The sequence below is a fragment of the Petromyzon marinus genome, chromosome 37, assembly GCF_048934315.1.
Source record: "Petromyzon marinus isolate PM22_M1 ecotype Great Lakes invasive population chromosome 37, UKy_Petmar_22M1.pri1.0, whole genome shotgun sequence".
In the NCBI taxonomy this organism is placed as follows: Eukaryota; Metazoa; Chordata; class Hyperoartia; order Petromyzontiformes; family Petromyzontidae; genus Petromyzon; species Petromyzon marinus.
Genome location: NC_133703.1, coordinates 13,536,553 through 13,824,910, shown reverse-complemented (window position 1 = coordinate 13,824,910; position 288,358 = coordinate 13,536,553). Strand labels below are relative to the sequence as shown.

The following is a 288,358-nucleotide window of genomic DNA, read 5'->3' as shown; positions in this document are numbered from 1 at the left end:
TCCTTATTCACCAAGGTTCCTGTACCTGACACCATTGCAATCATTGAAGACTTGGTTCATCAAGGACTAAACACTGAGGTACCCCCCCTGGTGAGACACTGTTTAACCAATACATACTTCACTTGGAATGGAACTTTCTACAAACAAACTGAGGGCACCCCAATGGGCTCCCCCCTTTCTCCAGTTATAGCTAACATTTTCATGGAGAAATTTGAGACTGACGCCATCCAGACTGCCACTCTGCGCCCAACCTTATGGAAGAGGTACGTGGATGACACTTTTGTCATCTGGCCACATGGCCGGCCTGCTCTAGACCAATTCTTCGACCACATCAATTCCATACACCCAGCCATCAGATTTACCATGGAAGTCGAAATAGATGGCAAGATACCTTTTTTGGATGTCCTAATTAAAAAGAGACCTGATGGTTCAATGAGCCACTCTGTCTACAGGAAAGCTACCCATACGGATGCTTATCTGAAACCGGATTCCCACCACCATCCATCACAGAAGAATTCTCTCATCAAGACTCTGTATCATAGAGCCCAATGCATATCCGACCAGGAACACATAAGCAGTGAACTCAAGCACGTATACCAAGCTCTTAGGGCTAATGGTTACTCCGACTATACAATCCGCAAAGCTATCACTCAAACCATGAAGAAAAACCCTCTTGAGGAGCATTTCAAAACCATCACTTTACCCTACATTGCTGGGATCACAAAAAAGATCTCCAAAATCTTGAATAAACACAAGATCCAGGTCCGTTTCAACACATTACATAAAATCCGTGATCTGGTTCCGTCTGTAAAAGATGTGATTCCGGACATACAATACCCTGGTGTCTACAAACTAAGTTGCCTCTGTGGTAGTAGTTACATTGGAGAAACCAAACGCCATGTCTCGGACCGCATTCGTGAACATAAAGCAGACCTTAAACACGGTAGGACCAACACCTCGGCCGTAGCAGATCATTGTTCTAATTCAGTAGGCTCACATGCCATTGACTTTTCCAAGACGGAGGTTCTTTGTAAGCCATCTGGCTTCCATGAGAGATTCGTTCATGAGGCTATCCACATATACAAGCACAGAGACAATTTCAACCGAGAAGATGGATTCTATCTTAGCAATCATTGGAAAGATTTGATAAATCATTTCAGTTCTTGATTGATTGTTCACGCTTACAGTGGCTTTCAGACAGCATACATTATAAAAAATTTCGTCTCCCCCCTCCTCTTTTAAAAAAAAAAATAGATGGACTAGTCCTGGGCAAACTGCCAATCGCTGCGCGTGACGCCAACGTTTTTTTTATAAATAAATAAATGTGCCGTTTTAAAAATAAATTTATGCAAACCGACACACCTGATGATGACCGTTTGAGTTATGGTCGAAACGTCGTGAGAATTTTTTATTGTTTTATATATATTTTGTTATTTTGTTGTTTCTCTTCAACGTGACTTTACCGAAAAAACTAAGAATATAAAAAAAATTACTTTCGGCCGAAACCGAAGCCGAAACCGAAAGTTTAACTACACTTTCGACCGAGACCGAAACAGAAAAGTATATAACCGAAGTTACCGAACACAAGATTTATGAAATATGTCATGATGCAATGCTACTTTAATTAAAAATAAATCTAGAACTAATCATTCAGAGCCTGCAGTAAGAGTCGCTAAATATCAGGTGTTACTTAGTAATTATATACAAACAAATGTTGTAGTTAAGAAACAAGTTTTTCCGCATTCAGCTAGACAGGCTGCCGTCTGTTGACCAGTCGTATATACATTAGCAGACCATGGTTGCAGCTGTCACCTCGCTCCCAAGCTGCTGAAGCTGACGTGTGTGTGTGTTGCAGCCTATCGCATAGGATTTGCCTAGCCCCGACTGACCGGCCGATAGGCAAAGTGATAGACGTAGCACTAGCGTTATATTCTAAAAATAGATCTTCGGTTGACGAATGACGACCGAAAGTCAATATCAGTTTCGGCCGAAACCAAAACCAGACTGAAAACAAAAAATTGACTTTCGGCCAAAACTGAAAGTATGCCGAAAGAGGCCATTTGCCAACTTTCGGCGCCGAAACCAAATTTCGGTTTGCCTCTACTTCAGATTGAGCCATCTCTAGGACGTTGTATTATAGAGGTTGGCCACCTTTGCCACAGACCAATACTGGACATAGTTTCTCAGTCAGCCAAGGTCTCTGAAAACTGTGCAGTCATAGAGTTCAAAAGAATGCCACCATATCTCAGTACAAAGCAATTCCTGTCACCCAAACCCAGATGCCAATTCCTGGACTATCCAAGTTAAATCCAAAAAGATGGTGACCCTAATTGAGATAATTTGCCTGTGCAGTAACTATCGTCCATGAAGCTGTGTGATGTCAAGACCGTGAAACCACTTAGAGACGACTCCCCTCCACTACACCCCCCAGCACACCGAGCATTCCACACCTGGGTACAACCCAAAATGTTAGCCCCAATATCAAACCTCGGTTTTCTTTCTCGGCAGCTTAACGGGTGACCTCAGCCAAGGGTTTCCTATGGGGGGAGAGAATTGGCTCGTCTGATGTGCAAAGGGGGAAGTGCCCAGTCGCTGTGACAGATACAAAGTGAGCCCGACATGTTGAGACAGGCAGCCACGTAAGCCATGACAAGATTTGCCACGGGGCAGCTCCAGGACAAGGGATGGGAGTGGATAGGGAGGGATAAGTGGGGGAGCAGTGAGGTGAATGCAACCCAATGGAGATGAGAGAATCATCCCATTACTCCCCCCACAGTGGCGGAGCCGTGCGTTGGCAGAACCAAGCCAAAACATGGGCAGCCATTGCGAGGAAGTCTGCACGCTCGTGAATGGACCCCGGCCGTTGCGCTACGCAATGGGTGGCAACAATGACAGTAAAGTATTGGCAGTTAAAAAACAGGTGCTGTCAATGCCTGGTAGCGAGTAGGCTGTGAGCTTGAAGAGGAGGGTCCTCCAACTATGGGCCGAAACTGTTGCACAGCATAGGACCGCGCTGCATGGGCCATCATTTTCCATAGTAGAGAATACGCTGGCACACATAGGTAATTTCCCCTTTCGAAATTCCCAGGCCCACCTCAATTTTAAACAGGCGGCCAAGGGGCCTCTAGCTGGTATGACCATTTGAGTGGCTGCTCCACTCAGCGAATGAGTCGGTTGCACCTTATTCAAACACCAGGTGTGATGTTATGCTGCCACTGATTGCGTTATTTTAATGAGGGGTCGCTTCTCAGCGTCTCTATAGTATATTATCCATGTGCGGAGAATCAGAATATTTTTCCTGGAGGAATCTGTTGAGCCATGAAGCTCTTTATCGCAGATGTCTAGTAGGGTGGGTCAAAACGTTACAACTATACAAAGACATGATAGGAGTGCAAAGTATAGGAAAGGTAAACAAATCACTTTAAAAATATGTTGTGTTGTGAATGACGACGCGGAGGCAGGTCTTCAAGTATGGGCGTGCACTGATTTATTAACAATGAAGGTGGTAAGTAAACACCAGGGGTAGGTGTCCTACACTTGGTCCTTCACGTGGACCCTTGGCTCTATCTACTGCTAGCCTGGGCTATCTCTTCAGGCTCTCACTCGAGTCGGGACGGGGATTCAGCCAACACCATCCGACTGAGGAGAGCAGCACCTCCCGTAACTACAGCCGGCTTCTACAGACTTCTTGAGCTCTACCCCTGGCTGTCTCCTCGGCTCTCTTCAACCACTCACCATCCCGGGCTTCCGCAACGACACCGCTTTCGTCACGGGGCACCCCTTAAATACCCCGAGGTGACATGACGTCATTGCACTTCACAGCGAGTATGACGTCACGTCTCCATACTACTCTACAAATATATATGAATAAAATAACTTTTATCATACCAAGTAAAACCCACTGAGGTATAAACTTATTTTTCAGAAGCAACTTGGCCACAAATGACAGCTCAACAAAGTGGCTCATCATGTGGATATTTATAGCAGCAAAGTAATCTAAATAATCCATAGATGAGCACTGCCTGTGCTCATGACAATATTGGGGCAGTGCTCATCTCCCATCTACATCCCTCAGTGGTGGAAATTCTCTCTTCAAAATCAAACCCGATGGTCCATGTTTTCACCTTTCACAATTATTCCTGTTTCTCTTATCCAAATTTCAGAAATATTCTGTCACTGCTCTGAATAATTTGGCTAAAGCGTGTCTCCATATCCGATTCCCCTTCTGTTTGTCGTGGTGACATAGCTCTTCCATTCCTGTAAATGGGGTTAAAATTCATGATTATTTTGGATTAGATCATGGAAATATATCAAACTTACCAAATGTAATAATAGGGGTGTTCCCCTTTTTTCTGGCAACAAAACTGAAACCTTTTTATAAGGATTCATGTCTGCATTAACCACAATACCTGCAGTCAAAATGCAAAAAAAACATACTATGATAATATATGCATTGTCCTTGAGACTGATTGATCCACACCAAGGAACCAATCACACCAAGGGACCAATCAGTTTCAAGGACAATGCATATATTATCATGTTTTTTGTTTGCATTTTGACTGCAGGTAGTGGTTAATGCAGACATGAATCCTTATAAAAAGGTTTCAGTTTTGTTGCCAGAAAAAAGGGGAAAACCCTATTATATTTTGGTACTGCCAAAGGTCTAATGATGTGGATTACCAAATTTAATTAGACTCTCAATCAAAAATAATTAATAGATCATTAACATGACTAACAATTAATCAGCGATATGATATTAGACCAGACATGGGCAAAGTACGCCCCCCGGGCCATTTACGGCCCATTGGGCTTTTTAATCCGGCCCGCTGAACTTGTCCAAATATTATTAAATACAATTTTACCTTTCTCCTGTAATGCCCCCATTTCCCCATTAGATGGCGCACTTTGACCGGGAGTGTGGTGTATCGGGCTCGAAAGGGCACATGATCTCGCAATGCATTGTAGGCCGTCAGCGCCATTTTCAGGGTTTGTTTACATTGCTGAGTTAGATACGGTGCTCCCTTCACTTTTTCGTTTTGCCCTGTGAGCCCTTCTGTAAAATGAGCGGATCAAGGAAACGAAAAGTGGACAAAGAGTGTCGAGTGTTTAACACGGAGTGGACAACAAAATACTTTTTCACTGAAGTCCAATCGAAGGCTGTATGCCTGATATGCCGAGAAACTGTCGCAGTTTTCAAGGAGTACAACATCAGCCGTCACTTTGCTACGAAGTATGCTAACTACGCTAGCAAGCAGTCAACGCAAGAACGGGCGGCTACAGCTCAGAGGTTGGTGGCTAATTTACAGACTCAGCAACATTTTTTTCACCAACAAACTGCGATTCAAGAGTCAACTACCAAGGCAGTTTTATGGTGGCATTCGAAATAGCAAAGGCTAGCAAGCCTTTCTCCGAAGGCGAGTTTGTAAAAGAATGCATGGTACAGACAGCAGACATCTTGTGTCCGGAGGTCAAAAGCAAATTTGAAAAAGTCAGTTTATCACGCAGGACTGTGACTCGCCGTGTGGAACTGATTGATGAAAATATAGCCAGCCAATTAAATAAAAAGTCTGATTCCTTTGAGTTATATTCACTAGCACTGGATGAAAGTACGGACGTAAAAGACACTGCTCAGCTCCTCATTTTTATCCGAGGCATTGACAGTTTTGCGATAACAGGAGTTTTTGACCATGGAGTCCCTGAAAGGAACAACGCGGGGAGAGGACTTGTATAACCAGGTGTCTGCTGTCATTGAAAGAATGAAGCTACCTTGGAGTAAACTTGTCAATGTCACAGCGGATGGATCGCCAAATTTAACTGGAAAAAATGTTGGGCTGCTGAAAAGAATCCAGAATAAAGTGAAAGAGGAAAACCCTGACCAGGATCTTATTTTCCTTCACTGCATCATCCATCAGGAATCCCTGTGTAAGTCTGTATTGCAGCTTAATCATGTCGTGAATCCAGCCATAAAACTTGTTAACTTTATACGAGCAAGGGGACTTCAGCACCGTCAGTTTATTACGTTCCTGGAGGAAACTGATGCGGATCATCAGGACTTACTGTACCACTCTCGTGTCCGATGGTTAAGTTTGGGGAACGTGTTACAACGAGTGTGGGAGCTGAAAGAGGACATCATCGCATTTTTGGAGTTGATGGGGAAATCTGACGAATTCCCTGAGCTAAGTGACAAGAACTGGCTTAGTGACTTTGCGTTTGCTGTGGACATATTTTCACACATAAATGAGCTGAATGTGAAACTGCAGGGGAAAGATCAGTTTGTTCACGACATGTACAAACATGGGAAAGCCTTCAAATCCAAGCTCACTTTGTTCTCCAGACAAATTGCGACCAAATCTTTCGCTCATTTCCCCACACTTGCCATGCAGGAAGGGGCACCGCGAAACACAAAAAAATACAGCAAATCACTTGACCTGCACGGAGAATTCTGCTGTAGGTTCTCTGATTTTGAAAACATTGAACAGTCACTTCAGCTGGTGTCCTGTCCCCTGTCACAAGACTCTGAAACAGCACCACATGAGCTGCAGTTGGAACTGATAGATCTTCAGTCTGACTTCGTCCTAAAGGAGACGTTCAACTCTGTTAAACTGAATGACTTTTATGCTTCACTTTACAAATCCACGTTTCCAAACCTCTGGAGGACTGCACAGAAGATGCTGACTTTGTTTGGCTCGACTTATGTGTGTGAGCAGACATTCAGCGTCATGAACGCCAACAAAGTCCGTCAGATCAAAGTTAATGGATCAGCACCTCAGATCTATCCTGAGAATTGCCACAACCAAAACAACTCCAGACTTGGATGCACTGGCAAAAATGGGAGATCAACAACACTGTTCCCACTGAAACTGAAAGTGATGATGTGTTGCTGCAGCGAGGTTGGAGCCAAATCTCCGACACACAGCCTGCGTGGCTGCTCTAACCTGTTAATGTAGATAATAAAGAAGTTCAAGTGATGTTTGGGTGCAGGCCTCAAATGTTTTCATGATGTTTGATCAGTCACGTTACGACATGTTTTTGTATTGTTCATGTTCGTGCAATTTGTTAAATTGCCTTGCAAATAAATGCTTTGCTGCCTGTTAAAGGCCAAATCCTTTCATGTAATGATTTTTACATGTCATTTATATTAGTTCACACAAACACTCCATCCATCTGTTCCTGGCCCGGCCCCTCTGTCAAATTTTAGAAGCCATTGTGGCCCGCGAGTCAAAAAATTTGCCCACCCCTGTATTAGACCTATCTAAAGGTCTTACCTTTGCTGTTTCCCCATGCAAAATTGCTATTGCGATAATTGCTTCAGTGGAATCTCCAGGATAAACAAAGAGTCTTGATTCTGAAAATCAAGCTGAGATGACTGGGCACGAGGTTGCCAAAATAATTGAAAACAGTAAATTGCCAAAAACATTACTTTCGGTGAGGCAAAAGTCTAAACAAAGGCAAATCAACATTTATAATGTCCCGTGGAGATTATGGGAACAAAATCAGAGTTTTACCAGATGAGACCTAACCAGTCCTTTGGAACTGAAGAGAACTGCAATGATTGCCAACCCATTAATTCCCAAGGAGGAGGAATACATGATCAAACAAAGGGCACCAAAACCACCGGGGGTTTACGGTTTTCCAAAGGTTCATTAAACTAATTTTTATTTTACCAGCGAAGGCTCCACTGAGTTATAAAGCTCTCTTTGAGAATCAACCTTGCCACAAATGATAGCTCAACGAAGTGGCTTATCACGTGAAAATGTATAGCAGCCAAATACTCTATTCTAAATGCAGAGGAAAACACTGACAGGGTGACACCTACTGGCCTGGGAAGGGATTCACGGGGACGGCCACAGAGGTAACAACCAATCAGGGAAGGAGGTGTATCTGGGGCAAAGATAACAGGTGGGGCTAGCCTAGATACTCCGGGAACCTGCTCGAAGGTTCCACGAGAGGGTGGGGCCGGAGGCGGGGCCTAACCATGCCTGGGGGACATAAGGGGAGCGGACCTGGAGCTCGGGGCTCGTGTGTGGGGTCCTGGCGTGTCGCTGTTCACCGACATCTCTTTCTATTGTCCAGCCACGTGGAAGATCTCCTGCGTGGGTTCCATCGCCATTGTCACGCCGCCAGCCAGTGGCGGAGACGAGGGCAAGGGGACCACGCCGACTGATCGGCTGTGCGTGTAGCCAGTAGAGGTGTTATTGCCTAGAGTATATTCAGTGGGAAGAAGAACCAGTGTTGGCCTGTGTTGTGCCCAGTGTGAGTAATAAAGAAGCACCCTCTATACGACGTGTCGTGGAAGTCGCTCATTACACATGGAATTTTTTGAAGCAAAAGTGCGAGCTTCAAGTACACTAAAACCCTCTCGTTCGTTTAGATATGTGAACGACACATTGATTGTCTGGCCCCCACGGTAAAATTACACTGAATTAATGTCTAAATCATCTCAACTCGCAACACCCGTATATCCAGTTAACCGTGCAAGTGGGGGTGAAGGAAACCCAATTCCTGCATATTCTGCTTGGAGGTGTCCCAAACTGTAAAATAACACAGCGTGTACAGAAATAAATTGCACACTCACACGATCACCCTGCACAGAAAAGCTCTCTCATCAAGATGGTCATTCATCGGGCAAAACAGGTGTCAAGTTATGAAAGTCTGAGTAGTAAGATTAAACACATCAAAGCGCTCCAATTAAACGGTTACAATAACTCACAAATTAAAATGGCATTGAGTGCGAAAACCAAAACATGTCGTACAAACAATGAAATTTATAATACAATTAAACTACTGGAAATTGGGGGAGTTAACTGATAAACCAGCTAATTAAAAAATCAAGAGTGGGCTATGCCCATTCCAGCCTTGTGTAGGTCTACAATCTTGTCCCTGACATCCTTGGAGAGCTCTTTGGTCTTGGCCATGGTGGAGAGTTTAGAATCTGATTGATTGATTGCTTCTGTGGATAGGTATCTTTTATACAGGTAACAAGCTGAGATTTGGAGCACTCCCTTTAAGAGTGTGCTCCTAATATCAGCTCGTTTCCTGTATAAAAGACACTTGGGAGCCAGAAATCTTTCTGATTGAGAGGGGGTCAAATACTTATTTCCCTCATTAAAATGCAAATCAATTTATAACATTTTTGACATGCGTTTTTCTGGAATTTTTTGTTGTTATTCTGTCTCTCACTGTTCAAATAAACCTACCATTAAAATTATAGACTGATCATTTCTTTGTCAGTGAGCAAACGTACAAAATCAGCAGGGGATCAAATACTTTTTTCCCTCACTGTAGCTTGGTGAGATGGGATGAAAGACAAGCACAAGACTAAACTAACCATACTCTTTGGTTCTTTCGGTGAAGTCATATAAGTAGAAAAAATAATAGGTGACAACGTTTCGATTGCAACGCAAGCATTCGTCATCAGACGGAAGAAAGAGGAAAGCTGCTGATGCAGCCTGCTTTTAAAGGTTAGAGATGGGCATAGCCCCAGAGTCATAAACGAAATGGGGGGGGGGGGGGGCTCGTGATGTTAAAGTGAGAAATTTACATGTACATGTACTGTGTAAACGTCAATGTAAGCTCGCAGCGTGCCGTCACATCGAGGACTGCATGTAAATGTAATATCGGAAAAAGCTCGGAAAGAACCACAGCCACATCGGAGCAAGCAAACGACGGTGGCTGTGTTAGTGAATGTAACTCAGAGTCGCAAATAACTGCTAACATAGGCAGATAGGAAGAGAACATCACCGCCAGTTATGACCTAAACTGGTTAATAACTTCATTCCAATGATTGCTCAGTTTTTACCCATCTCTGTTGAAATTGTGTCTGTGTTTATATATCTGGATGGCTTCATGAACGAATCTTTGATGGTAGCCTGAAGATTTGCAGAGTACTTTAGTCTCGGAAAAACAATGTCGTGTGAGCCCACCACGTTCAAGCAGTGATCAGCCACGGCAGAGGTAAAGGTTCTGCAGCGTTTCAAATCTGTCTTGTGTTCGCGAACACGGTCCGAGACGTCGTTTCATTTCCCCAATGTAACTGCTACCGCAGGCACAACTTAGTTTGTAGACAACAGGGTATTGTATATCAGGAATCACATATTTCACAGCTGGGATCAGGTCACGGAAAGTGTACTGCGTTGTATCGAACCTGAATCTTGTGTTTGTTGAAGATTTTTTTAATATTTTTGGTAACCCCTGCTATGTATGGCAAGGTGATGGTTTTGATTGGGTCCTCAGATGGTTCTCTACCCATGGTTGGGGATAAAGCTTTGCGGATTGTACAGTCCGAATTTCCATTCATCTTGAGGGCTTGGCGCATGTGCTCCAGTTCACTAGATAGGTGGTGCTGGTCGGAGATGCAACGGGCCCTATGGTGTAGTGGGAGGGACATAGGGTGGATGTCTGGATAGCATCTGTCTCAAATTTCTCCGGCGCGCTGAGCCGATCTTATGTTTACATGCAGTCCTCGATGTGACGGCGGTGCTGCGAGCTTACATTGACATGCTAATCACATTTACACAGTACATTAACATGCAAATTTCTCCGATCTTAAATTTACATGCAGTGCTCGATGTGACGGCACGCTGCGAGCTTACATTGACATGCTAATCACATTTACACAGTACAATATATGCAAATTTCACACTTTAACATCACTAGCCCCCACCCCCCCCCCTACTTTGTTTATGACTCTGGGCTACACCCATCTCTATCCTTTAAAATAAGCCTGCATCAGCAGCTTCCCTCTTTCTTCCGCCTGATGACGATTGCTTGCATTGCGATCGAAACGTCGTGATCTCTTATTTTTTCTACCTATGTGACTTTACCGAAAGAACCAAAGAGTATGGATTCCTGTAGTCACGAAAGCTTCAAATCAAGATTGAACCACCTCTACGGGGAGGGTTTTCACACAACTGTTAGATCTTTTAACATACTACAAGAAAAGGCTCACCTTATCGAGTCACTCACTTTTCTGAAGAGATGCCTCGACATCAAGGTAATACCGATCGCCTTTACACTAACATCTGCTCCTGTCACGTCTCCTAACGCGAAACGGATCTTGTTTAGGGCTAGCCTAGCTTTAATCTCAGACAGAATAAGACTGAATTTTCGATTTAAAGCTTTCGTGACTGCAATGATTCATCTTCTTTGGTTCTTTCGGTAAAGTCACATAGAATGAGAATAAAATAATAAATTGATAAAATAAAATAACACAATAATATTCTCACGACGTTTCGGCCACAACACAAGCGGCCTTCATCAGGTGAAGGGGGCGAGACTGTCTGGTAGGACAGCGCTGGAGTGAGAGAGCCACGTTCAGATCACGGCTTTTAAGCTGTGTGAGAGGAACAAAGAGCCTTGACAAAGGAATTAGCATAAAATTTAGCATTGAAATGGCTGAATGATTAGCTTGTGACTGGTCACAGAAATAGCTATGTTAAAAGTTAAAGCATACACATCCGCAGAGGCACCCATTGTTAAAAGGAATTAGCATAGAATTTAGCATTGAAATAGCTAAGTTAAGGCATACACATCCGCAGAGGCACCCCTTGACAATGGGATTAGCATAGAATTTAGCATTGAAATGGCTGAGTGATTCGCTTGTAACTGCTACAGAAATAGCTACGTTGAAGTCAGAGCATACACATTCACCGAGGCACTTAGTACAAATCAAACAGGAGAATTTAGCATTGAAATAACTAGGCGAATTTAGCATTGAAATAACTGGGTGATTTGCTAGTGACTGGTCACAGAAATGACTACACATCTGAGCTATTCACAGTACTATATAGTGAACCAATAAAAACTAAAATATAAATTACCTTCATGTTATCAATAAACTCTATATTCTCCAATCAGCTAAGCTACCAACCATAAGTCGTTATATATCACAATGCTATATGGCGAAAAAATGGGTGGATTCTTACCCTCAAATTTCCGTACCACAGATAGCTACGGGCCCCGTTCAGACGGACGAGTTCGTCCATGGTCGGAACAGAGGAGGGGGAGAGAGAGAGCTGCGAGGCCCTAGTATACTCCATGTTGTAAACCATACCATTAACCGTGGTGTGAGAGGTATTAAGAGGCAATGCTGGCGAAAGAGCTGCGGTCTGAAGGTCATCGTAAAATTACAATTAATTAAGACCAGAAATGATTTAACACATCTTTCCAGTGGTTACTAAGCCTGAATCCATCTTCTCGGTTGAAATTGTCTCTGTGCTTGTATATGTGAATGGCCTCATGAACGAATCTCTCATGGTAGCCGGTTGGTTTGCAAAGAACCTCCGTCTTGGAAAAGTCAATGTCATGTGAGCCCACTGAATTGTAACAGTGATCTGCCACGGCAGAGGAGTTCGTCTTACCGTGTTTCAAGTCTGCTTTATGTTCGCGGATGCGGTCCGAGATATGTCTTTTGGTTTCTCCAATGTAGCTACTACCACAGAGGCACTTTAGTTTGTAAACGCCCGGGTACTGTATGTCTGGAAGAGCATCTTTTACAGATGGAACTAAATCACGGATTTTGTGTACTGTGTTGAATCGGACCTGGATCTTGTGTTTATTCAGGATTTTGGAGATCTTTTTAGTGACCCCTGCAATGTAGGGTAAGGTGATGGTTTTGAGTGGCTCCACAAGAGGATCCTTCTTCATGACTGGAGTGATGGCTTTGCGGATTGTGTAGTCGGAGTAGCCATTAGCCCTGAGAGCCTGGTGTACGTGCTTGAGTTCACTGGTAATGTGTTCCTGGTCGGAAATGCATTGGGCTCTATGGTATAGAGTCTTGATGAGGCAGTTCTTCTGGGATGGATGGTGGTGGGAATCCGGTTTCAAGTAAGCATCTGTATGGGTAGCTTTCCTGTAGACAGAGTGGCTCATTGAACCATCATGTCTCCTTTTAATTAAGACATCCAGAAAGGGTAGTTTGCCATCTTTTTCGACCTCCATGGTAAATCTGATGGCTGGGTGTATGGAATTGATGTGGTCGCGGAATTGGTCTAGAGCAGGCTGGCCATGTGGCCAGATGACAAAGGTGTCATCAACGTACCTCTTCCATAAGGTCGGGCGTAGAGTGGCAGTCTGGATGGCGTCAGTTTCAATTTTTTCTATGAATACGTTGGCTACAACCGGAGATAGGGGGGAGCCCATTGGGGTGCCCTCAGTTTATTTGTAGAAAGTTCCATTCCAGGTGAAGTATGTGTTGGTTAAGCAATGTCTCACCAGGGGGGGTACATCAGTATGCAGTCCTTGATGAACCAGGTCTTCAATGATAGCGATGGTGTCAGGTACCGGGACTTTGGTGAACAAGGACACCACATCAAAACTGACAAGCAGGTCGTTTGGGGACAGGGAAATGTCTTTGATTGTCGATACCAGGTGAGTAGAATTTAGTACCGCAGAGGTGGTTTTTCCAGTGAAAGGTCGCAGTATATCAGCCAGAAAACGTGCCAGTTTGTAGGTGGGGGAGCTGATAGTAGAGACGATGGGACGAAGGGGTGTATCTTCTTTGTGTATCTTTGGAAGGCCATATAATCTTGGTGGTCTGGCAGCAGAGGGTTTCAACGAGAACTGTTTGATCTCATCAATTAATGCTGTTGAATCAGAGATAATTTTGTTCGTTTTGGTGACCAGGCTGTTGGTGGGATCTCTTTTTATTTTTGTATAGCTGCCATCGTTGAGTAGTTCTTGAATTTTGTTGTTATATTCTGTTTTGTCCATGATGACAGTGGCATTGCCTTTGTCGGCTGAGAGAACGACAATATCATCCCTCTTTTTTAATTGAGATAATTCAAAACGTTCGCCTTTGCTGATGTTGCTAGGTGGCAACTTAGCGTTTTTGAGGGTTGCAGCGATTTCAGATCTTGCTACGTCTGCAGAGATGTGACTCAAGCCCTTGAGTGCAACGTCGACATGGGCAATGATATCATTAACCGGTAAGTGTCTCGGTGTGACAGCAAAGTTTAGACCTTTAGCTAAAACGGATTTCAGACCATCAGAAATGGAACTGTTACTGCGATTAATTACGACTTTGTTGACGTCTATCTTTTCGGTGTGTGGATCCGATTTTTTGCTGGAGAGGTGATTGAATTTGGAAATCAAATTGTCCCTACATTTGTTCGACATAGTGGCAGCCGAAGAGGTAGTCATATTGTCTACATGTTCCCAATCCGATGTAGACATTGTTGCTGTCAATTTTAAGTGTGATTTGTAGAGTGTCTTGTCTAACTGATCGAGTTCGGTGCGTGTAAGTCTAATTTTTTCCGAGATAAGAGCGAAGCTAGTTCTAGCTGGAATTCGTTTTGCATTGAGAGAAGTTGCAACAGCAGAGGTTAGTGTAAATGCGGTTGGTATTACCTTAGAGTCGCGGCATCTCTTCAGAAAGGTGAGAGACTCGATTAGTTGAGCCTTCTTATCCCGAAGTCTGTTGAATGATCTTAAGGATGTGTGGAATCCCTCCCCGTAGAGGCGGTTAAATTTCGATTTAAAGCTTTCGTGACTGCAATGATTCATCTTCTTTGGTTCTTTCGGTAAAGTCACGTAGAATGAGAATAAAATAATAAATTGATAAAATAAAATAACACAATAATATTCTCACGACGTTTCGGCCACAACACAAGCGGCCTTCATCAGGTGAAGGGGGCGAGACTGTCTGGTAGGACAGCGCTGGAGTGAGAGAGCCACGTTCAGATCACGGCTTTTAAGCTGTGTGAGAGGAACAAAGAGCCTTGACAAAGGAATTAGCATAAAATTTAGCATTGAAATGGCTGAATGATTAGCTTGTGACTGGTCACAGAAATAGCTATGTTAAAAGTTAAAGCATACACATCCGCAGAGGCACCCATTGTTAAAAGGAATTAGCATAGAATTTAGCATTGAAATAGCTAAGTTAAGGCATACACATCCGCAGAGGCACCCCTTGACAATGGGATTAGCATAGAATTTAGCATTGAAATGGCTGAGTGATTCGCTTGTAACTGCTACAGAAATAGCTACGTTGAAGTCAGAGCATACACATTCACCGAGGCACTTAGTACAAATCAAACAGGAGAATTTAGCATTGAAATAACTAGGCGAATTTAGCATTGAAATAACTGGGTGATTTGCTAGTGACTGGTCACAGAAATGACTACACATCTGAGCTATTCACAGTACTATATAGTGAACCAATAAAAACTAAAATATAAATTACCTTCATGTTATCAATAAACTCTATATTCTCCAATCAGCTAAGCTACCAACCATAAGTCGTTATATATCACAATGCTATATGGCGAAAAAATGGGTGGATTCTTACCCTTAAATTTCCGTACCACGGATAGCTACGGGCCCCGTTCAGACGGACGAGTTCGTCCATGGTCGGAACAGAGGAGGGGGAGAGAGACAGCTGCGAGGCCCTAGTATACTCCATGTTGTAAACCATACCATTAACCGTGGTGTGAGAGGTATTAAGAGGCAATGCTGGCGAAAGAGCTGCGGTCTGAAGGTCATCGTAAAATTACAATTAATTAAGACCAGAAATGATTTAACACATCTTTCCAGTGGTTACTAAGCCTGAATCCATCTTCTCGGTTGAAATTGTCTCTGTGCTTGTATATGTGAATGGCCTCATGAACGAATCTCTCATGGTAGCCGGTTGGTTTGCAAAGAACCTCCGTCTTGGAGAAGTCAATGTCATGTGAGCCCACTGAATTGTAACAGTGATCTGCCACGGCAGAGGAGTTCGTCTTACCGTGTTTCAAGTCTGCTTTATGTTCGCGGATGCGGTCCGAGATATGTCTTTTGGTTTCTCCAATGTAGCTACTACCACAGAGGCACTTTAGTTTGTAAACGCCCGGGTACTGTATGTCTGGAAGAGCATCTTTTACAGATGGAACTAAATCACGGATTTTGTGTACTGTGTTGAATCGGACCTGGATCTTGTGTTTATTCAGGATTTTGGAGATCTTTTTAGTGACCCCTGCAATGTAGGGTAAGGTGATGGTTTTGAGTGGCTCCACAAGAGGATCCTTCTTCATGACTGGAGTGATGGCTTTGCGGATTGTGTAGTCGGAGTAGCCATTAGCCCTGAGAGCCTGGTGTACGTGCTTGAGTTCACTGGTAATGTGTTCCTGGTCGGAAATGCATTGGGCTCTATGGTATAGAGTCTTGATGAGGCAGTTCTTCTGGGATGGATGGTGGTGGGAATCCGGTTTCAAGTAAGCATCTGTATGGGTAGCTTTCCTGTAGACAGAGTGGCTCATTGAACCATCATGTCTCCTTTTAATTAAGACATCCAGAAAGGGTAGTTTGCCATCTTTTTCGACCTCCATGGTAAATCTGATGGCTGGGTGTATGGAATTGATGTGGTCGCGGAATTGGTCTAGAGCAGGCTGGCCATGTAGCCAGATGACAAAGGTGTCATCAACGTACCTCTTCCATAAGGTCGGGCGTAGAGTGGCAGTCTGGATGGCGTCAGTTTCAATTTTTTCCATGAATACGTTGGCTACAACCGGAGATAGGGGGGAGCCCATTGGGGTGCCCTCAGTTTGTTTGTAGAAAGTTCCATTCCAGGTGAAGTATGTGTTGGTTAAGCAATGTCTCACCAGGGGGGGGTACATCAGTATGCAGTCCTTGATGAACCAGGTCTTCAATGATAGCGATGGTGTCAGGTACCGGGACTTTGGTGAACAAGGACACCACATCAAAACTGACAAGCAGGTCGTTTGGGGACAGGGAAATGTCTTTGATTGTCGATACCAGGTGAGTAGAATTTAGTACCGCAGAGGTGGTTTTTCCAGTGAAAGGTCGCAGTATATCAGCCAGAAAACGTGCCAGTTTGTAGGTGGGGGAGCTGATAGTAGAGACGATGGGACGAAGGGGTGTATCTTCTTTGTGTATCTTTGGAAGGCCATATAATCTTGGTGGTCTGGCAGCAGAGGGTTTCAACGAGAACTGTTTGATCTCATCAATTAATGCTGTTGAATCAGAGATAATTTTGTTCGTTTTGGTGACCAGGCTGTTGGTGGGATCTCTTTTTATTTTTGTATAGCTGCCATCGTTGAGTAGTTCTTGAATTTTGTTGTTATATTCTGTTTTGTCCATGATGACAGTGGCATTGCCTTTGTCGGCTGAGAGAACGACAATATCATCCCTCTTTTTTAATTGAGATAATTCAAAACGTTCGTCTTTGCTGATGTTGCTAGGTGGCAACTTAGCGTTTTTGAGGGTTGCAGCGATTTCAGATCTTGCTACGTCTGCAGAGATGTGACTCAAGCCCTTGAGTGCAACGTCGACATGGGCAATGATATCATTAACCGGTAAGTGTCTCGGTGTGACAGCAAAGTTTAGACCTTTAGCTAAAACGGATTTCAGACCATCAGAAATGGAACTGTTACTGCGATTAATTACGACTTTGTTGACGTCTATCTTTTCGGTGTGTGGATCCGATTTTTTGCTGGAGAGGTGATTGAATTTGGAAATCAAATTGTCCCTACATTTGTTCGACATAGTGGCAGCCGAAGAGGTAGTCATATTGTCTACATGTTCCAAATCCGATGTAGACATTGTTGCTGTCAATTTTAAGTGTGATTTGTAGAGTGTCTTGTCTAACTGATCGAGTTCGGTGCGTGTAAGTCTAATTTTTTCCGAGATAAGAGCGAAGCTAGTTCTAGCTAGAATTCGTTTTGCATTGAGAGAAGTTGCAACAGCAGAGGTTAGTGTAAATGCGGTTGGTATTACCTTAGAGTCGCGGCATCTCTTCAGAAAGGTGAGAGACTCGATTAGTTGAGCCTTCTTATCCCGAAGTCTGTTGAATGATCTTAAGGATGTGTGGAATCCCTCCCCGTAGAGGCGGTTAAATTTCGATTTAAAGCTTTCGTGACTGCAATGATTCATCTTCTTTGGTTCTTTCGGTAAAGTCACGTAGAATGAGAATAAAATAATAAATTGATAAAATAAAATAACACAATAATATTCTCACGACGTTTCGGCCACAACACAAGCGGCCTTCATCAGGTGAAGGGGGCGAGACTGTCTGGTAGGACAGCGCTGGAGTGAGAGAGCCACGTTCAGATCACGGCTTTTAAGCTGTGTGAGAGGAACAAAGAGCCTTGACAAAGGAATTAGCATAAAATTTAGCATTGAAATGGCTGAATGATTAGCTTGTGACTGGTCACAGAAATAGCTATGTTAAAAGTTAAGGCATACACATCCGCAGAGGCACCCCTTGACAATGGGATTAGCATAGAATTTAGCATTGAAATGGCTGAGTGATTCGCTTGTAACTGCTACAGAAATAGCTACGTTGAAGTCAGAGCATACACATTCACCGAGGCACTTAGTACAAATCAAACAGGAGAATTTAGCATTGAAATAACTAGGCGAATTTAGCATTGAAATAACTGGGTGATTTGCTAGTGACTGGTCACAGAAATGACTACACATCTGAGCTATTCACAGTACTATATAGTGAACCAATAAAAACTAAAATATAAATTACCTTCATGTTATCAATAAACTCTATATTCTCCAATCAGCTAAGCTACCAACCATAAGTCGTTATATATCACAATGCTATATGGCGAAAAAATGGGTGGATTCTTACCCTCAAATTTCCGTACCACGGATAGCTACGGGCCCCGTTCAGACGGACGAGTTCGTCCATGGTCGGAACAGAGGAGGGGGAGAGAGAGAGCTGCGAGGCCCTAGTATACTCCATGTTGTAAACCATACCATTAACCGTGGTGTGAGAGGTATTAAGAGGCAATGCTGGCGAAAGAGCTGCGGTCTGAAGGTCATCGTAAAATTACAATTAATTAAGACCAGAAATGATTTAACACATCTTTCCAGTGGTTACTAAGCCTGAATCCATCTTCTCGGTTGAAATTGTCTCTGTGCTTGTATATGTGAATGGCCTCATGAACGAATCTCTCATGGTAGCCGGTTGGTTTGCAAAGAACCTCCGTCTTGGAGAAGTCAATGTCATGTGAGCCCACTGAATTGTAACAGTGATCTGCCACGGCAGAGGAGTTCGTCTTACCGTGTTTCAAGTCTTTATGTTCGCGGATGCGGTCCGAGATATGTCTTTTGGTTTCTCCAATGTAGCTACTACCACAGAGGCACTTTAGTTTGTAAACGCCCGGGTACTGTATGTCTGGAAGAGCATCTTTTACAGATGGAACTAAATCACGGATTTTGTGTACTGTGTTGAATCGGACCTGGATCTTGTGTTTATTCAGGATTTTGGAGATCTTTTTAGTGACCCCTGCAATGTAGGGTAAGGTGATGGTTTTGAGTGGCTCCACAAGAGGATCCTTCTTCATGACTGGAGTGATGGCTTTGCGGATTGTGTAGTCGGAGTAGCCATTAGCCCTGAGAGCCTGGTGTACGTGCTTGAGTTCACTGGTAATGTGTTCCTGGTCGGAAATGCATTGGGCTCTATGGTATAGAGTCTTGATGAGGCAGTTCTTCTGGGATGGATGGTGGTGGGAATCCGGTTTCAAGTAAGCATCTGTATGGGTAGCTTTCCTGTAGACAGAGTGGCTCATTGAACCATCATGTCTCCTTTTAATTAAGACATCCAGAAAGGGTAGTTTGCCATCTTTTTCGACCTCCATGGTAAATCTGATGGCTGGGTGTATGGAATTGATGTGGTCGCGGAATTGGTCTAGAGCAGGCTGGCCATGTGGCCAGATGACAAAGGTGTCATCAACGTACCTCTTCCATAAGGTCGGGCGTAGAGTGGCAGTCTGGATGGCGTCAGTTTCAATTTTTTCCATGAATACGTTGGCTACAACCGGAGATAGGGGGGAGCCCATTGGGGTGCCCTCAGTTTATTTGTAGAAAGTTCCATTCCAGGTGAAGTATGTGTTGGTTAAGCAATGTCTCACCAGGGGGGGTACATCAGTATGCAGTCCTTGATGAACCAGGTCTTCAATGATAGCGATGGTGTCAGGTACCGGGACTTTGGTGAACAAGGACACCACATCAAAACTGACAAGCAGGTCGTTTGGGGACAGGGAAATGTCTTTGATTGTCGATACCAGGTGAGTAGAATTTAGTACCGCAGAGGTGGTTTTTCCAGTGAAAGGTCGCAGTATATCAGCCAGAAAACGTGCCAGTTTGTAGGTGGGGGAGCTGATAGTAGAGACGATGGGACGAAGGGGTGTATCTTCTTTGTGTATCTTTGGAAGACCATATAATCTTGGTGGTCTGGCAGCAGAGGGTTTCAACGAGAACTGTTTGATCTCATCAATTAATGCTGTTGAATCAGAGATAATTTTGTTCGTTTTGGTGACCAGGCTGTTGGTGGGATCTCTTTTTATTTTTGTATAGCTGCCATCGTTGAGTAGTTGTTGAATTTTGTTGTTATATTCTGTTTTGTCCATGATGACAGTGGCATTGCCTTTGTCGGCTGAGAGAACGACAATATCATCCCTCTTTTTTAATTGAGATAATTCAAAACGTTCGTCTTTGCTGATGTTGCTAGGTGGCAACTTAGCGTTTTTGAGGGTTGCAGCGATTTCAGATCTTGCTACGTCTGCAGAGATGTGACTCAAGCCCTTGAGTGCAACGTCGACATGGGCAATGATATCATTAACCGGTAAGTGTCTCGGTGTGACAGCAAAGTTTAGACCTTTAGCTAAAACGGATTTCAGACCATCAGAAATGGAACTGTTACTGCGATTAATTACGACTTTGTTGACGTCTATCTTTTCGGTGTGTGGATCCGATTTTTTGCTGGAGAGGTGATTGAATTTGGAAATCAAATTGTCCCTACATTTGTTCGACATAGTGGCAGCCGAAGAGGTAGTCATATTGTCTACATGTTCCCAATCCGATGTAGACATTGTTGCTGTCAATTTTAAGTGTGATTTGTAGAGTGTCTTGTCTAACTGATCGAGTTCGGTGCGTGTAAGTCTAATTTTTTCCGAGATAAGAGCGAAGCTAGTTCTAGCTGGAATTCGTTTTGCATTGAGAGAAGTTGCAACAGCAGAGGTTAGTGTAAATGCGGTTGGTATTACCTTAGAGTCGCGGCATCTCTTCAGAAAGGTGAGAGACTCGATTAGTTGAGCCTTCTTATCCCGAAGTCTGTTGAATGATCTTAAGGATGTGTGGAATCCCTCCCCGTAGAGGCGGTTAAATTTCGATTTAAAGCTTTCGTGACTGCAATGATTCATCTTCTTTGGTTCTTTCGGTAAAGTCACATAGAATGAGAATAAAATAATAAATTTATAAAATAAAATAACACAATAATATTCTCACGACGTTTCGGCCACAACACAAGCGGCCTTCATCAGGTGAAGGGGGCGAGACTGTCTGGTAGGACAGCGCTGGAGTGAGAGAGCCACGTTCAGATCACGGCTTTTAAGCTGTGTGAGAGGAACAAAGAGCCTTGACAAAGGAATTAGCATAAAATTTAGCATTGAAATGGCTGAATGATTAGCTTGTGACTGGTCACAGAAATAGCTATGTTAAAAGTTAAGGCATACACATCCGCAGAGGCACCCCTTGACAATGGGATTAGCATAGAATTTAGCATTGAAATGGCTGAGTGATTCGCTTGTAACTGCTACAGAAATAGCTACGTTGAAGTCAGAGCATACACATTCACCGAGGCACTTAGTACAAATCAAACAGGAGAATTTAGCATTGAAATAACTAGGCGAATTTAGCATTGAAATAACTGGGTGATTTGCTAGTGACTGGTCACAGAAATGACTACACATCTGAGCTATTCACAGTACTATATAGTGAACCAATAAAAACTAAAATATAAATTACCTTCATGTTATCAATAAACTCTATATTCTCCAATCAGCTAAGCTACCAACCATAAGTCGTTATATATCACAATGCTATATGGCGAAAAAATGGGTGGATTCTTACCCTCAAATTTCCGTACCACGGATAGCTACGGGCCCCGTTCAGACGGACGAGTTCGTCCATGGTCGGAACAGAGGAGGGGGAGAGAGACAGCTGCGAGGCCCTAGTATACTCCATGTTGTAAACCATACCATTAACCGTGGTGTGAGAGGTATTAAGAGGCAATGCTGGCGAAAGAGCTGCGGTCTGAAGGTCATCGTAAAATTACAATTAATTAAGACCAGAAATGATTTAACACATCTTTCCAGTGGTTACTAAGCCTGAATCCATCTTCTCGGTTGAAATTGTCTCTGTGCTTGTATATGTGAATGGCCTCATGAACGAATCTCTCATGGTAGCCGGTTGGTTTGCAAAGAACCTCCGTCTTGGAGAAGTCAATGTCATGTGAGCCCACTGAATTGTAACAGTGATCTGCCACGGCAGAGGAGTTCGTCTTACCGTGTTTCAAGTCTTTATGTTCGCGGATGCGGTCCGAGATATGTCTTTTGGTTTCTCCAATGTAGCTACTACCACAGAGGCACTTTAGTTTGTAAACGCCCGGGTACTGTATGTCTGGAAGAGCATCTTTTACAGATGGAACTAAATCACGGATTTTGTGTACTGTGTTGAATCGGACCTGGATCTTGTGTTTATTCAGGATTTTGGAGATCTTTTTAGTGACCCCTGCAATGTAGGGTAAGGTGATGGTTTTGAGTGGCTCCACAAGAGGATCCTTCTTCATGACTGGAGTGATGGCTTTGCGGATTGTGTAGTCGGAGTAGCCATTAGCCCTGAGAGCCTGGTGTACGTGCTTGAGTTCACTGGTAATGTGTTCCTGGTCGGAAATGCATTGGGCTCTATGGTATAGAGTCTTGATGAGGCAGTTCTTCTGGGATGGATGGTGGTGGGAATCCGGTTTCAAGTAAGCATCTGTATGGGTAGCTTTCCTGTAGACAGAGTGGCTCATTGAACCATCATGTCTCCTTTTAATTAAGACATCCAGAAAGGGTAGTTTGCCATCTTTTTCGACCTCCATGGTAAATCTGATGGCTGGGTGTATGGAATTGATGTGGTCGCGGAATTGGTCTAGAGCAGGCTGGCCATGTGGCCAGATGACAAAGGTGTCATCAACGTACCTCTTCCATAAGGTCGGGCGTAGAGTGGCAGTCTGGATGGCGTCAGTTTCAATTTTTTCCATGAATACGTTGGCTACAACCGGAGATAGGGGGGAGCCCATTGGGGTGCCCTCAGTTTGTTTGTAGAAAGTTCCATTCCAGGTGAAGTATGTGTTGGTTAAGCAATGTCTCACCAGGGGGGGGTACATCAGTATGCAGTCCTTGATGAACCAGGTCTTCAATGATAGCGATGGTGTCAGGTACCGGGACTTTGGTGAACAAGGACACCACATCAAAACTGACAAGCAGGTCGTTTGGGGACAGGGAAATGTCTTTGATTGTCGATACCAGGTGAGTAGAATTTAGTACCGCAGAGGTGGTTTTTCCAGTGAAAGGTCGCAGTATATCAGCCAGAAAACGTGCCAGTTTGTAGGTGGGGGAGCTGATAGTAGAGACGATGGGACGAAGGGGTGTATCTTCTTTGTGTATCTTTGGAAGGCCATATAATCTTGGTGGTCTGGCAGCAGAGGGTTTCAACGAGAACTGTTTGATCTCATCAATTAATGCTGTTGAATCAGAGATAATTTTGTTCGTTTTGGTGACCAGGCTGTTGGTGGGATCTCTTTTTATTTTTGTATAGCTGCCATCGTTGAGTAGTTGTTGAATTTTGTTGTTATATTCTGTTTTGTCCATGATGACAGTGGCATTGCCTTTGTCGGCTGAGAGAACGACAATATCATCCCTCTTTTTTAATTGAGATAATTCAAAACGTTCGTCTTTGCTGATGTTGCTAGGTGGCAACTTAGCGTTTTTGAGGGTTGCAGCGATTTCAGATCTTGCTACGTCTGCAGAGATGTGACTCAAGCCCTTGAGTGCAACGTCGACATGGGCAATGATATCATTAACCGGTAAGTGTCTCGGTGTGACAGCAAAGTTTAGACCTTTAGCTAAAACGGATTTCAGACCATCAGAAATGGAACTGTTACTGCGATTAATTACGACTTTGTTGACGTCTATCTTTTCGGTGTGTGGATCCGATTTTTTGCTGGAGAGGTGATTGAATTTGGAAATCAAATTGTCCCTACATTTGTTCGACATTGTGGCAGCCGAAGAGGTAGTCATATTGTCTACATGTTCCCAATCCGATGTAGACATTGTTGCTGTCAATTTTAAGTGTGATTTGTAGAGTGTCTTGTCTAACTGATCGAGTTCGGTGCGTGTAAGTCTAATTTTTTCCGAGATAAGAGCGAAGCTAGTTCTAACTAGAATTCGTTTTGCATTGAGAGAAGTTGCAACAGCAGAGGTTAGTGTAAATGCGGTTGGTATTACCTTAGAGTCGCGGCATCTCTTCAGAAAGGTGAGAGACTCGATTAGTTGAGCCTTTTAACATAGCTATTTCTGTGACCAGTCACAAGCTAATCATTCAGCCATTTCAATGCTAAATTTTATGCTAATTCCTTTGTCAAGGCTCTTTGTTCCTCTCACACAGCTTAAAAGCCGTGATCTGAACGTGGCTCTCTCACTCCAGCGCTGTCCTACCAGACAGTCTCGCCCCCTTCACCTGATGAAGGCCGCTTGTGTTGTGGCCGAAACGTCGTGAGAATATTATTGTGTTATTTTATTTTATAAATTTATTATTTTATTCTCATTCTACGTGACTTTACCGAAAGAACCAAAGAAGATGAATCATTGCAGTCACGAAAGCTTTAAATCGAAATTTAACCGCCTCTACGGGGAGGGATTCCACACATCCTTAAGATCATTCAACAGACTTCGGGATAAGAAGGCTCAACTAATCGAGTCTCTCACCTTTCTGAAGAGATGCCGCGACTCTAAGGTAATACCAACCGCATTTACACTAACCTCTGCTGTTGCAACTTCTCTCAATGCAAAACGAATTCTAGCTAGAACTAGCTTCGCTCTTATCTCGGAAAAAATTAGACTTACACGCACCGAACTCGATCAGTTAGACAAGACACTCTACAAATCACACTTAAAATTGACAGCAACAATGTCTACATCGGATTGGGAACATGTAGACAATATGACTACCTCTTTGGCTGCCCCAAGTCGAACAAATGTAGGGACAATTTGATTTCCAAATTCAATCACCTCTCCAGCAAAAAATCGGATCCACACACCGAAAAGATAGACGTCAACAAAGTCGTAATTAATCGCAGTAACAGTTCCATTTCTGATGGTCTGAAATCCGTTTTAGCTAAAGGTCTAAACTTTGCTGTCACACCGAGACACTTACCGGTTAATGATATCATTGCCCATGTCGACGTTGCACTCAAGGGCTTGAGTCACATCTCTGCAGACGTAGCAAGATCTGAAATCGCTGCAACCCTCAAAAACGCTAAGTTGCCACCTAGCAACATCAGCAAAGACGAACGTTTTGAATTATCTCAATTAAAAAAGAGGGATGATATTGTCGTTCTCTCAGCCGACAAAGGCAATGCCACTGTCATCATGGACAAAACAGAATATAACAACAAAATTCAAGAACTACTCAACGATGGCAGCTATACAAAAATAAAAAGAGATCCCACCAACAGCCTGGTCACCAAAACGAACAAAATTATCTCTGATTCAACAGCATTAATTGATGAGATCAAACAGTTCTCGTTGAAACCATCTGCTGCCAGACCACCAAGATTATATGGCCTTCCAAAGATACACAAAGAAGATACACCCCTTCGTCCCATCGTCTCTACTATCAGCTCCCCCACCTACAAACTGGCACGTTTTCTGGCTGATATACTGCGACCTTTCACTAGAAAAACCACCTCTGCGGTACTAAATTCTACTCACCTGGTATCGACAATCAAAGACATTTCCCTGTCCCCAAACGACCTGCTTGTCAGTTTTGATGTGGTGTCCTTGTTCACCAAAGTCCCGGTACCTGACACCATCGCTATCATTGAAGACCTGGTTCATCAAGGACTGCATACTGATGTACCCCCCCCTGGTGAGACATTGCTTAACCAACACATACTTCACCTGGAATGGAACTTTCTACAAACAAACTGAGGGCACCCCAATGGGCTCCCCCCTATCTCCGGTTGTAGCCAACGTATTCATGGAAAAAATTGAAACTGACGCCATCCAGACTGCCCTCTACGCCCGACCTTATGGAAGAGGTACGTTGATGACACCTTTGTCATCTGGCCACATGGCCAGCCTGCTCTAGACCAATTCTGCGACCACATCAATTCCATACACCCAGCCATCAGATTTACCATGGAGGTCGAAAAAGATGGCAAACTACCCTTTCTGGATGTCTTAATTAAAAGGAGACATGATGGTTCAATGAGCCACTCTGTCTACAGGAAAGCTACCCATACAGATGCTTACTTGAAACCGGATTCCCACCACCATCCATCCCAGAAGAACTGCCTCATCAAGACTCTATACCATAGAGCCCAATGCATTTCCGACCAGGAACACATTACCAGTGAACTCAAGCACGTACACCAGGCTCTCAGGGCTAATGGCTACTCCGACTACACAATCCGCAAAGCCATCACTCCAGTCATGAAGAAGGATCCTCTTGTGGAGCCACTCAAAACCATCACCTTACCCTACATTGCAGGGGTCACTAAAAAGATCTCCAAAATCCTGAATAAACACAAGATCCAGGTCCGATTCAACACAGTACACAAAATCCGTGATTTAGTTCCATCTGTAAAAGATGCTCTTCCAGACATACAGTACCCGGGCGTTTACAAACTAAAGTGCCTCTGTGGTAGTAGCTACATTGGAGAAACCAAAAGACATATCTCGGACCGCATCCGCGAACATAAAGCAGACTTGAAACACGGTAAGACGAACTCCTCTGCCGTGGCAGATCACTGTTACAATTCAGTGGGCTCACATGACATTGACTTCTCCAAGACGGAGGTTCTTTGCAAACCAACCGGCTACCATGAGAGATTCGTTCATGAGGCCATTCACATATACAAGCACAGAGACAATTTCAACCGAGAAGATGGATTCAGGCTTAGTAACCACTGGAAAGATGTGTTAAATCATTTCTGGTCTTAATTAATTGTAATTTTACGATGACCTTCAGACCGCAGCTCTTTTGCCAGCATTGCCTCTTAATACCTCTCACACCACGGTTAATGGTATGGTTTACAACATGGAGTATACTAGGGCCTCGCAGCTGTCTCTCTCCCCCTCCTCTGTTCCGACCATGGACGAACTCGTCCGTCTGAACGGGGCCCGTAGCTATCCGTGGTACGGAAATTTGAGGGTAAGAATCCACCCATTTTTTCGCCATATAGCATTGTGATATATAACGACTTATGGTTGGTAGCTTAGCTGATTGGAGAATATAGAGTTTATTGATAACATGAAGGTAATTTATATTTTAGTTTTTATTGGTTCACTATATAGTACTGTGAATAGCTCAGATGTGTAGTCATTTCTGTGACCAGTCACTAGCAAATCACCCAGTTATTTCAATGCTAAATTCGCCTAGTTATTTCAATGCTAAATTCTCCTGTTTGATTTGTACTAAGTGCCTCGGTGAATGTGTATGCTCTGACTTCAACGTAGCTATTTCTGTAGCAGTTACAAGCGAATCACTCAGCCATTTCAATGCTAAATTCTATGCTAATCCCATTGTCAAGGGGTACCTCTGCGGATGTGTATGCCTTAACTTAGCTATTTCAATGCTAAATTCTATGCTAATTCCTTTTAACAATGGGTGCCTCTGCGGATGTGTATGCTTTAACTTTTAACATAGCTATTTCTGTGACCAGTCACAAGCTAATCATTCAGCCATTTCAATGCTAAATTTTATGCTAATTCCTTTGTCAAGGCTCTTTGTTCCTCTCACACAGCTTAAAAGCCGTGATCTGAACGTGGCTCTCTCACTCCAGCGCTGTCCTACCAGACAGTCTCGCCCCCTTCACCTGATGAAGGCCGCTTGTGTTGTGGCCGAAACGTCGTGAGAATATTATTGTGTTATTTTATTTTATAAATTTATTATTTTATTCTCATTCTACGTGACTTTACCGAAAGAACCAAAGAAGAATAAGACTGCTCCGATTTGAACTTGATAATTTAGACAAGATTATCTTACAACCACACTTAGCATTAACAGAAGAAATGTCCACATCTGATTGGGACCATGTAGATAACATGACAGTTTCTTCAGCTACTTCAATGTCAAACAAATGTAAAGTTAACCAAGTTGCTAATTCAACCTGTCAAAAAAGAAGCCAGAGCCACACCTTGATATCATTGCCCAGGTAGATGTAGCCCTCAAAGGTTTAGGACACATCCCGGCAGACGTTGCAAGATCTGAAATCCCTGCTATCCTCAAAAACGCTAAGAAACCCATTAGTAACATCAGCAAGGACGAGCGTTTTGAACTTGCTCAATTGAAAAAGAGAGATGACATTGTCATCCTCTCAGCCTACAAGAGCAATGCCACTCTCATCATGGATAAAACCACTTACAATAACAAAATTCAGGACCTTCTTAATGATAGCAGCTATACCAAAATCAATAGAGATCCTATCAACTGCCTGGCCACGAAAACCAACAATATAATCACTAATTCGACTTCTCTAATCGAGCCGACCAAGCAGCTCTCTCTAAAACCTTCGGCTGCTAGACCACCCAGATTTTATGGCCTTCCAAAAATCCATAAAGGTACCCCGCTCCATCCTATCGTCTCCACTATTAACTCACCCAGCTACAAATTGGCCCGATTTCTGAGACCCTGCTTCCTTTCACGGGCAAGACCACCTCAGTTGTACTTAACTCAGCTCACATGGTTTCTCTAATCAAGGACATCTCAATGTCTCCAGATAATTTGCTTGTAAGTTTCGATGTAGTCTCCCTGTTCACCAAGGTACCTGTACTTGAAACCATTGCAATAATTGAAGACTTGGTCCAACAGGGACTGAATCCTGATGTACCAACTTTGGTGAGGCACTGCCTTATCAACACTTAATCCACCTGGAATGGTACATTCTACAATCAAAATTAGGGTACCCCAATGGGTTCCCTCTTATCGCCAGTGGTAGCGAATGATTTCATGGAGAAATTTGAGACAGATGCTATCCAGACATCCACCCTATGTCCCTCCCACTACACCATAGGGCCCGTTGCATCTCCGACCAGCACCACCTATCTAGTGAACTGGAGCACGTACGCCAAGCCCTCAAGATGAATGGATATTCGGACCACACAATCCGCAAAGCTGCATCCCCAACCATGGGTAGAGAACCATCTGAGGACCAAGTCAAAACCATCACCTTGCCATACATAGCAGGGGTTACCAAAAAGATTTCCAAAATCTTGAACAAGCACAAGATTCAGGCTCGATTCAACACAGTACACAATCCATGACCTGATCCCATCTGTGAAAGATGTGATTCCTGACATGCAATACCCTGGTGTCTACAATCTAAGTTGTGTCTGCGGTAGCAGTTACATTGGGGAAACGAAACGACGTCTCGGACCGTGTTCGCAAACACAAGGCAGATTTGACACACGGCAGAACCAATACCTCTGCCATGGCTGATTACTGCTTGAACGCGGTGGGCTCACACGATATTGTTTTTTCCGAGACCAAGGTACTCTGCAAATCTTCAGCCTACCATCAAAGATTCGTTCATGAAGCCATCCAGATATATAAACACAGACACAATTTCAACCAGGAAGATGGGTACAAACTGAGCAATCATTGGAAGGACGTTATTAACCAGTTTAGGTCATAACTGGCGGTGATGTTCCCTTGCTACCTGCCTATGTTAGCAGTTATTTGCGACTCTCTTGAGTTCCATTCACTAACACAACCACCGTCGTTTGCCTGCTCCGATGTGGCTGTGGTTCTTTCCGAGCTTTTTCCGAGCTTACATTTACATGCAGTCCTCGATGTGACGGCGCACTACGAGCTTACATTAACATGCTAATCACATTTGCACAGTACATTTACATGCAAATTTCTCACTTTAACATCACTAGCCCCCCTCACTTCGTTTATGACTCTGGGGCTATGCCCATCTCTAACCTTTAAGAGCAGCCTGCATCAGCAGCTTCCCTCTTTCTTCGCCTGATGATTGCTTGTGTTGCGATCTAAACGTTGTGATATATTATTTTTTCTACCTATGTGACTTTACCAAAAGAACCAAAGAGTATGGATCCCTGCAGTCACAAAAGCTTAAAATAAAGACTAAACTAACCCTCAAAAGTTGCAGAACATGCCTGTCATTCGATGGATTTTGATAACGTTGATTTGTGTAGAACAAATCATTACTGGCGAAGACTTAACCGGATAATCTATTAAAATTAGCAATATAATTTTAACCATTGTGATAGCTATAGGCTTAGTGCTGCTTGGAAGAGTATGATTACGTCATAACAGAATAGTTAATTTACCTTTAGTGAAATGAACATAGCAGCAATAACACCATTAACCATTTCGTAAATTGCACACACCCTTTACATATGTAATAATAGTCTCCGACGGCGGTGAATCTTTACTTATTCTTTCTTTATTAAAGTTTCTGGTTACAACCGACTTCTCCCTCTCTCGCGCTCACGGATGGCGTGTTGTTCTCCGCAAGCTGCGCTGCCCCCCGCCACATGGCGCTCACCCACTCTCCACCTCGCCGCTGGCTGGCGGTGTGCTGAGAGCGGGCGGTGGCTGGGTGGACGAGGCGCCACATGGTCGATGGAGATGGCGGGGCAGCAGCAACATGTAGCTCTTTCTTGAATTTTCAATCACCGTCCCCGAACGTAATGCTGCCCCCGCTTATAGTTTGTGGGGGCTAAGCCCCGCCTCTGGCCACGCCCCTCCTGGAACCTTCGAGAAGGTTCCAGCAGCTTCCCGGCTAGCTCGTCCCATTAACCTTTCCCCTAGATATAAACCGTACAACAGACAAGACATAAAGGTAAGCATCAACCAAACAGGAGATGGCGCTCTATCATTACACGTCTATGTATAAAAAAGGGAAATTTGTGATTGTGTCTGTTTAAAATATTTAGCATACTTCCCGACATGCAACAAACAAATTTACCATGTGGGTACTTTCCAGACTGTACACCATGCAAAAACAAATTAGACTTTTGTATTTTGGGGGGGGGGGGGCGCAATAATGCATATATTTTGCACGGCAAGTGAGCTGTGACGTCACATCTGTCATGTGACCCGTGCGCGGAAGCGAAACGGAGTGTGCCTGCTGATCGCGGGTAAAGTGAAATACAAATGTGTTGCAGGTCTAAGGCGTTCTTCACGCAGCATTGCTTTATTACTTCAGTCGTTTACTGCCGTACGCACCCTGAAAGTTGTGTTTGCAGCAAGTGCGTGTGTGTGTGGGGGGGGAGCGGTAGTGATTAGCGCGCTGCGCTACGAACCCAGCGACCCGAGTTCGATTCCCGCTCACGCCACCACTGGTGACGATTATTTTAACCGCTCCTGGGCCTCGCCTAGGTCGACTCGGCCTCAAACGAGTAACTGGTGTGGTGTGTCAACATCGCCACTGGGGGGATAAAGGCGGCCGGGCGTGGTGAATCCAAGTCCCGGGCGAAGCCGGGTAGTAAAGCAATATACATACACCGGGCCACATACCACGCACACAACTTCAAGATACTTTGCTGTAATTACAACACGCACACTCCACACACCCAGCACATAGCTCCCACACCACAAAGCCACACGAGAACACACACTCCAGTTCCTGCACAGAAACACCGTTAGTTGCACGTCTATTTATGTAAGTGTATTAACGGTGACTAACATAATCTTTACTTATCCTGGAGATATCCGATGGGCCATGAAGCTCTTTTTCGCAGATGTCCGATACGGAATGTAGAATTTCACATTAACATCACACATTACTATTAAGACCAAAAACTGGAAGACGTCCTAATTATGGCAATCGCCTGAAGCTGATTGTAATCACCAGCGAAACGTCGTACTCAAATTGTAAATGGTGTGGGTTTACTCTCCCAACACAGCGGTGTGCGAAAGTAGTAACTCACTGGCACGTTTTATTTCCGTGACAAGTCTAATTAATTTGCTGTCGGGTGGGGGTGTGTTTACGACACATTCACGCGATCTCGCCCAACAAACTTGAAATGCTTTATTTGTGATAAAGAGCCTCTGATTAATATTGCGAGATAAAGAGGCGGAAAGCCACTGAACGTTGTGATGAAAAGCAACGTCGACTGCCTTGAGGCTGCTACGCGGTTTCGTGAGAGAAGCAACCCCCAGTGAGACCCGACACACGGGCGCCGAGAGACCCGAGGCGGCAACATGCGGACTCGTGAACTCCCCCCCCAAAGCGCGCGGGGCTCGCGGAGCTGCGGGATGAGACGCGCCCGAGAGGACGTCCAACGCAGAGGCGAAGGGATGGTGCCGCGTGGATCGTCAGGTCGCGGGCCCGAGGGCGAGGCGGCGGCAGCGGCCTCCATCCAGCAGCGGATCAACCCTGGCACTCACTGCTGGCGGCGACGTCACTTCCTGTACCGTCGGGCTCCGCGCCCTCCTTTACGTTGTCATTTGCGGCAATTCACGACACCAGCGCAATCTTACGACACTCTTGTAGGATCAATAAAAAAACACTCGACACGGTCGTCAATAACACCGACGTCAAATATAAATGTATGGAATAGGCGATATTTCGGGCAGTAACCCTTCACTCCCTTGCAGTAACTAAACTTTACGAGACTTCGCGACATCACGTCCGGTCAAACTTTACGCCATGTTGACAGTAACTTTGCGACACTTCACGACAACTCCGCCGTCCATCGAACGACACTTAGCGGCACTTCACGACAGCTCTTCACTGCTTCACGGCATCGCTGCTGCCGTAAGCCTCAACGCTCCCCCATTGTAATTCCCCGAGGTGACGGAAGCTCGATTGGCTCGCCGTCTGCACCACGTGCGCGGCTGTAACCAATCACCGCGCTCGCCTCGAACCAATCACCGCGCTCGCTCCGAGTGAACCCGGCAGCAGAAGCTTCAGCAGAAGCGCGAGGTCACGTGGCGCGCGCTCTGGGTCACGAGGCGGAGGTCACGTGGGGTGAGAGGTCAAGCGGCGCGCGCTCGGGGTAAGGATAGGTCACGACGACGTTTCAGGCGATGGCCCAAGTTCTTCGTGAAGAACCCCTGGGCCCATTGCCCGAAACGTCGCCTCTCGCGTCCCCACGCGGCTCTCCGGCACGGGGTCCGTGGCGCCCCGCGTTGAGTCGCATTCTTGAGAGCCAAGAGGCTCGGACCCGAGGGCTTTTCGGCACGGTGCAGGCTCGGAGCTGGCTCAAGGGAGCAGACTCAGCCATGGCGCTCAACTCGAGGAGGCTCTGAGCACGATCCCCGCCACGCTCACGATTTCCATGAGCCTGAGCCGAGCCGTGGAAGCTCGCCACGGCTGTGGAAGCGACCCAGCGGCTCTTTCCGGAGCTGAGCCGCGTTAGAGGCCAGGGCCAAGTCGTGATTAAGAAGGCGACGTGGGCAGTGATCGTCTCGCGTTGGGAAGGTTTTTTTGGTTACATTTCAGTTGGTGGTTGACGACTCGGTCTTAACATCTTCGACTCTCTCGGTCCAATATAATTCCACTTTGTGAGAGTCAACAGTAGTTCTAGATAATGGCTCGGACTATAAATGTGGCGTTTCCGTCGCTGTTCAGGACCAGAGATGAGCGCCGCGCGATTGTTAATCTGACGAGGGAAACGGACGTATTCAACATTCACCCCTGTAAATGCAATTCTGTTGGGCAGTGGGTCGCTTAAATTGCACTTTAAGGGAAAGCCGCCCTATAAAGTCACCGTCTCCCCTCACAACAAGGTGTCATTTTGTCTTTAGCAGCAGTGAAAATTGCAAGCCTCACCTTCGAGTGATAACTATTGACGTGATTTATCGACCCGAAGGAATGATGGGCCGAGTCGAGCACCGAGCGATTGTGAAACGTGCAGTCTGACCATCATAGCGCCACCATTTTGCCAACTTTGAACGAATGTAAACCTAACCCTGTCAGAGTCGTGTGCCGCTAACAATAGCCCACATATTCTTGGTTCTTTCGGTAAAGTCACGCAGAAGGGAAACAAAATATATTTGTACGTGACTTTACCGAAAGAACCAAGAATATGAATCCCTGCAGTCACGAAAGCTTTAAATCAAAATAGCCCACATGGTAACCCTCTACTAGCTCTAATGCTGAAATTAAGTTATTTGGTTATAATTATTAATTTTTATTATTAACCTCGTGATTGATGCATTGATTCGCGTTTGTAACTCTACTTTTTTTGTTGTTGTAATGTTCAGGATGTATCATGGCTCGGTCTCTGATATGACGCCTCGTGAAACAATTGCTGCTATCATTCGGCCACCCTGGTTCTAGTTTCCTCGCCGAGGACGCGGGCTGCACTAAGCAGGTTCAGTGCAGCTTGCAAAACGAGACTTGAGAAGGCGCGTTTCTCGCGTTCACGGGTTTATCAAACCTCCAACTTGCCTGCCCTCTTCACAGTTCACAATCTCTGGAACGTCAACACAGCAAGGGTGGGGAAAACCCGATTTTTTTTTTGCCCGACAAATCGGGTTATTGGTTTTAATGGAATTAAACCCGATTTTGCCGATTAAAACCTGGTTTTATTATCGGCGTCTCGTGCACACTTCAATCCTGCTGCTCGTCGTCGTCGTCCGCCGCTCTCGCCGCTGGACTCGGTGTTGTTGTTGCCGGCGTCCGGTAGTCGTAGAACGCGTTGAGGTTCGACTTAATGAAGACGAGCTTCTCGACTGTGCCGGGCGCCAGGCTGTTCCTCAACTTGGAATGGATAAATCCCATCGTCGAGAAGTTTCGCTCAGACGCAGCGGTCGACGTGGCCATGCTGAACAGTTTGATGGCGATCTTCTGGAGCGCGGGATAGTCGCCTCCGACGAGTGGCGAACTCACGACGAAGGCCTCGGCGAGGGCTGCACGCACCGCGTGGCTCAGGCGCATGGCGGCTGAGCCCGGGCCCGGCCCGAACGCCGCTAATGGGTGCGTGCGACTGAAATCCCGACTTAACTTTAATAAAACCGGAATTGGGCAGTATCCAGGTGCTGCGGTTTTATATAAAAACTGATTAAAACCCGAATGAATAAAACCGGGCCGTGCCAGCCTTGCAACACAGCACTCATCTGCAGATGGGTAAACGTTAAAAGGTGGAGACCCTGACCGTGTGAGTTTTAATTACCCGTATGTGCATGTTCTGGCGCAGTTATTCAACAATGGTTCCGCAGGAGTCCAGAGGACTGGGCTGTCAATATGTCCACTCAGTTCAAAGGAAACCGAAACAATTGGGTGATGTGAGACATCAAAACTTATCCATGGCAATGTGGCGGCATGTATCCGTGTAAACAGCTACAGGATAGAGTCCCCAGAACAGTTTCCTAATCTTCTTTGGTTCTTAAGGTAAAGTCACGTAGAATGAGAATAAAATAATAAATTGATAAAATAAAATAACACAATAATATTCTCACGTTTCGTGTTATTTATTGTTATTTTATTTTATCAATTTATTATTTTATTCTCATTCTACGTGACTTTACCGAAAGAACCAAAGAAGATGAATCCTTGCAGTCACGAAAGCTTTAAATCGAAAGTTTCCTAATCCTTTTCGCGCGTGCTGGGCTCAGATTAACATGGATTCGCTCTCAGTGTGCACTGCATAGTGACAGCCGGCGACACGGGATTCCCACCTTATAAATGTCACTGTCATGAATACGTTCAAATTGTGTCGGCTAGCCTGTGATACACAGCCTCGGTATGCAGCTAGCGGTAGCGCTGCAGCATCAATGTGTGAGAAGCAAATACAAAAACATCAATTGTATTGTCACTGACAGGAATAAGAGGATGGCTTGAAAGACAGCTGGCTATTACGATCAATCCGTCCTAAAAATGCCGAATCTCAGATCCGAGTACTAACAGGGCTCAACCCGGTTAGCACTTGGATGGGAGAGTGGGAATACCACAGCTTTGTTGGCTTGGGTTGCGAGGCAGTCGGAAGACAGCAGTAGAGCAAATAATTATTGACTTTGCAGAGCTTTACGTATTGTCTGCTTCTATACGTGGGTTTTCTCTAGGTAACAAGGCCGTAATTCTAATATATATTGGGGGGGACACAATGTCCCCCACAATATCTTGCTATAAAATAGATTTCTGTTTATATGATTGTGGTTATGGTTGTACTTTATTAATCCCTAATCTCTGCCATTACATACAATGAAACAAGAAAAGGTAAAAAAGTAAAAACAGGGCAATATAATACAATACACTACTATACATTATTGTAAAAAATAAATAAAAAGTCCATCCTATGTGTTAGTGAATTTTTTTATATTTTAGGCAGGAAATTCGTTTTAAAATTTAGATTTTTTTTCTGGGGGTAGACCCCCAGACCACCTGGAAAATTTGGTCCCCCCCAATGTTGACTCAATGGCTACGGCCTTGCTAAATAATCTAGGTTCTTCCCACATTCCAAACGCTCAATAACTGAACTGGCTAAACATGCCAATGTGGAACTATCCTGAACGTTAGGTTTGTGTATTCGTAGGATACGAGCAGTGAATTCATCATGACTGATGATGATCGTTCTTATACTACAGCAGCAGAGTGATGCATGCGCCGTGTGCATGCACATGCACATGTGCAGCCGCACATTTTTGCAGCAGATGGCGCACAGGCAGGTGCTGAGGCGGCTAGTGGTGGTGCAGGAGGCCGTGAGCAGGGCGGCGCGCGGCTCCCATGCACCGCTCTCCTCCTCATCGCTGTTGCTGACGACGCCGTTGGCGCGGCCGCTCGACACGACATGGATGCGCAGCGCGCGCGGCTTCACGTCCACGGCGACGCGCGCCATCTCCTTTCATGTGCAGGACGTGGACGACTTCACGGAGCGCGTGGTGAACAGCGACACGCCCGTCGTGGTCGATTTCCACGCGCAGTGAGTCGCTCGGTTTGAACGTCGCGTGAATGTGGCACCTCTGAGACAGAGCTAATGGTAGTAGTCAGATACGGAGTTCCTGTAGTAGGATCGCAAATCCCTGGGGGAAGGAAGAAGGTTGAGGTGGTAGAAGAGTTTGTTTACTCAGGCGGTGATGTCCACAGCGCAGGGGGCTGTGAGAAGGAGCTCACGTCACTTTGGCAGGACAGGATTTGTTGAGCTATGGAGCACCATTCTACTACGGTATGGATTGGAGAAGTTGCTGGCGTTTGAGCACAGGTGTCTTAGTCGGACACTGGGAATTCCGTGGCAAGACGGAAGTCCAAAAGTGAACGTGGTAGATGGGTGTTGTAAATGTCATTAGGCAGGATTGGTGAGCGCCGATTGCTGAGACCAAGACGAAGACCTAAGAGCAGATGGAGGGAGATTGTGAGGTCAGATCTTGGAGGTCACTGCGTGTCGACTGCAGCAGCTGTGTGAACTGGTGGAGGGTAGAGAGTGTTGGCGACATTCAATTCGCATGACATCAGTGGCTCCGGCCATGATGATCTTGAGCACCTCTGGTGGCTTCGGTCGCATACGGTGGATGAGTAAAGAATAATACATTCTTACAAGATTCAATGAAATTTTAATGCTGTTAGACATCTAGTTTTTACTATTTCATTCGTATCATGAGCTTAGGCATTGATTTTAATACAAATCAATTAAATAAACATCTAAATGTAACTAAGGAGTGTTGCAAGCTCCTTTAAGCGGGAAGTCATCATGAGCCTATATATCTAGAAAGGCTTAAAAGCTGTCAAAATATCACTGGGACGATTTCCAAATTATAAACCTAAATTCAGCAGAATCCTTCATACAATTCCTTAACCACTCCTAAAGCTGCTTCATGTTCCCCGTTCAAGTCGCTCGTCACTTCTAAAATATTTTGTAACTTGAAAATCCAAAAAGTCACCGAGTCTAGCGACAAAATTGCCGAGTGGGGAACACCGCCTCAGGGCGGTCCCGTCGTCCGTCCTGGCTGGCGCCCAATGTCTCCTGTACACCGACAGATGGTGCGGGCCCTGTAAGATTCTGGGCCCTCGCCTCGAGAAGCTGGTGGCAAAGCAGTCGGGCAAGGTGCTCATGGCCAAGGTGGACATCGACGACCATACGGACCTGGCCGTTGAGTATGGGGTGAGTGGACGATGCCACCGTGGCGTTTGCAGATGGCAGCGGTGGGTTGATATCCCTCAAGGAATGCACTTCTTAGCAGTATGCAGGTGTATTGGTTCCCATTGTTCTTAAATATCAAACCCACGAGTGACTGGCATGCTTTGGGATGACTGGCATTAAGACACCCAGGCTTGTGTAATTTACTGAAGCCTTGCAAAAAATGTGGCAAAAGGCAAGGTTTGTGCCATGTTATTATCTCACGTTCCAGCCCTGCTGGAGGACAACCACTGATGATTTCCTACAAAGTGGAACTCGATGACTGCAAGTTTAACGTTTAAAATAGGCAGCATCAAGCAACCCAGTAGTTTCTTGTAACTGAGACATTATTTGGCACCCCATCTATTCATAGATGGCTCTTGCCTATCGTTTTCAGCACATTGCTACCCTCCTGATGTTGTAGTCGTCGTAACTGGTTCAGAGTAAACAAATGGCAGTGGAAGTAATTTGTCCACATTAACTGTGCTGGCAGGGGCAGCCTCTTAGTGGACCAATAGATGGGCAGATAGCAATTCAAGGCCCATTACCGCTACCTGCTCAGGGCAACAACGCCCATATCCAATGTAATAAAATACAGAGACAAGCGGGCAGGATGTATATTGAACTTTCACACCATACATAACCAACTGTGCTAATCGGAGGTGCGAAATCAAAAGTGCTAATCGGTGGGCAGTTGGGCAACGAGCGGATTGACCTGTGCCCGCATGCACTGCTGCTGCTCGACTGGTGCCTTGTGTTCCCAGGTGTCGGCGGTGCCCACGGTGCTCGCCATGCGGAACGGCAGCGTCGTCGACAAGTTTGTGGGCGTGCGCGACGAAGACCAGCTGGAGGTTTTCCTTAAGAAGCTTGTGAGCCCCGTGGCCTCGGCACAGAGGGAGGCGGGTGACACAAAGAGCACTGAATAGAAACACGGGGGGCAAGGGGGTGCCTTTGTTGAAGCTGAGCCGGGGTGGTGGAGGCAGCCGGACTCGTGGGTTCGGCGACGCTTCTTTAACCTCATGGAAGAGAATGTAAGGCAAATGTATTCACCAAATGCGGACAACTTTGTGGTAAATGTTGCAAACGATCACAAGCTAGTTTCTACAACGAATAAATTAAACTGAGTCGAGATCATTGAAACTGCACAGGTAATCATCTGATTACTATCATTTGTCTCTATATCCGCGTTGGCTATGTAAGTGTAGGCGTTCTGTATTTAAGGATCTGCATTGTTACGTGTAGGTTGTGTGGTGTGGTAATGTGCACGAGTGCAAATTGTTGCCATTAAACCTGCATCACTTTGCTCAATTTCCCACAAATTTCTGAATGGTTGGAAGTGCTCACCAATGTGTGCATCAACCCATACCTCCACGTGAAACCTGTAATGTTTTAAGAACTCTGCAAATTTGCAAAAGTGCGTTAACTTGAGTGTCCGAGGTGTCTGAAAATGCCCTCACTCCCACTTAATGAGGGTGAACAAAGCTGCTTCTAATAGCCTGTGGGTGTGACACAGAGCACAGGAAAAAACATTGTTTAAGAGACTGACATTTGAGCTCTTACTTCGATGATAGCACTGTCTTAATAACAATAGTAACTACATAATTTGAATCCTGCTACCACGTGCATAACTGCTGCCATGTACATGACTAGCTATCAATGGGAAGTGCTGGTTGTGGTGGGGTCTGTGGTGTGTTGCCTTTCGGAATATACATTTAGCAGGGACTATTGGACAACACAGTTAATCTGAGAAATCGTCTCCAATCCACTACAAAAACAAGTTCGAATTTGACCAAGTCTAAATGGGTTGCGTGGCGTTGAAAGCTCTAGCCTTACAACACCTAGTCACGGCCGTAACCTTAATGTTTGTCACCTAAAGCGTCGCGTGAACATTGAGCACGCAGCTGCACTGTCCGGGATGCACGTCGATCCCGAGTCTCCACGTTCCGCGTTGTAACGGCACTGCTGATGAGCCCCATGTTGTCGACTCCAGAGTTCCATCTAGTGCTCTGTCTCAGCAGCATGCTATGCGGGCACACTGCAGAGATGCCGGGACGTGGGTAGCAGACCTCGGCAGGAGCTGATTTACTTACCCAAGGACACGGTGTAAGCTGGTGAAGCAACGCTTCCCCAGCATGAGTGGCAGTGCCGGCAACGTCGAGCTGCTGTCTACCGTCTGCCACCAAACTGAATCTATCATGACACCTGCTTAGCAGCACAGCCTCCACTGTTTACTTACAGCTGTTGCTCATACGAAAACAATCTCTTGTTTTTTTCAAATATCGTGAAGAAGTCGTTGCTTAAAGTAGCAACTTACAAAGAGTGCTTTCAGTCACGTATTTTAGGGAAGTTGGAAACCCCTATTGGGTTGCGCGCAGTTGTATAGGGCACTAGTTTGGCTACGTAACCCAAGCTTTCCCTTGCAAGCCTTGCTACAAATCATCACAATTCCTCGTTTTTACTTGCAAAGTTCAATATATGAACTTAGGCCACACGGTACTTGTAATTGCGTTCATGAGGGGTTCTCGAGCCAAGACTGAGTTTGCGTTTGTGTGTTTTGGGAGTCTGCGTGTGAGCCTGCATCGCTCTGAATCCTTTTGTTTTATTATTTACAGTATTTCTTCATGTATGGTTATTGCATAAAACAACTTTGCAGAGTATTTACCTATTCAATTATTGTGATACATTGAACATGTTCCTGATTTGAAATTGCAGATTGTTCTTTTGCTGTAGTTTGTACTGCTGAACATTGTCAATAAATCACATCTGTATGAAATGTGCTTTTTAATGTCTTTCACAAACTGCAATGGAACTGTAAAGCACGCATCACTCCTACTCACAAGCCCCAGGTTTCTCCGTGCTTATTGCGCTGGTGCACATCTCCACCGGTGGTAGCTCTGAGCCAGTGGTAATTGTTCCACATTGCCATGGAGTTGCCCACCCTCTTGGGACAACTACTGACTTGCCACAGAGTAGTAATTATTTTCCTGAGTACAAAGGAATGAGTCGTGTTGACTGCCGACTGGGATTAAACTCAAACCGAACAGCGATGTGAGCAGTGTCATCCCATGGTTAAAAGTTACAATTCGGTTCTTGGCACATAATTGCTTCTAACTCATCATACACATCTACAGCTATTTCTCAATCTACTGCTGGATGAAGGCTTCACGCAGTGCGGGTCAATGTGTTTTTTACCATAATTCATGCCGGTTGATGCAGGTTGCTGAAGGATGCGGTGAGCATAGAAACAGTACATTCCAATAATGTATTTTTCTGCACTGCCCAACACGTAGCTCCGCAGGACCGTAACACCTTGGATGCATGGTGGTTATCCATGTAAGCTTGATTGAGGCACAAGCAGTACTTGGCTTATGAGGTCGGGCGCATCCCGGATAATTTGGCCACAGGCCCAACCACCCACCGGCGTCATCGCTCCTCAGCTCGCTCGCGGGCCCTCAAGTTGGTGGCGATGGGAACTGTGCCGGGGCAGCCCACGAGTTGTCGGGCACCGCGAGCTGCAAGAGGTGAATGCGCAGCCCTGCAATTGCCACTGCTGATGGTAGGGCAGTGTAAAGGGAATTTTAATCGTAGCGACATTAATGGACAATGCGATTTTTCTAATTTGGACCAAGACACCGGAGCACAAGGGCCTCATCATGTTTGAATAATATCACGACGATCGTTAACGGCCACTGAAAAGGGGACGGCGCAGAGGGCCCGCTCGGTTCGCGTGAGGCTGCAAGTCGCAGTGATGCAGCTTCCAACCCAGCAATTTTATTTCACGGTTAAATCATGGGCCTAATCAGAAATTAACATCGTCTATTTTTTCCCGATCACAATTGTATGTGTTAAATACCAACGAGTTGACCTGTGGACGCATGTGTGACACTAACGCCATGCTGCTGCACACGACGTGTTTGATGCAAATTTTATTTATTTAAATGGAGAAGTCCACGACTTCCTCCTTATGCACCTGCCCGATACTCTATTCAAAAACATTTAAACTTTTTATTTTACCAGGTAAAGGCCCACTGAGCTATATTGCTCTCTTTCATAAGCGACCTAACAAATGATAGCTCAACGCAGTGTTTCTAAATGTGGAGGGAAAAACCGGAGCGCCCGGAGACAAATCCACGCCACTCCAAACATCGAGCTGGCATCACAGGGTCGTGATCACTCAGAAGGCAGCAGCCCTCCTGTTTAGACCCCACCCCTTCCTGCCAGATCTGCGCCTTTCCTTTTTAGACCACGCCCCATTTAGGCTCCACCTCCTGCGTGGGCCCACCCCTTCCGCCAGGACACGGGGTGGGGCTGGTTTGGGTGGTGGTGAGTGGTGGGGTCAGTGGTGAGTGGTGGGGTCAGTGGTGAGTGGTGGGGTCAGTGGTGAGTGGTGGGGTCAGTGGCGCTGCGGGTGGAGCAGCTTCACGACAGTTCCCTATTGGAGCAGCAGCGGAATCCTAGATGTTTAAAATGACTGTACAGGACTTCTTAAACAAACCCTGACCTGACGCCAAGACGCCACCATGCACTGCTCACTCCGCCTCATGGCCCGGGCGCCTGCAGTGACAGTCAACACTGCTGCTCTGACACAGGCAGCTCGTCAAGCACTTGTGGGGGCTAATGCCCCACTCCCCACTACGTGGGGGCTGATCTCCCCCTCACTCTCCACGAGCGGGGGGGGAGGGGCACGTCTAATTGGTAGGGGCTGATCTCCCCCTCACTCTCCACGAGCGGGGGGGGGGGGGCGCCACGTCTAATTGGTGGGGGCTGGTGCCCCCCTCCACACGCGGGGGAGGGGTGCGATGTTTGCCTCCCCCATCCCCTCCGCGTTTTTGTCTTTCGGGGCCCCCCGCGTCCCCGAGCGGGTGACCGACCCCCCCCCCCCCCCCCCGTACCAGGGTCACCTCGGACCGACATAGCTAGCGGCTGGCCGAGCCCGCCGAGGGGTTGCGTACGCGCGTGCCTTCCCCCACTCGCGTGTCCTAACTGCGTGGAATACGTAAGGGTTTGGCTCGCTGCTGTGTGGGGATAGTTAATAATCTCCCCTAAGCCGTTGTGTCAACAAGCCAACGGCGCTCGGAATCAATTAATTAATCTCTGCGCTACGCTCGCGGCGCGGTCAAGCGTTGGTATTTTAATATGCGCGCGCTCGGAATCAATTACTCTCTGCACGCTATGCTCGCCGCGCGGTCAAGCGTTTCTATTTAATTATTTATTTGTGTGTGCGCGCACGTCGTGCTTACACTGATCAAAGTCACCCACACACCGTCGTACGCCAATCGCTGTACCACCGCTCTTCACACGCACACATGCACCATGCGTCACGTCAGTCTGTGCTAAGATTTATTTCCCGGAGCGAATAGGGACCCCCGTGTATGGCTCCCTCCAGCCAGCACCCTTCCTCCTCTCACCTACCCATCGCAGAGTGCGTCTATCACCTAAGCTCGAGCTGACTGAATTGGCCTCCCTTTTCCATATCCACTCACCTCTGCAGCTGTCCGATGGGGCTGGGGGAGATGCTTGCCTTGGGGACTTTTTCTGATCGATCGCTTTCAGCTCCACCCTGCAGGCGTCGCACGGACGCTGAGGACGGCTGGCATCTCTCACCGCTCCAGAAGGACTCTGATCCCAATTTTCCCTCCTGCCCCCATTATGTTCTCAAGCCCGTTAATCCCCGGGTCATATGACATCAACCTGCGTATCCAATCGAATCCTCTTTTCCGGCCGTTTTGAGCACTCTGGTCGTTGGGGGGGGGGGGGGGGGGTCGCGTCATTCCCCCCCCCCCTTCCCATTCTCTGTGCCTACGTTCCTCGCTGGTGATTCATCGATAATCCCCTCGCCCCCTCCCACTTAAGTCAACTCGTATCGGCCTGGGGTCTTTTCCCTCCCACCCCACCGTTTACCCTACCGCTGGGTACTGGCTGAAGTTCCCATCCCCCCGTGTTGTGTATGCTTCATCGCGGCCGGCCTGTAAAGCTCTATGCCCCCTTTTTGGGGAGGGGCGCCATGTAATCCGGTCTGGGGGGCTCGGCCAATGTCCTGGTCCGGGGAAACCGTGGAACGTCCCTGTTAGTGGAGTCCTCGGGTGAAAACCCATGGTACCAGGTGATCCCTCCTCGAGACCCTATGGGGGTGCATGTGAGTGTTTAGTGGGGTGTGCATGCGTTCGTTGGGGGGGGGGGGGGTGCGAGGAGGGGGTAGCGCCGGCCGAGCTGCTCTGCTGCGGTGGCACCACACACTCTCCGGACCCTTAACATGACCCTTAACTCTAACTTTAACAAAAACCCTCACACCAACACCCGCCATTCACCACTAAGTGGCGGTGACATCACCACGAGCGCCTGTGCCAGGCCAGGTGCACTTTAAGGCCACGTGAAGTGCTGAAGACTCGTCGACAGGTCACGGACCAGACCCAGCAGGTGCCATGGGTTGACTGAGAAGACTGGCAGACGCCCCCTACTGTACCAGCTTGCTGCATTTTAGCCGCCCGGCGAACACTAACCCGGGCCCAAAAACCAGCCCCGTGCCTCACCAGAACCTAAGTCCTCCCTCCTGTTGAAACCCGGGTTCAACCTCCGCCCTCATCAGGAGGTCACTCCTGGCGAGTCTGGAGTTGCCTCCCCTTGGCCGTACGCGCTGCACAGACGTCTCGGGCTCAAGCCCTCTCCACGCCCTGCCCATGGACGCCCCCCCATCTCTCCTTGTGAAGCTCCGCGCGTGTTTCCCTCTCCGTGTGGTGGTCCTCTTCCCCCGTCTGATACGAATAGACACAAACACAACTCCCAGTGCCCTCCCCTCCACAGACACCAAGTACGATCCCCTCTCCTCCCGTTTGCGAGCTGCGCGGCGCATTTCGGCGCTGTCTCCCATGCTCCGTCTCGGCCCCTAGCGGCATGAGACGCGAGCCCCCGGAGTTCAGACGGAAGGGTTCAATCCCAGAGGCAGTGCAAGGTGTTTTGCCTCGAGGACGCTGCACTTTGCTTCCCCCCTCACCTCCGATTAGCACGATTGTCTACGTATGGTGCGAAAGAGGTTCAACGTACATGCATTCACTTGTCTTGCCTGACTGCAATTAAACTCCGAATCCAGCCAATTCACACGAGGTTGTTTGCACCCTCACCCGGGTGGTACAGTATGTGGGCTCCAGCAGCAGCTGTGTGCTGTATGTACTGTATGTTGATCTTCTTTCGCACCGTACGTAGCCAACCGCACTAATCGGAGGTGTGTGGGTGGACTTGCTTGGCTGCCACTCCGTTCCGATAGCTTCCTTATCCTGTACTCGAGTCCATTAGTAAATTTTCAACCACAACTGCCGACTGCTTCTTCCACAAGAGGCACACTGCGACCGTACCAAAATGTCATCACCACCCGTTTATTCTTCTTTTCTTAAGAACCATAAACACTCGTGAATTGGCCAGTAACACTTTCATAGACCATATACATAGAACCACAAAACTCGGGAAATTGTTAGTAGCGCCGGGACGCTGGCTGGTTCCCCAGTCGCGTGAGTGAGCGCCGGAGTTGATATGAATGTCGTTCACTGCATTTCTGGTCATTTGACCTTTCGTCACCATTACTGCACCGGCAATTTATTGACGGGTCAATTGTTGTTGGGGACTCAATTACCAATGTGTATTTCTTAAGGAACTGGTCGTATTGCGTACAATTTAATAATGGTGACTTCAGACAAGATGACCACAGTGCAGTTCTTCAGGAACTAGTTTCCTGTGTAAGGCCGAGAGCTGGTTGTACACGCAGTGTACTCGGTATGCGAGTTGTTGCTGTAACATTGACCTGCTCCTCTGGACATATATAAAGAGCTTTCTAGCTCATCAGATCCCCCCCCTCCCCCCCCCCCCCCACTATAAATATTCTGATTCTCAGATTCTGTTGCTGCGTCTCCGGGCTGCGCTTGTCTTTGTTTTGATGGGTTCTCAGCATTCACCGATTTGAATCACAGCTGCTGTTAGAAGTTACATTCAACACTTCTATAGTGTAAATATCATGCTGCTTCCCATGAACACGAACAAGTAAATGGTGTTTTGCATGTGCCTACACTCCTGTTGCCAATAATATCTGGCAACACAGCAGCATGTTTAACAAGCAAGCCTACCGATGAGACCCAGAAAGTCAAAACTTATTTTTTTGATGGCCTAAACGTATTTGTCAATACAAAGCATGCAGTTCTGCTTTAATTTGAGGAACGTATGGTACCATGACTGAAGCACGTGGAATATCTCACCTGAATCAGGGCCATCAACACAGGTTAACAATCCTGTGCCTAGCAGGGATTGGCTGGACCGGCCTTGGAAACGATGACGAATCGGGACACAACCGTTGGGCCCTCATGTACGCGAGACGGTCATGAGGACCATCACCTTTGCTAGTCTAACAGCTGGCTCTGTAAGAGCGATACAATCATACACCCGAAGAAATAAGATCAGAGATTTACCCATACAGTATATATACTACAGCGCCCATGCCATCCTCAAACACTGAAGAATAATGCTGTCAATCCACTGCTGGATGAAGGCCTCCTTACACCGTGTCGGTCATGGGGTTTGCTTGACCATACTTCACCACGCTGGTCAGTGCAGGTTCTGTTGCCGGGAATATAATTCAGGTTGCCGGGGTTTTAAAAGGCCACAAGCTGACCGCTGAGGCACCCCTCCGTCTACCCGATAACTGTACGGAACATTAAGCCACCAAATCAAACACAATAAGAGCAGGGCAACGTGAGTGGAACATTAATATAACATTATATACACACACGTGAACCAAGTTGAAAATGACCCAGTGTAATGCATTTAATATAGCTGCCCCAAAGTTTTAGAACCATCTAGTTTCATCTCTTGACATGTCCATTCTGAAATCTGTCATTTAAACTATCAAAACAACTGAAGTTTGTCAATCTAATTTTACAATAATTGCTATTACCACGTGTTCTTTTTATATCTGTAATTGTGGAATTATTTGATGTCTGCCAGCCGAGCCGCCTAAGACTTCAGCTTCTTAGCTCAATGGGATTCACTTGTTGGGACATCTGGTTCCGATTGTAACGAATACACTTGGCTCTCATGCCCACGCCTTCGCAAATCGCCTGGGCAGGTTGTATCACTGCAGATTGTTTCGGCAGAACCCGATGTTGTCATTTAGCTCCTGAACTGATTTCCATGCGCAATGATAGAACGGCAGTTAAAACGGCCGCGATTGAAGGAGTCACGTGTACAGCATGGCTGTGTCGCGGCCACACGCACGGGTTGACCGGGCCTCTGCGAAGTGGGAGAGGGAGTCGTGACCTGATCGGCCTGGCCTCAAGAATGAATGGTCTGAAATGCATTAGGTCCCAGAAACGTTTAAGCCTGGGCATCAAATTGAGTCTACCAGTGCCTTCTTTGCAGAGTGTTCCACGGCCTGAAGGAAATTGCTGATTGTTATTAATACCATTAGGCCAGGGCCCAGCAGTAGACGAACATAAATTCCATCAATAAAAACTCAGGTGTGCAGCTGAAGCCACTGGATCTGGCAAGACCAGCAGTCACTTGCACAACATGTATACTGCACGAAGGTGTATGTGAATACACACAATCAACATTCCAAACAGTCCACGATGGTCGATAGCAATGTAACTCCTCCGACAGGAACGCGACACCACGACCTTCCCCGTACGAGGTCACCTCGTGAACGCTTCCCTCTGGTGCCCGCCCTCACCATGCAACCTGCACATACGCGGGAAAGCCACAGAGATGGCGGAACCGCGATTTCATGAACGTCTGTCCTTGGTTCAGTTGAGTTGCTGCAGTGAGTTTTGTGTTTGTGGATTTTATCTCTGCAATTGGTATTTATATTAAAATATATTAACCATACTATCAACGTGATAGGAATACGATTATCGCTTTACATGGTCCTGTGAGGGAAATAAATGTCTACCACAATGTGGGAATTCAACGACGTTTACTACAAAAAAATTACTGCTTCCCCCTATGGAAATGTGGAATTCCCACCACTAGCTTTAAGTCACTCCTAAGTCACTCTTGTCAAAAGGGACATTCCTGGTCTTCTGAGTTGTCACCTGGTTAACCAAATCACCTTAGGGCCCATAATGAAGCAGTTCTGACAACGCATCTGAGAATGGAGACAACTACTACAGGAAACTACTTAAAAATTTCAGTGAAGTGGCCTTTTTAATCTTCGTGTCCGTTAACTCACGGCGTCACATGTACGTATGTATCACTAAAGTGGCGAGTTGGTTCAGCATACAGCTGCACTCATCCCCCAGCTTCAGCGCTGCGTCTCGACGTCTTCGAGGCCATGCTCAGAGCGCCTCCTCCATCTCCTCGCACTACTTTGTGTTTTGAGTTAACAGCTGACATATCAAACATATCAAACGGCACATGATAACAATCATATTTCCATGTCAGCAGTTTGAGGGCGATGGTAGTGCAAACAAATATTACAACAAACCAGTATATATTTATGATACAATAAATGTATATTGCAATGCAGGTTCACCAATAGATGTCTGTCGCGAGCGATCGCAACCGACCAATCAATCCGGAACTTCACCCGCTCTCCAGGTCAGGTAACAATCACCATCAAACACACACATTTGCATTTTGTATTAAGATGATTTTAGGTGATTTGGTGTAAGGCCCCTTCCTTGTTCTCAAGTTATAAGAGTGATGATGGATAAATATTGTTCAATAACACATCCAGATTGTGATGCTGCCTTTTAAACGGTTCTATTCAAGCAACCACACATGTATGCATTCTAAAACAAAAACACAGTTGCCAAACACCACTGTATTTAAGACACGAGTTTTTAAAATGTACATTTAACATTCACGTCAAGGCTTGCTTTCCATAAAAGTTACGATTAATAAATAAAGTCAGGTAAAATTCCAATGAACCACACACATTCTCTATCTCTACCCATTGCTTTTTGTTACATATTGTTTTTTACAATAAATCCAAAGAGCGATACAAAATACACTCGCCATGCATTAATTAGATCACCCCCCCCTCCCCCCACTGTGGTCTGGCAGGTTGGGGACGGCACGGTTTTTGGTGGGTTGACATTTTGGGTTTCCTTTTACATAGGGGTAGAGCAACACGTTAAGGCTAATGTGGATACGGCCTGGCTCACATATCGACAGCGCCATAGCCTGAGCTGGACACGGGAACTGGAGCTGTATGAAGAGGGGGTACAGCAACCCACGATGCGTGCACTTTTCTTTTGACAATTTATCAATATGCACGCTCTTGATTTTTGTAAAACATTAAAAAAAGGCCTGCCAAATGTGATCTCTGGTTCAGTCAGAACGCCAATCCTGACCATCGAATGACCACGGTCTCTGTGCAAATGTGGATTATTGTATCAGTTTGACTCGGCTCGACAACAACAATGCTCTGGTAGCTTGTGGTTTGGGGCAAATGTTTCCTCTTTCAGGTAACGCACGCATACATACACACAGGTGTTTCTCAATGGATAATTGGGAGCAATGACTTCAGACAATACCTTCCCCGGATGACAGCATTGCAATCATCACACTTTCCCAGGAGACCTCGTCACATGCCCGAGAAATCTCTCCCTGTAGTGGCAGCTCTGAACTAGTGTCAGAAACGACACTACCGTGGAATATACCAACATAGTACCTATTTAATTGACCTGGGATCCATAACCAGGATTTCAACTTTCAGATTGCAAGGCAAGTGCTCTCATTGCAGTGCCTCACAGCCTGTATTATATGCTGCCTGGTAGTTCAATAATTATCCAAACCACCTGCACGCATCTGAGTAGGTTGATGTGCACCAGAGCCAGCCAGCTCTTCTCAATTGCTAAATTTACGAATTAGTCTCTTCAGCTTCACGCAGGTTCGAGCGTGGCTTAAGTATAACGCGCAATGCTGATGAGGCTTGAGGCTGCGGCCCAATGGTTGCCCGTAAGGTTTGTGGATTGCCTTGAATTGTCACCACAGCCCAAAACAGGAAGCCTACGCCGCGTAGGAGCGCTACGCCGCGTAGGTGCGCTACGCCGCGTAGGAACACTACGCCGCGTAGGAGCACTACGCCGCGTAGGAGCACTACGCCGCGTAGGAGCACTACGCCGCGCAGGTGCACTACGCCGCGTAGGAACACGACGCCGCGTAGGTACACTACGCCGCGTAGGAGCACTACGCCGCGTAGGTGCACTACGCCGCGTAGGAACACGACGCCGCGTAGGTACACTACGCCGCGTAGGAGCACTACGCCGCGTAGGTACACTACGCGCTTGCACTGGCTGGTTAGGAATCCGAGCTCTGCACACCTTGCATCGACAGCGACACTAATTTGCATGACCGGAACATTCCGCTACTCCCATCATTGGGACTCTCCAAGATGCGAAATCGAATTACATATAAATGCACAACACTGAAAGATTCCCTGTGAAAGGCAGAATAATTCCACGTGTTTTAAGGGGTTTTTGTGCACTATATCCTAATTTAATTTATACAGCAGTCAATATGGTTTCACTTCAGTCAGTCTTTGAACAACGCTTATACATTCTACCAATAGAACATTTCAATGCTACATTGTAGACTATGCAGTCTCATGCAGTTTATCAATTCAACGTTACAATGTAATAAACATATTATACAATGTACCAAATGAAAATTACGTAGTTCGGTGAGGCATAAGTTCCGAGTGGCTTTAAGCCATATAAAATGAAATAAAAGGTTTGTAGAACTTAAAAAGAGAATGCAAAATAGACTTGAATCTTCAAAAATATATGCAGTCACCGAGGCTTATTCATGTCATTATCAAGATCTTGAATATGTTTTTAAAAAGTGACACATCAGTAAAAATGCAATAGGTACAAGGAACATTTCCCCAAAAATCCTGCAATTATGCATTCACAACGACAACAGTTACAAAATCGTAATGTCAAACGTTTGCAACTGCAAAGCTGGTACCGAGAATGAAAACAACACTTATACCGATGCACGTGAACGATTGCGTCACGAAGATGGCTTTCACCCCCCCCCCTCACCTTGAAACACACAATAGAGTAAAGAGGCCACCTCCCTCCGGGCGTGTGACAAACAGATTCTGTCCCAGTCAAACACCGACATTCTACCAATGTGCGTGTGTGCTTATTACACCTGAGGTGCTGGACAGAAGAGCTTCTATAACAGGGTTTTTTTGGGTGAGACCACGTAAGTATATAAATGTGTCATTAAACCCGCCACCACCCGACACAGCCAATTAGTACGGTTTGTCACAAAGAGAACATGCCAATTCGTTACTAGTGCAGCACACCGATGTGTTGGGAGAGCAAATCCACAACATTTACAATCTGAGTACTTCGTTTTGCCAGTAATTACAACTAGCCTCATCACGTGACAAACCTTACTAATTGGCTGTGGCGGGTTAAATGACACGTATATTTATGTAATCTAACCCAAATAAAAACCTGTATTACGGATGATATTGGTCGCGAAAGCCTACGTGTTAGATGTTCTATTTACAACCGCTTAAAAAAATATTCGATTAAAAAAAGACCAGGCTTACTAAAAACGTGAGCGTGGACTCAAATAAGGAAATGGCTTGGCAATCCAATGCGTGACCCACAACGCATATTTGTTTAAGCACGTGAGAGGCCACAGAGAGTGCCTCACTTACAAGGGAAATGTGGGAAACTGTTCACCTGCAGGGACAGTTACTATGCTTTCATAATTTCAGTTGCAGCTCAGCGGCGTTTGGAACGGGGCATCTGCAGGAGGTCCATTCTCCTCTAGCAAACGGCAGTGTCCCCTTTATGTCCCCACCTGCCCCTTCTTTCAGGGGCAGCTCCCTGGGGTGGCTGGGGAGGGATTTAAAGTGAGAGATCATGACAGCTGACGTCCAATCCCCCAATTTTCTCCGTCAACATTTGTCCTCCAAAGGTTACTCTTACGTTCCCATCAACACTGGACTGACTTCAGGTATTTCCTTGGCTCTCCGACCTCTGGAGGCCACTCCACTGCTCACTTCGGTGACTTGCCCTCCTCCACCCTGCACACGATGTCCCGCCCATCATAACATTCTCCCCTTCCTGCTTACATCCGCAATACTTTCTTGCCAAGATGCATTTTAGGTTTGGCCACGTAGTAGTTTCATGCCAAAGTTCTTGTCATCAACCCTCCACCACCTGACAAGAATTCAATTTTTACAAAGTTAGAATTGTTGTGCCAATGTATTGATTAAATTGTGACCAATAAAGTTCCTCCACCAGTGGCTTGAGACTCATCATGACTGAAATTAACATGAACGTATAATCGAACGTATAGTTTCAGTGTTGATGTTAATTTCAGACGTGAAATCTCAAGCCACCAATAAGGTGATTTATTCATCAGAATTTGATCATATTTTGGCATGTATACATAATATCTTTGTAAATGTGACAATCCTGTTGGGTGGTGGATGGTAAACGACAAGCATTTTGACATAAAACTACCATGTGGCCGAACCCAAAAGCAAATATGAATCATTGCATTTTAAGTTAACTTTATTGCCATGTTGTGCTTTGAACTTTCAAGTTACTTATCCAATTTCTAGCGTTCTTCAAACTCATCTGCAATAAGCCAAAACAACGCACAGAGAGCTCGGCCACCCAGTCACCGCCAGTGAGCTGCTGTCGATCTTTGCAATGAAGATTTTAAATGGCCATTCGTATCTTTGTCCTGTGTCCATCCACGGTGCGTCCCGCTGTTGTGAGATTGTTCCTCGTCTAACCGAGATGGCCAGAACCGCACAAGGTAAACGGCAAGTGTCGGGCCGCAAAAATGGCAGTCAAAGGAAGACGATGCACCCAGTAGCAAGGGCTCCACCCTGCTGGATTAGCCTGATTCGCAATCACAGGAGTCCTCCTACCATAGGTCCCATTAAGCGCTTAGGGAACTTTTTTTGCGTGATTTTTTTTATTGTCAGAGAACTTGTTTAATCTGCTAGCCTATGAGGCTCTTGCGGTTTCCACGGAAACGTGGCCACGCTGAAAGAAATACAAATAAATATAAAATATAAAAACACGTTTTTCAAAAACAACTATTCATTGCAATCAATTCACACACAGGAATGTTATTGTACATGGGAACATTTACACAAAAAATCCTGCTCAAAGAATGTAAACTTCAACATGAGTAATACAGTTATAACACAGTATATTAAAAAAAAATACTTTTATAACAACAGTTTAGAGTAAATTGTACATATTTCCCTTTACTTGCATTCAGTATACAGCGTACTGGCACAGTACTAGCTAATTTGTGTTTAAATAGGAACTTAGTTTAAGGACCGAGGCAGAAAATATTAAAATCCTACTGAGTGCATTTTCTGAAGCAAGCTCAAACTCATTTGGAGCCGACTGCAAACTTTCGGATTCAAATCCACAGGCACATTCCTGACTTTAGTGGTTGGACATTCGGGCAATGGTGCTTAAAAACCTTCGCCCATCAGATAATTTTGCATCTCATCGTCCCCAGGACTGCTAAGCGCATGTAGCAATTCATGATGGGGGGGGGGGGGTCACAATTTATATTGGGATTTTTTTTGCCATCTCATTTATACAGCGTTGTTCAATCATCATTAACCTAAAATGTAACAAAATTGTATTTAATTAGCCTACGTTTGCGTGGATAGTAATTCATTTGTATGTACGTCATTCGATAACAATTGATGTAATCGATGCGTTGCTACAAACCTAATGCCCACCATGTCCACGAGCCAAAGGGCTCCACAACAGGCCACGTGCTCAATCAATGAGTTTACCTGGCCACCACTCAGGCCCGCGCGGCGGGTCCACTTTTGGCACAGAATTCCTCAGAGGTTGTGAGTTGTTCTGGATTGAACTCATGAGTTCAGGCTATATTTTGAAAATTGGCAGGAAGGCACTCTTTGCGTGGAGAAGGTGGACACAGGCAGAGTGGCAGGCTGAGAGGCTGACAGGCCCAATGAGCGTCACAGAAAACACTCAGCACAACACTAGGGGTACCGTGTTCGAGGCAGCATGCTGCCACTGTAAGAGATTGGTACAGTGAATCCCATACTATTCCTCTGACTTTCATAGGCAATCAGATTTCTGCTACTTAAAATGTACCAGTTGATTACTTGGTATGATTTACTTATTTCATTTCAAGTAAAGAAACTCTTATAAAAATAACATGTCATTTGGAAAATGACCAATCCAGTAGCTTGGGTTTATGTGAGGACAGCAGCAGCACCCAATGAATAAAGCAGCCAATTAATGTAATCAGAGAGCTCATAATATCACATCACAGCGCTGTTCATCATGGGCTTAAAAATAAACGTGCTAATTTGAACAGGGAATCATAAAAGAAATCAACTGACATTTCTATCGAGATACCAGATTATGTTTTAAGTTGAAATCCTTTTCAAACAGAGTGAGCAGGAATCGGAGACCATTTTCTTGAGCGAGGTCACCCTCTCAGCACCACACACACATGCGGACAAGAGGCAACCATCGCAACCGGATACACGGTCAGATCGGGCCCCAGACAAATCTCCCCTCGGCCCCTGGCAGCAGCAGCAGCATGCACAATCGACATTCAGGAGGTGGGTTCTTGATTAGAATGGTTGGAGGTTAGGAAGTGGGGTTGGGGTGGAGGCTGGGGCCATGACCGGGATCGTGTGGAAGGCACCGCTCTATGATCGATGACAGGGTTGGTAGGATCCACCAAAGGTTATGGGCAGAGTGGAAAGTTCAGTGTTGCAGTTAAGGCTGGCCGGGCAGACATGAGTGAGCAGGCATGGCCGATTGTCTTTTGCAATCCTCAGTGCTTGCGCTTAAAGTGTGCCTCGGCTGTAGACATGGAAAAGAAGGGAAAACAGAAACAATGGAAACAAAAGAACAGATATGAAATAGGGAACCACCGAGCCCGCATGCAGGTCATGTCACCGCGGCCCCGTCGCCAGGATTTCCGCACACGTGTTAGTGCCGTGCGCCCAGACACTCAGTGACAATCGGCACCAGACCCCAGCACCGCGGCCCAAGCACCAGGCCCATGAGTTCCATGCAAAGGAAAGAACATGCCAAGCAAGGCCGACGGCATGCAGGTCGTCGTGGGGAATGGGTTCGCAGGATGAGGCGAGGGGTAACGGGGGACAAAGAGGGGTGCGGGTTGAGAGGGTCATGGGTCCGGGAAGTCGGCCACGAGCCAGGGAGGAGGGTGCAAGAGAGTGGGTGGCCCGACTGTTGCCATGAGCGAGGCATCTGTGGTGAAGGGAATTTTGCATGGACACGACTTACCATGACAGGTGACTCCAGGAAGAATTTCACTGCTCCCCTACTCCATTTCAATTCCCTCCTTGGCAATCACCTCAATATCGATAATACCGAATTACTAATTATACCTTATCCATAATACAAAATTTGGTCCTATTTTTAAAGCATAACCTTCGCTCTAGACTTAGTCTAGTAGTCATTTTAAAACTAGCTGCGTGCATTCGTCAGAACCCTCATGATGATAAGTGAGTGATGCGTACTTTACTAGCTCTCAAAACATTTCCTTTTATAGTTTTCTTTAATTGCTTTAATATTATTATATTTATTTTCCACAATTCATTCCACATATGCTATTAGTACCACATCACCATGGGAAAAGTTATATGTTCCAAAATCTCAACCAGAGGATGGCCGACTTCTGAAAAATCCTTTAAGTGGCCTATTTATCTATTACACAGTAGGGTGGGCACTTTCCAACACTGCTATGAGAGTGTCACATGACAAACTGATACATATAATTCTCAGAGCTGGAATTTAGCCAAATTAAGTGCAAAACCAACCCTCAATGTGTTTTTTGTTATTGCAGTCATTGTCGAATGAGCTGAGCTAACTAACCACCCGCTACACGGGCTGCCTGGATTCATAGCCAGGATCTCAGCATTGCCCGCTCAACGCTTTGACCTCCGAGCCATCCGGAACGTCGGTCGGGTTCATTTAATCCCAGTGCAAGTGAACGGGAGCCCCTTTGGTTTATGGCCCTTAAATGAAATTGAATGGCGTTTACCGTCTGGTCTGTGGGTTGTTTGGCTTTATAATTGAGATGTAGTCTCGTGGCTCAGACGGCTCAAGTACGGCTGTGTCAGAGCTTTATTGAGAGCGAATAAGGGTTGCTTTAATTTTCGGATCTCAATGAAAGGTAATGGAAGTCATGGAACTACATTCATTGTTTTTTTATTACACATATAATGGGGGTGAACTTTGGATTTAAACATGTCGAATTATTTTGGAGAATTTCAGAACTATTTAATAATTTCAGATCCTTTCCAATATATTCTGCAACTCATTTAAAAGGTCTTTGTCCAAACTTAGTGAGGTCACCTGATACCGCATGATGCCGCTTTTGGCAGAAAAAGCGTGAGAGTGAGGGTCACTCTTCACATGGTGTCACGGTTTTTGTATCAGTCCAAAACAAACCTCAAATCGTCCCAAATTTCGTATTTAGGCCTGATCTTTTGGATTTCACGGATTAATATGAAAATTGGGAACACATCCTGAATACATAACCAGGTCCAATTATTTTTTTATTTAAAGCTTTCGTGGCTGCAGGGATTCATATTCTTGGTTCTTTCGGTAAAGTCACGTAGAAGGGAAACAATAAAATAATAAAAATATAAAACAATAAAATTTTCACGACGTTGACTGCAACACAATCAATCATCATCAGGTGTGAAAACCACAGTAAGAAAATTTGAAAAAAGTGGCGTTTTTTTAAATGTTAGCACCACGGAGAGCGATTTGGCAGTTATTCAGATGGACGAGTCCATCTATGTTCAGAAAAGAGGAGGGGGGAGACGAAAATAATGGATGCGGTCTGAAAGCCACCGTAAGCGTGAACAATCAATTAAGACCCGAAATGGTTTATCAAATCCTTCCAATTATTGCTAAGCCAGAATCCATCTTCGATTAAAATTGTCTGTGTTTGTATATGTGGATAGCCTCATGAACGAATCTCTCATGGTAGCCAGATGGCTTGCAAATAACCTCTGTCTTGGAGAAGTCAATGTCATGCGAGCCTACTGAATTATAACAGTGATCTGCCACGGCCGAAGTGTTGGTTCTACCGTGTTTTAGGTCTGCTTTGTGTTCACGAATGCGGTCCGAGACATGTCGTTTGGTTTCTCCAATGTAACTACTACCAAAGAGGCAACTTAGTTTGTAGACGCCAGGGTACTGTATGTCCGGAATCACATCTTTTACAGACGGAACCAGATCACGGATTTGATGTAATGTGTTGAATCGGACCTGGATCTTGTGTTTATTCAAGATTTTGGAGATCTTTTTTGTGATCCCCGCAATGTAGGGTAAAGTGATGGTTTGAAAGGCTCTTCAAGAGGGTCCTTCTTCAAGGGTGGAGTGATAGCTTTGCGGATTGTGTAGTCGGAGTAACCATTAGCCTTTAGGAGCTTGGTGTACGTGCTTGAGTTCACTGGCTATGTGTTCCTGGTCGGATATGCATTGGGCTCTATGGTGCAGTCTTGATGAGGGAATTCTTCTGGGATGGATGGTGGTGGGAATCCGGTTTCAGGTAAGCATCCGTATGGGTAGCTTTCCTGTAGACAGAGCGGCTCATTGAACCATAAGGTCTCTTTTTTTATTAGGACATCCAAAAAAGGTAGCTTGCCATCTTTTTCGACTTCCATGGTAAATCTGATGGCTGGGTGTATGGAATTGATGCGGTCGAAAAATTGGTCTAGAGCAGGCCGGCCATGTGGCCAGATGACACTTTTGTCATCTGGCCACATGGCCGGCCTGCTCTCGACCCATGGCCGGCCTGCTCTAGACCAACACTTTAGTCATCTGGCCACATGGCCGGCCTGCTCTAGACCAATTTTTCGACCACATCAATTCCATACACCCAGCCATCAGATTTACCATGGAAGTCGAAAAGGATGGCAAGCTACCTTTTTGGATGTCCTAATAAAAGAGACCTGATGGTTCAATGAGCCACTGTCTACAGGAAAGCTACCCATACGGATGGTTACCTGAAACTGGATTCCCACCACCATCCATCCCAGAAGAATTCCCTCATCAAGACTCTGCACCATAGAGCCCAATGCATATCCGACCAGGAACACATAGTCAGTGAACTCAAGTATGTACACCAAGCTCTAAAGGCTAATGGTTACTCCGACTACACAATCCGCAAAGCTATCACTCCAACCATGAAGAAGAACCCTCTTGAGGAGCCTTTCAAAACCATCACTTTACCCTACATTGCGGGGATCACAAAAAAGATCTCCAAAATCTTGAATAAACACAAGATCCAGGTCCGATTCAACACATTACATCAAATCCGTGATCTGGTTCCGTCTGTAAAAGATGTGATTCCGGACATACAGTACCCTGGCGTCTACAAACTAAGTTGTCTCTGTGGTAGTAGTTACATTGGAGAAACCAAACGACATGTCTCTGACCGCATTCGTGAACACAAAGCAGACCTAAAACACGGTAGAACCAACACCTCGACCGTGGCAGATCACTGTAATAATTCAGTAGGCTCACATGACATCGATTTCTCCAAAACAAAGGTTCTTTGCAAGCCATCTGGCTACCATGAGAGATTCATTCATGAGGCTATCAACATATACAAACACAGACAATTTAAACCGAGAAGATGGATTCTGGCTTAGCAACCATTGGAAGGATTTGATCAACCATTTCGGGTCTTAATTGATTGTTCACGCTTACGGTGGCTTTCAGACCACATCCATTATTTTCGTCTCCCCCCTCCTCTTTTCTGAACATAGATGGACTCGTCCATCTGAATAACTGCCAAATCGCTCTCCGTGGTGCTAACGTTAAAAAAATGCCACTTTTTTCAAATTTTCTTGCTGTGGTTTTCACACCTGATGATGATTGCTTGTGTTGCATTCAAAAGTCGTGAGAACTTTATTGTTTTATATTTTTATTATTTTATTGTTTCCCTTCTACGTGACTTTACCGAAAGAACCAAGAATACAGGTACAATTATTTACAGAGAGTAGCAATGGGAAGTACGACAAAAGGCTGACTGGACGACTGAACCGACCCGACCCGCCCCACCGTTATGCCACTTGCCACGACGACACCACTCACCCGAGTACTCCTGCGGCGACATGGGGCGCATGATGACGCGGTGGAAGTGCGTGATCCACTGCGCCTGCTCGTCCTCGGTGCGGCAGCCCAGCACGTACTTGCGCTCGGGCGTGACGATGGTGATGCCGTACGCCCAGTGATGGCCCTGGAGGCCCGGCGGGAAGCCCTCCAGCACCGCGTAGCCGTGGTCGCCATTGCCCAGGAACACCTCGCCCTTGGCAAACGCGTCCTTAGCCCGGCCACAACCGCATGCGCCACCGCAACCGCCGTCCGGCATGGGTGGGGAGGAAAAGAGTCTCCGTTAGTTATTGTATAAACTAGAGGCACTCTGGTGGCTTAAAGCATTCATATCGACCTTGCCAGTGCCGACACAAGACAAGCGGTTCTACCCACGTCTGGGAGCTGACAACGGCCATGTCAGAGCGATTGCCAAAATCCTGGGTTCAAACGACGAAACTCTCCAACTCTAAAAAAAAAAGTTCCACCACGTTCACGAGCATTGGGCGGTGTTCAGTGCCGTTTGTGACCCTGAGGCAATGGTGGAAATTCTACATTGCTTTAGTGGCAGTCAGGCATTGTTGACTTCCCACAGAGGGGTACTTATTTTACAAGAGATTGGGAACGTCAAGGGGCTGAATTGGTTGAATTGACTCCCAACCAGGATTTTAACATGCAACTTTTCCACTGCGTGTTGAGCAGCCTACGGATGTACGTTGAACTTATTTCGCGCCATACGTAGCCAACCGTGATAATCGGAGGTGCCGGAAAAGGACAAACTAAACACAAAAAGCAGTTCTATAGAGTTTTCTATTTAGATTTAAGTGCGCATAGCTTCAGTGGCTTTCTAATATTGGACGAAAGAGCCTTCCAGATGGCCGCAGAAGCGCATCTGAAAGCGCGCAATGCAGTGACCGTCTTTATTGGATGGTTAGCCCAACAAGTGGTAAAGGACCGATGGGAGTCAGTGAAATGCAGTGGATGTGGTCCAGGCAGTCCTATGGGTTCGGGGGGTTGGAGTGGCCCCATTTTGCAGATTGGAAGGGGGGGGGGGAGGCAAACAAGAGACTTGAATCCCCACTAAAATCTCTGAACAGAGGTAGAAGCGAATGGACTTGTGCGAGTACACCATGTATACAGGGACTGTAAAATAAAATAATAATAAACAAATATAATGTACCGTACTGCAGATAACTACAGTAAAGGCACTGTAACTAAGTTGGATGTTCAAAAATGTAAATAATTTGTAATCTGAGGCATGGATCCAAACCCACGAAACTTGCTTCATTAAACCAAGCTGCCTTGTGTGTCGCATTCCCTTGGCTACAGCTCCTCTCTAGCAGCCCGTGCTGCTTTTTCCTTGACGTAGCCTGCATCAGCACCCGCCCCCCTCCCAGTCGCCTCCCGCCCCCATCTCGAGTCGGTGAGTCCCCCCCCATGTCTATGTGCAGCATCGCGGTGGTGTGCATGGGGCGGTGCTGGCGCCCACCAGGGGATCCTTGAAGTACATGAGGCGTCGGTCGGCGGCGTCCAGTGTAAACCAGCGTCGCCGGAAACTCTCCTTTTGCTGCCCACGCGGAAGGAGCACACGCAGCCCAGCGAACCAGCCGGTGCAAGTATGGCACATACACAAAGATCCCCCCCCGGCCGTTTAGCCTATGCAAGTTGTCAGGGCCCACGCAAGTGCTGTCAGCCAGCGCCTATTATGGCCGGCATGGCACAAAAGGCGGTGGTTGTGACAAGCACCACACCCGGCCACCTTTGTGTCTCTCCCCAGTGGTTATCTTATAACACATTGCACCAGGTACTCATTTAAGGCCGATGCGACCTAGCGGAGGCCCAGTACTGGTTCAAATAGGTGCCACGGATATTAGCGATGGTTGGAAATTTAACTTCGGTCGCTGTGTTATTAGCGCAGTGTGCTAACCACGACGCCAATGCTCCCTACTGTATACACAACTTTCATTTTGAAACTGTCAAGTCAGGCAATTAAACATCTCCAAGAGGCACACAATCACACACACACTGAGACAAGTATGGACACGGTCACGACTCGTGTTTGCACTGGAAACTACTGCGAGCCACATCTCTCTCTACACTCAATACATTTCAATATGTAGACCACCATGCAGAATGCAGTGTATGGGATTGTGCATTGAACTGCACACACGAGTGAGGAGTTTAGCATAATGCTAATCCGCACAGTAATCTGTAGACAGGTAGATGTGTCGATTGTGTTTGACAGGTGTGCAGTCTTCCTTTGTGTGTCAACTGTAACAAGTACCAGAAGCCTGTGCACCACGCTCTGTTGTTGGAATAGCACTACGTCACCATGTGCGTGCTGTGCTTTAGTTTCCCATGTGAAGCCGCAGGCTGGAAGGGTGTGTGCCATGGCATGCGTACCTTGGGCCCCGTCTTCTCCATGTATCCCTCCTTCACGTAGTTCCTGGTGAGCCGTGGCGTTATCTAGCAGAAGAGACAGCAACATCCTCAGCAGTTAAACACAAAGCCACAGTGAGGCAACCTCTCCGCTCAAGCGTTCGTCACGCGCTACTCTGGATGTCTTCAGGAGTGGATTCAATGCGCAACCCAACCGAGAAAAAAACACTTGGATGTAAAAAAATCTACGCGTTAAACCACCCACCCTCCACAGGGGAAAGGTATGTTAGCTATTAGCAGGAATATCAGGCAATTTTTTTCTTATTGTTAAGCTTGTTTACCCAGGAATACCTCAGCAAGACAACCAGACTAATTTTCAGGAGAGACCTACCAAGTTGCCTCATTTTGGTTTGTCAAGTTTTAGAAGCTATAGTATGCAATGTATGGCAACGTCATGAAGTGCACCATGCCATGAATATTAATGAGCAAGTGGGTGGCGGCGTCTCGCAGATGAAACAGGAGCGGGCGAGCGCTCGTCAAAGCGTCGATGAGCCGGAACCCTGCCCAACCGCCACCCGGCTTCTCACTCACACGAGAGAACGGCACTTTAAGCACCACAGGCTATGAAACAAATGACAAAAGTTACACGTTTGTGACTGTCGCCATTACAAGAAGTGTTTATGTGAAACCAGGATGGCCACTGTAGCCTTTCTGTATGTGGAGCTCGTCAAGGTGCAGAGAAAGTACCGTATATAAACGTGAGCCCGAATACAGTGGCGAGCCGTAATGTTCCTCTGCCCCAAATTGGCACTAACAGTTGACTGCTCACCAAATCCCACGGACTCATGGAAGGATCCATTGCCTCCATTTAAACTGGTAACAACCAGCAGAGACTTTTCCATGGGAGGTAAACAATCACTACAGCAAACAGCAACAAAAGTTCCTGAGGCCAAAATAACTCATATTGCAGAAATCTAAATGCAGGTCGGGGCTATGTAACTATAACTGATAAAAGTACGTGTAATTCGTAGACTAGTGTTTCCTTGCCGAGTATTGGGTCTAAACAGCACATTCCACATTGACTGTGAAAGTGCGATGTTCAATGTAAACAGATGCAACAATGTAAACAGATGCAACATTCATTAAAAATGAATGTGGAACATCCATATTTAGCGATGACCTTCAGGACTCGGCTTATGAAGTTACATCTCAAGTCATATGGGTTTGCTTTTTGAGTTTTTGGCCTGACAGCCGAATTATAATAATGAATAATATTTTTACTTGTAACGTACACAGTATTCACTACTTACTCTCGGAGAAAGAGTACGATTCAGAGGCACGTGAAGGAACCATAGACAGCAAGCAGGAAAGGCAGCAGCCACACAGTGACCTGGCACTACCAACAATTTCCCCCTAATATCTTAACCCTGTTTCGTTCCCAGACATCTGCAAGTTGCAGGGTGAGTGTCTCGTTCACCACTTCATCTCTGAAAGCGTAAGCGGCTCAGCGTTCATTTTATGAAGAAAGGCGTAGTAGCGCCGTTGTTTTTGAATATATTGTACTCACCGGAGAGAAACGTAGCGACACGACTGCACTCTATGATAGCTGACGCCAAACTTGTCACACGCCCTCCCCCGCATGGCCTTGTGGGAGCCTCGGTACCGATAAAGTTTGCTCATTTTCGTTTTTTTTCTGGTTCCATTCCGATGACATGCATGTACGTCATCTGAATAGATGACGTACACGGGGAAACTTTTCAGCCAATTAGTGAGTGTGTGTGCATGCAAGAGGAAACCGGAGTACCCGGAGAAAACCCAGGCATGTGAGGGCGCAACACCTCTATCCCATAGAGATGGAACAAACGGATATTAGTTTACACTTATACTACCTCCTCCTGGCGAGCCAGGGTCTGTCCACTTCGACAGCTCATGGAAAGGGAGTTTTCATAACGTTTGTGTGACCCCCCCCCCAACCCTCGATGCTGCCTCCAGTGCTGGATTACAGGCCACGTGCATGGTGGCCACCACCACCTGCCTGTAATCTCCAACATGGTGGCACTGTGGCTAGAGCTCTTGCCACACAACTGGAATTCCACGAGAAAATCCTGGTCAGGAATTAATTCAAGCCATCACCTCCGCTTAGGAGTCTTATAAGATAAATAAAACTGCACAGGAAGTCACCAGCGGGAATCTTGTGGCGTGAGCGAGGCCAATCACACGACTGTAGGTTCCACCACTGGCTCAGACGCCAATGAAAAAGACGCGCGCCGCCTCGCTGCTCGTCTGAGCAGAGATTCTTGAATTCTGCCAAGAGACACTTGACCTCTCACCTCCTTGTCGACCGTGCCTGGGTAGGCCACCTTCAGGTAGTGGTACCGTACGGCGCGAATCGCATTGAACCAGTCCACGATCACCTGTGCACCCACAACGCGCCGCACGCCACGATTTCCAGTGAGTTTGGATTTGGCCATGAAATGATTTTGCCAAATTTGTGTCGCTTAGACCCTCCATCACCCAACAGCCAAACATTAAAAATGTCTTAACGACGCCCCTTTGGCGAGATCGTTACGCGAGATCAACCCAAAAAACAATTACAAATCATATTGGCTGAGAAAATCCAAGTGTGAAGTTAATAATTCACCATTTCACACACCAACAAACAACTATATCACATATACCACAGCAAAAACCACATCCAACACCCACATCACATACCAACTGACACACATCAAGCAAATAACCATATCACACACACCACAAAACCACACCAAAACAACAGCCGCCATTCGTCACAAAGTGGCAGTGACGTCACCACGATGCCAGTGTCAGGCCAAGTGCACTTTGAGGCCACGTGAAGTGTCAAAGGCTCACTGACTGGAGTTCATGGGACAGACCCATGTGCCATTGGTTGACCGACTCAGATGACTGGCAGATGCACTAGATGTGCCCCCTACTGTGTTAACTTACTGCATTTTAGCTGCCCGGTGATCCCCTCATTCTTTTGAGTATCGCTTCTACACCCTCTGAATTTGCTGGAGGGCATCTGTCTCAAACTGTTCAGTGGCATCATTCATGAGCCTCTTCCACAGAGGCTGATGTTGAGACCTCTGGTACCAGACTTCAGCAAGTGCACTCAGCTCCACATCCTCCTGTACCACATCAGTCCATCTCGTTTCTAGTCCGTACAGTACCCGTTTAGCTCCCTCTATCCAGCCAAACAAGCTGCTTGGGGGCATGCGTTGGCTGGGCATTTCGGGCGACATGACCCAGTCAACACAGCCTTGGGTACCGGAGGAGCTGACTGATTGGTTTGTGACTAGATCTTTCAAGAAACTGTGAGCTGCTCACACAATCCAGTCTGGTTAAGCCCAGGAAAGATCGTAGGCAGGCCAACTGGTGCAAACGTTCCATTAGAGGGGTCCACGTTTTGCAAGCATTGCCAAGGGAGGGCATAACTATGGGAGAAGAACCAGAGTTGCATGTGGAGTAATAGGCCACGTAGCTTCCACACAGTGTTAAGCAGCTGAAGATAAAATGCCCCTCTGCTGATTCAGAGTGATAGCTCCGCTGCCAAACCGGAGCAAGTCATAAGCACACTGCCCAGGTACGGAAACTTCTCCACCCTCACCATAACTGTCCCATCACGAATGAGAAGTTAAGGGGGTGCAGTATTTGATGACATAAATATACCCAGACAGGTGCTTAGTTTTTGTGGAGCTGATGGTAGGGCCCTATCTCTGAGTGGCATGCTCCAAGTTCAGCAGCAGCAATAATTACCAGACCAGCAGCATGCATAACACAGTTCACCAAAAGGCAGCCCTTCCTTGAGCGCACCCGGGCATCGATCAGCCTCCCATTGTATCTGTACCAGACGGAAATTCCTCTGGTACAGCCATAGAAAGCTCTAGAGCTATGTGGTCAATAAAATTTTACCAGGACCTGCCCACCATCATGAAGGCCCTTAATGATTGGCCTAATGATGGTATTATAGGCCTTGACCAGGTGAATAAAGCAAATATGTAGGTCCCGTTGAAATTGCCTACACTTCTGCTGTAGCAGATGGACAGAGAATATGGTGTCGGTTCAAGACCACCCCGGTCTGAAATCACATTGGGGCTCTGCAGCTCTTTCCTCCGCGTGCTTTGTAATCTAGGCAGTTGTTATTATGCCATATGAACAAGTCTGTACACAAATGTCACCATCCATCAACTATTCGCTTAGGAGATTATTTCTGCTCGGCACTTTTTCTGGTATCAGACTATCTCTAGAACAAGAATTGGAATAGGTGACAAAGCCTTTGCCGTTGCAGCACCAACGTTTTAAAAAACCTTGTTTCCTCCCATAAGATCGTACAACTTCCTTTAAAAACATCCTGAAGCAGAATGTTAGTGCCAGATGCAGCGACATTTGCAAATGTGATTTGTAACTTTGAACCTTACCCATATATTGAAAGTAAAATTTTAATGTGCTATGTAAATGAGGGATTGTGTGTTGTCTTGGTGTGGTCTGGGACTATTGTTGTTTTTCTGCGTTGTGTAAGCTTGCATTTGGTGTTGACAAATCGGCAGGAATTTTAGGTACTTGTGCAATTTGTACTTCCATGCCTTATTTATAGTTATTTATTTTTACCGACTTGCTTACCTTTTCTCTATCTTACACTCATATCGGCTTTTGTATTTCTTGTTGATGTAACTTGCTGACCCACCCTACTAGATATATGTAAAAAAGAGCTTCATAGCTCATGGGATTCCTCCAAGATAAATAAAGATTCTGATTCTGGATTTCTCTTCATACTTTCTCAACAGATTGCACATCAGCTGGCCACTCACAGGTAGCGGCTATTTCCTTGAATACTTGAGGCACAGCAGCCCTAGTAAGTTCATCCCCCACCTTGCCCCATAATGTTAACTGGGCTAAGGGATTTTCCCTCCAACAAGATGTCATAGAAATGCTCAGCAAACCTGCACACCTGTTCCTCGGGGTCAAGAATGGTAATAAGTGTGGCACTGCAAGTTACGTTTTTGATAAAATTAAAGAGTTATTTGTGATCGCGAGCTACTGAGGAATTTTCCATTTCCTGAGCAACCTGCGACCTTCACTCATTCTTGCAGCGCCGCGTAGCTCTCTGAACCTCCCGAGTAAAAGCTGTGGTAAGCCTCCTCATTGCTTAACGTGGGATGTTGTAGATCGTGGGAGGCAGCCGGTCGCTTTCTTTCAGCTAACCGGAACACCACATCTGTTCGCCATGGTCTCAGATAATCGTCACTGGTGTTGGCCGTGAGCGGGAATCGAACTTGGGTCACCGGATTTGTAGCGCAATGCGCTAACCATTGCACCACTGCTGCACAGGCACCTCACACTATATCACGCACCCCAAGATCAAACAACATCATACAACCACATCATACCACGTCACAAACCAACATAACACGCACCGCACAACGCACAGGTCAGAAAATCCCCAGCGTGAGCCGGTAGCGCCAGCAACATGAAGAGGCAGCAGAGCGAGCAGCAGCCATTGGGTACAGGGAAGTGGGCATTGAGTAGTGAGAGTTGTGTATTTAGCATTGAGCAGTGGGCAGGGGGAACTGGGCAATGGTTTGTGAGCAATGAGCGTGGGGTAGCAGGCCCACCTTGCCCTCTTCGTGGTAGACAAAGAGACTGCGGGTGCTGCCATCCTTCAGGTAGGTGACCTGCAGGCCGTTGGGGTTGCCGATCTTGTCCGGCTGGAACGTTGCATTGATCTCGGCAATTTTCAACTCGTCCTTGGGCTCCTTCGCCTGCCGCAGGCATGGGGTGACGCATCGGCACTCGGTCACCAAACCTACTTTGCTGCACTGCCTCTTGGAGGTGGTACAATAATAATAACTTTTAACGCGCACAATTTTGCTAATGGACGAAAAAGTTGAAGAGCAAATTGCAGGTGCGGAGCCTAGCTCAGAGTTGAAAGCTTGCTGGAACAAGTACGTTCCGGTGACGTATGTGTACATAATTATATCGGATAACTTTAGCGGTATTAAGGCTCCCACAAGGCCATGCGGGAGGGAATGCGGAAGAGTTTGGTGCCAGCTATCATAGAGTGCGATCATGTTGCTACAGTTCTCTGCAGCGAGTACAGTCCAATGTCTTTAAAAACAATGGTGCTGCTACGCTTCTAAATAATATTAATGCGAACCACTTGCACATTCTGAGATTCAGCGGTGAACGGGCCCCACCCTGCAACTTGCAGACGTCTCAGAACGGGAAAGCATTAAGTGCGTTTTTAAAGAAGTTGGTGATTGTACATTATGTGTATGGGGATGGAGTTCCACATGGTGGAAGCAATTACGGAGAAGTGACGGTCGGCAGTCACAGTCCATAAATTTGGGGATGAGCAGATTGAGAGATATGCCGTGAGGTACATTGCGATTTTTTTCCAAGGGAAAAGACGGTAATGACGCCAAGTCCCTTGGAAGAAAACGGACAGCATCCCGCCAGGTGTTCTGTGGTTCTATAGTTTGAGTGCTCAACTGAAAATTGGAAGCTTTTGAGTTCAAATACAGCGGACCACTCTGAGACACGTCGCCAGTGGCCGCCCTGTACAGACTGCAGGAATGTCCACAGCAGACACTCATATAGCACTCAGCCCTTAAAACCTATGCCATGTCAGATGCATGTATGAACAAGGGAATGGCAGTGGAGGAGCTCCTAACAACAACAGGACCCTGTTACTTATGAGGCTGGGAATGAGACCACCGGGCGCGCTTGGGAGTTGAGCATCAACGCACGGGTATGGACGCCGCCTCATGCAGCCTGATTCGATGAATGATCTGTATCGGCCAATATTTGACAAAAAACGTGCCGACGAGTTCCCGCCGATCCCCAAAGATGCACTCACGTCGCTCTTGGTGAAGTACTTGAGCACCCCCTCGCGCTCCGACAGGATGAACTTGCGACGCAGGAACTGGCTGCTGTCCCGTCCGCGCTTCCACAGGTACCCCTCCCGGTAACCTGAGTGCAGGGTTGATGAGTCGAGGGGGCACAGGGGTCACAAGGTGATCACACACGGGGCGATCAAAACATCGCGAGGAAAATAACAAAACGAACACCCCGACACCGTCCATCACACCCCCATGGTGGATAGGTCATTACTTTGTGGTGATATTTCTTATTTTTATAACAATCGTTTACCCAGGAAAGCTTCACTGAGTGACAGCACTCTTGTAATGGGCTTGCCATGTTACAGCACTACAGAAGTTGTCTTGATTGTTATCAAGACCTTTTTCAGGAGGGTCCTGCCAAGTTATTGCAGTAGAGGGCGCTGTTGCAGTGTGTAATCCCAACTGAGTAAACAGTGCTTGTCCTCTTCGACACCAGTCACCGCCATATGTATGTGACATCTCCACACAACAAAGATGAGAGCGGGAAACAGCGTTCTGCTCCGAGTTTGTGATTTATCCGAGACAGCGTTCGGAAGGTCCCTTGCGCGAGCGGCAATCGCCAGCACCTGTGGAGTAGGGCTCCTGCTTCTCGACGTCGATGAATTCGCGGCGCTCGTATCTGGCACGGATCCACTGCTCCTTGAGGACCCTGCGGTAAGGACACAGGCACGCGAGCATGAGGAGACTCGAGCCAAACCCCAGCGGAGCACACGCAGGTTCAAGAGAGCAAACCAATGATCAAGAATTCTAAGTGGGCTTGGCAAGATAAGCCTCAGAGAGATGATGGCTGGCGGTTGAGACTAACTACGGAGTTACCGCCAAAGGAGGTAACACGTCCAAGATGACGTCCAGAGGAAATGAAGCGATGAGCAGGTGCTAGGTAGACTGCTGCATCGCAAGACCATGAAATGACGGTTGGGGGAAGCCTTCATCTAGTAGTGGATAGATCATGGCTGATAACTGTGATAACAGTTAACTAACTACTTTCAGCCAAAACCACCATAAAACTGTGAATACAATGCCCACAATAAAAAACATCTGCAATGGCGAAGCCACGTTTTTCAATAACTTCAGTTTTGGCCCAAGCTTGACGCTATAAAACTTACGTGAAATAATAATGTATTTCTGAAGCATATGCAGTGCACTATTGCATCTTCAAAATCTTCAATTGAGGATTGTGGCCTTGAATCAGGACCCTTTATTGAAGCAGGGAGGAGGAGCTAAAAAAATGTGGCCATCCCAACTTTGAGTTGTTGGTCAAATCAAGAACATGGCCACACATTCACTACTTGAGCTGGAGGTCTGGACAAGGCTGATGGAAGTTGAGTACTGCTGTTTGTGAGCACACGTTGGCGTGTTGATTAATCTGTTGCTTTCCAGCTTGCACGCATTCTCAGCATTACAATTAAACATTTTTTTGGTTCATTCAGAATTCTCTACATTCTCACTTCCTGAATTTCATCCTGATGACATCTGACGTAGTTTCGATCAAAACGTCGTATAACTAGTCGCTAAATTGGGTTGTGAGAATTTTTTCTTAACGTAATGACGAGGGGAGCCGAAACAATAATAATTATACATCTGTTAATCGCTTGTACACGACGTGCCAATTGTATTTATTTGTCTCTGTCTGGTGGTGCAGAATCTTAACGACACAAATTTGGACAAATCACTGTGGCTTAACCTAAAAATCAATGAAATAAACTTTTTTTATTTTACCAGGTAAGGCCCACCGAGATATATAGCTCTTTTTCAGAGGCGACCTGGCCACAAATGATAGCTAAACGAAGTGGCTTATCACGTGCAAAAAATCGAGCAGCAAAATACTCTAAATGCATGTTTCTAAATGTGGAGGGAAAAAAAGCGGAGGATCAGGATAAAAATCCGCACGACCACGGGGAGAAATGCAAACTCCAATTATATGGCCATTAGGGTTGGGCTCGAACCCCTGACCTCCTGTATAGCAGGCGAGGCAGTTAATACATCTCGCCACCGCGGTGTCCGCCGATGACTCATTCACAGGAAGTGTTGTATTTGAGCCTGTGCGGGGCATGGAGTGGCACTCACTGGCAGTCGTCGGCCGTGGGGTGGTAGTAAAAGGGAGGGATCCGCTGCTCGTACAACTCCTTTGCCGCGACATTCCCCTTGCTTGCCATGAACTGCAAAGCAGAAATGGAGAGGGTCATCGCCGTCGCTCCCACGCCCGGTCCCCACTGCAATCCACCACTCCGGAGCTCCCTCCGGCACTCGCACCTCTGCGGCGCGACGCACTGGCACACGCCTCTAGCCCGGCACTCTGGAGGCCGAGTGGTTGGTTCACACATATCTCATCATGAGCAGCATGAGGCTCCCCCCTGGTGGGCGAATTAGCTTGCCAGTCGACAATAGTGCAGCAAGTAGGACGCTGAGCAATCTGTACACATTATTTATTATGATCTGTGCGTTTTTCAGGCGTTCTGAATTCCTCAAATATACCAAAAAATACTCATGAAGGAATCGGCCAAACGCATCAATGCAGGACCCTCTTGTAAGCTGAGACTCAAGAGGCTTTCCTTGGTAAAGTATTACAATTGTAGCGAGTCCAACCGAGTTGCAGACGTTGTTCTTTAGAGGCAACACATTTATTGTAGCATCAACACGTAACACAAAGGGGTAACTGCCCCTTCACCAGATACAGCCTAGGGTGGTGGCTACCCAGCTAACTACACTATACAGAGGAGTTACAGCTACGAAGGGTCTGGCCCTCACTCAGGTCCCGACCACGTGTTGATGCCTGTAGAGCTTCCAGATTGTAGGACGTAGAACTTCAGCTTGTAGAATGCAGCGACCTCGGTTCCTCTCAGGGACCCACCTTATATCCCTCCACGGGTCGGGGCTGCTCTGCCTTCGGCCCCACCCGCCTTCTGGAGCCTTCTAGCTCCCTCTCGATCCCTCTCGAGAGCTCTCCCCGGACACGTGATCACCCCCTAGTCCCCCCACCTGGGGGCCTCTCTATGAATACTCCAGATCACGTGTCTGCGGGGTCAACCAGAGTGCCATGGCCCGGGGCAACCCTGCCCCTGGGCTGACACTCTACTACTCCCCCCTGTGGGAGCCCACACTACATGCTAAGCGTGGTGCCCGCGCTATCCCAGCGCACGCCAAGCCCCGCTAGGGCTGGTACTACACCCGCGTACGGGTGTACGCGATGACAGTGCATCGCACGCCGTGGCACTCTCAGGCCGGCACCATACAGTGACATCCTCGATGTCACTACACAATTATTGTTAGATCGAATTCACAAAGTCTGGGTACACAGTATAATTTGGATCCCGATGGTAGAAATGCAAATCTTGGCATGGCTCCAGACAAGTCGAGATCCAGATTTATTTTTATTCAGACTGCAAGCGAGGCTTCAGACTTTAATCCATAGCAGTAGTTTAATCTGTGAAGATGGATCAGCACATCTGTACGTTAATCACAAAGATTTAGATTCAGATTCCAAAATGAATCCAAATCCAGATCATAAATACTAAACTGTTTTTAGTTCACATTGAGACCACAATAGAGATAGATTTTTGCTTAGTCCTTTCAATCGCTGCCAATCATCAACGTTTCTAGGCATACATTGGCCGCTAGTCGACAATTCTGAGACATAATCATGTGGTTTGGTGACAGACTGTCTCAAGTCCACCATCTTGCCACACCCACCAAGGACAACCGCTTTGCCCATCACCACCCCCACTCGTGTGGGAGGGTAGTGAACCGAAAGTAATCAGTCTCTGATTAAAAATTACTACGCCACTGCATCCAGCCACAGAAAACCTCTCACACGCACACACGGGTGGGCAGCCAGGAACTTAAAACAATTATCAATTTATCCCCCGTGCAGGGCAACATGAGCACGCATTGCTGTGATGATGATCCAGGATTACAAGCAATATCTTACCAAGCAACAAGAAAATATCCACCTGGCTCTTATGGACAGTGGCCAGCCCTCCCATACACCCATAATCTGCCAAGGAGGCTTCTGGCTCAACATGGGCCTCTGGTCACAGTTTGGTGTGAAATTCCTCCAATACTGAGAAAGTGTTTATTTAGTTCTATGAGCCAGTGTCGGCACAAACATTGACGTGCAAAACTCATACAAGCATGCGCCCATGTGCAGTATGCACAGACAGATGGGTGAATGCCATGGCAGAGGACTCAACTCGCAGTTTTAAGATTGCAAGTTCACATCCTCATCTGGGATTGACTCAGTCCATCATCCCACTAGCGTTGATAAAACGACTACCTCTGCGTAGAAAACCAAGAGTACTTGTCCTATGTAACCTGTGCAATTTTCATCACTGGCTACAGGCCACCACTAACTTGAAAAACACTAACATGTCGTCATCATCATCCCTCTCGGGCAGATAAAATGAGCAGCTCCAAGTGAGGCTGCATTCATTGGTACAGGAAAACTAACAATGGTTATTTAACCGACTATTTTAGGAACAAAGAATAGTGTGGCAGATAATCTTACTGGTGACGACTGGTAGCAATCGCTGCCTTAAAATAATCCGAATGCATCATGTCCCGAAGTCGGTAATGGAAATTCCACATACAGTCGACGGGGGACAGTCAGCCCTTGCGGACTCTCCACAAACGTGTATCTAATGATGTTGTAACATCACTCCATGTTTTGCCCGATTCAATCGCCCATATTTGGTGGCTGATTCTGGAGATGCTTACATCAGCGGCACTTGATTTAATTTGCTGACATTCGCCCACGAAACTATGCACATTTTCCCCTTGGCCCATCAAATGTTTGATGACTTGGAAGACTACCAAGCGAACTACAGAGGCAGCAGCAGCACTGAGGCGTCATGGTGGCGCCTCTATATATAAGGCAGCAATGGCGCAGGGTTTGATTCCTGGTCATGCACAACATCAGGAGCACGTTTTATATAAACCTGTCCATGGCCTAATCAATGTTGACTCAGCCTTAAATGTGTACTTTGGAGTGTAAATATCAGTACTCGAGGATAAGGGAGGATTGGGGCTGGCCACATCACCCCCTCATGGACCATAATAGGTGGTCGCTAACATCACTCGACTGCAGTCTACAAATACCAACATTGATATGTTTGCATATATATTACATGTAAAAAATGATACACATTTGAGTGTGCGTGTGTTAACCCAAAACAATGAAGTGTGTTTTCTGACCTGCAACCTACCAGACTGTCACTTGATGTACAATAAAAGTGAACCTAGCCTAGCATGCCATCATTGCCACTGATCAGCGAATGGCAGACAATGTTGCTGTTGCCCGGTTTGTGTACATGTGTAAGCACACTTATTATTTGTGGCCATTCGCAGGCGTGCTTGTATAAGATACGAAGTTCCGTGTAGGCGTATGGTTAGTGTTAAAGTGCAAGAACGTGAAAATGTTGACGCTTTTCCACCTTCACTTCAAACTGGAACCAGTAAATCCAGCTTTTCTACTCTGACTGCCCACGCGACGATGGCTGTGGGTGCCAGCGATTGCGATTCACCCAACAGCCAGGCTTGTAATCGCCATGCCGATGATGAACACAGCTGGACTGTTCCGACGATACTAGCCACCTCCGCCCGGGCTGTCTCATGCGGAAACACCAATCGATTCGGAGCGATGCACGAGACAAGCACACAGGAGCGCATGCCCGCAAGTGTGCGTATATGTCAGTAGCAGCGGCTACCTGGCCCCTCACCCAAACCTGCCATTGAGATTACATCACCCAATGCTCTGTGTGTATGTTGAACTTCTTTCGCACAATATGTAGCCAACCATGTTAATCGGAGGTGCGAGGAAGGACACTGGCTCCAAAATCAATTTTGGATCAGTTCACCATCTCCAAGATCCTCCATGGACTTTGTCCCTTCCTTCCTCTCCCCCGTCATCTCACTACTCCAATCACATCTTCTTGGCTTTATTCACATCTTGCACCCCCAGTCTGGACCTCCCTCCCCCAGCCATCCCTGCTGTCGACTCCCTGCCCCTGTTCAAGTTCAGGCTCAAAACCTTCCTCTTCTCCTTCTCTGCCTTCGACCGACAGCCTCTTTCTCTCCATGAAATGAACTCGCCCACTGTTTCTCTACAGCATCTTGATTTCCGGTACCACGGAGATGCTACATAAACCCAGTGTACTGTGACAGTTGTGAAGGCGAGTGGGATCGGTATTATAGGTACAATATCATGACCAAGGTTTGAAGGTCACATGGTGTGGTCACCTGACCTCCACTTGCTCATCCTCCCAAAAGTCGAGGCGGAGGGACTTGACGCGGCTGACCTCCGTCATGTTGCGGTGAATCCCAGAGCAGTGCAGGCAGATGAACACCCCGAGTGTGTATGACGCCCAATCAGGATCTGCAATGCACATTCACACGCACATACAACTTTGACAAGACTGTTCGGGCAGGTGCTGTTATTGAAGGCAGACACGGCATACGAGGGGGTGGGTGGCAATCACCACACCCGGCTGCCTTTGTCTCTCAAGTACTGATAAAGACACACCACATCAGGAAGAAATTTAAGGCTGAGTCGACCTTGGGGAGGACCATGACTGGTGGAGATATTCATTGCCTTTTTTGGATGCGAGTGGGAACGGAACTCTGGTCAGAGTCCGTGAAGCAGTGTGCTAACCACTGCACTACTGCTCCACAACATAACAGTATCTTCTTTGGTTATTTCGGTAAAGTCACGTAGAATGAGAATAAAATAATAAATTGATAAAATAAAATAACACAATAATATTCTCACGACGTTTCGGCCACAACACAAGCGGCCTTCATCAGGTGAAGGGACGAGACTGTCTGGTAGGACAGCGCTGGAGTGAAAAAGCCACGTTCAGATCACGACCTTTAAGCTGTGTGAGAGGAAACAAAGCGCCCTCAACTTTAGCAACACACACAGCTTAAAGGTCCTGATCTGAACGTGGCTTTTTCACTCCAGCGCTGTCCTACCAGACAGTCTCGTCCCTTCACCTGATGAAGGCCGCTTGTGTTGTGGCCGAAACGTCGTGAGAATATTATTGTGTTATTTTATCAATTTATTATTTTATTCTCATTCTACGTGACTTTACCGAAAGAACCAAAGAAGATGAATCATTGCAGTCACGAAGGCTTTAAATCGAAACATAACAGTAGACAAGACATACAAAGTAATGCACTGCTAAACAGTCACACACAAACACTCCCACACAACCACACAAACCCATACATAGAAACAGAGACACACAAAGATCCACTGTTTAAGCCAGAAAGAGCGGGTGGGGTGAGCTATATAGTAAACACCACCAATGCCTGAACGACACATTTTGTTTTGCAGCAGAGTTTGTATAAGCGGGTAAACTCAGAACCGGTTTCAATTTTCAGGGTCTCATCGGCAGACTCGGACCAGTTAAATAAGTGGTGCTGGATAGTCAGATTTTATAGCACAGAGTTCTGTATAAAGTGGAGCAAATTTGAAGATGGAGTTCCCATAGGGGAGGTCCACAGCAGTCATTTCCGGGAACAACAAAGTCAAAATAAAGTGACAAGATTGGCAGCCTTGGAGACGGGGCTGGAAATTCCTCATTACTATGAAATGTGGCATGTGGGTAGCTTCCAGACTGCACACAATGCAAAAATTCTAAAAATAGACTTTTGTCTTTTTTTTTGGGGGGGGGGGGGGGGGCAATAATGCATATATTTTGCACGGCAAATGAGCTGTGATGTCACATCTGTCATGTGACCCGTATGCGGAAGAGTAACGGAGTGTGCCTGCTGATGTCACCCTCCCAACCCTCCGTGGGTAAAGTGAAATACAAACGTGTTGCAGGTCTAAGGCATTCTTCGCGCAGCATTGCTTTATTATTTCAGTCGTTTATTGCTGTACGCACCCTGAAAGTTGTGCGTGTCTGCAGAAAGCGTGTGTATGTGTACCTATGGACGCGCGCGTGTGTGTGTGTGTGTGGGGGGAGGGGTAGTGTAGTGGTTAGTGCACTGCGCTACAAGCCCGGCGACCCGAGTTTGATTCCCACCTCATGGCCACCACCGGTGACGATTATTTTAACCGCTCCTGGGCCTCCCCTAGGTCGAATCAGCCTCAAACGAGTAACTCGTGTGGTGTGTGAACATCACTACTTGGGAGACAAAGGCGGCCGGGCGTGGTGAATCCAAGTTCCGGGTGAAGCCGGGTAGTAAAGCTAATCACATATATACAGGCATACCTCGCCTAGCGCACCAGCGAACCATGCGGATTCGTCAAAGTGCTCTTTGTCACAAAAATGAATAAAATCAAAGCAAATAGAAAGCGCTTATGAGTGAGAACACCGAGCAGCAGCCCTGGCCAGAGAAACGTCCCCACCCCCATCATTCGCTCAGCCAATGAGAGTTAAGTACACTGAGCCAACCAGACACCACCCACAGCGATTCGATTATCACGATTCATTGTTACGATTACTTAAAAAATATAGTTTATTGTCTTTCAATGGTAAGCCAGGTGAGAACTCACCAGACCAGGATACAGTTTCAGGCCCCACCTAAAAGAATCTCACGAGAGAAATTCAGACTGAGGACATCACTAAGACAACGGAGGTTCTGGAGCTCTTCTCTGAGAATGTCCTGGACTGCGGGCACAGCATCTCCCACAACCTCGTCTCCTACTGCTCCCATGTTGGAGGAGTACCGTAAAATGCACTCGTGAATAGAATACATAATACTTACTGATGTCATAATAAGTTATTATTTATATTTCTCAAATAATGTTTACCATCTGTATTATTAGTACGAAATTAATCAAGCAGTGGGGAACGTATCCTTATATATAAAACGGAATGACCCCTTTTAGCACCAATTTGATTTGCACTCACTTCTCTAGGAACGCATCTCGAGCACTACGTGAAGTCTACCTGTACTAACAACATCCCGTAGGGCAATGGGACGTGCAAAGAAAGCTCTTTGAGAGCGGGTCTCCACTCCCAACACCTGACCTAACCCAACCTTTATACAGAACACCTCACCAACTTGAGCAGAGCACAAGGTCCAGGGTAGAAGTACACAAGCGCAAACAGAAATACACAGCAGAAAATAGCATAAGGACAGCCTGGAATGGAGTAAACGGAGGAGGCATCCAACTCCTCTCCCCATCCTCTCCACCAGCACGAAGAAACCCCTCGTGCTGCACTCCCCGTGAGGAGACGTGAAAATGGACAAAAACCCGAAACAAAAAGCGGCGTATTCGGCGCCAATCCCTTATCCCCCAGATTTTTTAGGAGCAAGGTCTCCTGAGGAGAAACTTGACGTGGGGATGGATGGGTAGGCATTCCACAGTGGACGGTGGCATTAACTGGAAACAAGTTTTTACCAAGGTACAAATTTTTTTATTCCATAACAATGTCGCTGTCCACTGGTCTTGTTATTCTATACAAGTTAGCAACACGTGCAAAAGCTGGTGCGCTGTCGGAGGGGCAGGGTTTCCCTACAAGACTGCCGCCAAAACCGCCCAGCGAAATGCGACGTCCTGAGAGAAGACTGCATCCAAGCATCCAATTGATAATGCCAAGAAAGTGTGTGGGGCGACTTCCACTTGGCCATCTTGCAGATTGCCTCCAACGGTTGGCAATGCTGTGCCACACTCCGTCAGCCGCACGGACAGCCTAACCGTCAAGGCTGGTTTGACTCTTAGAGCTTTGCCGATGAAGATGAACAGCTGCTGTGTATCTCACTAGTTGGCCGTTCTCAGTAGCTAAGACTTCAGGACTCTGGCCACATCTAGGGATGTGGAGCACCCTCTACTTCCTGGAAGCGTAGGGTGCCAAGCACAGGGTTGGCAAGATGCAACTCCTGTTGATGGTGAAAAGCAGACGCCACTTTCGACAAGAATAGAGGCGATTTCGTCAAAACTATCTCATACGGCTGAAAAACAATAGATGGGAGGGTGAGTTAATAAGGCGTGTAAGGCCCCAACACTCCATGCTGATGTAATAGCTACTAAGAAAAAAGTTTCCAGGGTTAGGGGTTTGGACGTTGTAACCATCGGCTCAAACGACAGCCTCGTGAGGGCATCAACACCAGGCAGAGGTTCCAAGGGGCACCAGCAACCGGGCACTACAGCCAGGCTAACGAAATCGCCCTCAGGAGCCGAGAGAGCACAGGGGCTGCCCCTGTGCTCTCTAGGCTCTGCAGTTCAGCTGCTCATAAGAAGCCGAGATCGCGGCAAGGTCGAACTTCATGAATGCTATCAAGCGCCTACACTAACAAACCGCTTCTGGAGGTGGCTCACTATAACCGAAAGACCACAGGTTAGAGGGTCTTGATGCGCCGAGACACACCAATGCAAGAAGGCATTCCAGTGCGAGGCATATACCCTGACCATGGACGGCCTCCTGGATTTTAACAGCAGCATCTGACACTTGGTCAGAGAACCTCTTATCCACTCAACATCCAGGCAGTCCGTTGTAAATGCTCCCTCATAATCCTTGGGCCAGACCAGCTTCGGTACCACCCAAGGTGACAAAACTTCAATGGTGTAATTTTATTTGTTACACCAACAGAAGTAAAATAATACATGATAACCTTTCCAAATGAGCAGCCGTTTAATTTTTCTCGCAGGAAACCTGTTTTGCACTTATCGCAATCACGCCAATTTGCCCGGACGTTACAAATAAAACATTCCAACACCGCTGCTGTTTATTAAGAAATAAATAATTTACCAAATGGATGTTTGCCCCTAAGGCATGTATTTCATACATATTCTTGCATGTATTTACGCTTGTTCTTCAATTTCAGTGACTTAGTCAAGTCTGGAATAGATTGGCGCTATCTCTTTTCCTTCTGTTTCTAGCAGCTTGTTTGCTCATGATCATTTACTGGCAGGTGAGGCAAGTACTGGTGGTTATGTATTATTTCTGTTCAGTAAAGATATCTGAAGTGCTAACTTTACCCTCAATGTATTGTTAATGTACCTGTTAATATTATTAGTTCAGGCCAGGTACTACAGGCAAAAATAATGATTTTTGTTTAGTTTGTCAATTGATATTTTTTTATATTTTGCTTCTATAAATTTAACAAAGTCATAGTAACAAAGTTATTGGTATTGGTAATAATTGTGTGCATGTTATTGAAAGATGATTAAAATCATAAAAACAAACTATTTATATTTTATAAATAGTTAGTTTTTATGATTTTATACAAACTTCGCCAAGTTAACAAAGCCTTACATTTGAGTTTTTTAGCGTCTTTCATCTCAATTTGTCTCTGCATTTTAAGAAATAACCTAGTTGAATTTCATATAATTGAAAAGCTTATACTGGTAGGAACCTCCTAGTTACACCAGCCCACAGGGGATTATTGTGTCCGTCCGTCCGTCGTGCATCCAAAAATGGGAGGGGTGGGGCTGGGTGGGGAGGGAGGGGCTGGGTGAGGAGGGGAGGGTGGGGGGTGGGAGGGGTGGGGCTGGGTGGGGCTGGGTGGGGAGGGGCTGGTCACCCCGTGGTGCCCTTATAAAACTCAACGTTTAACCTACTCACGCCGGCTTGTGCCCGCCCTCACAGTTGGGCATATTTGCAGAATACACCACGCCGCTGTTGACCCTGGCCATTGACCGAGCAACCCAATGTTCCTACCAGCTCCCTCCGCAGGAATGTGTTTCTCTGGAGCAGATATCTAGCTTCGTCATATATGGCTATTTACTTTGCTGCCATGGCAATAAGAGGCGGTTCGACCTCCAGCCGCTCCCTAGCGCGCTGCCAGCCAGCGATGCGTTAGCGAGTGGGGTGAGCGCCACGTGGCGCAGGGCAGCGCAGCCCCGAGAGCGGGTCGACATCCGCAGAGAGAGAGAGAAGTGGCTGTACCGAAGATTAATAAATACCTTAAAATTACGTACCGTGTCGGAGCCACTTATTACACTAGCATTACAATGCCAGAACTGGCATTGTGATTTTCTCAAAATTACATTTTGCATTCCGAGTTTGACAACTCATGTTTCATAATAGGTATAGCCACATAATTCTACATACTGCTTCCTACTTGGAATAGCTAGAAATGTTCAGAGGGATTTCTTTAATATCTTTTGTCATTTTCATTTTATGTGGTATTATATCTAAATTGGTGAAAATCTTGTTTTTTAACATGTGTCAAGTGTATTTTAACATGATTAACCGAAAGAACAATTACCAACCAATTAGTTATTGATCACATTCAAACAAACCAAACAGTTCTGACTTCATCTAGTAAGTCAATACTGTGTTTTACATCATATGCAAATTTGTAAATATTTAATGAGATACACAATATGCATAAATGAATGGGGGGGAAAGTCACAACACAAAAAAAATCTTATATTTTTGTGTATATGCATCTGGTAATTTTTCATTCTGATAAAAGGACAGGAATTTATTTTGCATAGTCACCTGTAGTACCTCCCCTTAATTTAGTTAAGATGAATTTTACCCTTTATCAATGATAGTTTTGCTTTTGGGTTGTAACTCTCTGCTGCCGTAAATGTGTAACCAAAGTACTGACAGATTAATTTAGGTTTTGCAAAGTAATGATGATTTCTGATTGTACTGTATGGTGCAGATGTCTCAGCTGCCTATCACACACTCAGATGTGTACACGGAATTCATGGAAGGAGGCTTCTCAGTTCAACTGGACTCCACCAATCCCTTTGGCCGAATCCCTGTTGACCAAGCTATACACAAATATTGAAAAGACACCCAGACAGCTGGAGGGACAAAGGGATTCAGCTTGAAGCCAGGAGCCGTGACCAAATATTTCCTAACAGCTGAATACAGAAGCATGTACCTCAGACAGCTGAGAGACCTGATAGGTCAAGGCAGGTCCAAACTGTCCCATCCAGATCTACAGGGTCCAAGGATCAAGAGAGATGAAGCAGATGTACAGTCTCTCATTGACATTATGGAGAATAACTGGATCAATCCTATGTCCCCTGATGAGACAGATCTGGTTAGCCTCTCCACTGGCACCATGGCTCCACCTGATGTGACCAGGGATCTCTTGAGAGCTCCTGAGATAGGAGAAGAGGCCTACCAGGTATTCAAGCAAACAAGGTTAGCCGAGGACCCACCATCTGTGAAATTCCACAACAGGATGACCAAGCAAAGTCTGAAGACATTCTCCAATATCAGCACAAAAACAGCACATGGAAAGAAAGCACATGATGTGGTTCTGAAGGCAGATAGAAACCTGTTTAGCCACATGATTCTGGTGGCTGAAAGCAGGAAGGTGAATATGAAGGATGTCCTTGCCCACCCACTGGGCCCACTGCCATGGGCACTGGCAAATGCTGATGGGTCCCTACGAAAAAAACAAACAAGGCTGCACTTGCCAGAAAGCTTGAAAAGAATGTCTCCTGCAGAAGACATCCCAACCCCATCTACTTCCATCATTGATGGGATGAGCCTGGTCCAAAAAATGAATGGCAACAACAAAACCTTTGCATACGTGGCAGAGTCAGCTTTGACCCAGGTCCTCCACCAGGGGGCACAGAGTGAGAGGATTGATGTTGTTTTTGATGTATACCGACAGACTTCGATCAAAGATGCTGAACAACTGAACCGGGGTGCAGACACCACGTCCAGCAGTGAAGAAAATTCCTGTGCAGTCCCTCCAACAAGACCAGTCTCATCCAGTTTCTGGTGGAAGAGTGTAAACTCCCACGATACAGAGAGATGCTGCATGGCAAGGTGTTGTACATGACCTGTGAGGAAATCTGCTACAAGTTGGCAGAAGATGAGTGTGAGGAAGTAGCAGAGCTGCACTCCACGAATGAAGAAGTAGACATCCTTCTGCTCCTGCATGCATTGCATGCAAAAAATTGTGGGCTCAAAGGCAGTTATCACAGCTGAGGACATTGATGTAATGGTGCTTTGTCTTGGCTTCCAGAAGGACATCACCTGTCCCATCTACGAGAAGTGTGGGACACAACTACACACGGTTTGTCGATATCAGCAAACTGGCAAGGTCACTTGGAGACAGCATCTGTGACAGCCTAATGGCTTACACGCCTTCACAGGCTGCGACACTGTCAGTGCATTTGCCGGTCGAGGGAAGCTGAATGCCCTGAAGATAGTGAGAAAGGACACTTCCTGCCAAGAGACTTTTAGTCGACTGGGGCAGTCATAGAATGCGAGTGATGAGCCGTTCCAGAAAATTTAGCAGTTCACCTGTCGCATGTACGCTGCTAACAGCAGCACTGGTGAGGTGAACGAACTGCGCTACCAGCTCTTCTGCACCAAAAGGGGAGACGTCGAGTCCAGGCAGCTGCCACCATGTAGAGACTGTTTCTTCATGCATGTTCAACGAGCCAACTATCAGGCAGCAATCAGGAAGTGCTGTCTGCAGGCAAACCCTGTGGTGCCAAGCCCTACTGAGTATGGATGTACAGACGATGATGGCAAGCTGGCCATTTACTGGATGTGCTCCCCACCCACACCAGATGTGGTCTTGGAACTGCTAGCATGCAAGTGTGTGCGTTCATGCAAAATGCAAAGCTGCACGTGCCTGTCAAATGGACTGACATGCACAGACATCTGCAGGTTACAGACCTGCAGTAACCAAAAACTGCAGCATGATCCAGAACCTGACTTTGAACTCGGGGAGTCAGATGATGAGATAGACGAGAAGTTTGATGAGTGACACAGGGTGGTGATTCCGATGGTATTACTGTGGTACTAGTAGTATACATTAATGCACAGTGTGGTGATTCTGGAGTCGGTTACCATTGTTAACACCATCTAAGTACACACAGAGCTTTATAACAATAATGTAACCTTCTTCACATCTACCCATCACTAACGATATATGGGATTACATGTATTATTGACTAAGTATATGCGAATGTAAATGTTTATAATATTTATGACATTGTCATCCTCTCAGCCGACAAGGGCAATGCCACTGTCATCGTGGATAAAAACCACTTACAACAACAAAATTCAGGACCTTCTTAAGGATAGCAGCTATACCAAAATGAACAGAGATCCCACCAACCGCCTAGCCACAAAAACAACAATATCACTAAATCGACTTCTCTAATCGATCAGACCAAGCAGAGCTTCCCCAAAGCCTTCGGCTGCTAGACCACCCAGATTTTATGGCCTTCCAAAAATCCACAAAGTAGGTACCCCGCTCCGTCTTATCGTCTCCACCATTAACTCACCCACCTACAAACTGGCCCGATTTCTGTCTGAGACCCTGCTTCCTTTCACGGGCAAGTCCACCGCAACTGTATGTAACTCAGCTCACTTGGTTTCTCTAATCAAGGACATCTCACTGTCTCCGGATGATTTGCTTGTCAGTTTCGATGTAGTCTCTCTGTTCACAAATGTACCCGTACTTGACACCATTGCAATCAATGAAGACTTGGTCCAAAAAGGATTGAATCCAGATGTACCAACTTTGGTAAGGCAGTCTTACCAACACATACTTCACCTGGAATGGTACATTCTACAAACAAAATGAGGGTATCCCAATGGGTTCTCCCTTATCGCCAGTGGTAGTGGTAGTGAATGTTTTCATGGAGAAATTTGAGACAGATGCCATCCAGACATCCACCCTACGTCCTTCCTTGTAGAAGAAATACGTAGATGACATGTTCGTCATCTGGCCACATGGCCTGGCAGCACGGAACTAATTTATCAACCACATAAATTCCATACACCCGTCTATCAAATTCACCACGGAAGTGGAAAAGGATGGCAAGCTACCATTCCTAGATGTTTTGATCGAGAAGAGACCTGATGGCTCGTTGGGACATTCGGTCTACAGGAAAGCCACCCACACGGATGCCTATATAAAGCCCGACTCCCACCACCATTCAGTCCAGAAAAATTCCCTCATCAAAACACTACACCATAGGGCCCGTTGCATCTTCGACAAGCACCACCTAGCTAGTGAGTTGGAGCACGTATACCAAGCCCTCAGGATGAATGGATACTCGGACCGTACAATTCGCAAAGCTGCCTCCCCAGCAATGGGGAGACAAACTTCTGAGGATCCAACCAAAACCATCACTTTGCCATACATAGCAGGGGTTACCAAAAAGATTTCCAAACTCTTAAACAAACACAGGATTCAGGTTCGTTTCAACACAATACACACAAACCGTGATTTAATCCCATCTGTAAAGGATGCGATTCCTGACATGCAATACCCTGGTGTCTACAAACGAAGTTGTGGTTGTGGCGGCAGTTACATTGGGGAAACGACATGTCTCGGAACACGTTCGTGAACACAAGGTGGATCTGAAACACGGTAGGACCAATACCTCTGCCGTTGCTTATCATTGTTTTAACGCTGTGGGCTCACACGAAATAGATTTTTCCATGACGGAGGTACTTTGCAAACCCACCGGCTTCCTTCAGAGATTTGTTCATGAAGCCATCCAGATATATAAACACAGACACAACTTCAACCGAGAAGATGGGTACAAACTGAGCAATCATTCGAAGGACATTATTAACCAGGTAAAGTTTTATGTGACTGTGATGTTTCCATCCTATCTATGTCAGCTGTTATTTCCGACTCTGTGTCTCTCTCTATGACTCTCTCTTAGATCTCTCATGCTCACATGTGCTTTGCATTGCACTCTCATGTCTTTGGATTGTACTCTCATGCTCTCATGTTCTTTGGATTGCACTCTCATACTCTCACATGCCCTTTGGATTGCACCCGTTGGGTTGCACTCCCTCGTCGAGGAGGCCACTCTCCTCCTTTTCTACAGTTACATGCTAATTTCTCACATTAACATCATGCTACTCTCACATTAACATAGTCATTTCGTGCCCTCTAATTTCTCATATTAACATCATGCTAATCTCTCACATTAACATAGCCACTTCCGTGCCCTCGTCGAGGAGGCCACTTTCCTATCTTACAGTTACGTGCTAATTTCTCACATTAACATCACTAGCCCCGGCCACTTCTTTATGACCCTTAGGCTACACCCATTTCAAACCTTTTAAAAAGTCTGCCTCAGAAGCAGACCATGCTTTCCCACCTGATGACGGACGCTTGTGTTGCGCCCGAAACGTCGTGATTTATTTTATTTTATACCTACGTGACTTTACCAAAAGAACCAAACAGTATAGTTCCTCACCTCACTATGGTATTCCTTATTATCCTGTGTTTTCATTGTGTATTTAAACAAATAAAGACCAGTTTGTGACCTAACTGCCTTTGGTCTAGGTAGTTTCAGTAATAATGCTGATTTCATCGTTCCGGACGCCTGTCATAGGGTATGGGTATAAAAGTCATGGAAACTACAACTAAGCTGCCACTCCGCAAAGGTTATCATATCAGAATGTCCCACACACATGGAGGATTGCAAAAATCATTACTAGACTTTGCCACCTCAGACGGTACCAATAAGTGGGCCCATGGACCATCACACTTTTTTTTTAATTGCCAGCTAATGGTAGCACTAGCCTATGTTACATGTACTTACGTGGTGCAGAGATGAAAGTAAGGGGTACTGGGTAGAGGTTGGAGTAAGTCAAGTGGCAGGGGTGAAGACCTGCCCCCAAAGACTTTTCTGCACATATTCCGTGGCCCTGCAGGAATTGCTAATATGTATTTAATAAGAAGACAGGTGGATGGTGAAATTGTAATGGAAAAGGAATGATGGCCCGAGTCAACCCATGCCCAGGTTTTTTACTTTTTGTTGTGAGGCAAGCGCTCCGCCCTCGCACGGTGATGTCTCTGACATTTTAAACCATGGGGCTGGTCAGCCCCTCATTAAGGGATGGCTCTCTGAAGGAATATATAATCAGCACAGCTTTTGCAAACATCACCGACTCACACCGTCACGGACTCACCTGCGTCATGACCTTTCACCACAAAACATGACCGCCGCTGCCACGAATCATCAATGAGTTACACCAAATCAATGGACTCGGCGATTTTGCAAAAAAATACAATCTGTGGCACCGTGGAGTAAAGGTATCCATTGATTTAGAAACGTTCGTACAATATTTTGCGTTATCATGGACACGTTTAGATTAATGTAATCAAATTTCTGCGTAAACGAAATTTCACGTGGCATGTGCCATGAGATGAAACAAGAAGCACCCGGGAGGCTATGCCATACATCTGCAACAGCGTCATGGTGTCCCTGCAGTGCAACAGTAATGCCCCCACATCACCTCAGTTATTCCAACATGTAGACCAGACCGTTTTATGAGTTCCCTGAAAAGGTAAATAATTTTTGCTTTCAATTATCATGCAATTGTTTTAACATTTGTGTTCTTCGTTATTATTTTTGTATTGTGAAAAGTTAAATAAGTGTATATTTTAAAGGTTACGAGGATAGTTGGAATGACTGGCAGAAACACATTGCTAATTTTTGTATTAAATTCATGGGAAAAGCCATTTCTGATTTAGTTAATTTCGTTTTATGTGTGTTTTTTAAAGAATTCATCCCTTTCGTAAATCGAGGGATAGCTGTAGTTGACTCACTCGGAAGGTTGTCAATAAAAATCCTGTTTGGGGGGGGGGGGGTCCACATCATCCCCTCAGGGTTCACAAAATGGGTCCCACTATGCGCTCAGGACCAACCACAGAAATGAGCATTGCTCCGCTCTGGTTCAAGTGGGAACAAAGACCCCCTGACTGCGATACGAATCTAGACCACGTGGAATGGTGGTTTATAATCCATACCATTAAAGATTTGTTCATGGCAATTAATTGACCAGCAGTGACTGTACCAAGCTGAAAAACGTCAGCGGTAAGCAGACAGCAACATCCTTTACACGGCTCTGCCATGGCGGTGGTGTCTGAGTCAGTGTTTATTAAACGAGGCGGGTAGCCTGGGCGTAGATTTGATTTTCACGTCTAGTCTTTCCCATGACTCGGCACACACAAGCCTGGGTTTTGTGTTTGCGTGGTAGTTCCAACACAAGCGGGGCATACAGAAAACATGTAGACACGGACATTTCTCAATGTCTGCATCTGTATAATTTGAAAAGCCCTTCTTATTCTGTCAGAAAAATACTCGTTGCACAAGGTCCTGTTGCAGACGTCTGCCAAATTATTTTTCAAGCGCTTATTTTAAGTTTAAAGGAATACCCTTAGTTACGAGAAGTGAACATTCAAATACTATTGCGCAAAACAATCCACCCGAAGCCTACTTGCGGTGCTGCCTCCTTAGAGGACCACCTTACTGTCCTGCATCCCACACACACCACCATACTCTGTGTGTGTGTGTTCCACGAACCTCATTTCCAAACCATGCCTTCTTCGCTCACATGGCTTGGATGGCCGTAACGCTTCAGGGGCCACACACAGAGTCTCTAGTTCTTGTGTTGGAGTAACTATGAATTCGCACCAATGTTCAGTGAATAAACGAGTACATAATTAGGATTAAACCATTTTTCTGACTAACAAGAGCGGACGATCTCTGCTCATAAAAGAATTAGGTCACAAAACAGCAGTGGTATGGCCATTTAATTTCGGCCGAAACTGCTTTTCCCGCAAATTAATTAGGCCCCAGGTGGCTCGAAAGCAACGTTGATTTTGCACGCTGCCTGAATAAGGTGGAAACTGCCTTTCTGCAAAAACAAATTAAGCCCCATATGGCCAGAATTGAGCGAATTGACAATTTTTCGGCCAAGTGTCAGTGGAAACTGCCATAATGACAAATGAAGTAGGCACATGTTAATGCAATGCCAGGTTATTCTGTTTTCACCATGGAAGGCGCATGCAGCTGGGGTTCAGTATCGCACAGTTCCACCTTTGTGTCATATGCATGAGCAAGAGCCTTTTCACGTTTAGATTTAATTGCCAGTTTCGCGCAGCGGGCATCATTAATTCCTGAAAATAAAACCCTGGTCTCCAAAGGATTAAAGATTGCAAATTGGAGACACGAAGGAAAAATATTTATGTTTGCGCTAAAGAGTTGCCAAGAGTTGGCACACGCACGCAAAGCTCATGGGAAATTTGCGAGCACAGCACGTACGTGTATCGGCGGTGACATTAGCTGACCTGGGAAACTGGAATATGAGTGCACAGAGAATATTGTTGCATTTTATTCTCATAAACCCCGAGGCAATGGGAATGGAAATTAGTGACATTATTCAATGGTTCAATTGTGGAACAGCTGAAAGTGACACAGAAATACTGAGTTTTCCGTCCGTCCCTAGGTGGCAAAAAAAGCCCTTCGTCACTGCCTAACACTTGCAAAATGCATGTTTTGTTTGGCTCTGCAGGCATGAAGGAAAACGCAATCTGTGGGACCTGAGCGGCACCGACATTCCCATAACATTTTATAGACTGCACTAGGGGTGTTATTTAGCTGATTTCACCCTCGTGCAAAACAGCTGTCTTAATAACACAAAACACATGCAGAGTATGAAAACCCACAAAGTGCAAATGAGAAAAACACCGGCTACATTACAAAATTTAAATCCTCCAGCTGAAAAACTAAAGGATGATGAAGAGCACATTAAATGATAATTATGGCCATAATTGCCATGATTTAGAAAAGAGCTTGCACCACCAGGTGTCCTGTGTGCAAATCCTGGCAGACACCCACAGCTGAGCCATGGGGTAGCGTGTGTGGTTGATCCCAACCCACCCAGTCTGCACAGAAAATAATAATTAACCATTGTATACATTTTGCTTCTTACATACAATGGCTCTTCCCAGCTGTGAGCGCATCATTGGTAGATACACTGAGACTCACTTGCAGAAGGCCCATAGGAGGCCCCATCAGCTCACATCCCCCGCACAAAACACAATAGGAGCCGCCTCCATCCTAAGCTGACAAAGTCCATGGCGCCATGGATCCTTCTGAATTGTCCCCAACTTTCTGAGTCACATCAATTCTGGACGATACCAGAATAAAACCTCCTCTTCCTCTCTCACGCTCCTCACCAGCCTCCCCATCACCCACCTCTGCTCCACCGCTACTGGAGACGCCGACCCACACAGTGGAGACGACGTTGCCGGGTGCCGGTGCTTAGGGGCAGGGCCTGGGCCCTCAAACGTCTAAAATTAATCGGATATCGGAGCAGTCCCACCCAGCGCCTCCGAGCCTGGGCAAGCTCAGCTGACGTCACCACTGAGCCACAACAGGGCAAGCACGGTCGGCAGATTCAGGCACAACTGGTTTGTGGAAAAAACCTAAGTCTCCTATACACGGGTAAATATATGCACACATGACATACAGGTGTACACTGATAGACGTACATTCGACTTATGAGGATTAGTTATTCCATTCGTCATGAATGTACACCTATTTTTCGGCATACGTATCGTTTGTTTTGTTCTTATGGTTTGTCTTTTTAATATACTAAATTATAATTTATGGGTGACAAAAAAATCGAAATACCTATAAATAAATGCATGTTTTGTCGTATGTCCGTGCGTGCGTTTTATACTGTTCCAGGCCCTTTGCATGGCCACTGAGTTCATAGCCTCGCCCCTGGTTTACAATCCAAGCCCCAGGGTTAAAACTACTGTATGTTCCACCATGCTTTAAAGTGTATGTACTGTAGCTACTGTACCCCTCACCCCCCCCCCCCCAGTTACCCCCCCCCCCCCAGTTACCCCCCCCCAACACCTCACACCACCATGCATGCAAATATCTCGGGTGTGTTGAAAAGTGTTATATTTTGTAGGTTTTGGGTCAGTACATATTCTCTTACGAAAGGATCTATAGGTTATACGAGATCTGTGTGCGAGACTACGTTGATACAGACCGATTTTTCACTTTCAGGTTTTCAAGGACACTAAAGAAACATACCGAGGTACGCTCGTACACATATATAACTAGCTTTACTACCCGACATAGTAAAGCTTGTGGGGATGCCTTACGTCAGCAGACACACAGCGTGACGCTGCCGCATGCGGGTGACATCACCGCTAACTTGCCTTGCAAAATATATCCATTATTGCGCCCCCCCCCCCCCCCAAATATAAAATAATTTTTTATACTTTTTGCATTGTTTGCCAAATTTCAAGTTTGTTGCTTGTCAGGAAGTATGCCTAACATTTCGACCAGACACACATTCACAAAATTCTCTTTTACATATAGGGATGTAACAGAATCGGAGGTGAACTACAAAAGTACAAAGTCTGGGACTCTTTTAAAGCCCAACTTTGTGCGAGGGGAATGCCAGATTGGAAGAGAGGAAGTGGGAGTTGAGATTTGTTCCTTTCCGTCTCTTTAGGTCGGTGTCTCCGTGTACTCTGGATTTTCTCTGCACATTTAGAATCAACGCGAGTTTAAAGTAATTCGGATGCAATAAATATCCACACGATAAAACACATCGTTGAGCGATCATTTCTGACGAGCTCAGTGGGCCCTTACCTGGTAAAATAAAAAAAATAGTTTCGTTTATAGCTTAGTCTGCCTCCATAACTCTGGTCTCTTCATCGGTGACTCTGTGTATCCGTCTCGTCTGTACTCCCCGTCTGTGTCTGTATCGCTCTCTATGTCCGTGCCTTCCGCCCGGTTCTCTCTTCACGAGTCTGCCTCTCTCTCTCAGTGTACCCCCTGCCTCCAGGGGCCCCTCTTTCCAGGTCTCCACTCCATATTGTAGCCAATGGGCTGTAATGGCAATTATCAGTATAAACACAAAGGTTTCTCATTTAGCCTCATAGCGTTGACAGGTGCTATTAGCGAGCGCCTATTAAGGCAGGCACGGAAAGTGAGAGGGCAGGTGGTGTGGCCAGTACCACGCCCACTGGCCATTCATTGTCTCCCCAGTGTGGACACCAAGCCAGACGCTCATGTATGGCCGAGTCAACCTATGAAGGCGCAGGTCAGGTTCAAACCACACGTCACCGATGTGCATGGCTGGGAACGAAACTCAGGCTGCCAGAAAAGCAGCAGGGACACTGCACTACTGCCTCTGGCTGCGTGCATCTACACAATCCCAGCAGCAGTGGGATTTACAAACCCTGGCGGTTATCTAATCTGGCTGATGTGTTTTTTTTTTACCGAGAAGTATTTGTTCTGCTGTAATCATTCATTTATAATGTTTACCGAGCCTCCAGGTCAGCAGCCTCCTTGCTGCATCGTCTTCTACAAAGCCTTGCTGCTCTGTTAGTGGGTTTCATAGCAGACGTCATCGTTACTTTCATCACTGCGCATTTCAATAAACCTGTCCTCGACTTGGCCGGATAAACTAAACCTATAAAAAAACAGCTGCTTGTGCTTATTTACGAGGAAAAGTTCAACTGCATTAGACAACCGGATGTTGGCGTCCAAGGGGAAGAGCCAAAGCCAGATTGCGGGATAGAGCAAGTGCAGAACCCTGGAGGTTGGACATCAACGTTGTAAAAACTGTGGAGCCTCACGTAAGCGAGGCTGGCGAGGAGTGGTGGCATCAGTGAGATTGCTAACCATTACCTCTTGACCATGAGATAACGTTTAGAACACTTTCACACCGTGGAACTGGATTGTTCATCTTTCATTGGCAAATGTTTGCATTGTGTCCAGCCGACTGGCTTTGTGGTAAGAGCCCGTCCCCCTGCAATTTGAAAGTTGCAAGTTCAGGCCGTCCCGACTTACAAACATTGCACTTATGAACGAGCTTCCATTCGATATTCACTTTGAACCATCCGACTTGCAAACGTGAATTCACATTTGCTAACAGAACCACGTAACTGTTTACAGTGCTACATGCAAATGTACAATCTTTCTTATTATTTACGAGTTTATCGATGCTTCCCTTTTTTGTTCAACCATAAACACATATTATAACACTGACTGCATGTGAATTTAAATAGTGTGTTGTGTTCCGACTTACGAACGGGTCTCAGGAAAGGAACCCGTTCGTGAGGGACTTCCTGTACTGTACAAATCTCAAATCAGGGGTCAGCTTGGTCCATCATCCCTCCAGCTTCATCAAAATTAATTCCATTTTTGTGCAAAATCAAGAGTGGTGTTATGGAGAGCAGTTTTTACCATAGGAAAGAGGAATTTCCACCAGTGGCTATGGGCTGCCAAACGAACATGAGCATCATTCCACGCGCTGCCAAACCTTTGTTCCGTTGTCTATGTTAGACCCACGCCTTTGTTGGCTTTGCAAGCGCACTAAATATGCTGCATCTAAAAATGATGCAGCCGCCCACCTAAACCTATAAATAAACAAAAGCCCCAAAATACTTTGTGCTCGCTCTCCTGGAGGAGTGACGTGCACACGTTTCCCATGTGAGCACAGCAGCGTTGGCTCGGCCAAGCTCGCGATTAGGTTTTGTTCCTCTATTTTTTGGAAAAAAAGAGAACTACGGTGTAAGAACAGCTCATTCTGGATTGCAGATGCAATGAGAATCATGGGAGGCGAATGACTATTTTAAAAACGGTTAAATTAACCAAACGGGTACGGTGTACACAAATTGAATCGAATGGGGAGGTGCTGCGTGTGGTAGCACGCGGCTTATAACCTGGAGATTGCCAGTTCAAATCCCAGCCCTCCTGAGCTGATAAAATAGGTACCACGTTGACAAAACAAAGCCATGGTAGTGCCACTTTCCAGTCAGTTCAGTGTGCTATCTGGCAATTCTGCACACATGCAGAAGGCGAGATACATCCATGTCCGTTATTCAAAAAAAGTACGCAGTAGTTACATAGGGAAGACTATCAACTCGCAGAATGCAGTTGTGGAGAACCTGGTGGTGATAGAGGAATGACATCCACAGGAGAGATCGCACCATAGAGGACAACTCTGAGGAGCTGGAGGGATAAGATAAGCATATGCATCTCGTCATAGTGGGACGGCAATAATGACAACTCGAAGACATTAATCCAGCAGTGTATAGATCATGGCTGATCATGATGAATCTTCACATTTGGCATATGGGTTATCAAAGTGTCCACTTGAGCTAGCGGTATAAATTCCATATCCCTACTGTAGGTGCCAGTTCCTCCTTAGACAATCACTTTCTCACAGTGGTACTAAATAGGGAGGATGATAGGCAAAGTCCACCCTGACCAGGATTTGAACGCATGTTCTGCAGATTGTCGCTGGCTGTTATACAGCACTGCCCGGCCAGAAGTACTCCTTACGTTAGATCAAGACTTTCTTTGGCAAAGAGAGGCGGTAGAAACTCGAGCAAGCTTCCCTTAATTAGCTTTCATTTCCTCCTCTCTCACTGGGTTCCAACTTTAACGCTAAAACCATTCACGGGCCAAAAAAATAAGCCTGAATTTTTTTTTAAATAGTCAATCAGTGAACCGAATATTTTGGCTCCAAGACCCAAGATTTTGTTTGCCATTATTAACCCACACATAGTCACAGTTTCCTGTATGAAGAATTACATCTGTGGCTTCCGGCCCGAGAACATGTTTCCGAAAGTCGGTGGAGGAGATGGTTGGTATTTGCAGGTGGGCAATGCTGGGTCACTCAAGTCTGACAGTGGAGTGGGGTGGGGGGTGCTATGAGCAACGCGACTTGGTAAACCGACATTTTCAGTACGCAGTTGCATTTAAAAACGTAAACCCGATTACAGTGTGCACAGCCTCGTGCCGTCGTGTGCGGGGATTGCGCTGGAAGATCTCGTCTCGAGCCCGAGTCGGTATTTATTTTAACCAACACACTAGTTCGCGCTTGTTTAGCCAACTGAAAGTATAGTTCGCCATCCAAAGCAAATCAACAGTTTTACAGTGAGGGAAAAAAGTATTTGATCCCCTGCTGATTTTGTACGTTTTCCCACTGACAAAGAAATGATCAGTCTATAATTTTATGGTAGCTTTATTTGAACAGTGAGAGACAGAATAACAACAAAAATATCCAGAAAAACGCATGTCAAAAATGTTATGAATTGATTTGCATTGTAATGAGGGAAATAAGTATTTGACCCCTCTGCAAAACATGACTTAGTACTTGGTGGCAAAACTCTTGTTGGCAATCACAGAGGTCAGACGTTTCTTGCAGTTGGCCACCAGGTTTGCACACATCTCAGGAGGGATTTTGTCCCACTCCTCTTTGCAGATCTTTTTTATTTGCATTTTAATGAGGCAAATAAGTATTTGACCCCCTCTCAAATCAGAAAGATTTCTGGCTCCCAGGTGTCTTATATAGGTAACGAGCCGAGATTAGGAGCACACTCTTAAAGGGAGTGCTCCTAATCTCAGCTTGTTACCTGTATAAAAGACACCTGCCCACAAAAGCAATCAATCAATCAATCAGATTCCAAACTCTCCACCATGGCCAAGACCAAAGAGCTCTCCAAGGATGTCAGGGACAAGATTGTAGACGTACACAAGGCTGGAATGGGCTATAAGACCATTGCCAAGCAGCTTGGTGAGAAGGTGACAACAGTTGGTGCGATTATTCGCAAATGGAAGAAACACAAAAGAACTGTCAATCTCCTTCGGCCTGGGGCTCCATGCAAGATCTCACCTCGTGGAGTTGCAATGATCATGAGAACGGTGAGGAATCAGCCCAGAACTACACGGGAGGATCTTGTCAATGATCTCAAAGCAGCTGGGACCATAGTCACCAAGAAAACAATTGGTAACACACTACGCCGTGAAGGACTGAAATCCTGCAGCGCCCGCAAGGTCCCCCTGCTCAAGAAAGCACATATACATGCCGGTCTGATATTTGCCAATGAACATCCGAATGATTCAGAGGACAACTGGGTGAATGTGTTGTGGTCAGATGAGACCAAAATGGAGCTCTTTGGCATCAACTCAAGTCGCCGTGTTTGGAGGAGGAGGTATGCTGCCTATGACCCCAAGAACACCATCCCCACCGTCAAACCATGGAGGTGGAAACATTATGCTTTGGGGGTGTTTTTCTGCTAAGGGGACAGGACAACTTCACCGCACCAAAGGGACGATGGACGGGGCCATGTGCCGTCAAATCCTGGGTGAGAACCTCCTTCCCTCAGCCAGGGCATTGAAAATGGGTCGTGGATGGGTATTCCAGCATGACAATGACCCAAAACACACGGCCAAGGCAACAAAGGAGTGGCTCAAGAAGAAGCACATTAAGGTCCTGGAGTGGCCTAGCCAGTCTCCAGACCTTAATCCCATAGAAAATCTGTGGAGGGAGCTGAAGGTTCGAGTTGCCAAACGTCAGCCTCGAAACCTTAATGACTTGGAGAAGATCTGCAAAGAGGAGTGGGACTAAATCCCTCCTGAGATGTGTGCAAACCTGGTGGCCAACTGCAAGAAACGTCTGACCTCTGTGATTGCCAACAAGGGTTTTGCCACCAAGTACTAAGTCATGTTTTGCAGAGGGGTCAAATACTTATTTCCCTCATTACAATGCAAATCAATTCATAACATTTTTGACATGTGTTTTTCTGGATATTTTTGTTGTTATTATTCTGTCTCTCACTGTTCAAATAAAGCTACCATTAAAATTATAGACTGATCATTTCTTTGTCAGTGGGCAAATGTACAAAATCAGCAGGGGATCAAATACTTTTTTCCCTCACTGTATGTCGTCTAACTTGGGTCGCCTGCTGTATATTTGGAGTTTGCATGTTCTCCCCTCGGTCGCGTAGATTTTTCCTCCGGGTCCTCCGGTTTTTCCCTCTACATTTAGAATCATGCGTGTAGAGTGTTTGGCTGCAATACATTTTCAAAATGATAAGCCACTTCATTGAGCTATCATTTGTGGCCAGGTTGTTTCTGAAAAAGAGCTATATGGCTCAGTGGGCCTTACCTGGTAAAATAAAGATAATTTAATTCTCTTTTTTTGAGTTTAGTGTGGAACAGAGCTACTAACCGGAATAATTTCAATTGCCCCCTTATCCACACTGTATAGCACATTCACACCCTGTGCTGTTACGCATGTTAGCTGCATAGAAATAACCTGTGTGTAGAAGTAGTATTGTTACTCTTATTTGTTTTCTGCCTGCAAGAATATTTACCTCAAGCGATCTCATCCTTTACAAAGTGTCAGAGTGGGTGTGGAGCAGCCTTCATGCAAGGCAAAATAACACATTGCAAATATCAGAGCAACATGTCAAACGCAAGTGAACTTTGGGATGCCGCTCACCAATCTTATCTGTTGAGTCAGCAGTGACAATTCCATATTCCCATGGTGGGAATCCTGTCACTCCATAGGGAAAATCAGTATTAACGTACATTACGATTGGTTTAAGTTGTGTAATGAGAGAGCGGAACCTGGGGGGTTACAGGGGACATCTGCATGGCCACCGCTGGGTCACCGGTATCCAATCTGGAGTAGGGATTCGATCTAGGCCAAAGGTAACGGGCGGAGCTACGGGGAATATACAGGAACCATCCAGAAGATTCCACGAGGGGGGCGTGGCGGTAGGCGGAGCTTAGCTCCGCCGGGGGGCATATAAGCGGAGGCAGGAGAGGACTCGGGGTCGGTGTGGGAAGCCTCGGATCCGGACTGCATCGCTGCTCTACCTCTCTTCGCCAACGACCACGTGGCGAACCTCCAGCAAAGCAGCATCTCCTCCGGGCACGCCGCCAGGCAGCGGCGTGAACGGAGAGAGTGAGGCGTGCCGCACCAGCGGAAGGAGACGGATCGTCAAGGCAGCGGGGGAAGCGGGAGAACTACCCAGAGAGAGAGCGCAGAGCTGTGCAGACATTCTGTTAAATAAAAGACACCAGCCAGAGTCGTCGTGGAAGTCGTTTATTACATCATTAGACCTCCTTTGCCAGTACCAAAATAGATGCTTAACCCGAGCCCTGATTACTTTGATAGTGCATTGTCTTTGAGCTGTATGCCTTGTGGTGTCCTCTGGTCGATCACCAATTGAGACAAGGCTCAAAAGAAAGCTGTCTCTGGTGTGGACCAATCAGTTTCAAGGACAATGCATATATTATCAGCCACGTCACCTTGACGTCGATTCGCCCACGACAAGATTCTTAAGTTCACGACACACACAATTGAATCGTGCACACGCAAATCAATCATTTACGATTCATGCACATGACATGCTCATGTTACATTCAGAATTAAATGGAAAAGACACGATTAACTTGGTGAAAAAGGCGGAGACAAACTAAGAATTGATTCTTAAATGAAACTGCAACCGCAAACCGTAACAATATTGGTGGATGGGCGAGTGGTGGGAGGATGGTTGTAAAGACGTGACCATCGCCATTGCAAGGTTTCGGAGCCCCCCCCCCCCCCCCATTCACGCATAAACACGTCACTTGAATGTGGAATAACGGGGCCCAGAAGCCCGTCACGAACAAACCATGAAACGAACAGAGAGACATCGCTCACACCACCCAGCAACACTCCTCCAAGAAATAAATCCTTCCAAACCGAGAACAAATGACGTCTCTGTGGTGTTCTGTTCTCCCTCACACTATTCAAACCACAGCACAACATTCTGGGAAAGAAGAACCAGAAAATGCGGTTTGCCTGCCAAACGTGCTGGATGTTGGCCGGGCACGTGAGGCGAGCTTGGCTAGAAGGGACGACTCCTGCGAGGCCACAAGCACAGGTGTGCACGCACGAGTTCCATGTTGGCTCGGGGCCGCGAGCACGCGCAGAGACATGGGTGGCGGTGCCGGCCACAGCTCGGGTCCACAGCCATGGCAAGTGACTACCGCGTGCGAGTCCCAACACCCACAGCCTGGACCTTCGTGACCTTCACACCATGACCTCATTGGCACTGGGGTAATTTCGATATATAATCAATCTTTAATTAATGACTAATCAACATTTTATAAGCATCTTAACTTTGTGTTGTTTTTATTAATCCAATCCAATTACAATACTTTATTATATTTCAGTACATTACTCAAATTAGTAAAGATTAATTTATTCTGGGTGAAGCATTGGCACAAGTTTTGTCCATGCACTATGAGCCCAATAACCTGAGTTTTATTTCTGGCCATGACTAACATCATTGGGAAATGATGTTATTGCTTTGAACACTATAATCATTAGCATCACTGGCCAATATAAGTTACAAAATAAATAAGCAGACAATTCATGTTTTTTTTTCTGTTAACCACCCCCTGGAATGCCAATTTCAGCAGCATTGGTTCAATACAATGCTATAACCAATGCTGACGAAATGATCAATGAAGGAGATTGATTATATAGTTATATTCTCCACAACGCTTTTGATCATTTTGTATCATGTATTATACAATTGTGTCGAACTAGGAGCCATTTCTGAAAGAGGGTCCCTTTCCTTATGCCACCTGGCAATTGACCAGCACTAACGCGACTGTTCATTCGACACTACAGGTATCCCTCGATTTACGAACGTTTTGTTTACAAAATTTCGCGTTTACGCAATTCCAAAATTATGGACATTTTTCGATTAACGAAGTCGAATATTCCACGTAATCAAAATATCACACAGCACGCGCCACGAAATCAAACCAAGAGCCACTTGGGAGGCTACGTCATCCATCCACTACTGGACATCTGTGAAAAAGAGCTTCCTGCTTCATCAGATTCCTCCTGCAGACTAAATAAAGATTCAGATTTGTGATAGCGTCACGGTGTCCCTGCAGTGAAACAGCAATGCCTCCACATCACCTCTGCAGTCATTCCAATTTGCAAACCTTTTGGTGAGGTCCCTGAAAAGGGGAGTCATTTTTGTTTAAAATAAATTATTATGCAATCGTTTTAATGTTCTTTTTATTTGTATTGTGAAAAGTGATCTAGGTGCAATTTTTTAGGTTACAATGAGTTGGAATGACTGTCCAAAACACATCCCTAATTTTTTGTATTAAATTCATGGGAAATCTCATTTCTGATTTACGAAATGTCGTTTTGAGCGTGTTTTTTGAAGAACGCATCCCTTTCGTAAATCGAGGGATACCTGTTTGTTGAAACTGGCCCAGAGTTTTGCTTGTGTTAAACCCAAAGCTGCTTAAATAATGCACTCCTCCAAAGGGCAAGCGGCTGATGGGATGTGTAACAAATACTTTTATTTATGCGCAGCAACAGATACACGGCGAAGACGTATTGTCTGCTCATTTATTTTGTGATGATTTTAATCTGATTTGGCCTCGGAAATGGAAGCAACTATGCTTTGGCTGTTGGCTTTGCATTGTGATCTGTATGCATTGGCAACTGCTGTCCTGACACATGAATTAAACATGCCGACCAGCAGGCAGACTGTCAATTTCCTATTTCATTACCTGAAACGGTATTAAGTAATGGTTTTGCGTTTCATTGGTCTGTAAAAATGAATCCAGATATAGGATTAAATCAAAACAGAATCACAAACCCAAATGAGTCATCGAAAAAACTAGTCATTTTATATTCCCTTTAAATCTCAATAAAATCATAAAAAAATACTGCAATTCTTCAAATGTTTCTCAACCATTCATGAATCATTGTTAGTTTTTCTTCCAAAAAATGCCAGCGCCCAAACCGTTTTTACAGAACTGGCGATGGAAATTATAGCACGAGCAAATGTTATTTACAAGCCGCCACCACCACCCGCGTTGGTCGCAGAGCTGCGGCATCTATTAATATCACGTCTTGCTTCCTCTACCTGCATAAATGTGATACAGTGCTTAAACGGACATAACTCTTACTGCACCCATGTAGTAAATGTAACTAAATTTTGATTTAAAGCTTTCGTGACTGCAGTAATTCATATTCTTAGCTATTTCGGTAAAGTCACGTTGAAGCGAAACAATAAAATAATAAAACAATATATAAAACAATAAAAAATTCTCACGACGTTTCGATCATAACACAAACGGTCGTCATCAGGTGTGTCGGTTTGCATACATTTATTTTTAAACGGTGTATTTATTTATTTATAAAACCGTCAGCCCCACGCGCAGCGATTTGGCAGTTTATTTAGAAGGACTAGTCCATCTATGTTCTGAAAAGAGGAAGAATTCTCTCATCAAGACTCTGTATCATAGAGCCCAATGCATATCCGACCAGGAACACATAGGCAGTGAACTCAAGCACGTACACCAAGCTCTTAAGGCTAATGGTTACTCCGACTATACAATCCGCAAAGCTATCACTCAAACCATGAAGAAGGACCCTCTTGAGGAGCCTTTCAAAACCATCACTTTACCCTACATTGTGGGGATCACAAAAAAATCTCCAAAATCTTGAATATACACAAACTAAGTTGCCTCTGGTAGTAGTTACATTGGAGATACCAAACGCCATGTCTCGGACCGCATTCGTGAACACAAAGCAGACCTAAAACACGGTAGGACCAACACCTCGGCCGTGGAAGATCATTGTTATAATTCAGTAGGCTCACATGACATTGACTTTTCCAAGACAGAGGTTCTTTGTAAGCCATCTGGCTACCATGAGAGATTCGTTCATGAGGCTATCCACATATACAAGCAGAGACAATTTCAACCGAGAAGATGGATTCTGGCTTAGCAATCATTGGAAAGATTTGATAAACCATTTCAGGTCTTAATTGATTGTTCACGCTTACAGTGGCTTTCAGACAGCATGCATTAATTTTTCGTCTCCCCCCCTCCTCTTTTCAGAACATAGATGGACTAGTCCTTCTAAATAAACTGCCAAATCGCTGCGCGTGGCGCTGACGGTTTTTATAAATAAATAAATACGCCATTTAAAAATAAATACATTTATGCAAACCGACACACCTGATGACGACCGTTTGTGTTATGGTCGAAACGTCGTGAGAATGTTTTATTGTTATATATATTTTATTATTTTATTGTTTCCCTTCAACGTGACTTTACCGAAAGAGCTAAGAATATAAATGTAACTACTTTACGGAACACTTTACAATGCTGGAAGGTAACCAGTCTTATCACGATTATTTTAATAATCACTTTTGTTATACTGTACTCGTTCACCCAGAAACGCCTCTCAGAGGCTCAATATACTTTTTCAGGAGTCCTGCCGACTTTTCGCAGTATTGCTGTGTGTAAAACCAACAGAGTAATTTTCAGTGAAGTTTCCAGCACGAGGATGTTTGGCTCATGCCAGTTTCATTGCATGGCTTTGTTTGGCTTATCACTGGGGTGGCGCCGATCTCTGTGGAATGCCCCGAATCACTTGGACATTTCACGATCCTATGGCAGCAGGGGCCAACCTCTGCATCGGGGGACCACTTGTGAATCTTCACGAAATGGTGCAGCATTCATTTTACTGGGGGAGAGGGATGTTGTGGTGAGGCAATTCTTAACCAGGACGTCAACTCACGACGTTCAGGGTGAATCAAGCAGTCTCACCGCAAGCACCACCCGGCCAGACTCATAACCACTCTAGCCACGTATAAACAGAGGAATGAAGATAAACAGAGGAATGAAGATTCCTTTTGGAATTTATATTGCATATACAAGAGTCGCTTTAAATATTTTATCGCAGATCAATTCACTCGGGTCTTTGTTGTTGCACTTGGAAAATTTGGTCAAATAATTTCAAAAGAAGTCTGGATTGTTTTAGATTTAAAAAAATCTTCGCATAGGACAAGATAAAGACACCTATCCATGCCCCTTTATCCACTCCTATTATGCCTTCCCTCAAAGCGGTCCACGGAAACTCCTATTATCCCGATGGAATAAAACCTTGGTCATTTGGACTTGAACTAAATATTTCTTACTTCTAAATGGAAGCCCGGTGATTAAGGCTATTTGTCCTTGGCTTTAATGAACACGAATTATTCAGCAGCCTCGTGCCAGTGTTCCCACCGTGTTTACAGCACGCTTATGAACTCGACTATTGCATCTGTAGTTCAATATTTTAATATCCGTTTACCGAAAAAGTTTCACCCACTACTCGTATATATATGAAAAAGTATGTATATTATATTATTATTTAATGTACGTGTTACTCACATGTTTTCTGTTAGCTTAAGACGTCTAGGGGAAAGAGTCCAAATGGAAAGTATGGATTTTGTTAAGTCTGGCTCTGAGTCACACAGACCCGACTCTCGAGATACAGAAACCTTCCGTCCATTACTCACGCATAACGCGCATGTGTACACGTTTACAGTACTTGTTGGCTTACCGATTCAACACATACATATAGGTCACACAACCGTGACTACGCTGTACTGCCCAATACGAAGTGAATGTAGATTACGTGAGCACAAGACAATAGGCGCCACTAATAATATAATGTATCCCACAAACACCACACATATTACCATATAAATCTCCATGAGCAGTTTAACAATCTGAGTCAATGCCATGTGAAAATAGAATCTACTGCCCTACATGGCACCGGGTACAATCATCCCAACGGGGTCGATATGAGAACCACTTTCTGGCGACAACAACAGTGGTTGTCCTATGGATTACACTCACCCCCACTATAGGAACGTGGAATTTCCACCACTGGCTCAGGGCTGTAAAGCGGAGATGAGCACGGCTTCAGTTGCTTACTTGAGCAGGGCATAATTTTTAATGTTGACACAGACTTACATGCGGCGCTATCGCACCACATTGCTCTAATTTATATACAGTACAGTACCGATCAATGTACTGCCAAGACCGAGGCCCAGAGAGTGATAACACTGCGTCTTGCGCGCTGAACTGCCGGTGACATGGCCCAGCAATCGCGTGTTCTCTGCTTGCCGCAGAGGTTCGTGGTTCTAGACCGACAGGCCGCCCTGGTTACTTTCGCGGTGTGTATTAACCGTAAACCACTACGCCGTTATGCTTCACAGTGGGCGTTAAAGATCCTGAGACGTAAATCGAAAAATTGCAAGCCATTGAGCACCTAAGCCATAATCCAAATCTTTTCAAATGTCAAATTTTAATCATGACAATTGGGAATACCCATAGCAACATCGTGTCCTGCTATTAAATTACAGTAGCCCCTGTTCCTTCACGATAGCCTCACGCTATCAGAATGGCGCAAATACCAGCAAATCCACTAAACTCGTATCGCTAATATCAAGACTGCCGCACAGCTCCAGTCAGACTGAGGGCAGAGGAGCTGAGGAAATCATGGGGAGCCGGAGCCAAGAGAAAGGATGAGGCTGTCCTCCCGGTCTATTGGCAGAGCACGGGAGAAGGGGCGTCATCCCCCACAGCGTGAGGGGAAGGCAGGCAGGTGTGAGAACATTCGTCTTTACCGGGCGGCAACGCCACCGCGTGTGACGGATTGCGCCTCTGAGTAGTAATGAGCTGCAACGGTGGCCCGACGGGGCTCCCGAGGGTACTGCTTCTTCTGCGGGAGGCCTTTGGTAATGCAGAGGCCACGCTTCATCGCTTTTTCCAGATAAAAAAACAAAGATCCCCCGATAGGCCTTTAACGCCAGACTCTTTGGGGTCAGTGTTGTTAGCGAGCACCTATTAAGGTCGGCACAGCACACGAGGGGGTGGGTGGCTAGCACCATAGTGCTGTTTACACACCGCGCTAAGGTACTCATTTAAGGCCGATTTGGCCGACGGGAATCCCAAGATCTGTTTTAAATACCAGATTAAAACACACACACACGCAGTCTCGCATCTCCAGCACAAAGACGTGTAGATGGAAACACTGCATCGTGTTGAAACCACTGTTCCAATGATGATTACATCGTTTGAGCATCAGTGGCGAGTGGCTATCAGTATAATAGGTCTGACCAGGGTGGGGAACGAGCAAAACCCCTCATGACCGACACGGGGTAGCAAGGCCTTCATCCAGCAGTGGATTGACAAGTCTATAAATCTCTAGCCTTTTGCCCGTCCAAAGGGCGGGTGTATTTCAGTAAATCTGAAACTTGCAAGCGATAAGCAGACCGCGACGTGATATTTATTGCATCAATTCACGTGCAATTTGTAAGGCCGCGGTAACACAGACATTTAATTTAAAGGTTCATCATGATGTCCTTTTTACTTCGATGTCTCAACAGTGTGATGGAGAACGCGTGACGTGAGGGTTCTGCCTTTGTAGTGAAAATTATAAAACTTAAAATCTAGATTGAGGGTTATCAGTTGACGCCGAGGGGGGCGGCGCCTCGCCCCCCCCCCTTCCATGTGCAGTGATGTCACCCGCTAATTATCGCACACATTCTTGACCCATTATATTAGTAAATTATAGTAGTACATTCTCATTATATTTGTACCGGGCGAGAGACCACTGAGGATCGGGCTCGCTATCGAAATATAGTCCACAGAATAAGGGCCTCTGCCCGAAACGTTGAGAACTTGTTTCAATGGGGCGGTGCTCATCTCCTCCGGCGGCCCTTAAGGTTGGCCATTCTTCGTTCCTGTGGCGGGGACTAGTTTCCCTACAAGGCCCTCTGTAAGACAACCACTGTGGAACTGGCCGAGCTGTGCATCACTCTCCGACACCACGTTAAGGGGTTAAATGAACGGCTGGTATCATCAGCCATGATCAATCCACTGCTAGACGAGGGCCTTCCCAAGCCGCCGCTGCCAAGCTCACCGAGCACCTGCGCATGACCTGACCTAATCGCTCCATCCACTCGGTTGGTCGTCCTCACTCCTTGGACTGCTGCCACTTCAGCACTTCTGACCATCGTCCATGCTCCCTTCAGCAGCTGTGGCGTGTCCGCTCAAGCCCACTTCTCTGAATAATGTGGACGATGTAAATGACCCGTTGCTGTGCTCTAATAAATGTGTTCCTCTCTCGGTCTCGTTTAATCGCAGGGCTGCTGCTGGGGGGCTGCTGCTGCTGGGGGGCTGCTGCTGGGGGGCTGCTGCTGGGGGGCTGCTGCTGGGGGGCTGCTGCTGGGGGGCTGCTGCTGGGGGGCTGCTGCTGGGGGGCTGCTGCTGGGGGGCAGCTGCTGGGGGGCTGCTGCCGAGCTTGGGCAGCGCCCCCCCCCCCCCCCCCCCCCCCCCCCCCGCGGGTCCTCACCTGGCAAACCGCAGTCGGCGCAGCACTCGTTTCCCGGCCTTCGGAGCAGCTCGTGCAGGGCCTTTTTATTTCTCTCGCGGTCGGCCATCGGAGCCTCCCCACCACCTCCACCCAGCACCAACAACAGAGGTTGCAGCAGGTCCGGCACCAGCACCAGCACTGGGCAGGGCCGAGCTGGGTTCTGGCTCGAACCGACCCGAGGCAGCTCCGGGACTGATTTCAGTCGCTGCTGCCCGGACTCCGGCGGAGCCGAGCTGCGTTCCCCTCAGCGGTGGTGCCGCTGACAGAAGGAGCCACGGGCCGGCGAGGCCGGCGAGGTGAGAAACCCCGGACCCACCCCGCTCTGGGCCGCCGCAGGGAGCGCAGAGCGAGGAGCGCGGGGCCCACGGAGCCCGCCAGCCGCGTACAGTGCAGGCGGCACGCGCTCAACGACGCTCAAATAGACGAGTGGGCGGGGCTCGAGCGCACCTTTGTAAATATTCATTAGTAGAGCGCAGCTTATTGGGCACCCGCTCATGAATATTAACTGTGAGGGTGGGGAGGGGGCTGTGAGGGCACGTGCGCTTTGTGGTTGGCTGAAGGCGGTGATGGCGACCACGTGCTCTTTAATGTTAATGAAATGGGCGGCGGCTTTACAAAATCCCTCATGAATATTAAGTGACAGACGGGGCGTGAGCGCACGAGATCATGAATATTGCCCACGGCTTTCGCGATCAATATCCATGATAATATCAGGTGTGGTTTTCAAACCTGATGATGATGATTGCTTGTGTTGCAGTCGAAACGTCGTGAGAATTGTATTGTTTTATATTTTTATTATTTTATTGTTTACCTTCTACGTGACTTTACCGAAAGAACCAAGAATAATAATGAGGGTGTTTGTTTGGGGTGAGGTGTGCTAAGGAAGCTTAACTGCTGGTAGGACACTGAATGTCGAGACCGGACCAGAGTTTGGTTATAATGAATTAAAGCTGCTGGCATTTTACAGTTCCAGAAGACCACGAGGCTTATGGATTGTCTGGGAAATAATGTTTTGTTTTAAAGTGGAGAGATATATATGCTGGAGACGCATTGACTGCTTTTATATTTATTTATTTTCCCTACGAAATGATTATGTTGTGTCCGTAAGCCCGTAAGAGATAGAAATTTAATCTTGATTTGAAGCTTTCGTGACTGCAGGAATCCACACTCTTTGGTTCTTTCGGTAAAGTCACGTAGGTATAAAATAAAATAAATCACGACGTTTCGGGCGCAACACAAGCGTCCGTCATCAGGTGGCTTTACCTAAAGAACCAAAGAGGATAGAAATTGGTTTTGCGTCTTCATGTTAGAATCATAATCTTTATTTATGCTGGAGGAATCCGATGAGCTATGAAGCTCTTCTTCACAGATGTCCAGTAGGGACGGTTCAGCGAGTTAAAAGTCGCACTAATTATGACAAATCACAGTGTGTGGCCTTCAAAGGAAAACTATATAACAGGTGACGTTTCGGGCAACGATCCTTCTTTATAGCACATAGAACGACCAGGAATTGTATAATAGTTGGATAATACACTTTATACCATGGGGTCTGGTAAGAATACATTATTTTAATATTTCCTGAGTATAGCATTGAAATTGGCATATGTAGTTACTGCACCTGTTGCTAAATATTGTCCAATACACAACCCGTTCAGTAATCAAACAGATATTACCGTACTTCATCAAATAATTTGTACTGAAAGTAAAGAAAAAAATGCTGCACACGGAATTACGGGTAACCCTTCTGCAGTGTGGTAATAAAACAACACTGTGTAACACTTTTTTTGTTCATGGGTAGTAAGTGTTATTTCCTAATTGCTTATGCCTCAAAAGTACTGAAAATTGCTATTCCCCACAAACTTTGCTTTTGTGACCAGGACAGTGATATTTTGAAATTTACCTATTTTCCAGAACATTCCATATAGATTCAGTGCTGAGTAAACTTGGAGTAACTTCTAGAATATTCTAGAACTTTCCAGTGATATAAAGAGTAGTATAAATATAGGAGCCTTAAGCCCATCATTTCAGTTTAGTTCCAGCTGCCTAAGTGGATACATATCTGCATTTTTCTGAGATGGCATCAAGAGGCTGCAAGCATCCGGCAGACGCATTTTGCGATGTCTGTGGCCAATTTATCAAGACATGAGCGAAAAAGTACTCTGTGGAAGCATCTGCTAAGATGTGTGAGGCCTACAAGGCATATTTCGGCATGCCTGTTGGGGATCAAGACAAACCCTGGGCACCTCATTTCACCTGCGAGCAATGAAAAACAAACTCTGGAAGGTAAGATGGACAATTGTTGCTCGGAATTTTATGTTATAAAATTTGTTAACATTTTTAAAATTGTAAGTTTAATTTTTATTCAATTTTCAGTGTTATTGAAAAATATATCATACATGAAAAATGTTGCGAGAATCTCTTACACATTAGTCATGGGTGAAATAAATGTATTTTTGTAGGATGGTACAGAGGGGAAAAGAGTGCCATGAAGTTCGCTATCCTAAGAATTTGGCGGGGACCCACTGACCACTCAAGCAACTGCGACTTCTGCATGGTGGACCCTTCCAAACGTCGGACTGGCAAGAATGCACCTACTATCACGTATTGTGACCTTCCTTCATCCATCGCCCCGGTGCCACAATGCCATGAGCTCCCCATACCCACTCCTCCAGAGACAGAGCAGCTTTCTTTCGAAGGGAGCAGCAAGTCAGAGAGCGAGGAAGACGTTGTAGATCCAGATGACAATTTCAGAGGTGGAGCTGAGGAGAGAAACCCATTCTACCCCAACCAAAAATACCTCAACGACCTGATCAGACATCTTGGTCTCACCAAGTCCAATGCCGAGCTTTTGACGTCTAGGCTCAAGCAGTGGAACTTGTTGTATAAAAGTGTGCAAGTCGCAGATCAGAGGAAGCATCATCAACCTTTTTGCAGCTTCTTTACCCGTCAAGATGGGCTCTGCTTCTGCCAGAATGTGACCAGTTTGTTTGAGGCAATCAGAATCGCCTGTAACCAGAATGAGTGGCGCCTCTTCATTGACAGCTCATCCAGGAGCCTCAAAGCCATGCTGCTCCATGATGGTAACAAGTACCCGTCTCTTTCTCTGGCTCACTCGGTGCACTTCAAAGAGGATTACAACAGCATCAAGACCTTGGTGGACGCCTTGAAGTATGATGCGTACTGCTGGGAGGTCATCGGAGACTTCAAAATGGTGGCATTCCTGATGGGTCTCCAAGGCGGTTTTACCAAGTTTCCCTGCTATCTTTGCCTTTGGGACAGCAGGGACACCAAGGCGCACTACCACAGGCAGGACTGGGCACAGCAGACCGAGTTCTCTGTGGTGAGGAACAACGTCAAGTGGGAGCCACTGGTGGACCACCGGAAGGTTGCTGATGCCACCACTGCACATCAAATTGGGCCTCATGAAACAATTTGTCAGAGCTGTAGATAAGGAGTCGGCAGCCCTCAAGTACCTTAAATACTTCTTCCTCAAGCTGTCCGAGGCAAAGGTCAAAGCCGGTGTCTTCGTCGGACCACAGATAAAGAAGATCCTGGAGTGCAATGAATTCCCCAAGAAGCTCACGAGTAAGGAGAAAGCGGCTTGGAACAGCTTTGTCGCAGTGGTTCATGGCTTCCTGGACAATCACAAGGTCGAAAACTACGTGGAGCTGGTTGAGACTGGTGAAGAACTATGGCACAATGGGCTGTAGGATGTCCCTCAATGTCCATATCCTTGATGCTCATCTTGATAAATTCAAGGAGAACATGGGAGCGTACTCGGAGGAGCAAGGCAAGCACTTCCACCAGGATATACTGGACTTTGAACGCCGCTACCAAGGACAGTATAACGAGAACATGATTGGAGACTACATTTGGGGTCTGATTCGTTAAACTGATTTACAGTATAATTGTAAATCTCGGAAAACTACTCACTTGTAAATATTTTGTAGTCATTTTTGTATTTAGTATAAATACATGTTAATTGTGATTCATGTTTTTTTCTGACTTCATGTGAACGAAAAGACACAAATTCGCCTGTTTTCTCATTGAAAATAGGTAAATTTCAAAATATCACTGTCCTGGTCACAAAAACAAAGTTTGTATGGAATAATAGCCATTTTCTATACTTTTTAGGCATAAGCAATTACGAAATAACACTTAATACCCAGGAACAAAAATTGTGTTGCATAGTGCAATCATTGCTTAAACCACTGTGACTAATTCCTGGATCCAATTATGATTTTAATGGGATTAAAGAAGCTCTAAATAATTGTTAGGTTTAAAGCTGTGAACCAAAACTTTTTTTAATGTACTTGTATCTCTTGCTGTCCAATTCTATTGAAATATTAAATATCATGTCAACAAATGTTTTCCAATAGGAAGTACACATATACAAATCTACAAAAAGGTTTGTCACGCAAGTCCACCTTTACTCCTGTAGATTACAAACATGTTGTACGACATGTACACTCAACACAGGGAGTGGCTTTAAAAGTTGAATAATCTCCTGTAAATGAAGATGCCACTGGTTCTTCACGTTCTGCATATGTACCATATTTTGCCGCATATGACCCGCGGGGTATACCACTTTTTACAAACAAAACAAGACCCTGCGGCGTATATGGAGGTGTGGGCTATCCCAAAAATATATTACACATGTGATATGTCATAACTCGTTAAATTTTTTCATGGTAGGACTATCCTCTATGCAATACTCACCTTTGACTAAAACACTGCTTAATAAACCACTCACACTAAAATTGCACATGTTATCACGTTTTAAATTATTCGAATTGTTTGTACAATGAAACGACAATGTTTGAAGTGGGCGCACTTTGTTTACCGGCGACGGGAGAGCTGGGTGGGGGAGAGAGAAGTGGGGGGGGGGGGCGAGGCAACGGCGTTGCCGTAGTGCTGCTATTGTCTGCGCAGTGCGCAATCTACCAGTGCTAAAACTGTACTTACTTATCTACCAGTTATGTGTTACTTATTTATTGGATATTTACTTTTGTTACTTATTTACTGTTTTAAGTTCACTCGTTTCCAGTTAGTTTGTTTTCTTTGTGCACGTTATGATTTTAATGTTAACAATTGAAAGTGGAATGTATTACAAATGTAAACTTCGTATTAATATGATGGAATTAAGCTGCGGTAACGACGTTAAAGATATGAATGCATGCGGGGTATATGGAGGTGCGGGCTATCTGAAATATGTTTTACACAAAACTCTATTTTTGCGGGGTATATGCGTCTGCGGGTTATATGCGTACGTGGGCTACATGCGGGAAAATACGATAGATGCCACCACCGCCATCTATTGCGCGGCGGTTGAACTCACGACTCTTGGTTCTAACAGACAACTGGACATACGGAGAGATTTGTATCTCTGAAAGTTCATAAGTCGAATGCTCGTCGGTAGAGGTGTCCATCTAATGCTAAATTGCAGCATTGTTGCATATTTCCCGGCTGACTGGCGCGTGGGCGGGCTAGTTCCCGGTGATGACGTCTAAACTAAACTATTTTTTATTTTACCAGGTAAGGCCCACTGAGCTCTGTCAGCTCTTTTTCAGAAACGACCTGGCCACAAATGACAGCTCAACGGAGTGGCTGTTCGTGTGCAAATGTATAGCAGCCACATGCCCGAAACGCGTGTTTCTAAATGTGGAGGGAAAAAGTGGAGGACCCGGAAAAAAATTCACGCGACCAAGGTGGGTGAGAGAGACACGCACACTCCAAATATACAGCAGCAGGCGTCAGGGTCGGGATCGAATCCACGTCCTCCTGCATACCGGGCGAGGTAGTTAACATCTCCTAGCCACTGCCACCTGCAATCCCATAGCGCTGAGCAGGGCTCGTGCGTGGTTGACGTCACGCCCCCACCCTCCTCCATGTCTCACGCGCAAATCGGCAAATGCACGGGCAGTGCTCGTAAACAAATAAATAACTACGCCTTGCCCACTCTTTCTGCGCACGCGAATGTTCAGTCAACGGCACAGATAATCCAGCAGAATGTGTTCAAACATACGCCGGCTTCAACCTCAGGGTCTCATCAGCGGTCACAGCAGTGTTAATTGGCATTTGTTATTGGGCAGAGCACTCGGTCGACTGCGCAGTGGTGACGCATGCTTGTGTAAGGAAACTCCTTGGAAACGTCAATTTTAGTTGAAGGTCGAACTCGTCCCAGATGTAGTCAGACCCACTTCTTCACCGTTGTCGTTCTCAGCCACAGCCAGCGCCCCGATCAAATGCCTCGTCCTCCTCTATACCATACCTGTTTATCAGTGCCTACCTTATTACAGACCAATTCAGACTTTCTATGTCACCCTGTGCCATTATAAACATCAACGTTCATCCTACAAATAAGTCCCATCACAAGGGAGAAACACGTAGACACAAATTGTTATAAAACAAAAACTTGTGTATTCATGTTGATGATTGGTGTCAATGATGCTACTTATCATGCATGCTGTCTGTGATCTTGCATGCTGATGCTGCTTGCTTCATAGGGGCCGTCCATAAATGACGTCACGCGAATTTGGGCACTTTTGACCCCCCCTCGTCACACGGCGTCACAAAATGTCAGACCCTCCCTCAAATATGACGTCACAAAGCTCTGCCCCCCCCCCAACCATATTTCCATTTTGAAAATAAAACATGCTTCAAATCGCTTTAAACTATTGTCATTGTAGTGCGTATTTAATGTGGCGCTGCACTCTGATGTTGTAGGAGAAAACATTGATTAAAAAGTCTATTTAATTAAGTAGAACGTATTCTTGGTTCTTTCGGTAAAGTCACGTAGAAGGGAAACAATAAAATAAAATATACATAAAACTAAATTCTCACGACGTTTCGACTGCAACACAAGCAATCATCAGGTGTGAAAATTTTTCTTGCTGTGGTTTACACACCTGATGATGATTGCTTGTGTTGCAGTCGAAACGTCGTGATAATTTTATTGTTTTATATATTTTTTTGTTTCCCTTCTACGTGACTGTACCGAAAGAACCAAGAATATGAATCCCTGCAGTCACGAAATGTTTAAATCAAAATTTAAGTAGAACGTGTTGTCTATATTTAAAGATGCGCATTTTGATGTGACGTCACATTTCTCAACCCCTCCCCCTCCTTCGTCATACATCGTCACTAATGTCTGACCCCCCCTAGGTGCGTGATGTCATTTATGGACGCCCCCCCCCATACGTGGATGTACATACGGGAATCGCTAATCTCCAGAGTTTAAAAAAATCTGTTCTACGACTTTTTTTTGGCCTGATGATCCTTTTTGTTGCTCGTACTGCAATGGCTGTACGCCGTATGGACCTGAAAACTCAATTTCCCTGTGTAAGAACACGGGGGGGGGGAGGGGGGGAGACTAAACCGTGGTGGTTTAACAGCTATGCCGTTTGTCTCCTGCGAACTGTGGCGAACAATAAAGTGTTGTTGTTGTTATACTCGGGACCACGTGGTGCGGTGTCACGTGCCCCCAGCATGGCGGCGCCCATGGTGACATGCGTGTCCTCGGCCATTCAGCTGTAACTGAACGCCGCCACTCGCTTGGCGATTAATCCGCGATCACCGGTACTCGCACAATGCTCGCGACGAAGAGATTACCAGGTAAATGGAGGGCTGTCTTTCACACGCAAAAAAACGAGTACACATTCTCCGGCGCTCCATGCCGGAAATGTGTTTGGCGTGCATGGACGTGGTGGTGGGAGTGGGGAGCGGTAGTGTAGCGGCTAGCGCGCTGTGAACCCGGCGACCCGAGATCGATTCCCGCTCACGGCCAACACCAGTGGCGATTATCTGAACCGGTCCAGGGCCTCCCCTAGGTCGATTCGACCTAGAATTAGTACCTGGTGCGATGTGTGAGCATCGCCACTAAGGCGATCGGGCGTGGTGCTGGCCACCCACCCAACCCTTTCGTGTGCCGTACCGGCTTTCAAAGGTGCTGGCTAACAGCACTTGCCCCAACAGTCTGTTAAGGCTATCGGGGGGGGGGGGGGTCTTTGTACAATGATCACGGACGGTTACATTCGTGGGTTAACACCGTGAAGGCGCCGAGTCCAGCAATGACCGACCTGCCCTATGGCCTCCTGCTGCCGCCCATCATCCGCTATTTTCTACCTCCTGCTGGGCGACGGCCTGCCCCACACCGCCGCCATTCACGGTCCAGCGATGCCACAAGTTGCACACTCAGGATGAGCTGCTTTCATCGCTCTGTGTCCGCGATGATCCCTTTAAGCGATGTGTCTTGCCCAAGCCCATTTCGCAATTATTCACTGAAATACAGACGCGCGTCACTACACAGTCAATTATTCTCAGCGACAACTTTACAGATCCTGGTGAAATGATACATTGCTGTGGTGTTGGTGTAACGCTGACCGTTTGATGTGGTAATGTTTAAAGTGGAGTTGGAGCGCTGTATTCCACCAAAGTGCCTCTGTGCGCATGTTTACCAGGAGCGCTGTGGCTGGGAGCCAGGTTGCGGGGAGTAGTGAGTGCAAGGTCGCGATGTGCGTTCCCCGATGCCCCGGAACAACCGATGAACGCGAGCACCCAGCAGTCCGACAGGCAGGGCGAGGAGGTCTCTACGGCGGAGCGACCCAGAGGGGAGTTCTCCCAGTCGGAGGTCTCCACGGCGGAGCTAGACAGGGAGCCGCTATCTTCAGAGGAGCGCCACACGGTGGAGGTCCCCCTGGACGAGCTCTTCACGGCGGAGCAGCGGGCAACGTTGCTGCGGACTTTTAATGAGGCGTCGGGCGCGGAGCTGGGGGCCATGCGCGCGCTGCGGGGCCGCAAAGGCGCCAACGTGGCAGCGTTCCGCGATGAGCACGGCCCCTTCGGCGACCTGGACTCGCTCACCAGGCACGGAAAAGCGCCGCTCGCGCGCGACCCAGCTTGTGCGCAATGCACACTGCACACGTTAGACGTATACACTATGCACGCCGCACCCTGTGTACATGTACACGATACATGCACACTGCGGAAACACACCCAAACATGCCAAGAAAGCCTGTTTGAAAGTGAGTTGAGATTCAGTAAAGGTTCACATTGAACATTCTTACTAAACAGCTGCAAGAATGGTACTCATTTTTCCAACCGCAGAGGCATGATGGGCTGAATCTATAATCACTGTGGCGTCCGTGTGTTTGAGGGAAGCCCTCTTTTGGCGGTACTTGGCTGTACTGATTGTGGAGTAGTAAAGGAAATTGCTGATTATATGTTACGAGCGATATTAATAAAGGGAGGTTGCTGATGGGTTTTTTCCGCCCTCCAGAGTCCCCTACCTGAAGTACAAGTCGCTGTTCAAGGCATGCACCGTCCTCCTGCAGCCCAAGCTTAGCAGGGAGGCGGCGGCACGGCAGAGCAAACGGCTGACCTTCCTCAAGCCGGATGTGAGCCGCGAAAGCCTCGAGGTAGTGAAGGCAGACGAAGCACAGCTAACACAGACACCATCGTACCCAAGTGGTGGATTTACACAATCCCAAGGTGGGCCAGTCTCTCCATAGGATGACCAATGCTGCTTTCCCACACTGCGGTGATATGTTGTGGACTGGGGATTGATGAGTGACTGAGTGAACCCCAGATCCATATTTGACTTTATTGTTGTCCAGTGCTATAACCACTGAGCCACCCTGCCTGTTGTTTAGTGTAAGAGCTATTTACGTTGGGGTAAGGCCATTGGCACTGGAGACCTAAAGCTTGGGATACAATGCTCCTCTCTACTTCAAAGTAAACATATCTTGATGCATCTTTGTTGGCAGCCTTGATTCTTTGGTTGAAATTCTACATTCCAATGACAAGGGCAAATATGACCCAGTCAGAAGGTTGCCAGTTAATGTCTCGGTCAGGTGTCCACTCATCCCATCATTTCTCGAAAACAATTTAAGTACCACTGCAGGAAATCACGGTGGACAGCTCTTCCTGCTGTATGTGATTTTGTAGCATATGCCTCTGCACTCTGCACAAAATAACATTTGACCAAAACGAGCAGTCACATTGTGGAGAGACTGCCCATCTTGTGCATGTGGATTTACACTTCTGGCTCAGGCCTGCCGATGAGGATGAGTGCCACCCCAGTGCTCGTCGTTTTGAGACTTGGCAGGTGGACTGGACCCAAGTTACTATTGAGCCACTGCGATTGCCTGGTGGTGGTGACCTCACATTGGCTTCTGAGCTCTATGGGCCTTCCCCGAAACAAACAAACCGAGTGTAACGAATGCCAGTTGAGCCTGTGGTCGTTTGTTGGCACTGATCGAGTTCTCTGGGCACTGTCGTCGCAGACCGTGCGGAGCGTGGTGTCGCTGGTGTTTGGGATGCACCGCGTGGCGTGGGCGCACGTCACACGCTCGCTTGACGTCCTGGCCTGGCAGCAGCGCCGCTGCGACACCATCAGGACGGGCAGCTACGCTCCCAACGTCTACTACGAGGAAGTACGCAGCGACTCTTGCTCCTCTGTCATGCTATCCCGCCCTCCTGTTTATACACACACCGCCACTGTCACACACAAAAGACAAAGATCCGCCGTATAGCTTTAACAGACTGTTGGGGGAAGTGCTGTTAGCGAGCACCTATGAAGGCCAACACGGCATAGGAGGGGGTGGAGTGGCCAGCACCATGCCCGGCAACCATTCTTTCCCCAGTGGCGATATTTACACACCACATCAGGTACTGATTTGAGGCCGAGTCGACCTAGGGGAGGCCCAGGACCGGTTCAAATAATCGTCCCTTTTGTTGGTCACCAGGTTCTTAGTGCAGTGCACTAACCACTACACTACCGCTCCCACTGTCACAGACATGTCGCCACTCTACACACACACACCTGTACACACCTGTACACACCTCCCACTGCCAAGACGTAATCTTTGAGTGGCGCGGTGGTTGCACTTGCGACTCGCAGGAAAAAGATCCTGTGTTCAATTCCCAACTCGGCACCTTTCTGCATGGAGTTGGTATGCTCTCTTTCTGCATGGGTGTCCTCTCATAGCTGAAAAACCAAACATTATAACTGGTATTGGCCAAAACATCCTAATTCTGAAAACCTACCTGAAAATGACTCAGTTCCAATTACACACAGCAGCAACATCTGCCCTGAGAAAACCTGGCAGGATCCTCTTGAAAAAGAGTCTTGGGGCTCATTGCAGCCTTCCTGTACACTGAAAGGGTAATAATCATAATAATCGTGACCGTCACCCCACTGTTGCTTTCACTTCCACCTGTCATACCCTGTGATCGCTTATGAACAGAAGTGACCGGTATGGCCCGTGGATTGTGTTTCCCTGTGGACACGACGCGGGCGTAGCTGCGTGCGACGGTGGCGCTCATTCCCAAGGCGGACCTGTACGTGCTGGAGCGGCCGAGCCTGCCGCCCGGGAACACAAGCCTCTTCCCGGTCGTGCTGCACCTACGTAGCATGGAGACAACGCTCTTCAGCCTGCTCTCGCTCAGGGACGCTGCTGCCGCCGGGACGGAAGTCGCGGTGCGTGGTGGCGCGCCGAGCGTGCGTTCGTTTCGACACGTACGCACAGGCTTCGTTGCTCGCTTTTTTTCCCACGTTGCTGCGGCTAGATTGGAGTAGTTGGCACGTGACTCCTAGTAGCTACTCGTAGTGAGAGGTATACTGGAAATATTTTCCAGGTCGCTGACCTGGATAGGCCGGGCTGAAACCAAGCCCCGATCGTAGGGAACTCTGCACGTGGACAGGACCCGTACTGTGTATGATTGTGGATCTGAATGACCTAGTATTAATTTTACGTTTAACTTTTAAACTTTGTTACATTGTATTAAAGTAATTTGTTGAGTTATAATTTTTACGTTTTATTTTACATTTTTACCACTGCACGTTATTTGAGTTGCGCTTAGCGATGGAGACTTCCCACGCCGCACTGTAACTCCCCGAATTCAATCTTTGTCGAGAGCGAAAACCACAACTGCCGACCCCTGACCTCCGTGTGCCCAGGACAATCCATGGATGGAGCCCCCCACCACCGTGCCACCCCCACACCCCCGCGTGCTCGGCATGTCGCGCTCCGCCGTGGGCCAGCATTTCCAGCTCATGCTGGGGAGCACCAAGACGAGCGGGCGGGAGGTTGTACGCCTCCTGTTGGACGAGGTGCTGCTGCTGGAGCGGCCGCGCGTGCGAGTGCCGCGCTCCCTCGCGTCGGCGCGTGACAGCCGCGAATGTGAAGAGATGTGCGATGCGTTGCTGCAGGCGCTCGCCTTCCTCGAGCTGGCGCTTGGCCCTGCGAACTGAGCTGTGGCTCATAACAGAAATTCCTCTCTCTCTCTGGGCTAGAGAGATGCGTTCGGTGTGGTTGCAAAGCCGAATCTTAAATGGGATTCTTGGCCAGGGTCATAACTATTGAGTGTGCAGGCGGTGCAGCCACGGACCGGCCAGAGAGACCCAGGGGCCGGGAGAATTGGACAGGGGACCCCACTTAATTCCTTGCACCAGGGCCCCTGCCGGCCACGCTACGTCACCGTTCCAGATACAATAGAAGCAGATGTTGGCAGCCCCAAACTCGAGTCATCTCAGCTGCAGATGCTCCACACAACAGCAGCAGCGTGCTGCAGCCTTCATCAGGGCACGATGTTTGGGTTCCTCGCTGCATACACAGAGACTGCCTGGAAAGGCATCAGTTGGCAATGTCACCGAGGCTGCGCCTCTCAGCAGTGCAGCCTTCATCAGGAAAATGGAGTCTGGAATTGCCGTTCCTCAGCTGTCCATGGGCTGACACCATCTGTTTAAGTTAGAGGCTGAGAGTATTTTCTTTACAGTATTTAGACCTCTAGCCATATGGGCCATTGTGCTTTTATTTATAATTGTGAATCGTGTCTGCATCACTCACATCTCGGTTATTTACATTCTCCCTTGTCATGGCTAGAAAGTGTCTGGGGATGCCAGTATAGTTAATACCAAGCACTTGTAATGATGCTGTATAAATGTCGGTATTCCACCATCCTGACCACATCTAAATTTCAGCTTTTATATTTCCCCATACAAGACCGTGTGCATGTGATAGAGGGGAAACCTGTAATTTTATATGGATTGCACAGACACAGTAGCGTCTCGACTCAAAACTCATTCACGACATCGTAAATAAAGGATGTGTACATTTCATCCTGGTGGTGAGTAGGCTAGGTCTCTTTTTAGCAGTCCTGTCGATTTTCCAAATAACTTTTAAAAAACGTGAAGTGTTATTGAATGAAAGTGAATTGGAAAGCCGGTGATTGACAAGGCACCCAGTGACACCGTACACAGGAATACAACCACTGTGTCCCCACGTTTTATCCGTGAAACACCAAACGCACTTTCCCTTTAATGATGAACAAACATTTTTGTTGGCCTCGTTGTTATCTGTCCAAATTAGTGCCATTAAAAAGCCTCCACTACCTGGCCCAGCGAAACAACGCACCACCTGTTTCAGTTCACTCGCCGGTGAATTAAAAATAACCCCTGAAACCAAGATTTAGCCATCCGATACATGATTGCTCATGTCACCGGTAAGCTGGCACAATAATAATAGGCACGTTAAACACTTGTACAGAGTGACTATTAATTTGCTTAGGTGTTTGGTGGTGGAGGGTTCTTAATGACAGATTTGGTTGGATCATACTTGACCATAATCGCAAATCAACTGTAAATCGTAATGATGGCTCTGAAAACTTGCACGTTAAGTCTGCCTTTAATGGCTGCACTGCTGTTTTAACAAACGTGCACTGCACATTTCACCTATAAACATACTACCGAGGTCACGAGCGATTATTCAAAAGACGACGGCGGGCAGAGTGTGATGTGAAGTGTTTCCACACCAATAAAGCTCTTCAAGTATGTGCTGGATACTATGGAAAACAGGTCCCTGCATGGTGGGCTGGTAGGACAAGTCTCTGCGCTGTCTATTGCTGATTTTACACCCAACAGCACGAGATTTCACTTCGTTAAAGTATTGAAAGGGGACGGACGGATGGACACATTAATCTATTGCAGGCTGGTACACTCAGTTTACAACTTCGTTCCTACCAGTATTAAACGGTATCTGGATTAGAAGCTGCGTTTCAAAGTGCATTTGGAATATTGGAGGAATGCAGATCATCCCGCTGCACAGATCTCTTCACTGCATTAGTGGAATTAACTAAATTTAAATAACATGGCACTCGAATGAAAAAACCCACAGCAAAAATAGAATGCGGTTGAATAGTGACGAAATGTACACTTGACCGCACTTTGACTGAAATCAATTGAACTGCCAAACTCAAACGCCACTCACATTTACGTCGAGTAAAGTCGCTTATGGTTTTGTTTATTTCTCCTCGAGCCATCCCATTCCAAAGCCGAATTGTCCATTCAAATGCATTGCATTGAAGGCCTGAAAAGAGCTGTCCATCAAAACATCGAAGCCAGGTCTCATCTCCGGGCTTCTTGCTCGACTGCTGCTCACGTAGACGCACGTGTATTGCGCAAACACCCAATATGATTACATAACAATCACCAGGTCAACAAGCAAAAGCTACGTGATGTATCAAGTAAACTAAACTGTTTTATTTTACCAGGTAAGGCCAACTGAAATATGTAGCTCTTTTGTAGAAACCACCTGGCCGCAAATGATAGCGCAACAAAGTGGCTTGTCACGTGAAAATGTATTGCAGCCAAATACTCCAACGCATGTCGATTCTAAATGTGGAGGAAAAAACCGGAAGACTCGGTGAAAAATCCACGCGACCATAGGGAGAACATGCAATCTCCAAATATACAGGCGTCGGGGTCGGGATCAAACTTCTCACCACCGCGACGTCCTATACTCTTCGTATGGAATTGTCTGTCCAAGTGAACGTTTTAACTTATTTTTCCAACAACCAAATAAAAATTTTCACTTCCGAGTCCATCTCACTTTTCAAGCTGCCTCGGAGCACCTTGCTTTTCACACCCTAAGATCGCTTCCCAGTCCCCCCCTCGACAGTAGAGGTTCCCGAGGCGTGCTGCGCATGACCAAAAGTAGTTCTCGAATCCAGAAAGGTTTGAACCATTGCTTTGGACTGGATGCGAGCACCCACGTAACTGAGCGGGCGCAGAGAATGCACACCTAGCCAGGAAGTGAAGAGACCTAACACAAGTTATATTCCCAGCTCTTTGTTACTCCTCAGTCTTCTTAGGTTGTGCACAGTGTATAGACAATGTGATGCCTACGGTTCATTGACTGCTGACCGCACATGGCTGTGAACAAAGTGTCTCCCCCTGCTCAAGCAATGGGTGGTGCTCTTCTCCAATGGTGACCCTGAGCCGGTGGTGGAAATTCCACATTCTGATGGTCGGGGCAAGTCTGTCCATGACAGCAACTACTCGGCTTACACTGATTGATGGGCGGTGTAGGCTTCCAGGCAGTATGTAAACTCACCTTATTGGGAGCCCAGCACTCTCCCATAGTACCACTTGGTAGGACTGAGCGTAAGATGAAATCTCAAGGTGATGTACTGATGCTTTACCATTCTCATCTCAGGTACATCCCATCTAATAGGATGTACTGTTAATTTTCCTGACCAAAACTCAACGTTCGTGATCCTGAGGTTTGCATCACCAACATCCGGGAAACAACTCGGTTAGTGAATCGGGAAAACCAAATTCGGCCCGGATTCCCGCAGCATCCTCACTGTCCTGACCCACCTTTCCTCATGTGACGCGACACGTGCGAGTCGGCCAAGCGCCAGAGGAGCCCTCTGTGAAGTCACGGGGGACTTAGCACGCGAGAGACGCAGCCAGTAACTTCGGTGCCAAGTTTGTTTTATAAAGTGCAGAAATTATACACAGTAATAGATTATAACTTCAGGTTGACCTCACCTGACCTAGGGCTGTGCTTAATGCTACTGGTAATACTCTCTGGCTGTGGAGGATAGGGAGGGGGAGAGGGGTGAAGTAGGAGGGGGCTAGTCCACGGAGCCACGCAACTCGCGAAGCAGTGTGGGATCAAACTTAAATGGAGCTGGAATGGCCAAGCACTTCCCATTGGTCTTGCAGCATCCAAGGTCTCAAAACAGAAATTTTGAACAAATCGAAATAGTAATAATAGCATAAACACCCGAGGCAGATGTTTATGAACCATTGGTACGTTACCCCCAAGAACATGACAGGCACATTCACCAATGTAAATTTGAGCCCTGTAGGCATGTAGAATCCTACTTAAAATATTATCTGTATCCTTTTTGAATAAGCATTTTAATGCATTTTATGGCCGTATTTTGAATGATGTAGGCATGGTCGATAAAGGATTTGATTTGTTTTAATTCGTATTTAAAGCATACGGTGAGCTTGGGATGGTCTCCGTCCCACGTGGTGGTTTTGGTCTGTGGTCATGAATCGACCATTCCCAACGCAGTCACTAAGTGTAATTGAGGGCTGCGTGGCGTCTCCTCGTCGTGGTTTATCATGCCGTGAGACTCGCTCCTGGACACCTACAGAGCTCGGCGTGTGACCTCACCCAGCCACCGTCTGTTGCCGATCCTCCCCATCAGGGTGGGGCCCTCGCACCCTGCGGCGGTAATCCCTTGATAAAAGCAATCGCGCGCCCACGTCTACGAGCCAACGTCTGCCAGCATCTTCACATGAGGGGTCATTACCGCATTATCCCTGCCATCTGCAGCCTACTGTGAGAAACAAGGGCACTCTCTTTAATGGCGGTGAAAACAAAAACCCCAACACTTTATTGAACATACACATGTTAAATTATACAAGTACAACTATATGTTTAACCTTGTCAAAATACATTCACAAAAAGCATCATACTATTGCTTGTAGTTAAATTAGGAAAATTAAGTTCATCAAGCTGCACATATATTTAAGCAGATTACAATGTAAATGCCAATACCCTTCAAGGAACTTTTGACAAAATGCTAATTTTCCTGTAGATTTTCTTCCATTGGTGATTGAAGGTCGAAATGCAAGAACTCCCAAGAATAGACCTTATGTTTTTTTTTACATTTTCTCTTTAAAAACAAAACTATCTCACACGATCCAATATCACCCCAGCATCTCTCGTTTGAGCAGAAAGTTATTTACACCTTGCCATTACGCTTGTTTTGTTATCGGGGATGACAGGAGGATGTCTCTTCAGGTTTCTTTCCATCCTCGCCCATGAGATCCTTAAATCCCAACTTCTCTAGTGGCTCCTGGGACATCAGCTGCCTGCCCATTCACACACACGTCACGCGACACCGTTAAGCCTTCAAACACCAGGTCTCGGAGCCCTTCTGACAGTTGGCAGCACAGCGGTGTCTGACACAAGGGACAATGCACCACGCCACCACCAGTAACCTCTAAGCACGGGTTCCTTTTGCACTGTGGCAGTGTCAGGTTTTGTCTCGGGGTTAAACAAAACAGTTTTCCCGGCATGGGCAGAACATTTCCTGCTCGTATATCCAAAGTAGCCTTTTAAGCTCGACATACACCTATTCAAGAACCGGTTTGCAAAGTTTGGTGACATCATTTACCAATGGCTTATTTTAAGTAGCAAGAGGGCAACACCCGCACTCGGAAGGTTGTAAGTTGAAATCCCTCCAGATGTTGATAAAATAATAACAACTTTAAGCCAAGTCAACGGCACCTGTTGTAATAGGTACCCTTCCCCTCATCATGGGAATGTGGAAATACCACGACTAGTTCAGGTCAACCAATTTAGCACACTTTTATTTTGTTACAAACAAGCAAACAGCTAATTGACACAGAACGGTTATACTTCGACAAACTTTTTTACAGTGAGATAGCTTTTATATGATTTCACAATTTTAATCTATATTTGAGACCAGCATGTCTTTATTTTTATTTTCTCAAAATGCTTGTCATTTTTCAAAGTGGTGATTTACCACTCTAGGAATAAGTACGAGACTCCCCCCCCCCCTCACCTCTCCATTCTGCACTCCAAGTATTCTTTGGCTTGCAACCGGCACTGCACATTTTCATAGTTACATTCACTGAGGCACTTCATGAAGGCCTCCTTGAACTCCTTGCACTCCCCTTAATGAAGCACCGGCAAAAGACAGAAGGCGTTCATGGAGTGCGTCATTATTTGTTTTGTACAAAAATAACAATAGGTTTGAAAAGTTCCTTTCCAGAGCTTTCAAGTGATACCTTTCTCGGCAAAGGAAAACATTTACGAACATTTCAGCATGGCCAATTTTGGCACGCACGTTGAATTGTTGCCTATTTGCATAACATCTGCATTCCAAGGACTATGACAAAGAGAGAGGTGACAATGGGTTTCATTATCATAAACAATTGACTGCTGTATGAAGGTAGGGCTGAACGATTTGGGGAAAATATCTAATTGCGATTTTTCTGACATTGCGATTAAAATTTTTAAAGTCAAGCTTCAGTTCAATATTCAGTGTAATATATTTAAAACATGTGATAGAGCAGTGGTTCTTAACCTTATTGGAGGTACTGAACCCTGCAAGCTTCATCAGTGCATTCACCGAAACCTTCGTAATTGGAAAAATAAAATATTTCTTCAAAACATAGGTATATATCTTATTAGTGCACAAAATGAACCATGCATCAGTTGCACATAAAATCACTGTGTTCAAAGAACAAAACCAACAAAACATCAATTTCACGCAAAAACATAACTCAATGAATATTTACTGCAAATCAATGTGACTTTTGCTGTTGCCTTTCAGATACAAGTTCAGAAATGCGTGGCTTCATCTTGGCAAGTGCCACTCTCATATCATTTTCGCAACAAAGTCTGTTCCTTTTCTTAGTTTTAATGGCTACCATCCTCGAAAAAGATTGCTCGCAAAGATACGTTGCAAAAAACGGTGTGAGTATCTCAAGGGCTTTCTTAGCAATAAGAGGGTATGGTACGATTTGGTGACACCTAAACGTTGAGAGCGTTGTTGTTCTGAAGAGTTCCTGTTGAAGCTGGCTCTGCTGAAGTTCAATGATTTCCTTGAGGTATTTATCGTTGACATCTGCTGTCGCAACACAAAACGTGAACGGCTGTCTCACCCATGCTGGATATGACTCTCTGGTGGGGAAGTATCCGTCGAGAGACTTTGCGAGCTCATCTAAGTGCATAGCAATTGCTTGCTTCAGCTCCCCAGGTACAGAAATGTCTCCAATTCCAAACACGTCTTCGATCTTACTTACACAGTCGTCCAGCAGGGGAAAGTTTGCGAAGTTATCATTCTCTTTTTGATTTAAATCTGGCTACCATGAGAGGTTCGTTCATGAGGCTATCCACATATACAAACACAGAGACAATTTCAACCGAGAAGATGGATTCTGGCTTAGCAATCATTGGAAGGATTTGATAAACCATTTCGGGTCTTAATTGATTGTTCACGCTTACAGTGGCTTTCAGACCGCATCCATTATTTTCGTCTCCCCCCTCCTCTTTTCCGAGCATAGATGGACTCGTCCACCTGAATAACTGACAAATCGCTCTCCGTGGTGCTAACGTGAAAAAAACGCCACTTTTATCAAATTTTCTTGCTGTGGTTTTCACACCTGATGATGATTGCTTGTGTTGCAGTCGAAACGTCGTGATAATTTTGTTTTATATTTTTATTATTTTATTGTTTCCCTTCTACATGACTTTACCGAAAGAACCAAGAATATCATTCTCTGTTCGTCGTTTCCATAAAGGTAGCTTTTTTTTAATCGCCTTCAGGTTTTCTTCCGCTTCGATGATGTTGACTCCACCGCCCTGCATCTGTCGATTGAGATGATTGAGAGCATCCAAAATATCGGCCATGTACATCAAAATGAGAATGAACTCAGAATTTTTGAAGCAATCTGCGTGACAATGTTGGTACAGAAGTACCTCGAATTCAGAGCCCATTTCCTTACACAGCTCTTTGAAGATGCGGTGCTTCATAGCACTATTTCGAACGTAGTTCACACATTCAACTACAATTTTTAATACTTCTGCCAGTTTAGGAGGCAAGGTTTTTGTTGCCAACGCATGCCTGTGCAGAACACAGTGCGTAACAATGATGTGTGGTGCATCGTATTTCACCAGCACTCCAAAACCAGAGTGTCGTCCCAGCATGGCTGGAGCTCCGTCCGAACAAATTGCAGAAACCATATTCCACGAAAGATCGTTGTCTCTGAAGAAGTCATCCACGAGTTTCTTCACATCGACTGCCTTGGTTGTTGTTGTAAGAGGCTTACAAAATAAAAACAATCTTCCTTTATCACGTCGTCTTTCATATAGCGCACGAATACAACAAGCTGGCTTAGATTGGAAACGTCGGTGGTCTCGTCGAGTTGGAGGCTGAATTTTGCTGGGCTTGAAATCAGATCTGCTCATGTCGTCTATTCTGCTGCTGATAGTGTCATTTGAAAGAGGAATTTGGGATAACTTATCTTCAGTTGATTTTCCCAGCATGATATTCGCCATCTTCGACGCAGCTGGTTTTACTAGTGTTTCACCAATGGTCTGTGGTTTGCCCTGCTTTGCGATCAAGTACGCAACTTCGTACGATGCTGTGAGGATCGGTTTGTCGATGGGTACAAAGCTGAGAACAGGCAGAGTAGCCTTTTCATCGAATCTGGCTCTCTTCACCTTGAATTCAGCAAGCGTTGTGTTCTTGTATTTACCATCTCCATGCAGCTTTAGGAAGTGTTCCTTTAGTTTTGCCGGTGCTAGACTAGAATTGCTCAACTTGGCATTGAAAATCATGCATTGAGGACGCTGACTCCTATCACGTTCCTTTATACACGTGAATCCATATTGTACGTATTCGTCCAACCACTTTCTTTTTTTGCTCGACATAGTTAGTATGAAGGGATTAGAAGATTAAAAGAAAATCACAAATGATGTACAATCACAACAGCCACAAGTCGACTACTGAGCGCACCAAGTTCCTGATCACGCAATGTGGTGTGATTAGCTGCAGCCAATGATGGCCAAGCGGAGCGTGACGTCACAAATAATACAAGTGGGCTGAATTTATTGTGTAACACATTTTTACTAAGCAACAAAATATTTGTAATCTAACACGGCGAAGAAAAATTTTGTGTTGCCAATTTTTTTGACGGCCGACAAAAACGGCCTGACATTGCAAGTGCGAACCGGGCTGCTATACTGTGTGTGTCTTGACCCCTGCCGAACCCCGGAGAGTGACTCAACGAACCCCTGGGGTTCGACCGAACCCAGCTTAAGAACCGCTGTGATAGAGCATTACCACATGATACCATAAAAATATGAGAGTTCTTAAAATATATAAATTGCTTCCAACATGTATTTATTAAAATGTTTTAATTGAAATAGAACAATCAAACATAAAACAATTGTTAAGTTAAATAAATAAAGTAATAATACAAATCCAATAAAAAAATCGCAAAAAATCGCAGCCTTTGCGATTTGCTAATCGCATTGTTCCAAATTGCGATTTAGATTTGAAATGGATTAATCGTTCAGACCGATATGAAGGGCTCTCTCCACATCACCACCATCTCTTGAAGTCTTGCAATGCCAGAATCCAGCTAGCTCCTACACAATGGGAGAATCTCAGCGATCCATCTCCATAGTGGTTACACTCTCGGGCAGAAGTCCCTCCTGGCTGCTATTTCCTCACCAGTCTCATCCACTGGCCATCATCCCCCCCTTCTCGCGATGAGTCCTGCCCAAGGCCACTTAACTTTTTCTCAAGTCGATGTGTCTTTTTTTAATTTGTTTCCTATGATAAAAGTCTTCCTCTCCATCTTTTCCCTCCACATCCTGAATTAACACGCGTTTGGAGTCATTGGGCTGCTATACATTTCCACGTGATAAGCCACTTCATTGAGCTATCATTGGTGGCCAGATCGCTTTAGAAAAAGACCTACAGAGCTCAGTGGACCTTACCTGGTAAAATAAAAAATAGTTAATTAGTTTAGCAATCCCGCAGTGCAATCCCAGCGTGCAATTACGTTTGTATAGTCACTGTTTCCAATCAATGTCGCATAAGGTACGATGCACGGATTGTTAAGGATAATGTAAGTTGACTCATTAATTACCATCCCCCCCCCCCCCACGTGGCAAGAGCGCAGAAGCTTGGTCACAACATCTACGCCACTATATAAGGAACTAAACAAGTGGACTTCTTCACAAGTCTGGCTGTCGCCCGATGAATCTAGTTGTAATTTTTCGATTTAAAGCTTTCGTGACTGCAAGGATTCATCTTCTTTGGTTCTTTCGGTAAAGTCACGTAGAATGAGAATAAAATAATACAATAACACAATAAAATTCTCACGACGTTCATTAGTTTAGTAATCTGGCGAAACGTCGTATTCGGATTGTAAATGTTGTGGCTTGGCTCTCCAACACACCGGTGTGCTGTATTAGTATACTACACTATACACTACACTATACACTATTGTTTTAAAGCTTTCGTGACTGCAGGGATTCCTATTCCTGGTTCTTTCGGTAAAGTCACGTAGAAGGGAAATAATAAAATAATTGTTTCATTTATATTATTTCCTTTCTACATGACTTTACCGAAAGAACCAAGAATATACACTAGTGCTGTACTAGTGACCAATTGGCATGTTCTGTTTACGTGACAACCCTTACTAGTTGGCTGTGTCGGGTGGTGGCGGGTTTTAACGACACATTTATATATTTACGCGATCTAACCAAAAAAAAACCTCTATTATGGATGGTGTTTGTAAATCCCTAATTGTAGTCACCCAGGCCTCTCCACCACCTCTCACCACTTTGATCCTGACCCACATTCACCGATCGTCTGCTGTGATCTCTACTGGTGTCCCTCGAGATATTATTTCGCATTTTGCAAATGACTTTTGTTTTGCTTATGTTTATCATATTTCCACATGAGAAACATCATTCGTGGAATAATGCCTCAAGCCATTCGTTAACCAAAAAGAAAAACAACTGCTTTAAGAATGTGCCTCATCAGTTACACTCTTAATAATCACAATACGTAATTGTGGTTATGTAGTAATTACTCTTTGTTTTTCTCGGTAAAGTCACGTAGAAATAATAAAAAATACAATTATATAATAGCATACGACATTTCGATTGCAACACAAGCAATCATCATCAGGTACAGAAGAGCTAAATTTAAGAGAGAGAGAGGAAACACATAACCGCAGATGTATATATACAGACCTTAAGTAGAGGGAATTAACACAGACACACCAGGGGACACACAGAGAGACGGAGCACACTAAATCAAACAGGGTTTAGCAAAATTTGGAAACTATATAAAGCAACACAGACGGTCGGTTAAAACACAATTAACGCATGGTCTGGTAGATTACGCCATTTCAAAGATTGCTAAATTGTAAGTTAAGTGTGAAATTTAAGAGAGTGATGGAACACAGACCACAAAGAGACATATGGGGAGAGACACGCACACAGTGAAGAAGTAAAGCCGCATCTCTGTGACGACGCCTTTGATAGACAGAGACGGAGGGGCTGGGACTCAGAGACAATGGGACACAAATTAGCATGAAGAGAGCACATATCAAAGGACGGTGCGGGTAGAGGGCACGAGTTGTCACACACACAGGCAGAGACAGCACAGCGATACAAACACCAAATCAAGACACAAGACACACACAGAGACAACACGGCGATACAACACCAAGTCAAGACACACACACAGGCAGAGACAACACAGCGATACAAACACCAAGACACACACACACAGAGACAACACAGCGATACAAACACCAAGACACAAGACACACACACACACAGGCAGAGACAACACAGCGATACAAACACCAACACACACACACACAGAGACAACACAGCGATACAACACCAAGTCAAGACACAAGACACACACACAGGCAGAGACAACACAGCGATACAACACCAAGTCAAGACACAAGACACAAACACACACACACAGACAACACAGTGATACAAACACCAAGACACACACACACACAGGCAGAGACAACACAGCGATACAAACACCAAGTCAAGACACAAGACACACACACAGGCACAGACAACACAGCGATACAAACACCAAGTCAAGACACAAACACACACACACAGAGACAACACAGTGATACAAACACCAAGACACAAGACACACACACAGGCAGAGACAACACAGCGATACAAACACCAAGTCAAGACACAAGACACACACAGGCACAGACAACACAGCGATACAAACACCAAGACACAAGACACACACACAAACAACACAGCGATACAAACACCAAGTCAATACACAAGACACAAACACACACACACAGACACACACACAGGCAGAGACAACACAGCGATACAACACCAAGTCAAGACACAAGACACAAACACACACACACAGACAACACAGTGATACAAACACCAAGACACACACACACACACAGGCAGAGACAACACAGCGATACAAACACCAAGTCAAGACACAAGACACACACACAGGCACAGACAACACAGCGATACAAACACCAAGTCAAGACACAAACACACACACACAGAGACAACACAGTGATACAAACACCAAGACACAAGACACACACACAGGCAGAGACAACACAGCGATACAAACACCAAGTCAAGACACAAGACACACACAGGCACAGACAACACAGCGATACAAACACCAAGACGCAAGACACACACACAAACAACACAGCGATACAAACACCAAGTCAATACACAAGACACAAACACACACACACAGACAACACAGTGATACAAACACCAAGACACACACACACAGGCAGAGACAACACAGCGATACAAACACCAAGTCAAGACACAAACACACACACACAGACAACACAGTGATACAAACACCAAGGCACAAGACACACACACAGGCAGAGACAACACAGCGATACAAACACCAAGTCAAGACACAAGACACACACACAGAGACAACACAGCGATACAAACACCAAGACACACACACAGAGACAACACAGCGATACAACACCAAGTCAAGACACAAGACACACACACAGGCACAGACAACACAGCGATACAACACCAAGTCAAGACACAAGACACACACAGGCACAGACAACACAGCGCTACAACACCAAGTCAAGACACAAGACACACACACAGAGACAACACAGCGATACAAACACCAAGACACACACACAGGCAGAGACAACACAGCGATACAAACACCAAGTCAAGACACAAGACACACAGGCAGAGACAACACAGCGATACAACACCAAGTCTAGACACAGGACACACACACACACAGACAAGACAGCGATACAAACACCAAGACACAAGACACACACACAGAGACAACACAGCGATACAACACCAAGACACAAGACACACACACAGAGACAACACAGCGATACAACACCAAGTCAAGACACAAGACACACACACAGAGACAACACAGCGATACAACACCAAGTCAAGACACAAGGCACACACACACAGAGACAACACAGCGATACAACACCAAGTCAAGACACAAGGCACACACACAGAGACAACACAGCGATACAACGCCAAGTCAAGACACAAGGCAGACACACAGACAGAGACAACACAGCGATACAAATACCAAGTCAAGACACAAGACACACACAGACACAGAGACAACACAGTGATACAACACTAAGTCAAGACACAAGGCACACACACAGAGACAACACAGCGATACAAACACCAAGTCTAGACACAAGACACACACACAGAGACAACACAGCGATACAACACCAAGTCAAGACACAAGACAGACACACACACAGAGACAACACAGCGATACAACACCAAGTCACAAACACACACACACAGAGACAACACAGCGATACAAACACCAAGTCTAGACACAAGACACACACACAGACACACAGAGACAATACAGCGATACAACACCAAGACACAAGACACAGAGACAACACAAAGACACAGACTTTATACCTTCCCGTAAAGGTGGTTCGAACTTGATTAGGTGCCTTCGTGACTGCAGGAATTACTCTTTTTTTATTAGTTACGTAGTTTATATTAGTGCCATCAATTGCAGCTTCTGGTTATGTTATTTAGTTTATACATTTAGGTGATAAAAGTGATGTCGGTGGAGATGTAGCTCGTTGCTAGTTATGTATGAAGTTACCTGTGTCGATGTAGTTATGTCACTGTGATGGACATTAACGCCAGCAGTTGTCACAATGTGTACATTGTACATCACCGCTTAGCTCCAATATAACGCGTTACACCCCATCGCTATTGTACAACATTACACTATGTTTGTTTAATCATGTTTCTGTGCACTGTGAACACGACGTTGATTTAAATTTCACTGTGCCATGGCCCCCACATGCTCACTGAAATTAATAAACGTCTGAAACGGACGACGTAGAAGTTGTGATTTATAAGTTTAGCGCGTAAATAAAATACAACAGTTAAAGTGATATACTGCAAGCCCGCCTTTCACACACACAGCCACAAGAGTTAACTACAGTCACACACACACAACAAGAGTTAGCTACAGTCACACACACAGTAACAAGAGTTAGCTACAGTCACACACACACAGCAACAAGAGTTAGCTAGTCACACACACAGCAACAAGAGTTAGCTACAGTCACACACACAACAAGAGTTAACTACAGTCACACACACAGCCACAAGAGTTATCTACAGTCTCACACACAACAAGAGTTAACTACAGTCACACACACAGCAACAAGAGTTTACTACATTCTCACACACAGCAACAAGAGTTATCTACAGTCTCACACACACACAACAAGAGTTAGCTACAGTCACACACACACAACAAGAGTTATCTACAGTCTCACACACAGCAACAAGAGTTAGCTACAGTCTCACACACAGCAACAAGAGTTAGCTACAGTCACACACACAGTAACAAGAGTTAGCTACAGTTACACACACAGCCACAAGAGTTAGCTACAGTCACACACACACAGCAACAAGAGTTTACTACAGTCTCACACACACAGCCACAAGAGTTAACTACAGTCACACACACAGCAACAAGAGTTAGCTACAGTCACACACACAACAAGAGTTATCTACAGTCACACACACAACAACAAGAGTTAGCTACAGTCACACACACACAACAAGAGTTAGCTACAGTCTCACACACACAGCAACAAGAGTTATCTACAGTCACACACACACAACAAGAGTTATCTACAGTCTCACACACACACAACAAGAGTTATCTACAGTCTCACACACACAACAAGAGTTAGCTACAGTCACACACACAGCAACAAGAGTTAACTACAGTCACACACACACAACAAGAGTTAACCACAGTCTCACACACACAACAAGAGTTAACTACAGTCACACACACACAACAAGAGTTAACTACAGTCACACACACACAACAAGAGTTAGCTACAGTCACACACACACACAGCAACAAGAGTTATATACAGCCACACACACAGCAACAAGAGTTAACTACAGTCTCACACACACACAGCCACAAGAGTTAACTACAGTCACACACACACAACAAGAGTTATCTACAGTCACACACACAACAACAAGAGTTAACTACAGTCACACACACAGTAACAAGAGTTAACTACAGTCACACACACACAACAAGATTTAACTACAGTCACACACACACACCAAGAGTTATCTACAGTCTCACACACAAGAGTTATATACAGTCACACACACAGCAACAAGAGTTAACTACAGTCTCACACACACACAGCCACAAGAGTTAACTACAGTCTCACACACAACAACAAGAGTTAACTACAGTCACACACACACAGTAACAAGAGTTAGCTACAGTCTCACACACACACAACAAGAGTTAGCTACAGTCACACACACACACAACAAGAGTTATCTACAGTCACACACACACAACAAGAGTTAACTACAGTCTCACACACACGCAACAAGAGTTAACTACAGTCACACACACACAACAAGAGTTAACTACAGTCTCACACACAGCCACAAGAGTTATCTACAGTCTCACACACACAACAAGAGTTATCTACAGTCACACACACAGCCACACGAGTTAGCTACAATCACACACACACAACAAGAGTTATCTACAGTCACACACACAACAAGAGTTATCTACAGTCTCACACACACAGCCACAAGAGTTAACTACAGTCACACACACACACAACAAGAGTTAGCTACAGTCACACACACACAACAAGAGTTATCTACAGTCTCACACACACACAACAATAGTTAACTACAGTCACACACACAGCAACAAGAGTTAACTACAGTCACACACACAGCAACAAGAGTTAACTACAGTCACACACACAGCCACAATAGTTATCTACAGTCACACACACAGCCACAAGAGTTATCTACAGTCACACACACAACAAGAGTTAGCTACAGTCACACACACAGCAACAAGAGTTAACTACAGTCACACACACAGCAACAAGAGTTAGCTACAGTCACACACAGCCACAAGAGTTATCTACAGTCACACACACACACAACAAGAGTTAGCTACAGTCACACACACACAACAATAGTTTACTACAGTCACACACACAGCAACAAGAGTTATCTACAGTCACACACACACAACAAGAGTTAACTACAGTCTCACACACACAACAAGAGTTATCTACAGTCTCTCACACACAACAAGAGTTAACTACAGTCTCACACACACAACAAGAGTTAACTACAGTCACACACAGCCACAAGAGTTATCTACAGTCTCACACACACAGCAACAAGAGTTATCTACAGTCTCACACACACAGCAACAAGAGTTAACTACAGTCACACACACAAGAGTTATCTACAGTCACACACACAACAAGAGTTATCTACAGTCACACACACAACAAGAGTTATCTACAGTCTCACACACACAACAAGAGTTAACTACAGTCACACACAGCAACAAGAGTTAGCTACAGTCACACACACAGTAACAAGAGTTAACTACAGTCACACACACAGCAATAAGAGTTAACTACAGTCACACACACACAACAAGAGTTAGCTACAGTCACACACACACAACTAGAGTTAGCTACAGTCACACACACACAACAAGAGTTAACTACAGTCTCACACACACAGCAACAATAGTTAGCTACAGTCACACACACACAACAAGAGTTATCTACAGTCACACACACAACAAGAGTTAGCTACAGTCACACACGCACAGCCACAAGAGTTATCTACAATCACACACAACAACAAGAGTTAACTATAGTCACACACACAGCCACAAGAGTTATCTAGTCACACACAACAATAGTTAGCTACAGTCACACACACAACAAGAGTTATTACAGTCACACACACACAAGAGTTAGCTACAGTCACACACACACAACAAGAGTTAGCTACAGTCACACACACAACAAGAGTTATCTACAGTCTCACACACACAACAAGAGTTAGCTACAGTCACACACACAATAAGAGTTAGCTACAGTCACACACACACAAGAGTTAGCTACAGTCACACACACACAGCAACAATAGTTATCTACAGTCTCACACACACAGCAACAAGAGTTATCTACAGTCTCACACACACAACAACAATTAATTACAGTCTCACACACAACAAGAGTTAGCTACAGTCACACACACACACAACAATAGTTAGCTACAGTCACACACACACAGCCACAAGAGTTAGCTACAGTCACACACACAGCCACAAGAGTTAACTACAGTCACACACACACAACAAGAGTTATCTACAGTCTCACACACAGTAACAAGAGTTAGCTACAGTCACACACACAGTAACAAGAGTTAGCTACAGTCACACACACATAACAAGAGTTAGCTATAGTCACACACACAGCCACAAGAGTTAACTACAGTCACACACAGCCACACGAGTGCCAGGCGATGCGTCCAGGCCTGCGACCGCCACCCGCCCGCCGGGGAGACTTCAAACTCCACGCAACCAAACGCCGCCCAACCAGCGCCGAGCACTCTCACCGAGATGGTCGAGTGGAAAGGATCCTCTGTCTGGAGGTCGCGGCTTAAAGCTTTTGGTGCCAAAATTCATCGCCGACATGACGGCGGCGACGACGACTTCGGCTTGCGAGTGGAGGCGGCGGCGGCGGCGGCTCCCCGCGAGTCGAAAGCCCCGGGCGGGCCGTCGCCAGTAGGGGGCGATGTTGCCACGTGGCGGCGTTACAGGCAGAGCCAGCCCCATGCTGGGTCTGTCCAGTCACCTCCTTGCCCAGCAAGCGAGCCTTTTGACACTTCACGTGCCCTCAAAGTGCACCTGGCCTGGCACAGGCGTCACCGTCACGGAGTGGCGGATAGCGGGTGGTGCCTTCCTGTCAACCCCTTATCAGTGCCTACTTCATTAAACATATCAACGTTCATCCTACAACGCCACATCACAAGGGAGAAACACAGACAAGACATTTGTTTTTGCCCGCATTGATACGACTGCACGCCGTATGGACAAGAATACGGGTCAACCGTACGGCTTGACATTGCCCCGTGTGTTGAATTCCAATGCTGGAGTGAAATGTGTAGGTGATTGATTCATTCTCCCCAGCACTTTGGGGATGCTTGGCCAATATAGGAGCGAGTTGCAGTGTCAGGCGTGTTTTAGCTACAAGAGGAAACCAGAGGAGAAAAAACCGCCAAGATGCACAACAAGAGGGATAGAAGTAAATTTTAATATTCTTTGGGTTTTTCGGTAAACTAACGTAGATAGGTTCAAAGAAAATAACAAAAAACTACGATCGCAACACAAGCATTCGTCATCAGGAAGAGGGGGTTAGCTTCTAAAGGTAAACTGTTCATAAAGGTTTAAAATGGGCGTAGCCCAAATGTCAGCAGCTGCTGACAAAAATATGAATTCCTGCAGTCACGAAGGGGCCGTCCATAAATGACGTCACACACCTGGATGAGGCCGACCACGACGACGGGGCTCCCCAACAATCGACCCCGGGAGCTCAGGACCCGGAGATGGAGCGGGAATCTGTTATGCCACCAACGCGGGGAGAAGACCGAAATCTTACCACACCAGCACCTCCAAGGAGTGAGCACCGGACCAAGAAAGACATTATGGGAGACCTCCTGGCCGCCGTCACTGCCTTAGCCACCGTTATGCAGCAGGAGAACAACGAGAGGACGCCCGTCCAACGCCCCAGGCCTTCCACCGCCGCCGTTCCCCCCCCCTTCGTAGCATTCAGCCATCCCGGCTGTGAACTCCCCCTTCAATGAACAAATTAGGGAAATGCAAGAAAAAAGCATAGTGTGCTTCAACTATAACAAGAACAGCAAAAATACCCTAACTCACCTGTACCAAATTAACATTATCCACAAATGTACAAAACCCGCATGGAGAAGGGTGTAAACCAATGAACCCAACCAAAAGCACCCAACAAGGATAACGCGTAAACCCACGGGATTCCCTCTACCACCACACCTCCCACCTTCACCGTGTAATGATGCTCGTGAGCTCAATGGCGGCAAGGATCAGCCAATAACCGCCATGACTCAATGAGCACGACAATCAACTGACAGCGTGGGAGCGTGTGTGTAAGGGGATCACGAAAAACGAGTCTTTGAGCGAGTCCGTGATGCCGGGCCTCCAGGGGAGGTGGGCTCGCTCACCCTGGAATGTGCAAATGTTCCGCCGAACCCGGCTCCTCACGAAGAGCAGTAGGCCGGGTCAACGGGTCCTCTGTGCTGAAAGCCTGCGAAGCCGGCATGCGCGGCCATTGATGGAGACGTCAGTCGCGCAGCACCTGGGGCAGAACAGAACCGCTCCGCTGAGGACCAACCTCAGCGGGTACACACCCTGGCTCGTCGGACACATTCAACACTCGGCCCCTGCAATATGGAGATGAAACGAATTGGCGTGGCGCGATAAACGGTTTCAGGCGAGAGGGATGCACGAACCAACTCCGCCGACCGAAGTTGATCTGGACACACTACTGTGGTCGAACAACCCGAACAACATCGACCGGCCCTCGCCAGGGTTGGAGTAACTTAGGCGATGTACCCATTGGCACCTGCGGACAGCGCAACCAAGCCTTTTCCCCAGGTGTCCATTCATACAGAGAAGCACGCACTCCCTTAAGCCGTTCGTTTGCCAATTGTCGCGACTCGGAATTAACCCTGGAAGCTTCCCGTGCCTCGGAAAGCTTCTGAAGAGTGAAATGAACGGAGTCAGATATCTTGGATTTATACATTTTGGGCGTGGCCTGCAACTGCATGTCAATGGGGGGGGGGTCATATTCCCTACCATACATAAAAACGGTGAGTAGCCGGTGGACGCGTGTGGGGCCATCCTGTAAGCGGCGAGGACCGTAGGAATATGTAAGTCCAAATCGAGTTGTGACTCACTGACCTGGTGACTCAACATGGAGGTCAGAGTCCTATGTAGCCGTTGGACCACGCCATCCATCTGCGGGTGGTACGGTGACGTGCGCATCTTCTTTGTTCCCAAAAAAGCGCAGACCTCATGCAACATTTTAGAAGATAAATTCTTGCCCTGATCGGCCAAAAGGAGTTCTGAAGCGCCTGTGTCCATAACATAACCATTGAGAAATCCCTCAGTAATAGTCACAGCCGATTGATTAGGGAGCGGCCAGGTGACAGGCCATCATAAAAAATACTCGACCCCCACAAGCAGGTATTTGTTCTCCCGAGCGGTAGTGGGGAATGGACCAAGGATGTCCAGAGCAACAACTGATTGCAAGGGGGGGCGGCAGGGTTTCGCTGGCGACTTCCACCGAGCACACTGCACGCACCCTTTGAGCAAATTGTCCAAATCCGCAGACATGGCCGGCCAATAGAAATCCAGTTTGCGCGTGGCCAGCGTCTTCTGCACGCCCAGGTGCAAGAGACGCTCATGCACAGCCCAAACAACCTCACCTCGCAGGGCAGTGGGGACAATAATGGTATAACGGTGAAGTCCCCCGTCCCAATGCATGAGTAAGTCACCCCGCAGAATGACCGAGGCGATGCCGCATCAATCCGTGCCCCCATCAGCTTCCCTCACACGATGCTGCAATTTGAGTAGCGAAGCATCTTCTGCCTGAAGGCGTCCCCATTCCTCGTAATCCAGGCCAATGACCGCATCCCGTGCAACCGGACCGGCGCCTGTCCTGTCGCCGCATCGGCAGATGCCGCGAAAGGAGGAAGCGAAGTGAGGTTACATCGGTCAGTTTACAACGCCCGGAACCCGAAAAACACGCGCAACCTCCAGTCATTGGCAATCGCGACACGGCATTGGCGTTCATATGGCGGTACGTAACATGGAACGAGAAGTCCAGCAGGATCTCCAGCCAGCATGATAACTGGCCTGATGGCTGGTCCACACGCAGCGCATATTGAAGCGCTGCATTACAGAGTGCACCTCAAATTTTCTACCGTACAAGTAGGGGCAGTATTGCTGCATGAAAACCACAATGGCTAGCAATTCATGGCGGGTAACACAGAACCACTGTTCGGCCGGAGACAGCACTCTACTGCCGTACGCAACAACGCTCTCCACCCCGTCGACAACCTGCGACAAGACGGCCCCAATTCTGGTATTGCTAGCGTCCGAATCCAGAATGAACGGCAATGAAAAATCCGGATAACGCAGAGGAGGGGTGTTCACCAATCCATCGCGGATGGCATGAATTGCAGCCTCCTCCTCCTCCCCCCAATGAAACTCATGACCCTTAGCCATGAATGCGTGGAGAGGTTTCGCAATCTATGCGAACCCAGCAACGAAACGGCGATAATAGGATGCAAAGCCAATTAAACTGCGCACCTCACTCACCGCGGTGGGGGTCGGCCAAGTTCGAACGCACGCAGTTTTCTCCGGGTCGGTCGCAATACCCGATTCGTTAACAATGTGGCCAAGAAACCTAACCAATTTCTGGAGGTAACATTTCTGAGATTGAAATTTAAGGTTAGCCGCATGCATTTTGAGAAAGATGGCACGCAGTTGGACCAAATGGTCATCGAAAGTGTGGCTGAAGACAATTACATCGTCCAGATATATCAAACACGAGTCCCACTGGAGACCCACCAGGACCAGTTCCATCAAACGTTGGAACGTGGCTGGCGTGGAATGGAGCCCCATAGGAAGCAGATTAAATTCGAACAATCCCTGAGGCGTACGAAAGGCCGTCTTAGGACTCGAAACATCGTCAAGCGGCAACTGCCAGAACCTGGATAGGAGATCGAGAGTGGAAAAGAAACGTGCGCCCGCTAACGCGTCAAGCGAATCATCCATGCGAGGCAAGGGATATGCATCCGCAACAGAAACCTTATTAAGCTTCCGAAAATCAACGCAAAATCGTAAGCTACCATCGTGCTTCTTCACAAGCACAATCGGAGCTCCCCAGGGACTGGTGGATGGTGAGATGATGTCTGCAGGAGCGATGTGCGTCTAAAATCAAATTTTCTCTTGCCAAAAATATCCGAAAATTCATGCAAGAGCACCCGCAGCTTCCCTATCTGGTCCATGGATAAGGTGCCACTCTCAGCACACAATTTGTCAATCCAACCTTCATCCATGTACCGGGATTGTCGCGTGTTTGGGGGCTAATGCCCCCCTCCCCACTCCCCATTAGGTAGGGGCTGATCTCCCTCTCCCCACTCCCCGCGAGCGGGTGGGGTGCGACGTCTGCCCCCTCCATCCCCGCCCCCAACCGGGTGACCGGACCCCCGCACCAGCGCCCTCGCTGACTGACATAGCCAGCGGCTGGCAGACACTGCCTATTGGTTAATTACGCTCGCGCCTTCCGCCCCGCTCGCGTGTCCTAACTGCGCGGATTGGGAAATATTGTTTGACTCCCCGCTCGCTGCTGTTTAGAGTTAATTAATTATTTCCACTAAGCCGTTGTGTCAACAAGCCGACTGAGCTCGGAATCAATTAATCTCCGCGCGCTATGCTCGCGGCGCGGCCAAGCGTCCCTCTATTTAATTATTTATTTGTATGTGCGCGCGCCGTGCATATACTGATTAAAGTCACCCACATACCGTTGTGCGCCGATCGCTGTCCCACCACTCTTCACACACACACATGCATCACGCGTCAAACATCAGTCTGTGCTAAGGTTTTATTCCCGGAACGAATAGTGAACCCCTGTTTATGGCCCCCTCCAGCCAGCACCCTTCGGATAGCGCCTAACCTCCTATCACCTAGTCTTCGCAGAGTGCGTCTATCCTCCAAGCTCGAGCTGACTTCGAGCTGGGCTGAATTGCCCCCCCCCCTCCCCCCGTACTTACTCACCTCTTTCCAGCTGCACGATGGGGGTTGGGGAAGATGCCCGCCTCAGAGACTTTGCCTGGGCAATCGTTTTCAGCTGCACCCTGAAGGCGTCCTATGGATGCTGAGGGCGGCTGGTATTCTCTCCCACTCCAGAAGAACTCTGACACAATTTTCCCTCCTGGCCCCCTTATGTTCCCAAAGCCCATTAATCCTCGGGCCACATGATGTCATCCCGCGCATCCAATCAAATCCTCTTTCCGGCCGTTTTGAGCGCTCTGGCCGTTGGGGGGAGGGAGGGGGGGGGGGTCACGTCATCCCCCGCCTGTCCATTGTCTCTGTACCTGCGTTCCCCGCCGCTGACTCACCGATAATCCCCTCGGGCCCTCTCTCCTAAATCCTCCCACCCCACTGTTTACACTGCCGCAGGCTGCTTGCCTTGGGGTACCATCTCCTGTGCTGTGTATGCTTCATCGCGGCCGGCCTGTAAAGCTCTATGCCCTCTTTCAGGGGGGGGCACCATGTAAGTCGGTCTGGGGGGCTCAGCCAATTTCCTGGTCCGGTGAAACCGTGGAACATCCCTGTTAATGGGGTGCTCGGGTAAAAACCCATCGTACCAGGTGATCCCTCCTCGAGACCCTACGGGGGTGCATGTGAGTGTTTAGTGGGGCGTGCGTACGTTCATGGGGGGGGGGGGGGGTGCAAGGAGAGGGTAGCACCGGCCGAGCTGCTCCGCTGCGGTGGCACCACATGTGTAAGACTCAGCGCCCACATTCCCGACGATGCCCCCTTCCGGCTACGCCGGTGACGCATGACCGTGGTGTCCAACCCAGTATTAAGAACCTGAATAAACGGTTCCTGGTCGTTGGACACTAACGTCTGAGCCATCACCAAAGTCAGTCCGTGACTGACCTTGTTGGAAGGTCCCAAAACAATTCCATTCTCCGTAGCACCCAAATCGAACGGCTTCCTCAAGCGGAGGGGAACTAACATCTGCGTGCCGGGAGGGATTCTCACCGTTCGGCACGCGAGCGCCTGTACCCATACGATGGCCGGATGGCAATTCCAAACAGCCACGGTCAATACAGATTTTCAGAAGCATCCTACCAAGGAAATCGGTTTCAAGTAAACATGGAACAGCCAGGGACGTGGAGACAAAAATGTCCCGACAATTTAACAGAAGCGATGCACGCCTCGGCCGTTATCCAACTGATAATACCCAACGAGCCGCCATTAGCGGCGAAACATGGTGCATCAACAGGGTCTAGAACCCGACACTTAGGGGGCAAAATATTGTATATCAATTCCGAGATGATAGTTGCCGACGCACCCATGTCGACTAGAATCCGTATTTCCACACCCTCAATAAACCCAAGCACGGCAGATGAACCCGCGGCCGCAGCCACCACTCGATGAGCCAGCTTCGACCACTGATCCAGCCGGAGCTGACGAAACTCACGATCACGAATAGGACTCCCCCCCCGTACCGACACGCGACCGGGACGTGAACTGAAATGCCTAGATGGGTGAGGTGAGGCCAGGGGTCAAGTGTGGAGTGCATCGCGACTCGCCTTAGGGTGTAGGGAAGCGTAAGATGGCGGTGATGCTTGGAGGCGCTGTCGTGGTAAGCGCAGCCCAATGACACGTGCCCCGGCAGACCGCAATTATAGTAGGTAACACAGCCACCTCTGGAACGAGACAACGACCTTGGCCGCCGCTGCTTGTCCGTCCGTCGCGCGCCACCATCACACCGGTCGCCTCCACCCCAAGTCGACGCTCATGCCAAAAGGGGCTCCGCTCCATCAGGTGGCCCCGGCTCCGTGCGGGACACAGCACACGTCACCTGTGCCCTGTCCTGTTGTAGAAGTTACTGGGCTTGGATGCACTTAGCGACCTTGAGAAACGAGATGTCATCATCTTCGGCTGGAAGAATGGTGTGGAGGGTTGTCGCCAAGGCCAGCAGTCTCTCGTGGACCAATGCGTCAATCCCATCGTGGTTCATTTTCGGGAAGGCGGCTTTCGCTAGCACCAAAAGCGCGCTATAGAAGGCGAGGGCCAACTCGGTCTCCCCCTTTCGTCGCGTGGCGAACTTGTGGCAATGCCCGCAGTGCCTCCGCCTCCGTCCATCCCGCCAAGTCGACGTTCATGAGGTACCGCCGCTTGAAGGCCACCCAGTCGTCACTGGTAGCCGTAAACTCTTTAATAAAAGAAAGCCGACAGTAGAGAGCCGGGATGTCCATCGGCGCCGACGGCGCATCTTCAAGTTTGGTGGGCTGCTCGCTCCACGCCGGTGACAAAATGGCGGCCGAATATGCGGGCTGCCCCGCCGAATATCCCGCCTGTTGCAAAATGTCGGCAGAGTCGTCATCCATGAGCGGCACCACTGCTCCCTCTTTCACCAGACAGACTGTGGGACTGATCTCCGCGAGGATCGAAGCCACAGCGTGGAGGAGCTCCGCGAGGCAACCGTGCGCCTCCCGGAGGGTCGCCTCCGCCGACGGCGAAGCGTTGCGTGCCAGCAAACGCACACCCCAGCTCGTCGGGTATACCCGTGCGAGTTTGATGAAACAAACTCGCACGGCGTGATGAAGGTTTCAGGCGAGAGGGTGCACAAAACAGCACCACTTACCAAACCGAACCTGGATATATTGGGGCCTCACGACCCGAACAACATCAACCGGTCCTCTCCAAGGTTGCAGCAATTTAGGTGACGTGCCCACTGGCACCTGCAGACAATGCAACCAGGCCTTGTCGCCCAGCAACCAATCGTGCATGGAAATGCGGCCATCCTTGAGCCACTCGTTGGCCAGCTGCCTGGCCCGGGAGTGAATCGAATTGAGTCGGAAAGTTTGGACACTTTCGGGGCGGGCGCGGCCTGTAACTGCACATCGATGGGAGGGTTATACTCTCTACCATACATCAAAAAGGGAAAGTAGCCGGTGAACGTGTGCGGGGTCATCCTGTAAGCGGCAAGAACCGCAGGGATATGCAAATCTCAATCAACCTGCGACTCGCTGACCAAGTGACTCAACATGGCGGTCAGAGTCCGGTGTAAGCGCTCGACCATGCCATCCGTTTGTGGGTGGTACGGGGACGTGCGTACCTTTTTAGTACCCAGCAAGTCGCAAACCTCATGCAGCAGCGTGGAAGAAAATGTTTTACCTTTGTCCGTCAACAGGTGCTCAGGAGCCCCCTTATCCAAGACATAGCCATTCAGGAATGCGTCGGTGATAGCAACAGCCGACTTATTTGGGAGCGGCCAAGCCATAGGTCAGCGAGAGAAATACTCGACGCACATGTGTAAATATTTGTTTCCACACGCCGAAATGGGAAATGGCCCAAAAATATCGAGGGCAACAAATTCGTTCACCCGTGACACCTGGATGGATTGCAGCGGAGGATAACAGGATCTCGCCGGCAGCTTGCGCCGGGCACATTGCACGCAGCCTTTAAGTAGATCTTCAACGTTGGAAGCCATGGCTGGCCAATAAAAATCCAATTTGAGCGCAGTCAGCGTCTTCTGCACTCTGAGGTGCAACAGCCGTTTATGCACAGCCTACACCTCGCCCCGCAGGGCAGTAGCGACAACAATAACATAACGGCGCAATCCTCCATCCCAATACATGAACAATCCTCCCCGCAGCACAAACGAGTTCACATCTCGTGTGGTATCACCATCGGCGGTCAGCCTGATACGCCGGTACAGCTTAAGAAGGGACGAATCCTCCGCTTTTCGACGTCCCCATACCTCATAATCAAGACCCAAGGTAGCATCACGCGCGACGGGGACGTCACCCGTCCCCTCAACGGCGTTCGCGGCAGATGCAACGAGAGGGTAGGGGGGTGGTCGAGCCGCATGGCCGACAGCGACCCGAACCAGAAAAACATGCGCACTCCCCGGGCGCTGGCAATCGCGAGAGGGCATCGGCGTTCGAATGGCGAGTACCCCTACAATATGTGACATTGAACGAAAAATCCTGTAGGATTTTAAGAGCACTACAACTGATGTCAGGAGTTATAATAGTTGGTGATAGCATAGTTCAGTCATGTTAACAAGGAGAAAACAATTTCCAAGGTCGTCCTCGGACTAGGAAAACCACGACGACAGGATGCTGTTATGCCGCCATCGTGGGGAGAAGACCAAAATCTGACCACACTGCCGCCTCCAAGGAGTCAGCGCCGAACCAAGAAAGACATTATGGGAGACCTCCTGGCCGCCGTCACTGCCTTAGCTGCCGTTATGCAGCAGGAAGACGACGAGAGGATGCCCGTCCAATGCCCCAGGACTTCCACCACCGCCGTTTCCCGCACGCGGAAAACCCGAGGGACGCAAGCAGCGCAAGTGCCCACCAATTTGGACAGCAGGCGGGAAATGCTTCCCGCCCAATTTCAAGTTCTGCCGACAGCGCTACCCAAAGACCATGGACTCAAGAAGAGACTACCATTTGTCAAGGAATTTACAGCAACTGGCAGCAATTAGGAAGCATTCAGACGCCGATTTACCGCCACTTACAAGAAAGCCAATTGGACGGAGGAGGAGGCGCTATGTGCGCTGCCAACGGCGTTGGACGACGAAGCTCTGGCGGCGTTCGAGCTATTCCTGAAGAGGACAAGCCCTCTCTGTCCCAAGTTCTGGCTCAGTTGGCGCTAGTCTACGCTCCCCAGTCACACAAGCGCCAGAGGTTCGCCACACGGAGGCAGAAAAAGGCCGAGACGCCTTTCGCAGCGCGCTTCAGGCGCTAGCGATGTCAGCCTACCCCGGGATGGACCAGGTCAGCAGGGACTCGCTGGTCCTGGAACAGATGCTCCAGCTCGCCCGGGAACTACAGGTTGTGCTGCCTGCGATGGACGACCTCTCCTCGCTCAAAATTGCGCGGTGCCTGAAAGCACACTTCAGCATTCAGCGACGCTCTGACGTGGCTGCAGGCATCCTAACCACCGCGAACGGCGGAGCGGCCGAAGACGGAGCATCGCCAAGAGCCTGCACTTCCTTCTCCGTCGGTAGGGCAATGAGGGCAGATGCGAAGCCACACGGCGACCAAGGACACCCAACGGAGCCTTCCTCCCGCCAGAGGGACAGGCCGACAGTGTGCGTTAAATGCGGCCTGCCGGGACACCTCTATCAGCTGCCGCACTCCACGGGTAAGACCACGTCGCCGCCATACTACAATCGCCCGTTCTCCTCTCATCGGGGCCCTCAGGAAAGTCGCGGTGCACCTCACACACAGCCCACACATCCACCTCATGCATCGGATTCTGGATCGCGAGTCGTCGGTGCGAGTCGGGGCGCATCGCGGGTGGGACGCGTTGTTCCGGGTGAAGGTTGGCCGCGACGTCCTGCGCAATTGCACGCCTTGTGTCACCGTGTTATTGCTGTAGCAGCAGGGTCGTCCACTGTCGTTGGGACTATCGATGGGATTGAGGTACGGGTACTTGTGGATACCGGTGCATCGGCGACAATCATTTCCGAGATTATTTACGACAGTTTGCCGCCAAAATCTCGCGCCATTTTGCCTAATATCCCGTGTTTTGCCGCAAATGGTCAATCATTGGGGATTATTGGCCAGTTATTAGCGACAGTATGCATCGGCGACATTAGCTTGATGGGCGCCGTGCTTGTTTCCACGTCTCTGGCTGTACCTTGCCTATTGGGAACGGATTTTCTAGCCAAAATGCCCCTTCAGATCCTTATCGATCAAGGCTGCACAGAATTACCTTTGGGTCACCAAATCAGTTCTGGCGATGGCCACCCGTACTGTAAAAATTCCCCCTGGCGCACAGATGCTAATTCCCTTGCGATTAAAGAAACGTGATAGGCAAAATTCCAAGGGATGTTGCCGGTTCCCTCCAACAAGGCTGCTCTGGGTGAAACCTTATTCTTTGCGCAGACCTTGGTGGCCAAGAACAGTTTATCCAAGTTCCTCTAGCCTCGTGTATAGGGGGTTACGGAGTGACATGGACGTCTACACCAATTATAGAACCAGCTCCGTAAAGGTCCTCATTGAAGGAAGTGTGAATAAACGGATTGCCTCCAACCACGTAGTGTGGTGTCTTCATTTAAGAACACTACACAAGCATCACGCACACAGCTTGGAATATAAAGATTTTATTTTCTCATCTCAACACACCACACACTGTACAAAAAAAATTGGTAATTTTAGAAAAACAATCAACATTCCTGTACACTGCTATATGTATTTTTTTTCATATATATAATTCAAAATTTAAGCCCATGGTGATTCTGTGTCGTGGCATACTGCCCACTCGGCATCTCTGAGCGCGAGAACCGTCAACATTTCAACATCATCACCACCACGGGCCCTGCACAGAGCACACCGGACCAGTGATAGCAACGTCCACTGTGCCCTGCGCATTTGCACCTCAGCTCTACATCTACTGCCAATTTTCACTTTCTCTGTTCGTATGTACTGTATGTTGAACTTATTTTTTACCGTACGTAGCTAACTGTACTAATCGGAATATTAAGTGTATATGTAAATACACGGAACCAACTCACTTGTCCAAATGATCCAAATTCCCATTCCCGACTTGAGATGACTTGAGTCTTCCTAGGCATGTGGCACCACGATGCATTGAATCATCAATTCAAATCAGTTGATACACTTGCAATAGGTGCATGAAATAGTGCCTATAAGACACACTTAATTACAGTTCAAGAAAATAATATGCCCATGGTATGCTGTTACATTTAGGGTAATGAATCAAACAGAACCATACACGTGACGATATAAATGAGCCACATTGAAAATTGATTAAGTTCGTAAATCGTGCGTATTCACCAAATCAGTGGGGAAGATAATTATTGCACGCCTGGTAGGCATCCCTTGCTGTTTTACTGGCTGCAGACAGGGTGGATTTCAGTTGGTAAGGTTGGCGTAAATCAGGTGTTGAAACAAGTGGTCTGGAACAAAGGCAAACCTGTACAATTACAGTCCAATCAAAATAATTGCAATGTCTGCAGTGTTTGTTGTATGTTTTATTACATAAAATGGTCATATAAAAAATACACTGTATTACTCAACTCTGGTGAACTGTACGGTATTATAATTGAAAAAGACACTGCAATAACTTTAAATGTAACAAAGGAAACAGAGCAGAGCCAATAAACAAATAAGACAATTTGGCCGCACAAACTAGTTCTTTATGATAGCTGCACACCTGAATGGGCCTGAAAAGGTCATGAAGTAATTTGATGTGACCTCAAATGAAAATAAGAGTCCCATGACAGCTCCAAAAGATCATGGGAAGTCAGCAGACAGTGCGGCAAATGTTGACCGTGAGAGCTCCAACTTATCCTCCAGATAATGGTGGAACCTGCAGAAAGAAAAACGACAGTCTGCAAGTCAAAGTCTCATGAGGAACACCACAACATGTAAACTAGAATGCAACTATACTCTTTGGTTCTTTCGGTAAAGTCACATAGTTAGAAATAAAATTAAAATAATCACGACGTTTCGATCGCAACACAAGCGGTCGTCATCAGGCAAAGGAGTCAGCCTCTAAAGGCAAACTGTTTATAAAGGTTTGGGGATGGGCGTAGCCCAAATGCATCAACAACACCAGGAGCACGGGCGGTGCACGAGTGCCAATGCAGCAACAATGCCAATGCAGCAACAGTGCCAATGAAGCAACAATGCCAAACGCTGGGGATGCGGGGGGAAAATAACTCGGAAAAATAGACTAGTACCCGGCAGATATGATGGAACAACCATAAACAGTTAAGGTTTTACCTGGTTAATAACATCCTTCCAATGATTGCTCAATATGCATCCATCTTCTCGGTTGAAGTTATGTCTATGTGTATATATCTGGATGGCTTCATGAACAAACCTTTTATAGTAGCCCGAAGGTTTGCTGAGTATCTTGGTCTCGGAAAAAACAATATCATGCGAGCCCAAAGCGTTATAACAATGGTCAGCCACGGCAGAGGTATTGGTTCTGCCGTGTTTCAGATCTGCCGCATTTCAGATCTGCCTTGTGTTCGGGATCACGGTCCGAGACATGTTAAGAAAGTTAAATTAAACAAAGTATCATGTGCATCTCTGAACATGGAGCAAGCACTGGCTGAGATGAGATCCTGGGTTCAAGCAGGACAATCACCTTGGATTAAACAAGGTTTGCAATTATATAACTTTTGATCGTTCTGACCCCCATTCACTAATGCCTTGCTAAAGATACCCACCAGTTGGACAAACCCAAAGCTAAGGAGGCAACATATGTGTATATCATATACTACATTATCGACGATGAGAAAATAATTATTTGAAGAGCACAAAGTAACTGCTTAGTTTGGTTATGGAGGTCTTTTCACATGACTTCAGTAGTAGTAACCCTGGAGCCACCCTCTGAGCAGTCCACTAACATGCAGCGGCATTCTTATGACTGAAGGCGTTCTGTTAAGATGTTCTTTCACTTCATCCAATTACTCAAGTTGGCGTTATTAAGATCAACAAGTTACCATGGCCAATGCCAATGATGCTGCCCCACCACCACCAACTGTCAGATCACACAACTATCACACAGTTGATATTTGATCTGCAATGCCTGCTCTTTCAAGATCTCTACAACTGTATTTAGTTATTCCATGGCTGGCAACATTAGCACACCCCTAGTAACATGCCCCTCTCCTCCATCTTGCACTCAATGTTCACCCATTGCAACTTCCTCTTCACGATTAGGCCTACAAAGCTTTTTTAACATGTTCCATCAAAGCTGTTCACTGGGTATGAAACAGCTTCATTTTTACTTTGAGATTAACTGTATTGAAGACCCCACTGCTTTATACTCCAGGCCGTAGGCATAAGGCCATACCGTATTCTAAGATACACAGGTAATAACTTTATGTTTGTAGCATTGAGCTGGCACAAACTGTATTGCTCATCATTTAAAGAAGACAGCTTGACTGCTATGTTCTGTTGGTAGAGCGTGGTCATCAGATATTACCTGCAGACAAGTGCACTGGTTGTTGTTGACAATAAACAAAGAGATGCCTTATCCCTTACTCTCCCGTGAGTCTCTGACCAGCGGCGTCACCTCACCTGCGTTTGGAATGCGTATCCTCACGCAGGCGCTCCGTGCGGCACAGCTGGCGCAGTACCGGCAGGTAGTCGATGGCGACAGCGCGGCGCGCGCACAGCGAGCTCAGCGCCACACAGCCGGGAGCCACGAGCTGCGCCAGCGCCCTCCGCTCCTCACTCGCCCTGCACAGGACAAGGTCTGGGTTTTTAAGGCAGCAGTGCGGGCTCGTGTGTGCGTGTTTGTCGGGCCTACACAGTAATAATGTAGGTAATATAAATGAAGTGATGCATCAAGTAGTCCATTGATCTATTATTTAAAGTATTCAAATTATAAGGAAATAATATGCAAAATATTGCAATCTCTATTGTCCCTCACTACGCCCCCCTTCCTGTACTCAGTCACGTTTCCACTCCTTTTCCCTCCTGCTTCCCCTCCATTGGAATAAACTCCCACTCCACATCTTCAAAGTCAACTTTACTCACCTTAAGACTGATTTTTTTCATTAGTGTATCCCTCTACTACAAGCTGTCCTTAAAACATTAAGCATCCTCTCCCTTCCCCTTCTTAATCTCGCCCCTCCCCTCCATATCATCACCCTTCCTTGCCATACCTTTCCCCTCTCCAACACTCAAATCCCATCCTTTTTCCCCATCAGCCTATACTTATGTACAAATTATATTTCTTGTAAAGCGCTTTAATAAAGTGCTATATAAAATCCTAGATAAGATAACATAATTAGGCTTAAAAAGTGAAGAGAAACAATATAAATTATAAAGGCAGAACAAATGAGCCCAAACAAGACACAAAGTACAAATGAGACAGCCAAAAAAAGCAAGACAGTACAAACAGACCTTACTCACAATACCCAGTATATACAAGATAGGAATAATAAACCTTATTATAAAATAAATTATTCCTGAATTTAATTGCAACCCCAGATCATGGCAATAAATCACTACATCTCCCTAGACAAACTGCAGACAGTTTAACCATGGCATCGGACAAAAAACAAATAACCGAAATAAATATTACACAGCAAGAGTTTCCTGTGAATAAGCGTCTCACCTGGAGACCTCCAAGCTCTCGGGCAGAAACCTGGATGCCTCTTTGCCTTCAGGAACTTGCAGGCTCAGGCTTTGTCTAACTTCCGGTCCCAGGTCCGGCGATTCCAGTGCAAGAGAGATTTCACTCCTGCACCTCCTTAGAGCCAGTGCCTCCACAGCCGCGCGGATCTCAGAGCCAACCCCGTCCCGCATATCGGCCCCCGTGTCCCACCCGCCAATGCGGCTTGCGTCGAGGAGGCCGCTCCTGCACTGGGCAGGCCACCAGTCCAACAGGCTGGCACCGCACGGCCCCTCGGCCTCCCCATCGCGTTGTGCGAGGCGGTAGTCCGTGCACGAGAATGCGTTCGCGAGCTGCGACACCGCGTCCAGGCAGTGCAGCCCTGCGCGTGCCGCCCGTCGCTCCTCGTCGCTGCGAGGTCTCACGACCGGACCGACCCTGCAACCCGACTCGGCGCCGTCGATCGAATTTGCCCGCTCGCCTCCGTCTGTGCCCGCTGGACCCCGCTGCCTCGTTTGCATCCGGCGCTGGGCCCCACAGCTTTCAGCCGCGCCATTTCTGATTTCGGAATCCACGTTCGACGCGTTTTGGTTCTGCGGCGTGCTTGCGGCGTCGCGAGAACTCTCCTCCGAGTCATAAACATCGCTGTCGAAAAATAGCAGCCCGCGTCGCCGCTGTCGGGATCTTCCCAGACGCGGAGCCTTCACAGGGCTGGAGTCATCCTCGTATTCCGGCCCCAGCTTCGATTGCATGTTCCCTTCCGGCACGGGGGTAACGGCGGCAGGCGGAGCACCGCTCAGTGGAGTGGGGACAGAAGGGCAGCGTGCCACGAGGAGTGGAAGTAGCAGCTCCCAGTTGCAGCGGACAAAGTCAAGTCCCAGCCGCTGCGTCTCGGTCAGGGCGTGAATCTGCCTCGCCAGGGAGCCACCGCTCTCCGCCTCCTGCAAAGTCAGCACAACGTTTATTAGAGCACAAGACTAACACACAAGACTAACACGCTGGAGTTCACAGCTACTCGTGATCAAGGAGCGGTCTCCAAAGTTCAGCTACGTGTTGGAGCATTTCTTCTTTCATCATTTTTGCCACGCACTGCTGCAGGAATCTTCAGGCATTTAAGCGAAGCAATTGAAAAGTTCCCACACGTGTCTCGTTTTAAGTTCTGAAACATACAGCCCTACCCAGAACACAACACTTGAAACGCACAGGACTGGTTTACATCATCGCTTTCATCCCCCCTTGCGTGAAGCACGCTAATTAAAAATGACTATCACTGGAAACATTGCCATATTAGATTTATGGCCTGCTGAAGAAAACAAAAATCCTGATATTCTTAATAAACCTGATAATCATTGCATAAGTTCAGTGAAGTAGCAACTTTATGTTTGACACGTCGGCTTTCGCGACCATTCCAGAAAAATCTCCGGATGATGCTGGATGTAATAACCAGTGAAACGTCGTACTCAAATTGTAAATGTTGTGGATTTACTCTCCAGCACATCGATGGGCTGAAGTAGTAACTACTTGTCACGTTTTGTTTACGTGACAAACCTTACTGGTTGGGTGTGTCAGGTGGTAGCGGGTTCACGTCACATTTAAACTTACGCGATCTAACCGAAAAAAGCTATCCATAGAGGTATTTTGGGTTAAATTGCATAAATCTATAAATGTTGTAAAAACCCGCCACCACCCGATACAGCGAACTAGTAAGGGTTGTCACGTAAATAGAACATCCCAATTCGTCACTAGTACAGCACACCGGTGTGTTAGAGAGCTAAGCCACAACATTTGCAATCTTAGTACGTTTTGCCAGTAATTACAACTAGCTTCATCAGGCGACAGCCAGATTTGTGGGGAAGTCCACCTGTTTCGTTCCTTATATAGAAGCGTAGATGTGGTGACCATATTTCAGAGCTCTTGCGCAAAGTGGGGGGGGGATTCATGAGTTAACGTATATTATGCATGCGCAATATGCGAAGCCTTTGATCTTGTCCTTCCTGTCCATTGTGTGTATTAAAATAGCCGTACCAACAGTAATCCCTATTGAAGTATGGTGCCCTTTATAGGCATGCATTTAAACAATGTATTATTTGATGATTCGCTTCCACGCAGCACTAAGGCGGTAGCTATCCGAACGGTTAAACATTTTTTTTATTTCTTTCAATTTCGATAGATTATCTAATTAGTCTTGGCCAGGAGTAGCTAATTTTGCACATAACTTCAACATTATCAAAATCAATTGAGTGTCCTTGTTGGCACGCGTGTTCTGCTCCTGCTGACAGTTCATCAAAAACTCTGAACATATCGTAAATATAATTAAAGATATTAAGCTTAACGCTAATTATATTCTCGTAAGTTTTGATGTGATTTCTTTGTTCACGATGGTTTTGGTCAACGAGTAAATTAAATTATTTGACACTGGTAACGAACAAAGGTTTAGCCAAAGAAATCCCAAGACTAGCTGAACACTGTCTAAAGAACATCTACTTCTTGTGGAAAGGTGACTTCTATAAACAAACAGGAGCAGCAATGGGCTTTACTTTGTCTCCTGTGATAACGAATTTGTACATGGAAGATTTTGAAACAAAAGCAATAGCTTTAAGCACACTAAAACCCTCTGCTTGTTTTAGATATGTGGATGACACATTGGTGGTCTGGCCACACGGCAAAGATACACTGAACGCATTTCTAAATAATCTCAACTCGCAAAACCCATCCATCCAGTTCACCATGTAAGTGGAAGCTGACAGAACTCTACCATATCTGGATATTCTGCTCGGACGGGGTTGAAATGGTAAAATAATACAGCGTTTACTGAAAGAAAATGCATACCGACACCTGAATGCAGTCAGACCATCAGCCCGCACAGAAATCTGCTCTTATCAAGACACTCATTCATCGAGTTAAGAAAGTGTCAGACGATGACAGTCTGAGAAGTGAAATTCAACATGTTAAAGAAGCGCTGCAAATGAATGGTTACAATGATGCCAAAACAAAATCAAATAACACGAGCATTAAAACTGCCCAAGTAATTAAAACGATCAAAAGACCGTACATTGCGGGAGTAACTGATAAACTAGCCAGATGTTTAGAAAAACAAAATATCCGAGTCAGATTTGGCACGGTACATAAAATACAGATATTAATATCTGGTACAAAAGATGTATTACCGAAGCTATCAACAGAAGGTGTGTACACGATTAACTGCACGTGCGGAAAATGTTACGTTGGGCAAACAGGACGAATGATCAGCACGAGATTAAAAGAACATCAGAGACATATGAAATACTCCCAAATACAACTGTCAGCAGTAGCAGAACACGCGTGCCAACAAGGACACTCAATTGATTTTGATAATGTTGAAGTTATGTGCAAAACTAGCTACTACTGGCCAAGACTAATTAGATAATGTATCGAAATTGAAAGAAATAAAAATTATTTTAACCGTTGGGATAGCTACCGCCTTAGTGCTGTGTGGAAGCGAGTCATCAAATAATACATTGTTTAAATGTATGCCTATAAAAGGCACCATACTTCAATAGGGATTACCATTGGTACGGCTATTTTAATACACACAAAGGACAGGAAGGACAAGATCAAAGGGCTCGCCTAATGGACATGCATAATGTACGTTGACTCATTAATCCCCCCCACTTTGCGAAAGAGCGCAGAAGTATGGTCACCACATCTACGCCTCTATATAAGGAACGAAACAGTTGGACTTCTCCACAAATCTGGCTGTCGCCTGATGATGCTAGTTGTAATTACTGGCAAAACCTCGCACTAAGATTGCAAAATGTTGTGGCTTGGCTCTCCAACACACCGGTGTGCTGTACTAGTGACGAATAGGGATGTTATGTTTACGTGACAACCCTTACTAGTTAGCTGTGTCGGGTGGTGGCGGGTTTTAACGACACATTTATATACTTACAAGATCTAACCCAAAAAAAACTCTATTATGGATGATATTGGTCGCGAAAGCCTACGTGCTGAGCCCAAACAGATATATTATGAATAGTGAATGTCTTTATTTGACTGATTGAAACACAGAGGTTAATGCTAACCACAAAAAGTGCTAGCTTGGACATTTTTTGAGTTGCCGATAACAAAAGGGGCACTCCTTTAGAACTAAAACTTAACTGCTGGGTTAACTGGAAATGAAAAAAGAAAAATAAATGTTCATGAAAACACAAATGTCTCCATACGAATGCAGAATGTTGTTCTCTGGGCTTCTTCAAGTGGTTAAGTTAAAATAAAATGGATTTACTGAAACCTGACATCATCAGGATTCTATACATAGTTACAATATGAATAATCTGTTTTTAATTTAAACTGTAATGCTTTTTTCCAAATAATCTAAAAATGGCACAATATTGCATTTGGTGATTTTAAGGTTTATAAAAATGTGGCAAATCTCACCATAGTTTACACCGTCATAATGTTGAAAATGACAAGTGAAAGCAGAAGGCACCGACTAGCATAAGACATTTAGCATTAGAGACAATAATGATGAGCACTGATGGTCAGCACACACGCATACACAGACAGATAACTACACAAAGGGATGGACATTGTAATGCAGATGGCAAGAGAAACATACGTCGGCAGTGAAAGGCTGTATGGGGTGGTGGCGCTGCTTACCGTGAGCAGAGTGTAGAGGCTGCCGTGGCTGCCCAGCAGCTCACTGAGCCCCAGCAAGCTCTCCGAACAGTGCGTCTCACCCTGAGCTGCCTGAGGCAGCACAGCCTCGCACCCGACTCCCTCACTCTCGTCCCTCTCTGCCAGCAAAAAACAAACCACGTAAGACATCAAAAAGCTCGGCAACGCGGTCCGCACCTTCATTTGTCTCCTGGCAACACGGCCGCATGTCGGGAAGTACGCTAAACATTATGAACAGACACAATCACAAATTTCCCTTTTATATATATAGATATATACGAATATAATTATCACACACACACACATTGATATGTGCATTTATGACTAAAAGATTCATGGTTAATCAATGCATCGATGCATTGTTACATGCCTATACAAAAATGTTGCATTTAAGTTACTATACTATATTAGGGCAGAAATACCTAGAATGCGGAATACTTGTGATAATCACATCTCTCCACCTCAGTAGGATCAAAATCGGGCATCGAGATTGCCCAACATTGATGTAGCAGTTCGGTGGTGCTGTTGTGCTCATCTAACACGAGGTCACGTATTCTGCCCATCAGAGTCTATAAAAGTTCATAAAGTATGGACCACTTTATGGTTGTCCGTTGGAGAGACACGCACCTCTCACAGGGATGTAGAGTGACCAACAATGACTCAGATACCAATACCTCAGTGCCTGCTTGAGCAGGGATGGGGTTAGAGAGACAGATTGTGGCTTAGGAGTTAGGGTGAGGCAAACGAATAGGGAGTGTGGTAATAGATATGGGTTTGAAAACATAGTTAGAAGATAGGGATAAGAGGTTAGTTATGAGTTGGTGTTATGGTTTAGGGTTAAGGGTAAGAGATAGGGGCTAGATTTAGGAGCTTGGGCTAGGATTTATGGGTAAGGTGTTGATGCTATGACACTGCTCTCACAAGCCCCTCTAAACTCGTCACTGGGGCTGGCAGAGCCCCGAAGACCGCGACACGCAACCCCCAGACTGCTAGGCATCACACCGTAAGGGGGCTGAGGCTGGGCTTCCCCAAGGGCAGCTCCTCCGCTGCACGCCCACAACTGCAGCGAGAGGAGGGCGCGGCGCACGTCCCCTCGCGTGTGCGCCAGCAGGGCCTCCACGTCCGCCACGGACACGCGCAAGCCCTCCGCCAGGCACGCTACCTGCAGGTACGGCACCACGCTGGCCTGCATGTGTGCATGCAGGAGTGCGTGGGAACGTGAGCACAGGACACCACTTACAGGTTTCAATGTCTCTCACAAAGCATCACCGTGCACTAGACATGAAGTGATGTGTCAAATATGAACAATATTTTTCCCGAGCGCTTTGGCACGGGCATCGAGAAAAGTGATCAACAAAATCATATAATCAAAGTCATGCACGGCAAAATCGGTGCACATCCACAAATCGGTAAAGAGAGCACCCGTGCCGACTGGCGGCAGTGAAAGCTTTTTACCATGGACGGCGTTTTGAAGTGGATTTGCTCGTAGTGTCCATCGAATGTCAAGTAGAACGTCGGATCTGCGTATGGGAAGGAGGTGGCAAGATTAAAACACAAGAAACGGGTCTAGACTCATCCATGGGGCAGTTGAACATTCCGAAAATGCAACATTGTAATATTGGACTTGCTATGTAATTTCCGATTACACTGCAATAAAACAGTAACAATGTCTGTTGTGTTGTGAGCCGGTCCTCCTTTTTGTTGTTGATGTTTCGAACATCCCCCCTCCCCCGCCCCCCGCACTCCTCACCAGACGTGATGAGGACTATCGGTCGCTTCGTGGTCGCCATGAATGTTCTGATCGCAGACAGGAAGCCGGTGTCGTCATCAAACACTACGTCCACCTGTGGAGCAGCACAAGGTGACGTCTCTCGGACAAACGCCAACTCAGGCCCTGTGCTGGTCAGGCTCCAGCCTCCTGCTGGTTCCAATACCATTGCATATTTCTCTCTCTCCCCCGGCGAAAACCCAAAATGACATCGCAACCATGTAGTCAGCTTCGTGTTATGCCAAAAATACATCTCCACTGAGACCTCTCAAAGGGAGCTGTGCAACATCACATGCCATCAGGCAATGGCCCTGGATGATGACGCATCCCTCTATATACTGAACAGATACGTAAAGCAAAATTACGTTTATTAAACCATATTTTCCCATTGACTTCAATAAATGGTTGGAGATGCGTTTCGACAGAAAAATTGTCAGCTCAAAGACATAATACATTTACATTTAAGAGTGCATGCAACCTTTTTTAAGAATATAAATCATGGAAAATCGATAATTACATGACAAAATACAAATAATTATCAGAATAAGTTTTGGAAAATCAGTACAGTATGTCACGGGAAACCAGTACAGTGTGAAAAGCACAGCAAAAAGCATGAAGTGTACGCTAGGGCAAACGACAGACCGTGCATTGTTTAATTTCCCCCCCCAAAATAATATCTGGAGATTCAAAGTGAAGTAAATACGAATTTAATGGAACGTATATCAAATTCGTTCCTAGTTATTAAGTTACATTGTAGCGAAATTCTGTCGACTGAGTTTCCGTATAACGAGGGATGACTGTACTTATTAAAAAGGCCCTCTCAGCTTGACCATTACAAGGCACACTAAGCCAGTGTTTGTTACTTAGTAACCAAACTGATTTAAGTGGAAAAACAATAAGATGGTTTATACTCTTCTATGCAGTCACTGGCGACCGGGCTGAAACCACCATTGAAATCTATGGATGAAATGCGCCTTACAAATGTAAATCATTATTATTACCACACTTGACAACATGGCTTACCTACAGGTGCTCATATGTAAAGTCAAATTAGCTCCGGGAGCCACCCGATCACCACTTCTCCCCACGGCATTTCTTTTTGCTGATCATATCGCATTTGTGCTAATACCAGTCTTATACAGGTAAGAGGAAGCATTCTTCCTGAACTTGGTCACAAATGCCATGTAAACAAACAGGCATCTCTCGCTGCACGAGAGCCACCCGGCATAGCACCGTCAGCGTCGGTGTCCTGGGTGCTCACCTCCTCGAAGAGGATGAGGGAGGTGGCGGCCGTGTGCTTCCTGCTCTGCGAGCCGGCGGGGACAGAGCCGGCGGCGCTCTGCTGAACCTCGACCTCGACAGGCGTTCCTTCAGCTGGGCAATGCATGCAGGACATGCGACACCGGGATAACGACCATCACCATCACCACCGTCACCTCTTGTTGCACGGCCCATCTTGTATACAGTTAACTATCGATTATCTGCAGGCGGATTATCCGGGATCGTGCTGATGAACAATATATGTAAAATATTGCAATGTACATGCTGGTTTAATTATGAGGCGCTCCCCCATTGAGGGTCAGTTACTCAGTGCCCATGCGACTGCAAACATTAGAGAGTAAACTCATGACTTTACAGTGAGGGAAAAAAGTATTTGATCCTCTGCTGATTTTGTACGTTTGCCCACTGACAAAGAAATGATCAGTCTATTATTTTAATGGTAGGTTTATTTGAACAGTGAGGGACAGAATAACAACAACAAAAATCCAGAAAAACGCATGTCACAAATGTTATAAATTGATTTGCATTTTAATGAGGGAAATAAGTATTTGACCCCTCTGCAAAACATGACTTAGTACTTGGTGGCAAAACCCTTGTTGGCAATCACAGAGGTCAGACGTTTCTTGTAGTTGGCCACCAGGTTTGCACACATCTCAGGAGGGATTGTGCCCCACTCCTCTTTGCAGATCTTCTCCAAGTCATGAAGGTTTCGAGGCTGACGTTTGGCAACTCGAACCTTCAGCTCCCTCCACAGATTTTCTATGGGATTAAGGTCTGGAGACTGGCTAGGCCACTCCAGGACCTTAATGTGCTTCTTGAGCCACTCCTTTGTTGCCTTGGCCGTGTGTTTTGGGTCATTGTCATGCTGGAATACCCATCCACGACCCATTTTCAATGCCCTAGCTGAGGGAAGGAGGTTCTCACCCAAGATTTGGCGGTACATGGCCCCGTCCACCGTCCCTTTGATGCGGTGAAGTTGTCCTGTCCTGAAATACTGCGACCTTTCACTGGAAAAACCACCTCTGCGGTACTAAATTCTACTCACCTGGTATCGACAATCAAGGGTATTTCCCTGTTCCCAGACGACCTGCTTGTCGGTTTTGATGTGGTGTACCTTATTCACCAAAGTTCCGATACCTGACACCATCGCAATCATTGAAGATCTGGTTCATCAAGGACTACATACGGAGGTACCCCCCCTTGTGAGACATTGCTTAACCAACACATACTTCACCTGGAATGGAACTTTCTACGAACAGACGGATGGCACCCTAATGGGCTCCCCCCTATCTCCAGTTGTAGCCAACGTGTTCATGGAAAAATTTGAAACTGACGCCATCCAGACTGCCACTCTACGCCCGACCTTATGGAAGAGGTACGTAGATGACACCTTTGTTATCTGGCCACATGGCTTACCTGCTCTAGACCAATTCCTCGACCACATCAACTCCATACACCCAGCCATCAGATTTACCATGGAGGTCGAAAAAGGCAAGCTACCCTTTTTGGATGTCTTAATTAAAAGGAGACCTGATGGTTCAATGAGCCACTCGGTCTACAGGAAAGCGACCCATACGGATGCTTACTTAAAACCGGATTCCCACCACCATCCATCCCAGAAGAACTCCCTCATCAAGACTCTATACCATAGAGCCCAATGCATTTCCGACCAGGATCACATTGCCAGTGAACTCAAACACGTACACCAAGCTCTCAAGGCTAATGGTTACTCCGACTACACAATCCGCAAAGCCATCACTCCAGTCATGAAGAAGGATCCCCTTGAGGAACCATTCAAAACAATCACCTTACCCTACATAGCGGGGGTCACAAAAAAGATCTCCAAAATCCTGAACAAACACAAGATCCAGGTCCGATTCAACACAGTACATAAAATTCGTGATCTGGTTCCATCTGTAAAAGATGCTGTTCCAGACATACAGTACCCGGGCGTTTACAAACTAAAGTGCCTCTGTGGTAGCAGCTACATTGAAGAAACCAAACGACATATCTCGGACCGCATCCGCGAACATAAAGCAGACTTGAGATCATTGACAAGATCCTCCCGTGTAGTTCTGGGCTGATTCCTCACCGTTCTCATGATCATTGCAACTCCACGAGGTGAGATCTTGCATGGAGCCCCAGGCCGAGGGAGATTGACAGTTCTTTTGTGTTTCTTCCATTTGCGAATAATCGCACCAACTGTTTTCACCTTCTCACCAAGCTGCTTGGCAATGGTCTTGTATCCCATTCCAGCCTTGTGTAGGTCTACAATCTTGTCCCTGACATCCTTGGAGAGCTCTTTGGTCTTGGCCATGGTGGAGAGTTTGGAATCTGATTGATTGATTGCTTCTGTGGACAGGTGTCTTTTATACATGTAACAAGCTGAGATTAGGAGCGCTCCCTTTAAGAGTGTGCTCCTAATCTCAGCTCATTACCTGTATAAAAGACACCTGGGAGCCAGAAATCTTTCTGATTGAGAGGGGGTCAAATACTTATTTCCCTCATTAAAATGCAAATCAATAAATTTTTGACATGTGTTTTTCTGGATTTTGTTGTTGTTATTCTGTCTCTCACTGTTCAAATAAACCTACCATTAAAATTATAGACCGATCATTTCTTTGTCAGTGGGCAAACGTACAAAATCAGCAGGGGATCAAATACTTTTTCCCTCACTGTATATGAAGCAGCAAAATAAGTTGATACATTCTACGCTTCACCCCAATTTAACATCGGTAAGCAACGTAAATGGAATTTTAGTGTAATTTACTTATGTTTGGCATGATGCGTGTTTATGTTTAATCTGGGCCACCTCTCCCCCACAATTACCCCCCATAACAGAGTTTCCTGTACTAATACTGATACCTTGTGAGCAGGACATAAACAAACAGAATAAAATAATAATTATAAAAACTTTTCTTTAAGGTAAAATGTGTTCCATTAAAACCAAATCCAATTTGCGACACAAGCAAAGGCGTTGAGGGTTGGGGCTCTGGGTGCAAATGAATGGCTGTGAGAGACTGGCTCGGCAGCTGTGCTCACGTCACATAATTACAATTATTAACATTGCACATATCCTAAAACATTACGATCATCATTAACGTGTCACTTTATGAACACCTCATCAGTGCACAGGCACAACCATGAACAATAACCAATGTTAACATTAGTAACCTCTTAATATTACAATACCCAATGCAAAATATTATCTTGAAACCTCTTAATTACACTATCATGACTACTTTGTTACTTAACATATTTCTAAGTGCCTCAAAACAAATCAACTTTGTGTTCGTTTTGGAAAGCTTATGACACTAAATAAAATTACATTAGCACTCCGGTATGCTGGTAATGTATAATGAGACGATACCAACCTCGTTTATTCTGCTTGGGCTCCCGGCTCGGCTTTTTCGTAGCTGGTTCTTTATCAGAATCCCCTGACCTCTTTCCAGAATGTATTTTGAAGAAGTTGACGAAGGCGGCTGGGAGTTGTTTGTTCTTGGTGGAGGCAGCGGAACTGCGGGGTGACACGGGGCGCTTCCGTGGAGAGCGGAGCACCTTGACCGGCGAGGCGTGCCTTGCTGCGGAGAGTGGAGCCAGAGTAAAACAATGACACAGTGCCACCGCAGGGGCTGCAGCACAAGCATCATTCACGAGTGTTTTGTGCTTTCTAAGTAGCTCTCAGCGAGGATTCCATTAAAAGCGTCTCCCCTGCACCTAAAAGAGCGTGGGCAAGCACTCTTCCTCCGCTGGACGACTAGAGAGCAGCGATGGAAAAATTCCACATTGCAAAGGCGGGGAGATATTCCTTCCACAGGACAGCCTCTATTGGCCTCTTACAAAGTTCTATATTGTATAGCTTGCTCTTGTAAACAAGGCCCTGTAGGCTCAAGTTATTACCTGGTAAAATAAACTCCCTTTTACGACGTGGAAGGATTATTGGTTGAGTCAAACCTTAATCGGGATTTGAACTTACGACCTTCCAGGTGCGAGTTGAGTGCTTTAAGCAAAAGACTACCAAGATGTGTGGCTATATTGTGCCAAAAATGTGCAAAAATGGTGGTTAGATCTTGACATACAAAGCGATATTTTCCATTTCTTATCAGCACATTGTAGCACGATGTACCATGAACTCGACAACACGAGCTCGATACCTGGCCATAGCAAACATTAGTGGCAAGTGATATCTGAACTGGTCTTGGGACCCCCTTCAACAACCTGCACCGACCAGTGTGGTGAATTCTTGTCAAACAGCCCCCATGACCAATACAGCCAAGGGGAGGCCTTCATGCAGCAATGGCTACGTGATGACTCCTAATTAAACAGTTTATGGTTCAGGAGGAGACGCTGACACAGCTTTGTGCTCACACTCACCCGACGCTCCCTGCTGCTTGCTTGCGGGTCTGCTGTCGCCGGCTGCGCTGGATGAGGCGGTCGCCGGCGCCCGCAAGACGGAGCCTTGTCCGCCTGCGCGCTGCTTGCTCACCTGGTGCGACTGCGTCGCTTCTCGCAGCTGCGCCAGGATGTGGCGCCCGCTGCGCTGCGATGAGCAGTTCACCTCAAATACCTGGACGGAGACACAGCTGGCATTCAAGCCCAACGCCTGAAGGAAAGTGCAGTGCCCCCTAGTGTGTGGAAAAAAAAGGACCACTTTAAGGAAGCGGTTCTGTAAAGTCTCCTTTTGCAGGCCAATCTCCAACAAGGGGTCACACACTACTCTGCAGGTTACAAAGTGATACTTTGTCTCAGAATACGACGATTATAGCACAAGCGGAATTTGGACAAATTACAAAAGAAACTGCTCAAAAGCAGAAAACACATAGCAGGTAAATGTTTCAAAGGCCCGTTGCCTGCAACAGTAACCTACAATGTATTTCCTGTTATAGGTCAGTGTTCGTTATGACGGCGGTGAAGTGCTTTGGACTTTTCTTGTTGTTAATGATCTGTACGTATACTTGGAGGCATGGAGAATGGATCTGGCCACTTAATTACTTATTTGACCAAAACAAACTTCGACTTTTGGCTGGGGTGCAGTCATGCTCATATTAGTTTTGTACGAACAAATGTACTGAGTAATTATCATTCGTTAACATTTGCAAATACCATAAAATATACAAAAACATTGCAGAGTCCATTTTAAAAAAAATAGATGTGTAATAAATTACTGTCCAATTTGCCAATGCTAAGACCTCTACTGTATCCACAATCTGACTTCCTACTGATACCTGGGGTGGTGACATGACCCAGTAGTCGCGTTGTTCGCCGCTTTTTGCCGAGGTTAGTGGTTCGAATCTGGCAGGCTGCCCCGGTTATTAATGCGGGCGTATTAACCTTACATACTCCGTGGCATCTACTTCACAAATGTATATTAGTATTAAGAACAGCAGTGATATTAATCTAAACCACACGAGGACGCCGTGGGACACCTTAAAGCCGAGCTCCTGGGCACAGGCGTAGACGGCGGCCGTTTTGCCGACGCCGGGGGGCCCTGTGAGCAGCATGCCGTGGCACAGCGAGTCCTCATCCTCCGAGCTGCTGCTCTCATCGTCGCCACTCTCCGACTGGAAGTCACTTTCAGACCCTGAACCTGCGCAGGCAGAGTACATTCAACAAAACATTGGCTTCTCAAAGCAGACAGGATTGTGGAAAGAACTTCGCACTTGATTTTATGAATAGAACATAAAATAGCAAAAGCAGTCACTCACCGCGAAGTAGTGGTAAGAATTGTTTAGTTGAAATTTTTGAAAGTGAAACGTAAAACAAAAAGCCACGTTTTAATTATCGTCCTTCTTTTGACGACTGGTTAAAGAGCTTAGGCCATCAACAATTAAGTTTAATTACAGGTAATCGTGCAAACTGAAACCCCAGAATCTCAGCAGGCAGTACCGACTCGGTGCTCGGATGCACGCAGCGAGCCCCACTCGAGTTAACGTAGACAAGACCATGGCACAATCGCAGGAGTAACTGGCTGTGATTGGACGGCCCGGAGAGGCATAACAGTGGATAGCAGCTCTCATCGTGTCACCTTTAAACATCTTCACTTGCGATTCCGTCTTCTCTCTCCGACTGGCCCGTTCTGCTTCCCGATCGGCACGGCTTTTCCACTCTTTCAGCCAGCTGACAGCCATCAAAAACCATACCAAACCGAGTCAAACATGTGCGTGTATTAAAAGTGATAAAAATGCAGCTCGGAGGTCATAGAGCACAGTCAGCACTGGTTGGGAACCTGGGTTCAAATCCAGGCAGCGACCCATGACTTAATTAATGACTAAAAGTAATAATTTTCGTCCAACTGGGACACCATGCCATAACGGGAGAGTCCTTGCCTGTAAGATCGGCAGTGAACCAGCATTCATTTAAGCATAACTGGCTGTGCTGATGAGACACTGGAGGTTGAGATGGTCCAGAGTCTGCGAGTCTAAATTAAATGCTGCTCAAAGTAGGCACTCCCAGAAGGCTGTGCATCTGATGGTTTGTGTACAAAAAACTTATATTTTTTACATGAAGAGACCCATTTGTGAAGGAGACATTGTCTGCTTAGTTAGGTGATGATTTAATTTGGTTCTCAAATGTAGCAATTGGATTCTGTCAACCTAGTCACCAATGAATGTACAAAAAAACCCATCAAATTACATTTGGTTTGCACTTAAATTGGCTATATTCCAGCTTTGAGAATTTAAGAAAAAATTTTTCACTGTTTCGAAGAGTGGTGGGAAAGTGCTAGCCAGCTATGTGGACCAGAGGTCATTCGAAAGGATCTCGGAAGCAGTTCTGTGATATCCGCTTCCATGGTTCATTCTCTAACACGAATGTTTGCACTGCTCTGTAAGAGATCCAATTGCATTGTTTGCTTTATTACACAATGCCTATTGCACAAATGGGATAAAATTTAGGAAAAAATAGTAACAATAATTTAAACATGATGAAGCAAAACCTTTGCACTTTAGGAATGTAGCGTTGGGTCTTAGCCATTCAAAACGTTATTCCGCACTGCTTGCGATGTGAGAGGTGGGCAGTGCCGGTATGGATGGTTGCATTACCCGTGAAGCTTGCGCACAGCTGCCGAGTTGCCGATAATCTCATCCTTGCTGCGTGGCTGATATTTCTCTGTCCACAGCAGATCGTCACACACCTCACCTGTGAAGATCAAGCGTGTTGCCTTCATCATGCGAGAGCCTACCGAGACAGCATTTCCAGGTACGCAGCAGTAGGCAGGAAACAAAGCGACGATTGCTCTTGTACAACACTAATGTGCCTAACGAGCACTTAGCTGCCAAGCCCACAGAATAACCTCCTGGTTTCAACTTCCCCAGCAAACAATGATTCCCATCAGAACATCATACGGCAGATGCGGCTATCCCTAACGGAGATGTACGATTAAAGAGTAGCCCACAGTGCGACTGCGGTCATCGCTCTCAAACCACGACCCACATAGCAACGCCACTGCCCGCATCAATCATTTCCTCATCAGATATTCACCAGGTGTGTCTGTGCGAGTCTGTGGATCTCTAATGGGTCTCCATGTAAGTCTATAGATTTTCACCACGCTACTTCTGAAGCCATCGACTGGCTTACTCACAAACCTCAAGGGGAACATATGGATATATTAACGGTACACCAGCGCAACATAACACACCCGCCCTCATAAAATAGTCTGACGATGTCGTTGTTGCCCTTGAGTGAGCTGTAGACTCTCAATCAGAAGTCCCCATAGATTCAGGGGCTGCTTTCCCATTCGAACGTCTGGCACGAGTCATCATCTTTTGATGCCACCGTCCGCAAAGAAATGATTGCGAAAATTAATCAAGGAACCGTCCGACCAAGTCTAGGGCATGAGACAAATTTTCCTTTGAAACACGGAGCAGCCAAAAGACTGTGAAGCTTTGTGTTCAGCCACTTATAACCTTCATCTTCAACTGCTCCGACATCACGAGAACTGATATTGACGCAGCACTTCGCAAGATTTTCTGACTGGGGTTGCAAAATCGCAGGAATATAAATAATTATTGCGAAAAATTGTATTTTATTATACCACGCACCAACGGTGTACCGTCAATATGTTCATTTGCATGCTACTGATCAACTACCCTGTCACGCTCACGATAAATACTTGAACCGTGTGAGAATTATTCTATTTGTATAAGTTGTAAGTAAAGGGTTCATGTGTGCCCTGCAGCTACTAATTGCTACATTCATCGCAATGTTAATAAACAACCAATTTTTCAATCAAATTGTAACCAAGAATCAACTGACAAATCGCAGTGTGGGAGGTGAATTGTTACGTGCCTACCTGTTTAGCAAGCAGCCAAAACAGAAACATAAAAAAACATTTAAAAAAGTCGTAGTAACATCGTTACCGAGAAGATCTTCAGAGGCTTGAGCAGCCTCTCGTAGTGACTTCCCACAATCCGTCCTGCCCTCCTCCTGCAACAGAGCTGTGCCGGAGGCACGACCTCTCCGTCTCCTCAAACTGCTGCCCTCCTTCGCCGCCGCAGGGGGCTCACCTTTGCCATCATCATTGATGACAACCACCTCCTGTTCATCGGCGTGCGTCTTCACACACAAAGCAACGTTTAAAGAGTTGGCACTGGCAGCTGTGTATAAACACATAGAAAACACCACACCCCCGTCATCAATAATGCTGTCTTGTACCAAAACAGGAAAACGTATATATAGGTACATGTGTTTATACATATATAGAGTAGGTCAAGAAGCTAAACCAGATGGGTGTCACTGTGCCAGAGTACTCAACTCATAATTGGGTCAAAAATATGAATGAGGGTGGACTCAACACAATCCCTCTTGGGCTGGTTAAATCAGCAGTGGTCACTCTAAGCGTGGACTGTCCCGTTCCACAGGAGTGTGTAATTTCCATAAGCCTTGGAGCGGAGATGAGCACCGTCGCACACTCGCTCGAGCCGGCAACACTGCGGCCGCCTCGTCTGGCAGGAGAACCTGTCCGAGCCGACCCACAGCAGCGAGTGTTCAAAGCCAAGGGAATCTTGGGTGGCACCTGTGGGTCCGCATCACCCCGGCACTTCTTGGGTCTCTGTGCCCCGGCACCGGAGCCACCATCTGCTTTGCGCTTGCGCTGCATGGAGCCGCCCGTCACCACTATCGCCAGCTCCTTGGTAGCACCGACAGTGCCCCCATCTTCAATTAGATGGATAGTACAATACAGATTACAATATAATGTTTAAATACAACTGCATCTCAAGGCAATGCAAAAAACAGCGGAGTGGAGGTATGATGCAATGTAGTCATTATTTTCAAATTCTGAGATGTGTTTGCAAGTTTACATCTGTGCCGAGTGGCGTATGGGTGTACGAGCATAACACAACTTGACCAACCGCTATTGGTAGAGGTGGCGGTGGTGTGGCGCATCTGCATCTGGGCAAGGAACCTCCGCGCTGGGAATTTCGGGTGCGCCGCTTTCACGTCGGCCAGCAACGCCTGCCGTGCCGCGGTGGCCAGGGGTGACCGCGTGCCGGACTGAGCCCACGGGGATACAGCGGGACAAACATACCATGTACATTGTACACCAATCACTCACCACCTCTGAAATTCCTTTTCCTGTCACAATCTGAGGTTGCGCTTCCATTCAAGAATGAGTTCTGTTTTATGTTAGTGAGGGTACACACCTCGTGGCGCACAAGGTCTCGTGCCGCCAACCGCTTGGCCCATGTAAAGAGCCCCAGCCTCAGGGCGGGCAGCCGCCCTACCAGCATCCCAGCATGCACGGTGGGAGTCTCGGCATGCCCAGCCAGGGTGCGCAACAGGGTGGACGTGGGGAACGGCAAGGACCAGAGTTCACAGTCTGTATCCAAACAAAGCAAGTAACGAGGTCACTGGTGATTAAAATTTGTTTTTTTTTCATATGCTAAAAATGTGTATGATTTTGATCATTATATATTTTTAAATTATGTTACTCTTGCCCAACTGAATCTGTTTACCAGTCACTTGGATATTTTACATTGGTGTGAAATAAAGTGTACAAAATGATAACTATATATCAATGAAATATTCTTTCCAACAGCCCATAATACTAATTCACATTTCGAGAAGACATTCCGAATATATATACACACACATACAATATTCATATAAAACGAAACTGATGGCAAGTAATGCCACATTGTCATACATTTTATGGCAAAGTGCAACAGGGCTAGATATAGACGAAAGGGAAACAATTTATCCGGGTTTATCCATTTCTGATAAGGCAGAGTTAGTGTCACAGCACGGCATGGCAGAGCACAGTGCAGTACTCTGTGCAGCACTGAGTGCGGTGCAGCAGAGAGCGGTGCATCGCGGCACAGGTCAGAGGATCGTAATGCGGCACCCGGGCCTCACCAGGCTCCTTCTGCTGCACGTGAGTGGTGGTCGGGAAGGCCTCGAAGGCCGTGGCGTAGGCATCCAGGGTGGCGGCTTCACGGGCCCGCTGGCGGAGCAGCCTGTCGGGGAGGCCACTCTTGAGGAATTCGCGCCGCGAGCGGGAAGCCTCTCCATCGCTCGACTCCTCCGAGCACTCGGAGCTTCGGCGACAACAGCAACGGCACATGAGTAAGCAGTGAGACTCATGCACATTCTTCCCCAGTCCGCACAGACCAGGATGGAAAAGTATGGTCAAATAACCCCCACGACGCAATTGGCGTTTGGAGAGCCCCCCGTCCCATAAGTTGAGTTCAAATCCTGGTCGGGGGTTAACACAGCCCATCCTCCGTACAGGGTAGATAACCTGTGTACCACCTCGTAGGAAGTCGACTGTGGTCGACCAGGATTGACCGACACCCATTATGTGGAATATCCATGGTGGGTCAGCGCCATAAAGAGGAGCTGAGCAATACGTAATTCTCGTATGGGCAGGAATCAATTGAACTCATTGTTTTTTTTGTGTCGTAGTGGTGGAAGATACATTTTCTTTCGTCATGTAAGGGCCCACAGAGACAATTTGGCTCTGGTGTGTTTACTGTGAGGCTTCTAACTCACACACGCTTCTATACAGGTGCAGGCCTCACCTCCTCTCGACCATGACACAGATCCCGTCGCCTTGAGAGAGCTGGACTCGTGCCGACTTTTTTCCAAAGGGGGCGATAGACGCTGCATTTCCCTGAGCTACAGGAGACAGACCCACAGGCCCATGTTTGACTATGGACAGGCACTGATAACGACAATACAACCGCACATTAAACTCGAGCAGCCTGCGTTACATATGGAGGACGGCACGCTGATCACCTTTATACGACATTTAAAGGCAGCAGTGTTCCCGCAGTGGTGCCTCACAGGAACAAGGGCCTGGTTTCGATTCACAACTTGGGTGCCATCTGTTTGAGTTTGTATGTTCTCTAGATGTTCTGTATTGGTATCCTTTGTGTTTTTCAGTTTCCTCCCATAGCTGAAAATATATACAATCTAACTGGTATTGGGCAAACATATCGATGCTGAAAATTATCTGCAAATTACTCAATTGTGATTACAGATGGCAACATCAACCACTACTGCGAACAATTCGCAGGATCCTCCCGAAAAAGTCAGTAATTCACCAACTTTCCTGGGTAAACAGGCGCCGTAATAAATAATGTTCGAGCATCGCGACAAACCTCGGGAGAAATTCAGTTTTATAATGTAGCATCCCACACATCTTTACGCCATGCACTGGGTGACTGTTGCCTCTGCCGAAATCAGATACCTATGGCGTGGTGAGACCTCCTGTCAGGCTTCACTATCGCCACTTTCCCCAGGACGTCGTTGATGCTCCGCCGGCCTGGGCCCCTGGGAGCCACCCTCCGGCGAGCTTCACGACGACCAACACCACCGTCCTCTTCATCTTCCACTACAAAAGGCGAGCTCTGTCCACGGACACATGTTTGTAACAGCATCAATACAGACTGTACGATACAATACACCATCACCATGAAGAGTTCAATCAACACACGATCCCACATGTTGGCTCTCCCATCTGACTTAAGGTCTTTTCCGTAGTCCTGCAGCGCTTTGTACCGGGGTGGTAAGATGTAAACTACCTCGCCTGGTATACAGGAGGTCGTGGGCTCAATCCCGACCCCGACGCCTGCTGCTGTATATTTGAACTTTGCATCTCTCCCAGTGGTCGCGTGTATTTTTTCTCTGGCTCCTCCGGTTTTTCCCTCCACATTTAGAAACCTGCATTGAGATGATTTAGCTGCGACAAATTTCCATCTGATGGGCCACTTTGTTGAGCTATCATTTTGTGGCCTGGTTGATTCTGAAAAGAAAGTTAATACTTCAGTGGGCTTTTTATTGGTAAGATACATGTTTTAAAGTTGTATTTATATATTTTTAAGTGATTTGTTTACTTTTCATAAACTTTGCACTTTTTTGTATTGTTTGTTGTTGTAAAGTTCTTACCCGCCCCTACTAGACACCTGTGAAAAAGAGCTTTATAGCTCACCGAATTTCTCCAGAATAAATAAATATTCTGATTCTGTATTATTCTGCAGCATCATTGCAAGCAGTACAGTTAAAGTACAGTACTTCTTTATGATGCACACTGTATGTAAATCCAACGGTCAACTGCGAATGGTCGAGCCACAGAGGAGCGATCAGTAAAGTATCTAACCTATAAAAGGCATTTTTTGTCTGTCTGTCTGTCCGTCTGTCTGTGTACGCTCGCTTGCGGGGGATTTGGCTCTCGGACCGCGGGGTTCGCGTAGAAAAAAAGGTTGCCGGGCGGCACGCCCCAAGCCCCCTGCTTGGTATAGGCTATTCCATTTTGCCATCCGTCACCTTTAAAGTGGTTTAATTAACGATTTAGTGCATTTACTCTTTATTTATTTACTTTTGCCGCCTGGCTGCTGCTGCGCATGCGCGAAACGCCGACACGAGTTGCCCCTGGCAACGCACTCATGCCGTCGCTGCAGGGTGGACGCCATTTCTCATTCGCGTTCAAAATGCAAAAAATTTAGACGCAACGCTGAGGTAAATTCATCAAAGTGTCACGTCCTCTTCTCTCCCCCTCCACCCCAATGTGTGCACTTACTATTATAGGGTCGGTAGATACTAAAATTATAGCGATTAAATAGGATTATTGTAGCGCGGGGGGGGGGGGGGGGGGGGGGGTTAGCGGCCCAGCACACAGCCTCGGCCGGCCGGGCAATCTAGGCAAGGCCGGAGGCTCTGCAGGGGACTCGGCCTCACGGCAATCTGTCAGGTGAGTACTTTGTGCTATAGAGTCGATATATAATGCTACTAGCGGGAAAATATATTTTAAAACGTCTGAAAACTTAAAAACATAACATACAAATGAAAAGATAACGCATTAATTTAAAATAAAACCCGAGCGTGCCAAGAATCGATTCTTTCAATTGCGCAAAGGAATCGAAGGTTGTAGATTAATTTAGAATTGTCTTGAAGCGACGACGCGCAAGAGAAACATCCTAGATAAACCAGCAAATCTTAAAACAACGTATTACAACGCTGTGTGCTCAAATCCCAGCGTGATGTAAGTCAAACAATACCAACCATACGATAGATTAACCATGTTTTCTAAATCACCAAAACAAAGCTTCAAAAACAATGTAACAGTAATCATAGGAACTGTGATTCTCATTCAACAATAAACGATATAAATAACATGTACGACCAAACTTGCAGCCATAGCTGGCAGCATGACACTCCCAGTGTATGATGTGTGAGTCAGTGGTAGTGAGTGAGTGTATGATGTGCGAGTGAGTCAGCGTATGATGAGTGAGTGTATGATGAGGGAATTAGTGTATGATGAGTGAATGGGTCAGTGGTTGTGTGAGTGAGTGCATGTTAATATAAGTTGGTTGCATGTCGGCAAGTATGCTAAACATTTCGAACAGACACATATTCACAAAATTCCCTTTCATATATGAGATAGTCAGAATGTACTACTATAGTGTAAGCAGGTCCCACCACAGTCAGTATGCACTGCTGTAGTGATAGTAGATACTGCTATCCAGTTGGTAGATACTGCTATACAGTCAGTAGATACTGTTATAGAGTTAGTAGTTACTACTATAGTCAGTGGATACTACTATAGAGTCAGCAGATACTACTATAGAGTTAGTTGTTACTACTATAGAGTCGGTAGATACTACTGTAGGGCCAGTAGATACTACTTCGGTCAGTAGTTACTACAGTCAGTAAATACTACTGAACAGTCAGTAGCTACGACTGGCTCAGTAGATATTACTGTACAGTCAGTAGATACAACTACAGAAGCAAGAGACACTACTTACTCTGTTGTATGTAGGGTGTGTAGGTATATATACCTACGTGAGGGTAAAGATAATTTTTGAGGGGGGGGTCGACAATTTCCGGAAACCTTTTACATCAACTATTTACCCCACACGTTCTATAACTTTTAGGACTTGTGCAAGCCTCTTATAATTTTGTTGGTGGAGAAATGGACAAACGGCCCACCGGGCTTTCACAATACTTTAGTATCTGTGTATGTATATGTTAGGTTTTTAATAGAAGTTTTGAAATATATTTTTTACTCGGGCAACGCCGGGTACTTACCGCTAGTACCTTTATAAATTTGGCTCGAATGTACAAATCCATGATGGGGAAAAGCCACAAAAACCCGCGATGGGTAAAGTTTTAATATATTTGAATACTACACGGCAGCCGGTTAGAAAAAAAAAATCACCAATTACATCATCAAGCTCAAGGTGGATACCATTCAAACGTTTTTTCTTAATCTGTCAGTTGTCATCTGGCAGCTGGCAATGAAGTTGGATGAATGTTACTGTGAGTTAGACAATTTGCATTGTGGAAGCTCCTGGTATAGGAGCAAGGGATGCGAGCGAGAGCCCGATCACTCTCCCCAAAGAGCAATCATCAAGCACCTTCTGCCTGCACGAGCGCCGCAGAGTTGCCCGTGTCTCCGGCTTCTTTTCCTCCTCCTCTCCAACTTTGTCGATTCGCTTCTTAGATTTCTTCTTCAGCTGTAGCAGTGGAATGGCATTACACAAACAGAAGCAATGTTGGGGGTAGCAGAGTGGGGCAATAAACTTGAAAATTCTGAATATGTTGCAAGAAAATGCTGCAGATACAATCAGGAAGAGGAGGTTTGTGATGCGTGGGACACTCGTACAGGAGGGAGGGGGGCAGGTCACCAAGTCAAGCATTGGAGTGGCACCCCAAGGTTAAGGACCAAGAGAACCCGATAGTGGGAGACTTATGTGCACATATTGGAGGGCGTGTGTTGAATGCGCAACAGCTGGATGATGTAGCAGATGGAAGAGATGGTGAGGTGTGATGACCTCAACAGCGCTGGGCATGATGTATGTTGGTGAATGCTAGATCTTTAGCTGAAAGAAACAGACCTTAGAGCTGCAGGGGGTGAACAGTTCTTCATCGGAGGAGCCAATCTCCACGTTTTCAGATACAACCCTCGTCAGCTTTAACCTGTGTGGGTCAGACGCCAGGGATCGTCAATAAAGAACAAACAATAAACACATGCAGAAGGATTGGTCACAACGATATAAATAACATTCTTTATGAGCAAATCGTGACAATTCGTCATACCGTTGAGGAAGGGTAAATAATTACTCGTTTGAAAGTTGTCAATGTTAATATTATTAGATAGAGAGAGCGATTGTGCTATTTCGGTAACCACACATGTAAGATATATAGCAAGCAAATCCTTGACCGGATTATTTGTTTCTAAGCACTTTATCAACAAAATCCAAAAATAAATGGGGATTATACCGCTTACCTAAAGGGGCCGTAGGCAGACAGCAGTTCGGAGCGGTAGACACTCAATGCAGAAGCATCTCTCCGTCCTGTTCCCACCTCACCGGCTTCACCATCAAAGTTCAGCCGCCTGCCCTGGCTCTTTCGAAGCATTTTTGGCGAAGCTGCGTCTTCAACACTCGCCGGCAAAGCGTACGCGCATTTCCTCCTCGGACGAATCACCGGCGACTTGGCTAGCAGTTCCGCCGAATCTGCGGGTTTCTTGTTCACGTCGGCATCTCTGCTTTCAGCTTCGCTCCATGTAACTGACCGCCTGGTCCGTGTGGGTAAACGCTGCCGTTCCTTTACATCTGCGCCGTGAACACTTGCTAAAGTCTCATTCCGTTTCCTGGGTTTACGTCCCATGATCACCGCACTTGACTTGTCGTCCGTCTCTACTTCCTGCTCATCCACTTTTACAGCATCTCCACCAGCTGACACCGCTCTCTGGGCCTTTGCTTTCCCCTTCTCGCGAGCGCCTCGGCCCGATAGCGCCTCCTGCTGCGTGGGTGACATTACTATGCTTCTCCCAGTGTTTGTTGCCGGTTTTGATGCCTCATCCTGCTTAGCGGGCAAAGTTGCCGCCTCTTCGGACTCGGGGATCTGGCCGCCACCTCTCCGCCCTCGCTTCTTTGTCAACCTCCGTACAGCTTCATCCACGCACTTCGATGGATGCCCACTCTCCGCATCATCATCGCTTGCCGGGGAAACCTGCTCGTCCTGCAGTCTCTCTCTCGGCGACGTGACACTCTTGTGCTGGGTGCCACGGCTCTTGAGCGTGTCGCTCCTGGATTTGGTAAATGCTGCCATGAACTCGCGCCGCTCGGCCTTGCTGCAGGCCGGCACGACTGGAAAGCCGTTGGCATCCAACTCCAGCAGCTCGTCGTCCACCAGTACCGCGACGTTTGAGTGTCGGCATTCCTGCATCACCGCGTCATGTGCGGCTGCTCCGGTCGGGGCAGGAGATGCAACACATTTCAATTCCGGATCATCTGCGAGTTTGTTTGGAAAACGTTGTGTCCCCGATGCCGTGACATTACCTTTGAGAGCTTTACTTTGTCTACTAGACAGATCGCTTCTTCCCGAAGCCGTGGGCCTGCTCACCAGATCTGTGCTGGGCTGCTTCTTCTTGCTCAGGTTGAATATATTTGCTACCCTCTTCTGCTTTGCTGGGCTTTCCCTAGGGGTGGCGAGTGCCTCGCGCTCGGGAGAGGAGTGCACCTCCACGCTCACCGTGACCAGTCTGGGCGACGCACCTCGCGTGGCAGGGGACGGTGTCCGTACATCCGGCACGGCCTCACCAGCAATGGCGCTCAACTCGGCACCGGAGCCCTCACCCAACAATGAACAAAGACCAGCAGCTTCCGCATCGGGTGCATTCCCAATCCCGTCTTCAGATTGTTGGCAGCTAATGATAAAGTCTTCGTAGGAGATGGTCATTAGTTCCTCCTGCTCGCTAGACAGAGAAGTCACATTTACCTCCAGCGAGGTGTTGAGCGTGCTCCTGTCGGCTGCACCGCTGCTGTCTTCCTCAACCGATTCGGTTCGTCGAGCGGAGGAATCGACGGCTTTGGTGTCCACTGAGCAATGCTTCACTTCCACCGACTCGGCCATTTCTACTAGGGCCGAGTCGACGCCAAACTCAATCGGTTTCAAGACGGTGTCCTGACTTGAGCTGTCGGAGAGGAGCAGGATGTCCAACTTCGGGCTGTTTCTCACATGTTTGTTTGTGGAGCTAGAACCGCCATTGCTGGCCAAAGCCGCAGCTTTTCTCCTGGACAATCTTGCACGACCGCCCTCACTTTGACGTTTCTCCTTCGCCGATTCTTCCACATCATCTTTCTTCCTCCTACTTTCATCTAGACATGTCCAAACAATTACATATAAAGTTACAATATCTGCTTGATCTTAGTTTAGCTGTTACTATTGAACAAAATAACAGTTAAATACTCAGATAAACTACTATAGTGATGTTGTCATGTGACTATTCAATCATCAATCAACTACAAAATGCAGTTCACTTATATACACAATGAAATTGGCATGGGAAGACCTTCATCCAGCAGCGGATTGATCAAGGATGATTATGGTCATTAATATGACTGTACAGGTGCTCAAATTTACCTCGATTCTTCATCACAGCGTGTGTGACCTTCTTGCCATCGGCCCTGCCGCTCTTCCCCTCTGCAGAGGGAGCCCTCTCCACCCTGGGGAAGTATCCGAGCAGATCGGCGGGACGCGGCACAGATGTCACCCCCGCCTCTGCCGCATCGTCCTGCTGGCGCCGCAGGGGAGTGAAGTAACTGGTGATGGCGCGGGGACGCACGACTCTGTCGTCCGAGTCACTCCGGCTCTTCTTACACTCTTGCTGTGCTCGCTTCACACATCAGGGAAAGAATAAAATCACTCAACTCACTCGCAGACACTAGGCAACTGATAATGGCCATGGTCAAAGCACCATGCAGGCACCATTGAGATTCTGGGTTCGAACCTGGGTTTTGGAGCCTGTGGTTAAACTGGATTATTCTCCCTTGTCGACTGCATCCCCCTCAACTTATCCCCCTTCACTGACATTCCCATCCAACCATTCACACTATGTTGCACATTGGGCAAACAGTGATGCAGCACCTTGGAATTCAATGAATTGTCACGATTTGATTCAGTAATCAAATTTTAATGCCACTGCGGCAAATGTAGCCCCTCCCCATAATGCAGCATTCATGTGAACTAATTACATACAACGTATATATGAAACCTTGACTTAAAGCTTTCGTGACTGCAGGAATTAATATTATTTTGGTCTTTCGGTAAAGTCACGTAGATAGAACAATAAAATTATAAAAATAAAGTTAATACAAAATAATAATAAAATATCACGACGTTTTGATCGCAACACAAGCAATCGTCATCAGGAGATCGTCATCAGGAGAAGACGATTGCTTGTGTTGCGATCAAAACGTCGTGATATTTTTTCTTTTTTATTCACTTTATTTTTATTATTTTATTGTTTTATCTACCTGACTTAACCGAAAGACCCAAAGAATAGGAAAACGTATATATGGATGGAGAACATATTCCTACGCTGCACAATTTTATGCACGTGTAATGAGCAACTTCCAGACACGACAATTACTGAGCGACAAGTGAACCATATGGCGGAAACCCGGGGTAAAAAAGTACCCCGGCTCTCGCTTAATGTCCGTGATTCAGTAATTTTTAATCTGATGGTCGGCGATGCGGCAATTGACTCATCTTGACGAGCTGTACACGATGCACTCTTCAAAGTTGAATTTTTCGATAACGAATTTTTTATGCTGTTTGGCGTTTCGACATCGCGGAGTAGCACCGATTTCGGATTTATTGGTACCCCAGTTGTGGAGTTAAGTACACCCCTGGCAAAATCGTGTCCCAGAAATAAAATATTTAATTGCCTCGGCCATTTTGTATAATTTGGTACCCCGGGGTACCACCATAAGGATCATATATATACATAGGGCGAACTATATTGCTGGATGACTAATATAGCGATGACAACGATAGGAGCCGTACAGCGGATCGGCCATGCGGCCGGACGATGAAGAAGAGATGACGGCGAAGACAGCGACGGCAGCCAGGACCAGGACCCCACGACAGCCCCGAACCTCTGGTCCCGTCCCCCTTATATACTCCTCGGCATGGCCAGGCCCCGCCTCTGGCCACGCCCCCTTCTAGAACCTTCGAGCAGGTTCCACGGAGCTTCCCGACTGAACCCGCCTTTAACCTTTAGCCCAGTTACGCCCCCTTATAGTTGGCTATGAAATAACGCACCCATACCCGTGATTATCCCTCCTGGCCAACAGATGGCACCCTGTCATTACACACGTACTGTAAGTTTCATTTTTAGTTGATGAACCGATGCATAACTGCAGGTCTAACATGGATAGTTGATCAGTTCTGTAGAAAGCACCTCTTTCAGCTCTGCCACAACGATAACTACACAAAGATAAGCCATGCTACACCACCACACGGTCGCCTCTACCTGATGTCCATAGTCTTCAACCACTGACTCCATAGCCAAAGCACCCACCATGATGTCCTGGATCACCCTGGGTCAGCACAGCAAACACTCATGTAAGATTCTCAACAGGTACAACAATATTAAACACTACAGTAAACCAAAGCAGTATATCATAATTCTAATAATAATAATTATGTAATACAGTTTAACACGTAGGCTTTCGCGACCAATATTATTCATAATAAAGGTTTTTGTGTTAGATCGCGTTATTTATAAATGTGTCGTAACCCTCCACCACCCGACACGGCCAATCAGCAAAAAAAGTGTCACGTTGACAAAAGACAAATAATTCACTACTTTAGCCCACCGTTGTGTTGAAGAGTGAATCCACAACATTTACAGTTTGAGTACGACGTTTCGCTGGTAATTACATCCAGCATCATCGGGCAATTGATGCATACAAGTCTCACCGAGTCAGACAGCTCTCCATAGGAGGCCCTGTATTGGGATATCTGGTTAATATTAATAAGTGTTTGTGAGCGACTCGCAATCTGAAGGTTGTGAGTTCGAATCCTGGCTGGGGTTGATTCTGCCCAATATCCCTCTGTTGTAAATACAACGAGTACCATTTTGTGGCTGTCCTATGGACACTCACCCCCGCCATAAGAACGTGTAATGTCTACCGATGAGGACCACCTTAATGCTGACTTAAGCATGAAATCACCGAGACCGACAGCCACGTAACTTTAAAAGTTAGACTCTGCAGTTGCAGTGTCGACTGTGCAACAGCTGCATGCTGCTATTGGTGTTTTTTTTGCTCCAATAGACTTGTCTCAATGGCCTCTCACATGCTCATAAACACATGTGCATGTACTTACAATACATACGGCTGCATAATTTAGCATTCATACAAGTTGCTGTATAAATACGTTGACAATACGTTCCCATTTGTCTTGACACAAAAACATAAATGCACGTTTTACACATCCCATCGGCCAGCAAAGCCTTCTGGAAGCACACTTTTGAGCAGCATTGGTAAAACACTTTACACGCACAATCCATGATCGGCGTTTTGACATTCAGCAGTGAGGCTCGTTTAAACCAATGCCGATGAAATTGGCAAGGACCGATACACGTCAAATATCGCACTTGTACAGTCCACAAGGTGGATCGCGGTGGTTGTCGTGCATAGTGGAGCGATCGCTCCCAACATCTAAGAACCGCGCTCGTCTCGAAGCCGACAACCGCTCTCTGCCGTCACCGCGAGAGGACAAATCCCAGCTCATTCATCACACTGGGGCGCGTTAACGACAAGCATTAGCGGACACTAACACACACTGCTAACGCATGCACAAAGAATACACAGCCGCATCCAACAACAGAGATGTGTTTGCGTGCTGCTCACGGTCGATGCGGCGGGGTTGTACAGGACTCACATTCGCTGTGCAGCGAGCCGCACGCGATGGTAGTCGCAGCACTCGCTAATGAACCGAGGTCACTGGGTCACTGGATCGCTCGGCCACTCGGTCATTACGATCACAACTCGCGCCGCCGCAGCGCGGGAGAATTCACGTTTGCAGAAATGGCGCCAAAACCGTGACCATCCCCACCCACTCAGCCTCCTTGACCCCGACGTCATCGCATTTGCAAATGACGTCACTTTCAATGTTTACAAATTTTACGTCATTGCGTCGCGAATAAGATCGCTCCGCGAGTGACGTCACCGCGCAATAAGTTTACAGTTACGTCATCCATTTCAACCCCGGCGTGATCGGAGTTTCCGGATGACGTCATCGCTCGCTCTGTCGGTTGTGATTGGTCCGATTCGCTCGCGCTCGACCCGCCCCACCTAAACAGGTCACACGCCTCGTTTAGATTTCGGACGCGGATGCGCCAAACACGCGACGTGATTGGACAAGAGCCGCGACACGCGCTCGCGGGGACCAATAGGAGACGCCGCCGTACCGGTGCGCGCTGGGGAATCTGGTCGCGCGTTGGGCAATGCAATAGACCGAGCTTGCTGTCAAGCGTTGGTGAGAGTTTTGATTTCACATTTTCATACTTAGATGGATATAATGTGGTAATGATGTATGTCCATAACTGTGATTGTTCGTGTGCTTGTTAATGTTTACTTTGAAGGGCACCGCTGTGGACTTCGGTTGTAACATTAAAGACTGAGTTGTAACGTTAAAGTTGTTGGCAGTGATTGAGTGGCGGACTCGGCGGGTCGCACGCACCCTCCTCATCACCACCACCACTCACCATGACCACCACCATTCACCATCACTCACCATGACCACCACCGCTTACCATCACCACGGCACGGCCCTTTAGTCAAAAGCCGGATGGGTGTCTCGCCCACGCCGTGCGGGTCGTGAGCATTGTGGTTTGACCATACTTCACCACGTTGGTCACTGTGCGGGTTGGTGGACGCGAGAACATGCGTACAATGCGATTGATTTGTATTTTCAGCGCTGCCCACGGCGTAGCCTCGCACCCTATGATAGCAACTAGTTGGGCACCGCGTTCCACATCAAAGCACTCTTCTGGCTCAAACTTCATGAGCTTCTGAGATAGGATGAATTCCACGCGATTCTTATAAGGGGCAAAACACACGTCACTAAGTACCAATTACGTTGTCTATAGAATAACACGAACTCTAAATGCGTGGGTAAGTGGAAGGTATTCACGGCACAAATGTGGCTTAGCACCGTAAATCAATTATGAATCAATGTGTGATCGAGTTTAATGTATTCCTACTCTTCCATGTGTAGCGACTAATTCGGAGACGATAAGACTTGGAGGCACTTATTTATTAACAAGCACCATCGGGGTTAACACACTTTAATATTTATTCCGTCTATCATCGGCGACGCTACCCAGCCAGGGCAGTTGGTAGGCTGCCTGACTATCGGAGACGATGACGGGGATCCCACTCCACACAACAGTCCCGAGGCCCCCACTGGGGGGCCCCTCTTATATACTGTCAGCGTGGCGTCGCTCCGCCCCCGGCCACGCCCCCTTTCTGGAACCTCCCAGCGGGTTCCTGGTGGGCCCCTTCCGTGACCTTTCCCCGAGACCCCCTCTCGCGTCTACCCCGGCCTGCTGACGTCAGGACTGCCGTACGCCGCAGGACCCCCTTTAAAGCCAGCAGCCAGCGCTATGCCACTACACATGCATGACAACGCTTCACGTAGTATTCATGAGCTCCTACCGTTGCCTGTGCAGTGGTGGGGTGCTGTGATGAATACCGTGGTCGTGTCGCTGTACAGCCAGGCCTGTACAGGGTGGTGCAGATGTCTTGTGACCACCACCCTTGCATTTCATTCTCTAAAACTTAAAATGTTTAAAGTAAGGTTTATTCTAAACAGAAATGGATGTATGCAAAGAAAAAATATATGTTAGGGGTCAATTCATTTGGGGCACAAGATATCTGGACCACCCTGTCGTGAGAAGGGGCTACAGTACTCGCACCCATAGGCACTGCTCCACTGTGTAACATATTCTAGCCTCGGGTTTACGTTCAGGGATACTGAACAAAGTACTATGGTAAGTAGTGGTGAAATTCTACATCACACAGTAAACGCAAGTGCGTTGTGTCGCGCATGCTGCATGCGGTCGTAGTTCATGAAGTTGATAAGTGTTTAGTACGAATAAAGAGATGAGTGCCCTGCGTGCACATCATTAAACTCGCCACGAATTGCACAATAAAATAACGAGACTGACATATCAAGGGGCGTTCAACAGACTCCATCACTGACAGCAGGCAAAGTGTGATGGGCCATTAGACTGCATTTAAACAGGAGAGGGGCATAGGTACAAGCATTACACAGCAAGGTTGTTGCACAGTCAGAATCACAAAACAGAGGAGAATGGGTGGGTGACCTCCCTCCCACGTTCCTTCTGGAAGACAGGGAACGCAGGGGTTGCTGGAGCAAAGACGGCGACAGAGATCGGTACTCTGTGAGCCTCGGGCAGGTCACTGCGCATCAAGTACAGTGGAATGGCTAATTAATAGGTTTGACACTTATTAAAGTTGCAGCATTATGATTCGCTGCAGCATGAAAAAGTTAAGCAAGTTCTTGTAACTCGTTGCACAGGCGTTTTCAGTGGTTTCTGGAATACATGCAAAATTGCCTTTTTTATTTGGAGCAGATGGTCAATCCACTGCTAGATGAAGACCTCCCAAAACTGCCACTGCCTCTCACACTCAGGCAATGCAACAATAAATACACTTAGCACACCGCCACACTAAGATTACATTAAGAACCAAAATACATTTTACAAAATAAGTCGAACTAGGTGATACGCTGTCGCCACATGACAGTAGTGTCGGTTACAATATATTCACATTTCCCTTTGTTATGGTGCGAGTATAGTCTGAAGTGTGATTTTGATAAGTACTGTATAGGCGCTTATAATATTTGTTTTGAAATGTCTGTGTGTTCTCTCCTCACATTCTGTTCATCAAACATTAAGACTCCGCTTGAAAATGCAATGCTGAATAAATGACCTGTAAAATGTAATATTTGATCACTGAAAACCCCGGTTCATTTGGACGGTTGCCAATTTCTTCCTTGAAACAGTACAACTCCAAACCTCTTGTGCAGGGAACGAATTGCTGAGTGTGTGTGTGTTTGGCACAGGCCTCGGAGCCCACACGGGAAAGCTCGCGATCCTGTGGCGGAGCAGAGCCCTGGAATGGAGCTCCACCGTGAGACTAAGGAGAGCATCGAGGCTGCACGCCACTACCAGCAGGAGCTTCAGTGCCGAATGAGCGAACTGCAGAGAGCCATCAATCAGGTGCAGGGGCACACCACCACCATCATCATCATCATCACTAACGTCATTATCAGGGGTGTTGCATTATCAGGGCTGATGAAATAAATTCCACTGTTTTACTGCAGAGTACCGAATCGAACAATTGATCACTTGGTAAACTCGTGCCCGCGATACGCATTCTCAGGAAGATTGTGGGGAATACATTTACTATCTTATAAAAGCTTTTGACTGGATTTCGAGCTTGGATAGCAATACATGATTGCCACACAAATGTAATCCATACGAAAGAAGAATAGCAGTAGATTCGTACCACTTGTGCCTCACAGCAAGAAGGACTTTGGTTCACGATTCCTGATTTGGGTGCCTTTTTGCGTGGAGTTTGTATGTTCTTCCCCTGTTCTGCATGGGGTTTCCTCTGGGTTCTGTTTTCTGTCATAGCTTAAAAGCACGAAATGTATTGGTGTTGGATAAACATCCCAATGCAGGTGCCAGGTTGCAGCTTGTGGTAGGTGAGGTGCACGCGTGTGAGAGCAGACACCACGCAGTAGCTACGTTTCACTTGTTAAAGTGCAAAAACGATAAAACCAATAACAATCACACCGATTAAAACCATTTAGTCCAACTCCTAACGAATAGAGTAATGGCAATTTAATATACCCACACAACCACATTTACACTGACAGCCTTAACGCATTAACTTGTCACTGGCTGTAGTTTACTTGCTCGAAAGGTTTATTTTTTCAATGTCCACAAACGAGCCTTTGACTTTGGAGCTGTCACCCCCCATAAGCGGTCAGTCGGGGGCGCCCCACAGTCCGCTCGCACGCTGCGGTGCTGGCTTCACCCCGGGATAGACACGAGCAGCCTTTTTCACACAGGCATCTCATACGACCTCGTGCGACGCTATATGGTCCGTGACGCCCTCGCACCATCCGTCTGTGACCACGTGCCCATGGGTCACTTCTTTCCCCATTATACTTCCTCTGTCAGTGTTTTAATCTGGGGGACTCTTCCATATGTTTCCTGCTTATGTGTTTTTAATTCCTATAAAAATAGATTTTCAGTAGTGCAATAACCTATAATATATATAGTTAAACATATACAATAACCATCTAACTTATACTACAGTACAATTAATATTATCTCGTCACATTTATACGTATGCTATCGTTTACTACATAATACGTAATCTTAGGAATTATTCCCTTATATGCATGTCTACATATTTTATGCCCAATGCAGAATTATTCTCGCAGTCATTACGAGAACAATGTTGTCTTCAAAGACAGACAGTTTTCACTTTCTGGCAGCAGATGGTGCTATGTTCCCAGAAATTTAAGCCATATCATACGCACACATGTTCACTCGCTGATCACCCCAGTCGTAGGTACCTTCCAAGCTCATTTCAGCACAGCAGGACCCTCCTGAAAATGTTTTCGAACTCGGTCTGGCTTTCTGGGTAAATAAGTAAATCTTTTCATTGTCATTTCCTACTCTCTGTTATAAGCTTCAGCAGCTGTAGCAGCAGTTCTATCATCATCGTCAGCAGCAGATACCATGTAAATGCAACATTTTCTATAAAATTATGAAAAAATACATCACAACTGTTGTGACGGACAGTTTTTTCAACTCTTCTTTCAGCTGTTGGGCTAAACAACAACAAGGCCACACATTTAGCTTGTGAGATGATTGTCCGGACAAGGCTGAGAGCATTGCATGTGCAATGTGGTGATCGCTTGACATGCATGCAAGGCCTGATGGGAGCCGTGGCCTATCTCCTGTTTGTGGGCAGCACACCTGCTATTTATTAAAACAGCAGAAACATGAGCATCATCAGCAGCAGCAGCAGCAACATCGCGTGAGCCCGTTTCTTTAGGTGCACTTCTCTCATCACCCCGCGTGTCACACCGCATGTCACACCACATGCGATGCCAGGTGGAGGAGAGCGGGCGGCGTACGAGTGCCAAGCTGATGGTGCACTTCTCCGAGCTGGAGCGTGAGCTGACGGCGCGTCTTAGAGAGCGGCGTGACGCACTACTCTCCCAAGTAGACACCCTGCGCCATCGCGGGCAGCAGCCACTGCTCGAGTGCCAACGCCTGCTGCAGGGGAGCATCTCCACCACTGAGGAGCTGCTGTGGGAAGGTCGGCGATGCGCACGATGGCTTCACTCACGTAGTGCTGGTGGTGGTGTTTGTGATGGCTTTATTGATGTGGAGGCGGTTGTAGTCACGACTTTGCCGGTGTGGTGGTGATGGATGTTCAAGTAACTACATTTTAAATGAATTCGTTTTTTCATCATCAGGAGAAAAGGCATTGCAGACAGATCCAGAAAACAGAAATCAAGCTCTTCTGGACTTTTCCAAAAAATCTCTACAAATGCAACTGCACAGGTGGGATGCAATTCAAAACTGAACATCGTTTCACTGAACTTTGCATGATTATTGCGTGTGGAAGAACCATTCACATTAGTAACGCACATCAATGAGTTGTAGGTTCGTGCACCACAATCACGTGACTGCGCTGTCACATGAATATGGAGTGAGCAATTTTCGATAATGTTGTTCTTCTTGTTGGGAGCGGTAGTGTAGGACTTAGCGCACTGCGCTACAAACATGGCGATCTGAGTTCAATTCCCGCTCATGGTCAACACCAGTGACGATTATCTGAACCGGTCCTGGGTCTACTCTAGGTCGACTCTGCCTCAAATGTGTACCTGGTGTGGTGTGTAAACATCACCACTAGGGAGACAAAGGCGGCCGGGCGTGGTGTTGGCCACCCACCCCACTGTGTGATGTGCCGTGAACAGCACTTGCCGAACAGCCTGTTAAGACTACACGGGGGATCTTTGTCTTTATCTTTTGTTGCCAGCTTACCGGAGGTGCCGTTGCTCGTGGACGTGCCGTGCCTGTCGGCGCAGCTGGATGCATCTCTATTGCGGATGCTGTCTGGTCGCGTGGCGGAGCACGGCTCGCTGGCGACGCACGCACCCGTGCAAATCTCGGAGCTGCGTGCGCGCCCAGGCGCCGTGCTTGTGCGCTGGAGCGAGGTGAGCGTGGTTAGCGTTTAACGCAGGAACCAGTGTCTCCTGCACTGCGTCACCGCTCAAACCTTCTTTGGAAGGGGCCCACGCGTGATTTATTTTAATGCGGGGTTGCCGTTGCACGCCAGACATCTTGACAGAGCAGGGACCTGGCCCCATTGGCAAGGTAAGCCGAGACAATTTGAAACCGCGGTCTGCTGCAGCCCTAATCCCCCTTCACACCCATTGAGGAAGCAAGTACCCACCTCTGCCTGTTCAGCCATTGCGGGACTTGTGCCGGTGCCTCATAAGCTGGGTGTTATCAGGGTTCCTGATAGGTTCGACTTTTAGAACCCAACCACTTGCCTGTGAATTACAGATTCATAAAAGTGACATGTCTGTGTGTGTGAAAGATATTAGAATTGTGGACCAGAATCTAAATGATGACAAGAGAAGATTGGAGTTCTCAGGAAAACTGAGCTTGATAGTTAAAATGCATAAAGGAACGTTTTTCATTAATGAGCACTGCCTGCTATGACATGGATCCGAAACACGGATATTAACGATGGAAATGAAACAGAAACTAAAAAGTGTGCAAAGAGCATGGAGAGATGCAGGCTTGGAATAACAATGAGATACAGAAAGGGGAACACGTGGATTCGAGAATATATGCAGGATACAGACATACATTTTGACTGAAGAAATATCTGTGGGCTTGGGCAGGGCACGTCACCAGAGGGGACGATGGCCGGCAGTTGAAATTATCGACAACAGCAGCTAAGTGATGGGAATGAGCCAGGAATTACGTCCACGGAACGATGAAGTTGGCTCTTGCGCAAGTGCGAGGCGCTTTCTTGCATCGCGGTATCATGAGAGATGGCGAGAGTTTGTGGGAAGGCCTTCATCCAGCAGCGGACGGATGGGCGACCTTTTGACGACGCCGCCTCTCCTGTCCTCTCCACGCAGCTGGAGGACGCCACAGCGTCAGTGCAGTACCGCCTGCAGTTCTGCCGCGGTCGGGCCACGCTGGACGGCGACGAGGGCAGTGGCAGCCCTGCGCCGCCCTTCACGGATGCGTACACAGGGCCCGAGCGCGAGTTCGCACTGGCGCCCGTGGACGCCGGCGTCCACGTGACGTTCCGCGTGTGCGCACGCCATGGGCCCAAGGTTGCGTGGAGCCCCTGGAGTGTTCCACTGATGGGCAGAACTCACCTCCACCCTTACGGTACGGAGCGCAGGACGCCGGCAGTGGCACCGCACTGCGGGAAGATGCGGCCCAAACACTGAAGAATAATCATGCACCTGGTTGTTGTTTTATCATACTTTACCACAATGGTCACTACAACTTGGTGATAGGGGGTGGGGGGCACAGGATAATTTCGGACATCGCTCACCACTGATGTTACTTGTGACTGGGAATCAACTACGGTCGAGTGATATCTGATTTTTATAAATTACAATCCTTCATGAAACTGCATTGCATGGGTGACCCAGAGCTTCGTTAGGATCTGCGGTCCACCAGGCTGAAACCAGGGCTTGTTATGCGTGCGAGCGGTGAAGACCTGCGCCACTCCAATCACCCTACGGCACGACGTTGGCGAAAGCGAGCCTCAAGACTCCACTGCCTTTCTCGTCACCAGAGTGGACGCAAGGCAACGATGGCTTCAGCCTGAGCAGCCGGCGCAACATGGCGCTGAGGACATGCGCTGCAGACGCGAGCCCCGTGCTCTACACGAGGGAGGCCAGCCTCACCTGCGGGGAGACGGCCACGTTCCGGTGAGCGCCGCACATGCGCACTGCAAATACAAATATAGCCTCTATGGGACATTTTTTTGCCAGTATCAAAATGATGAAAAAATAAGAAAATACTTTTACTCTTTCTGGCAATAAAATAGGTGTTGAGATGTTCAAACACCAAATAGATACCTAGTGCAAGGCGTCAAGTCTGCATTAATCACACATACAATGTGTCAAAACATGCAAACACACATGCTCTGATAATATCAGCATTGTCCTTGAAACTGATTGGCCTCTACCAGAGACAGCCTTCTTTATGGCATTGTCTCACCAGCGTTGGACCAGAGAACGCCAAAAGGCAATGGAAGTATCAGTGTATTAATAGCTCGGGCTGAACATTTATATCTATGGGACCTTTTGCCAGTATTAAGAATGGGTAAAGCCTATTTTTCTTTTTTCATCATGGCCATGTCATCCTCTAATTGCTAAACAATCTTCTAACTTCAAAATACTCGAGTGCACCTAGCCTGGCACAAGTGCTGTGGTGATATGGTTACTTCAATGGGTGCTGCTACTGCTGTTTAGAATTGAGGCGGTGGGAGCCACAGACCAGCGCGACGGTGTGGGGCTGAGCGTCGGCTCCCCCAGCGATCTGGACTCCCTGCAGAGGGACGGGGCTATCTGCATCGCCACCAACGGTTTGTGCGACGCCGACAGCCTTCCCCTAGAGGGCGACATCCTATCGACGAGGATAAGTCTGGCTGGGTGAAGCAGATTCCACACTGTAACACAATTTTTGTACCTGGGTAATGTGTTATTTCGTAATTGCTTACGCCTAAAAAGTATAGAAAATGGCTATTATTCCCCACAAACTTTGCTTTTGTGACCAGGACAGTGATATTTAGAAATTTACCTATTTTCAATGAGAAACGGGCGAATTTGTTTATTTTTGTTCACATAAAGTCAGAAAAAAACAACATATGAATTACAATTAACATGTAATTATACTAAAGTAATACAAAAATGACTACATAAGATTTACAAGTGAGTAGTTTATCAAGATTTACGATTATACTGTAAACCACTTTCACGAATCAGCCCCCAAATGTAGTCTCCCATCATGTTCTCGTTATACTGTCCTTGGTAGCGGCGTTCAAAATCCAGTATATCCTGGTGGAAGCGCTTGCCTTGCTTCTCCGAGTACGCTCTCATGTTCTCCTTGAATTTATCAAGATGAGCATCAAGGATATGGACTTTGAGGGACATCCTACAGCCCATTATGCCGCAGTTCTTCACCAGTCTCAACCAGCTCCACATAGTTTTCGACCTTGTGATTGCCCAGGAAGCCACGAACCACTGCGACAAAGCTGATAATTGTTTATGTACCCTTTTATCTGGCAACAAAACTGACACCTTTTTTTACAAGGAGTCATGTTTGCATTGACCACAATACCTGCAGTCAGAATGCAAACAAAAACACAACTCTGATAATGTATGCACTGTCCTTGAGGACAGGTATTGTGGTCAATGCAAACATGACTCCTTGTAAAAAAGGTGTCAGTTTTGTTGCCAGAGGGTAAACAAACTATTATCATTTTGCTACTGGCAAAGGAGGTTCCAATGGTGCGACAAAGCTGTTCCAAGCCGCTTTCTCCTTACTAGTAAGCTTCTTTGGGAATTAATTCACTCCAGGATCTTCTTTATCTGTGGTCCGATGAAGACACCGGCTTTGATTTTTGCCTCAGACAGCTTAGGGAAGAAGTCTTGAAGGTACTTGAAGGCTGCTGACTCCTTATCTACAGTCTTGACAAATTGTTTCATAAGGCCCAATTTGATCTGCAATGGTGGCATCAGCACCTGCCGGGGGTCCACCAGTGGCTCCCACTTGACGTTGTTCCTCCCCACAGAGAACTTGGTTCGCTGTGGCCAGTCCTGCCTGTGGTAGTGCGCCTTGGTGTCCCTGCTGTCCCAAAGGCAAAGATAGCAGGGAAACTGGTAAAACCGCCTTGGAGACCCATCAGGAATGCCACCATTTAGAAGTCTCCGATGACCTCCCAGCCATACTCATCATACTTTAAGGCATCCAGCAAGGTCTTGATGCTGTTGTAATCCTCTTTGAGGTGCACCGAGTGAGCCAGGGGTAGAGACGGGTACTTGTTACCATTATGGAGCAGCACGGCTTTGAGGCTCCTGGATAAGCTGTCAATGAAGAGGCGCCACTCATTCTGGTTACAGGCGATTCCGATTGCCTCGAACAGACTGGTCACATTGTGGTAGAAGCAGAGCCCATCTTGACAGGTGAAGAAGCTGCAAAAAGGTTGCTGACGCTTCCTCTGATCTGCGACTTGCACACTTTCATCCAACAAGTTCCACTGCTTGAGCCTAGATGTCAAAAGCTCGCCATTGGACATGGTGAGACCAAGATCTCTGATCAAGTCGTTGAGCTCTTTTTGGTTGGGGTAGTATGGGTTTCTCTCCTCAGCTCCACCTCTGAAATTGTCATCTGGATGTACGTTTTCCTCGCTCTCTGACATGCTGCTCTCTTCTAAAGACGGCTGCTCTCCGGAGGAGTGGGTACGGGGAGCTCATGGCAGTGTGGCACTGGGGCAATGGATGAAGGAAGGTCCGGACACGTGATAGTAGGTGCATTATTGCCAGTCCGACGTTTGTGAGGGTCCACCATGCAGAAGTAGCGGTTGCTTGAGTGGTCAGTGGGTTCCCACCAAATTCTTGGGATAGCGAACTTTATGGCTATCTTTTCCCCTCTGTACCATCCTACAAAAATACATTTATTTTACCCATGACTAATGTGTCAGAGATTCTTGCAATATCTTTCATACATGATATATTTTTTCAATAACATTAAAAATTGTAAAACATTTTTAAATTAAAAACTTTTAGAATTAAAAAATTTGTAATACATTTTATAACATTATAATGGGTTCCGGAGACACTTGTAGAGGCGACTCTTTATTACAACAAACCACGCCAACAGTCCTGTTTCAGCCTAGGGACACAGCCTACTTCTAGCGTGCCTGACACTGGCTACGCTCTTGGGTCCTCCGGCTATCATTACTCTAGGGGAGGCTACCTGACCCGACCCAGCCAAGGTGCGGGTCTAGACCTCTGACTTCCTCGGACCTTGCCCTTACAAGGGCATCGGGCCAGGAGTGTCAGAATCTCACCACTGGCCCACACAGGGTCCCGGCCCTTACAAGGACAGCGGGGCGAGGGGGTCCTAAGCTGGCTGGTCTTGGTTCTTCGGTCGGCGACTGACCCCGATCGGCTGGGGAGGTGCCCTTTTATGCCCCTTGCCCATCGAGGGGTGGGGTTGCGTGGGATCCCAGAACCCCCGCAGCCCCCCCCCCCGTTGGGAGCGTCGAGGGGCTTAGCTGTCTGGGGTCCTGAGCCCCCAGCAGCCCCCTCCCCTCTTGGACCCCGTCTACCACAGTCGGAAAGTGCGGCCCATCTACGGCACTACAACATAAAATTCCGAGCAACAATTGTCCATCTTACCTTCCAGAGTTTTTTTGCATTGCTCGCAGGCTTCAGTTTTTTCAGTTTTAATTTATTAGGTATAACCCTGTGAGCCATGCGGCTCTTGACTCGGGTGCAACCGCAACAAACAAAAACATGAACAAGAAACATCTTAAAGTGACTACACGCAACAAAAAAATCCTTCCAGGAAAAACACCGCATTTCAACGCTGTGTGAAAAAATCCCAGTGGGCTGCAAGTCAAACGATAACCATAAGACAATGTAGATTAAAGTTATCAGGCCAACTCTGTACTACAACAAACAAACATGGCCAGACCAAACCATCCTCAAAATAAAGCCACAAAAACAATGTAACAGTGATCATAGGAACTGTGATTCAAATCCAACAACAAACGATATACATAACATGTACGACCAAACCCCGCAGCCATAGCTGGCTGCATGAGTCACTCCATAACAGCAGGAGTATCAGTAGCAGAATCAATTTCTCAATACACCTTTAAAGATCAGCACCCCACAATCAAAACTCAAGATCATACTTTGCAGCGATCATCGGGAATTATACATTTGATTTCAGGCCATTCTGAATATCAGTGGCAACTAGGTGTGTACAACTCCTCTAGAGCAGTTTTGAGTGAAGATCTCACAGGTAGTGGTCCAAGTTGCAGTTTATTGGTGATAGCATTCCAAACCCTGGGGGCATCAATAGAAAAGGCCCTTCCTCCAGTATTTGTACGGCAATAAGGAATGTGAAGCTGGTAAATGAGCGAAGACCTTAGGTCACATTTGTTCTTCGAAACAGTGAGGAGATCCAGCAGGTAGTCTGCTGATTTTTTTGTAAGTACATCGTGAATAAATAAGATCTGATGCACAAGCCGTCGTGAAATGAGGTGCCCAGGGTTTGTCTTGATCCCTGACAGGCATACTGAAATATGCCTTTGTAGGCCTCACACATCTTAGCAGATGCTTCCACAAAGTACTTTTTTCCCTCATGTCTTGATAAATTGGCCGCATACATAGCAAAATATGTCTGCCGGAAACTTGCAGCCTCTTGATGCCATCTCAGAAAAATGCAGACATGTATTCACTTAGGCAGCTAAACTGAACTGGTATTTATACAACTATTACTGGAAAGTTCTAGAATGTTCTAGAAGTTACTCCAAGTGTACTCAGCACTGAATCTATCTGTAATGTTCTGGAAAATAGGTAAATTTCTAAATATCACTGTCCTGGTCACAAAAGCAAAGTTTGTGGGGAATAATAGCCATTTTCTGTACTTTTGAGGCATAAGTAATTAGGAAATAACACTTAATACCCAGGAACAAAAAAAATGTTACACAGTGTTGTCAGGGGTCGACTTAGCCTGCAAGGGTAGATCAAGTCAGTACCATTTCGTCATGTCAACAATGGTCTTCCTTATAGAGAGGGTTGGCGTCACCATGGAAATGTAGAATTCTGACTCCAGCTCCCAAGCTTCACTTGCCTTGCTTTATTATACCGTGTCTTCAGATGTAGTCTCGTGTCAACGATGTGTAATTCCAAATTGTATTTGCCATGTCACTGCGTCCACTGATAAGTCCACTGATAACGTCCTGTGCCGGCCACAGGAGCGGTGTTTGTCAACGGCAGGGAGATGATTAACCAGCTTCCGCCGCTGACGACCGGATCAGCCGTAACGTTCGACAGCGAGCGCGTCGCGCCCTGCAAGCTGCGCGTCGCCATCGGCTGTGGCCGCCGGGAGGTGCTGGTTGACTGGCCGCTCGGACAGCCGGCGCTCTCCCTGCACCTGGCCTGCTGCTTCAGCACCCCAGGCTGGAAAGTGCTGGCCTACTGACCCTGAACCAGCAAGCTGCCATTAAATGGCATACGCAACCTAAGACACAAACAGCTGCCTTGCAGATACACGCAACACCACATCAACCCAATACTTCACTCCCTCCATTGGTTCCCAGTGCAGTCCCAGAGCAACTTCAAGATCACCACAACCCTTGTAGAAATCCTTCGAAGACTCGCCCCCACCTGTCTGTCATGTCATCTCTCTCTTCCCTTCTCGTGCTCTCCAATCCAGCAACTACGAAGTTTTATTGAAGCCCTCAGTCAACCCTCGCACATTGTCAAGTCGCTCCTTCTCCTCTGCTGCCCCTGTGGTCTGTATGTTGAACTTCTTTCGCACTGTACGTAGCCAGTCCTCCATATTGCTGTCTTTCTTGTCTGCCCAGAACTGAATCTCTATTCTAGGCAAAAATGTATACTATATATATCCACTTCCTCGTTCCCCATGATACATGCCCCACTAATTTGTACAGCGTCTTGAGAGTGGTTTGCATTTTATTGCTGAGACTTGACAACGGTGTAAACTGTTGTCAATTACAAAACAAATGTATTTCAAAAAGTACTCCAGTGATGTCAGTGCAGTGGTGCAGCCACAAAGCAGTGATGCCACTTGAGCGTGATTGTGACAATCCCGCTTCTCATTAAAGCGGCATAAAGCTGTTCCAAACAGGAGACCAAATAGTGTACAGGCAGGGCCAACCCATGTTGCTATGAACTGTGGGGCCTTTGTGCCTCCCCGTCCACTCATCCACATTGGCCCTCTCTGTCCACACTCCCTCCTGGTCACCTTGTGACCCAGTGAGCCACCCCCACTGCACCTTTGCTGAGCAGGGCCAGTGGTCAGGCAAAATCTATATTTGATGATCTAAAATGTTTATTTTTCTACAAAATTGAATGTAATAGTGTTTCCCCTACTGTTTCTAAAATACAAAATCCTCTTACAATATTGTATTTTGATCAGGTCTCGTGTTACTTTAAACACGGTTCAGTGACTGGAGGAGGTGGCGATGTTCCACCACCCACAATCTCCATGCCGCAGTGACCTGTGAACTGTCACTATGAAGTCGGCCCTGAAACTGGGGATCACTGTGAAGTGCTGCATCTCACTCGTCAAAGTGGGCTCACCCCACATACCCACACTCCCAGAGCGGTGCTGCTAGGCCCACCCAGGTCCCCGTGTGCTTCACGCGCTCCACGCGCTTCACTCTTCACCCGTGCCGAGCCCAGAGTAACTACTGCCACAGTGGGAGCAATGCGGGAATGGGACGCACACTCGATGACTCCCCTCGGTTAGTTCAGCTTCAAGGACATCACTAAAGTAAACTTAATATGTAGGTTTTTTACAGCCAATATGATTCATAGTTGATTTTTGGGTTAGCCACGTATTTTTCCGGCAATATTTATGTTAAGATCCTGCATGACCTGAAACGGCCAAAGAAAATGTCACGTGTACAAGCGTTAACGTGCAAATTGTTGTTTTAGCTCATTGGTAATTTTAAGAATGATTCTCGCAATTTAATTTGGCTGCATTGGGTGGTGAACGATCTTGACGACACATTTTGCCAGATCATTACATGGCCTTCCCCAAAAATTAACTGAATCATCAGTAAAGTAATACATTTATTTACTCAATAATGTTAATAAACACGGGCCTGTGTTAATTATATATAAAAAATTTCGTTAGATTTCTTCCCAACCCCTTATTCCCTGTCAACGGAGGGTGATGAAGAAGCGAGGGGGGCCGATGAGGAATGGGCCGAGACCACAGAGCGTCGTGGAGCACGGGTACTACTGGACATCTGCGAAAAAGAGCTTTATAGCTCATTAGATTCCTCCAGTATAAATAAATATTGTCATTCTGACATGGACCCAGATCATGCTATTAACCCGAGAGCTAGGCCATTCCTGGGACAACAAAAATCTGATCGCCAGTGACAGTGGAAACATAGCTTGGCAGTAGCAACTGGGTACAAAGGCTGCACTTGACGATCCCACTTATAGGAATTATACCACACCCTGCTCCAGCCCACCTGAGCTGGTTGTCAAAGCCAGGCATCGGGTGTGCAAGTAAAGCCGTTAAGACAGAATTGTCTCGGCTGGAAGCATCCAGCTGTGAAGATGTATGCTCATTGCAATACAGTTTGGGCAGGTAGGACTGAAGAATGCATGGGCATTAAATATGAACGTTCATCTTCATTACATTTATGTTAAGGTTTTCCAGCACTTAAAGTAAATTTCGTTCATGTACCGGCTTCTCCCTATGACAACCAGTCGGAGGGCTATGGCCGTGGTCTCAAGGAATTCCTTCGAGGAAACAAACCTGAGCCGAGATCAAACGTATCTTGGTGTTCTTATGTTTTAACAGCTCTGATGTTGCACTGTAAACATCCTGAGAGGTTCTTTCTATAATATAACCACATTGCAGTACTTGCAAAAAATTAAGCTTGCCAATTGCAAGTGTGAAACAGCACTCATCATTCACTGCTTTAGGTGGCTCAATCAATTTGGGATGGTTGTAATACATTTTTGATTCTTAACATATTTGTAAAAAGGTTGCAGCATTTTTAGATAAACGGCAGAAACTTTGAACATTCTGAAATGTAAATTTATACAAGCACTACCTTTTTAAAAATAACAATATGGTTGGTTGTCAGTTGAAGTTACATGCATACTCTATAAAAAATGTGAATTAGTACACTGATGCGTGATTTATCATGCACCATACATGTAGGAGATAGGTGACCCCTCGTCGTAATTATATTTAGCCTAGCTGTTGATAAACTGTTCCTCTACTTGCAAAAACTTGGCAGAACCCTCCTGAAAAAGAGTCTATAGACTCGGTCAGGCTTTTCTAGGTAAACAAGCATAGCTATAAATGTATGTTTGGACTGCAGCCCAGTGTTTTCAATACAGTCCTTGTGTCCACGTTGAGGACTCAAGTCCTAACGTGGCTGGAATCCCCTTTGGCTTTGAGGTTGCGATTGAAGCTGTGGTTCATCAAACTGCTTTCCTGCAGGCGAGGCCCAGGACACAGGAGCCTTCCGTGGTGCAAGGGTTGTGTTCGGGGAGCAGGAATCCACTGCCCAGCTAATTCCCAAGATGTACGTCGCAGTGCGGAAGACTGTTACTGCTAGAGCTGTGCCCATGACTTCATACGCTTGCTAGGCGCTGGTGGGTATGCGTGCCTGTAACCTGGCACTTTGAATGAGGGTTGGTGGATCACACAAAAAGCTGTGAAACTCCTCGTGCACATCCAGGTGCCATAACCTTAGCTTGCCAGAAGGCAGTGCAGGAATTGTAGGCCCTCTTGTCATTTTTGTATGGGATAGATTTTCTCTCTCGCAGGCGTGAGTTTTTGTTCCAGGCATTCCAGATTCCTCTCACGTGTAACACTCATTAATTGGCTGATAATACCGCCTTAAATAGAGGACCGCACAGGTCGGGGAAGAATTTGGGGGCGGCTCACCACACGGCCACCTTTCCCACTTTTCCGTGATTCCTTGCACCTCTGAGCTGTTCTCTGAGATTTAGCAAAAACCGCGTAGCGTTACAAGTTCATGTTATGTAGTTTACTTGTTTGCAGAACATTTAATCGAAAAATGTTAACTTGATTGTGTAGGAGACAAAAAACACATTTTGTATGTTGTGTTGACTGGAGTGAATTTTTTTAAAAGAGATGTTTGCCATAGCAAATTACACTGTAGTGTATGTGGAATTGCCAGAGGTTGATAATCCTACAACTCCCCAAGCTCACCATCAATTCTGCTTTCTGTACCTTCAATAAATAACATTCGTAGGCATCTTCGTGGGTTGGGCAATTCCAAATGGATAGGTGCAGAGTGAGCACTGCCAACCTCTGCTCATGAAACCATCGACAACCATGTTAGCATAAACAAATACTGTATATCTATTGAATGACTAGGATTTTAATAACACTTATTGAGAAATACCGCCTTTAGTATTATCAACTTTTCAAATGTCAGCAGGGTGGTGCAATGAGCCACGTCACCCGTATGCTGGAATGAGTTGACGTTTAATGTCGGCTATTTGCACGGACCGCACCTAAATGTGGCATTCGTTCCCAACCCCACTTGCTTTTTAAAACTGTCGAGTCAGTGTCACTCTGCTCAAGCAAGCATTAGGTGGGGCCCGAATCGGCAGTGGAGATGACATTTTGTGGAGACCCATTCTCCATAGGACGACAATTTTTGACTTCCCACAAAGTGGTACGAAATTATCAACCCCAGAGGGATGATGGGGCGAGTGAATCTGGCACATTTAAACTCCCAATCTCCTGCTTGTTGAGTGATGAAACCACCTTGCTGCAGTAGTCATTGAGCATGTTGAAAAAGTTGGCATTGTACCCTTGCAGGAGTTTTCACGTCTATATTTTAACCTTGTGGTTGCCAAAGGTGCAATTGTAAAGTGTTTATATGTAATACAGTAATATACCTCTGTGTTGGAGTCAAATTGCCATTTTGTTGAATTTGAATTGTATACAATTTAAAATTGTACATTTAATGTCTAATATTCTGCATGATTTTTATTTCCAGAGTGGATGTTAATTTAGGTTTTTTTGTACCTTTTTATACAAACTTTAGTTCACACAATAATCATTGTATTGTCATTGTGCCTTATTAAGCCATATTAAAACTCAAACATTGGTTCCCAACAATTGTACTTGTCTCCTGTCAATACAAACAATGCTCAGTGTTTGCCTACGATGTCTATTTTAAAACAAAGATCCTCCCGAAATCCTAAACAAGCTTTTGGGGCAAGTTCTGTTCCTGGACATCTGTAAAAAAGATTTCCATAGCTCATCGGATACCTCCAGTCTATGATTCTGTTTGCAAGCCCTGACAAGGGCTGATATGACACTTGAGGGGGTGGTTGGCCAGCATCACGCCTGGCCACCTTTGTCTCCCCAGTGTTGATATATACACACAGCAACATGTAGTCATGAAAGGCTGAGGCAATCTAGAGGAGGCCCAGGACCAGGTCAGATATTCGTCATCGACGTTGGCCATGACCAGGAATCGAACGCGGGTCGCCGAGTCTGTTTATTTTTGATTTGTGCGTTTTATGTCCGACCGCTACACCCCTTATCTGTTGGCTGTGAAATTTCTCTCAAGGACCCTGGGACTCGCTCTCTGCAATTTGATGTTTTTGTCTGTTGTTGCTGTGCTCACGCACCACGATCTCCCTCGTAAAATAGCCAAGAAAATGGCTAAACGGGATCATCCTTGTCACAAACTCAAATCATAATATTTATACTGGAGGAATCTGATGAGCTATAAAGCTCTTTTTCACAGATGTCCAGTAGAGGCGGGTAAGAATCTTAAAACAACACTCCTATCAGGAAAAGCTCAGTGAAGGATTAACGTATTTTTCAGAAGCGACCGGCCACAAATGATAGCGCTACAAAGTGGCTTATTAAGTGGAAATGTATTGCAGTAAAATTATCTAAATAATCTCCATGCATGTTTATAAATGTGGAGGGGAAACCCGGAGGACCCGGAGAAAAAATCCAGGTGACCACATGCAAACTCCAAATATACACTCACGACAACCCTTTGGAAATACGTGTACATTTTCAACAGCTGCAAACTGTTGTTGTTGGTTTCTACTTAATGAAGTGCGTTTTGTCCTCCACAGGCAATAACTTACATGGTTCAAATGTATTTAAATGTGGCGCTTAAAATGCATGCGTCCATACTCGGCGAGCTGGCGTGGAGTAGTCTGTGGTTAAGACAACCACTACCAGTTGCATACCTTCGTGTGTATAAGCGCATTTGAAAGCTCTTAGCAGTAAAGTCCGTGACGCAGAACATTACAATCTGTAAACCATACTGTGCTGTGATGTTGAGGGATTACTCAAGCCCATCATTCATCAGTGTTGATAAAGTCAGTACCACTTCATAGGGTAGTCAACAGTAGATTTCCTATGGATTGACTCGCCTTCCCACCATAGGAATGTGGAATTTCCGCCTCTGACTCAGGGCTGTAAATGGAAGATAAGCATCGTCTCGCAATGCTCATATAAGCAAGACATCGCTTTGACTCTTTGAGCTGTGCATGCCTGCACGTCATTACTGGCTTGTCAGTGTGTGTGACTGTGCAAGGAAGTGAGCGTTGAGTCAACAATGCGAATCGGTCAAACCGGGAGACCCAGCTGCGCGAGACAGCACTGTTGGGTAACTTCAGGTGACGTGGAGGCAGACACCAGGAAGCCTCGAGTATTTAAAACCGAACCAACAGAATTATCAGCGCTTTTGTTTATTTATATCCATGGGTAACGTTAACGGCGTACAGCGAATGATTGTAGAGCTGTGAAGACGACGAGTGGCGACCTCCATTAGAAGCGCTGCGACTGAAGGGCGCGCCTCGCCCACGTGCGGCACTGCAAGCGAAGTGCGATCAGGGAGTTCAATCTTGGTGTGTTGGTGCAGTGCTGTGGTCATCGGGTTCATTTTCATTTGAACTTGATTTGGAGCTTTCGTGACTGCAGGAATTACTTTTCAATTATTTGTGTATTTAAATGTGTATTAAACTAAGGCTACATTTAGGCTAGATTCAAGTTTTAAATGTTTTAAAATATTGTGTGTAGTCTGAATGAGATATTGCCATTTCGTATGCTCGTTGTATTCTCCATGACGCTAATAATAATTTTGAGTGATGTAACCCAGGTTGCTCTTGTAAAAGAATACATATTTCATGTGCAGTGGGACTCTTTAACCTTCTGTTTAATTAAGGGGAACGACTACAGCCCTGTTATTTACACGTTGAGGGCCCTGTTGAGATGCCACTGTGTCGTCAGTTTAGCCGTGCGTTGATCTATGCTATTCACATTGGACGATCAATTGCTTTCCTCTTATTTTGATCAATGTCTACAATAAATATTGAAATCAATTATTTCACTTAGAAAAACTCTTTAGACACCCCTATGCGATGCTTTCTGTCCAGGTCTCTGCTGTTGTCAGTTCCTGTTCTCGTTGCCACGGCCAGCGACCGCTTTGCATTGACCAAACCATCAGCAACAACTACAGCACCAGCATAACAATCCAGGTAAGAGTGCTTAATTCTCAACGTAATTATCTTTTAATTATGGCTGTGTGTGTTGTGTATATCTGTACAGTAGTTTCAGTGTATGTGTGTGTTGGAAGAGGTAGTGTAGCGGTTAGCAAACTTAGCGACCTACGTTCAATTCCCGTTCACGGCTGACGACCTGGCACGGTGCTTACTAACAGAACTTGCCCCAATAATCTGTTCAAGGCTACACTTGTGTGTTTGTAGGCATGCTTGCTTTTTTAGACCTGGTCAAGGCCTATGATGCCACAGATAAGCCTGGGTTATGGGGTTATTCTTCAGGCTGTCGAGGTTCCTGACCCTCTGCTCACAGTCATTAAGAACCTTCATGATAGTCGGCAGGCCTGGGTAAATCTGCGTTGTTCACCTTGAGGTGTGACAGGGATGTCCTTGGGCCCCTGCACGTTTAAAAAAAACATAATTTGAGAAGCTTTTCATGGCCGTACAGAAGGAATTTCCATCTGGTACAGATACAGTACAAGGCTAATTGATGCCTGGGTGCGGTAAAGGGCTGATTTCCTATTGGTTAACCATGTTACGTATGCTGATGGTCTGGTAATTGCTGTTCACTGAGGAGTTGGAGACTACTGCTGCACCTGGAGTGTGCCACGAACAGATGGGGCCTTACCATCAGCCCCACCAAAACAAAGCACCTGTTTGGGTATTTAGTTGTAAAATACTCCACCCCCTCACCTATGAAGGCCAGCATGATACTCAAGGGGGTGGGTAGCCAACACAACGCCCGGCCGCCTTTTTCTCCCCAGTGGCAATGTTTACTCATCGCACCAGGTGTCATTTCAGGCCGAGTCGACCTTGGAGAGGCCCACCAACTATCACAAATACATAAGCAGACAGACGCACACAGCTGTAGTGCATAACTTTCGATGGATAAAGCAGCATTTGAAGGAAACTTCTGAACTTGTGTTGTAGTGACTTAATTAGGGTATTAATAACCGTTAACAACAAAATAAATGGGCAACGCAGATTATTTGAAAGGGAGTTTGTATACTAACACAATTACTGCTACTTATAACTTTAGAACTCACTTTCTAACACCAGCGCTACTAATTGTATAGCCAAGACCTTACTCTCCAGCTAAGCTCGACTCTCTCTCAACCCTGGAAATCCTGTTGCCAAAGACCTCTTCACTCCTCTGGGCTCCGAGCACGTGGACGGCCCGCTCCTTTGTCCCATTCCAGCCACAGAACCTCTCAAAAGTGGGGGAAGGCCCGAGCTTCAAAGCCGCACTCTCTCCCCACTCCTTAGGCTCCATTATATTGCTCCTTCAGACCCCCATTTGTTGCCTTAACAAACAGCAACCTCCCCTCGAATGGAAACTGGGTCAGGGAGGTTTTCATTGTGGCACCCTGAGTGTCCTCTGCCAGAGTTATCCTGGTCACCACCCGAGATGACATTGTTCAATCATTCCAGTTGAGCCACGTGTAGTGACGTAAATGGAGTCACTATGGCAATTAGCACCAGTTATTGTCACAAGAGTCGAACTGTGCATCTTGAGCCTCTCTCTGGCACCAGAGTAGGTATGGCATCGAAGCGGGCCCTAGGGGGCATGGTTCCGGTGACGGTCAGAGAGAGGGCAAGTAAGGATGTGACAGTCTGGGTGAACCCGAGAGGGCACGTGACCGAGACAGGGTAGCGAGGGGGCCCAAAGGGTGGCTTGAGGGAGACGTGATGCTCGGTCTAGAACTTTCTGGTGAGATCCAGAAGGGGGCGTGGCCGAAGGCGAAGCGAGGCCACGCTCGGGAGCATAAAAGGGAGGTCCTGAGAGCAGTCGTGGCTGTCTGCTGGAATGGAACCCGTCGGTGCTAGTCTCTTCGATCCTCGGTCTTCAGTCTTCGGTCATTACGTTTGGCATCGTGGGTCAGGCAGTGTGTTGGCTGACTGACCCAGTTCTGTAGTTACCCCTTCGTGGTATAGTTAACCGTTGTTACGTTATGTAGTTACCCTGTTGGGGTTGTGTAATAAACGTGTTACCTTCAAGTTCAAGTGTGTGCCTCTGTAGAACCCACTACACATGTAAAAACACAGATGTCACCACCAGCTCCATTTCCTCATAGGTCATCAGGATCACGATATTAGCTTTCCTTCTTTTGCTGTCTCTTGTCTCGGCCACTTAAAGGAGCCTGGCCACTGTTTGTGGCAACCTCAGCAGGCTCTAGCCTGCTTTTAGCCCCCTCCAGGATCCGTTCTAGAATGTTCCTCTCCAGCCCAGGGGCCACCATCTCCAGGTCCAGTCTCAGTCTCCTTTCCTGGCTCTTTCTGAAGTCAACCTCGGCTTGAATCCTCTGGAGGCTGGGAGGCCTTCTATATCCCAGGGGCGCCTAGCCCAGAGATTAAAAACACTGAAGATGGAAGGGTCATGTCACGCCAATAAAACCAAAGCTAGAATCATAGTTTTTTCTTTGGCTGGCACTTTGAGATCACATGTGTAGTGCCGTAGATGGGCCGCACTCACCGGCAGGGGTGGACGGGGCCCATCTGCGGGCGGCACCTTGTACCGGCAGGGGAGTCGCCGAGTTGCCCTCTCAGCGGGAGGGGGCTGCGGGGTGTCACAGGATCCCACGCAGCCCCGCCCCTCGGTGCAGGAGGGGTGGGGGATGCGTGGGAATCTGAGATCCCACGGAGCCCCGCCCCTCGATGGGTAAGGGGCATAAAAGGGGACCTCCCGAGAAGCTCGAGACCAGTCGCAGCCGAAGAATCAAGACCAGCCACCTTAGGACCCTGGACCCCCTCGCCCCACTGTCCTTGTAAGGGCCGGGATGCTGTGTGGGCCAGTGGTGGAACCCTGGGACTCCCTGCCCGACGCCCTTGTAAGGGCGAGGTCCGAAGAAGCCAGAGGTCTACACCCGCACCTCGGCTGGGTCGGGTCAGGTAGCCTCCCCTAGGGTAATCATAGCCGGAGGACCCGACAGCGTAGCCAGTGTCAGGCATGCTAGAAGTAGGCTGTGTCCCTAGCCTGTATAAGGACTGTGTATGTACTGTATCGTAATAAAGAAGTCGCCTCTATGAGTGTCTCCGGAACCCATTACACATGTATGCAGTTTGTGCGTTGGCGACTGCCATATGAATATCGTACACCAATAGATTGTTTGAAATGTTTAAATATTGCAGCTTCAGTGCCAGAAACAATGCAGCACCTATTCATGAGGGTCTTACATAACACTAGCAATTTATTTACACAAGTAGTACACTACTGCCTTTGGGTTTGAAATAATCATGACTTTCAGGAGCTCGGTCGCACGGTACAGTTGTGTGTTTAATTTCGTGCAGCTTAATTTATACAACTGCATTGTTTAGCATATGAGATGTTTTGGAAATAGATAAAGCTGCTGAGAATTTCTCCTTTACAGAGGCAGTCGTGACATTTGGACAAGTGTCAGAAAGTGTCTTCACACAGGCAAGGTCACACAACTGTTTTGCAAATTACGTAATCAATATTTGAGCACAAAAGATACACAACCACTTTTTGAACTTTTAAAAGTAATTAAAGTTATGACTATTTTAACTTGAAATTTTTACTTCATCACTCGGTTTACGCTTAGTTTTTAGAATTTGTGTTGCTCAAGTGCTGTTATGAGTAAAACCTGTATAACTCCAGACATGCATATTACAAGAGTTTAAACAATATCATGAAAGTGCCCCTAATATCCGTGGTTTTATTTCACAGGACTTTTGGACGTTTGTCAGGAAGAGGATGGCGTTCATGGTGGTGCTATTGGCTGTAGTCTTAGTGATTATGTTGGTGTGCATGACTAATCTCATAAATGCCAATGAGGAAATGAAGGGCAAAGCCTCAAAAATCCACTCAATGCTCACAGAGGCCCATCAGCGTGAGATAAAAGAGGCTGTAAACACAACCCGTGAAAGCCTCATACAGGCCCACCAGCGGGAGCTAAATGCAGATTTAAGGGCCCGCCAGAGAGAAGAATTTAAACGTGAAGAGCTGTCGCATACCCATAAGCAAGATATGACTGAAGTTATAAAAAAATCATGCAATCAGCTTTCACAAACGCAGCAACTCAAGATAACCGAAGTCATAAAGAGAACTCAGGTGGACTTCTCACAGAGCCTCCAACGTGAAACAAATGAAATAATTAAACACGTGAATGAAGAGCTTTCACGGGTTCATCAACGCGAGATGAACGAAGCTTTGAGGAAAAACCATGAGGATATTTTGTTGAAACATCAGGAACAACTCGCCGTGGTTACAAGGGAACACTCGAAGAAACTAAACCAGCAGGCTCTGAAACTTTCTGCAAGTGTCCAACAAACACTGCAGTTACAGCACAAGATGAAGGTAATGGAGACTTCCTCAAAGCTTGTTATACGCTCAAGGTCACCTCCTCATCCCACACACATGCCTGCACAATATTTTTGGAAACCTCAGCTGGAGTCATTTACAGTTTCTCCAATTGGCATGGCACCCTCATTGTCCTCTCTACTCTTTGATCACTTCTACAACACAAAAGTCAGAATACCCGAGGAGACACTTCATGGTGTAATGGTGATAATCAAAGCAATCCTTTGCGATCTCTTGTGTGCGATGGTAAATCTTCCGAAAAATGATGGCTGCCCCAAGCTAGGACAACAAATGTTCTTAAGTGGAAGTGTTAATGAAAAGCTCAAAGTCTTTCCTCCAAATGAGTTTGAGTTTATTTTCCCTCTGGAACCTCCTAATGGTCTCCACTTTTATACTCATCTCTGTCATGAGGATAAGGACTTTAATGCAGATGCACTTGGATTTGGCATTGTGAAGGTTATTTCTGATGATGGTCATCGCATTCCAGAAACAACCAAGAACTTTACAGACATTATACATGGTGTAAACATGATTAATTTTCAGAAATTTAAGAAATGGTTCCAGCGTCTCGTTGATGAAGCAAAAGTGCAGATTGTAAAAAAATGGTCAGCATCCTATAAACTAACTTTCTTACACAACAATGCTTCCACCTGCCTTACCATCAAAAACAGATACGATCAACTGATATCAGTAGACATCGTGCCAGCCATTAAGGTTATGAATTGTGCCACTCACAGCCTTTACCACGAAGTGCCAGCAGCAGCACTTACCATGCTGTCTAAAGAGACCCCACAGGTCTACTTAGTGGCCAAGGAATGCAAGTACAAAGCACATCAGATAACAGGAAATCATATTTGGAGGCTGTCGTTTTCATCATACGAGGCAGCCTTTCTTCAACACGTCGATAGCAATCTCCCTTGTGGCTCCAAGTACAGAGAATGTCTAACGACTGTCAAGTTAATTGTAAACCTCGATAGCACGATCCAAGCTAACTCGCCTTTGACTTCCAATTTCCACTCCTACTTCATGAAAACCACCCTCTTTCATATGCTTCTTGAGGACCTCCAGGTCCTGGCAAAGGGAGGTGCTGCAAATCATTGGGTAGAGGAAGACTTGGAATCACTGATCCACCGCTTTTTGAGGCGCCTCCTAAAGGACTTGGAGAAGAAAGAGCTGAAGCACTTCTTCATTGGAAACGTTTATCTCGACAACCTGTTCCCAGTGCTCAAACGCTACAACCAGTGCCCTGGTGGCCTCTTTAACCTTTATTCCGAGAAGCTTGTCCAAGGAAACATGCTCCAGAAGATCAAGGCCAGGCTGGATAGGATCAACAAAAACCTTCTACAGGTTATCATGGAAAACATGCCCCAGCTGGAAGTGGAACAAAGGATGTGAGACCTCCAAGTTGCAGCCATGGAATTCTGAGGACCGTACTAACGCCTTAGAAAAATATGCAGCTTCATTGTCAGAGGTAACACGTAAAAAAACTGTTGCTGTGAGATCCAGAATATTTAGAAAAAACATTATTTTTGAGCTACAGGCTTTTAATATCTGATTTTCTTCATCTATCATAATCCACAGGCACTTGCATTGCCACCTAATCGATTACTGCATTGCTGTTGTTTGTTCCACATGACACACACCTTTTTAACTTCTTTATTCACACCCACATGCTCCAGCTCTTTCATCCATTCCACTCAACGTCTCCATTGTCCAGTCGTCGTTCAATGGCTCTATTGCCTAAAGTTTTATTCTGATCACTAATATTAATAAAAACTATAATTTATTTTTAAGTTAGGCCACATACATATCTTGCCAAATTTGTGTTGCTAATATCTACCACCACTTGGCATGGCCAAGCAAATTAAATTGTCAGGTGGTGTACATGCTTTAACGTGCAGATTATTGTTTCAGCTTACTGGTGAGTTGAAGAACAATTCTCAACCAAGGTTTAGTAATTGAATACGATATTTCCCTTAAAATTACGTCAATAATGGTAATCAGGAATTCAGAATAAATTTCAGTAAGTCATAATTCTGAATTCCTGTATATACAGGAACTTGGAGGGTCACCTAATATATAACTGCACTGTCGAAAGGGTCAAATTTTATTTCTACATTTAGTTATGAGAATTGAGCTAACACTTAGGAGTGAGTTGAAAAATAATAATTGAAGAGTGATACGCTTGTACACGTGACAAATTGTTTGACTGTTTGGTGGAGGCTCCTCAAGACACAACGTTGGCCAGATCATTACATGGCATACCCCAAAAATTAATTATGAAACGTAACATTAGCTACAGAATCTACATATTTCATTAATAAGAGTCTTCAGTTGTTTTTTCACTCATTTTCACTTGATTAAGCCAGAGAGTGGCTTTCACATCCCTGCTACACCATCAGTGGGCCTTGCTGAACAGGTTCCGGACAGGCAACCTCCATCGTTGGGGTCTTCATGACAACCCGCAGCTGTGACACTACAAGCAATTTCGCATATTGTTGATCACTGTCCACTGAGGTCTAGGAAACCTACATGTGACCGAGGATGCTGTCACATGGCTTAACAAGTACGCACTCACTGAACATCCCTTGTAGATGCGCCACAAGTCCAGGGGTGCAGTGTGATGCTAATTGTCTGGCACTGCTAAGATGGTCTTTAGAAGACTTTGAAATGTTTGGGCCCATTGTGGACAGAATGGTGTTTATCTATGGTTGGGGGTGCCTTGGATGCATAGCTTCGAGTGAATTTCCTTGTATTAGGTTTTCTGTGGATGTGACCAGAGCTAGTAACGTCTTGCATTTTGCTATCAAATGGTAATATCCAAGCCACTTAACAACTTTATTGGCAATCAGCTTTCTCACTCGAACTTTAATTTCTCGTGAGGGAGAATCATCAATGTTGGGCAGCTCTGCAGTCACGTGCAGTCAGAGTGGCACACAAACCAAAACGGTGTCAAGACACCCAGAGCCACACACCAGTCGGTTCGGCCCGACCCAAGACAATCTGGATAGTTTGTGCCCATGTACACATCCGTGTGATGAGAGGTGTCAGGCAGTTTGATCCCAGGCGAGCAAGTAACCTAAGAGGCCATAATATATGTTTATAGTATCCCATTATTACTTGCGTACTTGTGCTGCTCTTGATGGTCTCTGCTTTATTTAATATTTCACTGAAATTCATAGTTTAACTTATTTTGATCCGTGCTGTTAACTTAGCTGTTTACACCATGTCACTAAATCCATGAGCTCTTTCGAGCCAGGTGTGTTCGCCTTGTTTTACACGATCCCTGGTCTCAATGCATAATTTGTCACAACCCTATTCCTGAACTACGATTTTCACACCGTGTCACCCAAATCCAAAATGGTTATACTTTTAAATCTGTACCTCTCAACTAGCATTACCCTTTCTGGTCATCCGCTTGCTTTGTTGTTATTTGCACACCAACTGTACTCACGGGAAATCCTTGATAGAAACAGCTTAAACATTATCTGATCCACAAAATTATAAGGAATGCAAAGGTAAACTTGCATGATACTTTGTTCGAGGGCATTTGTTGTATATATTCCTTTAAAAAAAAAATATTAAGAATGATTCTGCCTATTTTTATAAGTTTGATCTGGATGTAAAACTGGTGCACGAAAAGGCAAGTCACCCCTCACCTCTCACACCCCGCTGCCTCTTGCCTCGCCACACAAAAGGCAGCCGGAGGAAGTAGTCATAAAATGTAATTATAAAAAACAGGTGCAGAGGGGGGGGGGCTAATGAGATTCTGTGGGAAATGCCATAAAAACATGCACAAATATCAGGGGCCACGGATCTCCCTGGACGGCGAGAGCTGTCGGGGCGGTCGGACATTACAACTGGCGTTTTTCCTTTTTTTAATACAACAGTAAAAGTTCAAAGCTTAGCCATAAGAATAAGTCGACATTATATACTTCCAACACGCTCACCAAGCTTAAAAACCAGGATACAGTCTACATTAGTTTTTTTGTTCACTTTGTATTATTTTTATTCTTCTATCTACGTGACTTTACCGAAAGAACTAAAGAGTATGGATTCCTGCAGTCACGAAAGTTTTAAGTCAAAACTTAGCTATATCTTCAACCTCAGGATATAAAAATATAACTCGATAATAAGAAGCACGGATCCCTGGCGATACAGATGGGGAACAAAAGGTTAATAAAACCCTCGGAATACCTGTGGTAACAACTATGGTATATCACAAATCTTGAAGCATAAACCAACTGGTAATTATGAAGCATTAGACCTAGGGTCATTCAGAAGAGATACAAGGCGAAATAGGTCTATCACACACGACCAAGATAATATGTATTTCATAGGATCATAGCATCATCAACCGCCTTTGTCTTCCATCAGCTAACACAGCACATGGTAGCAATAAATTATTTTGCAAGGGGAGACGACTCCCCTTAATATATCAAACACCACGCAAGGACTCCAAACCGCGACGTGAGTGCTGTAAAAGACTGCTCAAAACATACTTTGAGTCACTTGCAGAGTCAAAACTGTGGAAAGTGATACGGTACCAAGCTATAAGAGGTGTGAAATCATTGTTTAACTTCCAACCCGTGCACAAAAGGCGACGACTTCAAAGGCCACAGCGATCCTCTGCGTGAAAAAGACATTGTAACCCCCCTCCCTCCATAATTATTGCATAAAGTTGAAAAACTAGTAAAACACACTTAGGGGCAATTGAAGGCATCTGTTTCCACAAATGGCGAGATGGCTGGAGGAAGGGGGCAGGAACCAGGCCTTGATGTGACTTAACAGATTACTTCAATAAATTAGAACCGACAAACGCACACCCGGACAAACAGCTGCCCCTTTGTGAGGAGGCGAGCCGAGGTGGGAGATTTTCGAATATAACAACGAGCAGAAACAACGTGCAGAAACCACGCACATCAGTCTAGCTGCGGCAAACTCCGGGGGTGGGCTCTGCAATCGACCATGGATGATGACGCTTGCAGAGGAGCGATGTGTTGCCGAGTGTGAGCGGCACTGACAGACGAAGTAGCGCTAAAGTTGTTTTCTAAATTGAGTGCCAGCTCCCACCAGAAGCTGCAGCAAGAGAGAAAGAGAGAGTGACGAGCAACGACAAGCAATCAACCTGGAGAAAGGGCGGAAAGCACCAAGCGTCTTCCAAGCGAGCATCGCACAGGACCAGCAGCAGCAGCGGCTAATGCCTAACCACGAGCGTGCGGACTCGGAAGCCGAGCACACTCCTGCAAAGGTCGAGTCTGCAAGGATCAATCGTGCCTGGTGCAAGGATGACAGTATGGAGCATGGGAGAGAGCATGACCGGCGCAACCGAGAAAGAGTGTCGGCACTGGCGAAGGCGCCGGGTGTTCGACACACAGACATCGACAGAACCGAGACAAGTGTGAGGAGCAGCGACCGGCGAACGAGCTGCAAACGCTATCGGGCACCGCCAAAGGCGATCTTCGTGCCAAGTCAACAACCATCCAGCAGTGGAGAAGCCTGGAGCTGCCACCAAGAGAGAGAGGGCGCGTGTGTTCAACAGACATGCACACATGCCGTCCCAGCAGCCCTGCTGGGAACCAGAGGTATTCGGTACAAAGAACGCTGTACCGCGTAGGCCGTTAAATCGACAAGTGGCCAGAAGACACGCATAACACGCATATCGGGACTAATATGATTGCTCCAAAAGTTTTTTTGCGTTTCAAAAAGGGTGACCATCCTAAGATGGTGCGTTAATATTAGCTGATCGTGAAACAAAATCGGGCCATTCAGCTGCATGAATACGGTCGTTTAGAAGTATTTATACGCATCGATGTTTATACGCATCGATGTTACGAATCCACACACTCACAGGAATGCTATTGTGTTGAGATTTTTTTTATTACAGAATCTTGCCCCCGAATTCATTGAAGCCCATTTGCCAACTGATAAGCATCTTATAGGCAAACAGGTTCACTGCCGCACACTATTGTGCCAGGGCATTTCGTTAATTGCATACTGATAACTACTTTTGCCTTAGGCACATGTTTCTTTCTTACTGTTAGTATGAATATTGTTACAATTTTTTAAAAGGATTTTTTCCTATCGCTGTGTATGCTCGCTCGACTCTGAGAGAATAGCCGATTGTTCTGTGCTCAGTTTAACAAACGTAACCATTGAGGGTTAATTGTACGGATCAATGAGTATGACATCTCCGGGAGTACTGTGTTGACAAAGCCGAGCATAAAGTGTTCGCATATTGGAGTGTTTTTAGATATTAAAATTGCTTAACACAGAAGACTAAGTGAGTCCTTCCTAAGTTAATGCATAATCTTAATTATAAGAACTGTATCTGAATTTTGAGACCTGACATATAACACACTAAAACATAATCAATAAAAGTTCAAGCAAGAATCATTGTATAATCACGATTGGTAATATACCCCTAGACAACGAAGCCGAGCATAATTACATACACTTGCATAACTTCATACAATTACACCTTCATTTTATTATAACGATTGGTAATAACCCTAGACAACGAAGCAGAGCCGAATTAGCATACATTCTTAATTTACATAATTATATCAATTGGCATAAATTCGTAAAATTACACGTAACTTTTTTTTATTTAATTTGCTTTTTTTTCAAGAGCTAATATTTATGTAGAGGTGTTATTCCGCACTCCCCATGTTGTCAGCGGGTAGCATCACTATTGGGTCAACAGGAAGCGGAAGAGTGACTACGCCAATGTTAAAGGACTATGGCCAAAGGGGCAATTGTGATCTCTGGGATAACGGATCCTGGGACACAGTCCCCAAATCCCGGGAGGGGGGACTGGGGGATGACGTCACCCTTCTAGGACCTGGTGGAAGGTTCTGGAAGGAAGGCGTAGCAAGCCCCGGACCTGTTTATGGGCCCTGGACCCCAAGCTTTGCTGTCCTTCTAAGGGCCGGAGCTGAGTGAGGCTAATGGTCAGGACCCGAAGACCCTGGCACGGTCGGGTCAGCATACCCTCCCCTAGGGCCCCTAGCCGGAGGACTGGGGATTAGCGGGGTCCCAGTATTAGGCCCGTGTAGTCCGGAGGCCGTACCTCCCCAGGTATCGGGTGAAGGGGCCGCTACCCCTTGTGTAAAATATTCATATTCTTGGTTCTTTCGCGTTTTTGCTTTTATTTGAAATTATTAATTTATTTTTTACTTTCTATCTACGTGACTTTACCGAAAGAACCAAAGAATATGAATTCCTGCAATCACGAAAGTTTTAAGTCAAAACTTAGCTAGATCTCCAACCTCAGGATATAAAAATATAACTCGAGAATAAGAAGCACGGATCCCTGGCGATACAGACGGGGAACAAAGGTTAATAAAACCCTCGGAATACTTGTGGTAACAACTATGGTATATCACAAATCTTGAAGCATAAACCAACTGGTAATTATGAAGCATTAGACCTAGGGTCATTCAGAAGAGATACAAGGCGAAATAGGTCTATTACACACGACCAAGATAATATGTATTCCATTGGATCAGAGCCTCACCAACCACCTTTGTCTTCCATCAGCTAACACAGCACATGGTAGCAATAAATTATGTTTGCAGGGGGGGGCGACTCCCCTTAATATATCAAACACCACGCAAGGACTCCAAACCGCGACATGAGTGCTGTAAAAGACTGCTCAAAACATACTTTGAGTCATTTGCAGAGTCAAAACTTCGGAAAGTGATACGGTACCAAGCTTTGAGAGGTGTAAAATCATTGTTTAACTTCCAACCCGTGCACAAGAGGCCACGACTTCAAAGGCCACAGCGCCCCTCTGCGTGAAAAAAACATTGTAACCCCCCCCCCTCCTTCATGATTACTTATTGCATAAAGTTGAAAAACTAGTAAAACACACTTAGGGGCAATTGAAAACATGTTTCCACAGATGGCGAGATGGCTGAAGGGGGCAGGAACCAGGCCCTGATGTGACTCAACAGATTACTTCAACAAATTAGAACAGACACACATGCACCCGGACAAACAGCTGCCCCTTTGTGAGGAGGCGAGCCGAGGTGGGAGATTTTCGAATATAACGACGAGCAGAAACCACGCACATCAGTCTAGCTGCGGCAAGCTCCGGGGATGGGCCCTGCAATTGACCATGGATGACGAGGCTTGCAGCGGAGTGATGTGTCGCCGAGTGTGAGTTCAGCACTGACAGACGAATTCTCGCTAAAAGTTTTATTCTACATTGAGTGCTAGCTCCCACCAGCAGCTGCAGCAAGAGAGAAATAGAGAGAAAGAGTGACGAGCAACGACAAGCAATCAACCTGGAGAAAGGGCGGAAAGCACCAAGCGTCGACCAAGCAAACATCGCACAGGACCAGTAGCAGCAACGGCTAATGACTAACCACGAGCGTGCGACTCGGAAGCCGAGCACACTCCTGCGAAGGTCGAGTTTACAAGGATAAACCGTGCCTGGTGCAAGGGAGAGAGCTCGTAGCTGTGGAGAGAGCGTGACCGGCGCAACCGAGAAAGAGTGTTGGCGCTGGCGAAGGTGCTGGCGAAGGCGCCGGGTGTTCAACACACACACATCGGCGCAAACAGTGAGGAGCGCAAGGTGGCTGTGTTAGTGTGAGAAATTTAAATGTAACCTGTTAATGTAAAATCAGAGAGCCGAAAATAACAACTTACATTGGAAGGTAGGGTGGAAACATCACAGCCAGTTATGATTTAAGCTGGTTAATAACGTCCTTCCAATGATTGCTCAGTTTATACCCATCTTCTCGGTTGAAATTGTGTCTGTGTCTATAAATATATATGGCTTCATGAAGGAATCTTTGTTGATAGCCAGTGGGTTTGCAAAGTACCTTCGTCTTTGAGAAATCTATTTTGTGTGAGCCCACCACATTTAAAAAATAATCAGCCATGGCTGAGGTATTGGTCCTACCGTGTTTCAGATCTGCCTTATGTTCACGAACACGGTCCGAGACATGTTGCTTAGGTTCCCCAATGTAACTACTGCCGCAGACACGGCTTAGTTTGTAGACACCGGGGTATTGCATGTCAGGGACCACATCCTTCACGAATTTTATCTACTGTGTTAAATCGAACCTAGATATTGTGTTTGCTCATGATTTTGGAAATATTTTTGGTGACTCCTGCTATGTATGGCAAGGCAATGGTTTTGATTGGGTTCTCAGATGGTTCTTTCCCAAAGGTTGGGGTGATAGCTTTACAGATTGTGTTGTCTGAATATCCATTTGTCTTGAGAGCTTGGTGTACATGTTCCAGTTCACTGGCTAGGTGATGATGGTCGAAAATACATCGAGCTCTATGGTGTAGAGTTTTGATGAGGGAATTCTTCTGGGATGGATGGTGGTGAGAGTCAGGTTTTAGGTAGTCATCCATATGGGTTGCTTTCCTGTAGACAGAGTGTCACATTGAGCAATCTGGTCTATTTTCGATGAAAACATCCAAAAATGGTAGCTTGCCATCTTTTTCCACCTCCATGGTAAATTTGATGGCTGGGTGTATGGAATTGATGTGGTTGAGGAATTAGTTCAGAGCTGGTCGGCCATGTGGCCAGATGACGAACGTGTCATATACGTACCTCTTCCACAGGGACGGACGTAGAGTGGATGCCTGGATGGCGTCTGTCTCAAATTTTTCCATGAAAACATTGGCTACAACCAGAGATAAGGGAGAACCCATTGGGGTACCTTTAACTTGTTTGTAGAATGTTCCATTCCAGGTGAAGTAAGTGTTGGTGAGGTAGTGTCTCACCAGGGCCGGTACATCAGCATTCAGTCCTTGTTGGACCAAATCTTCAATGAGTGCAGTGATGTCAGGCACATGAACTTTGGTAAACAAAGAGACTACATTGAAACTAACGAGCAAATCACCTGGAGATAGTGAGATGTCCTAATTAACAATACCAAGTAATTAAGTACAGCTGAGGCGGTCTTACCAGTGAATGGTTGTAAGTTCCGGGCCAGTTTGTAGGTGGGTGAGTCAGTGGTGAAGACGATTGGCCAAAGGGGTGTACCCATACAATCTGGGTGGTCTAGCAGCAGGGGGTTTTAAGGAAAACCGCTTGGATGGTTCGATTAAAGATGTCGAATCAGTGATGATATTGTTGGTTTTCGTAATGAGGCTGTTGGTGGGATTTCTTTAAATTGTTGTATAGCTACCATCTTTAAGTAGGTCCTGAATTTTGTTATTGTATGTGGTTTTGTCCATGATGACCGTGGCATTGCCCTTGTCAGCTGAGAGGATGACAATGTCATTCCTCATTTTAATTGAGAAAGCTGAAAATGCTCATCTTTATTGATGTTGCTGATAGGTGTCTTAGCGTTTTTGAGGATTGCAGCAATTTCCGATTTTGCTACATCTGCAGTAATGTGTCCCAAACCCTTAAGGGCTACATCGACCTGGGCAATGATATCTTCAACTGGGATGTGTTTCAGTTTCATTTATTTGGTATAGCCCTGTGAGCCATTCGGCTCTTAGGGGTGACTGCGAAATTCAACCCTTTAGCTAGAACCGATTTTAGGCTGTCGGTTCAGACAATTGTCACTGGTGTTGGCCGTGAGCAGGAATTGAACTCGGGCCGCCGGGTTCGTAACGCAGCTTACGCTAACCGCTACACTACCGATCCCCACCTCGAAAACCCATGCACGCACACACACATACACGCACACGTACATTCAACAGCCGCCATTCGCCACGAAGTGGCGGGGACATCACCACTGCGCTTGTGCTAGGCCAGGTGCACTCCAACGCCACGTTAAGTGTAGAAGGCTCGCTGACAGGAGGTCATGGGACAGACTCCGGTGGCATGGCTTGACTGACTGAGATAACTGGCAGATGCACCACCTGTGCCGCCTACTGTGCCAACTTGGAGCATTTTAGTTGCCCGGCGCTCTGTTCGTTGTTGTGAGCGTTGCTCCTCTGCCCTCTGCTGTTGTTGGAGGGTGGACTGCTTCCAACTGCCCAGTAGCATCCATCACAAGTCTCCTCAATAAAAGCTCCACAACCTCCCATACCACATCAGTCTATCCCTTCTATAGCCTGTGCCGTACCTGTTTAGCCCCTTCGATCTGGCCAAACAAAAGCTGCTTGGGCATGTGGTGGCTGGGCATGACTCAGTCAATGCAGCATCGCCTGCCGGAGGAGCTCGCTGATGGAAATGTGTCCAGATCTTTGAAGGATGTGTGAGCTCACACAATCCAGGCTGGCTAAACCAGGGATGGGTCATATGCCCATCCTGAGCGTTTCCAACTGGTGCAGATGTTTTATCAGTGGGGTCCACGTGTCGTAAGCACAGAGAAGGGAGGGCATAACTGTGGTCGAGAATACCTGAAAATTCACGTGGAGTGATACTGACATTTCTCCACTCTCTCCACCACTCATGGGGAGTTCAGGGGGAGGCGTATTGGACGAAACAAAATACTCAGGCAGGTGCTTAGTTTTGGTGGAGCTGTTGGTCTGGCCCCACCTCTTAGTGGCATGCTCTAAATTCAGCAGCAGAACCTCCAACTCCTCAGAGTGAACATGGTTGACCAATATAATGTCAGCCCTTGACCGTACCCAGACACTGATCAGCCTCCCTTTGTATCTGTACCAGATATAAATTCATCTGGTACAATCATGGAAAGCTTCTCGACCAATATGGTCGAAAATGTGTTAATGTGGGAGCCAGAAAACATCCCTGTCGCATCTCAAGGTTAAAAGGGAAGGCACTGACTACCGGTCATGCAGCTTTAGCCGGGCCTGCCCATCATTATTAAGGTCTTATGATTGTGAGCAGAGAGTCAGGGACCCCAAAAGCACAAAGAATAACCCAAAGCCCAGGCCGATTTATGGTATTATAGGTCTTGACCAGCTCAACAAAGCAAAGACACAGAGATGCAGGTCCCATTGAATTTCCTTATAGCAGACGGACAGAGAATATGGCATCCATGCCCTGACCTAAAACCACATTGAGGCTCTGCAAGCCTCTCCTTTCCATGCCCGGCAAGGCAATGTTAAATAATCCTTGCGGTGACGTTTCCTGGCACACTGACGTGGGATTCTGTAGCCGATGACAGTGGGCCTGTCGCTTTTTCTCAACCACCCTGAACACCTCCTCTGTCAGCCAGGGTCTCTGGGGAGGTCTGGACCGCGTACCCAAAGCAGCCATTGCAGCTGCATGAGTCACAGTCCTAAACCTCGCCCATTTACCCTCAACATCAGGAGGAGTCGGGGACGATGCCAATCCCAGCCGCAAGCGATGATCAAATTCTCGCTTGCAACTTTCATCAGATAGCTGAGACCAGGCCACTTTAGCTTGGAATGGGGTCCTGGGTGTACACCCACCACCGGAGTGGAAGAATGGCAGGCGCATCTTACAGATGACTAGTCAATGGTCAGAGGGCAGATCAGCTCCACGGTAGGTCCTGGTGTCAAGGACATGGGCTCGCATCCGCTGGTCCGTCACTATGTAGTCCAGCAGATGTTCTTGTTTGGATCCGGCATGCATCCATGATGTTGTGTGGATGCGCCGATGCCGGAACAGCGTGTTGGTAATTACAAGCCCATGGGCTGCACAAAAATCTAGCAGCCCCCTACCATTGTTATTGAGCTGATCTGGCCCATGCCCTCCAATCACTTCAGACCAGGTGCCAGCATCATGACCAACTCGGGCATTGAAGTCACCCAACATGATGACTCTATCCCGAGGTGCCACTTTAGCCAGCACCTGTGACAGGTCATAGAAGGCATCTGACTCATCGGCTTTGCCTGCATCCCTCCACGGATGTTCGTCTTCGGTGGGGGCATAAGTAACCACGACCACCACTCCTCACCTCAGGTTGATGGGAAGGCGAGCCCAAAGTAGCCTGGGGCTTACAGCTTCCCACACCTCACCGCCACACTCCCACGCCCCCTTCATTTGTTTGTTCAAAAGGAGAGCCACACCCTGTTGTTTGGCAGTCTGCTGCCCCGAGTAGAGGACTGTCCACCCCTCATGGTGGCAGGAGCCAGAACCGGTTCACCGGACCTCCTGAATGCCACAGAGATCCAGGCGGTTCTGGTCCAGCTCCCGACAGAGGAGTGGCAGCCTCTCCTCCGCAGTGAGTGTTCGAACATTCCACGTGGCCATCCGTAGTGGCTTTTCGTTGTTTCTGGAGGAGCCCCTAGGGTATAGATTCAATCTCCTGGCTCCGCTAATTGGGGTTTGGCCAGGAGACGTCATAGACGCCTGTCCCCCCGGGGCCTTCGGCACAAGCTTATTAGTTACATATTTCAGTTTAACTCGTGGTTTAGTGGTAATTAATTGAAGGTGGAGGGGTTACCAGCCCCTCGCACCCATCCAGAGCCCCCGTTTAGCCACTGTGGTGGACACAGACGCCATGAGGGGAGGAGCCAATCGGAATTGGCCCTCCCCCCACAGCACTGTCCACGACAGAGTTGCCCGTCCGGCACCGCGGGGAGGTAGGGGGTTGTTTTTCCGGACACACACACATCGACTCACACACACAAACACATCGACTTACACACACACACACGTGGGCTCACACACAAATAGACATCCACTTTAGATACACACACATGGAGTTACACACACATATCGATGTACACACATACAGCGACTCACACATACAATCGACTCACACACAGACATACGTGGACTCACACACACATTGACGTAAATACACACATGGACTTACATGCACAAATGGACCCACGCACACACATCGACTTACACACACATAGACACACACATACATAGACTGACACACACACATTTCCCTACACATACAAACACATGAACTCTCACACACAGACATCCACTTTAGATACACACACATGGAGTTAAACACATATCAACTCACACACACGCATTGACTTACACACACACATCGAGTGACACACAGACAGGTATGGACTTACACACACATGTGGACTAACACACACACATATGGACTGACACACACATGGACGTGCACACGCACATCGACTGACACACATAGACACAGAAACGCACATTGACTTACACACTGACATGGAGCCATACACACATATCGACTAACACACACACATATGGACTGACACTTTATTAATACTTTATTACATATCGACTAACACACACACATCGACTAACACACACAGCGACTGATACACACATGGACTGGCACGCACACTTGGACTGACAACACACAAACACATCGACATACACACACATCGGGCGTTGTTTGTTCGAAAAAGACAGACACACATGGGCTTACACACACGCATGGACCTACACGCATAGACATATGGACTCAAACACACACATAGACTCACACACACACATCGACGTGCACAGCAATCCCCGATTATGGCACAGCTATCAGCATCGCAGTACTATGTATCAGTAAATAGCGGGACGTGAGCAATCGAAACAATAGAAGTGCATTGAAGAAATAAGCTGAAATAAGTGTACATTAAATAGCAGCAGTATGCACAGGTAAGTTGAGAAGCAGGCTACAGTCTAGATTATAGACTGTCGTACGCCGACTCAATGACATAAGCATTGCAACAGTCGACATAAAAAGCTGTCAATACAGGCAGCAGCTGAAAAAGCAGGATGCAGTCGACATGAAAGTCTGTGGCAGTACACTGAGTGAGGTAAAGAAACAGGCAACAGATTATAGACTGGCATACAGTCATAATGGGCAAAAGCAAAATTAGCAGTGTAGATAATAGAGTGGCAGTGCACTGACGTTAATTAATCAGCAGGCAGCAGTCCACAGCACAGACTGGCAGTACACCGTCGCAGCGTCATAAAAACACACCTAAAAAAGGAAATATTTAGCAACCTAATAATCAAAAATTAGTTTTCTGCACACAAACATGATTGTAATAGCTGCCAACTTATTTGTTTCATAATAGTAAACAATGAACGTGAGTTGTTATCTACACACAGACATTGTTATTGTAATATTTTCCAACTATTTGTTTCATAATAGTAAATAATAAACCTGAGATCATAGCGAAAGATTAGATAAAGTTATACTTTACATTGCCGCGGTGAGGCCTAGTCCCGTGCAGAGCCCGCGCCCTCGCCTAGATTGCCCAGCCGGAGGAGGTGACACATTGCCAGGCTGGGGGCTGGGCCACTACCCCCGTCCCCTCCACCATCCCCCCGCCCGAGCTACAATAATACTACCTAAGCGCTATAATATTAGTATCTACCGACCCTATAGTAGTAAGTGCACACATTGGGGTGGGGGGGGGGAGAGGACAAGACACTTTGATGAATTTACCTCAGCGTTGCGTGTATTTTTTTTCCATTTTGAACGCGAATGAGGAATCCCCCCCCACCCTCCACCGATGACGCGCGTGCATTGCCAGGGGCAACCCCCGGTCAGCTTTAGTGGGGCGGGGAAATAATTAAATAAAGAACAATTGCACTAAATTGTTAATTAAACTACTTTAAAGATATAGGAATAGGTTTTACCCTTTTAACTGGCACAAAAACTGACACCTTTATTCAAGGCATCATGTTTGCAAAAACCACAACACAAGCAGTCAGAATGCAAACAAAAAAGACAACTCTGATAATAATATGCACTGTCCTTGAATTTGATTGGTCCACACCCGAGACGGCTTTTCTTAGAGCCTAGTCTCCATTGGTGTTGGACCAGAAGACGCCAAAAGGCGTACAACTCAAAAACAGCGCACCATCAGAGTATTGAGGGCTCGGGGTGAGCATTTACATTATGAGACCTCCTTTGCCAGAAACAAGATATAGGAATAGGTTTTACCCTTTTAACTGGCACAAAAAATGACACCTTTATTCAAGGCATCATGTTTACTTTAAAGATGACGGACGGGAAAACGGAATAGCCTATGCCTAGCATGGGGCTTATGGCGTGGTACGTAAACCCCACGGTTCACGAGCCAAATCCCCCGCAAGCGCGCGTACACAGACGGACAGATGGACAGACGGACACACAGGAAAAAAAATGACGTTCATAGGTTAGATAACTTTATATGCATTGCTTATGTCGGACATCATATTAATCCAAGGTAATATTTAGTATTACGAGAAATCATATGTATATTGTTGGTTACGTACGGTGTAAAAGATGTTCAACATACATGCATATTTATATTATGAAAGGTCTATATCTTTCCTCTGAAAGTTTTGTGCTAAAACATATGGTTATTATTGCGTTATTAGTGTACTTCAATATATTAAACTTGTTTAAAAAATACCTTCTTGGTTAGTAACACATTTCTGTTGTGTTGACCTTCACAAAAGATGGGCTTTGTTCATTAAGGCTATTCCTATGTTAATATCACTTTGCATACTCTTTGGTTCTTTCGGTAAAGTCACTTAGGTATAAAATAAAATAAATCACGTTTCGGATGCAACACAAGCGTCCATCGTCAGGTGGGAAAGCATCGTCTGCTGCTGAGGCAGACTGTTTTAAAAGGATTAATTTTATTTTATACCTACGTGACTTTACCGAAAGAACCAAAGAGTGTGGATTCCTGCAGACACGAACGCTTCAAATCACTTTGCATATTTTTCGGACATTGCGCCATAGCAGCTGCATGAGGTTGCTTTTCACTCGAGAGCGTGCCTGCAACATGGGCGTTCCTTATTCTATCATCCACTCCACGTAAGGGTCACCAGTCCACCTAACGACCCCTGGATTTTGGCCGGCCATCTGTTGTATTTATTGTGATTTTAATCAATTATAAAGTAAAATATTAAGATGAAAAAAATAGAAAATTATTAAAACGTGTTACAAATGTTAAATGTATGTTAATGTAATTAAGTGTAAATGTAATTAAATGTGTTTAAGTCTAATTTAAAGTAAATTTAAAAACATGTGCGTTGTTAAGTGTAATTAATGATTATTTTTTTTTTATTAATATGTAACTGTATGATTAGGAAGCGAATATGCATAAAGTTATCACAAGTTCGTATTACAGTAATACTATTGGCTTTCTCGTTGTCTCGGGGTATGTATTATCAATCGTGATAACCTCAATGAATCTCGCTTTAGCATATACTTATTCTTGCTTTATAAATTGTGTAATTATGTCTGGTCTCAAGATTCAGATCTCACCGCGGGATACAGTTCTTGCAATCAAGACAATAATGCATGAGTTAGGAAAGAAGCACTCTGCCCCTGTTGTCCAAAGCAACTTTAATATCAACTTCCTCTCCTATCCAAAAAACAGAACAGCAACAACAGTACCCATGTGCAGTGGGTCCAACTGAGTCGCAGACGTTGTTCCTTTTAGAGGCAACACTTGTATTTACAACGCCATAACACAAAGGGGTAACTGCCCCTTTGCCAGACAACAGCGAGCTACTGCTTGGAAGGGTCGATCTCTCACTCGGGTCTCCAACCACGTGGTTGCCTCATAAGACGGAGAGCTTCAGCTTGAGACGTAGAGCTTCCCGCTTGTAGATGTTGAGCTTCCAGCTTGTAGAATGCAGCGACCCCGGTCCCTCTCAGGGACCCACCTGATATCCCTCTCCGGTCGGGGCCGCTCTGCTTTCGGCTCCACCCGCCTTCCCGAACATTCTCGTTTCCTCTCGATCCTTCTCAAGAGCTCTGTCCGGACACGTTATCACCCCCGAGTCCCCCCACCTGGGGCCCCCTGTATGGACACTCTGGATCACGTGTCTACGGGGTCAACCAGAGTGCCATGGCCCGGGGCAATCCTGCCCCTGGGCTGACACTCACCCCCTTCCCCTCGGGGGAGCCCGCACTTCATGCTATGCGTGGTGTCTGCACTATCCTAGTGCTCGCTAAGCCCCGCTAGGGCTGGCATTACACACAGCCACTCACACGGTGCTGTCCACGATGAAAGAACATCGAACGGCACATACAGTCACATCCCCGATGTCACTACACATACAAATATACGTACTCATCAATCCATACTGAATGATCATAAAAGCATCAACAATTGCATCTCACGATCACGTGGTTACAAGAAAAAACCCGGCTAATGGCTAATGATGATGTGATAATACTCAATCTATTATAGTATGATGCATGCAAGCTGAGATTCTTCTTGGCCCATACCCAGTACGAGGTACAGTTGAAAATGGTGAGTGAGTGTAAAGTTAATGTCCCATCTTAGATATTCTTTCTTTCCGAAAAATACCTCCAGTCCCATAACAATGTGTAGAACGGTAGGCTTGGTCAACAGGTGGCGTGCGCTCGTGGCCACGCAGCTCGCTGCTCGTTCGCAGTGTTGTCTGTGCATCATGCTCAATCCACAGCTGGAGTGAGCTCATTGCTCCCCAGTCAGCACGCTGCCAATTCTAGATTTGAAGCTTTCGTGACTGCAAGGATCCATACTCTTTAGTTCTATTCGGTAAAGTCACGTAGGTAAAAAATAAAACAACAAAAATCACGATGTTTCGGCCACAACACAAGCGGCCTTCATCAGGTGAAGGGACCAAACTGTCTCGAGGACAGCGCTGGAGTGAAACACAGCCAAGCTCAGACTGCGACCTTTAAGCTGTGTGAGAGTAATTAAGGTGTCTTGACAAAGGAATTAGCATAAAAAATTGCATTTAATAGGTGGACTTAGCATGATGAAAGGTAGGGAGGGGGTCGACCTGTGAGGACAGCGCTGGAGTGAAACACAGCCAAGCTCAGACTGCGACCTTAAGCTGTGTGAGAGTAATTAAGGTGCCTTGACAAAGGAATTAGCATAAACATTTGCATTTAATAGGCGGACTTAGCATGATGAAAGGTAGGGAGGGAGTCGACCTGTGCAGGCTGGCGAGGGGGCAAGGTAGCGTTCACATGCTGGTGGTGTGAAAAGGGGATTTTAAGAAGCTGCGAAAGTTTGGGGTACCACTACTTGAAAAATATACTGTACCATTGAAAATTAGTTTAAAGTTTGGTTCGATTTAGAACATCTTTCCAATGGTTGCTTAATTTGAAACCATCTTCTCGGTTTAAATTGTGTCTGTGTTTGTAGATCTGAATTGCCTTGTGAACAAAAATGGAATGGATACTCTGACCGTACCATCCGCCAAGCTGTTTCTCCTTCCATACAGAAACAACCACTTGATACTCCGGTCAAAACCATCACACTACCATATATAGCAGGCGTTACTAAAAAGATTTCCAAAATTCCTAACAAACACAAGATCCAGGTCCGGTTCAATACAGTACACAAAATCCGTGATCTGATCCCATCCGTGAAGGATGTCATTCCGGACTTACAGTACCCCGGGGTTTACAAATTGAGTTGTACCTGCGGTGATTGCTATATCGGGGAGACGAAGCGACATGTCTCTGACCGAATTCGCGAGCACAAATCAGATTTGAAACACGGCAGAACGAATTCTTCTGCCGTAGCTGATCACTGTTACAACGCTGTGGGTGATCACGATATAATTTTCTCCGATACCAAGGTTCTTTGCAAACCCACGGGTTTTTATCAGAGATTTGTTCACGAGGCAATTCAGATCTACAAACACAGACACAATTTCAACCGAGAAGATGGTTTCAAATTAAGAAACTATTGGAAAGATGTTCTAAATCGAACCAAACATTAAACTAATTTTCAATGGTACAGTATATTTTTCAAGTAGTGGTACCCCAAACTTTTGCAGCTTCTTAAAATCCCCTTTTCACACCACCAGAATGTGGACGCTACCTTGCCCTCTCACCAGCCTGCACAGGTCGACCCCCTCCCTACCTTTCATCATGCTAAGTCTGCCTATTAAATGCAAATTTTTATGCTAATTCCTTTGTCAAGGCACCTTAATTACTCTCACAGCTTAAAGGTCGCGGTCTGAGCTTGGCTGTGTTTCACTCCAGCGCTGTCGTCGAGACAGTCTGGTCCCTTCACCTGATGAAGGCCGCTTGTGTTTTGGCCGAAACGTCGTGATTTTTTTCGATTTAAAGCTTTCGTGACTGCAAGGATTCATCTTCTTTGGTTCTTTCGGTAAAGTCACGTAGAATGAGAATACAATAATAAATTGATAAAATAAATTAACACAAGGCGCTTTGTTTCTTCTCACACAGCTTAAAGGTCGCGATCTGAACGTGGCTTTTTCACTCCAGCGCTGTCCTCCAGACAGTCTCGTCCCTTCACCTGATGAAGGCCGCTTGTGTTGTGGCCGAAACGTCGTGAGAATATTATTGTGTTATTTTATTTTATCAATGTATTATTTTATTCTCATTCTACGTGACTTTACTGAAAGAACCAAAGAAGATGGGTCGTGAATTTTGTTGTTTTATTTTTTACCTACGTGACTTTACCGAATAGAACCAAAGAGCACGCTGCCAGTTAGCCACTAGCTGCTGCGCTGCGCACACGGGTTGTCTGCACCCAGGCTCGATCTGCAGCTGGAGCATGTGGCAGGTAGGCTGGTCCAGCACGCTGCCTGTCAGCAGCCTTGAGATTGGCTTGAATCGCGATCACCCTTGGTCGCTCACTCAAAAGATCCCACGCTGTGCAGCAGCTTGCACGTGCCCACCACACTCTCCTGGCCTCTCCATCTCATACAATGTCAGTCACTGGGCTCGACCAACATAACTTTTCCAGCCTCTAGCTTGGACAATATTTCATGCACACTTGATATTGGTGTATGACTCAAATCTCCACTTAACTTCTCACACGTTTTAGCTTATCACAGTATTATATGAAATTCCTAGGCACACCTGTTAGCTTATCACAACTATTAGGTTAGAACAGTACAACTTCTCGAAGTCTTTGACTCTGCAAGTGACTCAAAATATAAAGAAAAACGTAAAATAAAACTTTCAGCGATACTTAGAATCTGTCTTAGCAAGAGCTCATATTTTTACCTCTGCAAAGCTCACTCTTAGCCAGATTACGAGTGCTATCCCCGGAGTCTGCCAATACAGGACTAACGAATATGATTTTGTATACTATGGTATGGGAATTTCTACCTTATTAATTACTTTCCTAAGACAAAAGCCCAAAGCTCCTCCCACTTTCACGCCCCTTGAGTATTCATGGCCTACCCAGCCATAATGTTAAGGGTCCGCAGTAGTGTGTGCTGGAATTTTTACGTAATGTTTCAGGCGCCACAGGTTTGTTTCAATCGAGAGGCTGGGCTTTATGCCTAAAACATTGTTAAAGAGGTCCATTGTATCTGAGCAAATCCACCGGGGTCTTTGGCGCTATTATTGAAGGTCGAGTGAGGAGTCTCAAGCCCCTTGTATCAGGCATTCTTATTGGGAGAAAGACAAAGGCGTCGAGGGCATTTCCATACTGCCTCGACTGGGACGCAATGACTTTGGTGCAAAGGGATGAGCAGGGGAAGAACAAAACAAACAAACTTGCGCCCAACACCAAGCCCGAGAAAAAAGAAACCTCCATGGACTCCCGGTAAGAAAACAGTGGATCTCTCGAGGGCGGACCAGGTTCACTTTCCACAACAACTCTCAACAGGAAGGATAAAAAAGTAACTACAATATCTACTACTACCCATTACAAACCGTTTCTAATCGTTACAAGCCTGTAGGAAGGGGGGAAACCTTTATAGCACAGCTCACTGTCCTCACCAAGAGAAACACGATGAAGGGGGGGGGGGGGTAGGGGAGCAGAGAGGTGAGAAAGGGGAGAGGGAGGAGGGGAGATCCATCACCTTCACCCATCCCCGGGCGCATGGCTCGCTCCGCCAAGAGAAAGTCAGTCAAGTTCTTCATAATGCAGGCAGGGGAGGGATGTGCACCAGTGACACCGCCAGCCGCCCCATGCCCCCCACTCTGCTGCAGTTTAACATCCTTGCCAAGGATGCGTGTCGCCAGGGCACTCACGTCGCCGTCCCAGCTCGCCCTGCGCTGTCCGATGGGCCCCCACCTCCTCCGGCACACCAATTCAGTGCTGTCCCACATCCCCCTTTGGGCCCTGTAGGACCTCCTGGACTTATTTGCTTGCCGTTGCTTTTCCCTGGTTAGAAAGTTAAGTTTTTTTCCACCAACATGGACTCGTAGCTTAGTCGCATAGAGCAGTTGGGAACTTATCCCCCTGTCTCTCCCCACCAGTTCCCTGTGTAAAGTCAGAAAATTTCTCTTCCTCGAGTCCACCGGGGTTAGATCTGGGGTACCTTTTCATTTGTTGTTATTGCTGCCTTCAGCACCTCAGAAGCGCAATGGCGGGTCGCAAAACAAAATCAGTAAGGGGCGAGATCTTGGATTGTTACTCTCCATCAGATCTCTTTCACCTCTCTTCCTCATCTTGCAAGCCTACGCTATCCACTCTGCTTTGACGAGCTGTAGGTCAGGGGATTCCGGGATTCTTAGGGCAGAGGGTAGATTCTAGATTTAAAGCTTTCGTGACTGCAAGGATCCATACTCTTTGGTTCTATTGGGTAAAGTCACATAGGTAAAAAAATGAAATAACAAAAATCACAACGTTTTGGCCACAACACAAGCGGCCTTCATCAGGTGAAGGGATCAGGCTGTCTCGAGGACAGCGCCGGAGTGAAACACAGCCACGCTCAGACCGCGGACCTTTAAGCTGTGTGCGAGCAAACAAGGTGTCCTGACAAAGAAATTAGCATAAGAAATAGCATTTGATTGGCCGATTTTAGAAAAGAGGTGGTGTACGTGTCGGTGGACTTGCCGTTTGGCACGGGTTGGGGGGGGGGGAGTTTACCTATTGATGGTGTGAAAAGGGAATTTATAAGAGCTGCGAAAGTTTGGGGTACCACTACTTGAAAAATATACTGTACCATTGAAATTAGTTTAATGTTTAGTTCGATTTAGAACATCTTTCCAATGGTTGCTCTAAATCGAACTAAACATTAAACTAATTTCAATGGTACAGTATATTTTTCAAGTAGTGGTACCCCAAACTTTCGCAGCTCTTATAAATTCCCTTTTCACACCATCGATAGGTAAACTCCCCCTCCCCACCCCCCGCGCCAAACGGCAAGTCCACCGGCACGTACACCACCTCTTTTCTAAAATCGGCCAATCAAATGCAAATTTTTATGCTAATTTCTTTGTCAGGACACCTTGTTTGCTTGCACACAGCTTAAAGGTCTGCGGTCTGAGCGTGGCTGTGTTTCACTCCAGCGCTGTCCTGGAGACAGCCCGATCCCTTCACCTGATGAAGGCCGCTTGTGTTGTGGCCGAAACGTCGTGAGTTTTTGTTATTTTATTTTTTTACCTACGTGACTTTACCCAATAGAACCAAAGAGTACAGAGGGTAGATATTTCTGAACATAGGAAAGGAGCCCTTGGTGAGCCGTAGGCTTTTAGTTGATATTCCCAACCCTTAGCCGGTTAACCCTCCGAACCGGTTAACCGTGGTTAACCATGGTTAACTGGTTAAACCACCTTTACAACTGTCACCGAGGCATCACCAGTGGCCCTGAGCCTGCAGTGAGAAACTCACTGCCCTAAGTGCGACCTCCACGGCCCTCGCGCCGGGATCGACACGACCCCACGCCTCCCCGGCCCTCGCCCACCCGGCCCGGCCTGCACGAGCCCCCATTTGTGCCGTAGCGAGTGCCTGGGCTGTAGCTCTGTCCACCGCCCGTGCCAACACCTCTATAGCATTAAGCACATGAACCTCCTCTTTCTCCTCCTCCTGACCGCTGCTTTCTTTGGCATCTGCCGCCTCCGCCCCACATGCCCCGTCCATCGGAAAACCTCGCCTCCCAACCGTAGGCCCCGCTAGAAGGACGCGCAGCTCCAGGTGAGCGGCCCAGAGCGGGTCTAGCATGGTGCGGTCGCCAGGGCGGGCCCCGCCATGCCGCCTGACCGCCCTCACAGCTGCCGCGAAGGCACGGGCCCAGTCGGCGGGGCACGGGCGCGGTGCTGACCCCAGGGCACCGGCCGCCGCACTCAGCATGAGGCTGTAGAGGGCACCTGATGTACCACCCATGTCCTCCTCGAGGAGCTCCGAGAGACCGCGGAGGAGGTGCCCGGGGACGGTCGCAGAGGCCGTCCTGGGATCGGCCCGGAGGTGACGGAGCCAGTGGAGCGAGGCACGGGCCCCCCGAGCGTGGCTCGTGCCGCAGTCGCCATCACCTGACCCGCTGTCGAGATCGTTGAGTTCTGATTCTAGGGCGAGAAGGGCCTCGCACACTTCCGTCATCGCAGCTCGCACCGGAGCTCCGGGGTCGCTGTCGTCCTCACCTCCACGTTGACCTCCGTGTAGAACCCTGGCTTCGTGGCCTGGTCTCGGTGGCTCCGGTCGATCCGCCGAGTCGCCCTGGTCAGCTTCCTCGTCCATCTTCTCGATCGCCCATCGACGACTCTTCCCCTGCTCGTGTCCCACCTCCTGATGATAATCCCAGACAGTCTTCTTCTGTTGATGTTCCTTTTGTTGACAATCCTGCTGTCGACGACCCTCCTGCTGTTGATGACCCTTCTCCTGGTCTTTCTGCTGCCCACGACCCTCATCCAGTGCATCACCCTCCTCCAGCTCCTCCACCACATACTGACCACCGCCATAACCACCACCGCACGTGTCCCCATAAGCCCGTCCAGCAGAGGACAATGACAACAACGATGAAGAAGTCCACGACGCTCTGGGCCAGGAGGGCGCGTTAGTGTCCGCATCCAAGCAATGGAGCCTAATGCCCTCGTGGTCCAGACGCATGACAGTGAGCGACACACCAGCCATGGCCAGAGCCGTCATAAAGGTGCCCACATAGGAGCGCTCCACCACCACGCCCCGCACGCCCAGCTGCTCTGCGGCCTCCCGTGCAATGACGCCCAGCTCCAGGTGAGAGGTGCCCCCCAAGTTGTTGACCATGAGTGCCACGTGCTCACCACGGCGCAGGGGCAAACGGCCTTGTGCCGAGCAGCCGACGGGCCTGGTGGAGGGAGGTCCGGCGTGGCCTCCACTGGCATCGCTGAGTTTGGCATCTCCTGCAACTCTAAGTCCGGTTCCAGATGATCTAGAAACGGCAGAACTGGTGTCGCTATCCCACTCAATGATGCGTTGAGTTCCATGATATCCAGTGCTATCGTCACTCCTACCATAATCATAATCTCCGAAACCACCAGCAACGTCTCCAACACCATCAACACCACAAACATTACCAATACCACTAGCACAAACTCCAACATAACCACCAACAGTACCACTACCATTTCCACCACCAGCAAAACCACCATCACCATTGTCACCACCACTATCACCATCCCCAACCATGCGCCCCAGCATAATCCGCACCACATCTCGCGCGGGTGCCAGGGCTACCCTCTCGGCTCCAGCTTCCCCGTGGATGCCGACGCCGAGGTCCATCTCCCCGGCCTGCAGCGGTGTCGACCATCTCCGCAATGCCAGGCCTGGCACCTGGCAAGACGAGAGCCCCACGGCTAGCGTCACCGTGGCACGTGCGGCTGCCCGGGCCTCCCGGGCCACCTCGCTCAGGGGCCGGCCCTGCTCGGCCAATGCTCCGGCCACTTTATGCACCAGCAACGTCCCGCAGAGGCCCCGACGATGGAGGCGTCGTGATCGGCGGTTGCCCCTCCTGCGGTCGCTAGGATCACGATCATGTTCGGAACAGACATAAGGGATGGCAGTAGAGTCAAAATTTACGTCGGGCTCAGGATGAGGTTCAGAATCGGTCTCAAGTTCCGAGTCAGTGTCAATGCTATCATCATGAACACCATCATCATCTTCGTCTTCTGAGTCACTCTGAATGGCCGGAGTGGCACAGTCATCAGCCACCACCACCATCTCCACCTCCACACCTTCGGCCCGGGCGCGCTCAGCTGCCACGCCAAAGTTGAGGCGGTCGCCTGCATAGTTCTTGACTACGAGGAGGACGCCCATGGCACCCGAGTGTGCCAGCGCCCGCACCGCCGCCAGCACAGCCGACGGAGCAGGTGACGCAAACACGTGGCCTGACACCGCGGCGCTCAGCATCCCCACGCCCACAAATCCCGCGTGGGCTGGCTCGTGACCCGCGCCACCCCCAGAAATCACTGCCACACGCCCATTTTTATGGCTAGTCCCCAGGTCAGTCTCTTGGCTAGTCCCCTGGCCAGTCTCTTGGCTAGTCCCCTGGCCAGTCTCTTGGTTAGTCACTTGGCCAGTCTCTTGGCTAGTCGTCTGGTAAGTCTCTTGGCGAGTCTCCTGGTCAATCCCTTGGCTCGCCCCCTGGCCAATGCATTGGCTAGTTCCTTGAACGGTCTTTTGGCCAGTCCTCCGGCCAGCCTCTTGGCCGATTTCTGGACTTGTCCCGACCCGGGTAACTGACTCCCAACGAAGGACAATTCGGTGAGGGCCCGGGAGCAGGCGGAGAGTTGGGTGGAACCCAACGAAGCCCCGGAGCGATTCCAGGACGCACGACTCGGTAGAGTTGAGCAGCATTTGTTGCTGATGTTGTTGCTGCTGCTGTTGCTGCTGTTGCTTGGATTTCTCCAAATCCATGGCTGTGAGGTTATAATGATTTGTAGCCTTCGTCACTCACGCGCTGTAGCTGTTCAAACAAGAAAATGCATCCGTTTAACGTTGTTACACTGCTGTAATGATTGCTGCTTCAAAGTTAAGGATATAGATGATCAAAGTGAAATCTACGTATGATCAAAGTGAAGTCTATGGACGATAAAAGTGAAGTCTATGGATTATAAAGTTAGTCAAAGGTAATCATCAGCCATGATCAACCCACTGCTGAGTGAACGCCTCCCTACCACCAACACCCTAATCCCGCAGTGGACTGAGCTTTATCCAGCGCTGGTTGTTTGACCATGCTTACACCACGCGGGTCAGCACGGGTTATTGAAGTGTCGGCTCTTGCTAAAATATTAAAGGTGCAACCCTGCAATTCCCTGCTCACGCCACTGCTGGTGAGGGTACCCATGCTTTTCCTACCACGTGAGATTTACCCAATGGACCACCGTAGATTTCGAATGAAAATCGGGAGACCTCTCATTACTCCACTAATCAGTCGGGCTGGCCACAATTTAATAATTACTTTAACCGCCCGGGCAGGTTGATGGGATGAGTCGCGATTATCTAACGTGTAGCCTTCACATAATGTTGAGGCAAGTGCTGTTTGCGAGTAGCAAACTAAGACAAAGATCCCCGTGTAACCTTCACAGACTGCCTCCCCAATGGTGATGTTTATTCCACACACCGCGGCAACAGGTACTCGTGTGAGGCTGATTCGACCGAGCGGAGGAGGCCCAGGACCGGAATCGATCTCGGGCCTCCGCCGGGATCGAAGCGCCGGGCGCTAACCACCTCATCACCGCTCTCTGACTTTTATTTCGTGTTGTGCGCGGTGCATTTAGCGCCACAGCGCGTGGATTTATCGCGTATTTGTGTTGCTGGTGACTTTGTGTATTTCATATCGGAATCGCCTCCAGTGCTGTTGCTGCTGGCGGCAATAAAAGTTTTTTTTAAAGTTCGAAGTCTATAACATAACTGAACACACACGGAGCCACGGCGGACCATCTCTATCCCCCCTGCGCGCATTGCCTGTAACCCGCCTCCTCCTCTGCAGCAGCAGCAAGTTACGTACCTTTGTTTTACGGCCGAGGCCACCTAGAAGAGGCCCAGAACAGGTTCGGATATCATTTCGATATTATGATGTTTGGTCCCGGGCCGGGAGTCCAACTCAGAAACCGCCTGGTTCGGTAACCGCAGTACGCTAACCGCTGCACCACCACTCCCCGTATGCAAAGTCACCACCGTCTCCACACCAAAGACAAAGGCCCTCCGTGTAGCCTTCACCAGGCAGCAAAGTTAGTGGCGAATAGCAGCAACATCAGCGCCTGTGGCACACACGAGGGTGTTGGATAACCAACACCACGCCCTCCCGGCCGCCTTTGTCTCCCCAGTGGCCGATCCTATTGACACACAAGACAGCGCTGGGTGATCATTCGCTGAGCCGACCGAGGGGAGGAACCCTGAATACTTGACCAGACACACAACGAAGCTCTGGAATCCGCGCACCGCCCACCGACCTTGGAGTGTGGGGAAGGGGAAACCCCACGACCCGCGGGCCGGACCCGTGCGGCACACGCCACGGCTTTCTACCACTTTTACATGAGCATTTGGGTCTCTGTGCGTGAGTCTGTGGGTCTCTCTGTGCGATGAGTCTATGGGTTAAATTTCGATTTAAAGCTTTCGTGACTGCAAGGATTCATCTTCTTTGGTTCTTTCGGTAAAGTCACGTAGAATGAGAATAAAATAATAAATTTATAAAATCAAATAACACAATAATATTCTCACGACGTTTCGGCCACAACACAAGCGGCCTTCATCAGGTGAAGGGACGAGACTGTCCTACCAGACAGTCTCGTCCTACCAGACAGTCTCGTCCCTTCACCTGATGAAGGCCGCTTGTGTTGTGGCCGAAACGTCGTGAGAATATTATTGTGTTATTTTATTTTATCAATTTATTATTTTATTCTCATTCTACGTGACTTTACCGAAAGAACCAAAGAAGAGTCTATGGCTCTCTCTGTGCGATGAGTTTGTGGGTTCTTGTGTGCTATGAGTCTCTATGTGAGTCTGTGAGTCTCTGTGTGGTGAATCTCTGTCGGAGTCTATGGGTCTATGTGTGAGTCCATGGGTCTTTATGCGAGATTACCAGCCTCAGTGTGAGTCTACGAGAACCCGATCTATATCTCCGTGGTGTGGGCTGTAAAGGAAAGAGGTGGGAGTAGCCGAACTTTTCCCCACCACACGCTACCGGCTCCGACCCTTGCCCCATCCACCCGAGTAAATGATTTACTCAGTCGCGTTCTTGTTGGCGTTGTTCTTGTTTCAGATGAATGTTGCCGAGTGTTTAAACATAATTATCGTGGTTATTATCATGCAGACAGTGATGAGAAGGAAACTGGCACTATTTGGACACACGTATGTAGGATGGACAACAGGATAATTAAAAGTCTGTTGTTATTCGGAAAAACTGAAGGAACCCGAAAGAGAGGAAGACCTAACAGAGAATGGCTTGATGACGACATGAGAGATTGGTGCCAGAAAAATGTGGCAACGACTTGAGCATATTGGCACAAGACTGAGAAAAGTAGAAACAAATGACGACAAGTACAGTGGACACTTACGGGATATCTGCCCATGAATCGTGATGATATTTCATGAAAATTCATCTTGTTAAACCGGGAGAGTCTCAAGACTTTAAATCAGGAGGGTCCTGCCAGGTTTGGTTCACAGTCGCGGTGGCGATGCTGCTATGAGATCCCAGTTGAGTGTATGTTCTGCAGGGCATTATTTTTCAGCATTGGGGGGATGTGGTTTTGGCTCAATGCCAGTTGTACTGTGGGTGGGGTGTAGCTATGGGAGAAAATCCAACTAGGAGGAAACCCAAGCTCACACAAAGACAAAGATCCCCCGTATAGCCTTAGCAACCTATTACGGCAAGTGCTGTTAGCGAGCAGCACCTATGAAGGCCGGCACAGTACACGAGGGGGTGGGTGGCCAGCACTACGCCCGGCCGCCTTTGTCTCCCCAGTCCTGATGTTTACACACCGCATCAGGTACTCATTTAAAGCTGAGTCTACCTAGCGGAGGCCTACGCCGGTTTCCCCACCATCATTACCAACCACGACAAAGACAAAGGTCTTCTGTATAGCCTTAACAAACTTTGGGCACAAGTAATTTTAGCGAGCAGCATCTATGAAGGCCGTCACAATACATAAGGGGGTGGGTGCCCTAAGGTAGCTCTTTGATATCCACTTCCGCGGGTTCCATCATGTGTGGACCAGAGCGTTGCTTGAAGGAGAGATCTTGGAGGTAATTTTGCGATATCCGCTTCTGCGGATTTTGTCTTGTGTGGACCAGTGTCCCTTGAAGAAGGGATCTCGGAGGTAGCTCTACGATATCCGCTTACGTGGGTTTTGTCCTGTCTGAACAAGAGCGTCACTTGAAGAAGAGATATTGGAGGTAGATCTACGATATCTGCTTACGCGTGTTCCGTCCCGTGTGGACCAGAATGTCACTGAAGAAGGGATCTCGGAGGTAGCTCTGCGATATCTGCTTCCGCGGGTTCCATCCTTTATGGACCACAGTAGGCCTCGGCAAGGTAAGGTTAAAGGTAATAGGTAAAAACAACGAGCCTACCTTTACCCTACCTTTTACCTTACCACAATACAATCACTCTACCCTACCTTTTGCCCTTCAGCAGGTAAGGTAAAAGGTTAAAAGCAACGAGCCTACCTTTACCCTACCGTTTACCCTTACCCCATACAAATTACCCGATTACAGGGTAATTACTGGGGTAGTACACATGAAAAAGGTTTATAACAGGTACATGCTAGGTAGAGTGCTTTATTCATATAGAATACTCGCGATTATTCCAATTTTACACGCTTTCTTTAAACTCAATCTGTTGTTGTTGTCGTTGTTGTCGTTGTATCCTCAAATCTTGTAACTAAATTTTAACCCACTTCCCAATGTGGTTTCGACTGCAAACTTGGTATACTTATGTTATGCTGATGACAATATTATATTCTATCATTAAAAATAAAATAAAAATATTTTTAAACATTCTTTTTTATATGTTATGTTTCGGCTTGGGTCGAACTGTCCACGGTCAACTGACGTTGGCTGTAATTGCCCACGGTCCCTTACGTTGTGGCTAGCTTCGGGGCCACTTCCTGGAGTCGTGGAGTTCTGCCATTACTCGTAGATTTCATAACAGCGTGTTTTAAAAAAAGTTTTTTAAAAAATATTACTTATTAAATAGAGGCCACGGACTGCGCCATGGAGCTTTTAGCAGTAAACAAGTTACTGTATTTACCGGGTAATACTTCGCGCTACCTTCACCCTTCCGGGTAATTCTTCCGAGCTACCTTTACCCTACCCTTTACCTTACCCCTTGGCATGTCGACACCTTTACCCTTTATCTTTACCCTTTTACCCAGTAAAAATGGTAAATTACCTTACCTTGCTGAGGCCTAGATCAGAGCATCACTTGACGATGACAAAAATTAAAATGAAACACAGCAAACCCTTGCCCATCGTGGTGAGTCTGGTTACATTCTTGAGACTAGAACCGCAATCGGCAAATCCACGACCACCCGCAAACTGAAAAGCATTGTGGGGAAAACTTTGGGTTTGGTTCACGGTTCGTAATATCACACCCACCACTTCCTTTTTTAATACGTTATCCTACATCAAGCCAAACACTAAACAAAGTATTTTTGAACGTAAAATATAATCATATTTTCTGCATTGTAAAATATGACTTGTACAGTAAATGTGTAGTGGTTCAACTCAGAGGCAGTAATTCTTGGAGGCACTTTTATTATAATCACAATCTCCCTTCATACACCCTACAGTCGCCTAGGCTACACACACCCTAGCCTATACACAGCACTAGCCATCTAACACCGATGGCGCTGACTGATACAGCCAACAACTGTATAGCAGCGCAATATCGAGCGATGACGAGAGAAGAATTGTGACGACGACGATGGACTTGAGCAGCATGACGGGGATCCCACTTGCAGTCGACAGCCCCGAAGTCACCTCCAGGGGCCCCTCTTATACTGTCAGCGTGGCCTGGCTCCGCCCGAGGCCACGCCCCCTTTTTGAATACGACCAGCGGGTTCTTGGAGTGCCTCTTCTGTGACCTTTCTCCTAGATCCCCCTCTGGTGTTTAACCTGGCCTGCTGACGTCAGGGCTGCTGTAAGCTGCATATCCTCTACCCCGCCAGCAGCCAGCGCTATGCTGCTACATTACTTATTCTATGCCACTACAAATGTATAGAATGAAAAAACAAATGCATGTGGTGTAAAGTACTGTACACGTATTTTCTGTGTTCAGTGCGGTAGACTCGAGGAATAAAAATCGCGTATCTGAACATCACTGCCTCCTCACTGGAGGCTGGAAAACCACGTGGCCTGGGACCCACAATAGGCGACTTGGGAGACAAGACGGAGATGAGACGCAGATGAAACGGAGACAAGACAGAGAATAGACGGAGATGAGAAAAGATGGAACAAAGACACCGCATGTATTCTTCCACTGCAGCAGCATCATCATGAGCAGTGCAGCCACGACACGTACAGCAGGAACCTCGCGGTCAACTGTGAATGGTCGAGCCACCACAGTGGGGTTTTGATCAGCGGACTCTGTTACCATAGTAAATTTGTTGCGAATGGACAAATCCCACAATGGGAAAACTAAATAAGTGTAGCGGCTTCGTTGAAAGTTGTGTGTAACTGCCGCTACTTATGGCTTGCAGTAACGGCCTTGAGCCAACAGGGTTAGACGGGAAGCCATTGGAGATGAGTGAGGCCGTTAGGCTAAGGTAAACCCCAATATTGCTCGGGACAAGGGGTACAGACCCCAGACCCCCAAGAGGGGGGCTGCGGGATGACATCACGCTCCAGGCCCCTCCAGATGGTTCCAGAAGGGAGGAGTGGCTAGGGGGGGAGTGAGCCAGAAAATGGTATAAAAGCCGGTCCCCTGAACGGGACTGGCGGTCGTCATTTACCTGAAGACCGAAGAGCCACCCCAGAGACCTGGAGCTGGCACTTGGAAGACCCGAAGCGAAGAGACCAAAGGGCAGAACCCGAACCCCTGGCTAGGGGCAAAAGCTTAACCAGTGTAGGGTCAGAGTTTAACCAGGGTAGGGTTAGAGCATAACCAGTGTGAGAACAGAATAGTCTGGAGGAAATACCGCCTTAGTTTATTGGGTGGAAGGAGTCGTACCCCTTTGTGTTATGTAAATGTTAAATAAACGTGCTGCCTCCAGAAGAGAGAAGACTCCTCAAGTTTTGTACCCACTATATAAGTAATAATATTTTCAAATTTAAACTGGGAGACTTGCAGACAGCGGATGAGTGGGCCCATGTGGTTTTATTACCAACCACTTGAGAGCGCAGCATCATCATCATCATCATCGTCATAAAAAACAATTACGGCTGATCGCCTGATGAAGCTGGTTGTAATCACCAGCAAAATATCGCACCGCATCCTGGGCTGACTGGAGCACCTCGTCTGGGTCACTCCAACCAGGAAGTGCCACGGAGTCCGTGGGACCCGCCCGGCTCTCGTTGCTGGTTTCGTGGGTGGTGGCTCATTTTTCCGAGGCCCCGGTGGCGGTCTCCGTCTCCACTCCAGAGGCTCCTCCTGCCCCCTAGCGTCCGCTGGCTGGAGAACAAACTCAGAGGCAGAGGGGTCCGCTGGGAACTCGGGCCCAGCAGGGCCCATGTATGGCGTGAAGCCATCAGGTATGGGGGGTATGGGGGTTCCAGGGTTTTGGGGAACCAAGGGGCGGGCGCTTCCCCTGCAGGGGCCACCCTCCAGGGCTTTAATCGGCGAACATTGACCACCATCTCTCAACCCCTCTCTCCGCCTTGGATCAGCACCGTCCAGGGGGAGATCTACCGCACAACGGTCCAGAGTCCTCGCCAGTAGGTGGTCAGGTTCCCCACCTGTCCCGCCCCCACGCGCGGGGTATGCCGCCGAGTAGAAGGGGGGCTCCACACGGGGGCGGGCGCCCTGCTCTTGCCGCTGATGGGCAGCCTCCCCTTTGCTGGTAGGCCCGGCCACAGGCCACTCGCAGGGTCCTCATCAGGTGCTTCACGGGCTGGCTCCCTTCCTCTGGTTGTGGCAGGGGAACGCGAAACAACAGGTCTGCCGGTCGGCGAGACTCACGACCAAACACCATTAGGAACGGGGTCTGTCAAGTATATGTGTGTACAGTGGTGGTGTAGGTGAACAGGACGTAGGGAAGGTGTTTGTCTCAATCCTGCTGATTGGCGGCCACCATACGTTCGAGTTTTCCAGCCAAGGTCTGGTTCAAGCGCTCCACCATACCATTTGCTTGGGGGTGGTATGCGGTGGTTCGGTCCTTCTGGATTCTGAACTCCCAGCACAGCGCCTGAAATAGCTCTACCTCGAACTCACTACCCTAGTCAGTAATGACTCGTTCGGGGATCAGATGTTTGAGCAAGTAATGCTTAACAAATGCCTGGGCAACCACAAGGGCCGTCTTATCGGGGATGGCCACTGCCACTGGATAGCGCATAAAATACTCCACCACTACTGGAATGTACCAGTTGCCTCGGTGGGACTGCACGAATGGCCCCAGTAAGTCGACCCCAACCAACTGGTTCGCCCTGCTGATGCGGAATGGCCTCAGGGGCACCTGATACCACGCCGGTTTCTGCCCACACTGTTGACAAGTGCGGCAGCCCTGTACCCAGGCGGCCACGTCTTGCGTCAGTTTGGGCCAGAGATACTGGCGTCGCAGGGTCTCCTGAGTGTGCCATTCCCCATCATGGCCCCCGAGCGGGTCGTCATGCACCAGTCATAGCAGCTGGGGCCGCACCTGGGCAGGAACACAAATGCACCCCGACTGCCCGGCTTCGGTTAGTTCTCGCACCACCTCATCCTTTACACACAACCGGGAGCACAACCCACTCCAGGGTCCCTGTACGGCGACCTTTTCCTCCCGTAGGGCCATCTCCACCGCTGGTAGATCCGGGTCCCGCTGCTGGGCCTGTCGCAGCTGTTTGTCGTCTAGGCCAGGGAACGCACAGCCGAAGTCCTCCTGGATCTGACCGGGTTGGTCGGAGCATCCCATCGGGCCCAGAGGTGCAGGATCCGTGCCTGCCAGGCGGACCTCCGGGCCCTCGGCCCCTTCAGCAGGGACCTCTGTGACACACACGGCACTCTCTCTCAACAGAGGGGGGTTAGTCTCAGGGCGTTCCAGGGGGGCTACTGCCCCCCCGTGAAACACGGGCAGGCCTCCTCAGCCCGTGTCTCGGGGCACATCGCGGGTCGCCTCGACAATGCGTCCGCATTTGTGTGCGTCCGTCCGGCCCTGTACTTGATCTGCAGGTTATATTCCTGCAGCTGCGTTAGCCACCGGGCCATCTACCCCAGTGGTTCCTTGAAAGTGAGGATGAACTACAGAGCATAATGGTCAGTGCGCACACGACATTTACGGCCATAGAGATACGGCCGGAACTGCTTGCACGCGAAAATCACGGCATACAGTTACAGACGGGTCACACAATAGTTCAGTTTGGCCCCGTTCAGGGTCTGGCTGGTGTACGCGATGACCCGCTCCGCCCCATCCTGCACCTGCGACAACACAGCGCCCAACCCACTGCTGTAGGTGTCGGTGTCCAGGATAAAATCGACAGAAAAGTCAGGGAAAGCCAGGGTGGGGGTATGGGTGAGATTGTCCTTGAGGGTGGTGAAGGCCATGTGGCAGGCCTCCGTCCAATGGTATGGGTTCTTAGGGGAAGTGAGTTGGGTTAGGGGACGTGCAAATTTGCTGAATCTTTTCACAAATCGACGATAATAAGTGGCTAGCCCCAGAAATGACCTGATCTTCGTCAGGTTCCTCAGGCGCGGCCATTCCACTACGGCATGTACCTTTTATGGGTCGGTGCGTACCCCTGCCTCGCTGACGCGGTGTCTGAGGTACCCCACCTCGCGCTGCACAATATAACACTTACGCGGTTTTAGCTTGAGATGGGCTGCTTGCAGTCGTTGGAGCACCTCCAGTAACCTGGACCAGTGCTCAGACAGGGACCTACTGAACACTATCACATCATCCAGGTAAATTAGGCACTGTTACCTTTGCAAGCCCCGCATCACCAACTCCATCAACTGCTGGAACATCGCAGGCATGTTAGTGAGTCCCAACGGAAGCACTCGGAACTCGAACAGTTCAATCGGGGTGGTAAATGCGGTCTTCGGCCACCATCTCCACCTGCCAGTACCCGGACGCTAGATCTAGGGTGGAGACATACCGTGCGGGGGATGGGGAAGGTGTCGCTGAGGGTAACCGCGTTCAGCTTTCGATAATGAACACAGAACCGGGTCAACCCATTCTTTTTCGTCACCAGCACAACCAGGGCAGACCAGGGGCTCGCTGAGGGCTGTATTATGTTATCGCGGAGCATATCCGCGACCGCCTCTTTAATCTGGGTCCGTTCAGGTGCGCCCACTCAGTATGCAGGGAGTTTAATGGGTCGGGCTGCACCTGTGTCAATTTGGTGCTTGACGAGGTCTGTCCGGCCAACATCCGAATCATGCTCACTAAACACGTCGGCGTACTACCATAGTAACCCTCGCAGCTGATCGGCCTCCACCTTGATTAAATCCGCCCAGGGTACCTGTAGCACATCAAGCAGGGGGACGACCTCCGCTCTGGGGATTGGGCCCGACCTGCCACGCCAGGTTCTGGTTGCCCTCGGGGCAGCAGGGGTCCTCAGCCCAGTGGGCGAACACCGAGCTGCTGGAGTGGCGTGCGTGCAGGGGGTACACTGTGGCTACCGTGGTGCACCGTCACAGTGTTGTTGGGGTACTGTGGGGGTTAAAAACTCGCAGAAACAGCCGGCCCCCATCAGCATTTACCAACGTGCGCTGACCCTACAACCCCGTACCGTGCCGCCAACTCCAGGTGAGGAGTCAACATTACATCACCCGATGGCCGGTGAGAGGGGTTGGTGGGGGGCATTGCTACCTGCAACAGCATCTCCGCGAGGGGGCTGACAGTGACGGCCGACGCCAGGATAGCGGCCACGGGCTCAAAGCGATGGCGACCCGGCTCCTGTCCCAAGAACGGAATCCGCTCCCTGGTGCTACCCAAGTCCCCAAATACTCACACGCCCTATCACGTACCTCGCAACTGTACTCACGGCGTCGCATGGACGCTGTGAGAGTCGGAGGGAGGATGACGAAAAAACCTTGCCTAGCACTGCCTCGTAGCAGCACTCGCTGGCATCACACAGATGCTGCGAGCGGCTCGAGGAGGCAGGATGGCAAGGGGGGGGGGCGACCAAGCTGTTGAAGAAGAGTTCTGTCTTGAATGCCTCGAGTTCCCCTTTTAATGCCCCCTGACTTCAAAAATCCAGGGTTACGTTATTCCGCACGGCCAATCATGCGCCTATCTGTGATTTTCGCTCGTTTTCTTTTCCTTATAAGGAGTGTTGCGACGGTTATTTCTGCTACCTATTGTATATGCACCCGTACTCATTAATTTCTGACTCAACCTGTTTAATCTGGAAGGGCGTCCGGCTGGCGAATACACACCCTGCTAGTGTGTATTTGGTCTGGGGCCGGGGGAGGTCATGGCGCTGGGATCCCCTGACCTCATTGTCTGCTCTGCTCGCTTAATTGCCGCTGGCCCAGTGAACCTTTGTGCGTCCATACAATTTTAAGCCAATTTACGGGCACCGCAATGTAACCTGTCCTGTGTGCTGCGTGCGTGTGTGTGTGCTCAGGGTGGGGGCCAGGGGGGAGTCGCGGCGCTTGTGGAATTGCTCCGCGGCCGTGGCACCACGTAACTAATTTGCATGTCTTCTTTATGTAAGAAACCTTACTAATTGGCTAAGTCGGGTGATGGCGGATTTAACGACACGTTCATATTTACGCGATCTAACCCAAACAAATGTATATTATGGAATCATCGTCATAAACGGAATCATTGCTGAACGCTGCTACATCTGGCTGTGAGAGTCGCTCCGCTCGCTCAGACTTCGCCGGGTGAGTGAGTGGATGAGTGGATGGGTGAGTGGGTGGGTGTGCGGGTGAGTGAGTCAGTGGTTAAATGAGTGGGTGAGTTGGTGGGTGGGTAAGGAGTGAGTGAAGTGAGTGGGTGAGTGGGTAGGTGGGTGAGTGGGTGTGTGAATGAATGAGCTGGAGAGTGAATGGGTGGGTGAGTGGGTAAGTTGGCCAGTGAGTGGGTTAGTGCGTGGGTCAATGGGTTCTTCTTCTTTCATATGGATTCATAGCAGCAGATTATATATGTAATTTTAATTTTGTTATCCACTCAATTGTCTGTTCAGACACAGAGTGGATCTCGTCCATTCCTTCTTTAAAGGAGTGAAGACAGCAGCTCTTTACAATGTGGTCGATCGTTAGGGATTGGTCGCCACACTCGCAGGCCACTGAATCTTTGATGTGCCATGTGTGCATCAGGTGGCCGTATTGGCCATGCACGTTCCTGATTCAGTTGATGGTCGACCATTGGTGACGTAGAAGGTTGAAACCGGGAGGTTCGATGGTAGGATCCTGTATGAGATGTTTCTTTTTGACGTCGGCTGCAATCCAAACTTGCTTCCATTTCTCGCCTTCATTTGTATTTGCAGCACGGAATGAGGCTGCTGTGATCCAGAAGGGGTGGCGTGATTGTAGAAAAACAGGCGGCACTGGCTTTATGTCCTGATGTATAGGAAGCTGCGGGTTAATAATAATTTTTGGTACTCCCAGACGGCCGCTGTTTCACGACGGATTTGTGGTGGAGCGATGTTGGTGAGCACTGGGAGCCACTGGGTCGGCGTCGACTTCAGCGTACCCGAGATGGCCACGCACTGCAATATTCAATTACTTGTTGATAACTCTAGTGTGGCAGTCCATAGTGTTTGTGCATCACAGCCCCAACTAGTTCTCGCCAGTTTATGGATAATGTTTATGCGGGTTTTTATCTTTTTGCTCAACTGCTTAATGTGTTGCCTGAAATTGAGGCTTCGATCGAGCACCACTCCAAGGTATTTTGGGAGTGGGTCGTGGGCGACGGCTTTACCACAAATCTCGATCTTCAGCGTACTTGTTTCCACCACGTTGTGGAGATGGAACGCTGAGGACACTGTCTTGGTTGGATTTGTTTTAAGTCGCCAGGAGTAATAACAATTTTCCAATTTCTTTAGGTTGGTGTTCATGATGTCTTGCTCGTCCGGCAGAATCTAACGACTGCAGAAGGGTTGTGGTGATCTCTGTGTCACCGGTGCTTTGATGTTCTCGAGGAAGGTTTTCACTTCCCGCAGTCCAGCCGGGAGTGTAGGACCTCCAATAGCCCAGTGGAATCGCATCCCTGGCGGCTTTCTTTACGAGCATGATGAACTGCTCAACACTTTTCAGGGTTCGTGGAGATGTGCCCGTCTAAAGTTCCAGCGGAGTCTTGGTGTGCTGGTGATTACTGGGATGTTGTGGCCAACGTGGATGACCACGGGCTTGTGCTGGCTGTGCGGGAAGCGAGGCAGGACTTTGCGCATGGTGGGCAAAGGCTTTCCATTCTTATCTGTGGTTACAAAGCACAGGTCTGTGTTATATTCCCTATTCCTTGATCCCCAATCAAGGATTTGGTTGCCTGCCAGGTCGTTAACTGGATAACACCACATCGTGTGATGGATGTTGAAGTCGCCTATGTAGATCGCGGGATGTGGTAGGTGCCAGGTTGTTTTTGGCGGTTTGTAGACATTGTATACGAGACTATTGTCCCAATTGTGAAATCGTCTGTCTGAATAATTTCCATTGGATCTTTGATGTGATACGCAGAGTAAGTAGCAAAACCGTGTTTAGCGTGGTCATTGGAAGCGAGAATGTACCCTGAAATGTTTAATCGTAGAGAGCTGCTTTCCTCCACGTCTCATGGATAGTAAAGATGTAGATTTTGATTTAAAGCTTTCGTGACTCCAGGGATTCATATTCTTGGTTCTGTCGGTAAAGTCACGTAGAAGGGATACAATAAAATAATAAAAATAGAAAACATTAAAATTTTTTATTTTTTATTATTTTATTGTTTCGCTTCTACGTGACTTTACCGAAAGAACCAAAAATAAGGATGTAGATGTTTTCTTGCTGAAGGATCTTTGCGAGCACATCTGTCTTCACTCCAGATAGACCCTCAACATTTAGCTGGCATAGACGAACCGAGGGGCCGATGGAAGGGCTCATTTGGCCGTTCGGCTTGTTCTTTCTGCTGTAACCCAGAGGTCGACTGGCGACATATGGTTTCCTGAGCAATTTAATTCGTTATAAATTTCGTTGTAGACTTCGTTCACGTAAGAAGGTGGGCCCCGAGAAGGCTCACATCACCCACCCCGGTGAGTTGGCGTGTGTGTAAGTGTGTAAGTGTGTGTGTGGGTGGTTAGGTGAGTGGGTGGGTTTGTGGGTAGCTGGTTATGTGCGTGGGTGGTTAGGTGGATGGGTGGGTGGTTAGGTGAGTGGGTGTGTGAGTGAGTTTGTGGGTGAATGTGTGGGTGAGTGTGTGTGTGGTAGGTGAGTGGGTGAGTGTGTGTGCGTATGTGTGCTTGTACGTATGCCCTTTTGCATACGTGCATGTGCGTACACGCGTGTGTGTATGTGTCTTTATTTTTCATGATTTCGGAATCCCTGACTCTCTACTCATTAAGGACCTTCCTGATTGTTTGGAGGCCTGGGTAAAGCTACGTGGTCGGGAGTCAGAGCAATTCCCTGTTCAACTTGGGTTGCTACATGGATGTCCTCTGGCTCCTACATTATTTGACACATTTTTGACCACGTGGTTTGAGGTTTGAGAAGCTTTCCATGGCTCTACCGGAGGAATCTCCATCTGGTACAGATACAATGGGAGGCTGATCGATGCCCGGATGCGGTCGAGGGATGGCTCCCTATTGGTCAACCGTGCCATGTATGTTGATGATCTTGTGATTTTTTCTGACTCATAGACGGAGTTGGAGACGCTGCTGCTTGACTTGGAGCGTGTTACTAAGAGGTGGGGCCTTACCATCAGCCCCTCCAAAACTAAGCACCTGCCTGTGTATTTAGTGTCATCAAACGCTCCATCCCTTTAACTTCCCAATGGTGGGGCGATTGTGGAGAGAGTGAATACGTTTTCGTTCCTGGGCAGTGTTAATGGCCAGCTCCGGTTTGGCAGCAGAGGGATCACTACAAATAAGTCGAGCAGAATTTTATTTTCATCGGCTGCATAGCACTGTATGGAAGCTACCTGGTATGTCGTTCCACACAAAACTTCGGGTCTTCTCGGCCACGGTCATGGCCTCCCTTCTCTACGCTTGCAAAACGTAACCCCCCCTAAAACATTCAGGCTGACCTGCCTACGATCCATCTTGTGTTTAAACAGGCTGGATTGTTTGAGGAGCTCACAAATCCTTGAAAGATCTGGACAAGGTCCCATCGGTGAGCTCCACCGGTAGGCGAGGCTCCATTGGCTGGGTCATGTAGCCCGCATGCCAGATAGAGGGGGCTAAACAGGGGCGGCAAGGGCTAGAGAAAAGATGGACTGATGTGGTACAGGAAGATCTGTGGCTGAGTGGACTTGTGTCAAGATCGGCCTCTATGGAAGAGACTCGTGAAGGATACTACTGGCCAGTTGGAGAGAATCTCCCTCCAATAGCAGCAGAGGGTAGAAGAGCGACACTCATAACAACAAGTGGAGGGCCGGGCGGCTAAATCACAGCAAATTGGCACAGTCGGGGGCACAGCTGGTGCATCTGCCAGTCATCCCAGTAAGTCAACCCATGGAACCTGGCTTTCTTCTGTGACCTCCTGCCAGCCTGCCTTCAACACTCCACATGGTCTCAAAGTGCACATAGCCTCACACAAGGACCATGTTGACATCACCACCACTTAGTGATGAATGACGGTTATTTTTGGTGGTGGTGGTGGCACGGCACGTATGTATTTTGAACTTCTGTCTCACCGTATGTAGCCAACCGTGCTAATCGGAAGTGCGGGCATGATGGGTAAGAAGGGGCCATGAGTTGTTCGTGGTAGTAACACGGCATGATGGGTGGTAAATGACGTTTCAAAACCACGCATCCTAACAAGTCGTGCAAGCAGAGTGTTTTGCAACTGATGCACCTAATTCTAATTCTCCTGCCCCCCCCCCCCTCATCTCCGTGCACACGCGCACCGCCTTGCACCAGTTGCAGTACAAGACGGTGCGTGTACTCGACTCGTTCAGGCAGCCGCCCAAGGAAGTGGACTCGTCCTTCCTCATCTATCCGATGATACTGCCGTGGCTGCCGGCCAAGGCTGGAAACAGATGAAGGTACGGATGCGAGAGGAGATGTGAGGAGATGGAGACAAGAAAGAGGAAGCATGGGGAGAAGACATTTCTGGAGAGAGGAATTCACTCAGGGGTAAGGGTCAGAGATGGTTGCTTCCTCTCATGCAGAAACAATTGAAAAAGCAGCAGCATGACTCTGAAAGGTCACTTCTGAAAAGGTCTAAAGACTCGCTGTGATTATTTTTGTTTAACATTTTTTTAGATTTTTCAATAATGTAATCAGAATACAGAAACACTATCAATAGATGTAAGTGTGTCGAGTGCTTATTTTGTGTATCTGTCTCCTTGCCCCCGTTCTGCTTCGCCGCAGGCGTCCGCGTGTCTCTGAACGTGCAGATGGTGAAGCAGCTGAAGCGCCGTTGCAGCGGGGGTGTGGTTGAGGAGGGAATCCCCACGGAGAGCCTCCTGCACCTTGCCGGATCTCACCCACGTGGTGTACGAGTCCCTGCAACCAGCAGCTGCAGCAGGACTTGTTCCAGCACCACCCCGCTGTGTGAATGCCCGACGCAATGCAGTACGCCTCGGACGCTCAGGGTCGCTCACAGCCACTGATAAGTGTGCCATGATTCTCTTTCCCCTACCTGGCTGAAACTACAGATCTGATCAGTACAGCCTTTTCCTACTTTGCCACACATTGCACAGGTCTTCACTTCAGATCCATATGCTTGTTTATTATATTCAACAAAACTATAGTAAACTAGTATGTATGGCGAAGACAAATTGCGTGACAAATGGGTAAGAAACATGGACGCGAATGAACGAAGTGGAACAAAAACTAAAAATTGGGCAGAGGCATGGAGAGATGCCCACTTGGAATTGGATTAAGAACCATAAGAGGAACACATAGAGTACAATGAAAATGTACTCTAAGGATATTATGCAAACCGTTAAGAACAAGTAGTGGGCTTGGGCAGGACACGTCATGGATACAAAGGGATGATGGCCAATGGTCAATAATATGATGGAGTGGCAGCCAAGGCTTGGAACGTGTCCCAGAGTCCGTCCACTGAGAGGGAGCAATCCGCTCATCGAAAGCCAGAGATGGGCAATATCTAAATTACACGTACCATAAATATGCAATTTCATTATATTTATAATTGGTATCGAAATTAAACCTCAAATTGGTGATTTTAATACAAGTGAAAAGAGGCAGTGTTAATTGGTAATTTGTTATTATCTTACATCACGTGCGGTAATTTGTAATTTGAATGGCTGTTGCCTACATGACAGTGAGTAAATCTGGATGGCCTCATAATGCCCTTATCAGAGCATAGAGCCAGCATGCTTTGGCCCGGTCACAATTGAAAAACGGTTTCTTAACTCAATGGACCTGACCCAAAATAAACTGATTCAGCAGTGTGACCTGAGTTTAGGGTAAGCCCCGCATAATTAAAACAGGATTCTCAAGATAATTTTTTTAAACAGGTAAGAAATCAAGAGACTAGGCAAGTCTCATTTGCAACAGTGACCTTAATTAGACACGTATATGCGTACAAAGAGGAACGTGCATGCACAGACACTCATTTATATACGTGAGAGATGCACACACAATGTATATAACATTGTTTAGCTTTATACAGCATCGACGTTCATGCGAATTGCATCTCACCGTCGCTGAGGAACCACAGACAATCGTAAAATCATCAGGAGGGCAGTGAGCCAGCGCAATCAATTGCCCAAGCTCTGCGGTCCTCGATATATTAAGATGTTTTAAGACAATGAATGAGTGTTAATACATAGATATGCACGTGAGTGCAGTATGTGAGCGTGGCTGCAATATGTCGAGGGCAGTGGGTGAGATGAGCTTTGATGAGTAAATTGAATAAAGTTTTGCCATGCACCATGTATGTTGTATGTGTGGGTGCCTGTACAAACCCAGCGACCTGAGTTTAATTCCCACTCAAGACCAATAAGAGTGTAAAATATTTTAACTGCTTCTGGTCCTCCCCAAGGTCCACCGAGCGTTTAAGCAGCACTGTGGAGGCAAAGTTGGCCGGGCATCGTGTTAGCCATCAACCCCCTCTTGTGCGATGCTGACTTTCATAGGTGCTCGCGAACACCACTCACCCCTGCAATATGTTAATATCTCAACCAACCCTGGCCCTACTCTCGCTCAGCTCAGCCTAAACATGAGTAACTGGTGCAGGGTGTAAAACATCTGCACTGGGGAGACAAAGGCAGCCGGTCTTGTTGCTGCCCACACCATTCCCTGGTGACAGCGTATTGGCCTTCATAGGTGCTACTCGCTAACAGCACTTGCCCCAACAGTCTGTTAAGGCTACACGGGTGGGGGGGGGGGGGGGGCAGGGACCTTTTGTCTTTGTGAGTGCAGATCGTGGCGTTGTCCGCGACGACCAAGATGACTCCGCGTGCTGACCGGCTGTGCCTTGCGTGGCAAGGGCTGCATGCTGCCAAACTCTGACGTTCTGCAAGACGTTACCTTGCAAATGTCTCCTTATTACGATTAAACATTCCATTTGTTAATACTTTGGGGAAAAAAAGTATTTCCGCATTGCTGCTTCACATTTGTGGAATACCCTTGAACTGCCCATTTTGTATCACGAGGGATTTTTAGTATATGTGATACCTGTGTTGTGTAGTGTAGAACGACGTGAAGACGGAACTTCTGTAAGGGCATATGCTGGTTTATTAACAAGGGTAACAACTCACACCAGAGGTAGGTGTCCACTACATTTGGTCCTTCCCGTGGACCCCAGGCTCTACTCTTGTCCCTAGCCTCGGCTATCCCCTTGGGCTCTCTCACTCGAGTCGGGATGGGGGTTCAGCCAACACCGCCCGACCGAGGAGAGCAACACCCCACGTATCCCTAGCCGGCTCTCACGGACTTCTTCAAGCCCTACCCTCGGCTATCCCTTTGGCTCCCACACTCGTCGAACCCGGACGGGGGTTCAGCCAACACCGTCCGGTCATGAACGGGAGAGACCTTCTTCAGCCGCTACACATCCCGGGCTCCTACAACGACCCCGCTTTCGTCACAGGAGCCCCCTTAATTATCCCCTTGGGCGGCTCCTCCCCCTATCTCGGACCCGCCCTCGTTCTTCTCGATATCTCCTTACGGTGCTCATAACATGACGTCATCACGCCTCACAGCGCTCATGACGCCACGTCATCACACTATTCCTCTACATCACCCCCCCCCACACCCCCCCGTAAAAAAAAAATCAGCCGTCACGGCTGTCAATTATACTAAAGCAGAGTCGCATAGAACCCGATGTGTAAGATATCAACCAACAATAAGAACAATAATAATAACGAGACAAATAACGATGTGGAAGCGAGTATGAAGGCAGAGCCGTCTGCGGGGGAACAAAAGGCATAATAAGGCAGAATGGCAAAGTAGGAAGGCCGCCATCCCGCGGCACAAGGCGCCGATCACAAGACGGCGATAGTTGGAACCCAAGGACAATGGGCCCAAGGGGGCGGTCAGCGGAATGGAGCGCCCCTAGAGCGCGTATGAGCCGCCGGTCCGCTCCCGCGGGCGGTGTCTGGTGTCGGAGCAGGCGGAGCATCCGTTGACGTCAGCCCTGTTGTAGGGGCTCCAACAGGAACAGGCGGCGCCTCGGGAGCTACTCGGGGAGGTTCTGTGGGCGCACAGAGAGTGTTTACCCCGCATGTCATCCCGTCCCGGGTGGCCCGGCTCATCGGACGCATCAATCACCTGCCGCTCAGGAAGTGGAGATTAATCAACAGGACTAGGTGGCACATATCTTTTCAGCCTAGACGGGTGGACAATCCAGTGCCGGCGACCGAAGCGGATACGAACACACTGTGGCCGTTGGACCTCCACAACCTCAACAGGGCCTTGCCAAGGGCGATTACATTTTGGGGACGTCCCAACAGGCACCTGGGGACAATAAAGCCAAGCCTTTTGACCCTTTTCCAATGGAAGCCCGGAACCCTGACTGCAACCCCAGGGGTTTGCGCAACCTTAGGAGTATTAGCATCGGTGACCCAGGTGGAATGGTCATGGAATCCTGAGACAAAGCTTGTACACTGGCGGCAAGAGGGAACATGGTGGGAGAACGCAAGAAGTGCAACCGACGGCCCGATGGCATCTCCACACAACCCTGGTCGATGAGTATTCTAATGGGCATTTTGGCCAAGAAATCCGTCCCCAAAAGGAATGGCACCGCCAAAGCCTTTGAGACTAAGACGGGCCCCTCCTATTCGATATCACCAATTCTAATGGAGGCAACAATGTGGCCCAAGATACCCAAACGACCGCTGTTTGCGGCAACACAAGCCCCTTGAACCAGCCGTAATGGACCAACGCTGCGTGGCAACAACCCAAAGATACATTCAGATATAATGGTGGCCGACGCACCCGTGTCCACCACAACCCAGACTTCCACCCCTTGGACAGAACCAGCGACCGCGGGGGAACCCGCCTTGGCCGCCACAACCAGATGTGTGAGCGCATTCCATTGATGGACCCACTTAGGCCACCCGGAGAATGTTGACGTCAGTGCCAGAAACAGTGTCACCTTTTCACGAGTCTCTTACGTAACATTGAATTTATATAACTAGAAATAATTACAGCCCCTGGGAATTTCTCCTTGACAAGAGGCAGTCGTTAAATTTTGACAACGGTGTCAGAGATTGTCTTCATACAGGCAAGGTCATTGCAACTGTTTTGCAAATGCCACCATCAATGTTTGTGTGTGAAAAATGTGCAATCACTTGATGAACTTTTAAAAAGTAGCTAAAGTTCTGAAAATATTAACTTGAAAATGGTATACTTTATCACTGGGCTTGCACTACGTTTTTTAAACGGATATTTGTTGCTCAAAGTGGTTATGAGTAAAACATCATACCTCCTGAAAATGTCTCACTCAAGACCTGGGTGTATAATTTGGAGATGTTTTCTGAAGATTGAACTGGAGACTCAAATGTATACATATTTGCTGACGATATAGTGATTATAACGTCCAATGGGAATGAACTGTAGTTAACTGTAGAAGGGCTGAATAAAGGCTGCAATGTTGGGTTCAGGATTAATGAGGAAAGCTCAAACAATTGAAGATGTCCGTCAGCGGCGCACATCTTGAAAACAGCAGACGATGTGTGTGACCAGCAATTGAAGACGGACTGAAATAAAGAAAAGATACTCTTTGGGTCTTTCGGTAAAGTTGCGTAGATAGAAAAATAATTTTAAAAATCACGACGTTTTGATCACAACACAAGCAATCGTCATCAGGTGAAAAAATACAGCAGGCGGACTGCTGAGGCAGGAAGAAATATAGCGAGAGGGCTACTGCAGCCAACGGTTATATAGGTTTGAGATGGGTACAACCCAAGGGTAAGTGGGCGGGGCTAGAGATGGAATTTGCAAGTAAATGTAAGATCGCAGAGCTAGGTATACCTCGGCTATTGTGTTGCTAGAGATTAGCATGTCAATCTGTTAATGTAACCCCACGGCTACGGTGCTGAAGAAGCCATTGTATTGCTCGAGATTAGCATGTCAATGTGTTAATGTAACCCCACGGTGACGATGCTGAAGAAGCCATTGTATTGCTCGAGATTAGATATTAGCATGTCAATGTGTTAATGTAACCCCACGGTTACGGTGCTGAAGAAGCCATTGTATTGCTCGAGATTAGATATTAGCATGTCAATGTGTTAATGTAACCCCACGGTGACGATGCTGAAGAAGCCATTGTATTGCTCGAGATTAGAGATTAGCATGTCAATGTGTTAATGTAACCCCACGGTTACGGTGCTGAAGAAGCCATTGTATTGCTCGAGATTACAGATTAGCATGTCAATGTGAGACAGCTCCCGCAGCAGCAGCTGTGTTAATGAGAGACATTCAGCCTATTAACGAACGAGCGCCACCGCCGTATCGAGGAAAAGGGAGCAGCAGCTATGTTAGTGAGACATTTAGCCTGTTAATGTAAAGACATTAACAAGGTAATGTAACTCAGAGAGTCAGAAATACCTGCTAACATAGGCAGGTAGGATGGAAGCATCACAGCCAGTTATGACTTTACCTGGTTAATAACGTCCTTCCAATGATTGCTCAATTTGTACCCATCTTCTCGGTTGAAATTGTGTCTGTGTTTATATATCTGGATGGCTACATGAACAAATCGTTTTTGATAGCCAGTGGGTTTGCATAGTACCTTCATCTTGGAGAAATCAATTTCATGTGTGCCCACAGCGTTAAAACAATGATCAGCCACGGCAGGTGTTGGTTCTACCATGTTTCAGATCTGCCTCGTGTTCGCAAACACGGTCTGAGACATGTCGCTTAGTTTCCCCAATGTAACTACTGCGGCAGGCACAGCTTAGTTTCTGATCCCATCTGTATAGGACAAGATTCCTGACATGCAATATCCCGGCGTCAACAAACTAAGCTGTATCTGTGGCAGCAGTTACATTGGGGAAACTAAGCAACATGTCTCGGACCGTGTTCGTGAGCATAAGGCAGATTTGAAACACGGTAGGACCAATACTTCTGCCGTGGCTGATCATTATTTTAATGCGGCTGGCTCACACGCAATTGATTTCTCTAAGACGATGGTACTTTGCAAGCCCACTGGCTATCAACAAAGATTCGTTCATGAAGCCATCCATATATACAGACAATTTCAACCGAGAGGATGGTTACAAACTCACCAATCATTAGAAAAATGTCATCAACCACTTTGGGTCATGACTTGATTTGTGTTTTCTTGTCAAGGGAGCACAGGTCAAGCCGTGACTTGATGTCATTTTTTTTATCTTACCCCACATATGCCCCGCCCATTTCGTTCCAACACCAAGACGTTTTGTGGCACTGCATGTTGTGCTTCACATTGGTGCTCCGACCCCAGGGCACATGCCCCACCCACTTCATTGCGCAGCGGGAGCTCTTGTGCCACACCCATTTTTGAAACCTTTATAAACGGTTCCCTTCGGTGACCTTCTCCCCCCCCTTTCCTCCTGAAGACGATCGCTTGTGTTGTGATCGAAACGTCGTGGTTTGTTTTTTATTTGATTACCGAAAGAACCAAGAATAAGTCAACATTATAGACTGCCAATACGCTCACCAAGCTTAAAAACCAGGCTACAGTATACATTAGACTGCCAGTACACTCACTACAATTATGAACCAGGCTAGTCTACATTAGTGTGTTTTGTATTAACTTGTTCATTATTATACACACTACCTTTTACCGAAAGAACCAAAGAATATGAATTCCTGCAGTCACGAAAGTCAAAATGTATAGTTTCGTTTATTTTTTTATCAATGCTGCCATTCAATCCGTGCAGACTCGCACATTTTGAGTCGGACGTTTTCACTTTGATTTTCACTAAACCGAGACCCAATGTATAATTTGTCACCATCCTATTCCTTAAATCCGAGTTGAAACCAGCTCACGCAAATTCCACATTTGCACTTTGACATCCGTTCCGCTCCGCTCGCATGTCCCTTTTCGGTCATCCGCTTGCTATGTTGTTACTGTAACTCGGCACAGACGGTACTCACGGGGAAATCCTGAATAAAAACATTTATTACGTCATCTTGCCAACACAATTACAAGGAATGCAAAGGCAAGCGTTGCGTGAGACAGAATTAATTCAATGCACAATCACTATCACAACTATTATACGGAAGTAATTTTAATATTTAAATTGTTTTAATGGGGTTTTGCCCCTACACTCGGATTATGTATTGGTGGTCAGGTTTCCACGTGCTGGAAAATAGCCTGAATTTTTGTGGAAGTCGCTAATATCTTGCTAAAGTGTGTTAAAATGTATAATACAAAATGTTTAAAGTTCTATATCATTCTGTTTGAAACCGATAACTTAAATATAGTTGCTTTGGGGAGAGGGAGGATTGTTTGTACCATTTGTGATTCATGGAAATTGACGTTCACTTGAACAAAAAATGTAAACAATCTGTCATGGCGTCAGAAGGCATCACTTTTTACATGGCATCTTTTAGATTGCAATGCCACACGGTCACAAACTTAGCTCACGATAATTCCTTGTTGTGACGTCACAAACATGTGGTGACCAGCTTCGACTGCTTGCGCAAAAGCAGCTCACGCCTCTCAAATATTTTGTAGATGAATGCCGTTGGGTAATGTTAGCAAGATGAGTTTTAAATGCCAATATGCAAATCAAACCAGTCCCACAAGCCTTCCTCCAAATTGAATTGCGAAATTCAGCAGAATGTCCTTGGGCAAATGCTTTTAACTGGTTTGAGGCAAAATAACTCAAACAAGTTCCTACGTGCGCCTTGATGCTACTTTTATTGGAGCTGGCTGCCACACTCTTGAAAGGGGCTCGACTCACCATCCTGCCGAAAGTTCATATCCCAAGCCGATCATCATCCCTCGACTTTGTGGAAAGCCAACAGCGGTCGTTCATTTACACAACCTGGACCCCTCACCTTGGGAATGCAAAATCACCACCACCGGCTCAGGGCTGCCAATACAGTGAGGGAAAAAAAGTATTTGATCCTTTGCCGATTTTGTACGTTTGCCCACTGACAAAGAAATGATCAGTCTATAATTTTAATGGTAGGTTTATTTGAACGAGAGACAGAATAACAAAATCCAGAAAAACGCATGTCAAGAATGTTATAAATTAATTTGCATTTTAATGAGGGAAATAAGTATTTGACCCCTCTGCAAAACATGACTTAGTACTTGTTACCTGTATAAAAGGCATCTGTCTACAGAAGCAATCAATCAAATTCCAAACTCTTCACCATGGCCAAGACCAAAGAGCTCTCCAAGGATGTCAGGGACAAGATTGTAGACCTACACAAGGCTGGAATGGGCTACAAGACCATTGCCAAGCAGCTTGGTGAGGTGACAACAGTTGCTGCGATTATTCGCAAATGGAAGAACCACAAAAGAACTGTCAATCTCCCTTGGCCTGGGGCTCCATGCAAGATCTCACCTCGTGGGGTTGCAATGATCATGAGAACGGTGAGGAATCAGCACAGAACTACACGGGAGGATCTTGTCAATGATCTAAAGGCAGCTGGGACTATAGTCACCAAGAAAACAATTAGGTAACACACTACGCCGTGAAGGACTGAAATCCTGCAGCGCCCGCAAGGTTCCCCCTGCTCAAGAAAGCACATATACATGCCCGTCTGAAGTTTGCCAATGAACATCTGAATGATTCAGAGGACAACTGGGTGAAAGTGTTGTGGTCAGATGAGACCATGTGTTCGGAGGAATGCTGCCTATGACCCCAAGAACACCATCCCCACCGTCAAACATGGAGGTGGAAAGATTATGCTTTGGGGGTGTTTTTCTGCCAAGGGGACAGGACAACTTCACCGCATCAACGGGAGGATGGACGGGGCCATGTATCATCAAATCTTGGGCGAGAACCTCCTTCCCTCAGCCAGGGAATTGAAAATGGGTCGTGGATGGGTATTCCAGCATGACAATGACCCAAAACACACGGCCAAGGCAACAAAGGAGTGGCTCAAGAAGAAGCACATTAAGGTCCTGGAGTGGCCTAGCCAGTCTCCAGACCTAAATCCCATAGAAAATCTGTGGCGGGAGCTGAAGGTTCGAGTTGCCAAACGTCAGCCTCGAAACCTTAATGACTTGGAGAAGATCTGCAAAGAGGAATGGGACAAAATGCCTCTTGAGATGTGTGCAAACCTGGTGGCCAACAACAAGAAACGTCTGACCTCTGTGATTGCCAACAAGGGTTTTGCCACCAAGTACTAAGTCGTGTTTTGCAGAGGGGTTAAATACTTATTTCCCTCATTAAAATGCAAATACATTTATAACATTTTGACATGCGTTTTTTCTGTATTTTTTGTTGTTGTTATTCTGTCCCTCACTGTTCAAATAAACCTACCATTAAAATTATAGACTGATCATTTTTTTGTCAGTGGGCAAAAGTACAAAATCAGCAGGGGATCAAATACTTCTTTCCCTCACTGTAGAAGAGAGCACCACCCCAGTGCCTTGCAAGCAGGGAGATGCAACTCTTGCCCAATTAACTATTACAATTTTTATTTGACAGGTAAGGCCCACTGAGCTACATAGCTCTTTTTCAGAAGCGACCTGGCCACATGTAATAGCTGAACTGGCTTGTGTGTAAATTTAGAGAAGCCCAATTACTCTAAACGCATGTTTCAAAACGTGGAATAAAAACCCAGAAAAATCCACACAACTACCAGAAGAAACATCAAACACCATCTATATACAGCAGGCGTCAGGGTTGGGATTGAACCCACAACCTCCTCCTGTATACCAGGTGACGAAGTTAACATCTCGCTACCGTGGAGATTACTTGTCATTCAAGTTCAAAACAAACTCGATGATAGCAGCAGCCCCTGCCAACTATCACCTTGCAAAACACAAACATGCAGTCGCAAATAAACGGCAATTTCCATCATGTTGGCAGCAGCAGGCAAGTTTGACGGTTTGTATATTGATTTTTTTGCATTCTGCAATTTAATCCCATTGCCCTGATCAACTGTCACAATATGGGCTGAGGAATCGATTACCCTTAAAATTTCAAGACGCTTTGTATACATTGTAAATTATTGATACTCATGCGCACAATCCTATTGGTGTTATCATGAGCTTAACGGCTTAAGGATCGTTGTTAAGCGATGAACGTTGTATGCAAGTATTTTAATTCTACTCGACTCAGATTTTATCCACCCTCGGTGTGGCCTGGCTGTTATTGAGGGACGCTAAAATGGTCGAGTTAGAGTTAAGCTTGAGAAGATTGAGGATGCAGCTGTCAGTGATGCAGAATGACTTCAGGTGCGGGCAGACGTCGCACAAAGTCCGCATGAATGCTCCTCACTCCAGTGGCTGCAGGGGCCACACGAACCCCTTGAGTACAAGACGCGCACTTGGTTTGCGCCACGCGCCTCGACGCCGAGTTGACAGTAATCTAGGCAAGTGTGGAATTGCGCAGCGAAACCGAAGTAAACGCAACGCGCGTGGATCGGCACTGCCGCAAACTAAACGTTGTCCACTTCCCTCTGGGACCCTCTTTTTGGACCGCGCCTTTCCTGTAAAGCCGCGTCCACACCCGAGCGATCGATTGCGCAACACAACCACTCTTGAAACCATGGAACTTAAATTGCCTGTCCACGTGTGGACGTCGCATGAGTCCACGCGCGAGCGACTCGGTTGCACCGCTCGGTTGTGGACTCGCCTGTAAGGGGGGCGTGGGGGGAAATACAGGGGGCAGGGTGGAGTCGCGGGCGCCCGGCATTGTGGGCGCTACTGAAGGTGCCCAGCCTGCATGAGCGCGAAGCGCGAGATGAATAAGTCCACGTGCTCGGCCGCGAGGGTCCGCACGGCGCGCCAGTGGATTTTGCCGCAGGCCTCGGGCCGCCCCTTGGGGTGACGTCGCTCCTCCAGCACGTAGGCCAGCCACAGGTCTGGGGCGGCGGGCGAAGCGGACGTGACCCAGCAGGGGAACGAGAGGGCACATACGACATCGCGAGCGATCAGAGTTGAGATTACAAACAACACTTTGCAGAGGCGTTAACGCTAAAGCGGAAAATGCCTTTCCACCATTGTTAACACCGCCTTGTTAACTATAAATACATACAATGTAATGGCTCTTCTGTAGAGTACAGCGTTGTGGAGTGGCAACACTCATGCCTCACAGTAAGAAGACCCTGGGGTTTCGTTTACCAACATTTCTGCATGCAGTTTAAAGTTATCCCCCCATTCTGCATAGGTTTCATCCTAAAAAAATAACGATGGAACTTTAATTGGCCAAACATCCCCATGCTGAAAGATTACCTACAAATTACTCAATAGGGATCATACGTAGCAACAACACTCCCCACCCCTCCCTACTGCTGCGGAAACTTGATGGGACCCTCCTGAAAAAAGCCTGAAACAGACTCAGGATTTTTCTGGGTAAAACAAGCAGAATAACACAATTTTTGTTTCTCGGTATTGTGTTATTTCGTAATTGCTTATGCCTAAGTATAGAAAATGGCTATTATTCCCCACAAACTTTGCTTTTGTGACCAGGACAGTGATATTTTGAAATGTACTTATTTTCAATGAGAAAACAGGCGAATGTGTCTTTTCGTTCACATAAAGTCAGAAAAAAACATGAATCAAAATTAACATGTATTTATACTAAAGTAATACAAAAATAATTATAAAAGATTCAGTAGTTTTTCGAGATTTACGATAATACTGGAAATCACTTTGACGAATCAACCCCCAAATGTAGTCTCCCATCAGGTCCTCGTGATACTGTCCTTGGTAGAGGCATTCAAAGTCCAGTATATCCTGGTGGAAGTGCTCGCCTTGCTCCTCCGAGTACGCTCCCATGTTCTCCTTGAATTTATCAAGATGAGCATCAAGGATATGGACTTTGAGGAACATCCGACAGCCCATTGTGCCGCAGTTCTTCACCAGAGTCTCAACCAGCTCCACATAGTTTTTGACCTTGTGATTGCCCAGGAAGCCACAAACCACTGCGACAAAGCTGTTCCAAGCCGCTTTCTCCTTACTAGTGAGCTTCTTGGGGAATTCATTGCACTCCAGGATCTTCTTTATCTGTGGTCCGATGAAGACACCGGCTTTGACCTTTGCCTCAGACAGCTTAGGGGAGAAGTCTTGAAGGTACTTGAAGGCTACCGACTCCTTATCTACAGCTCTGACAAATTGTTTCATAATCCCCAATTTGATGTGCAGTGGTGGCATCAGCACCTTCCGGTGGTCCACCAGTGGCTCCCACTTGACGTTGTTCCTCCCCACAGAGAACTCGGTCCGCTGTGGTCAGTCCCGCCTGTGGTAGTGCGCCTTGGTGTCCCCCTGCTGTCCCAAAGGCAAAGATAGCAGGGAAACTTGGTAAAATCGCCTTGGAGACCCATCAGGAATTCCACCATTTTGAAGCCTCCGATGACCTCCCAGCCGTACTGATCATACTTCAAGGCGTCCAGCAAGGTCTTCATGCTGTTGTAATCCTCTTTGAGGTGCATCGAGTCAGCCAGGGGAAGAGACGGGTACTTGTTACCATTATGGAAGCAGCACAACTTTTTGAGGCTCTTGGATGAGCTGTCGATGAAGAGGCACCACTCATTCTGGTTACAGGTGATTCCGATTGCTTCGAATAGACTGGTCACATTGTGGCAGAAGCAGAGCCCATCTTGACAGGTGAAGAAGCTGCCAAAAAGGTTGGTGACGCTTCCTCTGATCTGCGACTTGCACACTTTGTTCCAACAAGTTCCACTGCTTGAGCCTAGACATCAAAGGCTCAGCATTGGACTTGGTAAGACCAAGATCTCTGATCAAGTCGTTAAGCTCTTTTTGGTTGGGGTAGTATGGGTTTCTCTCCTCAGCTCCACCTCTGAAATTGTCATCTGGATCTACACAACGTCTTCCTCACTCTCTGACTTGCTGCTCTCTTCTAAAGACAGCTGCTCTCTCCCGCCAAACTCTTGGGAAAGGGAACTTCATGGCTCTCTTTTCCTCTGTACCATCCTATTAAAATACATTTATTTCACCCAGGACTAATGTGTAACAGATTCTTTCAACATTTTTCAAATATGATATATTTTTTCAATAACATTGAAAATTGTCAAACATTTAAAAATTTAAAACTTTCACAATTTAAAAAATTAACACATTTTATAATATAAAATTAACACATTTTATAATATAAAATTAACACGTTTTATAATATAAAATTCCGAGTAACAATTGTCCATTTTACCTTCCAGTTTTTTTGGATTGCTCGCAGGTGAAATGAGGTGCCCAGGGTTTGTCTTGACCCCCAACAGGCATGCCGAAATATGCCTTGTAGGCCTCACACATCTTAGCAGATGCTTCCACAGAGTACTTTTTCGCTCATGTCTTGATAAATTGGCCACAGACATAGCAAAAATGCTTGCAGCCTCTTGATGCCATCTCAGAAAAATGTAGATATCCACTTAGGCAGCTGGAACTAAGCTGAACTGGTGGGCTTAAGGCCCCTGTATTTACATTACTATTTATATTACTGGAAAGTTCTAGAATGTTCTAAAAGTTCCTCCAAGTATACTCAGCACTGAATCTATCTGGAATGTTCTGTAAAATAGGTAAATTTCTAAATATTACTGTCCTGGTCACAAAAGCAATGTTTGTAGGGAATAATAGCCATTTTCTGTACTTTTGAGGCATAAGCAATTAGGAAATAACACTTACTACCCAGGAACAAAAAAAAAATTGTTAAAGTGTAATAATCTAGGCTCTGGCAAGTTGTTCCCATCAGCGAGGGTTCCACCAGCTCCTGAAGGCCATCGTGCGGGCCACACGTGCGTGCTGGTGAGCGGTGCACTCGGGACGTGGCTCACCAGGCTCCGTGGCACCGAACTCGCGCAGAGCCCGCTCGTAGAACTCGCGAAGCTTCTCCATGTTTCCACCGGCGGCCTGTGTCCCGCATGGCAACAGCAGCAGGCAGCGGTCACTCGGCGCGTAACGACGCAACGTATTCGTCAATTAAAATTGTTCGCTAATGCTCGTATGTGGAACTTCTTTCGCGCTGTACGTAGCCAACCATGCTAATCGGAGGTGCAGGGGGAAGGACAACTAATTAAACAAAAAAATCAGTTCTTAAGAAGACACATAGAATCGCGAGACGCGCGTCGAATCGCGCACGTGAGGATCACTGATTCAGGATTCATTCACGTGGTATGATGTCACACAGAGGCAAGCACAGCCGGTGTCATCGCACAAACGAGCCAAGGATAAAATGGGAAAATACAAATGAGACGGTAAAAACCAGATGGGAATAGATTCTTGAAGTGAACTGCGACACTGACTTGTGAATCCCTGGAGGACTGGCTCGTTCCGAACTTGACCCTTTCCCCTGTAATTCAGACATTTTAACTACGATGCTGAAAGACGCTGCGATGATTTTAGTGGTGGCAGGGTGAAGGGGGTGTTCACCTGCTCCTTCTCGATTGCAATCATCCGCTGGAAAAACTCCTTCGAGTGGGGCCTGCATTCCTGGAAACTAAAACAACAAACGATAAGCAATCGGCGACACATGCAACAACCACACTGGCCAGAACAAAGCAAGTGTAGTTCATTTGATGCTAATCACAATGTGTGTCATTGACATACCCTCACTGCCTCATCATCCCTCTGGGATTGATACAATGAGCACCACTTTATAGGTGCACCACTTTGTAAGTCAATGGTTGTCGTATGAATGGATACATGTGTGGCTGGCCCTCGCCATCGGAATGTGGAATTTCCACCGCAGACTCAGGACCACCACCGCTCACTTGGGACCGAGGGAAACGTGTCATACTGCTCCAGCCGGGATTCCGTGACTACGTAAAATACACAAGTGGCTACGAATGTACACGACAGCCAATTTTTATTCAACAAGAATGTTTGTAACCGGACGAGCGGTCCTCCTTCACCGTGCACGTAATGTGGCAGCTGTTAATTTTGGTCCCCGTGTCTACCTGCTGAGACGAGCCAAGCTCATCTCTGTTGGCGAATCTGAGGCTGTAATAGATATTTCACATTTCCACGGCGGGAGCCAATTCCTCCACCATTAACTTTCCAGAAATCATCTCTCAGATATCAACTTTTGAGGAGCAATTTGGGCGATTAGATTCCCGACTTTGGTTTCAATTATAAACCTCCTCGCTAGGCCATGCACGATAACCGCAGTGCCACTTGGGCCGGTAACGCAGATCACCATCTAAAAACTAAATGAGTTTAAAAACGGTTCAACGTTTTGAAAGAACATTTGATGGTGGAAAAAGTGACAGTCGTTACACCATCTGTCGTAAGACATGCTTTGATTAGGTTCTAAAACGAGGCTGTGTGCATGGTACGTGCGCTGTACGGGTGATGTCATTCAGACATGCAGGGCATGATGGGACGAGCGAGCCAATGGTCACAATTGCACTTCTTTCTGTGTAGATATTACCTAGTGTGGATTAATAATAATCATTCAGCACCTGTAACGCACAGTTATCGTTCACTCTCTGGGACAGAGAAAGATTCAGAGTTGTAGGAAACCAGATATGAGCAGGAAGGCAACCAGAACCGGTGCCTATAATTACGCAAGCTCTGTGGTCCTGTATTGGGAAGACTGTTTCCAGATTAATTTCTCATCATCTACAGATGGTGTTACACTTGATATTAGTGGTTAATAATCTAGCAGCCAGCAATGGTGCACGAACCTCTGGAAGACGCTGTGGGCTTTCTTGTATCCTCCATGCTTGTAGGCCCAGTTGAGGAACCTCTTCTTGACCGATATCGAGACTTTCCGTGCTGAGCTCAAAGCTAGTTTCTGAAAATAACAACCAAAACGGCCGTGAAATAGTGCTGCCGTAAGGGAACACACAATGAAAACAACACACGTTCTGGCAAAAAAAATAAACGTGCAAATCCTGCTGAGGAACGGCCGATGTCAGTCTATGGATCTTTGTGATCTGATTACATATCTGACGCCATGCAGCCAAATAACTGCTCTGTGTGAAAGCCGGAATGTTTCCGACGCACGACCTTCTCTTATCGTCCCCACCTAATTCTGCATTCACATTGCAATTGCTAGTCACACCATACATAAGACACCACGGCATTGAAGAGATGAGACGAGTCCACCGTTGGGAAAGATTTATCTTAACCCTCCGCTCATGAATGACATTGGAGCCACTGCCACCAAACGGCTCACGAGGGCCACCGACCGAATCTCTTGTACGAATGGCTGCTCGGTTACATAAGACGTTCATTTGCGCTGTGGTTGCAATTGCGGTACCTGGTACAGGGCCTCAGTCTCCGCCTCGGGCTGATTGGCGTTGCTCCATTTCAGCCAAAGGATGACCACCGGCAAGAGTTTCTGCATTTGCAGAGACACGCAGATGGACATGAACAATAAACGCACATGAACAATAAACACACGTGCAGCCCTTTTGTCAATTCACTCAATAAACAGCGAAGGGCCTCTCCATGTCATGCTGGCTGTGGCTGTTATTTGACCACAATTCACTCGGCTGGTCAGTGCGGGCTGGTGAAGGTAGGAAAGAGCATAGACGTGGGAGTTTCGTAGAGTGCAACTATGGATCTTGTCTGCACTCCCTTCTTCTGTTGATGTGAATATTACGTGCGGTTCGTTTATAAACGGTAGGCCTCGTGGCCTGCGGGCCGTGGGAAATGAAGTGCACAGGTCGGGTGGCTCCCTGTCCCTGCCCTACCCCCTCGGTTGGACAACCCGTGACGCACGGCCATAGCGGCACAATGGCAGCCGCGTGCCTCTTGAGCTGCGTCCGCTCAGACCAAGCGCTCGCGGAGCCTCGCACCTTGTCAGAGATGCGCTCGGCGGCCTCCTGGAAGAGGCGCGATGCGTCGGCGCTCGACTCCCCGACGTGAAGCCGCAGGTGGCAGAGCCAGGCGTCGCACGAGAGCGGGTAGCGCTCGCACATCAGCCGTGTCACCTTGCCCGCCTCCTCCTCCTGGTGCTCGCCGAGCAGCACCTGAGCCTTCAACAGGAAATTGGGTGGTGGCGGCAGCAGCGGCGAGGATCAAACGAGTACTGTAAGCCGCGTCGGGGGAACCGGGGAAAACGCCGACACGAGGGTGTGACACACGTCGCAGCGCGCGGTTCCCCCCCTCCGATTGTATTTGATTTGCGGGGTCACCTTCTGAGCCACAACCATGTCACATGGTGCACGAGACAGCGCCATGCGTAGCGACGCCGTTGGGGAGCGCTCGTGGCATGTGATGATGTCATCGCCTTGGCCGAAGAGGCTTATCTATTTAGGTCTGAGAATAGGTTTTCCCCTTTTTTTCTGGCAACAAAACAGGTGTTAAGATGTTAAAACACCAAACTGAAATCTTTTACAAGGAATCATGTCTGCATTGACCACAAGTATTGTGGTCAGAATAAAAACAAAAAACTTACTCTGATAATATATTTAGGACTGGTTCTCTATTGCCAATTTTAGGGACAAGTATGCCTAGTTTTCGATAGGCTAAGTCCCTAATAACATCACAAATGTATTCAATTATGTCATTTTTCTGAGATAATCATCACGAGAGTTATAATGACTCCCTGCGACAGTAGATAGACACAGACTGAGGAATGTAGGATGTCATGATCCTGGAAATTGACGTCAAATCCTCACCCATCTCTTGTAGAGCTTCTCCGACAGCAAGCTGGCCTGGTGAGCCCGGTCAAACAGTGCCAGGGTCTGTGCGTTCCACTGCAGAGAAAGAATCAGTCGGCTTCAACAGACGCCTCGACCAACACTGCATCATACTGGGAGAGCGAAACAGTGCTGGGTGGACAGTGCTGGGTGGGCAGTGCTGAGTGGGCATTGCTGGCTGGGTATTTGCTGTGGGCACCTTGGCCAGTAGGTTTGCATTGGAACTCTTGGACATCCTTCGCAGGCAGAAGTTGATGAAGCAGCTCCACATGGCTTCTGTGGGTCACAGCAGACACTGGGTCAGCAAGGGCTCCGGGTCAAACACCGGAGGTGGCCAATGGCTCGGCGGTCCGGGCGCACGGCCGGCACCACCGAGATCCAGGGCTCGAGTCCAGGTTCAGGCCGCCTGCGGTTACACTGCGTTACTCCTCCGTGTAGTGGAAGTGCGGACTCTCACCAGCCGCACAACACCACCACCGCTACCGCGGGAATTGTCGTTTTTTCACTTAAGTTATCTCCACTCCAGCTACGATACGACTGGTTCCCCACACGTCTAGTAAGTTACGCTGGTTTACGTGGGAAAGCCGCACAGAGACTCAAGACTCTTTCCCAATGGTCTTGCTAAGTTCTTGCATTTGAGGATGACAGTTGCTATGTCTTTACCAATCAGGTAATTTGCAATGTAATAAACATTTTTTAACTGTGCCTCTGGCAACAGAGAGGCCTAACTCTTCTTCGAATGACATCGCGGGATCTTTAACATCCACCGCGAAGGATACGGGATGTGATTATGGTATTAACTAGGGAAGCCTGCAAGCCATCTGGCTACCATGAGAGATTCGTTCATGAGGCTATCCACATATACAAACACAGAGACAATTTCAACCGAGAAGATGGATTCTGGCTTAGCAATCATTGGAAGGATTTGATAAACCATTTCGGGTCTTAAATGATTGTTCAGGCTTACTGTGGCTTTCAGACCGAATCCATTATTTTCGTCTTCCCCCTCCTCTTTTCCGAACATAGATGGACTCGTCCATCTGAATAACTGCCAAATCGCTCTCCGTGGTGCTAACGTAAAAAAAACCCACCACTTTTTTCAAATTTTCTTGCTGTGGTTTTCACACCTGATGATTGCTTGTGTTGCAGTCGAAATGTCGTGAGAATTTTATTTTTTTATTATTTTGTTTCCCTTCTACGTGACTTTACCAAAAGAACCAAGAATATGAATCCCTGCAGTCACGAAAGCTTTAAATCAAAATTTAGGGAAGCCTGCTCGAGTCCAAACCGCGAACCTCTGCAACAATCGGCCAACGCTATCCCGCCGGGCCACGTCACGCTATGCACGTGAACTCGCGTCGCATGCACGATGACTCCTGACCTGTGGGCAGAGCGGCAACAGCCTCCTCGTAGACAGCGACGCAGCGCGCCACGGCGCCCGTCCAGGCCGTCGTGCCCGATCCTTCGGCATCGCAGTCAGGCTCCGCGGCCGACATGCCGGCAGAGGCGGCTGTGTCATCCTGGGCCCTCAGCTGGTGGCGCGCCACCTCGTCCCACGTATGGTGGTCGTCGGGGTACCGGCTCTTCAGGCTGCCACGCGGACACGGCCGTGAGCTCTCGCGGGGCACTCCGCCGTCAACGCAGTCGGCTCGTCGTGTTTCACTGGCTGCCGATTCAACTCGGGGTAAACGGCAGGGGGTCACGGCTCGCGGGTGGGTTTGGTTTTTTTGCTGTTGCGGTGAACGTAGCGCCCCTCGTGGCTGCGGGCTTCACTTGAGCCAACCGGGGGTGCGAGACATTGCCATATTTTTTTAGAAGGTAAATCGAAAAAACAATTAAGCACAGGAACCTAAGTACAATTACTTTGTTTCATCAAACCCCTGTATTTATTAACATTTACATTTTTTTACGCTTGAGAACCGAAGGGGTGCAGGCTGCAGTTAAGATAAAAAACCACTGGCTAAGATTATTTAGATTATTTTACTGTTATAAATTTCCACGTGACAAGCCACTTTTTTTGAGCTTTCATTTGTGGCCAGGTCACTTCTGAAAAGAAGCTAATAGCTCAGTGGGCTTTACCTGATCATTTAAAGTAATTTGTTTACCTTTCATATACTTTGCACTATCATGTTTTTGTATTGTTTGTTGTATCGTTCTGACCCCCCCCCCTACTGCACATCTGTAAAAAAAAGAGCTTTATAGCTCATAGGATTCCTCCTGCAGTATAAATATTCTGATTTGATTTCCTTGTCTGCGTGTCTGTCGATTCGATTCCGAATCGGCTCTTTGCCAATCCATGACCGGATAAAGACCTCCCCCGCGCCATGTGGGTTCCGGGGGTTGTTTGACCGTACACTTCACAAGCGCTGGTCGGTGCGGGTTGGTGATGGCGGGGGCCTCGGGGCCGGTTCAGGCAACAGCTTGCGACCGGCACGAGCTGCGGCTGGGAATGTTCGCAGCGTTGCGCGCCAACCGGTGTGCCAAGTGCGAGCTACGACGCGTCGTTCCATGCATGGTTACGGTTCAATCATTTTTTACTCATTTTAATTTCTCGTTTGTATTGTCCCTCCGTTGTCTCATTTGGCACAGCCCCGTTTGGTCCATCGGCCTAAACATTGCATTTAAATTTGCAAACAATCTGGAAACAAAACAACGCGTGAAACTGGAGGGCACGCGTCGGCGGCACTGGAGTGGATGTCAATCGATGATGCCCAATGCCAATGGAGGGGAAGACCGTCCTGGTCTGTGCGGCATCACAAAGCATCGCTACTCAAGGCACAGCACCGAGGACAAAGGCCGACAACAATTTTGTACTGAAATCTAATTTGTATTATTTACATTGGATGTCTTTACAAGAGTTGCCGTGACCCCTAACCCCACCCCACACGCGATTTTGAGCACCGCGGTATATTTTAAGCATCGTAACGAATCACAAACGCAGGCAGAGAGCACAGGGGAGAAACTCGGGTACTCACGTCTCCCAGATCTCCTTCTGGAGCTCCTTCGTGAAGTCAAAAGACTTGGCGATGGATAGGAGCGTGATGTGGAACTTCACGCCTGGTGGACACGGAGCGGAGCGGCGACGCCGGGTTTTAAATGCACACCGTCCAGCCAGGGTTACCCCGACTGCTACTGGCACGCGTCGTCACGAGGAATCCACAACACATCTCGCAGTGCGGTGCGGACCCTTCGTGTTGGAACAGCACAGCCCACAGAAGTGGGTAGCACGAAACTCTCTCTGAGATCCATTTAAGTGACCTCTGCTCCATACAGTAGTGGACAGCAGCGTTGGGAGTAGTAATAATAATAATAAAATAATGTAAACTTGGAATGTGGCATTGCACAGTATTCGCCAATTCTCGTAGAGAGGACGACTCAGAGGTGCAGGGAACCACAGATGAGCGGGAAGGCAACAGCCATACGGTCAGCCGGCGCCAAATTCCCCCCATAAGCCCTGCGGTGCCCTACACATGGAGGTGTTATCGGTCAATGACGAGACCAGAGCGTCTGTATAAAAACCCAAGCGTGGAAGGGGGCAGCGCTCCATCCCAAGCTGGAGTCTCTTCTTGCTGTACACCGCCCTTCTCCTGGCGAGCCAGGGTACGAGCTCCTCATCGATGCCCACGGCAAGGGAGTTTGGTGACATTTGTCCTATGATCCAGCAACCCTCGCTGCCTCTACAGTGCTGAATTACAGGGCACGTGTGTAGTCACCACCGGCGAGGAACACACAACTGTAATGGTTAGTGTAATCAAATTAGCGCAGCATGCACTGTAATCCTTTAAATACGGGCGTATTACAGGGTTACAGTGTATGCCGCACACTCTGCTGTAATCAGATCACCGGGAATCGGCACGGCCAAGCACATTTTTCCGATCCATTTAATTTATTTTTACATTTGACCATTGTTAGATTAAAGATGAATTCCTCATAAACGTCCAGACAGGCTCAGTGGCACCAGTGCCCCTGCGCTTGGCACACCCAATACCGTCCCGCATGTGCACTGTACACCACCGGCGCACCGTCACGCCTGTCCGGGTTTGTGTTGCAACGACGACGACAAAAGCTGCCGTCGTTGGTAGCGAGCCGTGCCTCGCGCACACACACCTGAGATCGTCTTGGAGGCGTTCTGGTAGACGCGTTGCGCGATCTCCCCGCTGAGAACGTTGTCCGGGAAGTCCTCCTTGGTCTGCGGAACGGCGTCGCACACAGAGCGCCCCACGATCGCTCACTTGCACGCACCCCCCAAACGCGATGAACGCAGTGGCGGTGATGGCAACGACAGTGGGGGACAATGAGAGCCCCGATGGTGGCGCGGAATGATCGGACGACAACTATGACGACAAACATGATGGAAATGGGTGACAATTGGGCGAGTACCACGATGATGACGATCATGGTGGTGGTGGTGGACAATGATCAGATGGGGAACCGCAACGACGACGGTGATGGTGCGTAACGACTGGGTAAGCTCCCGTGCCAACGCTTACCGTTTCTATCTTTGCGAGCTGCAGCACCTGCTGTACGTTCCGCAGCCTCTCCGCGTGCATCAGCTCCATGCGGAAATACTGCAGATGGGAGGGGTGGGGGAATAATGGAAATGTTATTAAACTTCTTTCACACCATACGTAGCCAACCGTGCTAATCGGAGGTGCGGGTGAAGAACATACTAAACATGAAAAGCAGTTCAAAATAAATGAGTTTTCAATCTAGATGATTGAAAAGTGTAGAGCTCCAGTGGCTTCCTAATGTCCGAAAGAAAATAGAGTTCCAGACGGCCGCAGAAGCGCATCTGAAAGCACGCAATGTGGTGACCGTCTTTGTTCGATGGCTCGCCAAACGCCGCTGCGAGGATGACCAGAGTTTGCGTGATGGTTTATGCTCCTTGACGAGATGAGCGAGGTATCGTGGTTCATTTGTGGCAAGCTCTTTCTGTGTGTAATGAGTGCGACCTTATCATGCAGTAGTTCAGCAACTGGAAGCCAATGCAGCTCAGCGAGCACTGGACGTACACAGTCGGACCTTGCAGTACCTCATTCATTGATAACAATTACCCACCCGCGCATTTACTGGGTTCCCAGGGATCTCGGAAGAAGTTCTGAGATAACAGCTTCCTGCTCTTCGAAAGTGCTCACTGCTCGCTCTGTCTCGTCGCGGTGGAGCGGCGATGGATCGAGCTGAAACTGCGGCGTTCTAACCGCGGTGCTGTGGCGCCGTAAACGAACACGGACATAAAAGTCACCTCCTGGTAGAGCTTGGTGCTCTCCGGGTTGAAACGAATCGCTCGCAGCAGGAGTCTCCGCGCTCGCTCTGAGGCCTTGTTGTCTTCCATCTCCCACTTGGCTGCCAGAATCCACAGCGCTGGGGGCGCAGCGAGGGAGACAAAGGTCAGAGGTAGGCAGGGGCAGCGGTGGTGGTGGTGGAGCACGGGGGTGGGGGAGGAGTGGTGGTGATAAGAGTCCAAGGGAGGGGCGGTGGTGGAATACAAGGGTGGGTGAAGCACGGGGTAGGGGTGGTGGTGGAGCACAAGGGTGGGGCAGTAGTGGAGCACGGGGGGGGGGGCAGTGGTGGAGCACGGGGGAGGGACGGTAGTGGAGCACGGGGAAGGGACGGTGGTGGAGCACGGGGGAGGGGCGGTGGTGGAGCACGGGGGAGGGACGGTGGAGGAGCACGGGGAAGGGACGGTGGTGGAGCACGGGGGAGGGACAGTGGTGGAGCACGGGGGAGGGACAGTGGTGGAGCACGGGGGAGGGGCGGTGGTGGAGCACGGGGGAGGGACGGTGGAGGAGCACGGGGAAGGGACGGTGGAGGAGCACGAGGAAGGGACGGTGGTGGAGCACGGGGAAGGGACGGTGGAGGAGCACGGGGAAGGGACGGTGGTGGAGCACGGGGGAGGGGCGGTGGTGGAGCACGGGGGAGGGACGGTGGTGGAGCACGGGGGAGGCATGCACCTGGCTTGTTGGGATGGATCGCGAGCATCGTAGTGAAAGTCCTGCCCAGCTGCTGGCGGCATTTCTGCGAGTGGGGGAATGGCGTCACATTGGTCAATGCACCGTCGTGCGCAACCGAGGGCACAAACCCCTCCCTCGCCGTCTCCCCCAAGTGCGACCTTGAATAACGAGCTGCACAGTCACGCAAACCGATGCCGTGACCTCGTTAACTTGCACATTGCTAGAGGGCAGTCAGCAAGGACACAGGGGCTGTTGGGCAACAGGTTACGGCAGGTCGACTAGAAATGGAATTCAAAACACACGACGATTGTCAGATACGGGCGACACTGCGTATTTATAGGCACGACACTGCGAAGCAACGCGGCTAACTCCGGTGCATTGTTCAGACCCAGCATCACAGTCGTCCTTACAGCACGCGTCTCGACAACCGCCCCAGTGGCCGCGCTTCTCGGAAATCTGCGCCACTCACCCACTGCTTGCAGAAGTCGATGTGCGTCAGCCACATCTGCACGTCCTCCTGCAAGACAACAGAAAGAGATGGCAAATAAAGAGTGGGCCCCCCCCCGTGCGACCCGGGCAAATACACGAGCCGAGCCACTCGCTGGGTGCCCGGCCGCTACCGCAGAAGGAATGGCGATGCACGGCGAGTGACGGGACGTGCAAGGGGAGGGCGCCCACCTTCCACTTGTTGGTGGCGCGCGTCAGCAGCTTGTTAATGCGACGGACGCTCGCGACCTCGATCTCTTCTTTCTTGAACCTATAGCCCGTGCGCTGCGCGGGGGGGGGGGGGCAGGTAGGGCCACGTCACCACAAGACGACGGCCACGGGTAAAACGTTGAGGTCGCCACACGTCAAACAAACTCGTCCAGAGACTAAACGAACGAGTCCTTCTGTTGGGTGTAGGACGCGTCACGGCTACAAGAGATGATGGTCCCGACGGAGGACTTAATCCAGTAGTGGACTGACCACAGCTGCTGATGATGAAACGTTAATGTGTTTGTGGGAGTGAAACGGCGTTCAGAGACGATGGCCAAAATAGTGCCACAACGAATTCTGACTGAGTCCTCCACAGAGGCCCGGCTTGCTACGTTGGTCACCAAAACCGATAAACACTCTTAAATGAACCCCCAAAACCCAGAGAAAATCGTCGTGGCAGATGAGCCAGATGTCCACGCACCTTACGCCGCTGCTTGATGAGCTCCAGGAGGTTCATCTCGTACTGAAAACACAACAAGGAGAGAGAAGACACTTGTAAAGTTGTTTTCCGCCGTGACATTTTAGTGCACAGGCGCTGTTTGAAAAAAAAAACGGCAGCACTGGATAGAAGACGGTAAGTACAGGTTAGTGAAGGCGGCGAGGTAAAGATGTGCGAGCATGTTAGTGCAATACAAAAGTGTATATTTCTGCACTGCCCACAATGAAGCGCGGCCACGCAGCCGTCTACGGCCGAGTGAGAAACCAGAATGTTCAGGCAATCAACCCCAAGCGAGGCGCAACGCCGGAGTTAATCCAACGCCGGAGTTAATCCATCGCCGGAGTCGACTCCAACCAGCTCTCAGGGCTGCGTCTCGACCTCTAAAACTCAGGCTCAGGCTAGAGTCGCTCGGATGGTGGCGAGATGTTAACTACCTCGCCTGGTACACAGGAGCTTGTGGGTTCTATCCTGATTTTTAAAAATTGTATATTTGGAGTTTGCATGTCTCTCCCCGTGGTCGCGTGTATTTTTCTCCGGGTCCTCCAGATTTACCTCTACATTTAGAAACATGCATTTAGAGTATTCGGCTGCTATAACTTTCCACATAAGCTTTGAGCTTTCATTTGTGGCCAGGTTGTTTCTGAAAAAGAGCCATATAGCTCAGTGGGCCTTACCTGGTAAAATAATTTTATAGGATGCTTCCAAAGACCACGCGAGAGTGAACGGTTCAGCCATGGCTCGGCTCAGGCTCAGCTCTGGCTCAGCTCAGGATCAGCTCATGTAAATAATCCTGAGCATAGCTGGGACCACGCTCAAAAGCCGGCTCACTTGAGCCAGACCAAAGTCTGAGCCGAAGTGTGAGTAAGAATACGGGCTGGAGCCTGCAGTCTCAGTGTGACCACCGTCTCGGCGTGGCGGCGATGGCAGCGGTGATGCGGAGCCACGCTCCAGGCGGCCGAGCCCCCTGGCCGTGTCCCCCCTGGTCGCCTTCCACTCTCCCCACCTGCACGTAGCTCAGAAAGTCGTCCTTGCTGATCGCCCGGCGCTCCAGGCGGTACTCGTGCGCCGTGACCTTCTTCAAGATGCACCTGGCAACGGGGCACACGCAAGGAGTCAGCGGTAGCACTCGACGCTGTGTGATGGTGTGTGTAGCTGTGTGATGCTGTGTGTAGCTGTGTGATGCTGTGTGGAGCTGTGTGATGCTGTGTGGAGCTGTGGATCTGTGTGTACCTGCGTGGAGCTGTGTTGAGCTGTGTCGAGCTGTGAGTAGCTGTGTAATGCTGTGCGAAGCTGTGCGATGCTGTGTGAATCTGTGTCATGCTGTGTGGAGCCCCCACTTAATCTCGCCGCTGGAGAAGAGCCCCACTCGCTCCAGCTGCTCCAGCTCTGGGACTCGCTCCTCCAGGCGCCGCTGCACATTCTCCGCCATGATCTCTCTTCCTCTTCCTCCTGCTCCTGCTGCTCGTGGTCACGCCGCAGCTCCGCTTCACCGCCCTCCTGGTGCCTGACCTGGGGGGAAACACGTCACATCAGCACTTTAAACCTCTCTCTAAATTAAACTATTTTTACTTAACCAGGTAAGGCCCACTGAGCTATATAGCTCTTTTTCAGAAGCGACCTGGCCACAAATAATATCTCAACAAAGTGATGCATCACGTGGAAATTTATAGCAGCTAAATACTCCAAACGCACGTTGATTCTAAATGTAGAGGGAGGACCCGGAGAAAAATGCATGCAACCATGGGGAGAACAGGCAAACTTTAAATATACAGGTGTCAGGGTTGGGATTGAACCCACGACCTCATGAAAACCAGGCGAGGTAGTTAACATCTCGCCACCGTAGCGCCTCTTTCTCCATGGTACCACACACTTTTCAGCTTGCTATAGCTTCTCAGCACACCCAATAAAAAATATATCGTTGTTAACCGTTCATTCTGCAGTGGATTGATCATGACTGATAATGTGTGTGCATTGCTTTCCCAATTGACATTCCACTATGGACGAACTTAGTGCCATCATGGAAATGTGGAATTTCCACAATCGTGTCGCTCTCCCCTCTATCATCGCCTGTTCCCCTGGCCTCGTCTTGATTCAATTAGAACCACAGACAGTGAGTCTTTGGTTAAATCACTCACGCCCGGGGGCATGTCACCGGCTATAAGTGGGGTGTGTCAGCTGTTGTTGTTGAATTGGTAATTGTTTGGATGGCCCTGTGATCGCCTGTTTCATATTTTTATTTGTATATCGATGCTTGTTTCAATGTATTTAATAGTGTTACTCTGATGTCTCTGTGTCCGTCTCGATGTGGTAAATGGCGGCTGTTGTCTTTGTTCGTCTGTGTCGGTGTTGTTAATGGTGATAATTTGTATTATTATTAAGTCAGTTGACCCATGGCACCTGGGTTTGCCCAGTGACCTCCTGCCAGCGGGCGTTAGGCACTTCACGTGGCCTTAACGTGCACATAGCCTGGCACAAGCGCCGTGGTGACGTCACCGCCACTTAGTGGCGAATGGCAGTTGTTGTGTTGTTAATGATAATGCCACTCATATGGGGAAAGTTTCCCAAGAAGGTCAAATAAAATCTCCAACGTGATTTTGACTTCATCCAAAGTCCATTTCCATCACTAAATTTAAACATAAATCCCCCAAAAAACGCAAATCATGCTCTTTTATTCAAATTCAGGTTTCATTTCCTTCACCTATTACGGATATCAGAACCACACCAGTGAACGTTTTGTGTGATAATCTATAACTAAGATCCCCCGTGTAGCCTGTAACAGACTGCAAGGGGCAAGTTCTGGTAGCGGAGTAGCACCTATAAAGGCCTGCAACGACACACAAGGAGGGTGGGTGGCCAGCACCACGCGCGGCCGCCTTTGTCTCTCCAGTGGCGGTGTTTGCACACCGCGCCAAGCGCTCATTTGAGTCGACCTAGGGGGAGGACAAAGACCGGTTCAGAGATAATCGTCACCGGTGTTGACCGTGAGCGGGAATCGAACTCGGGACGCCGGGTTCGTAGCGCAGCGCCCACCGGGACTGCGCTCAACCACCAACCACCTCGAGCGTGGCCGATAGATTCTCCGTTTTTGCGATGTCGTTACTCATTCACAACCTGGACAACCGATAGTGTCGCGCAAAGGCGGCAGCGGCGATGATGATGATGGGCCTCACCTGTGACGAGGACGCGGGGCCCGCTGAGGGTGGACTCCTTGACTAAAGGTGGACGCGAGGAGCACGTGGCGCTCACGTGGAGGTAAAAAAAACCTCTGCCCTGGCAAGCGCCTCCTGAACCCTTCCCCCTTCCGAATACGGGGTGGGAGTTCAGATTTTCCAATTCGTACGCGCGAGCACGGCAATCCGATTGGCCGAGGTCAATTAAATTCGGACCAATGGAAGAGCGCGTGGCAGCTGCCCCACGCCTATGTGCGCTACGGAATTTAAACGCGCGAGCGCGCGCGGCCACTTCCGCCCATGCGGTGCGAGCTGCGTGCGTCCCCGGAAACACGTGGTGCGTACATCGGGCACAGACACCAGCATGGTGAAGTATGGTCACAGAGAGAGAGGGAGACCAGCATGGTGAAGTATGGTCACAGAGAGAGAGACCAGCATGGTGAAGTATGGTCACAGAGAGAGAGGGAGACCAGAATGGTGAAGTATGTCACAGAGAGGGAGACCAGAATGGTGAAGTATGTCACAGAGAGGGAGACCAGCATGGTGAAGTATGGTCACAGAGAGAGAGGGAGACCAGCAAGGCTGAAGTATGGTCACAGAGAGAGAGGGAGACCAGAATGGTGAAGTATGTCACAAAGAGGGAGACCAGCATGGTGAAGTATGTCACAGAGAGAGAGGGAGACCAGAATGGTGAAGTATGGTCAGAGAGAGAGACCAGCATGGTGACGTATGGTCACAGAGAGAGAGACCAGCATGGTGAAGTATGGTCACAGAGAGAGAGGGAGACCAGCATGGTGAAGTATGGTCACAGAGAGAGAGGGAGACCAGAATGGTGAAGTATGTCACAGAGAGGGAGACCAGCATGGTGAAGTATGGTCACAGAGAGAGGGAGACCAGCATGGTGAAGTATGTCACAGAGAGAGAGGGAGACCAGCATGGTGAAGTATGGTCACAGAGAGAGGGAGACCAGAATGGTGAAGTATGTCACAGAGAGGGAGACCAGCATGGTGAAGTATGGTCACAGAGAGGGAGGGAGACCAGCATGGTGAAGAATGTCACAGAGAGAGAGGGAGACCAGAATGGTGAAGTATGGTCACAGAGAGGGATGGAGACCAGCATGGTGAAGTATGGTCACAGAGAGAGAGGGAGACCAGAATGGTGACGTATGTCACAGAGAGAGAGGGAGACCAGAATGGTGAAGTATGTCACAGAGAGGGAGACCAGAATGGTGAAGTATGGTCACAGAGAGAGGGAGACCAGAATGGTGAAGTATGGTCACAGAGAGGGAGACCAGCATGGTGAAGTATGTCACAGAGAGGGAGACCAGAATGGTGAAGTATGGTCACAGAGAGAGAGGGAGACCAGAATGGTGAAGTATGGTCACAGAGAGGGAGACCAGAATGGTGAAGTATGGTCACAGAGAGGGAGACCAGAATGGTGAAGTATGGTCACAGAGAGGGAGACCAGAATGGTGAAGTATGGTCACAGAGAGAGGGAGACCAGCATGGTGAAGTATGTCACAGAGAGGGAGACCAGCATGGTGAAGTATGGTCACAGAGAGAGGGAGACCATAATGGTGAAGTATGGTCACAGAGAGAGAGAGACCAGAATGGTGAAATATGGTCACAGAGAGGGAGACCAGCATGGTGAAGTATGGTCACAGAGAGGGAGACCGGAATGGTGACGTATGTCACAGAGAGGGAGACCAGAATGGTGAAGTATGGTCACAGAGAGAGGGAGACCAGAATGGTGAAGTATGGTCACAGAGAGAGACCAGAATGGTGAAGTATGGTCACAGAGAGGGAGACCAGAATGGTGAAGTATGGTCACAGAGAGAGGGAGACCAGAATGGTGAAGTATGGTCACAGAGAGAGACCAGAATGGTGAAGTATGGTCACAGAGAGGGAGACCAGAATGGTGAAGTATGGTAACAGAGAGAGGAGGCCAGAATGGTGAAGTATGGTCACAGAGAGAGGAGGCCAGAATGGTGAAGTATGGTCACAGAGAGAGACCAGAATGGTGAAGTATGGTCACAGAGAGAGAGGGAGACCAGAATGGTGAAGTATGGTCACAGAGAGAGGGAGACCAGAATGGTGAAGTATGGTCACAGAGAGAGACCAGAATGGTGAAGTATGGTCACAGAGAGGGAGACCAGAATGGTGAAGTATGGTCACAGAGAGGGAGACCAGAATGTTGAAGTATGGTCACAGAGAGGGAGACCAGAATGGTGAAGTATGGTCACAGAGAGAGGAGGTCAGAATGGTGAAGGACATTGGTTAAACAGAGACACCAGCATTGTGAATACGGTCAAACAACGAAAGAGAGATTCCCTCACTGCGGGTGATTTGCAGTTTTGATGGCCCTTGTGAACAAGCATTGATGGACACATCACAGACGAGAACGTAGTAGAAATAGTGCAACATATACGAAATCTATCTCAACGTTAAAACTCCAAATTAAATAGATTTTTTTTTCTGGCCTCGGATACAAGTGCAGCCTTTGGTCAATCCACTGCTGGGTGATGGCCTCCCCACACTAGTTCAATCATGGGGCTTTGACCATACTTTACCCCGCTGGTCAGTGGGTTGCGAAAGGAGTGGGACCATCGGTTCAGATATCACCCGCTACTGATGTCATGTGTGGCTGGGAATCAAACTCTGGTCGGCAGGTTCATAGTGCAGTACGCAAACTACTGCGTGTCTGTGCCACCCCCATGATTTATGTCGCCCATATTGTTGGATTCTGTAAATTATTCAATAAAATAAGTTCCACTTGTCACTTTCAGTTGTACTCACCTCCGCCATAGGAATGTGGAATCCACAACTAAGGACCGCCAGTGGAGATAAGCACCAACCAAAGTTCGTTTTTGTGTGGATATAATAATCCGGTGGAATTTCACATGCTTTAAAACAAATGTATAAACGATATTAAAGTATTCTTGGTTCTTTCGGTAAAGTCACGTAGAAGGGAAACAATAAAATAATAAAAATTAAAAATTCTCACGACGTTTCGACTGCAACACAAGCAATTATCAAATTTTATTGCTGTGGTTTTCACACCTGATGATGATTGCTTGTGTTGCAGTCGAAACGTCGTGAGAATTGTATTGTTTTATATTTTTATTATTTAATTGCTTCCCTTCTACGTGACTACCGAAAGAACCAAGAATATGAATCCCTGCAGTCACGAAAGCTTTAAATCAAAATGTATATAAACGATTTCCAAAAATACCCTCTGATGGTATTGGTCGTGCAATGAGAAACTTAAAGGTGAACCTGGTGAAGGCTACCATCTCCCACCTAGAAAAAAAGGCGCTACAAATTAAAAATGACGTCACCATGCCTGCACAAAAGCTCTGATAAGCAGGACAAACAAGAAGTGCAGATATGTAACTAACCGTAAGGAGCCTACTTACATGCGCCACATTCTCCCGTCTATATTCTAAGGAACGTATTGTTGACACACTATGGGCCACCAAAGCCAAAAAAAACGCAGGTAACGACAACGTATATCCTGAATTCTTCAACAACTTGGGAACTGTCGGCCAAGACTGGCGAGCGGGCTTGATTACCAGTCCGTTTAAGTGGCACAATCCCCAAAAGCCTGGAAAGAAGCAAAAGTCGTTGCCCTGCTAATAACGAGAAAGCCAGAAGATCAGGCCTCAGGTTACAGGCCCATCTCACTGTTATTGACGGCGTACACATTGATGGAGCACATGTTGCTGGCACGCATCGCGCCCACAGTAAAGCCTGTCAAACAAGCCGGCTTTTCACCTGCTTGAAGCTGCTGTGAGTTAACCACAATATACCTCTCATCCGCCGATTACACCTTCTGGAGATGTGGGCTCAAGGCAGCACGCATTATCAAGTGCCGCTTAACACTGAATCTGCTGAATGTGATGCTTGGCACCGGAACTTTTGGCTACAACTTGCCGGTAACAGAAGCCATACAAAAAGATCAATGACGGCTACCACAGCGATATCAGGACTGCCTCCAATCCTGTTAGAAATCTTCACCAGCGAACTGCTGAAGACAGCGATAACTACACAGGGAACAGACCTAAAGTACATTTGTAACAAACTAACCGAAGACTTGTCCGTGTTAGAAGGATACTTACAAAGGTGGAGACTTTTTCCGAATAAATTCAGAACGACCGTCTCAATCCACCGTCTCATTAACTGCGACATGAACGCCCAGTTGCAAGTGCCTTCTTTTCTGGTAACCTTATCAAAAGCGAGCCCGTGCCCTGAATACTTGGGCATAACGTTAGAAAGAACCCTCGGGTAAAAAAAAAGCACATCAAAAGAGTTTGCAAATGAACAAAAAGCAGAGGGGACTCTTCAAAAACTTGCCAGTACGACATGGTGAGCCACCGTCAAAAGTCTACGTAAGGTCCCCTCGCACTCGTATAGTTCAGTGCCGAGGTATTGCGCGCCAGTCTGTGTGGGCATTTAGCGCCCCACACAAAGAAATTGGACATCCAGATAAACGACGTCCTTTGGACAATAACGGGTGGTCTGAAGTGCATTCCCACTCAGTGGATCCACGTTTGGGCCAACGTGCCAGCAAACCTCCAGCAGCATGCAGCAATGTCAAATCAACTGGGAAAAATTCGAGAAAAGCGTCGACTTCCCATTACTCCAAGACCTGCTTGACCGTCCACAAACTGGTCTGAGATCCCGGAAAGCAATGTGGGATTGCGTGAGACGATTGGATGGAGCAGAGACAACTGAAGATCGTTGGCGAAGACTATAACACAGTTCTGTCAAGGTTCCAAATAAAAGCCGAATCGAAGACCCCCCCCCGCCACCACTGCTGCACGTGGATTTGTTCTGCCAAGAAAACGGTGGTGCTACATCAAGCTCTCCAGAACAGCGACCGGTCGCTGCACACACCGCTTCCACCTCTGGGAGATAAAAAGGTGACCCATCGTGAGACCGTGGCCACCCGAGGCAAACAATGGGCCATATGGCGAACAACAGTATTAGTGACACTAGAGACCTCACTTCGCGCGACCCTGGAGAATGCTGATTTGTTATCGCACTCTTTGTCCTGGATGTTTTTTTTCTTAACAATTTTTTTTAAATCTAAAAAGCGCTGACGAGTGGGAGCAGGGGACCGCTGACGAAGGAAACCTCTCCGCTCCCATGATTCGCTCAGCCAATGAGAGTAACGTACGCTCTGAATCCACCAGACTCCACGATTCGAAGTCACGAAAAAAACATTTAATTAGATTTTTTTGCACATTTTTTGACAGACTACGAGACGAGCAGGCTCTCATGATCGAGTCTCTCACCTTTCTGAAGAGACGCCGCGACAACAAGGTAAGACCGACCACATTTACACCACCCATATAACCTCTTGCCACGGCAGCTCTCCCGCCAACTTCAGCATTTTCTTGCTGTGGTTGTCCCACCTGATGAAGATCGCTTGTGTTGCGATCGAAACGTCGTGATTTGTTTTATTTGATTTCTACCTACGTGATTTTACCGAAAGAAACCAAAAGAGTATAGATTTATTTTCTCAATGTTAAGTCAGGTGAGACCAGGATAGAGTCTCAGGCGCCACTTAAAGTAAACCTCACCACATACGCTTCGACTGAGGGCATCACCGAGACCACGGAGGTCCTGGAGCTCTTCGCTGAGAGTGACCCAACCTCGTCTCCCACCGCTGCCTTGGAGTAGAGTAGAATTCACTCGTGAGTGAGTACAGTACTGCATACGTACTGATGTTAAAATACATTATTATTTATTCATGAAATAATGTTTACCATCTGTATTATTAGCGCGATCACCGATACCCCAATGAAGCCTTCATACATACGAAATAAATGATGGTGTCGGAAGCGCATCCCGATATATGCGATGGAATAATGACCCTGGTTAGCGTCGATTCGATGAGAGCTCAGCAACGCATCTTAAGCGCTCCGCAAGGTCTGTCTGTTCTCATGAAGCTGTCACACGACTCTCAAACTTGAACTTCGACAGATAATTTACACACACTGGACTTGCCATACGCTGGAGGAAGATTAATCTACGCTTGCAGATATGGATGATGAATAGAATTATGGTATAATAATGCAGTTTGTAACGCGCACGATGTTCCACTGACAAATGCCCCTCACTGAAGCGTGGAGTCAGGCGCAGTCGCTCAGAAACCTGGCAAGGGAAAGTTGAGACCTTTTAAGTGTCTCCTAAATGTCGGTGTGTATACTGCTGCTGAGAATGTGCAGCAGGATGGATGATGGCCCTGTTTCAGACGGCCGGGGTAGCCTTTTAGAAACGACACCCAACAGTAATGCTCTTGGCCCTTGTTGTAGAGACTGGATGGAGGTTTTGAGCCTCGCTGCTGCGTAGAGTTCTACCGTGAGCTGGAGTGCGATGCGACGAGAGCGAACGGAGAGGCGGCTGGACGACCGAAAGCAGAGGGGAGGTGGTACAGGCGGCAGTCAGTCGTGTAGCTGCCACTGTTGGCGTCGATGTCAGTGGAGGAAGTGTGAGCAAGAGTTAAAAGTGGCAGAAAAAAGTGATGAGTTTAGCTCAAAAAGTAAAGTTTTTTTGGATAGACTTGCTCGCGGCGATAGTTTCGTCTGCTGTTGGTCTCTAGCACTTAATAAACGAGTCAACAGTCAGATCCATGAAGGAAAACGAGAAGGCAATCAGGGAAAGTGGCGGTAAGTCAGAATCATTATCCTGGAGGAAAACGATGAGCTATGAAGCTCTTTTTCACAATATCCAGTCGGGGCGCGTGAGGGCACCACGGTGGCTATGAGATGTTAACTACCTCGCCTGGTGTGCAGGAGGTCGCGGGTTCGATCCCGACCCTGATGCCTGCTGTATATATGGACTTTGCGTGTCCCTATCCCCTTGCTCACGTGAATTTTCCTCAGGGTCCTCCGGTTTTCCCCTCCACATTTTAAAACATGCGTTTAGAGTATTTGGCTCCAATACATTTCCATGTGATAAGCCACTTCGTTCAACTATCATGTGTGGCCAGGTTGCTTCTGAAAAATAGCCATATAGTTCAATGGGCCTTACCTGGCATAATACAAACAAATAGTTTAGTGTTTAGTTTATAACATTACAACAAACAATCAAACACCACGATAGGAGTGCAAAGTACAAGAAAGATAAGCAAATCACTAAAAAATACATTAAAACTAAACTAGTTTGTTTTACCAGATAGAGCCCACTGAGCTATTAGCTTATTTTTTTAGAATCGACCTGGCACCAGCATCATCACACCCCCATCATCATCAAAGGTAAATACAACTTCCAAATGTACATGATTATTTATTTAAGTGTTTCGTTGTATGATTTTTGCTCTTTATTTCTATTAGGGTACAATTTAATTAAGTGTACGGATATTATTTATGTGTGCAGTACAGGTTTAATGTTATGAAACATTTTCTCCCGCGCAGATTTTACAAGTGCAGAACTCGTGGGGATGTGGAGGCTTTCCAGTATTGCGATCCACGGGTGGATCGCGAAATATTCCTTGTGCATCTCAAGACAAATCAGACAAAAATCCCCCGTGTAGCCTTAACAGACTTGTGGGGCAAGTGCTGTTAGCGAGCACTTATGAAGGCCGGAACGGCACACCAGGGGGTGGGTAGCCAGCACCACGCCCAACCGCCTTTTTTTTACACACCGCTCCAGGGACTCATTTTAGGCTGAGTCGACCGAGAGGAGATCCGGGACCGGTTCAGATAAGCGGGAATCGAACTCGGGTGGCCGAGTTCGAAGCGCAGCGTGCTCACCTTTACAAGTTAAAACAAACATTGATTGAATCACACAGCAATTATGTACACGTCTGGTGGAATATGTAAATGAAATCTTCCAATTCATCGATTTAAAAAATATATAACGTCTACCAATAGATGGCACTCGTCTTCTTTCGTACGGCATTTGAAAAAAAAAGCAACAGGCTTGCTATTGAACCTTATGGCGATACCAGAGTACCCCCGGCTCTCACATAATGTCCGTGATGCAGTCATCTTTCGTCTGTTGATGGTCGGCAATGCGGCAATCGACTCATCTCGACGAGCTGTACACTACGATGCACCACCACTTACGGTGCGTACCGCGAACGTTCGGGGTCTCAGCACAATCGTCCTCGCTACGTTTCGACATCGCGGAGTGTGGCACTGATGTCGGATTGATTGGTTACACCAGTCGCGGAGTGAAGTACACCCCTGGAAAAAAATGTGTCCCAGAAATAAAATATTTAATTGCCTCGGCCAGTTTGTATTATTTGGTACCTCGAGGTACCGCCATAAGGATTTGTACGTTTCATGTTTTAATCCCCTCCACGGCATGCAGTGCTACGCGTGTTGCGTTAAGCACCCACGAGTGACGTTTCTGGTGGTTTTCACCTCACTGAATTCACAATCCGCGCGAGTCATTGATCTTTCATTCACGAATCGCTGTGCAGTATTCTCCGTGACGCCAGTACTCTGCGTAATTTTTTGGCGTGACAATTGTTGGCCAAACGTTTCTGGTTGGATCACTGAGCCCCTTGAGATACACCAGAACGGATCACACAGTGCTTGGTGTATTGGCCACCGCTGATAAACAGAACTGCGTTCTCTATCTCCCCATATATTAATGTTTGGTCCATCAGTCTCTTGACTTTCCACTCCAATATGCCATGCAGTCGTGTGGCTGGGCCATGGGGCCCCGGATCAAGGGAATAATTTCCTGACGATTCCTCGAATCTCAAGGGGCTTCGTGGTGACTTGCCCAGTGCGAATGCATCGAGCGAGCGCGGACCAACGAGTACACGTGTAAGGGGCGTAAATGCACTCATGATTTAATTCCGATAAAAGTCTATTAACCGAAACGTCGCCTATTATATACATTTCATTTTAAGGCCACACAGTGTTACGGATGAAATGCGCCTTACAAATGTTAATTATTATTAACAATACGTGCCTCCGCTAACAACACATGTCCCTTGCTAACAACATGTGCTCATGCTAACAACACGTACCCTTGCTAACAACATGCCCCCTGATAAAAACATGTGTCTCTTGCTAACAACACATGCCCCTGCTATCAACACGTGCCCTTGCTAACAACACATGCCCCCTGTTTACAGCACGTGCCCCTGCTAACAACACGTGCCCATGCTAACAACACGTGTTCCTGCTAACAACATGTGTCCCTTGCTAACAACACGTGCCCATTCTAACAACACGTGCCCATGCTAACAACACGTGCTCCTGCTAACAACAGGTGTCCCTTGCTAACAACACGTGCCCATTCTAACAACACGTGCCCATGCTAACAACATGTTCCCCCTGCAAACAACACATTACCCTACTAACAACATATGTCCCTTGCTAACAAGACGTACCCATGCTAACAACACGTGCCCCCTGCTCGCAAAAGGTGCCCTTGCAAACAACACGTGCCCCTGCTAACTACACGTGTGCCTGATAACTACACGTGTCCCTGCTAACTACACGTGCCCCTGCTAACAACACGTGCCCATGCTAACAACACACGCCCTGCTCACAACACGTGCTCCAAGTCTGTTGGAGGCTATCCGTGACGTCTTTAAATTTTGACTTAAAACTTTCGTGACTGCAGGAATTCATATTCTTTGGTTCTTTCGGTAAAGTCATGTAGATAGAAAAATAATAATACAAAATAAAGCGAATAAAAAACGAAAGAACGTGACGTCTTTGCCTTCGAGTGCCATTACATCGCCGCATCTCCATGCGGCGCCACCACCCTACAAGTGGGGGGGGGGGGGTGGGGGTGCGGAGGATGTGGCGTGCGAATTAATCGGTGTGAAGGAGCTGTCGCCGAAGGGGACGACCCGAGGTGGGTCGCATTAAACACAGAGCACCTGAGCTAGATTCCCCTTGGATACAGCGTCTCGCCACTATGCCATGCGTTTTAACTAATTTTATCAGCATTACTACGATAATGAGCCAAGAATGTCTGTGTGTAACGCGCGTGTCACCACGTCTCTCCACGTGCCGCACCCCCGTCATTAATATTCATGAGCGGGTGCATTTTTACACTCACGCAGGTCGAGCAGAAAAGAATTATTTTGTCGGAAATCCGCTTTAAGTTTGACGTTTATTTATTGAAAGTGAATCTAATAAATAATTATACGCAGCAACAAAGTGGATTTGGTGTCTTTATTTATTTCTTCAGCACTTGAGACAAACGGTAAGTCTAATTTATGCTTCTACATTTATGGTAAAACAGACATTTCTCGGTGATTTTCCAGATATTTAATATTTCAAGAGAATAAAGTATCAGAGCAGTGAATTTGAACAAATTGAAGGTCAGTTATGTACAGTGCTACAGTGACATGCAGTGGAGTGTTTGATGGCATACTTTCGTGCAAGATTCACTGTCATTTAATTTACACAAGATACAATTATACTCTGCTCATGCAAGATAGTTACATTATAAATGTACCATATAATGCAACAACAAAAACCCTTTCCTGATATCCTCACTTTATATATTACTGCAAAATGATATGCTACTATCACGTAAGTTTTCCTGTTAACGTTGAGTCTGTTTTCGTCCACCTGCCAACAGGGATTGAGAGGGGGGATGGCGCTAGATGCGATTGTTCTCTGTCGCCCTCGCCACAAGCCTGCCAAGCTGGGGGGCAGTGCCCCCCCCCTCTCCCCACAAAACCTCTGCGTCGCTGTGGTCCTGCCACGGCGTCTGAGTTGTGTCTCTGCGCGACCTCCTCCTTGGTTCTCGTTTACGTTGGAGCAAGCGGTTGCCCCGAGAGCCATCATCTCAAATCGTTCTCCTCGCACTCTCCCATCGCTCTCCCATCGCTCTCATAGCACTCTACAATCACTCTCCCATCGCTCGACCTTCGCTCTCATAGCACTCTCCCACCGCTCTCATAGCACTCTGCCATCGCTCTCCTCGCACTCTCTTAGCACTCTCCCATCACTCTCATAGCACTCTCTTAGCACTCTCCCGTCGCTCTCCTAGCACTCTCCCATCACTCTCCCATCGCTCTCTCATCGCTCTCCTAGCACTCTGCCATCGCTCTCCCATCGCTCTCATAGCACTCTCCCATCACTCTCATAGCACTCTCATAGCACTCTCTTAGCACTCTCATAGCACTCTCCCATCGCTCTCCCATCACTCTCATAGCACTCTCCCATCGCTCTCCCGTCGCTCTCATAGCACTCTCATAGCACTCTGCCATCGCTCTCACATCGCTCTCAGAGCATTCTCCATTCGCTCCCCCATCGCTCTCCTAGCACTCTGCCATAACTCTCCCATCGTTCTCCTAGCACTCTGCCATCGCTCTCCCATCGCTATCATAGCACTCTCCCATCGCTCTCCTAGCACTCTCTTAGCACTCTCCCATCGCTCTCCCATCGTTCTCCTTTCGCTCAATTTCCCTAGGCAGGCGAGGCGCGTTCGTGGGGCTCCGACTCTGAAGTAGTTCTCACTTCACCCGATCCGCGCGCGTGTAACTCACTGCCCAGTGCAGCCAACGCGAGAGGAGTGCCGCTCACACCACGCACGGCAACGCCGTCGTGATTGTTACTGAGCACGCAGACGGGGGGGGTGCTTGGTGCAGGCCGCGTGGACGACCCCACGCGTGTACGAGCCAAATACTCATTAACTCGCTCTCGGTTGAGTCGACCGATCAGAGGCTCGGGACAAGGCTCACACGAGGATAGGTGATGGAGATGCGTGTAGTGTGCAGTTTGTAGTGTAGGGTGTGTGTAGTGTATAGTGTAGTGTATAGTGTGTGTGTAGTGTAGTGTGTGTGGTGTATAGTGTGGTGTGTAGTGTGTGTGTAGTGTAGTGTGTGTGGTATGTAGTGTGTAGTGTAGTGTGAGTGTAGTGTAGTGCGTGTATAGTGTAGTGTGTGTGGTGTGTAGTGTAGTGTGTATGTAGTGTGTAGTGTAGTGTGTGTGTAGTGTAGTGTGTAGTGTGGTGTGTAGTGTAGTGTGTGGTGTGTAGTGTAGTGTGTGTGGTGTGTAGTGTAGTGTGTGTGGTATGTAATGTAGTGTGTAGTGTGGTGTGTAGTGTTGTTTGTGTGGTGTGTAGTGTAGTGTGTGTGGTGTGTAGTGTAGTGTGTGTGGTATGTAATGTAGTGTGGTGTGTAGTGTAGTTTGTGTGGTGTGTAGTGTAGTGTGTGCGGTGTGTGGTATGTAGTGTAATATGTGTGGTGTGTAGTGTAGTGTGTATAGTGTGTAGTGTAGTGTATAGTGTCGTGTGTGTGGTGTGTAGTGTGTGTGGTGTGTGGTATGTAGTGTAGTGTGGTGTGTAGTGTCGTGTGTGTGGTGTGTGGTGTGTAGTGTAATGTGTGTGGTGTGTAGTGTAGTGTGTATAGTGTGTAGTGTATATTGTAGTGTGCTATGTAGTGTAGTGTGTGGTGTAGTGTGTAGTGTATAGTGTAGTGTATAGTGTAGTGTGTAGGGCAGTGTGTAGTGTAGTGTGTAGTGTGGTATGTAGTGTAGTGTAGTGTGTTATGTAGTGTGTAGTGTGGTATGTAGTGTAGTGTGTAGTGTATAGTGTAGTGTGTAGTGTGGTGTGTAGTGTGGTGTGTAGTGTAGTGTGTGTGTAGTGTAGTGTGTGTGTAGTGTGTGTAGTGTGTGGTGTAGTGTGTAGTGTAGTGTGTAGTGTAATGTGTGGTGTGCAATGTAGTGTGTGGTGTGTAGTGCATTGTGTAGTGTGGTGTGTAGTGTGGTATGTAGTGTAGTGTAGTGTGTTATGTAGTGTAGTGAAGTGTGTAGTGTAGTGTGGTATGTAGTGTGTAGTGTAGTGTATAGTGTAGTGTGTAGTGCATTGTGTAGTGTGGTGTGTAGTGTGGTATGTAGTATAGTGTGTAGTGTATAGTGTAGTGTATAATGTAGTGTATAGTATAGTGTAGTGTGTAGTGCATTGTGTAGTGTGGTGTGTAGTGTGGTGTGTAATGCAGTGTGTATTGTAGTGTGTAGTGTGGTATGTAGTGTAGCGTGTAGTGTATAGTGTAGTGTGTAGTGCATTGTGTAGTGTGGTGTGTAGTGTGGTATGTAGAGTGTAGTGCAGTGTATAGTGTAGTGTGTAGTGCAGTGTGTATTGTAGTGTGTAGTGTGGTATGTAGTGTAGTGTCGTGTGCTATGTAGTGTAGTGTGTAGTGTATAGTGTAGTGTATAGTGTAGTGTGTAGTGCAGTGTGTAGTGTATTGTGTAGTGTATAGTGTAGTGTGTAGTGCAGTGTGTAGTGTATTGTGTAGTGTATAGTGTAGTGTATAGTGTAGTGTGTAGTGCAGTGTGTAGTGTGGTATGTAGTGTAGTGTGTAATGTAGTGTAGTGTGGTGTGTAGTGTAGTGTGTGTGTAGTGTATGTGTAGTGTGTAGTGTGTGTAGTGTGAGTTTAGAGTGTGTGTAGTTTGTGTGTAGTGTGTGTGCAGTGTATAGTGTGTGCAGTGTATAGTGTAGTGTGTGTGGTGTGTAGTGTAATGTGTGTGTAGTGTAGTGTGTGTAGTGTAGTGTGTGTGTAGTGTGTGGTGTAGTGTGTAGTGTAGTGTGTGGTGTGTAGTGTGGTGTGTATAGTGTAGTGTATAGTGTAGTGCAGTGTGTAGTGTGGTATGTAGTGTAGTGTAGTGTGTTATGTAATGTAGTGTGTAGTGTAGTGTGTAGTGTGGTATGTAGTGTAGTGTGGTGTGTAGTGTAGTGTGTGTGTAGTGTATGTGTAGTGTAGTGTGTAGTGTGTGTGGTGTGAGTTTAGTGCGTGTGTAGTTTGTGTGTAGTGTGTGTGCAGTGTATAGTGTAGTGTGTGTGGTGTGGTGTGTAGTGTAGTGTGTGTGTAGTGTAGTGTGTAGTGTAGTGTGTGTGTAGTGTAGTGTGTATGTAGTGTGTGGTGTAGTGTGTAGTGTAGTGTGTAGTGTAGTGTGTGGTGTGTAGTGTGTGTGGTGTGTGGTATGTAGTGTAATGTGTGTGGTGTGTAGTGTAGTGGTGTGTAGTGTAGTTTGTGTGGTGTGTAGTGTATGTGGTGTGTGGTGTGTAGTGTAATGTGTGTGGTGTGTAGTGTAGTGTGTATAGT

The 288,358-nt window shown here is 47.1% G+C and overlaps 8 protein-coding genes and 3 long non-coding RNA genes across 15 annotated transcripts; 6 read left to right on the top strand and 5 right to left on the bottom strand.

The window, feature by feature from the left end:
• Nucleotides 1–33,033: 33,033 nt before the first annotated feature.
• On the top strand, nucleotides 33,034–40,857 carry TXN2 (thioredoxin 2). Its single transcript, XM_032967344.2, has 4 exons — nucleotides 33,034–34,951; nucleotides 36,606–36,893; nucleotides 37,946–38,069; nucleotides 38,849–40,857. Exons 1-4 carry the CDS (start codon nucleotides 34,911–34,913, stop codon nucleotides 39,008–39,010), a joined length of 615 nt encoding a protein of 204 aa, XP_032823235.1. The 5' UTR covers nucleotides 33,034–34,910; the 3' UTR covers nucleotides 39,011–40,857.
• A 4,581-nt stretch (nucleotides 40,858–45,438) lies between these two features.
• Nucleotides 45,439–105,640, bottom strand: LOC116949720 (arf-GAP with dual PH domain-containing protein 1-like). 2 transcript variants are annotated; one of them, XM_032967346.2, is made up of 11 exons: nucleotides 105,183–105,640; nucleotides 74,733–74,863; nucleotides 70,561–70,652; nucleotides 69,060–69,142; nucleotides 68,451–68,563; nucleotides 67,207–67,353; nucleotides 63,904–63,987; nucleotides 61,598–61,660; nucleotides 60,684–60,761; nucleotides 59,198–59,426; nucleotides 45,439–54,919 (listed from the first exon to the last, which is right to left on the bottom strand). In XM_032967346.2, the coding sequence occupies exons 1-11, from the start codon at nucleotides 105,268–105,270 to the stop codon at nucleotides 54,891–54,893; spliced, it is 1,137 nt and encodes a 378-aa protein (XP_032823237.2). In that variant the 5' UTR covers nucleotides 105,271–105,640; the 3' UTR covers nucleotides 45,439–54,890. The 2 variants fall into 2 exon arrangements, with proteins under 2 accessions (XP_032823237.2, XP_032823236.2); XM_032967345.2 differs by having other exon boundaries at nucleotides 45,439–53,092.
• Nucleotides 105,641–110,698: 5,058 nt separating this feature from the next.
• On the top strand, nucleotides 110,699–119,043 carry TEFM (transcription elongation factor, mitochondrial). Of its 3 annotated transcripts, none has more exons than XM_032967348.2 (6): nucleotides 110,699–110,911; nucleotides 113,663–114,068; nucleotides 114,481–114,619; nucleotides 115,487–115,636; nucleotides 116,506–116,682; nucleotides 117,163–119,043. In XM_032967348.2, exons 1-6 carry the CDS (start codon nucleotides 110,863–110,865, stop codon nucleotides 117,454–117,456), a joined length of 1,215 nt encoding a protein of 404 aa, XP_032823239.2. In that variant the 5' UTR covers nucleotides 110,699–110,862; the 3' UTR covers nucleotides 117,457–119,043. The 3 variants fall into 3 exon arrangements, with proteins under 3 accessions (XP_032823239.2, XP_032823240.2, XP_032823238.2); XM_032967349.2 differs by lacking the exon at nucleotides 110,699–110,911 and adding an exon at nucleotides 112,619–112,817; XM_032967347.2 differs by lacking the exon at nucleotides 110,699–110,911 and adding an exon at nucleotides 112,844–113,370.
• A 2,829-nt stretch (nucleotides 119,044–121,872) lies between these two features.
• Nucleotides 121,873–135,344, bottom strand: COX19 (cytochrome c oxidase assembly factor COX19). Its single transcript, XM_032967351.2, has 3 exons — nucleotides 135,110–135,344; nucleotides 123,093–123,204; nucleotides 121,873–122,376 (listed from the first exon to the last, which is right to left on the bottom strand). The coding sequence occupies exons 1-3, from the start codon at nucleotides 135,327–135,329 to the stop codon at nucleotides 122,274–122,276; spliced, it is 435 nt and encodes a 144-aa protein (XP_032823242.2). The 5' UTR covers nucleotides 135,330–135,344; the 3' UTR covers nucleotides 121,873–122,273.
• An 11,094-nt stretch (nucleotides 135,345–146,438) lies between these two features.
• ATAD5 (ATPase family AAA domain containing 5) lies at nucleotides 146,439–179,544 on the bottom strand. Of its 2 annotated transcripts, none has more exons than XM_032967353.2 (26): nucleotides 179,301–179,544; nucleotides 177,917–177,983; nucleotides 176,023–176,275; nucleotides 173,882–175,757; nucleotides 173,490–173,571; nucleotides 173,010–173,108; nucleotides 169,844–170,003; nucleotides 169,173–169,269; nucleotides 168,508–168,689; nucleotides 167,796–167,971; nucleotides 167,505–167,646; nucleotides 167,168–167,307; nucleotides 166,512–166,707; nucleotides 165,195–165,291; nucleotides 164,180–164,271; nucleotides 163,581–163,741; nucleotides 162,529–162,721; nucleotides 161,529–161,735; nucleotides 158,135–158,247; nucleotides 156,856–156,949; nucleotides 156,561–156,625; nucleotides 156,108–156,291; nucleotides 155,088–155,224; nucleotides 150,453–151,390; nucleotides 149,408–149,569; nucleotides 146,439–147,683 (listed from the first exon to the last, which is right to left on the bottom strand). In XM_032967353.2, the coding sequence occupies exons 2-26, from the start codon at nucleotides 177,965–177,967 to the stop codon at nucleotides 147,608–147,610; spliced, it is 5,973 nt and encodes a 1,990-aa protein (XP_032823244.2). In that variant the 5' UTR covers nucleotides 177,968–177,983; nucleotides 179,301–179,544; the 3' UTR covers nucleotides 146,439–147,607. The 2 variants fall into 2 exon arrangements, with proteins under 2 accessions (XP_032823244.2, XP_032823243.2); XM_032967352.2 differs by having other exon boundaries at nucleotides 179,332–179,544.
• A 260-nt stretch (nucleotides 179,545–179,804) lies between these two features.
• Nucleotides 179,805–197,440, top strand: CRLF3 (cytokine receptor like factor 3). Its single transcript, XM_032967356.2, has 9 exons — nucleotides 179,805–179,928; nucleotides 182,542–182,698; nucleotides 184,613–184,820; nucleotides 184,981–185,068; nucleotides 185,547–185,724; nucleotides 186,664–186,922; nucleotides 187,338–187,473; nucleotides 188,020–188,132; nucleotides 192,540–197,440. Exons 2-9 carry the CDS (start codon nucleotides 182,597–182,599, stop codon nucleotides 192,764–192,766), a joined length of 1,311 nt encoding a protein of 436 aa, XP_032823247.2. The 5' UTR covers nucleotides 179,805–179,928; nucleotides 182,542–182,596; the 3' UTR covers nucleotides 192,767–197,440.
• Nucleotides 197,441–198,534: 1,094 nt separating this feature from the next.
• Nucleotides 198,535–210,873, top strand: LOC116949724 (uncharacterized). Its single transcript, XR_012946232.1, has 4 exons — nucleotides 198,535–199,200; nucleotides 199,729–199,830; nucleotides 203,220–203,266; nucleotides 203,537–210,873. It is a non-coding gene; the product is annotated as an uncharacterized LOC116949724 (long non-coding RNA).
• Nucleotides 210,874–226,772: 15,899 nt separating this feature from the next.
• TKFC (triokinase and FMN cyclase) lies at nucleotides 226,773–231,943 on the bottom strand. Its single transcript, XM_032967357.2, has 2 exons — nucleotides 231,615–231,943; nucleotides 226,773–230,570 (listed from the first exon to the last, which is right to left on the bottom strand). Exon 2 carries the CDS (start codon nucleotides 230,519–230,521, stop codon nucleotides 227,489–227,491), a length of 3,033 nt encoding a protein of 1,010 aa, XP_032823248.2. The 5' UTR covers nucleotides 230,522–230,570; nucleotides 231,615–231,943; the 3' UTR covers nucleotides 226,773–227,488.
• An 8,900-nt stretch (nucleotides 231,944–240,843) lies between these two features.
• LOC116949727 (uncharacterized) lies at nucleotides 240,844–247,725 on the top strand. The gene is made up of 4 exons (XR_012946231.1): nucleotides 240,844–241,574; nucleotides 244,517–244,563; nucleotides 245,738–245,953; nucleotides 246,191–247,725. It is a non-coding gene; the product is annotated as an uncharacterized LOC116949727 (long non-coding RNA).
• Nucleotides 247,726–253,379: 5,654 nt separating this feature from the next.
• On the bottom strand, nucleotides 253,380–274,472 carry UTP6 (UTP6 small subunit processome component). Its single transcript, XM_032967358.2, has 20 exons — nucleotides 274,324–274,472; nucleotides 272,491–272,662; nucleotides 272,157–272,241; nucleotides 271,136–271,177; nucleotides 270,637–270,729; nucleotides 270,428–270,475; nucleotides 269,959–270,022; nucleotides 269,250–269,368; nucleotides 268,498–268,575; nucleotides 268,115–268,196; nucleotides 266,983–267,064; nucleotides 265,389–265,597; nucleotides 264,207–264,283; nucleotides 263,987–264,064; nucleotides 263,162–263,341; nucleotides 262,621–262,701; nucleotides 262,043–262,152; nucleotides 260,787–260,853; nucleotides 260,192–260,267; nucleotides 253,380–257,269 (listed from the first exon to the last, which is right to left on the bottom strand). Exons 2-20 carry the CDS (start codon nucleotides 272,580–272,582, stop codon nucleotides 257,109–257,111), a joined length of 1,824 nt encoding a protein of 607 aa, XP_032823249.1. The 5' UTR covers nucleotides 272,583–272,662; nucleotides 274,324–274,472; the 3' UTR covers nucleotides 253,380–257,108.
• A 132-nt stretch (nucleotides 274,473–274,604) lies between these two features.
• LOC116949730 (uncharacterized) lies at nucleotides 274,605–282,561 on the top strand. The gene is made up of 3 exons (XR_004403945.2): nucleotides 274,605–274,660; nucleotides 279,581–279,647; nucleotides 281,744–282,561. It is a non-coding gene; the product is annotated as an uncharacterized LOC116949730 (long non-coding RNA).
• The last annotated feature ends 5,797 nt before the right edge of the window (nucleotides 282,562–288,358 follow it).

Excerpts from the sequence above, each read along its gene's own strand:
- TXN2 (XM_032967344.2), top strand. The coding sequence starts at position 34,911 with ATGGCGGCTGAGCCCGGGCCCGGCCCGAACGCCGCTAATGG. Across the intron at positions 34,952-36,605 it reads GGCCCGAACGCCGCTAATGG|CCGCACATTTTTGCAGCAGA; the intron begins GTGCGTGCGACT and ends GCACATGTGCAG. Across the intron at positions 38,070-38,848 it reads ACCTGGCCGTTGAGTATGGG|GTGTCGGCGGTGCCCACGGT; the intron begins GTGAGTGGACGA and ends TTGTGTTCCCAG.
- LOC116949720 (XM_032967345.2), bottom strand. The coding sequence starts at position 105,270 with ATGGCCGACCGCGAGAGAAATAAAAAGGCCCTGCACGAGCTGCTCCGA. Across the intron at positions 68,564-69,059 it reads GCAGGAGCCCTACTCCACAG|GTTACCGGGAGGGGTACCTG; the intron begins GTGCTGGCGATT and ends CCCTGCACTCAG. Across the intron at positions 67,354-68,450 it reads AGTACTTCACCAAGAGCGAC|GCGAAGGAGCCCAAGGACGA; the intron begins GTGAGTGCATCT and ends TGCCTGCGGCAG.
- TEFM (XM_032967347.2), top strand. The coding sequence starts at position 113,289 with ATGGCCTCCTGCTGCCGCCCATCATCCGCTATTTTCTACCTCCTGCTG. Across the intron at positions 114,069-114,480 it reads GACCTGGACTCGCTCACCAG|AGTCCCCTACCTGAAGTACA; the intron begins GCACGGAAAAGC and ends TCCGCCCTCCAG. Across the intron at positions 116,683-117,162 it reads CCGCCGGGACGGAAGTCGCG|GACAATCCATGGATGGAGCC; the intron begins GTGCGTGGTGGC and ends CCGTGTGCCCAG.
- COX19 (XM_032967351.2), bottom strand. The coding sequence starts at position 135,329 with ATGGGGCTGGCTCTGCCTGTAACGCCGCCACGTGGCAACATCGCCCCC. Across the intron at positions 123,205-135,109 it reads CTTTCCACTCGACCATCTCG|GGGAGTGCAAGGAGTTCAAG; the intron begins GTGAGAGTGCTC and ends TGCTTCATTAAG. Across the intron at positions 122,377-123,092 it reads TTGGAGTGCAGAATGGAGAG|GCAGCTGATGTCCCAGGAGC; the intron begins GTGAGGGGGGGG and ends GTGAATGGGCAG.
- ATAD5 (XM_032967352.2), bottom strand. Across the intron at positions 167,647-167,795 it reads GAGACCTTGTGCGCCACGAG|TCCGGCACGCGGTCACCCCT; the intron begins GTGTGTACCCTC and ends CCGTGGGCTCAG. Across the intron at positions 156,950-158,134 it reads CCCTCATCCTCTTCGAGGAG|GTGGACGTAGTGTTTGATGA; the intron begins GTGAGCACCCAG and ends GCTGCTCCACAG.
- CRLF3 (XM_032967356.2), top strand. The coding sequence starts at position 182,597 with ATGGAGCTCCACCGTGAGACTAAGGAGAGCATCGAGGCTGCACGCCAC. Across the intron at positions 186,923-187,337 it reads AACTCACCTCCACCCTTACG|AGTGGACGCAAGGCAACGAT; the intron begins GTACGGAGCGCA and ends TCTCGTCACCAG. Across the intron at positions 188,133-192,539 it reads TATCTGCATCGCCACCAACG|GAGCGGTGTTTGTCAACGGC; the intron begins GTTTGTGCGACG and ends TGCCGGCCACAG.
- TKFC (XM_032967357.2), bottom strand. The coding sequence starts at position 230,521 with ATGGATTTGGAGAAATCCAAGCAACAGCAGCAACAGCAGCAGCAACAA.
- UTP6 (XM_032967358.2), bottom strand. The coding sequence starts at position 272,582 with ATGGCGGAGAATGTGCAGCGGCGCCTGGAGGAGCGAGTCCCAGAGCTG. Across the intron at positions 267,065-268,114 it reads CGCCTCCAAGACGATCTCAG|GCGTGAAGTTCCACATCACG; the intron begins GTGTGTGTGCGC and ends CGTGTCCACCAG. Across the intron at positions 260,268-260,786 it reads TTGCAATCGAGAAGGAGCAG|GCCGCCGGTGGAAACATGGA; the intron begins GTGAACACCCCC and ends TGCGGGACACAG.